The sequence below is a fragment of the Prorops nasuta genome, unplaced genomic scaffold, assembly GCF_024137725.1.
Source record: "Prorops nasuta isolate Cenicafe-Biocafe unplaced genomic scaffold, Cenicafe_Pnas_1.2 PNAS00006, whole genome shotgun sequence".
Classification (NCBI taxonomy): Eukaryota; Metazoa; Arthropoda; class Insecta; order Hymenoptera; family Bethylidae; genus Prorops; species Prorops nasuta.
Window position 1 is genome coordinate 7,266,114 of NW_027116803.1, and position 226,824 is coordinate 7,492,937.

At 39.1% G+C, this 226,824-nt stretch overlaps 11 protein-coding genes across 22 annotated transcripts in view; 4 read left to right on the plus strand and 7 right to left on the minus strand.

Annotated features, from left to right (window-relative positions):
• The window catches only part of fliI (FLII actin remodeling protein), an 8,365-nt gene extending 5,327 nt beyond the window's left edge, over positions 1–3,038 (plus strand). The window contains exons 14-21 of the mRNA XM_066728814.1: positions 941–1,063; positions 1,135–1,338; positions 1,418–1,539; positions 1,604–1,855; positions 1,927–2,053; positions 2,128–2,310; positions 2,385–2,498; positions 2,590–3,038. Of these exons, the coding sequence (XP_066584911.1) occupies positions 941–1,063; positions 1,135–1,338; positions 1,418–1,539; positions 1,604–1,855; positions 1,927–2,053; positions 2,128–2,310; positions 2,385–2,498; positions 2,590–2,724 (1,260 nt within the window). The 3' untranslated portion in view covers positions 2,725–3,038. The remainder of the gene's footprint in view (positions 1–940; positions 1,064–1,134; positions 1,339–1,417; positions 1,540–1,603; positions 1,856–1,926; positions 2,054–2,127; positions 2,311–2,384; positions 2,499–2,589) is intronic.
• A 15-nt stretch (positions 3,039–3,053) lies between these two features.
• Positions 3,054–4,004, minus strand: LOC136774495 (essential MCU regulator, mitochondrial-like). The gene is made up of 2 exons (XM_066728826.1): positions 3,690–4,004; positions 3,054–3,616 (listed from the first exon to the last, which is right to left on the minus strand). Exon 1 carries the CDS (start codon positions 4,002–4,004, stop codon positions 3,720–3,722), a length of 285 nt encoding a protein of 94 aa, XP_066584923.1. The 3' UTR covers positions 3,054–3,616; positions 3,690–3,719.
• A 438-nt stretch (positions 4,005–4,442) lies between these two features.
• Dcr-2 (Endoribonuclease Dcr-2) lies at positions 4,443–13,889 on the plus strand. 3 transcript variants are annotated; one of them, XM_066728806.1, is made up of 26 exons: positions 4,443–4,584; positions 4,887–5,042; positions 5,121–5,298; positions 5,867–6,106; positions 6,181–6,472; positions 6,547–6,623; positions 6,686–6,789; positions 7,632–7,767; positions 7,836–7,966; positions 8,026–8,266; positions 8,329–8,580; positions 8,649–8,903; positions 9,348–9,521; positions 9,582–9,786; positions 9,843–10,164; positions 10,290–10,642; positions 10,735–10,874; positions 10,954–11,064; positions 11,132–11,428; positions 11,533–11,748; positions 12,353–12,550; positions 12,621–12,702; positions 12,775–12,995; positions 13,056–13,227; positions 13,314–13,389; positions 13,472–13,889. In XM_066728806.1, the coding sequence occupies exons 2-26, from the start codon at positions 4,891–4,893 to the stop codon at positions 13,629–13,631; spliced, it is 4,785 nt and encodes a 1,594-aa protein (XP_066584903.1). In that variant the 5' UTR covers positions 4,443–4,584; positions 4,887–4,890; the 3' UTR covers positions 13,632–13,889. The 3 variants fall into 3 exon arrangements, with proteins under 3 accessions (XP_066584903.1, XP_066584904.1, XP_066584905.1); XM_066728807.1 differs by lacking the exons at positions 13,314–13,389; positions 13,472–13,889 and having other exon boundaries at positions 13,075–13,224; XM_066728808.1 differs by lacking the exons at positions 12,353–12,550; positions 12,621–12,702; positions 12,775–12,995; ... (1 more) ...; positions 13,314–13,389; positions 13,472–13,889 and adding an exon at positions 11,824–12,169.
• A 722-nt stretch (positions 13,890–14,611) lies between these two features.
• LOC136774488 (uncharacterized) lies at positions 14,612–18,149 on the minus strand. The gene has a single exon (XM_066728816.1). It carries the CDS (start codon positions 17,781–17,783, stop codon positions 15,858–15,860), a length of 1,926 nt encoding a protein of 641 aa, XP_066584913.1. The 5' UTR covers positions 17,784–18,149; the 3' UTR covers positions 14,612–15,857.
• LOC136774487 (uncharacterized) lies at positions 18,017–38,469 on the minus strand. Its single transcript, XM_066728815.1, has 14 exons — positions 38,058–38,469; positions 28,898–29,174; positions 26,171–26,268; positions 25,134–25,289; positions 22,434–22,559; positions 22,012–22,251; positions 21,788–21,916; positions 21,499–21,628; positions 20,818–20,940; positions 20,263–20,352; positions 20,057–20,180; positions 18,636–18,854; positions 18,441–18,532; positions 18,017–18,290 (listed from the first exon to the last, which is right to left on the minus strand). The coding sequence occupies exons 2-14, from the start codon at positions 29,165–29,167 to the stop codon at positions 18,150–18,152; spliced, it is 1,938 nt and encodes a 645-aa protein (XP_066584912.1). The 5' UTR covers positions 29,168–29,174; positions 38,058–38,469; the 3' UTR covers positions 18,017–18,149.
• Positions 38,470–40,297: 1,828 nt separating this feature from the next.
• LOC136774373 (outer dynein arm-docking complex subunit 4-like) lies at positions 40,298–181,430 on the minus strand. Of its 8 annotated transcripts, none has more exons than XM_066728625.1 (4): positions 44,854–44,925; positions 44,500–44,652; positions 43,687–43,884; positions 40,298–40,833 (listed from the first exon to the last, which is right to left on the minus strand). In XM_066728625.1, the coding sequence occupies exons 3-4, from the start codon at positions 43,825–43,827 to the stop codon at positions 40,531–40,533; spliced, it is 444 nt and encodes a 147-aa protein (XP_066584722.1). In that variant the 5' UTR covers positions 43,828–43,884; positions 44,500–44,652; positions 44,854–44,925; the 3' UTR covers positions 40,298–40,530. The 8 variants fall into 8 exon arrangements, 6 of the variants coding, with proteins under 6 accessions (XP_066584722.1, XP_066584725.1, XP_066584724.1 ...); XR_010822796.1 differs by lacking the exons at positions 40,298–40,833; positions 43,687–43,884; positions 44,500–44,652; positions 44,854–44,925 and adding exons at positions 149,330–149,505; positions 149,706–149,758; positions 149,822–150,068; positions 181,206–181,430; XM_066728628.1 differs by lacking the exons at positions 44,500–44,652; positions 44,854–44,925 and adding an exon at positions 181,206–181,430.
• knockout (Stork-head domain-containing protein knockout) lies at positions 88,456–195,400 on the plus strand. Of its 2 annotated transcripts, XM_066728621.1 has the most exons (9): positions 88,457–88,799; positions 89,934–90,014; positions 133,139–133,418; positions 149,861–150,056; positions 189,266–189,721; positions 191,565–191,771; positions 192,125–192,309; positions 192,426–192,896; positions 193,037–195,400. In XM_066728621.1, exons 3-9 carry the CDS (start codon positions 133,200–133,202, stop codon positions 194,210–194,212), a joined length of 2,910 nt encoding a protein of 969 aa, XP_066584718.1. In that variant the 5' UTR covers positions 88,457–88,799; positions 89,934–90,014; positions 133,139–133,199; the 3' UTR covers positions 194,213–195,400. The 2 variants fall into 2 exon arrangements, with proteins under 2 accessions (XP_066584719.1, XP_066584718.1); XM_066728622.1 differs by having other exon boundaries at positions 88,456–90,014; positions 192,146–192,309.
• Positions 195,401–196,039: 639 nt separating this feature from the next.
• On the minus strand, positions 196,040–200,198 carry LOC136774731 (tRNA endonuclease ANKZF1-like). 2 transcript variants are annotated; one of them, XM_066729174.1, is made up of 12 exons: positions 199,903–200,198; positions 199,585–199,791; positions 199,162–199,493; positions 198,666–198,780; positions 198,436–198,590; positions 198,133–198,358; positions 197,808–198,059; positions 197,662–197,732; positions 197,243–197,595; positions 197,038–197,179; positions 196,799–196,972; positions 196,040–196,728 (listed from the first exon to the last, which is right to left on the minus strand). In XM_066729174.1, exons 1-12 carry the CDS (start codon positions 200,000–200,002, stop codon positions 196,555–196,557), a joined length of 2,301 nt encoding a protein of 766 aa, XP_066585271.1. In that variant the 5' UTR covers positions 200,003–200,198; the 3' UTR covers positions 196,040–196,554. The 2 variants fall into 2 exon arrangements, with proteins under 2 accessions (XP_066585271.1, XP_066585270.1); XM_066729173.1 differs by having other exon boundaries at positions 197,243–197,732.
• A 136-nt stretch (positions 200,199–200,334) lies between these two features.
• On the minus strand, positions 200,335–202,575 carry LOC136774732 (uncharacterized). Its single transcript, XM_066729175.1, has 5 exons — positions 202,446–202,575; positions 201,811–202,331; positions 201,437–201,671; positions 201,296–201,348; positions 200,335–201,109 (listed from the first exon to the last, which is right to left on the minus strand). Exons 2-5 carry the CDS (start codon positions 202,001–202,003, stop codon positions 201,015–201,017), a joined length of 576 nt encoding a protein of 191 aa, XP_066585272.1. The 5' UTR covers positions 202,004–202,331; positions 202,446–202,575; the 3' UTR covers positions 200,335–201,014.
• A 599-nt stretch (positions 202,576–203,174) lies between these two features.
• On the plus strand, positions 203,175–213,383 carry Myo31DF (Unconventional myosin ID). The gene is made up of 14 exons (XM_066729171.1): positions 203,175–204,702; positions 205,988–206,094; positions 206,181–206,376; positions 206,472–206,691; positions 206,780–206,992; positions 207,190–207,393; positions 209,020–209,391; positions 209,469–209,729; positions 209,801–210,045; positions 210,114–210,276; positions 210,351–210,683; positions 210,774–210,964; positions 211,036–211,284; positions 211,370–213,383. Exons 1-14 carry the CDS (start codon positions 204,614–204,616, stop codon positions 211,581–211,583), a joined length of 3,057 nt encoding a protein of 1,018 aa, XP_066585268.1. The 5' UTR covers positions 203,175–204,613; the 3' UTR covers positions 211,584–213,383.
• Positions 213,130–217,263, minus strand: Usp5 (ubiquitin specific protease 5). The gene is made up of 13 exons (XM_066729172.1): positions 216,932–217,263; positions 216,594–216,719; positions 216,338–216,514; positions 216,174–216,280; positions 215,547–216,074; positions 215,398–215,469; positions 215,134–215,326; positions 214,825–214,977; positions 214,574–214,755; positions 214,116–214,501; positions 213,835–214,044; positions 213,638–213,747; positions 213,130–213,556 (listed from the first exon to the last, which is right to left on the minus strand). Exons 1-13 carry the CDS (start codon positions 217,025–217,027, stop codon positions 213,491–213,493), a joined length of 2,406 nt encoding a protein of 801 aa, XP_066585269.1. The 5' UTR covers positions 217,028–217,263; the 3' UTR covers positions 213,130–213,490.
• Positions 217,264–226,824: the final 9,561 nt, after the last annotated feature.

Sequence of the window (226,824 nt, forward strand, 5' to 3'; positions counted from 1 at the left end):
TCCCTTTCTAGTAAATGATGAGCATAACAATCAACTTTACCATTAAGATTTTCTCACCATTTGCGATATAAATGAAAACTACTTCAATTTTTCTACCAAATAAAATCTTCATTATTTATTACTACTGTGTTTGTACCAGAATTAATTTAAAATGATTTTAATCGAATTATATATATATATATATATAGATGTAAGGAAATGTGCGCTAAAATTATTGGAATGTTTCTAAACTGTTCAATATACGTTAATCCATTTGTATAAGCGGCATTTGCCTGAAAGCTAGTCGGTATATAATATTGTGATTGTATAAAAGCTTACGCTTAGTAATAGGTAACAATCATCATTGATAAAATAATTCACGTATGGATGATCGAGCTAATAAGAAATGCTTATGTTCAAATTGACCCTGATAAAGCTTTGAACTGCGTAGGATTTCTCCAAAAGTTAATTAAAAAGTTACTCGTAAATCAAATGTAAGTAACAAAAGTAAGAAGGGGACTACCGAAACCAACCACCCTTAAGGCGAGACAGCACTTACATTTTGAACTATTTTGCGTCATCTATCATGAATGGAAAAAAGGTTTAAGCAAAACAAATATATTTTAATGTGAAGATTCTAGTTTCGCTATAAAAAATAGACTCCGTTAAAAAATTTCAAGGAGACACAAAGGTCATCTTTAATTGACTTTTTAAATTCAGAGCAATAGCACCATTTAATAGGATTGTCAAAATATTAAAAATAATTTCGTCATGGACTTTTTCAAGAAACGCTTAAGACACGCGACCTTTCAAGTTCTTTTAAGCATATTGTAATCCTATATTACACAGACCACGCCTTTATTAATTTAATAGAGCTTGGTAGATCTCATCCTTAATATTAGAGATATTTGACTGATCCAGGTGTTCTGTTACACTTGATTTATAAAAACTATTTATTTAGATATTTAAATCCAAATTTACTGGCTGGGATGAAGTTATCGCAGTTGATTTTACAAGAACTGCCGAGTCAGTAGCCAAAACCGGTGCAGATTTAACTAAATGGGCCAAGCAACAAGAAACTAAAGTAAATGAAGAATATATAAATTTCAATGATATTATTTAATAACAATTAACACTACAAATATATGCTCACAGGCAGATCTAGCTGCGCTTTTTATGCCTCGTCAACCGATAATGTCGGTTACAGAAGCGCAACAACTTATGACAGAATGGAATGACGATTTAGAAGCAATGGATGCTTTAGTACTTGAAGGTAGAAAATTTGTACGTCTTCCTGAAGAAGAATTGGGGCACTTTTATAGTGCCGATTGTTATGTATTTATTTGTCGATATTGGATGGTATGTCAATACAAATGTTTATAAAAATTTATTAATTAGTAGATTGCTATTTATTTTATACTTATCGACTCTCTGGTAGCCTTTAGATATAATGGAAACGGAAGACGGAAATGAGCAATACGAAGATGATTACCAATGTATGGTTTATTTTTGGCAAGGAAGAGATGCTGGAAATATGGGTTGGCTCACGTTTACATTCAGGTATATTTGCAGTATATTATATGGTTTTTTATTTAGTTTTATATTTTACACAATATCATTTTAGCTTACAAAAGAAATTCAAATCACTTTTTGGAGATAAATTGGAAGTAGTCAGAACGCACCAACAGCAAGAGAACTTAAAATTTTTAGCACATTTTCGGAAAAAATTTATAATACATCAAGGTAAACGTAAACAACCTAAACCTTCTGGCTCCAGTAAAGTTGAATTCTTTCATCTGCGCAGCAATGGAAGCGCATTATGTACTAGATTAATACAAATACCAGCAGATGCTAGTTTATTAAATTCTTCTTTTTGGTAAAATAATTTGGTACATCAACTTGATGTATTTCCTAGTTTAGTTTTTTATTAATTAAATTTTATTGTAGCTATCTTTTAAATGTGCCATTTAATAATGATGATGAGACTGGAATTGTATATGTGTGGATTGGCTCTAAAGCAGACCCAGAAGAGGCTCGACTTATTGAAGAAATTGCTGAAGAAATGTTTAATAATGTATGTTGAACATTGTTCTGCCTGATATGTCTATATGTATATAATAAATATCTAATGCAAGCTATTTTATACAGCCTTGGATAAGTTTGCAAGTACTAAATGAAGGCGAAGAGCCGGATAATTTCTTTTGGGTTGGTCTTGGTGGCAAAAAACCCTACGATACCGATGCGGAATACATGAATTATACTAGATTGTTTAGATGCTCCAATGAGAAAGGATACTTTACCATCAGTGAAAAATGCACAGATTTTTGTCAGGTAATCTATAGTTTTGATGTGACATTCATCATTTTGAAATCAAAAGTATGTAATAAATTATTTTGCATTTTTAGGATGATTTAGCAGATGATGATATAATGATATTGGACAATGGTGAACAAGTATTTCTTTGGTTAGGTGCCCGATGTTCTGAAGTTGAAATTAAACTTGCTTATAAATCAGCACAAGTAAATATTAAATTATAGAAATAATTTACGACTAAATGATTCTAATGTATAAATTGATTTAATTACAAAATTGTGATGTATATTTCTCTAGGTGTATATACAACATTTACGCGTGAAACAACCTGAAAAAGCACGGAAACTTTTCTTGACAGCCAAGAATAAGGAGTCGCGAAGATTTTCAAAATGCTTTCATGGATGGGGGCAACACAAAAGACCTCCTGAATAATGATAATATACTTAAGTTAAAACTGCATGTAATATATATAGACACTGGCTAAGATGAAGTTTGTTAATTTTTTCTATCTATAAATAAATCATAGTGAATAATGTATTTAGTATTGATAAATGATAATTATTATTTAACATAGTCATAGCTGTTCCAGTTTTTTAACAGTTAAATAGACATATGTCTATAAATTTCTGCACAATTATATTAATATACTTATATATTTATTAAAACAATTGTTAGAAATCTGTTAATTTATATTTTAAATGTTGAATTTTTTAATTTATCACCAATTTGTATGTTGTACGATGAACTTAGAACAGAAATAATTATGTGTATAATAAAATTTTTATTAGAATACTTATAAATGAAAAAATAATTATTTAAAACAATTCTTTTACATTTGATTACTAACTTTATTTACAGAATCACTTTCTTATAACAAGAATTTTATTACTTAAAACCGTTTAACCCTTTCGGTCACTGCGTAGTCAGTTAATGATGCTAATTTTCACAGTGTGTCTGTCCTATGTAATTAAGAATTACTTATAAATCCTATCAGGTCCTCAGAAATTTGGAGTATGTAAATATTTTTCTTAAACAAAAAAGTATTCTAAAATTTTTCTTAAAGACAAGTATATAATAATTTTCAAGTTTTATACTATGATTTTCTAATTTAAGAAGATATGACTGATAGGGTTAAAATTATCTGTCTCTATAGTCATTATACCTTAATCTAAGCATAGCTTTTGTAAAATAAATACCACTAAATTTCATAATGTTTAGCTCAAGTTTTTTAAATATTTACATTAAATAAATTTTGACTGAGTAATAATCATAATATGAGTATTTCGCTAGCGAAGTTGGGTTTGTAATCACTTTCAATTCTTTCCTGAAAAATATACATATGTTTGTAGTGGAAATATAAAATAATAAATTAGCTACAATATTGTTAAAGAACTTACTAATTATAATTTTAATAAGCTATAAACAATTTAATCGTCGTCGTCATCGTCATCTGTTGGAACAAAAAGATCATTTTCTTCCAAAAAATTGGCCATGTATTTACTAAAAGTTGCTCCAGTTATTAAACCAACAATAACACTAGTAATGACTCCGTAGAAGCCAAATCTAGCCCTTTCCGGCTCCGGAAGTATAGCACCGGACTGTGTTGTTATTGAATTATGATGGAAATTTTTAACTGTATTTTTATTAAATGTATTGATTATATTATGTCTGTTACTTTGCCGCATGAGGCAAATAAAACGGGAGGTAATCATGTTTTTATGCAATAAATTAACACCAGTTAACACTTGATTTGAAATTAAATACTGTATTTGAAATGTTTCAAACTCTCTAAGGCTGCGTTCGGGAATCTACTAGTATCAAATATGTATTAGACTGTCCAGTGGCCCAGTGCTCCGATCTGGCTTGGCCTGACCTACACAAACACACAGTAATACACACACAATCAGATATCATACAATTTACATACACTATATGTATTTACACAGAATACGTGATTGTATTTTGGCTATAAAAAGAGGAATTTCTGGCACAGTGGCAATGTGGCTGCTTTGGTAGTGGTCGCGGTATGTCGTGCGCGCCGTGCGGTGTTGGACACCATTGGTGATTGGACACTGTTGATGACTGTTGGATCGGAGTCGGACGTCCGAGTGTCCGACGTGCCTCAGGCCTCCAGACCAGCAGCAGCGTGATTCAGATCAGATTTCGCTGATTTTAAACTTTTCACTGTGTGGTGTGTCACTTCACTTAATTTGACTCAGTTGCATTACTTCCACTTGCTTGTATTTGTGGATTTGCGTTTGCGCCGTAGCGTTTTTAAAACATTTCCCAATAGTAAGTATTAGTAACATTCCTGTACTTTATAGGTTGGAAATTGAGGGTAAGTAGGACCATAAAAAGAAAGAAACTATCAATTCATCTTTATTAACACCGTCAGCTTACTAAATTGCATCATTCAAATTATCATACTAAATAGATGTGTTCATTTAACTCATAGTTATCTCTTATAGCTTTTGTAAAGTATAAGATTTATATTTGTAAACAAAAGACTAATGTAAAAATGATATTTAGAGCTTGGTAGTTTAGATGATAATGTTTGTGTAGTGGATTATTAAATATCTTTTTAATACTTTTAGAATCATGGAGGAAAATCAGCTTGAGCCACGACCATATCAAATAGATCTTTATGAGAAAGCTCTTGAACAGAACACAATAGTTTATCTGCCAACTGGATCGGGAAAAACATTCATATCAATAATGTTAATAAAGGGTCTGAGCAAGGATATTATGAAGTAATACATATTAAATGTTTAGTATTTATTGTAACCATTATTAATCTTCAATATAAATAATTTTAAATTTCTATTCAGACCATACAGTGAAGGTGGAAAAAGAACAATATTTGCAGTCAATTCTGTTGCATTGGTTACTCAGCAAAGTAGTTATATTGAAAGATTTACTGGGTTTTCATGTGGTGCATACAGTGGTGATATGAAATGTGATTATTGGAATCAGGAAGACTGGCTTCAGGAACTGGAAAAACATCAGGTAGTTAAATAGGAAACAAATTGTTAGTTAAAGAAAGTAGAAAGGAGCATATTTAAAATGTGTACCTTCAGAAAGTATAGTTATTCGTTCTGCAATTTGTAGTTGCAAAGACTTTTTTTTTCCACTTTTGGAAATGACATTTATAAAGAAACCATTAGGAATTAATAATCATAGAATTTTACTGAGATTCTTTAAAAAAATTATGAAAATTATAATTTGTGATTAAGATAATGCTGTAGGTAATATGAAAACTATTTTCATTGGATAAAAATGAATCAGAAACTATTCAGGATATCTATATGTTTTATATAGATTAATTTTATTTAATTTTAAGTTTATGATTATTTAATTAAAAAAAAAACAATATTCTATGTTGTTCAAAAAACCTAATATTTGTTTCCTTTGTTTTTGGTAAACAGGGGGTAACATTGTAGCAGTAGAGCCTTTTTCAAAAGTTTAATTACTGATGTTATGAATAGTGGTTTTAGTACAATAAAAATTTCATTTTTATTAATATTATCTGATATCTCTGTTGATTTATGTAATTGGTTTCTCAATTATGTTATAGGTTCTAGTATTGACAGCTCAAATTTTATTAGATATGATAGTCCATGGTTATTTTCACCTGGAAAGAATTAATTTATTAATTTTTGATGAATGTCATAGAGCAGTAAATGATCATCCAATGCGCTCTATTATGCAGTTATTTGAAAAATGTACAAAAACAGAGAGACCAAGGGTACTGGCATTATCTGCAACTCTTCTGAATAAAAATGTGAAGCCTAGTAAAGTTGATGTGGAAATAAGGGTAAAATACATAATAATAATATAATCAAGATAATATTATGCAGAACATTGCTATTATGATTATATATCCTTTAGGAACTTGAAACAACTTTTCATGCCAAAATAGCTACTGTTGATTCTGAAGACATTGTTAAGACTTATGCTACCAACCCCAATGAAAATATTGTAACTTACAGTTCATATACCTTACCAGATAATGTTAGAGAATATAGTTTGTGGCTAGAAGATATTATTGCATTATTGAAATTAATAACAATAAAATCCTCAGTGAGTTATGATGAGTCAAGCAAAGAATTTCAACCCAAAACTGTTAATTCAAAGTTAACTAGTATTTTAGATAATGTTAAATATGCTACCGAGGAAATGGGTAAATATATACACACACACACAGATTGTATTTATTTTTAAAATCAAACTAAAAAATTATACCATGAATTTTAGGTCTTTTCGGAGGTTGCAAAGCATTATTACTTCATATAATTCAGCTTGAAAGCTTGAAACGTAATAATCCAGCTGAAGTAAGTACAGAATACATGTAGATTTTTTTGTTAAGTGAAATATTAAATAATGCTTCTTATAGGAAACAATATATGTTTTTGAATATATAATATCCCAGTTTGTTAAAATTAAAAAATTATTTCACAATGTGATGAACGTTTCTGATGAAGCTAAGATTATTTACAGGTACATGATTCTTCTAATAAAAGCTATAATATGCTGCGTGGATTTAATTATTTTAGGTGCACTTTCTACACTTCTTGCAGTTTTGACAATGTCGAACTACACAAAGATCAATCTACTGAAAGTACAGAAAGTGCAGCTAAAACGAACAAATCTAATATAGTATATGTTCATGTATTACCTTATGTACTTAAATCACTTTAGCTTGGACGTAAAAACCGCTTATCTCCGTAACTATGAGTATTATAAACTTTTTGCATAACACCTAGGTGCGAATAGAAAGTGATTTTAAAGTATCCTATTTAAAAAATGGATTATTCTAAACGCTAAAGAGATAATTTTTTTTACTGCGATGCTTTGGAATGGATTAAGAAGACTCCTCGTTTCGACATTACAAGACGAAAATGCATGCTTAAAACGTAACGCTATTAGAAGATCAATTTCAATTTCATTTCAGCATTGTCATGGTATAGAATTATTTTTTAGAAAAGTAAGTTAACTGTATAGAGTTATTTTTGGTTGGATCTCATTTTCTTTAGCTTGTTAGATTTATTAGGAATTCCTCCTTGTAATAAAATAATCCGTTTTTATCACTTATCAATCTTTATCATAATATACAAGTATTTATTTACACAAATTTATAATTTTTTTGAAAAACTGACCATTTTAACGATAAAGAGTAGTAAGTGGTATCACGAAAGGACTAAATGAAATTGAAATCGACCTTTTAAATAACGTAATTTCATTAACACATATTTTCGTTCTATAATCTCGGTATGAGAGATGCTCTTAAGTACTGTGTCCCGCATAAATTAAGAGATAATAATAAGAAAACTCTTTACCAGCTATTCATCAGATAAAATTAAAAAGTTGATTGCAACATTAAAACAATTTAATGATACTAAAACCAGTAAAAAATTTTGTTGTATTATATTTACAAAAAGAAGATTTACTACAATGACGTTATTCCAAATATTAAAGGTACAAATAAATCTTTATTTCATTGTTATATTCTTTCCATTAAAGTCTCATGGCTTTACAATTTTTAGCAATTAAGTTTAAATGACGAGGATTATGCATTTTTGGTACCAGACTTTATAATAGGATACAATAATGATCCTTATAAAAGTAGTAGGGAAGGTTTGTGTCATGCAAAATGGAACAGGAATGCCATGAAAAGGTACATTAATGAGTTTTTGCAAGATTTAATTAAATATTAATTTAAATATCTGATAATAGGTTTCGCAACGGAATTACAAATTGCTTAGTGGCAACAAATTGTGTAGAAGAAGGAGTGGACATACCAATGTGTACATTAATAATACAATATGATCCTCCAGAAGATATAAGATCTTATATTCAAAGTAAAGGTCGAGCAAGACATTCGAGCAGCAATTATATTATACTGTTAAATGAAAATGAAAAAGATTACTTGGAGAAATACCAAAATTTTAAGATTGTAGAAAACATTTTAAAATGGGTAAATTTGTTACTTTTTCTAAAAAAAATGCACGCATTTGTATAATATTCTGTTTAATTTAGTGCTTGTTCGGCAAAAGTGATGAGCGTATATTACCATCAGATGCCGAGATAAAAGAAGGTTTATATGAGGATTATGAAATAAAGCCTTATTCTGTCATAAGTAAGGATGGAGTAAGAAGTAGTATAACAGAAGTCTCCGCTATCAGCGTAATAAATAAATACTGTACGTCTCTGTTTATAAATAAATTCGTACGTTTGGTGCCAACATGGATTTTGTATAGAAACAATGACACATCAAACCCGCCGTTCCAGGTAAGTTACGGGGTTTACATCTAAGTGATGGAACAGAATCTAATAAAATAATACAAATTTTTCTACAGGTTTCTTTACGATTTCCTAATCTATCGCAAGTAAAACACACAATTTTTGGGGACCCGATGCCTTCAATCGATGCAGCAAAAAGATCAGTAGCTATGAAAGCGTGTATTGAGTTACATAAAGCTGGCGAGCTCACAGATCACTTATTACCGTACAAATCGAATTTCGTAGACAGCGATGATTTGTTACCGTTTTGGGAAGAAGATCCAGACGATATTGCTGGAACTTATAAAAAGAAACGTACTCACAAAATGATGGTATAAACAATGATTTTATTTAGTTCTCTTGTTATAAGCCTATAAAACGTTATTTCCATTTTGTGATTAAATTGTATAGAATTTACAAAAATTATAGGCCTATATCTATAAACGGAACTAAAGCCGGAATATCAGCTTAACAATTACTTAAAACGAAGACCGAATTAAGCTTTGTATCATAAGTTAAAACTAGGCTGTTGAAAGAGAAACAGAAAGAAAGATCTTAGTTAGGATTGCTAAACTTAGGTTTTGTTTGTAGATTATAGCCCTGGATACTTTGATTTGCAATTTTGATAAAAGAAATATTTTTCTTTACTCTATGCTTATAAAATCAAACCAGAACATAGTAGAATACGAAAGAAAGCTCGGTCTAACAAAGGAATTGATTTTTTATCTCTCTTTAATTTTGTATTAACTCCCTATTTTTTATTTATTTTTTTTTAGTTTCCGCAAGCATTATATGAAGCATATCCACAAGAAGGAAAACAGTTATTTTTGCATGTAATAGCTGCTGAACCAAAATATTCTGAACCCGAAGATAATCGGCACTTGAAATTCTTTAAGCTGCTACGTGAATCGTCCTGTTACGGAATTCTTTCCACCAAACCTTTACCAATGGTATTAATTTTCTATTTTCAGTATTACGAAGGAAATGATACAATTTTATTTACTTTTTAGCTTCCAAAATTTCCACTTTTTATGAATGTTGGAGAACTTCAAGTTAGAATACAAGATAATTTTGCTACTATCATGCTTAATGCAAATGAAATAAACAAATTACAAGTGTTTCATGCATTAATCTTTAATGAGATTTTAGGACTTCTCAAGTCGTTCATGGTTTTTGATCATGATAATCTTGAAAATTGCTATCTTATCGTACCACGTGAGTAAACTATTTATTAAAATTAGAAATAATTTTTAGTAGAAATATTTTTGCAGTGAAAGATGCTCGGGAGATTGATTGGGATGTTGTAAACAATCATCAAAAAATTGAAACTATTGAATCAGTAAAACCTGAGGACATTGATTATAATGATTATGAGTGGGCATTGGTAACACCCAATTATAGAGGTTCAACTAATGTTTACATTGTAACAGAAGTTTGTAACGATTTAACACCAAAATCTTGTTTTCCTACTGAAAATTTTTTAACTTACGCCGAGTACTACAAAGAAAGGCACCAGATTGTCATAAAAAATGGTGATCAGTTTATGTTGGAAGTTAAACCAGTATCAATGAAAATTAACTTTATTAAGCCAAGGTAAAAGATAAACAAATAGACGCCTTCTAATTCTAATGTATTTAAATAAATCAAAAATAGTTATTAATAGTTTCTTATTAAATGTTTAAAGATTATCTTTTTATGGTAAATTTAATGAATTTCAGGAGTTTAGGACGACACATGAGTAAAAGAAAACGGGCTGATCTTCTCGAAGATTTTGAAGAGCATTTAGTACCCGAATTGTGCAATCGTCTTAAATTTCCAGCTTTATACTGGTTAAAAGCAACAATGTTACCTTCAATTCTACATAGATTATCTCAGCTCTTAATTGCAGAAGATCTAAGAATTATAATTTGTAAAGAGGCCAGGTTAGGAAAGATATACCATGAAAGTTGGCCAGCATTGGTCATATCGTCAAAGGATGAAGAAGAAAAAGAATCCAGTGAAACGTCAATGAATGATGACAGTTTTCAAAGCATTGATACGGAACCAGAGACAAATGGACCAGAGATCGACGGTATACATATATTTTATATGCGTAAATCAATGTGAATTAAACAATATATTAAATAGCACTATCCAAATATGTGTGTGCTCTGTTTGTTATAGTACTAGAAACCGAAAATAATACATGCCCATGGCCAAGCCAGAAAGAACCAACCGATTTATATAGAAATGCTCATAAAGTTCAATTAATCGAAATTGAATATTTTAATCAATTTATTTCTTCGGGTGGAATTATAAGAAATGTAAGAAATTAATTTTGATTAATTTATAAAAAGACTGTAAATGTTTAGTTAATTATATTTACTCGGGTTTTTCTAAAAGGTCCGTCATAAATCTATAGATTATTTCGAAAGACAAAAGGCACCATCACCGAATATACGATTACTAAATGTTGAAAATAATTCTGGTCCAAGCCCAATAGAAATTATGCAGGTAAAATTTCTTCTGTAGCTCTTATCAGTCAGTATATTATAAGAAATAATATATTTTTGTATTTCAGGCTCTTACAATTAGTGGCCTAGATGTATTCGATTTGGAGCGCCTAGAAACCATGGGAGATGCATTTTTAAAATATATAATTTCCTTATATCTATTTCATATTTTTCCTACGTATAATGAAGGTCGCTTAACTGCCCTGAAAGGAAAAATCATCGGCAATAAAAATTTATATTATTGTGGTAAAAATAAAAAAATTCCAGGAAGAATGAAAGTTGACGATTTCGTTCCACAAAGCACGTTCATTCCTCCTGCATTTACTACTTTTCGAACATGGCAGAAAGAAATTTTAGATCAAGAGGTTTGTTTCTTAATTAGTACAGTTATTAACATTTTAAAAAATGTTAGTCTATTAGTGTTTTACCTAATCTTACGTAAAATAATTCATACAATTATTTCTTGTAGGTGTCAGCAAGCGTACTGCATGAGGTAAAAGTTCCAATAGAATTAAGGCTCCTAGGAATGGTCGATGAACATAACATAGATTTAATGAGACAAAAGATGATTGAATATGGACCAGCTGATACTCCAACGGGTATGGAGCATTACGTAGGAGAGCAAATAGTATCGGATAAGCTAGTAGCAGACTCTGTTGAAGCTTTAATCGGCGTTTATCTTACGGTAAGTCTATAAATGAATCTATTGATATAATATAAGAAGTCTATTTTTATTCCACCTCTCTTCGCTACTTTGTAGGTAGCGGTTGTAATAAAGCATGTTGCAATAAACTTTACTTCAAGGGGGATGAATAATAGTGCACAGTTACGATCCGTCATAACGATTTAAAGCCCTGGCGAAAGTCCTCTGAATAGCTTTAATGGAGCCTGTGTACCATTCTTCATTGCATATTGTTATATGTGTGTTATATTGAAATACTATTTAACTACTTACGAGATATTTGTAGTGTCAATAAAATATATGAGAGCAAAAACGCGTGACGGTCATGCATATTACCGTAGTGAGAGCCGATATGTCACACATAGGTGTGATTTTAAATGCTTCGATTAAATCGTAGGTTAACTAGTGTTTTGATATGCTCTTCAAGTAAGTTATAACGATATGCAATGGAGAATGTCAGATTTCTCTTTACGTTTTGTCCCTTTCCGTTTCAAGCAATTTTTATTTGCAATTATCTACGACCATTCCCTGCAAGGGTAAAAGGCTTGATAGATTAAAAGAGCACAATTTATATTGGAAACAGTTTTAACACAAACATTTATTGCAGACCTCTGGTATTATAGCAGCAACCACATTGTTATCGTGGTTTGGTATTTTACCTGTAAATGTAGATGCTCGAAAATTATTTAATGAGTCAGTTGAATGTGACATCGCAGCTTCTTCAATCGACGCCCATTTACCTTTTGCTGAATTAATTGAAAAAAGAATAGGCTATACGTTTAAAAATCGAGCATTTCTATTACAGGTAAGTATTATTATTTGTGATAATAACTGATTATAATGTCTATAGTGTAAAACTCTTTTCTATTTTTTAGGCTTTAGCCCACCCTTCATACTCTGGAAGAAACATAACCGAGTGTTATCAAAGATTGGAATTTCTTGGCGATGCTTTACTTGGTAAATCGCATTACATGATTGCATTGTGTTTTTTAAGATTAATAATTTTTACCATTATATTGAAAATTTTAGATTTTTTAATTACTGGTTATATATATGAAAATTGTGGGAATTTAACCCCTGGTGCCCTTACTGATTTGAGATCTGCGTTAGTTAATAACATAACATTTGCATGTCTGACTGTGAAATACGGATTGCATACGGGTCTTTTAGCTTATGCTCCAGCACTAAATGATGTGATCGATCGATTTGTAAAATTTCAAGTTCAAAGGAATCACATAGTCGATGATGAGGTAACTTAGGCAATGATTAAACCGATTTCATTTTGTTTTGTGTCATGATATTATTTTCAGTTGCTATTGATTTTATCAGAAGAGGATGATTGCAATTTAGCTGAATACGTTGATGTGCCAAAAATATTGAGCGATTTGTTCGAATCAATGGTAGGTGCTATTTACCTCGACAGTGATAAAAATATCCGTCAAGTATGGGATATAGTGTACAATCTTATGCAAAAAGAGATTCGTAAGTTTACCAAAAAATTTGATTGTTATATAATTGTTCTATGCGAATATATATATAAATATTTTATATCATATTACGTCTTACAGTTACATTTAGCATTGATGTACCAAAGCAACCAATCAGAGCTTTGTATGAGACAGTTGGAGCAAATCCGTCATTTGGGTAATTCTTTATATAATTAATTACTCTTTGTTTTAATTTATTTAACATTCTTACTATATTAAGATTAAATATTGAATTTCAGATCGGCTGTGAAAATCGAGAAAAATGATACTATAATGGTTCCTTTAGAAGTTACTATTTATGGAAAAAAGAGAGTATTTCATGGTTTTGGTAAAACTAAAAAAACGGCTAAATGCGCTGCATCGAAGATGGCCTTAAAAAGATTACGTTTCAAAGCTTAATTGCTATTAACTTTTACATTTAGCCCTTTCGCGACGTGCTATTTTGCTATTGAGTACGCCCATAAGACGGGCAGTTTTCGAGGTTTTCGAAATTATATGGTCTTCGGTGCGAAAAGGTTAAAATAATGTTTATAAACTTTTTATACATTTCAAGTTACATTAATGGATATCCTATACACAGATTGATATTTATATATATTTTATGTAAATAATATTTTACAATGTTCATGTTGATCACGTTAAATGAATTTTACGAATCATCAATGCTTTATTCGTTTTTATGCCCCACCAAAAACATTTCATTCTGTATCTTGATGATGTGTTTTTTACAATTTCTTACTATCCCTGGTGATGTCAACTCGTGGGTATTTCGGATCGCCAGTACGTTTCCTTGAGTACAGCAACACGTGATACTTACACACAGAGCTCCTGTCTGTGTGAACCAATTTACGAGTCACACTACTACATAGCATGTAAAAAGCTTCGGCTAATCGGGTGAGTTCGGTAAGCTTCGGTGCACGTTGGGGATAAGCGAGATCTGTAATAAGATGTGTCAAAAGCAGAGTGATTTCTAATAGAATCACGTTTATTATAATATACATTTTTTTAAATTTATATTAAGTACATATTTTAGTAGTAAATTAACTACAAAATACACCAATATAATTTTTTTAAGGGACGTGACCTTTTTGTCCAATTTTTTTAAACGTAATTTCATACAATCCACAATATAGGATAATTACTATTGAACAGAAATTGTTAACTCAAAAATTGAAATACATTAATAAAGTGTTTGTTTATCTTAATAAAAGCTATACTAGCGTATTTTGCAGCTAATTTGCTACAAGAATATGCATTTGACAGAAATCATAAAAATATTCTGCGTATTTTAAATTAACTTGTTTCTATCAGAAAAACCTGATATTAACGCAAATTGATAAACGTAGAGGTAAAAAGCATAAATAAAATGATATCTTATATTACTATTTAAAAAAGCTAGACCAGCCTATTTTTCAAATAATCTACTATAGAAATATGTGTTTAATAATAATTAAAAAACAATTTTAATTGGTTGACAAAATATTGATAAGAGAGCATGAGAAATGAAATAGGGTAAATGTATATTTTTAGAAAAAAGATATTTTCGAGGTACCTACTCCTTTAGATCCATTACTTTTTGTGATAACAGGAGTACCTCATGAAGGACACTGCAATGGGCTTGAACAGAGCAAAGACTGTATATTTTTTTTACTTTATAATCCTAATTTATTCTTGGAGCAAAAACAAATAATTATTTCGAAAAGTAACAAAGAAACAAGAAACGAACAAAACTTGTGCTACGTCATTCATTCTTGAGCACATCGCTGCTCTTACTACTGGCTGTTGAGGGTGAAAGGGAATTGGTATGGGAAAAGGGAATCTCTTTTGGAGAATGAAGTTAAGGAGCGTTTTTTTGGAAAGGAAAGAACCTGACAAAAAATATCTACCTTGATTAACGTCAAAAAATATTATTAGTAAAAATACTGAAATAATGATATATACAAATACTGAAGAAAAAACCTTAAAAAAAATAAATCTTTAACACAATTTTTGAATTTATAATATTTAATTCATTGAATAAGTCTAATATGAACAAAAAATTAATTTAAACTAAATACATTTAATTGTTCTGTCGTAAAGTAGAAATAAGAAAATAATGTCTGTTTACTAATCTTTCAAATTCATTTGAAGCGGGGCCTGGAGTCTTTTAGACCCCGTATATATGCAGGCATAAAGATTAATTATGTCAGAGGTCTTATTTTCTATATATATATATATATATAAACGTATTTTACCACATTAAAAATAATTTATTTCGGTTGCATTTTATATGTTTTAGGTTTTCTTTTTACAATAATCACTAAATACGATGCATATTTATACATATATTTATATTTATTTCTTACGCATACTGAAATAGTAATATTTTTTTTGTTCTCTTTGAGAGAAATATATTTCTGCGCAATGGAAGAAAAGAAAAAACGGAAATCACTAGTTTGCAAAGAATTTGTTAAATATTGTTTATCTTTCTCAATACACGATGAAGAAACGTCATTCTTATTATTACTTGTAAATACAGTTATAGAAAACATTCGTAATACTGCAAAAAACTGAGGCTAATCTTGGAAATTTGAAAAGAGTAAAAATTTGAAAGGTACGATAAAATTATTGGAGACCTTAAAATTTTTAGATGGACGTTGAATCATCGGAATCCACCATGTCCTCTTGGGTTGCATCATACATGGATTTTAGATCGTTCTTTGCCCAATTGGATTCGATAGAGACTTGGTATTTGTTTTGCTGGTTGCTATCGGAATCCACGATTCGTACGTAGGTTTCTTTAAGGTCGACGTTGGTGGCAGAGATCTTGGATAAAGGACTTCTCTCGCTGCTGCCCATGGATCTCGATCGAATTTTTTTCTCGGACATTTGTTTTTGCATCTCGAGGGACTCCAGTGAGATTTTCCTGCTATTTTTCCTCTTAACCTTGGAAAGCTCTTTCTCACCCTCGAAGAGATTTTGTCGAGCAAGTTTTCTACCATCATTCGCCAAGCACTTTTTCAGCCATTTTGAAGTTTCGCTGGTGTGCAGCACCTGAGTCTTCTTCGCGTGCTTCGGACTGGGCGCTAGAAAGATAGGCACATCCGTTTCAATGACAGTAGTGATGACCTGCTCGTTCTCGTCAAAGTTGCTCTCAAGGTACTTTTTGCGCGGCACGCTGCTCATTTTCCCCAGTATCGTCCCTTCATCCTTGGTATCATAGGTGTAAGAATAGTGTCGCTGAATGTGTTTCGGTTCTTCTATGAGGATATTCCGTGCCCTACGACGGTTCTCCTCCTCGTTGATCTCATTCTCCTCTTCCCTCCTGAGCCTTTCGAGGGCTTCGTCGACGGAGTACCTGGGCTTCCTCACGATCTCGTGGGCTCTGCCAGGGGAAAGAAGACTCTGCTTGAGATTACCGGTGATACTGTGCCTCTGTCTGGTCGGAGGATCCAGCAAACGACGCAGACTAGAGATCCTGATTTCCGGAACCGACATCCTCTCCCTGATGGGAAGCGGAGGGACAATGGCGGATGGTTTGTTGCCTACGACCAAACCGACCTTGCCGAGAACACCGGATAAACTGGAGGCGGCGGAGGATGTAGGCGCCGGAAAAGCGGCGGTACCAGCGGGTTTAGACTGGGGCGCTAATGTGGTGGTGGCTGTTTGTGCGAAGACCTGCGCAAACGGTGAAAGTATCTGGCGTTCGTCAGGTGGAAAGATCGGCGATGTGCTCGCCACGATAACGCTTCCCAAGCCAACTGCTGGGTTCCTGCCTTTCTTCGGGACGTTCACCGTTGTCGTAGTGGTCCCGTTGGTGGTAGCGGTAGTAATGGTACTGGTACCAGCTTCCTCTATCTTAGTCTGATGCTCGGAAATTGGAGAACTCGCGATCGGTAGTAGAACGGACTTGTTGCTCTCCCTCCTCAATTGGCTATCGAGACTGAATCTCTGCTTAGGCGTTCCCGCCATCAGTCTCAGATCATTCTGAGTCTCGAGTTCGGGAATGGAGAACCTGTCGCGATTGAACTTGCTGGTGGAACTATTGATGTCCTTGAGGTTCCTGTATCTGGAGGCTCCAAAGTCAAGTTGATAGAGCCGGTCGCGTTGGGTGATGGCTGTAGCCGGTGGAGGGCAGAATCTTTTATGCTTGAGTGGTGAGTGGAGGATGGTCGGCAGTTCCTTCGAAGCCGTGAGACAAGGTTGGGAGAGTCTCTGCTGGCCTCGCACAGGATAATAATCACCGGTTACCAGGGTTGGTTGCGAGAGACGTTCGCGTTTGGCTGGTATTTCATGCCTGAGGATTCTTCCTACATCCGGTTGGGAGAGTCTGGACGACGACCTCTCGGGGAAAGCTGGTGCTCCTCCTTCGCTTATCGCACTGGCTGCACTTCCAGCACTGCTGCACATCAAGGTGTGAACGTTCGGTGTCGAGAGTCTTTCTTCCTCGTTTATGCTGTTGTCACCGGAAGCTGCGGCCCTGAGGCTGCTGTAGGACAGCTTGGTACCACCGCGGTTCATCCCGAGGAAATTGATACCACTGAAGCTGGAGTTCAAGGTCGGTTGGGACATTCGAATCCTTCTATCGGAGGAGCCGCTAGTTTTCCTCTCGTAGGACACGAGGAGGGTTGGTAGGTTCGGTTGGGAGTAACGACTTCGTTGACTCGGCGAGTAACTAACAGGACAGGGAGTGGTGGACCTGGTACCGTCGTAGGTACCAACGGAGTCCTGCGACTCGACGCTCGATTGAGAGCGTGGCGCCACTTTCACCGGTGTTATGTGCAAATTTGGATGGGACAGTCGATTCTTTCGGAAGCCGGTTCCGGCCGCTGGAATTCTCTTCAGGTGATCTATCAGGTTCGGTTGAGACAGGCGGATGATGCACGGATTCGGCCGTCTGTTCAGGTACCAGAGATCCCTTCTGGAGTAAGGTTCGCATCAGAGAGTGCCCTCCTCTCTGAGTCGGCGCATAAATACTGGCCGAACGTCCTCGAAGAATGTCGGAACATCTAGTTCAGCTGCCCTTGCTATTCCTCCATCCTTGCACTCTAGCCAATATGTGTCCATCATTCCTTTGCCCTATATGATGCAAATCAGACGATTCACTGCTACTTGTACAATTTTTCTGCGTATATTATGACACTCGAATTATTTATTCTTATGTATACATGTACGATGAATTTTAAGGAGCACCAATATCAGATTTTTAAGAAAACAAACTCGTCCTACCTTGACGTCCACTAGGCCACGATGCTCCATTTTAAATCCACCCACTTCGTCCAAGGCTTTTTTCATCTCCAGACTAATATGGATTCTGAGGGCTGTACGATTCTTTCGTTAAAGCTTCTTTTACAGTGAGAGGTCTATATATGTGTATGTATATATAGACGTATAATTAGAGAGATAAGAGAGAAATGGAGATACCTTCGCCAGTGGATTCCATGCGACTGGCGGTATTTACCGTATCGCCGAAGAGACAATAACGTGGCATTTTGCTTCCTACTATTCCTGCCACGACCGGACCAGTGTGAGCCCCGCTTCGTATCTGAAGCCTTTCGCCCGGCCGCTTTGGGACTTGAAAAACCGACGAAGCTGCCAGCAGGTCGAGAGCCATCGTTGCTATTTCCGAAACGTGCTTATCACCTGGTTGAAGAGCATCAAACGCATTAAGAAAATATCGCTGAATGGAATTAAATTAATTGTGCTGACAGAGAACTATATATAGATATACTATATACATGTAGGGGAGACTGGAATCAATTGTAACATTCAAATTTGTGGCTCTATCTATTCAAGAAATTTAAAATGTGGTTCAGTACTTCTCTTCGATATTAATATAAGAAGCTGTAGTTTCAATAGTTTGTAGCTGCAAATCGTAAGACACTGTTTGTAGAAATGAGAAGATTGGTTTTCTGAACTCTTTTGTAAATATGTCACTTGCTCTTTAACTTTGAATTGCTCAGTTACTATTGTGCAAATGTTGACATTCGAAACATGAGTGGAATCATCATTTATTGGAGTAAATTTTTCAATGTCGAGCGATTTTTAAATATAAAATTACATTGACGAACTTTTATTACGTAATATTTTAGAATGAGAAGAGAGAGAGAGAGTTTCAATTGTAACAAATAAACTGGTGCCGTTTGTAAGGTGCTAATTGGATAAGGAAATGGTAGATGCTTTTATCGCGTCAACAATAATTCATTACATATTGCAATAAGTATCATTCTGATAAAGCAAACATTAAAATGTTACAAGAAATAAAATTGTTTTCTACAAAGAGAATATAATTTTTATAAAACGGTTAATCGTTGTTATTTTGTTAATTTACTGTAAATTTCGTTCCTTACTGTAATGTTAACCTTTAGATAACATACTCGGTTTACCGAAGCATCTTCAACTACTCTCGCGTCCATGCATACACTATGGGAATAACGTGTACGTAACAGTTGCTATCAATGTGTTAGAATTAAAATCCACTTAGTGTCGAATGTAACAAATTACACATGGTACTAAATCAATCGTTTGCACATACGGATTAATTAAAATATCAGCTCAATAAAAATAAATATGCAGTATAAGTATCATAATTTTTGTGAAATTTTTAACATCAGTAGGATCCTCGGAAAAAATGTGACTCTCGTTTTGTTAAAACTGACTCCGGTCTCTCCTAAGTGTATAAAATTCGCAATATGGATCGTGCAGTCGTACGAAATAAATAATCGCTGCGAAGCGGCTCTTTACGTTATTTTCAAATAGCAAACCCGAGAGATTTCGCTCCGCAGCATGGTCCAAGGATGCAGGGCACATTGGGGATCAAGACGGCGAGGGTCTGGTGCTTTTACCATTTCTAACTGGTAGGCCAGAAGCGACCATGTAGGAGTCGCCGATGGTTTCAACTTTGTAAACGTCGTAACACTCGATTCGGGCGTCGAACAACTTGTAAATCGAGTTGAGGAAGGTCACCACCTGTTGTTCAAAGAGAAACACGCATCCTTTAATCTGGACTCTCGAGGCGACTGTACTTTGTGAATTTCAAAATTATACTGACCTCGAGGGGAGAGTTCTCCGCTGCTATTTCGGTAAAACCTACGATATCGCTGAAGTAAACAGTAACAGCTTCGTAATACTCTGCGGGTACCTGATGGAGTTAGGACATTGTAGAAATTTTGCAATTGACTAAAATTCTCTCGTGTTATAGATCGAGTATCCCGATATAAATCACATTCGAGTAGAGTTTGGGTATGTGCTAGTGGTATAAAAACACGTTTATGTTTGTCTAGCTATGAAGCATACACGTGCATAGTTTTGGTTATTGGATATGGGATAGGACCAGACAGAGCACTATATGGTCTCGTGTGTGCAGTATACGAATATTCCTGCTAGCCGTGGAATACTCAATCTACACATGCATGTGGTAGAGGAGATTATAGTAGCAGCCGGATGCAAACCATGGAATTTCCGGAACTCCCCAATTCGCTTGAAATCTTAATCAAGCACCGCTACCATTATCCCTATACTATCGTGGCTTATGTATATATATATATATATATATATACAGTGATGTTTGATAAATTATACCGAGCGTTGAAAGGATCAAAAATACCTGCTGAGTTTGCTTTAATTGCTGTGCAACGCTGGGTGGTAACATCTGAAATAATAGAGAGTCGCTCTTCTTCTTTTCCTTCTTCAATTCTCGAGCTTTCTCCGCCAGATTGGACGCATAGATCTGAAAGCAACGAGAGTGCATTTGTATCAAGAGTAATCAGCATTTTTCCCAACGAGCATAGGTAGGAGGGTAATAATCCTAATATTCATTGTTCTATCAAAGTTGGTTACTTAATAAAGTCGAATGGAGTTGGATAAGCGAATTCGAGAACTGCAGATGTTATAATACGATATGATAGATGGAGGAGATCAAATAACATTTGACCCAGTCCCTGTGGCTGGTTTTATTAATAGGGCGAGGGGCAGAAGGAAACTATGGAACGGTGGAAGGAGAATTATGTCATCGAATTGTAATCCAATTGAAGGTAAATTGAGTCTGAAGCGCGCGGGATATTCTTTTTATTGGGAGTAATGGCGCTCGCATATCGATGTCTGCAAGATTCCGCGGAGAACAAAAGCCAGAAAAGCTCACGAAAATTTCTTCCACGCGAGGTAGTCGAGACAAAATAAGCTCGCAAATCGCCCACCTTAAGATAATTCCATTACCGTTCCTTCACTCCTCTTCTATTTAACCATCGAGACACGAATAAACTTTCTTTGATAAATAAAAGATACCAACCTGTATGGTTCCCACTGCGGTGCGAACAAGCATAATAATAACTGGAGATATAAGCAAAACAATGGCAAGTATAGCTATACCAGCAACTTCTTTGTTCGTGGCGTCCTTCAGATTCTTGTTCACGTATTCCCTGCAAAAATACGTGCAAGCACATAAATATCGATCTTTCGAAAGTTTGCCCGTGTGGACACATCAATCTGGATCACGAATTTCAGCAGAGTATTTCGCTCCGTGCAACGTTATTTATTTCCTGAGAAATTTATGATTCTGATTTTCGAAGAGTAATTACTTTATCATGTGACGCAGTTCTCGTTGAAGCTTTCGTAGCTCGTCTATGTAGGTGGCCATAGAGTCGAAGTAAGCAATGGCATCATCCACGCTTATCATTCGTTTTTGGTTTTTCAAGATCTCGTCTCGCCTGTGGGAATTATATATTAGAAATGTGAGAGGAACGGTTTAGTAAGGATCATATTGGATTATATCAACTAAGCTATACGGTCGAGATTTCAATACCTGGATTTAATTCTATCGTAATCAGGCATGCTACGCGTAAGCTCCGCGTATAATCGTTTCAGTGTTGGAACGTAGGTGAGAGAACCGTTTAGCAAATCATAGCCCAATGCCTCGTGTCGTACGTAACTGATGTAATTATCATTTGGAAGTGTTCCTCGACCAAAATAATTGATCCCGTAAACCGAGGCAATTCCCAAGCTTTCTATACTCCTTAGTAGATTCTTGAAAGCTATGAGGTATCTGAGAAAAAAATCCTGATTCTTAAGAATGATTTTGCAATTTTTATCAACGTGAATTATTATATGGCTCGTTGAAGGGACTCATTAAAGGATTGACACTTGATTAATACTTCTCGAATAAGAAGAAATAGATACTCTTTTTCGAGAGTGTGAAAATTGTTGACTCTCTTGTAACGAACTCACCTCCAAACGCCACTGTTATCGGTCTCTTTGATCTGATTCGTCAGATGATCCAACATTGCAGCGTTTACACTCGTGTACCAAGCCATTACTTCAGCAATGCTGCTCCCTTCCGAATAGATTTTCTTTCTACGAATTAAACAATTGATCGATTGGCTATATATACATAAAATAGACATATAATTGTATTTTGTACAGTTTTCGTATATCAGCATGACGTATTGAACTTGGAGTTTACACGTGTCCATCGATAATAACCCTAATGAGCAGACCTTCGGAGTTACAAGGGGAAACTGATCCAGGTGACACGAAAGTGTGAGATATCGAACGTGTTTTAACCAAAGAGAGGGTCTAAAAATATAGCTCACTGCTCCAAATGAGCGGTCACCCGCTCATGTGTGGTAACCTCATCATCCATCGTTCATATCATCGAAGGCAAACATGGAAAGCTTTTTCGATTCGGCGCTGGAATTTACACCCCTACGCAAAATTTTCGACGTAAGCTTTAACGTTAAATCTTTGCCTCTGTGAGCTTGAAAAATATTGAACGCCTAATACAAATGAAAGTTGATTGAAAGGACACTTTAAAATTCTAAAGATTTTAGGACAAACGCAGCTGCTTTTAATATTTTTGATAGATGAAAAGTTTGATGACAGTATTGTGTTTTAATTGTTTTTATAGATTTTTTTTTGTCTATTTTTAAAACTCAAGGCTATATACACAGGGAGGAAGAGGCAAACACGATGGCGTTTAGAATTTCATTATCGACACAAGGACCTGTTAGTCTGCAAATATACGTAACGCAGGAGCTTATTTCTCAAGGTTGGAATATTCCAGGATTGTTGGCTGTCCGCCATCGGTTCATTTCGATGTAGAAATCCACTTGTTATATAAGGATCTTTCATAAAGATTTATACCCATTAAAAATTGAACGAATCTTTAATCATTTATAGCTCCTGACAACACTAAAAATGCCACGTGTATGTTCTTCCAAAATTTCATCAGTGTCACATTAATGATCAACTAAGAAATTGATGTATAATAAATATGTTTATAATAAAAACTGCTAATTATGTACATCATGAGTCTTCTAATAATTTTGCACATCATCCTTTATGTCGATACTCTATTGTACTATCGATTTATTGGACGTACGCGCGAGTAATAAAAAATTCCTCGTCGTTTTTACTTTCGCGGAATGATAAACGTGCTTCCTATAAATACTCCTTGATATATATATATATATATGATGCATTTGATTCGTGTGTGTTTTATATTCACGTAAACTAATTTCTATAGTTGCCATGGGTTAAAGCAAATTTCAATCTCACGAGTAGATGATTTTTTCAATTATTTAAAATACAACACAGGATTTGGAATTCCGGAAGTTATATAGACATAAACTATTTATTTACCAGTGTTCTGTGAAATAAACTGAAATGGAGAAATAAATTAAAGGCAAAGAGTCGTTTCCATTCACTTCTCTGATACGTTGCACGATGACATTTTATGTAGTTCAACTTGTCCCCTACATTTCATTTCTCTAGATATTCATATTTTATCCAAACGTCAAATTAATTACGATCCGTCACGCAACGACATTAAATACTATCTAATCCGCGAGTAATTTTATCAGGCCAATAATTACACTTCGTGCTTTCATATACGAGCTATATACGATTAAAAAATATTCACCCCTTACAATTAGCCCAGGAAAAAAGAAACGTGAAGATTCCATTAGTCGAATGAATTGTTTATTGTTTTCGATAGGTCAGTCACAAATATTGCCAGCTATTTTTCTACAATTCTTTCTAGAATCATTAAACTATTTCCTCGTGAATAAAAAAACACTTCCAGAAAGGAACGGAGTAAAGCTAAGCGTAGAGAAAACAAGAAAAGGCTTAATAAGCTCCCATATCGATGTTTCAGCGAATAAATACTCGATCGTGTTATTGTAGATTAATTAGTTTATATACGAATACCGGTCAATTAGTTTTATTGCGTAATTTTTGTAGCAAGTTCTGCGAGATTGCCATACAACTTTGGCATTAGTTGATCAATTATATAGCTAACGCTAGTTTGGTACAAAAGCTCGTTCCAACTAATTGGGGTAGTTGTTAATTAATTCGTGAATATGTCCATTGAGATTGCGCGAAACTTATATTTGTAGCCGGACAAAGTCGAAGACCTCAAAATTATTGACGAGCGAACGAATCCATTATCGGGCTTGCGGAGAGAAATTCAACAAGCGCAAAAGCAGCTATGCAGACTTCGCATTCCCAATGGACCAAAAGAATATCCAAAAGGTAGATATGCAAATTGAATTAGATTTTTCCAGTTTTTCCATCATTTTCAAACAGAGTGATGACCGTGGCGACAAATAAATGATGGAGTTAGTGCGGTGGTAGTGAGAAAGAGGGAGGGGGGGGGGGGGGGCTCCCAATTTATTTGGGGCTAAAAATTCAACAAGGTTACACGATTCCCGATGGCCCGCATTGAGAATCTGCTTTTTTCATGAATCTATTTAAAAAGTAATTCGTCGAGGGACGCTTATAATTAGCCTGGCCATAAATTTTTGATTCGAGCTTGCCAACTCGTTTCTCTTAATGACGTCACAAACAATGCCCAGTGACGTCATAGCACACAAACGAGGAAGTCGCAGCATCGTGCTACATTTCGCCCTTCGAGCCCGCGCGCGTTACCTGAAATCCTCCAAGCGTGCTTGGAAAGCTTCCTTGCTGAGTATGTCATTCTTCTGGGCCTTTTCTTCGTCGTCCCTCGGAACGGAGACCAACGGCCACGTGGTCATGTTGTTGAGTGCCTGATCCGTTATGGCAAATCTCTGCGTCAGGTTCGATCTGGAAAGGCAAATAAAACCCATTGGAACACGTTGTACTGAATCCTCGAGGTAAAAAAGGATGTGATCATATCGCGTTTCTCGCTTCGGTGATTGAGGATTGATAAAATGAAATTAGACGTACTGGTAGGCTGAATAAAACTCAATCTCGCCGGACGATAAGGTGGGAGAGGTGAAAATGCGAGAAATTGCGGATAGGCGAGAAATCGCTGATCTCGAATCAATTGAAACGAAATCCTATCGTAAGGTGGAAGGAAGAAAAAGAGAGCCCCATTGAGGGGAAGAAGTTAAATTGATTAAGCGAGAGAGTTTTTCTGCTGCTCGAGTATTCCGTGTACATTGTTGCTTTGCAAAAGGAAGCTAGGCTTCGGGAGGATCGTATTGGTTCTTCATTAGGAGAACCGTCCGACCCATCTGTTTTCATTGGTCGATAAGTTAAAGGGTTCGTTCCAGTGGCTAAAATGCCTTGCTACCAGACCCTGGGTCACGTTTACACGGAAGATCAGCGAGTTTAACAGATCGCATCCAAATTATAAAGCTCGCTTTACCACGCTGCGAGCTGCGTACTTTGAAATAATTATTGCATAACGCACATGGAAATCACTCTTATTTCCGATCATCAATTTATACAACACTCTCAAGATACCTCATTTCTGATTTCTCAATTAGCATGAACAAATGGACAAAGAATAATTTTGCAATTGAAAATTATGATACTTTCATTCGAATTATTGGGATAGGAAGAATGTTCAGCTCGAACGAATAACGAATCACTGCGCAGTGATATTATAGAGTTAAATTTGGCGTAAATCACCAAATTGCAACGAGATGAATAAAATCTATGAAAGTTGGGTCAATCGAGTTTTGGAAAACATCAGTTACCGTAAAGTGCTGCCATTTGTGTAGATGAAAAAAGCCACCTCGGACCTCTCCAGCTGCATTCGTGTCACCACTTTGCCCAAATCTGTTGCTATTGTTACCTGAAATTAAATCGTAATTAAATTAGTTCCAATAATTAATATGACAATGCAATTTATTAACGTGAGATGAAAATGCTTGGAAATTTAAATGTTGATGGCTTTTTTTACTCGTCTCTTTTATTTTGCTTCACCAACGTTTTTCTATTTACAAAGGAAACTGAAGAGCGAAGAAAAAGTAGACAGGCTATAATGACTCTGTGTCATTCCAGTATCCGAAGCAACTTCCGGCAGGAGATAGGACTAATTGTGTGAAGCACCGAGATAAAGTGGACAGAATAGAGTGGCGTGTACTTGGAAGTTTAAACCAAGTACCTACTTGTATTTCCAAGTACCTTAATGGCCTTCGTTGGAATGTTTCAATCCTTCTTTTCAAAAGTCTTCAGAATTTTGCACAAAAGGAAATGAATACGAGGTTCCTGATATCATATACTATATCAGTATAAACACCCGTGAATTAAGAATAATTAAATGCAATTCTTTGTAAAAATATTTAAGATCCACTACTGTGTTTACGATTATTTATAATTATCAAATTTTATTTCACATAAAAGCACCTCATTTTCGAATGAAATCACAGAGATTTGACTTTTACGATTGTTTTAATTATTACGCTGTGTGCAAAGGGGAAACAAATAACGATGAAATTAATTAATGACTTTTCATTGTAGAAATATTAAATGTTTATGACAGACTCAAATGTAGTCTGATGGGAAAAGGACAATGAGATCATTTAAACGAGGTTTACACGTTTCTTATAAATTTTAATTATGACACACAGGATGAAGCTATATATATGAATTGCTTGGACAGGTAAAGCCTTGGAGAATGGCAAATAAAAGTGCCATCGAACACATATATTTCTACCCACTGTAAATATTAGCCAATGGTCAAAGCCTCTTTTCTTTTCCAATTTTCATTGGAGAATAATAGTTGAACCAACGGTACCTATATAGTATACCTAGGTCAAGGCCACTATTACTATATACACATGATCTACATCAACCTTATCCTCTTTCAATATTATTTTAAAGCTTTCCATGCACCATTTCTGAAAGCACTTTAAAGTTAGAGGCAAAGGGAAGAGAAATCCAGCATTTTCACATGAGAAATCATTATAGCACGGGGTGTTTATCGATCGTCTAATACTTCATGAATCGATATTCAATTTCCCATCACAGCCTTTGTACAGTGATCCAAATGTAATTACGACCATGTTACAACAAACCTCTAACAAAGGATATACCACTGTAACTATAGTTATGAGAATCGCCACGTCCTATAGGATTACTCGAATATCGAATGCACGTTTTCCGCTTGTAAATAAACAAAATCACGTTTTGCCTGCTCGAAAGAACAAAGCTTCCACCGAAGCTCTGGTGAAAGACACCAAAGTATAATATTTGTTCGCGCCTATAACAATCGCAGTAATTTTCTGTCAAGTACGTGATGTCAACAAGAGCCACACCAACGAAATTTTACATTATTTCCTGACTCTATATATAGAATTTCTTTTTTCAATTAAAACTCCAAACCATAGAGTGGAAAGAATTCTCGCGAAAAAAGTGATAAAATAATCAAACTGACGTGCGAACAATACCTACTATATCAGTTGATAATTAGTAATTGGATAGACGCTTGTGAGAATTTGATGAGTGTGTTGCGACAGTTTTACGAGGATTTTCTAGCTCACCGCGACAATTCGCAGATTTCGTGCCACTTTCATCAGAGCTCTCATGAGCTCGATCCCGTAATCGCATTTAATCCAAATCGTCTCTTTCGAAGCCGCGCGCGATATCCGAACTCTCTCCAATCTTTTATCAGGAAAGTGCATTTTCGCGTATCCCTGGCAAATAAAGCTTTAAACGAACATCCATCAGAAAAAGTACACGCGTTACGTTCTCCATTTCATAAACAAGTAATAAATCCAGTTTAAAAGTCTACCTATAACTTCGTGCTAATCTCCATTTTACATAACTCTCAAAAACAGAGTGTCTCAATTCTTCGGTTAGAATGAAATTTCGTGCAATTGGAATTTTTTGATAAAACGAGTCATCTCTTCAACATTTTTTAGCAATGAAACGAAATGATAATAGTGTCCAGTGGTGTACATATATATATATATATATATATATATATCGTTGAAGAGAGGATCGAGCGTGCACTTGAATAAAGGTGTGGTGCATTTACTCGTCTCCTCTCCCTTTGCACTATAATCAATCCTCCTTGAATTATACCAACATTATCTAATTGACTGTGTTTTTTCTTTGTTTGTCTGTTTCTTAAATTTATCTTACCCTGTCAGTCCCATCACTATTTCAATATTTCGACAAGTGAGTGTAATTCCATTGATCGATTCGTTGCAACAAGATAAACGATCTTACGTCAGCCATCAGTGATTAAATTTGACAAAGTCTATTCGTTGCTTCGTAGCTTGAATGCATTTTGGCGAAGAATCAATGGACTATTCTGGTCTTGTGCGGAGAGCAAACTAGAGCAAATATTTATAATAAAGAGGAGGGAGAAAGAAGAAAAATGTGGACAGAGCAAAAACAAGTGAAAAATAAATTTAAATAATTGCAGAAAAGAAACAAAAGTCCACGTGCTATATATATAAATTTAACGACTTTACCTGAGTCTCGATCTCAGAAACTTCCTGGCGGTATATAAGAATCTCGTGAAGCGTAGTGGCCGTTTGGATGATCAACGCTAGAATTGGAATGAAGGGCAGTGCGAGCAACTGCAGCAATTGGAGACGACGACCCGTTTTCCTCGCAGGATCGGTTGCTCGTGCCCAGCAGGATTTTTTTCTTCTGGACTTTGCAGCCGCCGTCATATCCTCCGACGAGAGGCTCCGAATCGAGCCTGCTTCCGTCACGCAGGACCCGTTGCGCGGTGCCATATCGCAACTACTTGCATCCAATCAAAGAGGTTTTAATGACATACTTGATATATTTTGTTCGTTCCTCCATTCTTTTTGGTGTTAATGTGCAAACGATACTATGGACTTTATTAACAATCTTTTTCTCTACATACAGGGTCCATCAGATAATTCGTATCAATAGGCGGAAGTACTTGCTTCCAGCTTCGTAGTAGGGACTGAGAGCGTGATTGGCCGAAGAGAGAGAGAGAGAGAGAGAGAGAGAGGGACAAGGAACTACTGAATGGGGAAAGAGAGCAATGCTGCTCGTGTTGCTTCTCTGTCTCTCTTAGTAGCTTCTCTTTTTGAAACACAAATTGATCAAATTCATTGACTGCTAGAAAGAGAAGCAAATAGAAGCGAGCGAGAGGCAGAGATCAGTCAATGAATTTTATCAATCTGCGTTTGAAAAATATAGTCTATTAAGAGTGACAGAGAAGCGATATGAGTAGCTTTGCTCTCTCTCTCTCTCTCTCTCTTTCTCCGAGGCTTATTGCACGCTTAGCCCCCTGTACAGGGCTTGGAGTGGGGGAAAGTCTCCGCCTCTTGATACGAATTTTCCGACAGACCCTGTAGTATTAGCCAAATGTGTATTTAAAATTGTTATAAACATTAATGGATAGAGAGGGGGTGCAGCGTGCCTGTAAGCTCAAAATAAACACGACTTATATCAAATATAGACTTTAGGCCCTATAAAAAACATTGTCATGTATAAAGTTATTCGAGACTGGGTTTCATTAGAACTTTTTGTGCAGTGGCACGTAAAATGTACGTGTGTACACTTATAATGTTAATAATGTGGTGTTTGATGGTAGCATCAAGCCCGGAACGATGCGTATTTTACTGTTTAATAATTCATTGGAACCTTGAAATGCATCAGCTGTACAATTATATAGAGAGGAGATGCAGCAGCGGGACGACTGCAGAAATTCTCATTGGCGGGGCTAATAATGATCTGTCACATCAGGGCGCACTTCATCACCTCCATCGACAACAAATTTCTGGCTCATGATATGCCCATGAATAATGCACTTTTATAATTAACACCAGACTATATATGGAATTGTTGCAAAACGTGCTGGAAAATTCAATATTTTCAGGACGAAATTTTATCGAGAGTCTCGCTGCGAATTTAACTCGAACGAGACTGAACAAAGCGGTCCATTTCTACTAGAACCGAGCCTGACCCTCGCGAGTCGCGCGATTTTGCCTCTCGTGAGTCTGAACGAGACGGTCGATTTCTACTTGCTCTTGCAGTGATTCTCGTACACGAACTACTATTATAATTATATGCAAAATATAAACACAATTCAATAAATTCTTAATAGACAAATCAAACATTTCTTAAAAAAAAGAATTAAAGAAAGCATAAGATAAAAAAGTAATATTTTCTGGAATACAAACTGCTGGCAAGAGTTTGGTATATGAGACTGAATAAAGCATTCCATTTCTACTGGCTTTTCGTATTGAAAAGAAAGAACAATAACTCCACTTCGGACCACGAGATTGTTCAGCACAACAATACACAGAGATTTATCAAGCCCCAATAACTCATTAAAAACAGGATGTAATCAAACTTTGTAATTTGCAAAATTGTTTAGCTGTGGTACTGCGATTAGCTGTCATTTTTATCAATGATACTAATAGTATTGCACGTTTGATTTATAGTAGAGCGAGTCTATTTGGAATAATGCTGCCCCTTTTGAATTGTTGAGGGTATGATTTCGATTTATCAATGGAATTGATGGTTCCTTGATGGAAGCCAGATGACGTATTGCGAGGGATGAATAAGTTATATGGGTGGAAGGATTCTTTGAGTCTTTGATGCGTTTCGATTTGAACCTAATTAAAAGTCAGAGGAAGATCGAACGACGTCACACTATTTCTTGAATAGTACTTGATTGTACGTTATACACGACCATGGAAAGATTAGTAGCCTGGGCTTCCAGTCCCTTCCCAGGGTAGTGGCTAGCTTCGAACTACCGTTTGCCCTGGAATCTCACCAATCAAACGCCTGCAGTACAGAAGTGGAATCTCACACCCCTCCCCCCTTATTCCATGAAAAACTGGAAAATTTCTATGACTCATGAACAATTTTTTACATTGGATAAACAGCTGCCATGACGAGTAAATCAAAACTTTTCTTGGAACTTGGCAATTAGGTTTTATGGGAGCGTAGTTAAAATTTGGTTGACAATTTAATCATTTTGAGGGAGAGAGAAATGAAGCTTTATCGCGAATAATAAAGTTTAAACCATATTATTGATGCCACGAACATAGAAACTGAGAAGAACAATGAATGCCTATCTCGCAAGAATTATCATACTAGATCAATAAAGGGAAACGCGTCTTATGTACCAGTGAAGATTTGAAGGCTTTCATTGTTAAAGCAAGAGTCGTGGAGAGTAACGCCTCTAGTTTTGACATATCTGTATATAGCTATAACAAAGCAACCCTCTTGATCATGGGTCGTGCCCTGTTCTTGTTTCTCGGATACACGAAACAATGAACTTTAACCCAATGCCCAACTCAATTTCGACAATGAAAATCTTCCTGGTGCACTTTAATAACGCGATGATTTTTTTCTTTACCCAAAAATGAGTATTGTCTCATCATGCTTCAAAGCGTTCTTATCATTTTACAGGTGTCAAGTTGGTACAATTTTATTCCACTCTTATGAATTTTATAGAATTTTTAATGAATAATTTTAACGAGGCGTCATATTATTTTATTATTATATTCTCTTTTGTTAAATTGGGGCATACTGCGCTGCTTAGTTTTCAGTGTTAAAAAAAAAGTGGGAGATTAAAAGAAGTAAATGGATGAAACTGTGTCTCTTTGTTACATTTTGAACTAGCGATGCCTGAAATTCTACTTTAAAGGAATATCTTCTTCCTTCCTATATACAATTTTCAACGTAGCATTTTTTATGCTTCTCTTGCTGAATTATAAGTATGAGATGAATTAGATTTTGAACGAAGCAGTAGTAGATGGAATATGAATCCCTTTTAGTTTAACTCGCCAACTCTTATTATTATTATCTGCAGCTATAAGGTCCACTTGTAGAAAGAAAGTGAAGCGCAATATATTTATATGGAATTATTTCCAATTGGGAAAAAAAAGAATTAACTCCATGGCAAAGATTTGATTTCTCCCGCGTGATTCACACGTTTCACGTTCGAATAATTCAACTACTATGTAATTCCTTGTTCCAATTTAAGTTTTAAACTGGTCGTCACGTGAAGTAAGAAATGGCAGGAGAAGAAATAAAATGTGTCCTCGAAAACATCGATCGGTGCTCTAATGCCAAAATTTTGCAAAACTTTTTACAACGAGGACTCGCCCAGCATTGATATAGTTTCTTTTTACTCCACGATTGGTACTTTGTACACATTTGTGAATTTATCGCCGTGACATCTGTCTCTATATCTTATTTTTCTTCGTACAAAAAGGCAAATAAAAAAAAAAAAAAAAAATAAAGAGGACTGTAACTAAACGGGATGAAACTCGAGTAAATTATAATATAAATTGGAGAGGAATAAATCGAAAATACGACAGGCTTTTTCAGGGATAAAACTGACAGATCGACGAGGATATCGATCAACCATATATAGATCATCGATCTATATCCGAGGTAATAGAAAAGTGATTTACTGAGAAGGACAAATTCTCATTGATAAAGTAGATAAGAGAAAAAGAGGAATATCGAGTGTGATCGATGGGAACAATAATTTCCATATTGTTAATGGATGATGGGGATGTTTCGTTTGTTTTGTTTAGGCGAGTATGGATCTTTATTGGGATCCAATTGCTTAATCGCGTAATGCAACAAACGCGAACAAGCGTGTCTACTGAAGGCAGCACGTATTGCAATTAAGTTCTCTACCGCTAGTGCTACCCACCCCATTTTCCATCCCTTTCTGCTTCGCCCTTCCTCCCTCTTTCTATACTTTGCCCACTGCAGACTGAAGCGCACATTACGTTACTCCCATGCATCCTATTTAAACTTCCTATGAAATTATAATAATACGATTTTCCAGCATCAAAACATTTTTATACTCCCCCCTTAAAAATAAACTCGATTCACCAATTATTTCTTACATAAGCTCTTAAGAACAGTAATTTTCTCCTTTAATTTAACGTTAACACGTGAGATTATTTTTACTCGCGCCTTGCACCTTGGAGTTAATTGTGTATACTGTCTACCAGTTTCTACTTAAATTAATTTTATCACAAAGTAAGTAAAAAGAATGGCTTGCATAGGCCGAACAGTAGATAATACTTTTATCCGATATTCCATGTAAGTTGTTTGGCTCGTCGATATTTATCGTTGAAACACTTTTCATTTTAATTAATTCTATCCATTCAATTAAGGACGTTTACTCTTTACAATGATAGAATATTCTCTATGTAGCTTCATTTATAAGTGAGACCTATTAACATTCGTATAGATATTTCGTCGCTTCATTCAAGTCAATTAAACTTTGAATTATATTAAATTTACGTATTAACCTCACCTCTCATTTACTAAATATATATAGTTTCCAGTTCAAAGGATGACTTCAATTTAAGTAAACTCTACTGATAGTATTGAAATGAAGCTGTATCGGTGGATGCGTTTCTTTCATTGTGTCGGTAGAAAAATATTTATTTCCAAGGAAAATAGTCACTAAAAATATTACGAGACGTTAAAAAGAATAATGAAGAGTATTTTGTGTACAAATTTCAAAATAGAAAAACATTATTTATTTAAAACAAATCTGATTTTTCAATGTCTATAACAGCAATTGAAATTAGAAAAGCAGAACAATGTGCACGAGTATGTAAAGGAAAAGAATAAATTCCAGTGAATTTGTAAAGCTCATAATTTTAATCCTTTTCATAGTCCTTATTTCTATTGCACACGTACCCGAATAACTCTATGAACATAAGCCTTTAATCCAGCATTATTCTCATCCTCCATTCAATTGCAATAATTCCTTGTGAAACCAGAAGATACTAAACTTCTTCAGTGCTAACTAATCTCTTAATTATTCATTCTTAATTCTTTTCCCAGTTTGTGTGTTCCCTATTCCAAAGTTAAAACCTCAGCAAATCGCCAACCGTGTTACCATGAAAAAATAATGTTTTAGCTTTGCCCGGTTTTTGAAGTCGAAGAAACTGTTGTTAAAGAAAAAAATTCTTGCGAGGTAAATTAAAACGAAGAAGAGGAAAGAATAGAATAATAGAAGAATAATCAGGTCAATGGGAACGAGATGGAACGTAGAATGATATTTTGTCAGGAAGCGAATTGCAGGGAGGCGGGATAGCAGGATGCGACAGAATAATAGCGCTGTGCGTAGGAGAAAACCATGAATTTTCACTAATTCGATTAGTCTGAAGGTGAAAAAATACTTACTCGTTTTGTACGGTGATCGAGTATCGTCTCAATTTTTCCTGCTCACTTCTCTCTCTTTTTATATATTTATTTTACTACCCCCTCCTACTCTATGTATATATTTCTTTCTCGCAAGATCTCTTTTTCCGATTCGACGTTTTCAGGCCTCAATACGAACAGTGTGAAGCCAGACGTATTAACTCATAGAAGAAGCTTCTCTCTCTCTCTCTCTCTCTCTCTCTCTCTCTCTCTCTCATGTCCATTCAGACTCGCGACAAAAGTACGAGCAAGGGGTAGGGGGGTTACCATAAATCCATCTCAATGGTAACCTCCACAAATAATATAGCAGCTGCAATCTTAATATTTACAGCGCCTCGTTTGCGTATCCGTTTAAATTGAAGACATCGTTTTAGTCTCTTCATTTTTCTCTCGACCCACCTCTCTCTGTCTCTCTCTCTCTCTCTCTTTCCCTATCTCTTCTTTTCTCCCTTCTGGATTTGTCCTAAATTCTATCGTCGCCCACTTTCGCCTTATGCCGATACGTCTCCCGTTCCTCGCTTTACTTTATTTGCCCTTTCTCATACCTTTTCGTCAATTTTACAACTTCGTAATGCTCCGATTAATCTTCCCTTCAATATGCTTCAACCAATCAAATAAAACAAATCTCTAGCAGAGATTGTTTTTTTTTCCCTTCAAAATAATCCAATTTTAGTACAGCCAGTTATTGCTGTTATTCTGCTAAATTTCATTTCACGATCCGTCCAAAACTTCGTCTGGTTCGTATTCCACTAATCGAGCAGGTAATTTCGATCTTGAAGAACGAGGTATTCGCATATCCTCTTTAATGTTTAATTATACTGCAATTTTAATTCTTAACTACATTGACATTTCTATCGGTTATATTAAAATCTGACTTTCCGTTTATTTTGACTTGCAGGATTTGTAGGGAAAAATACGGAGGAAGCAGTTTGAAAATTGTAACTGAAAAATTTGTTTATCTATGAATTGTCGTTTTATTTCACTGATAATTCAATTGTGTTCGAGGATCAAGTGTAAAAGTCCCTTAAGCCTGATGTTCTGATATAAAACTCAGTGGGGCTTGAAAGACAAGCCTTTATCGAGTGAAACAGTAACTATCGATCTTGAGCATTCTTCTGGAAACTGCTATTTATATCGCAAACATTAATTTCACGATAAATAATGCGAACTACGCGAGATTGGGCTGCCAAATGTATTTAAGTCCGTCGCATCATTTCTCGTTACATATATATACATATGTATGAAAGTTGGTATTTTCTATGGCACAACTGCACCGTTCAATTCTTATCAAATTATTCCCTTTAATCAATCCATGCTACCCCACTCTTCCGTCAATAATCGACTGTTTACTTAAAACTCGTGAAAAGCAATAGGGGAAAAAACACAATTAATTGTTTTATAAGGAAACTTTGCAAGAGTTTTTCTATCATGAACGATAAATACATTCATTTTTTTCTCGTAATTCCAGAAGCATCCTGCTCTCCAAGGATTCTTAACAAATTACTTGGAATAAAATTTCTTGGAAATCAAGAGAAGAATGGAGCTTAAATGAAGTGGGGAAAGTGCACATCGCAGTATTACCTGGCAAGTGCGTTAATCATTTTTTAAAAGAGAATTTTCTGATAAAAACTAATTTAATTACAGTGGAAAGTTAGCTCTTCATATTTTTTTCTAATAAAATTTAATTTAATTTCTATCGAATCTCGCTGCATTTTAGCCAAAGGAAACAAAATGAACGCGCCTTGCTCCATGCAACTGCGCATTTGCTCCACTTCACCTTAATTTTTGTTTAAAGAAACCTTGAAAGTTTTTCGATAACGAGCGATAAATATATTCGTTTTGTCTGGTAATTCAATAGGTGTTTCGATTCACAAGGGTATAAAATTTCTTCGCAAGGTTAACGTAAATTCTGGAAAACTTTTCACTCTGCTAGCTGATACGTTTGCTTGTTCACGGACCATTGCAGTTTCATCGCTAACAGGCCTTCTAGATCGAGCACGATCTAAGTAGGGGACCAATTGAAACTGTCACCAGTATACGTTACGTGTGCTTGGACTGAATACGTGTATTCTACTCTTTTCCGACTATTTAGTTAATGCGATTAATTCTGCAAAAGAAACTTGAAAAATTCTTTACCTACTTTCTTTCCAGTTTACCTAATTTCTTATAAAATCACTGAAAAATGCCAGAAACTCCTGGAATTGAGTAAAACCTAAATTGAATTATACTCGCATATTTTTCCACTTATAAATCACTGTTAAAGTTTATTTTTCTTGCGAGAGAGAGAGAGAGAGAGAGAGGGAGAGGAGGGGGAGGGGGTAGAGAATAGTTAACAAATTGTCAAGTCGTTGATATAAGAACATATCAAAGGTCCTATATTTAAATTTCTATCGACACCGACAGATTTATGGTACACGTAAAAATTTAGAATGATATATAAATATACAGGCACGATAAAACGATAAGATTGCGGAGTATGTGATAAAGTTGGAAGAAACTCCAAGCTGGCAAATAATACAGTCGTGCATCGTTCAAGGATGTCACGATGTACGAGCTTAAAAGTTCAAAACATCCTGTTAGTCGTAAAGTTTTGCGGGACCGGAAGTTGCCCACCTATATGATCATATAGAAGTGGTGAAAGGGGAAAGAGAAGTTAAAGAATTGAGGAACTATGTTTGAAAATGTTCGAATCAAAAGATAGTCGAAGCTGTCGAATAAACATAGTTTCCTTGATATTACAACTCCCCCATTTCTCCAAAATCCTTGACGAATACAAACTTTATTCCCCCTTAATTATCTCCACACTATACTAGATAATAATCAAAAATAAAATTTAAAAGCATTAATCGAATCTAATCAAAAAGTTTGAGAAAATTTCAACAAAGACAATTATTGATTGGTGAAAGAGGGCGAATGGAGGCAACTAGCACTTGACAAAATGTGCAACAGGCAATATTTACCGATTAAATTTGCACGAGTGCACCGAACTCTTTACATATACCATAAACCAAAAATCTAAATACAAAGCAACAGAAAAAAATGACCCAACATCACAAATGAAACAATTGAAAATATTTTTTCAGAGCACGTACAAAAAAAAGCAGGGGAAAAACTTTTGACGCTTGAATTGGATAAATTACCCATAGAATATTTTTGGAATAGATGATTGCAGGGGTGTGGTATAATCAGGCGCACAAATAAAGAATAATTTCTTTTCATCTAATTCGGGGGAGACCGAGGAGGAAGAGCTGAGCAAGTAAGATTATTCTCACAGCGTGATATTGAAAAGGGGGAAGAAATAATATCAGGGCTTTTTTTTCATCGAGCATGCACGAAAAGGCCAAGTAAAGAAATGGGTTGAGAAATATCGTTATTACACGTGGTAAAAAGGGGGGGGGGGTGGTGGTAGGGAAGAAATTTACAGTAACGGATAATAAGACGCTTATTGTTTCTTACACGTAACCGGTGAATACGAGGCACGTGGTTGAAATCCCAAACGATCTCTAAATCCCTCTCTCCTTATCCTCTTAAATATTTCTCTCCCGATTCTTTCACCAGTGGTCACAGTAGATATAAAATTCCGCGAGAAATGAATCGTTCGATGATTAATTGTCAAACGACTCTCGTCGTTTGCCTTTGATGAATGAACCTGTGTCGAGCTATAGTTGATGATTGTTATATATATAATACCTTCACGGGGGTGCACGTGGAATCGCGCGCGGGCCCATTCGATGCTCGGTGGAAAAAGTTGCTCGCTTTCGACGCGTTTTCCGCGCGTTATTTTCTACAGGGGCTGGTTGTTCGTTCGGTTGTGTGCTCGGGACAGTCGGGAGCAAACAGGTGTTCCCGCGTGGAAGGCGCGAGCACGTACTGGCGGCCAGCAAGCAGCACTGAACGGTGCAACCAACGGAGAAACAACGGCGGAGAGCAAAACGGAGAAGCGGAGTAATCGAAAGACAGAGGAGAGAGCGACGGACGACGGTGTTGGCAAGCGCAAACCAAACTTGCTCAGTCCTGTCCAATGCGCATCCACGACAACCGCGCACACCATTCCATCCCTCTTCTCGTGCCCCTCTATACACCCATACACCTGCCCCTATTTTCCCTTACCATCGCGCCTTACACCACCCCTCGAATTCTCCCATGGCTTATTTCCACTTGACTGAAGGCTAACGAGCGAGAGACGCCTCGCTCGCGAGTCCCATGAAAGTCTCGCTAATCTCTCCCGGTCTCCGATGCTCTCACCACCACCCCCCCCCCTCCTCCTCCCACAATTTTCTTGTCGAATCTTGCAAAGATATCTCCCGATTCTGTAACCTAAAAAAAGACCACCTGCGTCCATTTATCGATAACCCATACTCCGCGCGAAATAGTCCGGTCGATCGATCAACTTTTCACATTTTATTCACTGTGCCAAATTAAATTTGCTCGACGCTGCGTTGGTAACGGCTCTATTCGTGCGACACCGTAAAATTGCCGCTGCAATTTTCCAACCAGCGATAAAAATTGTCCGATCCGATCGGTGTGTGCCTTCCGAGTGGACTCTCGGCTATTGTCAGCCTGCATGGCTCTGCGAGTTCCCCGAGCCATTTCGCACTGTGTTTTACATGTGAAATTTTGTTAACTCTGCTTTGAATGCGTCACGAGGCTGGAATATTATGAGTTTTAAGACGATTATAAATTTTCTCCACTTAACGCTAAAATCGATATAACGCGATATGCACTTAGGAGTTCGGCTTGGTATTGTGTATATGTACGATGTTTATATTCGTATAATCATTTGATAACACTCATTTCGCTTAAATATATTGCAGGAGAGGTGTGTTAATAGTTGGAAATTAGTTTTAACTTAATGTAACATTTTATTCGGAGAGCTCGCAAATTATAACGTTTTGGTGCAGAATGGTTGAACAAATCAGCTATTGAATAAACAAAATGATATATATATATATATATATATATATATATATATATATATATATATATATACATATATTCAATGCTCAACGTTTCATTGGTAATTGCAGATTTTACTGTAAAGTGTAAAGGTAACGATCAACACACAGGGGGATTAATCGTGACAGTATTCAGGGTCACAATTGTTAGAATTTTATTCAAATAATTAATAAAGCAATTAAAGTAATAATTATTATTTGCACAAGTTTTCTACTCATATTTATAATAGTAAATGTAGTGTACTACTCATCTTCGCCTTTACGATAAGGTTTGCTACACACAATGTCAAAATCAGTTTCTTTTTCAAACAAATCAGAAAAACAGTCGTTTCAAGTATTTTTTTTTAAAGGAGCCGAGTCTTTTTTTAGCCAACGCCTAATAAATTGGACGCATCTGAATTTCACGAACGTCGCAATTGTAACAATTGAATCTAAGCCTTTGTCAAATTTGTCACACCACTATGAAATTACGTATTTTAATATAAAAGATTTTTATTATAGTGAAAAAAAAACCACTTACCTAATATGAAAGTTTGGCTTTGACGTTTACTTTAATACCAATGTCACGTTTATTTGTTGACGACTTTCAACCGTATCAAACGAAAATTGAACACACACATACACAGTATTTATACATTAGTTTGATAAGAAGAAATAAATATCAACCACCAAAATACTATATTCGTATTGTAACGAAACGAACTTTATTCAATAAATAGTACTACCTAAAATATAGAGTATCAGAAATAGTTTTTAATTACTAATTATAAAAGGTGCTGTATCATTATTGTATAGTAATTAGTCGTTTCTCTGAAACTATATTCATGTACTCTTCTTCTATATTTCGTTACATCTTTACAAATTACGCTTTATTACAACATTAAGAGAAATATTTTGTAAATCAAGCATAGTGCAAAAGATAACTGTATATTTGTTACATGGACAAATTTGATTATTGTAAGGCACGTGGTGGATTATTTGCTGCGCAATATGTTTTGTATAGCATCCTTGGCCTTTTGAATGCCAAGACGAAATTGACCGAACTCTGGACGTATTCTCATTCCACGGTAGTAGTAGACGAGGCTCATCTCATAGTCGCCAAGGTGATACAAGGCCTCAGCTTTGTAGTAGATTGCTCTGGCAGTGTTGGACTCTTTTAATTTACCTTCTAGCGCTGATTCGGCGTCCTCCAACGCTTTCTGTGCATCTCCCAATAAAAGGTAACACCTGCTCCTTGAGATCAGTGCATTCCTGTCGTTCGGGCTTAACTCCAGTGCCTTTGCAAATAAAAATTCATATAATTAATGTTTCTAGTTCTTCTTATAGTTAGTTAGAAAAACTTTTATGTTATATAGGGAACTCTAATTAAATTATCAAGCTCGAGGACCTCATCTTTATTGTTTTACTTTAGAATTTTATACTTTGTAGAACTTGTCGTAAGGCACTGCAGTTTTTACATTTTTAGAGTTTTTCGTTAATATTTCAAAAAGTTTTCAATTTTATAAATTGTAATGTTTTTGCTTCATTATGGATTTACAATGTTTGTTCATCTCCTTTTCCTTTATATAATTGATTCACAAAATTATGTTCCTTGAGAGGTAATTAGTTTTTAAATAGAAAAAAATTATTGGGTTTTAGTTGAATGAAAAGAAGATGGATAAACATCGTTCTACGATCACGGTGGTCTTACGATAATTATAATTAATAAAGATATTTGTCAAGTTTTTATCAAAAAATATACGAAGTCTTATGGGTGTTTCCAAAAACATACATTTTTGCTTACATCCGACAAAAAATGGAAGTAACTAATAGCAATGGTTTCATTTTGTATAAAAAATAATAATTCGCAATGAAAAAAGGCGTTGTGCCGATAAGAATATCTTCACTTTCGAAAACTTTAGAAGGATTTAAAAGCTCAAAAAGATTAAAATTTCTCAACTCCCTTTAGGATCAACGAAAAGCTCTAAAATAATGCGAACAAGCGTATTTCGATAAATCATAAAAACAAAGAAATTCTCAAGAAAATAAAAAACAATCGAATCTATTGTCTCGGTGATTTGACATGGAATCGCTACATATGAATTTTCCCCATGTTTCCACAGCTTTATATATATATATATATATATATATATATAGAAAGATAACACTTATGAAAATCCCTGAAAACTCTTAAAGAATTAAAAAAAAAAAAAAGAAAAAAAAAAAAAGAGAATTCTGGTGGAAAAAGATTATTTTTGATTCCACCTTATTTATGCAATTAATAGCAACGTCGACGTTGCCAAATTTCATCTCGCGAATTCCCAGCTCCAAAATAGCAGCAGGTTCAGCTTCCTCGGGAATTTGAAGGTTCTTGCTTCGATCCTGTTTCCGTTTCATCTTGAGGGACTGCTTGATGTCCTTACTGCCCATATTTACAGCTGCAGCACGATCCTTGTCCGTGTATACCTCTTCCTGTCGATTGACCGCGTTATTTCGTCGGCGTCAGCTCTTCCTCGATTTCTGCAGCTTTATCTCAGTGTCCAAATTGTCCCTCGATTTCGGTCTATCCTTCTTTTTCGACTCCGCAGCTGCAGCCTTCTCCCTCTCCTTCTTCTTGCCTCTCTTCTCCGATCGATCATTTTTCGAGCTCCCATCTCGATCATCCTTGGAACTGGACCCACTGGCTGGTGCTCGCTTCAACATTGACGCCTGCTCGATTGGATTCTCAACTTGCCTGGAATCTCCATTACTCTCCACCCCTATTCGCACGTAACTCTGCAGCAGATCGTGTTCGTGCATCGTCGGATTCAGAATGTCCATTACTTGATGATCCACAGCACTCGAGTTCCCTTTGTAATCATCCACGATGTCTTCCGACATTTCTCCCACTTCCTCTTCCACTTTTATACAAATTCAACCTACGTTGATCGATATACAACCCTCTCGATTCTTTATTTATTTCGAAAATTCCTCCGGTACACTGATCAGTCAATAACGCAGAGCATTTCTCAACTCAAGAATCAAATCTCGAAATTCACTTGGATTTTAAACGTAGAAATTACAGCTTAAATTTTGGCTCGATAATATGTAGTTTTGAAAGGAATAATCTCGTTGTTATTAAATTTTATATATAAATAGGTAGTAATCGTTGTAAGGCAGAATTTTTCAATATCTTGGATTTAGCGTACTGGTCTTCGCGAGTGGGAATGGTGGAATAGCTTTGGACGGTGGAAGGGTAAGGGTTGAAATGAAATGGTGCTGAAGAAGGCGAAGCAGAAGAAATGGTAGAGTTGGTGGTGGCAATGCGTGTTTATCGACACCTTCGCAGGTGAGCTGTTACCGTAGTAACAGTCAACAATGCGTCATGTTCAACACTTTCTGGGAGCTAGTGTGAATCCATAAATACCGTCGTCCAAGGAAACGAACCTGGGATACCCGAAATACTTCTCCACTTTTCAGTCTTCATCCTCGTTTCGTTCGAAAGCGCTTACCCTCTGTTACTCTCCTGAACAACTCGCTTAAATATCTTCTTCAACAACTGGTATGCCTCTTCTTTCTGTATTTTATTTCCTCACTTGATTTGTGCAGTATTAAAATATTCAATAGTTTTCAAATATAAAGACGGATAATCCAATAGGTTTTTCACCCAAAACATTCTTGCATTCGTTCTTTTTCCATATATATATATATATATATATATATATATATATATATACCATCGTAAAATCAGGCAATAAAATGTTAAAAATCAACTTTATTTTTAGCTTAATTGAAAATGAATTATTATTACGTAAAATGATTTTATTTAAACATTGCTTGGAAATGTTTATATCGCCGAGTATTATCGCCTTATTGTACGGATGAAGTCGGTAAACGCTCGGTTAATATGCTCAATTTTCAAAGGCTTTCCAGTTACGCGCAGAGATTAAATTAATTACGCGTTATTTAATAGCAGCATTGCCTTCTGCTTTATTGCTAAAATGCTCGCTTCTGATCGACTTTCGATTTACGCTGCCAGGATAGCTCGTTAAAAATAATAATTAGTACTAAATAAAGAACAATCTTTTCATTTATTTGTTCAAAGTTAAATATAATTTTACATAAAACGTGGGTTATCCACCTTCAGAGTTTATTTGTTTTATAAAACTTACTTGATTGTACAAAGAGATGGCTTTATTGCAGTTCCCATTCTTTAAATGAGACGTTGCTTCGTCTACTCGTAATTTAGTTTCCACTGCTATCGACGAATTTTTTTCTTCTATGGCTTTTCTCGCTTTACGTCGCGATGCCATTGTGTTTCAGATTCCATTCGGAATACTATGGCTGGAGTCTGTGATCATGCACCGACACTATTAATCAAATATTCGTATATAAATAATTGTAGTAATTAACACTGACAGAGATTCGATGAAATATTTCAATAATATTTATTTTCAATGTTACAGGATGCAATGAAGGCAATACAATACTCGTGCAATACACACATTTAAGGATTTTTAGAGTTCTATTTCGTATACCGTTATTGTTACACACATTAATTACCTATATTTATATATTTTTGCTTTTGATTAAACAGAAATTTTTGTCACTTAAAAACTAATTATATTTTATTTCAGTTTTATTAGTATTAATATTTTTAGTTAAAGTGTTCTTACTAAGTTTCGTTCATCAAAATTGTGTTTAGGTAAAGTTACTTTATTTACTTATAATCTTTGATAAATTGTGCAGGGACGAAAGACAGGAATAACATGAAAGATAATAGGATTTTCTTTCATCGAACTCCTTGTTTGTTTAAGAAGTCAAGGTTTTCGCTCTACCTGTTAACACGTTACATCCAAAGACAGAAGGAAATAATATAATACTCATGTAATTAATTATTGAATGGAAATGTGGAATAGTATTTTTGGTGATGCAATGATGAAAAATATGTGCTGCAATCATTTTAAGTGAGTTATCAAACAAACCTTTTGTCAGAAAGCTCCGTTGAATGTAGTATTAAAAATAATACATTTATTTACATTGTCTGCGCATGAAAGATATTAAAAACAGTCACGTGTAAATTATATTTTCTCTGGTTTCGTTGCTGGGGTATTGTTGGGGATTCTGCTGTGTGTATCCTGGGTAAAAAATAACAAGAGGACAGCGACACCTATTATCGATATAGAAGCCTCGCTCTAAATACGATTTTTATTTACTAATTAGGTGTATATGTCTTAAAATCACCAAATTTTCTTTTCTCAAACTTTAATGAGTCGTCTCTGATTGAATTTAAAATTTTTTAAAGTCATATCTAAGTGTTTAAATGAAAATCTATTTACCTTTTCAATTGGAAACACAAGAGGCTGTTTTAAAAATAAATTAACACTTTGGCTTGACGAGCATGATGAAACTACAAAGTTTGTAGTGGTTAAGATAAGAGAAGAAAGTTGTAAACATCTAACGGTATTTAGCTCTATCAGCTCTTATCAGCGTTATCAGCTAAGAGTAGTAGGAGGAAAGAAGTCTCCTTTACAGATTTCCCAGCTACCGACAGCTGGTAAACCAAGTTCTTCCCATAACTTTAAGTGGATCCTTAATTCGCTTGCAGGTTTAAAAACAAGATGGTGCTGATGAAAGCCACCCTACTTAGGGGAACATAAAAACTAATGAAATAAATGCCATGATATTCCACTTTAATCCATAAAAATCTAATAATTTTAATTACTTAATTATAGACGACAGAGGAGGGAGGATTTATCGTGAAATAGGATGTAGTTTGATTTGTGAAAGAAAGTGGTAGGAATGCTATAAAACGATAGCGATGTTTTACTCGATTTTCCGATCAATCATCTTGATTTATGTTTGTACGTAAGTGAGAAAAGAAAATTTAGTCGTGCCTGATGCTCCAACGAGTCCAGCTACATCTGTAATTCTCGAGCGGTTGTGATTCAGGCGGTAATGAAATAACTTGCGCGGTCCCTGGGACCAATTAAGGCGCATGCACAGCATTCCTCCTTAATACAAGTGTGTCGCTTACTTATATAAGGTTATGCCGCGAGTGGATGTACATTGCTTTTGCAAACAATTGAGAAGATTTCAAACTAGTAGCTTCGAAGAACGTGCATGGGGAGGGTCGATTATTGATGTTCCTGTGAAAACGGTTAAATATATAGTTATTTACGCTTGGAAACGAAACGATTTCTCGCGAAACTGGATACAGAATGATAAGCGATCTCTTAGCATCTTCTTCTTCTTCCTCGAAAAATTAATTAAAAATAAAGGAAAAATCTGTTCCCAAAACGACTTCAATTCCAGAAATAAAAATGCAGCATAAACTAAATTCTTTCTCTAATACATTAATATTAGAAAAAGATCTATAAAATAACTATACTCTTAATTATAAAATTTCATTTGATTATTTCAAAGACTCACAAGCGATAGTAATGATCACGAGTACTTTGTTAGTTTCCTATATGATTTTAGTCGCGTGTGTATACCGTGTCTTTTCATTGTTAGAGGCATTTATATATAGTATACGCATATAGTATACACATATATGTAGTGAGACCAAAGCAAAGTCTATCAGCCGAGTATAAAAGGACACGATTTCTATCGAAAGCAGCAGGCGAATGCGAATACACGCGCCACGAGTGAAACAAGCAAGCGAAGCAGCGCAGTTGGCATCTTCCTCTACCTCCGTCCGTTTCGCGGATGATCCTCGTCATGCTTGGCTCGCGTAAACTGGCGTTCTCACGCTCGTACATACGCGACTTCGCAACAAATACCGCCATCCAACGTCTTCTCGGTATTCTTTACCTACGAGAGCGTTAAAAAAAAAAAAAAAAAAAAAAAAAACTACAACAATAACAAAAGCTTCCAAATCGACGTGTCTCTTCAGGTTCTTTAATACAATACTCTGCGTCTTCCGGGGTCCATTGCGGAAGTCACCGGTAATTTCTGCCTCTCGATTCTAATTTTTTATCAACGCTCCTTTAATCCTCTCTTCGATGAACGCTTATTTTACCACCGAATTCCTCGCAGTAATTTCGTACATCTCCTGTGCGAGGTTCTTCTTCGAGAGAAAAGATATTTTGTGTGTTTCTTATACAGAAAGGAAGAAGGAGGGGGGAGAGAGTTGGCAACCTTGGCGTTTCGTGGAAATAGATGATAATGTAATTCACGCGAGGGGTATAGGCGGAAGATCCTTTTTGGTGATCTTTTTGCTGCTGGCAATAAACTAATTAGCAGCTACGTAGCGAATAGCATCTCGGCACTACTCGGCAGTGCTAAGCTGCGATATCCTGCGGTTCGAGTCTCTTCTCCGTTAATAGACAAGACCCCGAGCATTGCTTACACTTATATACGTACACGCAAATCCACAGAGAGCTATTCCTTCGACTACGAGCCAATTAATCTTCGGGCTTCTTCGATTACTCGAACCTTATCCACGACCGATCGGCTTTTCTTTGACATTTTGCAGCCTCTCTCCACAAATCACTCTTTTCCTTAATTATTACTCTATATACCAACACAGTCAAGACTCCTCTCGTATTTGATGCACGTGTATTATCTATACCGGAGGAAAAATGTATTTCTCCGAAAGAGGCAAGAAATCTGTTATGATTACAATCAAGGTAATTGTTGACATTCCAGTGATAGAGGAAGGTCACTGTGCACGGGGCTCCAGGGGGACGCACCCCACGGATGAAGATAATTTGCACGTTTCAACGCTTATATGTCGTGCAAATGAAAACGCATTCCACGGCTGCCCACGCGCTTTTATATCGAACGGAGAGAATCTGTGCAGGACCACGTGGTAGGGCGACGCGAGACGCGAGACTCGAGACTCGAGGAACGAGTTTCATTTATTTCTGTGGTTAACGCAGTGGGCTATTACGTTTGATGAACACCTGCGGTTGCATCACCCACGATGCGATCTTTTCTTCGTGTCCCATCAGCTCGCATTACGGAGGAGAGAACGGAGTCTTCGGAAATCCACCTTCCCTTGTGACACAGTTTAAACGTTTCTTCCGCCAAAATCCTTCTTCTCGGTCGTAACGTCATTCGCGAGGATGCAGACGAGAATTAAAGAGAGAATCTTGCAATCGTTGCTTGCAAAACTATACAGAAGCTTGTCATTAGAATACTAAAAACTATAATTCCTTTGGTATTATTCAATACCCAGGTAAAATCTTGCCCAAGTTATTTCATTATACCTCCCAAAAGAATCGTTTCATTACCCACAATCAACTTTGCTCGGTTACGCTCTTTCCAACCGATCTCTTCGTTGTTTTTATTTTCTTCACTCGAGTACTGTATAGTTTTATACGATAATTGTGTCATTATCGTCAAATATTTGGCGAACGCTGTTTTATTGGATCGCAAGTGCGTCCGTTTTGGTCGTTGGTGGATGTAATGGGAAGATGATGAAATCCCTTTTGGTAAAAGGATCCGAGGCTCTCAGCGCGAGCACCAAACGTGCAATGCTCGCTGCGGGTTCGACGGAATCCACGCTGGATTCCTGGCGCGCGTTCTCGCCTCATCTTGGCAAGGGCCACGAGACGTAACGTAATCGCGCATATGTTACCCAGTGCCGCGATTACCGGCTCGTCGTGCACGCACGCCCACGCACGCACACAATTAAGCAGCCACGCGTGAATTACGCCCCTACGCGCGGACGCCACGTGAAAGTGAAACGCGACGAACAATACCTTTCGTACCTGCGTCTTGCACATGTGTATAGCTATATAGCGTGTGCTTGTACACGTTTTTATGCGCTATATATACCGCACAGAGTTACCTTTCTTTCCATCCTCCGGAATAAGCAGCTCGCAGCTCGGCCAATTTAAACAACGATTGGTCCTTCCTGCGCGCCTCTGGCCCGTACAATCCGTATCAGAAATTCCCACAAACTCTCTCTTTGTATATATATACTTATCGTTCGCCCAAATCCCATAAAGCAGCGAAAAATCAAGCAGCACTCCATCTTCCGGCCATTTATTCGGACACCGAGCAGCTCGATCTATCACAAATCGACCAACTGGTACGTTCCTCACTGCACTTAATTCCAATTCAAAGGGAAAATAATAAATTGCTTTCTCGCGCTCATCGTTCGAGTGGCCTGCGGAAGATTTATAGAATTCGCCTTTTCGCACACTCACCGGCTCGATTAATGTGTGTAATTAAGCTCCTTAATTAAAATGAAGATACCACGCAATCTCGCGGTGCCTCGTCCGACGATATTTCGTGCGTCCAACGTAATTTTTTCACGGCCTCGAACCTTGTCCCGTTTGTCGGGTTTTCGCGTAAATAATTCGCACCGACGACGTCCACTTACGAGCCGAGGAAAAGGAAAATAAACGCTGCTGATTCCGAGCCTTATAAGGGTTTAGCCTAATTTCTTCGTCGCAGCGCAAAAGCGTCGCGCGAGCCACGCGGAATTCCACGGCGATTTTGCAACTTCCATGAGCTGCTGTTACGCTTGAAACCCCATTGGTCTTTAAATAGATTCCTATAAGCTTCGGGATTGCGTAAGAAACCAGACGCGTAAAGTCGCGTGCTTAATCGATTTACAATTGCCACCTGATTGACGCGAAATATCAAATGTGATACTCTTATAAAACTCGGCTTAGGTGGTATGACTGGTATGTGCAAATGTTATGATTTATACCCTTCCGATTGGAATAAATTTAGTCTTACTTTTAGTTTTCTTTCTTCCTCTTCTTTTCCATGCATTTTATCCGTTCGCAAGAGACTATATATAAATTTGGTTTTTAACCAACGGACCCCCTTTTATGTAACCAGTAATTCGTAACACGTGACAAGGTATGCGCACGCAGCTTGGAGAACCCTCTACACCTCGCTTCACCTGTAACGCCATATCTATACACAGTTCACTCGACATTCGTGATTACTAATATGTTACATGCATTTCTAACAGTAATTCATCAACGCCAGACCAGCTTTCCTTTGACACTCTAAATACCGGAATCAAAAGACTCTATATATATATATATATCAACTTGTCCAAATCTTTGACTCTACAAATTAAAGAGCTAATAATTTTATGCTACTGCTGTAGATGTATATGGACAGATAAAGAAACCAAAGGAACGTTACATTTTACCAACAAAGTATAACATTCTAGGACCATTTTACGATTAGGTAGTAATTTTATTCCAATGGCGAAGTCGTAATCCGGAGACTCGGGTTTCGTTTGTTTTCCAAGGGTTTGATGAGGAGAGATGCGGTATCTTAGTCGGTTTGTTTAAAAGTAGGAAGGGGGGGGGGGTTATTGGAACCCCCCCCCCCCCCCCTCCGCTTGTGTATAAAAGCAAAGTTCGTCTCATATTGATCCTGGCGAGGATATGGAAAGAGGAGGGAAAAAACAGATTGGGGTGAGTGGGGAAGAGGGGATGGGGGGGGGGGGGGCAGAAATAAGGGAAGAGTTTGCGTGTCGATAGAAGCTCCGGAGTTTTCTCCTCGTTGCGGAAGCGAGGAAAATGATGCATTGCGGCACTCGTAGTACCCTTCGGTCCCCCTGCATTCACGATCTAGACAGATCGATCCGCGGAAATATACAGTACCGGACAATAGATCGCCTGGGGATCACTCCCAATCGGCCATCTCTCTCGACAAACTCCTCGAGTAGCTCCCAATCGCTAAACCTCATCGCTCGCCATTTTTTCCCAAAACTCCTCTTCGCATTGTTTCCCGTTTTAATCGCACGCTCTAAACTCTCGCTAACGTAGCATTTAGCGCCATGTCAGATCCTCCGAGAGGAAAAATTCTGCCGAGCATCCATGGAGAAAAAGCCTAATAATGGCGATCTTAATAGCGAAAATAATGGTCTTTACATCCTTCTCGCGATGAAGGGGAAGCGAATGGAAATCCCTATCAATGATGCACTCGGCTCGCATTTTCTCGATTGCTCTTATACATGCTTCAGGAAACCCATTCTTTTCTATATATATATATATATATATATATAGTGCTACAGTGGCGAATCTTCAAAGTTTCGAGTACCGGAAATTCTGTATAATGAATTGGATACGGTTGATCGATCGAAAATTGTGAGATTGCAAGGTAAATTACACGATATAGTGTATACAATATATTTTTGTTGGTTCGGGCAAATGCAAGCACGTGGCATTTTAGCATCGTTCGAGCTTAAGCTATATATAATTGTTTTCTTTGGGGGATAATTTGGCCGAAGAAAAGCGAGCCGTGGCCAAACTTACAGTCTATGGATACCTGTATATACCTACTGTATAATCCTACGTATATGTCGATAAAAGGAAGTACATACCAGCCTTAGGTAAGCTTAAGAATGCACGCGAGTGCTTGCTTGTATATTTACGACGAGTCGTAAAAATCTGTTTACGATCCACACAGCTTTGCGCCTTTGTAGAGAGCGTCCCGCGAGAATTTTCCTACCACACATCGAAAAAAGCTCTCTATAAACATGCGGATACTCCGCATGAATTTTATTTACGAATCTTTAACCACTTTCCAAAGACCCTCCTCGTCCCCCGTCTGCTTTCTTCGTCTGTCGCGCGCTCGCATAAATTTCGACTTGCGAAAATAAATCCCGAGCTGTAGCTATATTTGTATATATAAGCGTAACTCCGAGAAATTGCCGATCTTCCGTCGACCTTGAATTATGACCAGGCCAATTTGCCCGTATCAATCCTTATTACTACTTCCAGCCGATTCAACTCGGCATTCCGTTCTCTCTCCGCTATATTTTTCACGCAATGAAAGATCGATCCATCATTATTATCCCCCAAACTCTTCGGTAAAACGTCAAAAATACTTGTTACGTAATAAGCTAGGTTACGATAGAATTATCCATTAGGGAAAATTCGTCAGACGCGATCAAAGATTAAACAATTAAAGTCTGCGCTGCTACATTGCGAAATAAAGGTAATAGATCCTGATGGCAAACCGCTGACTCATTCTGCCACAAAGTATATATATATATATATATATATACCGTAGGAGGATTATAGCAATCGGTGTGCCTATAGACGAAGGAAATAAATTTGCCAATCACGTAATTCCCTTATGACGACGCCCGTCCATTTCTTTTCTATATGTATATCGCGCCGGCGATATATTTCTGGATTCTACGCACAGTTTTTTGCATTGCGGAACCATCGGAGGATTTTCGCTTTTACAGAGTTGGCCTCGCAAAATATAAATGAGCAGGGAAGAAAAATGGCGGTTAATTTGCCGAGAGATGGCCACCCACGAATCTGGCGAACCGTAAAAGATCGCGCAAAGGTGGTGCGCGTAGCTTCGGTGCATGGGTAAACGTTTCCTTCCTTCTTCGAGTATGGCGGACCATGGCCATGAAGTTATAGGACGTGCGGACCATAGGGATGGAGAGACCGGACGAGTTTAAAGCATACTTTCTTCACTTACGAGCCACCAGCGTCGTTAGGGGGGAACGAAGCTTTTTACGAGATTTGGCGCCAGTGACCGATTCGAGGTACCATCCACCTATCTTCTACCCCCCCTCCTCCTCTTTGGGCTTTGGCCTCCGCGTCAAAGTGCAACGAACTTGCCGCTGCACCGACCAATATCGCTGCTGCTTCTGCTGCTCATCCGCGCGTCCGCTGCTGTATCAAAATTCTGCACCCATCGTACACCGAACAGGAGGATATCGATCGCTACGCTGTATTCGTCAGAAGCGACTCTGACGAATTCTCCACTGCAAATGGACTCGAGACTCCACGTCAAAATCTCCAGTTCCAACGCAGAAATAATTCTGCTGTATTTATTTGAAAATAATTTTTGCGCAAGAGAGCGAAAAGTCCTTTTGGAGAACGGACGGAGGATATTTATGCGCCAAGGAAATTAGCTTGCGAGTCGAATTGGTAAGAGAGTGAAATACAATAGGAGTGTCTCGGCACATATTTCGTGGTTGCTTCATCTTACGTCAAGGGAATGCGACCTTGCCCCCGTGGAAGTCACGTAAGAAGCGCCTCGCGAAAGAAGAAACGCGCCAGCAGTTTTACGAGTGTCCAGCGAGATCGGCCGGGCCACCAAACGTGGCCAGTGTGGCCAACGTGGCTCGTTCCTACAAAGGATTATTATTTCAGGAATTTCTTATATAAGTGCTGGGTAATTGTTGTGTTGTTGTGTAGCTTTCGTATAAAGGTGAACGAAATTAAGCGAATAATTCAATCGAGTTTCGAGCAAGGTTGACCCTACCAGTGTGGATCCAATAATTTTATACGGAAGAAGCTGTCCTTGCATGAGTCGATAAGAGAATTTATGTTCGAAATTATGTGTATAGACTGATAAAACGATATATCACTCGGTGATTACAATAAAAACACGATTCAAACATTTGTAAATATTAGTTGAACCTACGCGACGATCTTATCTCACATGTTACACTGTTAAATGAAATTGATCCTTAGTTTTTCTAATTATTGATTAGTAGTGATTGTATCCTTGTATCACTCTAATATATAGTGGAACCTACACAAGTTGTTGAAGAAAATAGTGAGCACTGGTTAAAATTAAGTCTAATTTACACGTAATCTCGTTATTTGATAGTAAAAAAAAACATGTTTATACTACAAACTGCACAATGTTAATATAATTTTTTTAATGCTAGATTCAGTTGCATAAAATTAATAATATTTACTTTTATTAATATTTTAAAATACTGAAATCTCTGTTGTGCCGTTATTGCAATCTTAGAGCAAAGTGGTACGCCCTACACATTACGTCTGCTGGATTGTTATAAGAAATGGCGAGCACGTTCTCATTGTGTTACAAGTTCGCGTTGATACAAAGTATATAATTTAGGGTACGATTCCTCTAATTTTCCTTGTTTCTTAACACGTGGTGGTTGCACAAGATACTAAGGTGAGATAGTTCTATCGGGTGTCGAGTAAAACTAACTTGGCACGTTGATACACACATTATGGTCTTTCCAAGGAACCCCTCGGGAAAGATCCAGACTTGCAACAGAACAGAGCAACGCAAACTCATCGCCCATCGAGTCTGGATAACATTCCATATATGTGGACACTCCATAAAATAATGACAATGAAGCGAGTTTGACAAGAATAAAACAATTGCTTCAAGCTGATTCGTTACGTATCTAGATCCACCCTCGTTAAACGCCAAAAATCATAACTAACTGATATCTGTCACTGGTATCGTTTAGCGACGAAGGAAATTGAGGCGAAATAATTCGATCGAGCGTGGAAGGTTGGTCGATGCAGAGATGACGTTCTCCAGAGGCTGGACTCGTGAAAAACCGGTACAGCCAAAGTGAATGGACAGGTCGTTGAACGAGACCACGAAGGACGCTTGTAATGATTTTTATCTCCCGTTTTATCATCCCGCATTCGAAGATGACATTCGCGCAGAATGATCTCGCTTTATCCGGCTTCTCAGGAGCATCGAACGCTTCGGTTTCGCTCTGCGCAGTGCTGCAACTTTACGTCTTTTACAAAAGCCAGTTGAATTCCAGTGCGGCCGATCGAGGCACGAGTCGAGACGTGATAGGAGCTGACAAATTTGGTTGGGCGAGTTAAGGGGCACTCTTGGTTATTTATAGTACTACTGTAGAGTGCTCTTGCGAGAGAGAGAGAGAGAGAGAGAGAGAGAGAGATAATAAGGAGAGACTCGCGTTGATGGCGACTGTAGCCAGGTGTCCCTAACTCGCCACGTCCATTTTCGTAACGCAAACGTTATCCCCGATGTCAACCCACGAACCATCGCGATACAGTTTTTCACGCGTAAAAATCCAGAGCCGCGTTACACGGGATAATCACTCCGATTGTTCATTTCGCTACCTACGTTACACGTATTCCGAAACACAAATTATTATTTATCAAGAACCTGCATTATATATATAGAATCATTTATTCCAAGTACGAATTTTAATCTACGAAGCTCGTAAATCAAGCCTGTTTTTTTTTCCATCCCACTGGCTACGTTACAGCTCTATTTACCTTTGTCCGTATATATACGCTTGGTGCATGTAAACATATAGACACGCTTGATGAAATTAATCGATTAATTAAGTCGATGCACGCATGTTTCTACCCTAGACGTAATTACGTAATGAAACGCCAAGGTTCGCAGTATCGGTCGTTGTGGCGTTCGTGGAAACGTTAAAAGTCTATAGATTGGTGTGGGAGAGACGGAGGGACGCGTGGGTGGAAGCAAAATAGGTGAAGGTAGTCCCGGTACAATAGCCCGCACCCCCCGATATATCCTGCGCGATGCAACAAGTGTGCCTCCGCGTATACCACCAAGCGCATCTCAATTTATTAATAAACGTGACACTATTCTCTATGCCCATGCATATATATATATATATATATATATACACACGCGACGAATCTCACTCTTCGGCAAGAAAATTGCTCCATCTACTTCATAACGGTACACCGTGGGAATAAGTGCAATTTTATTTCTTCTAATTACCCATGGCATATACATAAACGACGTCGAGTTAGCGAGAAAGGAAAGTTATCGAGTCTCTCGTATAATTTGTCCAACATTCAAACGAAGGTTCGTTGGAATTCAATGGACTCTTCGAGAGTATTGAGATCTCTGGGGTTGAACAAAGTACACTGAGACGAATCAAGTATATAATTGGATTTAGCGTATAGCGAAATAAGAAAATAGGGGACGACGGAGCAAAGAGCGTTAACTGGAATGGTCGAGACGCGCTTCCGACGTGTCTGACGCGGATGCGGATGTTGGTGGGGGTGGAATATTCCTACACCGAGTACCCATGCAGCACACCGACCAGCCGTCCGGTTGCTGCCTTGAGAGAGCAACTCTGATCGCGAGAGAGCGCGGGTGCTCGAAGCTCGTGTTCCTTTCCCCGAGGAGCCGCAAGATTTTCACAAGAAGGCGAGAGACTTTCACCGGTGCACGACGTCGTTGGTCGCGCGGCCAACGTTCTCCCTTTGTTATGTGGGATCTAGGATCTCGAATCTCGCGCACGCCGCGCGCCGTGGCCACGGGCTTCTTTTGCTCCTTGCCTGCAGCTAGTGCTCGCTGCTTTAATCCTGACTCCTAGACCCCCCCCCCCCCCCCCTCCTATACGGTGCAATTCAAGCGCGAAATTCTCACGCATCCGACTCCTGCACCACCACCACGCGCGGTCCCTCTTTCCTTCCGAGATCCTAGATCTCAACTATTGATATAAACATACACACACACACACACACACACACACACAGGTGATATACCATTTTTAAGTAGTTAGACTCGAAAAGCAGTCAACCTATCCCAACGAGTCGTCCAACGTTTCACGCTCTTCGCACCGTTTTATATAAGAATTCACTAACCGTGTAAACTGTCATATCAGATCAGCCTGTATGTATTTCGGGAACCTGTTCGTACCCCATTGCAATTATACAATAACCTCGATAGTGATCTGATTATTCTATAAATAAGAAGCGTGCTCTCCGTTGTACAACCAGTGGTTTAAAATGGTTTTCTTATTACGAATGATATTCGGTTTATTGGCTAAATTAACCTGCTAATTTTTCTTGCTTCCTTCGCAATAATAGCACTCGAAACGTTACGTGGTTTTGTTTATCTCGCTGGACGACCACGTTTCTCCTTAAGATTTCATCCTATGATTATTATTTCTGTCAATAATTTATCGCAACAAGCATCAATCTCCGAAAAGGTTACACCTGGGTGTGTGTGTGTGCATAATAAATAATCATGCTATAAATCAAATTAACTCGCTATTCATATTTTTTTTATTAATTATTCATTACTCGCAGTACGACTGTCCGTGGTATCAGAATTAAATCTGCTATATTTTTGAAGCCATGTTGCACGATGGAGTGAGAGAGAGAGAGAGAGAGAGAGAGAGACTCGTTGATTAAATTAATCGATATTTATCGACCGCTCGATTATAGAATAAAATTGTCCGAGGAAAGGATTCCGGGAATGGTATAGAAACGCGAGGGTCGAGCAGTAAATTTCGAATCACTTAGTGACTTAGGTTGATAAATTTTGGTAAAAAGCTGAATAATCCTTGTTGATTTGCCACATAAGTCCTTATCGCAGCTTTCGTTATCCACTTAGAGGCGAGGCGATTCCTGGAAATTCGTGAAAATCTACAAAGTTGTGGGAATAATTTGCTTATTATCGTTTGGTAGTTGAACGTTTCGTGGTTTATTTCGACTGGGTGTGATAATGGTGTCGTAAAATGTGAGCAATGCTGACAGTTTTAATGTCGAAAGAGCGTACGGGATGCGAGATGCTGAAATTGCAGCTGCCAATTATCATCGGTTAACCAATTAGGGTTATCGGTGAGTCTTATCAGCGCGGTGGTCGGCGGGAGACCAAATGCTGAGACTATTTAGATTTACTCGGATGAAACTGGTAGATCGAGGGAGTTTAGTTCCGTGTACAGTGGCGGTCGTGCTTGCATTAGGTGGAAATCTCCTTTGGCATCATCGACGCTCAACGGACTGACAGCTAACACGGGCGGATTTGATTTAACTGCTACGACACAACGTTCAGCTGCCTAAGCCGGACTCGCCATACGCGTTACACACAGTGAAAGTAATTATATAAACTTGCGCAGTTTCAAAGAAAAAATACATCTTAATCAACGTCAACACGATGCTACCTTCGGCAATTATGATCCGAGCCACATTGTCAACTGTCAACTCTTCTAACTTTTCTATTTTCTATACGGATAATATACGACTCTTGAAGATTTTCACAGGTTTTCGAATCGAACTTTCTGGTCCTCGAATCACCACAAATGGAGCTTTCTACGTTGGACCATTCAATTGCAATCTTTATTTTGCATCGGACTAAAGATACGAACATTTTTATCACTGGTTCTAACGCGACTAGATGGACGAGTGATTTTATTACTTTGAGAAAAAGATAGACGTCGTTATATTTTTGTAAGATTTCTTATGGTTTTTGGTATGATAATGAAGCGTTAATTATACACAGTGAGATTAGATTTTATGATAACGAGGGATAGAGGAGATTGTACATTTTTTTGTTCATGGTAGTAAATTTCGAGGAAATTCAAGTGTTTTACCGATGAGTGGGTTTTCTAAGAGGCGAGTGGTTCCCTTTCACTGGCTGCTTAATCGCTTTTCTCGCGCTGGCTCAAAAATCAAAATGGCTTTCTTCGGTGTTGTCGATCTTGTTATCTCGGCAACGTCGGCTTAATGTCCTAGTCTCATAATCCGTTGGCCGATGGCGTTCACCGATACCGATTACCATCCGTCTATAAGGCCTTTAATGCCTGGTGCTATCTCAAATTCGCGGAAGTCCCTCGAAAGCTGCCCAGAAGCGACTCGGACCGATTTTTATAGTGTGCATACATATATACATATATACATACGACAGAGCCACGACGCTCTGACCTTTGATAACTCGGAGAACGCTCTCAGCCTGCACTTTCCCTTTTCCGAAACCGCTGGATTCCTTACTTACTTCCTTCCTATATTTTTACAATATTGAGAAATAATTTCATTCTCTACAATAATCGCACCGTATGTATAACCATGCAGAAGACAACTTCCGTTCCCAGGAATTCCTCTCAATATTCTTATAAATATTAATTACATTTACAACTTGGTACGTTTCCATGATAATGATTTAATTGCAATTATAAAAATAAAGTTGCTTGATTAGTTTTTAAATTAGACTGATTTAATTGTCGTGCGATGTCGAGTGGTAAATTAATAATGGGACACCCTGTATATGTGAATACGCGTATATGGGGTTTAATAATGATGCTGCCATTAATTACTCAGTGGGTAGGATTATTAAGGTTTGTTTAACGAGAGGAGAGCGACTATTTAAGCGTGTTGTGAATTTACAAATGGTCGGTGGAAAGAAGACTGCTGGGCAGTTGCCAGGTACATACGCACAGCGTCTTTTCAATTTCCCAGTTGGCCTTGCGAGACGTGTCGGCCTGTCGTAAGCTCAATGGAGATAAATCCGAGGGGCGTGTTACCAATTAACTCTCTGACTTAGCTCGAGCTTTGTACCTTCTGCAATGCTATTACTCGTATGTACCAACAGACGCTATACAGATTTTTATTATTGTTACATTATTATTATCTCATCCTACTATTATTATTGAAAGAACCAGGATGGCAATAATTGGTAACTCGTTCGTCATTATATACGAAGTTGGCACCAGCATTTTTAATTGCAAAATATTCGTATTTTAAATTTTGGAAATAAAATTTTACTTAATTATAAAGTGCACGAGGTATTGTATTCTTTTGGGAACTGTGCAATCAGAATTGGATAGATATAACATTCTAATTGTGTATTATTGTTAAAAAACGTAACTTTCAAAAACTTATCGTTAATTTAATTTTTTCCCCATTTCCTATGACAGCGTTATTATCAAGAGCATCTGCAAGAGTTTTTTTACGCGTTAATTAAATAATTTTCATTTAGTTCTTTTCTAGATAACAAAACAATGTAGCTGGAATTATTCGTGGCTTTGAGAATTTTCCAGGAAGCCTATTTGTATTTTAGGGACGTTGGCAATGTTAGATCGAGTAACTTATTAATTATCGAATTTTTAATTGTGTCCAACTATCGATTATTGCGGTATCGCCGAAGGAGGAGCTGTAATTTCTTGCATTCCGAACGTGCAACCTGGTGCACCTTGACTCTTCTATTCAGCCAGGAAAAATTGCCTTATTACAGTTAACGGGCTTTCATATTTCGGTTACTGGTACGAGTCAACGGAACGGCACCTCGTAATCCGTCTTCCCTCCAGCGTTCCCCCTTTATTATATATATAAAGAACCCCACAAAGTGACTTAAACTTGTTCCTAATGGCGAACTTTGCTGGAAACTTATTCATAAATATCAGCCATTGACCGAGAACAATTGTCGACTTCGAGTACACATTAAACGTTTAAATTCAAATTTATTCCCGTTCAGTAGCATATCGAAAATGAGAAATTCGCTGGCTAGAATAATATAGCTCTATATACATTTTACAACATCCGTTGAACTTTGACTATTATTATTTTAATGGGAGATTCGATCGAGAAGAAAAAATACAGCAACTTATATTATAGTAGAAAGGAAAGTTTCATGGACGACATTTAGGTAATTTGCAATGGGTACGTTTCTGGGAAAAGTTAAATGTTTCGGGAGGAGAAAGATAGGGGGCTGATCGTGACGGCAGTATCCATTTCGGAAGGACGGTTGGCTCATCCGAGATTAATCGTCGGCATTAGCGAGATTTATCGAGCGTGCTTCTCGTTTTGCCGTTTCATAGCCATCATGGACCTCACGGATTCTCCATATCGTCTCGTTATTCCGTACGACAAATTCTCAACTTCCCTCTCCTTCCTATTGCACGCTCTTAAACCTCATTATTCAACCAAAATGAAGCATGATAAAACAGAGAAGATATCGACGCGTTATCGCAAAAAAAAACTTTATTTAATTTGGCCTCGATTCAAAGTACCTATCGTAAAATGCTAATTTTGCCATTGCCAGGAACCGAATGGACCAAAAGTAGACTTTGTATCGCTGGTAATACCGAATCTTTGGATTGTCCTTAAAATCATATTACTTTCATTCTTGGCGAGTTTTAATCCTTGAAGAAAGCTAATAGGATTGTTTACGAATAATCTAGAAATTCGGAAATAGTTGTTGAAAAGAAACGATGAAAATAGCGAAGAAAAATAAGTTTTTGGGGAGTGTCTAGATGGGTAGTTTGGTATATAGGAAAGTGAGAAAACAGAAAGAATGGAGGGGGGATGACAGCGGCCACCAAGAACGTTCCCAGAAGCCTCCGAAGAGGCAAGACGAGTGCGTTTTCAGCTGGTCATAAAAAGCGTCGAGATATCGTAAAGTCAAGCTCGTAAAGTGACTTTGTCGCAAGGTGTCCGAGTCGTCTGGGCGCCTTCCTCTTCCGCTCCTCTCCCCCCCCCCCCCCCCCCCCCCTCCCACTCATGCGAGGTCCAGGAATACCGGTACTCCAACCAAATAAATTTGTCAACGTTTCGATTGACCTTGATGCGTTCCAAATGCGCGGGGTAATACTTCTTCAAAATTAGGCATTTACTCAATAAACTATCGAGCAAAGCTATTTACATGTAACAGCGACGAAGAGGATGAATCTCTTCAACGAGACACGTAAACTTAATTTGAGATCGTGCCAGTGTTTTCGCGAGAATTCTTCGAGTTGATTCGTCGATGATTGTAGCAGGCATTAACGTGGAATTTAACATGGTGGGAAGGGGACGGATTCGCGTCGCAAGGGAGTAGTAAACAACACAGCGGAACACGAACACAAGAGACCACACGGTAGAACGCAACAGCGTGCAACTGTGATACTCGAGTCGCTGGAGAAACGATGCGACGCGACGCACACAACGGGCGATACACGCGCACTGGTCCCGTCCGTCCCGTCCCGTCGTCACTACTCTCGTGCGACACTTAAATGAATGGGAGCTGTTCGCACCAAGAAAGAAAGACAGAAAGAGAAAGAGATGGCTTGGATAAGGACACACTTCAATGCCAAGGTTATCGACAATTACCTTCACGCAACCAGAGTCGCTGCACTCTAATTTGACACCGCCTCGCGAAACCTTCAATTTAAACGTTTACCCAAGCACCACCTACCATATATATCTCCACGAGCATAATTTTCTAGAATGTCAAAAGTCCTCTTATAACAACTATTTGGTTATCGACTCAAAAATTAATCGATTCACGCGATATAGGTTTATTGTGGGGAATATATATATATATATATATATATATATATATATATAATTATGCCGAAGAGAAGAATTGTATAAAATTTGTTACCGCGATCGTTTCTACACCTATGAATCGCCAGGATTTTAATAGACGATAAAAAAGTCTAGGTGAAGATTTACGAGCGCGCTTTTCCAGAAGGCGGAAAGTGGTTAATGGGAGAAGAGGCAGCTGGAGGGATTCGAGTGAGACGGATGGCAGTCTAATGATGAAATTAGGCTCGCTTTCACCGGAATGAAACGATGTTTCGCGTGACCTTGGGTTTTGTGGATATTACCGGTGTAATTTGAAGGGTAATTAACCGAGTTTGCACGTGCTAAGTTTGTCCGTGGTTTTGGTGGTGGAGAACCTCTTTTCCTCCATTCGCCCCTTCCTCCGTGACAGTGGGAAAGCAAAACGGACCGGAAGTAGCTGGACGTACGCAACGTAGCGTGCACCGCTTCCTTTATTATAAAGTCCTACGTACAGCACCACACTCCCGATGCTCCCGTCGTTGTTTTGTACTACCAAACCAGCTGCTCGTGTGCTCACTCGCTTATACTTGCTTGCTCCTAGCTTCTTTCCTTCTTCAACTTCTTCACTCGTCTCTGTTGCTTGCTTCAGTCGCTTTCAGTTTCCACGATCGACCACAACACAGAGAAACCAAAGTATTTATAGATTACCGAATCTCTACTATAATGTTATTTGATTTAACATTTCTAGTTGGATAATTCTTTGTATTTTTATAAATAAAATGTTGATGTATATACTAGAAATAATTTATTATAGAAATGTATGTTTTGCGAGATTTGTTGTACATTTTTCATCGAGGAGATTGTAATCTGCAGTTGATGTAAATTTAAACATTTAATTCTTATGACTTATTTTATTTCGAATGCTTTCCCTGTCGTTTCTTACCGATGTCTATATTATACCTGATTAATCTAGGATTTCTTTCTTCGATTATTATGCAATGGAGTGGAATAAATACAGGAGGAATGGAGAATAAACGTGACATTCTTTGCTTGTCTTACTTAGATTCGTGCGTGAAACGCGCAAAGGTCGTTCACTGCAAACTTAACAAAGCGTGGAATGACCGAGTACTAGAAAAATTCCTTGCCGAATCACTTTTCTTTCAAGTTTCGCGACTATTGGTGTGTAATTATTTAAAAGTGAATTTTTTGATGAATGGAAAGTTTTTCGTGATGGTGGAATATAATTGAAATGAAAAATAATAATCTTAGAGTGTATAAAGCAAGTGGTAGTTTCAATGCTTAATGAGAAATTGTAAAGATATTTGACCTTTGGCCTATACACTGAAAAAATGCATGTAAAATTATACCATATCAATTTGTAACATTTACCCAATTAAAAATTAATTGTAGAAATTTGTGTAATCATTTTACACAAATTTGTAACCAAAAAACTTTAAACATATAATCTTACTAATATAAATGATGTAAATCAAGAAATTTAATAAAAATTTATAATTAAGTTTAAAAATGTATTATAAACTGCGCAGTAATTTTATGCTTTAATTTTAATGCTACTAAAAAAATACAATAATGCAGGACTAATCATGGATCGCTCGATATGAAAATGTACTAATTATCACCTGTATACAACGTATTCCTTTAGAAGAATCCGGGTCAGAGAGCGATGCTCTTCTTCCTCTTCCCTTCGTAGCTGCATGCCTGCTGCACCGCTCCGTCTCGGCCAGCTCGCTTTGACTTTTGGTTCTTGGCTCTTGGCGACGTGGCCCGTTTTTTTCCCATCCGCGCGATAAGAATGTTATTAATCGCAATTCGGTCGATGTCCGAGGGGAAATAAATTCATGCGAACACAACTTGCCCACTCTGGCCATTTAAATTGGCACAGAAAACTCATCGAGATCCCGTAACTCGATATAAACTTGCATCCTCCAAACGAACGACAATAAGTCTGTCGAGAATTTACGTCAGGATTAATCTTGTTTTCTTCGTAGCCCAAATAATCACAGTTTTATATATAACAGTCCTACTCTTCGTTAAACTAATTTTAGTTAATAGAGTATTCTCGTTCAAGTTTGACCCAATTGTTAATCGTATACATATTGAGTCTCCATCTGTAGTTAATGGTATATGTATATATACGGTGGGTTTTTGTTGCGTCAGCTGTTGTGTCAGAAAAAAAGGAAAAGGACTTGTAAATAATTCAAGATAATTTCAGATAAGATAAGAAAGATCAGCAGTGATAGGGCACGCTTTGACTTCCGTCGGCAAGGAGGTCATCTTCGTGGTCTATTGCACGAGAGAGAAAGCTAATTAGTAAAATCCAATTTTGCGGCACTTTCGCGAGTAAAATTTTCAGTTTAACGTACTATATTTAAAATACCTATACATGTGGGTAGAATAATTTCGGAACTATACTCACTGCGTTTTGGCCAATTTCATAGAGAGAGAGAGAGAGAGAGAGAGAGAGAGAGAGAGAGAGAGAGAGAAATTTGGTATAATAAGCTGCGGTTCACGTTCTTACCACTTCCGGACGCGCACCGTTGAGGTATGTTCACCATCCTACATCACAAGGTTTTGAAAACTTGTGTCTTGGAAAATGCAAATCTATATATACAATATACGAATATTTGAAAAAAGATAAGGAAATAATAACTTGTAAAAATATTTCTTCTTATTCGATATATACAAATAATTATTATAAAAAAGGTGAGTTTAATATAGTAATCTGATACCCAAATATTACGATTTAATTTAGTTTCCGGCTTAAACTTCCGGCAATTGTCTTATCATTGATAATTTTTCTTTTTTTAAGTGTTCTCTTTTTAAGTGTTCTCTTTTTTCATTTACACAAAAATATAAAAATAATAATCTCTTATGTAAAAACATAATATGATTATTAACCCATAAAATAAAATTGCGGACTCCATATAATAGTTGCAAATTGATGTCGCTAAGAATTGTATATCATATTAGTTAAGAGCAATTATTTAATAACGCGTTAACTATAATAATATTAATAATTTATAGATATAAAGGGAACAAATTGTTTCAAGTTAAATTTCATCTAAAATTTCAACTAAAACGGAACAGCGTCGGGTCTTATTACTATTAGCATATTTAACAATAAGCATGATTAAGTATCTCTATACTAACTCCATAACATAACGCGTGAGAAAAATTAATTACCCGTGTCATATACACTTGTTTGCTAAATTGTTTAAACCTTCATTGGCGTGCGTGTAATTATAATCAAGGTATATATATATATATATATATATACAAAGCTACCTTAAATGAAAGTCCCACAATTAAATACCACACATACAAATTAATTATAACACACGAAAATATAAAAAACAGAGATGATTAGATTAAGAAGAAACCCTTTAAAAATAAGAAGTGCATTTAAATTTCGCTTAGTGTCTGACTTAACGGGATCCCTCACGCGTGCTTTACCGACAGTACAAGTCAATAAACAGTTAGTTTAATAAAATTCAAATGCGAAGCAAATTGAACTATCGTGCGTTTATAGAACAATGTGCCAGTCCTAACGAGTCAAGCAAACTTAAAAACACTCAAATTAGTTGAAAAATAACGCTGTACTATTGTGCTGCGTTCTTGAAGAGAGGTTACTTTTGGTTATTTCCACTTCAAGAACGCGGGACAGTGGTACAGCGTTATTCTTTATCCGATTTGAGTTTTTTTAAGCTCGATAGACTCGTTAGAATTGGCGCCTTGTCATAAAGAAGCCTGTTTTTGCAATTTGCTTCGCATTTTACTTTTATTAAACGAATTGTTTATTGACTTGTACTGTCGGTAAAGCACGCGTGAGGGATCCCGTTAATCACACGAAAAATTAGCTACGCTTTTAAAAAAAGGCGGCAAGTACATATAATTGGTCTAGCATAATAAATATAATAAAATAAATTATTTCAATTAAAGAAACTAGTGAAATCCAAATGTTAGGCAAGTATATATTTTTACTTTGGAAAAAGTTAAAATTAAAAAGAAAAAAAAAATACTATCACAAAAGTTACTTGCCGGGGGCTCATTGTATGCAATCGTATCAAATAGTTATATATTTTGAAATTTATATAATACAAACACATCACACGCACTACGCACTAACGATAATCACGAATTTACGAATTATTATACACTATATTTTAAAAGATAATATAATTATAAAACGAGAAAAGTTTAGAATTCACAGCAGAAGCACAGAACGTGCACCAGGCACTGACATTTTTCACAAATTATTAACTTATTTCACTTTATTTTAAAAGATTTTTTAATTGTAAATTGTGAAAAGTACGAGTTCACATCACAAACACAGCATACGCGCTAAAAACTGACAATATTCACCACTTTTGAACTTATTAGAGAGTATTTTGATAAATTATTCAGTCAAGAATTGAGAGAATCACGAATTTCCAGCACAAGCACCATGCAGGCACTGACGTTTTTCACGACTTTTGAACTTATTAGAGTGTATTTTGAGATATTATTTGATTTATAATTGAGAAAAGCACGAATTCACAACACAAGCACAGCACAAGCACCAGGCACTGACGTTTTTCACGAATTCTTAACTCTTTTCACTGTATTTTTGGATACTTTTGGATTCTGAATGGAGAGAAGCACGAATTTCGGCGAAATAATCGATGAGAGGCGTGGAAAGTGCAGTAGGGCGCGCGAAAAGTGAGAAAAAGTGAAAAAAAGGGCCCGGTCGCCGTTGGAAAATTCGAAAGGCGGGTCGCGGCGCGGCCGATTCGGCAAACCAAAAGAAACATGGCGGAAAGCGGGAAGGCGGTGGTGGGGAGAGGGTAGAACCTGCTCGCACAAATCCGAAAACTGAACTGAGTTAAGAATTCGTGAAAAACGTCAGTGCCTGGTGCTTGTGCTGGGAATTCGTGCTTTTTTCAATTTTTGACTAAACAATTTATCAAAATACTCTTTAATAAGTTCAAAAGTGGTGAATATTGTCAGTTTTTAGCGCGTATGCTGTGTTTGTGATGTGAACTCGTACTTTCCACAATTTACAATTAAAAAATCTTTTAAAATAAAGTGAAATATGTTAATAATTCGCGAAAAATGTCAGTGCCTGGTGCACGTTCTGTGCTTCTGCTGTGAATTCGAACTTTTTTCGTTTTATAATTATATTATCTTCTAAAATATAGTGTAATAATTAGTCAATTTGTGATTATCGTTAGTGCGTGGTGCGTGTGATGTGTTTGTATTATATAAAGTTCAAAATATAGCTATTTGATACGATTACATACAACGGGCCCCCAGCAAGTAACTTTTGTGTTACTTTTTTTTTTATTTTTAACTTTTTCCAAAGCAAAAATATATACTTGCCTAACATTTGGATTTCACTAGTTTTTTTAATTGAAATATTTTATTTTATTATATTAATTATGCTAGACGAATTATGTACACTTGCCGCCTTTTTTTACTAGCGCAGCTGATTTTTCGTGGGTTATATATATGTATATTGTATCAACGCAATAATTTGTTGTAACTGTAATATATTATATTTTTAATAATAAAAAATAATTATTTTACTAAAGTCGGTTTTAACATAACACAAAATAACTTATATAAATATGGTGTTATAATAGTTTACTTAACATAATGATCGTTTGTGCTTCATTATTATAATTTAAGACAATACTAAATACATATATGAGGTCATTATCGATAAAAGTTAGCAAAACTGTTAAAGTAAAAAATGGGTTTAGCAGGGCAGCAGTAGAAAAGTGACGTCAAAGCGACTAAGCGTCAGGGCGAAGGCATCCGCTAAGGATTAAAGGAGAAGGAGAAAAATCGTAATATTTCGGTATATATATAGACAACAGAGTATGAGATCTGTGGATTGTGTGTGTGTGTGTGTGTGAGCCGTTTTAATTGTCGAGGTTTAATTCGAAACCCCTTTGAAAACCTTCTTAATCTCAGCTGTGGTTAAATCATGACAATGCTTAATTTACAGAGATATGTTGATTTAAAATTTGGGACGGCTAAATTTGCAGTATAAGTTACACGGTAGCGCCCGACTATACATATACGTATACAAATATATGTACTTGCCGCGTCGATAAACTAACGTGTCTCTTAGATTGAAAAGAAATAAAATAATTTACTCAAATAAAATGCATACATTATATAAATGTTGCGAAGTACTGTTGTAACGACACCAAGGGTTATAAAGAGGAAGATAAATATATGGAGGGGGAAGGAGGGGGGGGGGGGGGGTTACGTCTGGTTTGAAATTTTTCAAAAGATTTAATTGTTATTGTGAAAAATGGGAGAGTGATCGTTGTGTCGTTTGCAGGAGGATAAAAGCGTCAGAAAGAAGGGTAGTGGGGGTTTAGAGGCAGTACAAGAGTCAGGTCACGCCTGGCAGGGCCCACGGATAATGTCAAACGGCTGTAAATTACGGTTAGAGGAATGGTTTGCGCGCATAACGTGGGAGTCGCGCGACGGCATAATCATGCGCAGGGGATAACTCGCTCGGACTTTCCCCTCGTTTATTATTTTCTCGATTAAACGAGCCGGGCCCGTAGGGTCCCCGGGCCTTCTTCCCCCACCCCATCAGCTATCGAAGCACGCGCAAGCGGATAACCTTTTCCGCGCGGCTCTTTCTCCCCCACGCCACACCGGGCCTCTTTATTCCTCATCGCATCTTCCATTGCAGCTTCCTCTGGAATTTTTCGGATTTCCTCCTCCGATGATCCTCCACGTCGGCTAGCCGTCATCCTCGGTATCTCACGAACACGGCCCCCGGGGGCCCCGGGGCAGGATTCCAGATCCCACCGTTTCAGAGACACTCGACTCTTCGCTATGGGAACTTCCCGTTGGGCGTTGATCGTTTTACCCATCGTGGAAAACGATATTACTGCCACGGGACGAGCTATGAGTAAATTGATACGCTCTGACTACATATATATGTGTATGTATATAAACACGAAGAGTATCGATCGTCCCACGTGACATTGATCCATACATCGATCCTCGGCAACAAGCAGCAGATAACACACGTGTACCGCCAATTAGCGCGCAGCTTTTAGGATCTCGCGCCATGCACGATACCGATCGTCAATTTATATACAGTACCTCGTCGGATCGCGAAGCCTTTGGCTGCAATATGGGAACCTTTCGATTTAATCGACGATTTTTCATCATCGCGAAAAACGATATTATTGATGCTGCTGGAAAATTTATTACTCCAATGAAATACAGCTCTTCCCTCGGCTTCGCTAGATTTGCGTAAACAGTCGTAACTCCTCGAACCGTTAAATATCAAGCGAGAGATCGACTGTAAAATAGGAAGAGAAACAAGTAGGAGAGACAAATTGTTGAGTGCGATGGAAACATCATATTCGTGATAATAAAGCACCGGTGGTCGAGGTGAAATGAATATTTCAGTAATAATAAAAGGTAATGAAACGAGAAATGGCGCGTGAGTGATAAATCTAGCTTACAACTAACTAATAGCGATAGTGCAATGCTGCCGGCATGAAAGAATCAAATACACTCGTACTCGAGTGTCAAGAGAGCGAACGCTTGGATAGATTTTAGCGAGTGCTTGAAAAATGGCACCTAATTGCCGTAGACATATTTATCTAGGAAGGAATATAGTTTCCTTTCGCGCGCGTATACTTTATGCAATTATCATCCTAATAAATAAATGGCTTAGAGCCGATCAGTGTGGCCAACCTCTTTACGATTGCTTTATGCGAACGATCGTAATTCCTTAAAGGATTACACGCTCTCCGCACTCTGCCGGTTTACCGGAAGTTGCTGCAGAGTACTGTATATATATATATATATATATAGATGCTGGACGATTTTCCAGATAAGCGTAGCATCGAAAGTGTTTAATCTTCCATATGCTTCTTCGCTCTTATCTAAAGAAGCAGGAGAGTTTTAGAATAATTTTTCAGGGGAAGATGGGAAATGAAATTGGAGAACGCGAATTCCTGAAAAAATTACACGTTCTTCGTGCTGTATCTGTTTACCGGAAATTGCAGTACTATCATATATAGCATAGGATCGAAAATATCAAATCTTCCATGCTTTTTCGTTAGGATTTAAAGAGGGGGTGGGGGAAGGATTAAAGGAATATTTCCGGAAGACACGAGAAAGGAAGTTGGAGTAGGACAGAGTGTCATCGTAGGTCCGAAATGATGGTGTAACGCAGAGAGCGGACAAGTCGTGTGGAGCTTTCACCTCGTTTATTTATTATTTTCTTGGTTAAAGGAGTGAAGCCTGCGGCGTATAACGTGGTTGGCTGGCCGAGGTCGTCCCTGGGCTTGGGTTTCGGAGTCCCCGGAGTTCACGTGTCAGCAACAGGAAGTTATGGGACTCTGCTGGGGCGCGATCATAAGAAAGATCCATTTTGCGCCGGTGTTGGTGCCGATGTCGATGGAAAGTATGCGGGAACGCGATTGCGCCCCTGGCGTTTTCGGCAAAGAGCTGCAACGCGATCGTTCGCGCAACGGTACCCGTACCTTTTTTTTAATTACGTTCTACATAAATAATAATCGTGTGCCGCCCGCTTGCGAATACCTGCACGTTGCCGGAGTCATCATCATCTCTCTGGAGCGACGACCGTGGGACAGTCTTCGACAATTCTGTTTCTCTCCTCGACAAATTTCCACCAGTTTTCTCTCTCTCTCTCTCTCTCTCTCTCTCTCTCTCTCCTTTCTCCTACATCCTCCAATAATCCACTATACATAGTATATATAGTTGGACCATGAAGACATTTTCCAGGAACGATATAATCGTAGGACTGTTAGCAGTGCGAAATGGAGGCAAAAGTCATTGAAGACGACGTTGAGGGATTTTTCAGCGAGCGACCATCTCTTCGCAGTAGACGATTCGTATAATAAGGTAGAACGATGAGGAAGATAGCTGCGGACGAAGGGGGGTCACCGTGACGGGAACCTCGTCTCGCACGAGAGTCCGATGACTCTACCGCGGAGAGGATGGAATGCGCAACTACCAACACTTTGGTCGCTATTATTTTTCTGTCCTATACGCAAACTCGCTGAATAATAATTTTTCACCTTTGACCTGCAGCAAAATTATCCCGCCTCCCCTCTCGCCTTTAAATTGCATCGTACGATAAATAAACAATTGGTAAAATAATTGAAAGTCAAATGCCCAGCGATCAATCATCGTCAATCGGCTTTATGAGATTAATCTATCAATGATGAACCGTTTCTTCATGATTGACACTCGTGCCTTTTTGCGAAAAGCGTGATAGGATCGAGCATGACAAACGTATAATGGAACCGACGAGGTGTTAATTGTGAAAGATTGTTCGATGGAACAACAGGTGTTCCATATATATACTATTTTCATATCACAGCCTTTTTCTCACATCGCACAAAAGAAATTGATAACTTTTTCCGGAATAATAATGCAATCGAGTAAATTGAACAAAGATATCTATTTGATCATAACCTTTCTTAGATTTATTCTCTTCTGCTGTATTTTCAAGAATTTCATTTTAATTTTACGTTTGAAATAAGAAAATCTATAAAGAGAGGATATTCCAGCAAAGCTTAATTGTTGTACGTTTATAAATTAACGTGGAAACGTGAAAGGAGTTGCAGAAGACGTTCATTATTCATCCGGAAGATCTGGTGGTTCAAGGTCACTTCCTCTAATGGATAAGCCATAGAACTCGAGAGTCTCCAGGGTTCTTTTGCCAGTAAATTTATTACGCATTCTCTCTCGGGTGTGCCATCCCCCCCCCCCCTTCTCTACCACCTGTTGGTGGATGAGCCAGTATCTTAATTAACATGCCTCGGCGGCTCTTGCGAGCGAATTTAACGAACTTTTACATCAGCTGTCCTCATACTCCCGACAGAGATAGCTTCATTAACGCCGGGTAATCCTTGTATCTGCATTTAGAAAGTACCCCCGGCAAAGGTGTAATATATGTAGCGAAACTATCCGCGTATATATGTGTGAGTGTGTCTGTATCCACACACTCGTAGCTGGATCCGGAATCCTTACTCTAACGCAGTTTATTACATCGAATAGCAGAAACGATTAATCAGGTTTGAATTTTTGTCGATATAAATTTTCATTCTCCATTGGATCCACGTTGATTTTTTCGTTCCAAGCGTTCAGTTGCATTTGGTCTCACCAGTTCACCACTCTTATTCAATTCCAGATTTATTCAAGTGAGAGTTTTATTAGAGACTGTACTGTCAATTCTTTTAGAGTGCGTTTCGTAATGCGAGGTTACAGCTGGTACGTGGTTTCCAGAATGGTCGACCAAAAATTATTGCCATTGGCCAAGTGTAAATCTCTCACTTACACAGGCGCTTTTTTCTTTTACGTTATACACGAGGCTGATGGTGTTTCAAACTCGATTCCCCGACAGGTCGAATATAGATGTCCGTCGATTTGAAGGTGTAAATTTCACCGTAGCTAGTTCGTTATAGTTCACTCGATAAGGTAAATAATTTACAGTTGTTGTTATTTAAGTGGGAGTATTATATGCTTAGCAACCGATTAATATTGTCAAGTAAAGCGACGTGTGAATTTAAATAAACATTATGGCAACTACGCGTCGACAGCTAATCGTCCGATTTTGTTTTTTTCAACTTTTATAAAAAACAGTTAATTGTATTGGTAAGAATAATAAATTCTTTTGGATCAAGTAAATTGTACTATGCTATAGCAATCAATTGAGGCCATTACGTACAATATTTGGCACACAGTTCATAAAAATGATCACCTAAACTTTACATGTATTTGTTTTATTTTAACAACACGTTTCTTTTCACAATTATGCAAAGATATTATTTAATTACTTTAAGGTAAAATTATTATAGTAAACTTAGAAACCGATAAATAATGCGAATGTGGTCCAACGTGTGAAATTAAATAACCACGGCAGCTAAAACACGTCTAGAAATAATGGTCTGAATTTGCTTATATTTATTCTTCAATTATAAAAGATAATTAGGTTTCCTAGTAGCAATAATAATTAAGTTCTATATCAGATGCGGTAAACTTGGCCACGTTGCAACAATTAACCTATAGCTATATATGCAATTTTTGGCACTGTCGAAGTACAAGCAAAAATTACCACCAAAATCATATTTACTGAATTTAATAGCAGACTTCTTTTCACATTATAAAAAGTTTTCCTTGTAATTTTCTGCTCCTAGCAATAGCGCAGATTTTAAACATAATGCCTCGCATTAAAATCGTAAATCAATTAGATTCTCGCGAAATATAAAGTGAATTTTCATATCTCCTTAATTTCTCTATTAGAGCACGTTGGGAAAAGGCGATTTGTCAGATCGCGTTAAACGTCCGTTCTAGTTTTCCGGGCGAAGCGTTCTAAAGCACGTGACGGACATGGCTCGCATGGCTGTTCCGCGGTCTGGTATCGGTCGACGCGTCAGTGCTTTTTAGCTCCGAAAGCTTAATTTGTTCGAGGGAAACGAACGCACGACTCTTACAAATAAATTGTTCGAGAATTCCGAGAAGGTGTAATTTAATAGTAGAGATTTTCATCGTGTTTATATATATATATATATATATATATATATACGTTGCTTGAATGTATCTAATTAAAATGTCATGATTATCGCTGCAATTAAGGCACTTTAAGGTACTTTATAGCAAGTATGGAATAATCGTGCATCTAAAAGGGAAAATAGAATAGCTTTCTAATAATTAATGTTCCTTCCAGTGACTTTCATTTGCTGCGAGGGACTCGCACAGTCATTCCGCGTGCGCGAAGATGCGCAGAATTTGCTCAAGGTTGCCGGACTTGATAATGATCGATTTCGCCAATGCCGCGTCTTTCTTGTCACTTTCACCCATACCACCCTCCCCCCCCCCCCTCCTTCCCTCCTCAGGACCTCTCGAACATCCAACGAATAACTCGCGCGCGCCGCTTCTTATTACGCGATCAGAAAATTGGCCGATTTTCTGCGAAAATTTTGCCTCGATCCACACACGTATGTGATCGGTGACTTTAAAACCGGCTGCGACGTTTATGCTAATCATCCCTCGAATTATATCCAAGAGTGTGGAGCGCCGTTACGAACCGGTCGCGCGACACGCCGGAGGATGATAATTTTTGTTCCTTTCGCAGTTCCGTAACCAAAACAACTAATCGCGGGAATTTCGTTGACTGGTCTGGAAAACCGGCGCGCCGCTTATGCTAATTGGACGAGGCAAGGCATTTTTCCCCCTCGGACGCTGCACTAATTAAAAAAACACAACCGTTATACGAAACTTGGTCTATTAACGACGGAGGATCGTTACGTCGATGCACCCCGAGCGAAAAATCGGTTCGAGGTAAAAATGTGGAGAGATAAACGAAACTAGAATTATTTTTACGCGATTTGGTTATCTACGCTCGTGGAGATAACTGACGTTGTTTATGTTGACATAGCTGAATAAACCATGCGTTATTTATAATACGCGAGGCTTTCTTAAAATATGACTGCGATCGCGCAATGAATAAGTGAAAATTGTAGTTAGCAAGTAGGCGATGGAGCATCGCGGCGATCATAATGATTGACGACGAACAGAAGGTTCGTATAATTAATGACGATGATGAGTAAAAGGCCTTGGTCTGTCAATGGCAAGAACGACTTGTATACCGCAGGAACGCGTTGGATAGCGCGAGGTTACATTTCGAAAATTATAACACTCTATATATTGCATTAGAAATATAATTCATACAATTTTATGGTTGAACCTTGCCGATGTAAAATTCGCGGAGATAAATCAACTTCAAAATTCCAACGATTACACTTTTGTGTTGCTGTATATATTTACCTTCGAGACACTATACCGTTTCTCTTGATAATTATAAGTATCGCTATAACGAGCAAAATGACGATTTTTTTTAATATTTCACGAGGCTCCAGTCGCGTACCGACGACGTTACGAATGAAAGTTTCGATTAACGTTAAGAAAATTTTTTAACTCGACGAAACGATTTATATTAATATTATTATTCGTTGAAAAACGTTGTATTATATTTAATTCGCACGATCGGAGAATCAAAGAATTTAAAGGTCATAGCTAAAGGCAGTCGGAAGCTGCGATCGATTAAACGTCCAAACGTCCGATTGAATTTTGCAATTTGGTCACGGCAGCCTTGCTAAGGCTGCTGGAAAAATCATTTAAATATTGCATGTAAATCGAACTCTACATATTCATACGGCATAAATCTAGCGACACGCATCGTTTAATTCGCGTGTGTAGGAAGCAATAGGCGCGATAGATTTCTCGCTTCTCGCACGCTCTTCGTCTCCTTCGATTCGTTTCGCTTGTCCCTCTTTCGCTTCGCCACACGCGCGCTCGCGCGCGCTATAAACCAGAGTTTCACCAATTTCTATATAACAAGTTCTTTTTGCCCCTCTTTAAAAGACCAAATCATAAATGTGTAATGTAATAAATAGCCGTAATTAAAACGGACGTTTACAAGGCAATTACAAATCGATTAAACGGACGAAATTCCAATATCTCACGGGCCCAACGGACGCTGCTCGCGCGTCTACGTATATACACACATATATATATATATATAGCAGTGGTAATAATTTGTAGTCGCACGGTGAGAAAGGAGACGGCGCGTTTTAATTAGCTCGCGCGATTTAAATGCCATTGGACGAATATACCATGTAATAAAATATATCGATCAGGAAGCAAGTCATTTTCCATCCCGATAAACTCTGCTCGACCGACGACGCTACGTCATCTGGAAAACTATTTGCTCGTAGTTTTATATAATTTATACAGGATTTTCCCATTATTTTCTTGCAGGAATTCTCCGATCGGGAGGAAACGTACTTTAATCGTCTCCCATAGAGCACCAAATGACTTAAAGACATCCTTTAGGCGTCTTTTAGTCAATTGGATGACTAAAAGATGTCCATAAGACAACTTTTAGTCAAGTGTGATGTATGGGACTGCGTTACGCGTTATTTAGTTGCACCTGACGAAAATCATTGGAGCGTAGGGACGACTGTGCGAGTCGATTATGCTTTGTGTGTTGTCGATGGAGGGGGAAGGTATTATATTTTGGAGTGGGGAGAACCAAGGGACGAGGAAGGCACTAAAGTTTAGGAAGTAATCGATGCCAATCAATGCTTATTATCATTATCATATGTAACAAGTCGTATTCTCGCAACCACTCAAATTCATTTATATATGAAAGAGAAAAATCTTGACGTCTCTATTGATTTCTCTTATGCAAATGCAACGGTGTGTAAAGTTTAGGATATTTTTTCTCGATAATAATTAAGAGCTAGTCATTTTGCTAGCGGAATAACGTATCGCTTTATATAATTGAGAATTGTTACGTTGTCGAGAGACCAGTCGTACGCTACATTGTTCTTGAAAGTTTGCCACATGTGCGATCTCTTCGGGCTAAATATTGTTTATATGAATGAAAGGCATTTGAATATACTGCTTCAAAACTTTTCGTTTTCAATGGTTATTAGAAATTAATACAGAAAGATTAGAATTATCAGAATTTATGTAAGCCATTGTTGCACGTTCTTCAATATTTTATCACATTTACTGTCCATCAACACTTGTTTCCTCGTTGTATCTAATTATTATTTTTCTATTTCATTGTTTCGTATTACAAAAATTCATTTACAATTTTGATGCAAGTATTTTTTAAAATAATTGAATTTCATATTTTGTATATAGTTATCATGTTAAAAATTAATTTATAAGAGAATTTTCTTAATTACAGTGTTTTTCAGTTATTCATACTAGCATTGGAAAGACTATACAGCGTTGCTTGAAGTAATTACAGTAAAGAGTCGAAATGACTAAATTTTGGTTTCTTTGCAAATAGGGAATCAAGCGACACGTTGAGCAAACATCACGTGAGAGAATTTATCTGGTATGCAGAGGTTTAATAATGGGTAAAGTTGGACGTTTGGAGCGAGGTTCATGGGAGTTTTGTTGGGATTAATTATGGCGTTGGCGACCAAGGTAATCCATGATGGTTATACTGGCTCGTCTACCGCAAGACTGAACGGTCCGCAGCAAATATGCATTAAGAGGGACATGCGTTCAAGTGGATTATGCAGAGCTTTAAATACAGAAATCAAGAGAGACTCTCGAGTTGAAGCGTGGAGACACGAGCCAGAGTCGATGTACTCTTGGATCAAACGTAGCGAGAGCTTAGAGGAAATTCGTGTAAACTGTACAAACAGCAGAGAGTTTTCTTATTTCGATTACACTGGGAGAAACGTAAACCCACTGGATTTTTCTTCCTCGATGCTGCGGGAAAAGAGGGAAAGAAGGTGAAAAATCATTTGTTCCGGATACTGGAAATTAGTTTCACTATTGCTTTCCAATGTGGTTAGATTTGTCGTATGCTAATGATTGGCGATACGTCGTAGCCTCTCCTGCATCCAGTTGGCGAGGAGGTTTCGACGATTTCTCAATGCGAGACCGGTATAATGCACGTCATTCCTTGGATTATCAGTTTATCCTGATCTGGATTGCCTTCCCAAGGTGACTGGCCTATAAAGTTGGCGCGAGTTGCTTATATATATATATATATATATATATATACGTATATAGGTATATATACACTGTATGCCAGGGACTATATAAGCATGGGGAACGACGACACGCCTTGCAAACTACATTTGGTGTAACGAGCACATATATCAAAAGGTGCATTAGGCCCATTTATCAAAACGTATAAGCAGCAGATTTTTTCGATCCGACGTTATATGCGCAGATAACCCCTACACGCTCCTTAAATTAATAACGCGAATCTCGCTCGATAAAAATCTCCATGAAATAGCGTCAAGTTAATATCCAATGACACTATCTACGCGAAAACTTATCGCGTTAGATTAATGAAAATCACGCTGACCATTTCCTGCAATATTATAAATCATCGCTTTTATATATATATATATATATATAAGTAATCCGATGAATTTTTTACGGTATATCAATTGCGAATCCTTCGGTCAATTATTTTTCTTCCAAATATGGCTTTCCTTTAATTTCAACGTGACTCATTTGTGTCATTTAACCTTGGCTGAATAAATCAACGTACTATTAAAATCTATCGTTTGCCAGGGTATGTATTCGTATTTATTTATATATATATATATATATATGTCATCTGCGTGTGTTTATAAGGCTGTACAGTACAAGTATTAGAGAATAGAGCGTAGTATCATGATTATTCGAACGGCAAATGACGTAGAAAGCCAAGTGAGCGCACGTTGCATTAACGTCAACGTGCTTGAAAATTTAGTATTTCTCCAGGAACGTCATCAGCGCAGGGTTAAATTAATCTCTTAACCCGGTAGCTGCGTTGAAACTTGAAGACTTTCATATGCGCCATCTTCTTTGTAAAAAGTAAAAAGAGAAATAGATTTCTCGAGGTGAGAAAGTTCATTTGCTTTCGGACTAATTAGAATTTTGAGAGGAAAGTCTGCTCGATCGAGGACAGTTTATACTCTCTTCAGTTTCCTTTTTAATTATTAACGCGTTATAGAGAAATAGTTGCCTAATTTCTCATAAAAATAACCAAGTTTCGTCAATTGACACTAATAATAAGTCAAGTGATATGTAATTGAGAAGACAATTTTTAAAAACTATATCAGCAATACATCACAAACTGTAAATCACTATAGACGAGTGGCACAGTATGAAAATAAATTTATCGAGATGATTTTTCGTGATTGGATGATATGCAACAATATATGTATATATAGTATAATAGTGAGAAGGGATCAGACGGAGGTTTGATAGATAGCGCGATAAGCATGGAAATGTGAGGTTTCACGTGGATCCCACGGTGAGGCATTGTATACAACGTGTTTTCGAGAATATTAAACTAGAACGGTTTATCGTTTGGTAAGAGGAGCGAGTAAAATGAAGATTAAGGAGGGGGGGGGGGGGGGGAGTCTAATTTCGACCTGGCGTAGTTTGGTCGTCCCGTCGCGTCGTTGCGTCCAAGGCGTCCTATGGTCGTTGTTTTCTTCTCCACGGTGCTTATGCAAATTTTTCCAGCGAGTCTCACCGTTTCGAGAGAATCGTCAGGTAAATAAGGCGAACGTGCAACCTCGTTACGAACTTGTCGTGTCCCTATAAAGCGTGGCTTCCAGCTTGGTCAAGCAGCAAAGTGCGCTGCCCCTTTCGGTATCTCCTCTGAAATGTCTGAAAATATATCTCTTACCCTGGTGAAAATCTATGGACAAAATTTCTCTCTCGAAACATTGTTGCACCGAGCGAGTCGTGTGAATAAATTTAGCGTTAAATGTGAAACTTTATAGTGAATTTCGAAAAATATTTGAAACGATTAAATTTCCCTGTGGAACACGGATAATTATTTGGAGTCTTGATGGAATTTTGTTGAAACTAAGTGAGCGAAATGGGTTAATTGTAAAAGTGTTGCTTATCTCTCGTATCCGGTTAGGGATTTGCTAATGGAATATGCGCCATGCGGAAATGACGTTATCCAAATGTGAGAACGAGAAACAAAGGAGTGCAAGGCGAACGTGGTATATATATATAGTATATATGCACATGTAGCGCATACATTTACAGGCGATAGAAGCGAAAGAATAGACGCTTGGATCTTCCGATACGCTTGAGACGGCTAAATTGCGCGTGGAATCATCAAGAATCATTGCGGTGCTAGGAAAATCCAAGTTCCCTCTTGGTAGCTCTTCTCTCCCCTTTCACGGAATTTGTGCAACTCAAACGGCCTTAGGTGCCAAAAAAGGAGAGAACGCGTTTACAACTATATCTATCGAAACGTTAATCAACTCTCTTCTCAAAATGACCAATTTAGCTACATGGATGAGATAGTATGTATCGATACAAATGACGAATCCGCGTGTGAAGTAAATAATTCGATAATTGATCGATTAAATCATTAAACAGTTTAATCAACGCCAAAATATAAAAATGTAACAATTAATTAAAATACATTTTTGGTTCGTGTGAGAATGGTGTCCCTGGTGTAGTTCCGGAAATCTGTTGAGAAAATGGAAAATCTGCTCACAAATAAAAATGCAGTTATGTCACTTGACAGAAAGGTTCAAGCTTTATCGAATAAATAAAAATTTACAATTTAAAATTTGCACTTAAAGTGCTGCATACAAGAAGTAGAATCAATTCAGGGGATCCCAGAGGATTCCCAGTCGTCAAAACCTTAGGGAATTTTGCGCCGTAGAATCCCTGTTCGCTAAGCTAGGGACTTTTTGCCGAGGAGCTTTGTGGCGTACGTGTAAACCTGCCAAAAGCCCCCAAACGAAAGTCCCTAGAGGCTCGAGAGGCTAGGCGTCGAGCAAAGGGAGAAGTTCCCTTGCACCCAACCAACCTTTGACCACGGATTGATTGGCCCTTCGTTTTGAACAGTATAGCAAAACGGGAGACATTGACAATGAAATATATTATTTGCAAGAACGTTGATGGCTTTTATAAAACTAAATCTCAGTCAATTTAGCACGAATAAACGAAACCATATATCAGTGTCCGAATTGTTGCTTCAAGATCCGAAATATAGTCACAACGAATTAATTTTCATTATGAGATGCAATATCGATTATTATCCAGATAGAGACCTGTCTGACGACCCTCCCTTCATCTCACAATTTAATTACAATTTCACAAAACACATTCTGACTCTTTACTGTTACACATGCTATATTACATGTCGTGAAACAACCGCGCAATTTAAATAAACGAACAGCTAGTGGTTCTTAAAGACGACAAAGAGAATGGACGAAAAATCAAATGACGCTGTAGATTTACAGTAAACGTAACTGGGAGTGGAAATGAATAGAGAGTGAGAAAAAGTATTTTATTGTGTTGTGCAAACATAGCTACGATATTCCTCTATTGTAATCGATGAAATCTCGAGTAGTTTAACGGGGGAAGTTGACAGTGTTATATTGAAAGTTGGTTATGGGATCCGAGCGATATATAAGTCGTGGTAGCGAATCAAGATACATCAGGGGGTTGCAATTGTGGTGGTATTAAATATGTCAGGTATTGTGGTGTAAAGTGGCCTACGTGGAAAAGGTCGCAAAAGGAGAGAGAGAGAGAGAGAGAGAGAGAGAGAGGGAGAGAGGAAGTAACCTTTAACACTTGTAACTGGCTTGTAAGATGCTTACTCTGGCTAAGAAAACAGCCAGGGCTACTACTGCTCGAAGAAGACTCTATTGTTATTATCCTTGCAATATACTGCAGGTATATACATGCATATATATATATATATATATATATATATATACCCAAGTACAAGATTGGATTGTGATGCGCGTTTCTCGAGCTTCGCCATAGACTTTTGTAAATATCGCACAACCTACCGGCAAAAGGTCATTAACCCCCTTTCCAGCCACGTGAATCAAGATTTAATAATATATTGGCCATCGAGAACGTTTGGCTTTTATACATTCTTTATAATATAACGACTCGTAACGTGACAATTGTGTTGCAATTGATAGGATGGTGCAAGCAGCAAAACTAGCCAATTATCCTGCCAATGGCTCCTATACCAATACATTCTCAAAATATAGGTGCTCTCACGATATTCCAATTGCCACTAAACCTCTGCCTTATTTACTCCAAGCCCCATTTCCTACGGGCTTCTCACCAGTTTCCAATAATTTTACCAATTATGTATCCGCACATATCTTCGCTTTTCAAATGCTAACCGTTGGTTAGTGGAACGCGCAATAATTTGCACTTGTGCGAATTTACAGTTAACCACACGTGTCAAATGTTCAACGTGTTAATCAATGGAACGGAATTGGACTGGAATACTTTTGACGCACATCAGCGATGATTAGCGCGAATCTCTCTATTTGCACGGAGCATTTCATTCGTCAACTGACGAAACTTTATTTACTCTGGCTTTTAAATTTGAATTTAATTAAGGATGTTCGATGTCTTTCGGTGGTTCAATGGGTGCGATTTCGCGGCGAATTAAAAGGCGTGTTGGGGGATTTAACGGTGGCTCGGAGGATAAAAGAAGAAGAGGAAGAAAAAGAAGAAGAAGAGTCACCTTTAACACGTTTATCGCATTACCGTTCCGCCTGATTGTGCCGTTCTCGAAGTTACGCTCGTCACGGACAAATTTCCAAGTGTGTGCACGCGTGTGCACACCGTCCACACACACACACACACACATACATACACATATATATTGGCAAAGAGGAAAGATCGAGCGGGCAAGTGCATGTACACGCATCTGCGTGGACGTTTAGGGCGAAGCAGAAACAGGTTCCGCCGCGGTACCGTAGATCCTCGCGACCGAGGCGTCTCATTGAGGCGAATGGTAATCAGCCTCGGTCGCTGCTCAGCATTTCACTGTAAACGTCCAGCGACGGCACGTAAAACGTCTGGACCATTTGAAAGAAACTCGATCGCATGGTAGATCGATACCCTTGCTATTCGCCGCGCGACTACCACCTACACTCGCTCTTTTCTACTCTCTTAACCCATTCGCCAACGTATATATATATATATATATATATATATAGAATACTACCTTGCTGACTCGCACACCAAAGCCCACTCGTGCCTCTACCACCATCCATCTCCAATCTTTCCTCGCGTTTCATCGCGTTTCATCGAGTTTTCTCGTTCGGAAAATCAGACCCTGATATACACTCGCTCTTCAACCTACCAACGATTAATTTCCCTACACACACCTTTTCCATCCACCTAATTACTTTGATTAATCGTTTGAATATATATATAGCACATATACATATAATATTAACTACTGCAATTGAATAACGTTATAAAGGCCACTTTTCGATAACGAGAAATCATTTTTCTCTATATAGGTTTTAAAGTATAGGTAAATATATATATATACGAGAAGATTGATGGATCGAAAATATCCAGTCATTTCCTTATATCTTTTCCTTTTGTTTAAATAATATGATTTGAATGCAATCTTAATCGAATTTGTGGCAGGATTTTTTATCATTAGTAAAGCAACGACCGACGTATAGGACGGTTCTCACGGTACGAATATTTCGCTGATTCACTCTTTTGAGATATTAATAAATGTGCAAATTATTCATTTTTTACGTTGTTGAGATTTGTTTGATGGATAATTAATGTTATGCAGTTATTGTTTGTATAAGTATATTTTTACAAACTTTACATAATGTGATGCGTGTTTAAATTAGGCTTGTGACTTTATTTAACGTTAGATTTTGTTTATTCATGTATGTACTAAAGAATGGAATAATCGTCATCAAATGGAAAATATTTTAGATAAACTTTTTATGCAAGGGAAGAGTCCCATTCCTTAGATATAGGTAAACAGATCTGACTTCGAATTTTTATTAACCCTTACATGGCACACGGGGAACAAAATGACACCAAAATTACCTTGATTGTTACCAATATCATTCACAATATTTTCTTCTTCGGATTTGTTGCAAGTATTTAAAATTTAATTTCGACTTAAAAAATTATTCAAATCCAAATTTCGGGATTCGAAGAACATTTAACAATTTTTTCATGTAGTTGAAGTTAGTTTTTTTTCATTGACAGATCATTTAATTTTTGTTTATAGTTTCCTTTGCTCCTGTAAATTGTTCAATTGTTAATCTTTTAATAAAATTACTTTCACGTTATAATTTTTAAATAAACGTGTTCATTATAATTGACAATATCTTTCCTTCCTTCTCTCCTCGAATCGTATCCTTTTTGCATTCAAACTTTTTTTCTCTCAGCCTTATAACGCAAACCACTTACACTTACCGTTAACGGAACTTAACGAAACGAGCCTTCAGTTTCAATGTTCACTTCGGTTTTCACCAAAACAATGCCATATATCGCGTGGTTCTATATAATAACGAGTATTCAAGATGAATATAAAATAAAATAAATACATTTAAATTCTCCACTCTCCTCAACCAGAGATTCAGTCACTGAGCATTGTTTTACCCTGAATTACTCAAATTGTATTATAATTATAAATACGTGTCTTCAAGGCACTCTCCATGAAATGAAAACGATAAATCGTCATCGTAAAGGAGAGGTATGCGAGAAAATGGTTAACTTTCTATCCCACGCGTGGAAAATGATTGTTTGATGTCATCGGAACTTCCTTTCGGCTCTTTTCTACTGATTTAATTCACGATCGGCACAAATGGCGGAACGCTAACGTTACATTCCTGACTTCAGATAGGTTAGTATTTTAACACGCAAGCGTTTATGAGTTTGTGTGTGTGTGTGTTTGCTTTTCGCATCGCGGTGGTATTGGTTTTCAATAATACAGGCTCCTGGATCCTCAAAGACTTCGTAATGAAAAATATAAAGAAAGGAACATAAAACATAAGAATATCGTTAGTTGAAAATTATTGCTTCTTCAAATTCAATCAATAATATTCTTATATATTTAAGACTTTATTCATCCTGACATTTTTCACTCTGCGGAGTCTTTTTACGCGCATTTCTTTCTTATCTTTACTGTAATCATGGAATGCCGTAACTTACAAAATTGTTCAACTTCAATGCGCATTAATTTCTCTTAATTAATTCTCCGGCGATCAAACCAGTGGTAAATATTGTATTATTAATGCTACATAGTAATACATACAAAACATAATTTAGGGGTGATGTATATATGTGGATAATATTCATTCGTTTATTCCTTTGGATATCGCAATGTGAAATGGGCACACGGGGCGAGGGCTAGTTTGCTAAAAATAGCGAAATTAATTATCAGAATTGCGTCCAACGTTCGCCACATTTCACACTGCACGTATTCCATGCACCAATACCATTACATACCTATCATACCTTTTCCAGAAAGCTGCTTTTCTACTCCATACATTCAACAAACTTGGATCTCCGACCAATTGACCAATGATTCTCGAATAATATGAATAATTGAAAACGTCCATTGATATCGATGAATTTTTCTTGTTTATCCTAGATTTAGTATCACATCTTCCATTATATTCGAAAGCTATATGTTTGATTTTTATGTGTAGCCAGAGTGATTCTACCCTAAGTAATTCGGAACAGAATTTATTTGAATTCATTATGGGGAGGAATTGATAATGGACGATGATCAAAAGCTTTATGGATGAGTGACGTTAAAAGCCCAGCTGCAGAATTGGTCCATTATGGAGCCGTGGGACTTATTATTTTAGTCGGGATGAAAACTCATTTTAGAATGTAAACATAAATGGACTATGTTATATGATATGACAACGAGAAGTGATTGATTGGTTAAAAATCTTTTATTTGCAGGTTTCATTGTTATGCTTGTTATTTTTTTAAGCAAATATGATATATATTTTAAAGACAAATAAACGAAGGAAAAAAATATAAAGTAACATTTTGTATATTTCAATAATCCATGCGTTTTTCTTAGTTTATGCATATACACGTGTAAGATAGTATATATTAAGGGTTCTAAAAGCCTACTCAATCAATTAACTCTAAAATGAAGCGTTTTCAATAAAAATGTTTCATAAAAAAGTTACAGTGCTTAAAAAATTTATTTATTGGCTTTAAAGTACACTAGGAAGGACGCGTTAATATTGCCTTGACATTGTTCAATAAAATAATACATTTGTGTTTCGATATGCTTGTGCAGGTTATCACAAGAGTTTTCCAAAAATATTTCGAATTTATCATTCCATCCAGTCGTTTACGAGATATTTTAACTTCAAACTATAAGTACAATAGAGTGAATACGTGAGTGTATTCATGAGGATCACGCATACTACCTCAGCAAAACCCAAATTTACATGCAACTTCAAATCAAAATAACTCGTAAATAACTGTATGAAATAAAAAATTTAAAGGTGTTTTACAAAACTTTAAAGATAATTTACACAAGAGTATATATCGTTTTACATTAAAAATTCTATATAGATATCTTTGATGTGACTTTTGTACTGTATTAGAAGTTCAAATTTGATAAAGGCAATAAATAGATTCTTCCAAGTACTATTTTTTGAATAAGATATTTAATTCGACATATTTTTTATTTAATCATTTGAGGGAGTCGAGACTTTTGCATCATTCCATGCTATAATAGGTGACGTGATAGCAAAGAAAGATGGAGCGATTGATCCTTTATTTGCCAGCTGATAATGATGTTGGAGGAAGTTTGCTGTTGTAGTCGTATTAAGCAGACAGCTTCCCAGAGCTGAGTCGAAGGCTTGGAGCTCCGACTAAAATTTCGGTTCACTTTGATTCAGCAGCGATCAGGCAACCCTCGACGAAAAGGGTCCTCGTCCCCTTTTGCGATCACTCCCTTTATATCCGCAGAAATCCCACCCACCCATACAGGCGCAAAAGCCTCGCGTCGATGGCAGTTTGCTATAGTAACGCTCGCGTTTCGTTCTTTTTCGACGATGAAACAGCTGTCGAGCCATGTTTCTTTTCTCCCTAGTTTCTTCCACTCGTCGTATATTTCTTCGCTGAAAAATCTTTCTTTCTTCTCAACGATCCGAATCACCATAAAAACGGCGAGGCGTGATTTAGCGAGAATAAACACACTTACGGTGTCCAAACGCGCAGAAAATTTCTCGCGAGTGGTGAAACGAACCGGGGATTAAAAATAAAGCGCTAGAAAAAATATGGCAGTGTTGAACTCTGTATAATTTAGGGTTTTGGCTGGAAATGGAAATATAATTGCGAGATCTTTGTTGCGATTATCCATAGGAAAACAGTGTTTTTAAATGATATGTTGCTGAAGAATAATTATACAAAATACAAAGCTGAAAGTTTTCGCAGCACTTGGTATTAATCTGTGGAAGATGTAGTCAAGGTTATATAGTCACCAGTTTTCAGGCCCACATTTCGCACACAGCACAAGGTGGCCCAGGAATAAATAATCAAACATATCATATTTGATCATTTTAGGCTGATATGAATTTTAGAAAGAGATGAATATATAAGTTGACTAAAAGTAGGTAAAATGATAATACTTTTGCGTACAACCCTTTGTTTATTTTAGTTATATTTTAAATTTTGTACATTATGCAGTCTTGTATCGTATTAAATTCTTTGATGGAATTAACTATACGTCAAGGATGGACGAGCAGTTTCATGATATTTATTGACAATTATTTAAGTAAAAATAAATATCAGCAAAGACACGCCTTGAAGTGAAAGACTTGGTTTTATATTCTTTAATCACATTTTACTCCCTGATAAACTTATTACCAATGTATTCAAAATTTAATTTGCTACAAGAGAGTATAATTTAAACAAATTAAAAAATTTCTTACCATCTGATAGATTTGACAGAATAGTATAAAAAGCGTAGTTTTGCTAGTGTATTTCTGTTTATTTATACACTCGATGAAATCAATATCACTGTATGCATTCAGATTTTAATTTAATAGGAGACTGCAGTATGATTGGAAAAATCTAAAATTCATAGAATTCTTATACGAATCTTTTCAGACTTTTATTTTCTTTTTCCTTGATTACTCAGTTAATTTTCTTCTAGTATACCATATGTAGTCAAAGAGATATTATTTGACATATAAAAATATTTATATAGATCAGTTTATATTCATCATTTACCAAAACATAAAGTACTTCGTTCTTTAAATTATTCTGTACGCTACGCATTGCAATCACGTAGCTGAAAAATTGTAGTTAACTCGAGCTATATATCCACATAGAAGATACATCATTTTATTTACCACGTGGCTTCCAGCCTGATAAATCAATTTCATCAAAAGAGAAAAGGAACAAGATCAATCGTGATTGGGCGAATTTGTGGATACTCGAAGAATGATGGATCGCGTGCGGAGTGATTAGAAGTGGCTTGGGCCATATAACAGCTGACAATAAATACTTGGAAAAGAAAAAGGGGGTAAAGTGCACGAGTGGAGGGGAATTTGGCGAAAAGCATTTGTCAGAAAGTATATTTTTAGCACGGCTGTTGCATTCTTGCGAGAAGCACTCTTCTTTTTCGCCGAGAACATATAGAGAGATATTCGCGTAGAGCGAGAGACCCGGTCCGGTTTTGCGTTTGGAATGCCAGCAGGCCGTCTGGCATCCATCGAATATGGAGACTGCGCTGGATTACAGAGGCTTTGGGGGAAGACGGCGCCAAATTCTCTCTCTCTCTCTCTCTCTCTCTCTCTCTCTCTCTATGAACTGTTATTCTCGGTGCATTGGTTCACTCGACGGATCGTTCCGCGTCGTACAAACGATTCAGTCGATTTCCATTTCTTACCGAGCAAGAAGCTCGCCTCTCGCTGCAGTGATTTACGAAAGAAGACCGCTTCGGGAATATGCATAAGCCAGCAAAGATTTTTAGCACAAAGAACAGGAACTATTAGATTTTTCTGCGAATCGGCTGCTCTTGCCGGTCGTTCCTGCAGCCCCAGTCCGGTTCTGCCAGCATCAGCCTACCGGAACCAGATGAGGAACCCAACCTTCCCGCAACTATATATATTAGCTTATATAAATTATAGCACACACAGTCGATATGAAATTAGATCGCTCGAAAATCATCAAGCCCACGTACGTCGAGTCATCGGACATAATTGCGCATTACCGTCACGTTATCGGCGCTCATTACCATATTATCGATCCCGAGCGAACTCGCGCCGGAGAACAATCTCTCCGCGGTGTGGCGAATACCAGATTCTTCACGTCCAATTCTCATCGTTATTCCCACAGCGCTACGCGCGCGATTCTCTTCGATCGCTTAATTCTCGAGCAGCGGTTGAAATTTCGAGGGTCGCGTCGGTCGACGCTGCGATGCAGACATTATCCGTCGTTGCGACAAAAAGGTGGGAGCCGAGTAAAATCGTAGCGAAAGAGATTTCACGGGACCGATGGATTTTTGTGGTCCTGCGAGATTTTCAGGAGGAACGAGGACGATTAAATGTTTTTCTGCGGATCATCGGTTGGTCGTCTTGCGTGGTGCTACATAAAGAGGGGGGGGGGGGGGGGGGGACCGGAACTCGGGCAGAAACGTCCATCGGGATGAAACGTTGGAAATTGCAAAGTGCGGAGTGTGCCCGAGTTGGAACAAGTCTCTCTCGCTCTCCCAAGAGCGCCGATTGTGGGATAGTTGGTGCGGATATGGAAGCAGAGTGGAGGTGGATATCGGAGGTCGGAGTGGGATTCGATCCCCACCTCGAGGAAGCGGGAGCACCGGCGGCGGCAGTCGCTTATTTTCCTGCCAGGCCGTCTCCAGCAGCGCGGCAGCGTTTCGCTGGGAGCGCGGCCCGGTGCGCCGTTCCCCTCTCTCGAGAGAAGGAAATTTTTAGTGGCTCCGCCGCCACTGGCCCCAGCCAGCCGCAGTTTCTCGTCGTAGCATCGTCCCGTCGCCGGCGTCCTGGCGCCCCTCAGTACGAAACCGGCAACCGGGCTAGCCGCATCCGATGCACCTGTCACTGTTTTTCACTCGGAACATGCCGCATCGCTCGCTCCACGCTCTCACGCCACCCTTCCTCCCCCCTCCCGCCCCTCTCGCTTAATACCATCGCCAACCACCGGAAAGCGCGTCTCTCTTCGCGTCGACGGTTCGTACGATTCCCGAAATTCGTTGGATTTTTGAACATTGCACGAAAAGTTCGTCTCTCTCTTTCCCTCTTCTTCTCTCTCCAAGCCTCGCTCTCGCTCAGTGGAGGGTGGAGCGGAGCGGGATCCTCGAGGACTAAGAAAGGATATTTTTTTCTTTCACTCTCTCTCTCTCTCTCTCTCTCTCTCTCTCTCTCTCTTCGAAAGGATCCTTCGACTGGGCGGAGAAGCGCTGCGAGGAGTATACGTGTATTCCTCGCCGGAACCTGTTACCTGGACCTGTTACGGTGAAATATTACTTGGCAAGAATAAAGAAAAGATTCAGAGCCGGCCAGTAACCCACTCGTAACGAGGATATTCGAGAGAGAGCATACGTTTCGCAAAAGAGAAGGATTATTGCGCTGTGCAAGGACACTCGACTCGATCCGAGCGAATAATTAGCCGGATAGAATCGAGCTCGTGGAAAAACTGGCAATTGTCGAGGATCGCGCTGTGATTTTCAATCGGGAGTGAGGTTTTTCGGAGGATTCGCGTGAAAGAGCCCTCCGCGAGACGTTTGGGGGAAAAAGTGAGGAGCTTCGAGAGAGAGAGAGAGAGAGAGAGAGAGAGAGAGACTGTCCCTGATTGTTCTCTCCGAGTGTTTCGGAATCGAAGGGTAGAGGGAGGAACCGGTCTAAAGAGCAGACTTTTTTCCACTCGACTCTCGGACGAGTCCGAGTTGGTTGATTCGGTGAGTCGGCCGAGTCCCGCTCGCCAGTCGCCACCACACGGCACACTCGCACCATTCGGCAAGTTCCGCAGGTTCCGCTCGCGCGTCCCGCTTTGCTTCCCAATCCGGCGTGTGTCCAGCGATAAAACTCGCGTGCTCTCGAAATTCTGCTTTAGACTCTCGTGTCGTGACGCGACGCGACGTGGAGTGGCGTGGCGTTGGATCCGTACAGTGCTTTTTCTCACAATATCTCTCTCTCTCTCTCTCTCTCTCTCTTTGAACCCAGAAGAGACTGTGCGCAAGGCCCTCCGTAAAAGTGAAAACTCGTTCCTCCTCTTCTTCTCCCTTTCTCACCAGCATCCTCCACCTTCCTCTCCGTCCACAGTGGTTCTCTGAAAAATTCGGCACTTTTGCCGCATCTGTGCAGTGGTTCTCCCAGAAGACGCCGCATTTAACCCAAATCTACTCCACTGCGATTGACCTTGGATGCGATTTCATACTCCGTTCGGTAAGTTTGCTATAATTCTTGTACACGCACATCAGAGTCCGCGTATCGTTCAAACGTGTTTGTAATTGGAGCAAAAAATGCTTTCGTGTTTACCGCGAGTCGAAGACTAATTCCGGTGAGAATTGGAAGGGTGCTCGATCCAGAGGCGCGTTTGTTTATGTATATCGTTGATGCGTCCATCGCGGTGATTAAAAAAGGGACTGGTAGGGGCATTTGGAGGCGTGTTCGCGATGTTGAAGGATCTCGGCGAGCCGCGGGAGTGTTGCGTGCCAGCGTCGAGTCCTTCAACGATAAATTCCAGCTTCCCCCCGCGTTAAGGTCAAGAGCGGTCAGACCTCGGGACTACGCTGGCTGACCCGATGCGACGACGCGACGAGACGCGACGCAGACTACTCTTCTCCGTTCGCATTATTCTACCATGCGCGTACTATATTTCTCCTATCCTCTCTCTATATATATATATATGTATATTGTTCAATTTGCACTACGGCGTCGTCACGCGTTCTGTGCCATCACAGGTCCCCCCCCCCCCCCTCCTCCAAGTCGTCCGTTGGCCCAACACCAACGTCACCACCCCTCCCGCCTCATCCATGCACAAACGATCAATCTTGGCGAGCAAGTTGAGAGGCCAAATTACCGCGATCCCTCATACTCTTATTATCCCGCCAAGTATATAAACATACGCGCTACATGCTAATCCCTGGAATCGCGTGGTCTCGAAACTTTGTCCTTGAAAACCTCGGCAGCTCCTGTGGAAATGAGCGAAGAAACTCGGTAGACGCAGTCATTTTCCAACCCTTCATTTATCGAGTTATTCTCCTTTGAAAACTTTCAATATTCTTCAGCCTCCCTGAACTTCGCAAAGCAATTGATATATATATATATATATATATATATATAGATATTGTGAGATAAGAAGAACGCGAAGAATATTTCTACAGGAAATTTGAGGCATCGATACAAAATTGCGCGATGGAAATTATGTCGAGTGTTTTTGTTTTGCTGGAACGTAAAGCGAGTTGTTCCGCGGTGACAAGAGACGCGATAAAGGAGTACGGGTTGATAATATAATATTTGCATGCGGATAAAGTTGTCGGAGCGTCGTGTAAGAAAAATAAAGGGGGACGAGCGTGCATTAAGCTGCGGGGAGTCTGCAAATTTCTTTGAACTCTTTCGCTGTTATCGTACGTTGCACGAGCTTTGGCGCACGAGCGAATCTCAAACGTGAGTAACGCGGGTGATTTTATGTAAACGGAACACGGGAACGTTAAAGTCTCCTCCGTCGCGGAGTCATATTGTGTATATATATATAGATATAGAGTAGAGTGGGGAAGGATTCTCGTGTGCAAAAAGAGAAGAAAAGAAAAGAAATCCATGGCGGTGGTTGCCGTGGCAGCCAATTGTACGCGTACGTGACCTCGAAATCAGGTGTTCTGTTCACCGCTGGCAAAAACATAGATTTCCTTCGATGTGAGTCAAGAGAGTGACGAAGCGCCAGACTTTCTCGACTTTTAGCGCGGGACTCGCGTGTTTCTCAAGGTCGACTCGAGCCTTCCATCGAATCCCGAAGAATCGACTTTTCTGCATAGACTCGCGCATGTATAACACGCACACAAACGTAAATATAGGAAAACGAAAGCTGATTTTGCAGTCTCCAGCGCGAACGTTGAAATAAATCTTGAGAGAATTGAGAAGAGTCGATCCGTTTGTATAGGAAAAAATTATATAAGGCGATCGCGCGTTGATGAAGAGTAGGGAAATCATTTTCTAGGGAATTGAACAAAGGTGAAATTATGTAGAGATCGATAGCTGCGGTTTTTCTCGCTCTTATCCGAGTGGCTTGTGCGTCGGGAGTCCTTCCGACTCTGTCGGTAAAACAGGTAGCTTCGGAAGGATCGACAGCGAGTTTCCACCGAGCGGAATCGAAGAAACGTACGCACGGATGAATCTTTGCAGAGTTACGTGTCGGATTCATCCTATATGAAATCACTCGAACCAAGGTCGATCTTTTCAATTAGCGTATCGCTCGGCGATCGCAAACTCGAATAAGCTTAATTGCATGGACGTTCAAACGCGATCGTATATACTTATATATATATATATATATCTAAACTTCCGGTGCTCGACTAATCTGATTTCTTGTGCGCTGCATCATTGACAGCGGTTGCTCGATGTACCTTCGATTAGCCCCTCCTGTAAGCTATTATATATATATGTATATATAGCATCGTATACATTTATGGTATATAGCCCGAAAAAGTCGAAGGAAAATCTCGAGAAGACAAGATGTGTATATATATGTATATAGGTAGATAATAAAGGAAGCTGTGCACTCGCGACGCTCGATTAACTAAAATTCCATCATCGCTCGTGCTATAATTATTTAGCTCGTTATTGCGAAATTTTCTTATCGATCGTGCGGCGAATAATGTCACGAAACGGCGTTTATTCTCGCGTTTATAACTATTATTGAAGATTTAGGCCGCGAGACTCTCGAGTGTGAAGAGAGTTGGCATAAATTATAGTGGAACCGTATACATACTCGAGACTCGGCGATGCAACATGTGAGTTTAAGCTATAAAATCAATGTTTTCCTTGAATAATTCATGCTCGCTGGAGAATGCGCATAAATTTGCCGATTACTTGCTTAGTAGCGGAACGGGAGTTATTGTCGGTTACGGGGTTCCGTCCGAAACGAAACGAAACGAAGGGAAACGGAGTAGGAAAACTCGTTGCTCGGTTAATCAGCAATTTGACCGTGTCTAAGTGTTCACGGACGAGCATGGCTATTGTTCTTGGGAGGAGTGTGTATATATATATCGCATGCCTATGGGTCCATATAGAGTAGCGAGGAAGGGAATCACACAACTGCCAGAACCGCGAAAGTCTTCCGGGGGGTCGAAGGTCGTCGCTATATCTTTTTGCCTACATTTTCTTGCCGAGAATTACCCGCGTTTCCAACCGAGACATTCCCCTGTAAACAATGCACGCAATTCTTTCATTGTTCCACAAATTACAAACGGACATTTTTTCTTTCGCAACGCCCCTCGCGATTCGATAAAGCGAAGAATTTCTCTCTCTCTCTCTCTCTCTCTCAAAATCTTCTCAGGGTCTCGATTTCATCGTGGGCAGTAGTTTGGTGTTTTTTTCTTCAGGTTTTATCGATCGTTTCTCCATCGACGTAATACGATGGTTATAAATCTCTATTTATATCATTCTGATTAAAATCCCCAACGTTTATTAGTTTCAGTCGGTTGACAACGATACGGGAAAGATGTAATTGCGAAATGCGAAAGTTTTCCAGCAGGTAATTGCGATTTACGTAAGCACCCCGCATGGATCTCGAGCATCCCTCGTGATTGTCTGCCAGTGTTTACGTCGAGAGATTGGTCAGTCACGCCGAATTATTTTTAGCTTCGGGGTAACGTGATTAATTATATAGGGTTGCTTTTGTGAAATGCTTCGTTTGGTTTCTGATTGAGAGCCTCGGATTATAGCTTGTATTGCGTGTGTATATGTTGCTATAGATTAGACTCGAAAGTTACATCCTGTTTATTATATATATATATATATATATATGGACGGAAGAAATTATTAAACTATATTATTAAGAAAATCATTTTCTCCGTATATTAAATGGAGAATTTATTCTTTATCTTCCTCGAACGATAATATAAGCTTATTAATTTAATCTTAAATGTCCTTGTAATTTAGGTGAATTCATTCGTTTAATCAACGTTTGCTAAACGGAGAGAAATATTAATTAATATCAATCGAGGAGTGTACGAACTAATTAAATCATGGAATCACTTGACACTAAGTAAATTTTATACGATTGTAATTAGTAAACGTTTATTAAATTAATTACAAGTCACTTAAATCAAGAACGTTTAAAATTAAATCAAGAAGCTATTTATCTATTCAGGAAGATGAAGAATAAATTCTGTATTCCACACACACACACACACACAGTATTGAGATAATTATATTTTCTTAATAAAAACATGATAATTCTGTTCGTGCATATTTGCCAAATAAATATTAATCGTTGACACGATACAACCTTGCTGGATATAATTAGAATTAATTTCCCCAAAAAAGCGTGACATTAAAAAATACTATCTCCCATTACAATTACACGGAGAAACAAATGTTTACATTCGATCAATGTACACACCTTCGGATCGAACAATGATCCATTTCTCGAAGAGTCTTGCGCAATAGTCGCGAGCCACTTGTTCCTACCACGAGGTAACGCAAAACACGAGTGTTTTTCACGTCGAAAAACGGACGAAGATCGAAGGTGTTGATTTTTCTTGGCTCAAGTTCAAAAAGTCGTTGGATAGAGTCATTGGCGGGAAATGGCAGGGAATAATTCGGACAGGCGAGTGAATCGATCGAAAGTGAATCGAGGGGAAGTCGAGCGTGAACGCGAGATCGGTTCCAGCGGTAAACAATGCTATCGCTCTGTCGGTGAACGTCTCGTGGAAACCACAATCAACCTTGTTTAATTGTTCGAAAACTCGATAGGAATTCCATGCCGGTCCATTCCTATACAAATACACTTTAAAACTATCAAGGAAACCGTATATAATCGAATTCTCCATTTTTTCTCCGTCCTCGTGGCAGTAATTTCGAGCGAGCCTCGCGCAAAAGTTGGGTCCTGCGGGATGAAGAAACCCAGAGAAGAAATCCATTGCATCGACATATAGTATCCGGTGCATGTTTATTCCAGAAAGGCTGAAAACGTTTTTCCCCTGAATTCTTAAGACTTTTGCAGAGTCATCGAGGGCAGTATTTGCTAATCCATGCGATCCTCGATTAAGCCGTTTATACGCGATCTCCGTTAATAGACTAATTAGCAGAAATAATTGCGGAAGCAAGAGAGAAGAAGCAGAGGTATTGGCTGATTAAGCGCAAAACATCTCGTTAAGTAGTTCGATTTTGAGTGTCTCTGGGATCGATAGAGCGCGAGAGAGTTTTCCGTCGCGGTATAACGAGGCTAATGAGAGAAGGATCGTCGGCTTTTCAAATAAGACCGGCGTAATTTCTCCTACGCTTGGATTCTACGAGGGAAAGAGAAGAAGAGGACTGGCGAGGCGGCGGAGACAAGCGTCGACCGGTAAGAGACGCGTTATTGGCCAAGTAAGGGGGAAGGGGGACTGGTCGATGCTCCATCCGAGAAACCAGAACGCCAAAGAGGAAGAGGCTGTCGTCGTTGATGCTCTTTGCTATTGCTCGTTCAGTTCCGCGAGATGAACAAGGAGCTCTGTATATATATATATATATATATAGCGAACATGCGTGCGTGCGCTTGCAGCAGGAGAGAGACCGTTGTGTTGGATTGGCAGCACGCAAAGTCGAGATCCTTTCATCGATCCTCGACTAATTGCCACGAACCTCCTCCTCCGTCGAGTCTCATCCGCTCGCACCTACGCGATCCAAAGACACCAAGACTACCATATGCTCGTCCGGCGTTGAAAAGAAAATGACAAGGCTCGTTTGAATAATATAACGCACCATCGAGAGTCGGTCTCTTGATTCTTCGCTTTGGCCAATATCGCGAGTGGATAATCCTTTCGCTGTGATCCAACGTTAATTGCGATTGCTAATCTGCAGCTTATTATAGATGCACCTCAGTTTTTGTCCAAATCACACTATTGGCATGGTAACGACTCTCCACGCGACATTTGTAATTGGAAGGTGAAAGAAAATGAGCGTTGGATGAGAATTAATGGTGTTTTGTAAATTGAGTCCTTATATGCTATATATATGTATATATTGGTCGAAGGCTTTTCTTTGGAATCGCTCGAATGACGAATGGGATGGTCGAAACGTAAACGGGAGATGGTTCGGAGGAACGAGAATCCTATATATATATATATATAGTAGAGGAAAAGCGGAATTAGCAGAGGCAATTAACGCGACGGAAGAGCGATGAAAAAGCGTGGCAGGGAGACTGTGCGCGCGAGGGATTGGTTCTCCATTCAACGCGATTCGCCTTATTAATGCTACTCGTCCGATTGGCAGAAGGGAAACTCCTTCGTATTGTCCCAATTAACGAGACCGGTCTCCTCAGTCCTCTCGCTACGTATACAACTGCTCCCCATTCCTGTCGATAATTACTCGCGTGTCACCGACAGAGTTTTCGGCCTCGAAATCCAGGTCAGCCACCACCGGACGGTTTCCACGATTTATTTATGACCGCTAGTTTTTCGCAATGGCTCTATCAACCTGGAAGAACGCGCACCGCAACGTTGACCAACTCCTCCGAGCTTCCTTCCATATACTCGGTTAATTGGGCCAACTTGATAATCAGTCATTGTTGAGAGAGTGAAAAAAAAACACACACATTGAAAGGGAGAAAAGTCTGCACCTCGAAAGAAAGAGAGTGAAAATCGTCAAAGGTTATTGCGTCTCTCTTATTGTCACAACCTTGGTCTATTTTTACAGCACCATGGCGCAGGCAGTTTGCGAACTTTCCGCGATTCTCGAATTATCGCGAAGGTCCAACGACGACGACAAGTGCGCGCGAGTGAAATTTTATCGTGACTCTGGTGAAATAGTAACGCCATATATATAACCATAGCCATGGCGTATTATATTACGTCGCGTCAGATACATTACGACGTTACATTATACCCTGACTCTATACGTACACATATCTCCGCTCTTCACGGGCGATGTAGAACGAGACGAAGGCCATATTTAGTTCCTACTCGTAATATATATATATATATATATATATATCAAGCGATCCCTTCTGGATCGTCCAGGCACGTGATATTTTCAAGTTTATGCTTATTTTTTGCTCAATTTTTCAGTATAATTACCCGTTGCATTCCGCCCGTACGTGTGTTGACGCGGCTCGAAAATCGGACATCGCGTCGATTTGAAAGTTTCGATTGGATTAAACGGATCGGGGGAGAACCGAGAAGCATGCAGCACGCGCCGCGCGCGCTCGCAAGTTTCTCCGTCAGCGAGATGGATCACGTATTTCATTATAATTTACGTATGCACGCCGCTCGTTACGCACGCCGTCTTTCGATACGCGGAATCCAAGTTGCGGAATCGCTAAACTTTAAGTGGAACGAGGTTTCTAAGCCTCGCTCGACGTATTTACCTGTCGATCCACCTACAACTCGAATCTCTCCACTGATAACAAGGACCTTCTTATGCTGTTTATATACTATATATATATATATATATATATATAGCTTACGCGTTTCATCAATGTTTCTCGTAAAACGGGAAATCCCCCCCCCCCTCTCCCCCTGTTATCCCCTTAAAAGCAATAATTACAAACATATTATTCAGTAGGAAGAAACGCTTTCGCAATATATACATATACGTGTTTGAATATACGAATGAACGTCGCGTGTGTCCGGCTGAAAAAATTCTTATTACAGTGTAAACTCTCTGTGATTATTTGTAATATTTGCCAAGCACTTGATTCGACCGTCAAATGGAAACGTTATTGGTGAGCGTACGTTAAATATGCCTTGGGGAGTGGGGGAGAAATCGAGACTAATATCCGAATTGCGACCATTATGTGCGTTGGAACGGAGAAACGCATAAGTTTGTCTGCCTCTGGATTAGCATAAATTTCACGTCTTTTGCCATACATCAAAGATTCTCTCTCACGGCGCTCACCGTAATCTCCCGCGTAATCACGAAGAAGCGAGCTTTTCTTCTCGCATTTTTTCACGAAAAATACGACCCTCGGGCCTATATATATCTTTTGTATCGTCCAGTTCTTCATGGCTAACTTGTACCATGCCCCTTTACCCATATGCGCATTTGTAAGTCTATTTGTACGCATCGTCACGCTTTACAACTCGTTGTTGCTCCTCGCAAGATTTTCAAGTTTCGAGAAAAAATTATTCCTTCTATTCTTGACTAAAGTAGTCGAGTTGTTTTTATTGTAAAAGCTACTGTTTGGATTTATGAAAACACAAGGTACAAATAATAGTACAAAAAACGAGTTTCGCTTGTGAAAAAGGCGGCAAGTACATAAATCGTCTAGCATAATTAATATAGTAAAATAAAATATTTCACAATTGAAAAAATTAGTGAAATCCAAGTGTTAGGCAAGTATATAGTTTTACCTTGGCAAAAGTTAAAAGTTTGAAAAAAAATAGTAATGCAAAATTTATTTGTCGGTGGCCCGTCGTACGCGATCGTATTAAATAGCCATAAATTTTGAAGTTTCTATACAATACAGACACGCATCAGACACTGGCGTTTTTCACGATTATTTGTTCAATTTCACATTGTATTTTGGGAGATTGAACAAATAATCGTGAAAAACGTCAATGCGCGTGGTTTGCTTGTGCCGTGTATCAATGCTTTTCTCAATCTTGAACTAAAAAGTCTTTTCAAATACAGTGTGATAACTTGAAAAATCGTGAATATCCTCAGTGCGTAGCGCGCGTGTGTTGTGTATTAGTAGATCCTAATGTAATTTATGGCGAGATATAATTGTCGTTGGTTGGCACACAGGCTCCACGGAGTAAGTTACTTTGAATTAGCTAGTATTGCCGTTAAGAGGCTATATTTGCCAGGAGATTGACGCTATTTACACCTGGTCGTTCCATTTCCATCGGCGCTGGCGCGAGATTACAGACAGATCGGGCAAACTCGTTTGCATCCTTTTGCAAGGTAAATACAGAGTGGCGCGCGAATGCTTTTAGAAATTCTATTTGGAACGAACGAAGCTAACCGCATGCACGATCGCTGCTATATTGATTGAGATATATATATATGTATACCTTTTAAGCCAATCACGCCACGACCCATTTGCGCGATAACTCGCGAATTTCACGCGAGAGCTTCTTTTTTCTGTTCGAGTAGAAAACTTACAAGTGCTAAGTGAGAAGAGTATAGATATAATAATGGAAAAGGTAAAACCAGCAGGGTTCCTTGTGCCAAAGAAATTTACAGGCTATTTCGCGAAATTTATACCCTTCCCCTTTATTACTTCCTGCAAAGCGGACCTGTCAAGAGCGATCTTTCCTCGATGCTCGCATGGAACATGTTTGGTTCGTTGCAGTCTTTGACGAACATTTTCAGAAAACTATTCTCTCTCTCTCTCTCTCTCTCTCTCTCTCTCTCTCTCTCCCTCCCTCTGGAGCAGCGCTCGGTTTCGCTGTTTAGAAAGCTTTAGCACTCTTTCTCTTCCTCCGTTTTCTCCCCATTTCGTCTCTCACCTTGCTTAGACGTATATACGTGTCGTGTCTTACGATGTGCCTGCGCGCTGCACCAAAGGCACATCTTGTCATTAACGTGAGATCTTCTACTACGTTGCTGAGAACCGTGTGCGCGCTTCAGAATCTATCAAACGGCCTTCCGACTTGGCGAAACCCCGTGGCGCGAGCTCAATCTGATAAAATGCTTGAGAAGGGTCTGCGAGAAACCGCTAATTAGCCGCAATTACGCCGATCTCCAACGAAATTAAAGTCATTTTTGGACAATGAACTTTTTCATCTTATACCCTCCCCCCCTCCCCTCTACTCCAAGAAAAATAAATTTAGTCCGATGAACGAAAGTTAAACACTTGTATATATATATATATACCTCTGGGATAATCTTTCATCCATTAACCAATGAACCAGGGATTTCTCTCTCTCTTTCTCTCATTGAATTTCACATTAGAGAGAGAGAGAGAGAGGAGGGGACGGAGTGAACTACTTCGGTTATACACGTTTACCAGCTGGAGCATCAGGGTTAATCAGCCTGCGGACGAAAACACTGGATTAATGACTATCTAATGGACGTTTGATCGTTAGTCCAAGTCGAGTAGGGATTTTTTAGCTCCTATTTGAATTGGCTTTAATGCGCCGTTAGGGATATTATTACCGGGAGAAAAATGATGGAGGGGTGTTCGAGGGCAAGAAGGGGCGTGAGGATGCTGAAACCTTGGGAGAAGAAGAGCTTATTTGCAGAGACGCAACACAGTCGTGGTGAGATATGCAACTGTGTCGAGGGGAATCAGGAGGGGGTGCTTTCATGAGGAAAAGCAAAGGACAATGGGAAAGGATCCGATTGTTGGCTGCACTCGATTCGAGTCATCCATCATACTCGCTTCTCTCGCAATATCGCAAGAAGAAGAATGTTGCAAGTTACACTCCCAACTCCTACCGTTCCTTTGCTCGATGATGAAAGCTCTCCTGCTGGATATCTTTGTGGTTTATTCCTATGGTTTTCTACGATGACTCAGACTCGCTATATATATATATATATATATACGGTTTTGTTGCTGTTCCCGGCGAGACGCACCGTCCATGGCTCGCTAGCTCTGCTTCACCATGGTCCGTTACGGCTCCTCTTCCTCCTAGACACATCCACCTGAACGCACTCGAACACGGAACGCTGTCATTAACACGGGATCCCGTGCAGCTTGTAATTATATTACCCCCGAGCAGCTCGCTCGTTCTTTCATTCTCCTCTCGCTAGAATCCAGACCCACTTTTCCAATCCGGTTTACGCCATGAAAAGTAAGAGTAATTCCTCTCTTTGGCTTGCCTATACAACCACGATGATGAAGCTTCGTCCTTTTACCTCGATATTTCGCACGTTCTCGTTTGTACACCGACGAGTGGGATGGAATTTTAATTTCACCGATGCGGCAGATGGAATTTTGTCGAACGAGTGTTTCGTGTAGGACTCTGCAGATACGAAGGGTACTCGAGATCGAGGGAGAGAGTCGCGCGATAAGATCCTGAAGAGAAAGGGGATGATCGGAGGTAGACTTGCCAAGATCGTCATTGGTGCATCCGATGGTTCTCGCACGGGTTGCTGCACCGAATGGGGCAGCGGTAAACTCGCCAAGTTTCGAGGGCTTTCGAATTTCATGCTTTCTCCGCGCAAAACGGATCTCGAAAGCCCCGGGACTCTGCGGAGTACCTCGCGCGCGGCTCCGATTTCTGGCATCGGCTCACTCTTGCTTTTGCTTTTAGCCGCGCGGCCACGAAAGTTACATGTACCCAAGGCGTCCTTATAATTGCGTAGATTTGTTCCCCCCTCCTCTTCGAGATCCTTCTCGGCCGACTTGGCGCACGTCTGGCCCGAGATGACACTCCGGATAAAAGGAGAACGTGCCTCCAGGCGTCCTTCTTTGACGCTTGAAAAATCGCTCGGCCGGGCGCTCGCCTTTATTTGTCTCGCCGTGTACGTCCCTCGCCTCCCCCCCCGTCCAACGTCCGAGTAACCAAATTTCACGAAAACAAGACGTTGAGCAAACTTTGCGCTTTTCACTTCTGTCAATTGGCCAAAAACTGCGTTCGAATGCCTCGTTCTCTTCCTTCTCCTTTGTGGCCCATTCACAATGGGAGTAAGCTCGTTGGACCGCGCCGGAGAAACTCCCGAAAATCACCAATTATCCACGCCTCGTTTCCCTCATTCGATGTATATATACAGCTATATATATGCAAAGCAGAATCGAGAGACACACACGCGCACGGTTTGAAGTAGAAAAAAATAAACATGTTTGCTGAAGAAAGAGAGCTTTTTTTTCTTCTTCCGAAACTTACTTTCCTCGGTACTTATATCCGTGTGTGTATAAACGATGTTTAAGATGGTCTGAAAGAAAGGGGAAAATAGCTGGAGTGGACAGCGTGGCATCTCGAAATTGACTGACTGAGAACCTACTTTAAGAGCGATGGTTTGCTTAGTTGGTGTGTATATATATATATATATATATATGTACACACGTGGGTATTATAGCGCAGTGCAGCATCAATTGCGTTCCTTTCGAAAACTCTTGTCTCTCACCGAGATTCACCGTAAATTTCCCCCCACCTCTTCCAGGCCGATGCAACTTTCGGTTCGTTTGGTCCGAAACTGTGAAAACGCCAAATGTTCCTTCCCTCCGCCCTTTATTCCTCTTCTTCGTGGCTTCCCTATCAGTAATATCTTCTGGATGCATAAATCGACGTTCTCCGCAGCAGCGACCAAACGATCCCAGCTTAAATCTATGCAAATGGATGGGATTAGTTACTACTAGGCCTGTCTACTCTAAAAACCAGTCGTTTTATTTGCAGAAAGCGTATTTTCACAGCCATTGACTATACTCGTTCGACCAATAAATTTCCTCCTAGAGATTCAACGCTCTGCCTGGCCTGATTCTCTGCTAGGTGGGAACGAGTAATGAGAAAAGAAACGATCATTGTTATGCACGAAAAGTATCAGGTGCTATATATATAGACGAGACTCTAATGACGTCATCTGCAGGTCCCACAAAGTGTACACTATATTAGATTATATATATATATATATAATTTCAAGAAGTTTCACAAGAAGAAGGGAACGTTTCGAGCAAGATTGTCTCGTTTTGTCGCAACTAATTCTCTTTCCCTCAGCAAATGGTCCGATAACCCTGTAACCTCTTCGCTTTCCGGTTTCCACCACGATTAATGGAGTGTCCCATTTCGTTATTGTGGGAGCTCTCTCGTCCAGCTGCGGATACGCACAATAATATACATACGAAAAATCTAGAAATATCCACAGGGATCTCGCTGCATGTACAAAGTACACAGCCAAACATAATAGGGGCTGGGGAGACACAGGGAGGAACCAGATACCGACTACCGCGTGGGTCATCGACCTCTCTATTGTTTCCCAATCTCTCAGCTGAACAAACGATAAGCGATATTCGTTTACCTCGATCCTCCAAAACACGGGACCCTAATATTCCTACCGATTTCAGGCTACTCCACGCGTGACCAAATCCTGCCTGATGCGTCTCTCGTAAACTGCATCGATAAGTCACGTGACATATATTATACTTCATCGTTCCACGTTACGGATGAAGTTTGGTATATTTATCGAGAGAGAACGTTCACAGGAATGTCGCGTTTAACGAGGGTTTTGACCGAGCGATTGGAGTCATCGTTTCTACCGCAACGGTAGACCCTGCAGTCTCTTAACCGAGTCCACGAAGCGGACTCCTCCTTCCTCGTCCTGGTAATTCACGCAGCTCGCTTTGCACGTGACACAGGATATCCTTGAAGCCCGCTAACGGTCGTAGCAGGATCGCCCTCTGTACGTCTTCTAGCCGGTGCCTCTCGCTCGTTCCCACCAGTTCTTCTATATCGCAGCAGACACACACACTTGCGCACACCTACTCTCCCCACAATACACGAATCAGCTGAGCTCCGTGCCGTTACTCCGAACCTCGACTACGATACACGTGCCGTTGTCATCGCCATCTCGAATTTCGTCGGCTCTCGAGCCAAAATGCCAGCAGCCAAAAAAAGCATCCCCGATATGTGCAACACAAGGGTTTCATGCTTAAGGGGTCAAGTGGGAAACGGTACTCGATTTCCAACGCAATCGATACAATCCTGCCATAAAGGCCCTTTGTTCTCCAACGGACCAATTTTGGACGGATTAAAAAATGAAGGAGCGGAATCTGTGTACTTCTGTATATCGTTGGTACATACGAGAGGCTGTTATAGAAACAAATATGGCGAGTAAAGGATTATAAGGTGTAGGGGGAATTGTTTCGTTATAATAATGGACACTGCAGATGGGACATTGGCGGTGTTAATGAGCTAGGGTCGATTTAATTAAACGACATGTTTCCGTGACGTCATCAAGTATTATTTTCCACTTACGCTGTTTGGCTGCTGCCTTCTGCAACGTCACTCTTCCCCCCCCCGCGTGCAGAGTTTTTCGCATTAGCCTGGGTCGCGACTCGTGTTGCGGTGTTAATAGAATGCAAATTTCTCGTTTGTCCCGTGTATTATTACGTCTTTGCTAGATAAACATTGGTCGTGCGCAATTGCGATTCCTCGACGGGACCCCCGTGTCCACCTAAACACCCGAGACCTTTCGCCTCGTTTCCATACAAAAGCACCAAGAACCTTGCAAAACACACGCGCTCGATGCATGGGTATATCCTCTGGGGAATTAGTGGAACGGTGATAATTTCCTCGAAGAGGTTTATCAGTGAGACCTCGTGCTTATTTGATACACCACGAGTTTATATTTATTCAAAGAGAAACGACGTATACGTCGAAGGAAAAAAGCTTTTCAGGAAAATGACAATAGCCGGAGAGACTCGAGGGAGTTGCTCGTTCCTATTGTGTTAAACGAATTCTCAGAAAGTGCATATGCATATATCATATTGGAGTGTAGAGTCTCGAGGATGGAGGATTCAATATTTGCCAAAGGAATCGCAATTGCGATAAACAGACAGAGCGCGACTCGTTGATTAAATGCTGAACATATACAGCGTTTAATGTTAAGGGGGGAGAGATCGAAGTGGGAATTTATTTTCAAACATCCGCTTGGATAAATTGGCAGGAATATATGTATAGGTAGGAGGTAGACGCGACGTAGGTGTGTGTGTAAGTTGTGCCGTTACTTTGATGCTCGAATCTCTTTGGCCGCGGCTCTTCAGGATTCTTTCCCAGACTCCTTTGGCTTCTTGGACCGACTGTTATCGCAGTGCAAGCTTAAATTTCGTTCGCTCGTCACATATTCTTCCTCTTGGAAGAAGACGTGAGAATGAGAGAAGAGTCTAGGGTGCAGGAATAAGAAATTCTCGAAGGAATTGTGGAGCAAAAGTGAAGGGTCAATTAGTCGGTGGAGCGCGAGTCATTATGTGACTTTGCGAACTTTCCTATAGCACAACTACGTCGTATCACATATGGGACAAATCAACAAAGATGTTTCGTTACTTTTCGTCCATAGATTATCAGCTGCCCCTTGAAATTATTCGTCGAAATCTTTGATTGGAACGAATCTCCCGTCTCGTCTCATATCTTTATCGAGCAATAATTAGGATCGTGACGTAGCCTATACTACAAATTGCATATATTTAATTGCTATATGGTCAGTCGATCCGAAGGAACCAAGATCCGCTTCTCCCAACGTTATACCGATATACAGTGTTATATATATATATACATCTGCGCATCATTTTCGAATAAATTTCTGCCAAGAATTGCGAAAGATTCGAAGCAGTTGAGTGATTTACGGTTGCATAGTTGGGTGAGCTAGATTTTGTCGCGTCCTCGGATGCACCATTGCTGAAGAAGATAAGGACAGATAGTGTCTCGCAATTTAGATGAAATAAGTATAGATTAGACGGGAGAGTTGGCGCATTGCGAAAAGGTCCGCGAAAGAATCTCGGTTATATACCGCAGCAGTACAACACTCGACTAATTGCTGTACTCTGCTAATGCTTTTGATACAAGCAACGACCTTATTTTCGCAACATGTCGTACGTCGTTCCACAGAGTTTCCTGCATGCAGTAGCTCTTCCACTCAGACGCCTCTAGCGTACTCTACGCGTTTTCCCGTTGACAACTACAGCAATAATACAGCACTGTCCTGCCGAGTTACGTGAAATTTAACCTTCCGTAGCTGGACAAGTAAAAAGTTATTATCCATAAAACGCAAAGTACATATTTTCCTGGACAAGCCGCCGCGGTTGCGCAAACGGCTGGTGCGTAGCGTGAGTGTATTGCGCAACTAGCTTATTATAAATGCTGGGACAAAAAAGTTTCTGTGATTGCTATGGACGGTCGAAGGCTGCGAATCCTCCTTACGATATTGTACGAGGTATATCATGTGACACGTGTGAACATTTTTAGGGGTCGTCATTTATGCCATTTTTAGCCATTTTCTTATAGAGCTATAGATCAGTGGACTAACATTTTTTTGAACATTTTTCGTCCTCGACCTGGTGGAATACTATGTCAAGTTATCTATCATTTAGTAGTAGGTTGAGTGTAATAGTCGTTAACTTGGAAAGCGCAGGTGTCTTCACGTGTATGGTGTGTAGATTAAGGCTCGGCCACACTGAAATAAATAGAATTTTCAAATTTGTTTAAAGAATATTTGGTAGCTCAGTGGGTCATTGTTGATTCAAAAATTGATCAAAATTAACTCCTCTATAACTCGATCATCCTTAAAAGTTTATATTTGCTATTGATACATTCTGTATATTAAATTGTATACTTGAAAAGTAATTAAAGGTACTTTTCCACTTGCAGCGTTTGTTCACACAGAATACTGAGATGTAGCTGTTTCGTAAACTTGTATAATATTGAGACACAATTAACGGTCCAAACATTTTTAGGTGATATTTTTTGTATGCAGCTTAGCTAAAAAGATAATCTTAATCAGTTCTTATGTGTTTGCGAATATACTATTCTAATTTGCATCGATTTTGCTTGGGAAATTGAAAATAGAGTGACCCTATGTAGGGATTGTGCTTACTAACACAGTGACAGTGAGGCTACTGTGAAGTATTGCATATGCATACTTTTAACATTGTCTATCGGTCAATTTTATCATTTTTCACGATAAAAATCGTTGCAGGCTAGGATAAACTAAGAATTCAAAATTTGTACACATTATCAGATGCGTTATTCCCATTATAAATTTGTGTGTGTAATTATATAAATTATATAGAAACTGTGTTTCAATTAATTCAAACAATAACATCTTATAATAAAGAAAATTGCTAATGGAAGAAACACATTTTATAACACGCTCAAAGTGACCAGAAGTATTTTTGTTTAAAAAAAGAAATATGAAATTTGTGCAGTGCACTCGACAGTTTTCTAAGCGATCGAACGTTGCGAGTGGAAACGTAGCTTAAGAGTTCCTCTCTCGATCCCATTCTGGAACGATTCAACGCCGATAAATTAACTATAATAGCAATAAAACCAGGTGAGAGAAAGAAGAATCCGCGAAAGAATTACGGGACGCCGCGCCGTCTTTCTTCCATTGCAAACACTATATCCAGCCAGCGAGATGCATTCCCGCCGCGGGATGTAATTATGAGAAAGCAACTTCCAGGCCACCGGGAGAACTTCTCCAAGTTCATCGGCTCTCCGCTTCGTGACTTTTCCTCGACGTGTGTGGGTGCTCCGTGTCATTCCCGTTTCCGCGTCCGTACAAAGTCCCGCGAGCTCTCGACATTATCGCGACAATAATCCTTAGATATATAGTTGAAATTTTATCTTAGGCCCTTGCACCATTTCATCGTATGAAAAAACCGAAATTTATCTAGTGTTTCTTGTACTAGAAAGACTCTTATATAAATAGATTTTTTTTTTTTTCGTGACACGACCAATGTACTACTTAATCCTGACGAAAACTTATCAGTAAAAATACAGATTCCAATTATCACTAGACAAATATATATAATACAGAATACCAAAAATACGATGGACTTTTATTTAAATTTATATAAAAGATATCTCAGTAAAAATTGGGGATAGCAAAATTTAATAAATAAATCTATATATACACTTTAATAGGAATGCTTTAGCAACACGTTCCACACAAAATTAGTTCGATGAATAATAATTTTCTATATATAGACAGTAATCTTTAACAGAATAAATGGATCGTAAATTTTTCACCGTGTTTCTTGGGTGGATCGGTGAGTCCCGAACGAAGGTGGGAATGCAAGGTTCGAGACGGAGCGATGGGATAAGAATAAATGAAGCAAGTTTAGAAGTCAAGGTAAGGTAAGGCAAAAGCAAGGTAGAATGGTAGGAGTGGGAGGGAGGGGGGGGGGGTAGAAGCAAGCCATTAGCAGACATCATTACCGCGTAGATTCGACGATGTGCTTTCCGCGATAGGGCAACGTATCGAGCAACTTCCGAGTGATTTCACTGGAAACGCGAAAGCGAACGGACAATCGAACTCGATCGATCTCTGCTAGGTCAGAATTCCGGTTGGATTTTGTTTTTCACCTACACACTCTGTTAACTAGTCACGCTCGAACGCATCGAACGTGTCGTGTCGCCCCGTGTATGCAGCATCCGAAATCCAATCGAGTCGCATTCCACTCTGGCATACCACACCCACGATGATCCGTAACGATCGAGAAGCAGCGAGCAAATTCAAGGTGAAAAATGACTTAACAAGCGCAATCGTTATTTCTAATTACAATTCGTTTATCTCCCTGTGGACCACGCTTGGATGTACACTCCCGACTAATATTAAAGGTGCTCGAGGTAGCCAAAGCGATATCCGATGGAGGAAATAATTGCGCTACAAGTTTACTCCGAGTTTCCCCATATGTTTTACATATTGCGATCTAACGATCCTTTCGATCAAATCGCTTATCCATTCCGCGTATCCAGCGGCGATCGACAAAACGCCACTCATCCGCCGTGAATAAGTCCTAATGAAGCCGTGAAAATTCAATATTCCACGTTAAATCGCATATATATATATATGTACCGGTTAAAAAATCGTCATTGCAGCTTTCATCGAGAAAACGAAAGTTTCAAAGGAATCGTCGTAAAAAGTCGAGGAGCTGTCTCTGATCGGTAGGATGAAGTTTGCAAAGGTGACAAAGGACAACGACTGGCTAGATTTTTGAAATATCGCTCCGACGATTTATTCGAACGTTCGGTAAGCGGAATTAATTATTTCAACCGGTCGTGCGTGCTTCGGTTCTATGGGAATATTAGAATAGCGGTATAACTGGTGGTGGTTGGGGGAGTTTATATATATATATATATATATATATATATAAGAGAAGGATAAAGGAGACGAAGAAGAGAAGCTCGTTTCATCTTCCTCGTGGTCTCCGCGATAAATCGGCGATTAAAGACGAGGTCGCGACCTCGCATTACTTAAAGCTGCCTCGGGCAGCCGCCGATCGTCTCGGAAAGTCAGAAAGGAGCCACTCACGGTGGGCTACCGAGATTCCTAGCTCTTACAACTTCCGGGAAAATCTCTCGCACTTTCCTCCCTCGCAAAAACCACACTTCGCCGCTTCTTTGCCGAGTCCAACACCATGGAGAACTTTGGTCCCTTCACCTATCCCCCTTTCCTCCTTCGGCGCATTCTCGTAACGCTTAATTGAACCAACCATATTCCTCTCCCTGCAAATTAAATTTCTCAACCACTTACCACGTGGCTTTCACGTCAACTTCTCAGCCGAGAGTCCTCTATAAAAGTAACGTTTCACCCTTTTCAAGGGCAACCTGTAATTTTCGGTACGGAGAAAACCAGAGTACCACAATAACGTGTACATCGTATTTTATATATTATACAGTTCGCGCAAAAGTTTTGCGGAACAGGGAATAACGACGCAATAAAATTTCGAGTACCGCAATCGGCAGGCTTGATTAAGCGATCGAGGCGGTTGATATTGTGTTCAAATTATAATGATTAATCGGCTTAATTAATACGCGTAGCCCAGGCGCTCGGGATTAACGCATCGCTTCTGAGGATTAGGAGTTAATGGATATGAATATTTCCCGTGATAATTAGCCAATGCTCCGCGTGCAGGGGCAAGCGATCATCGATCAACGTAACGCGATTATTGCGTCGCTAAACCGGAAACTCTGGATTCGAGGCTGAAGAGAAAAATACCCGACGTTCTCCACCGGGTTTGTTTACAGCGAAGAACCTGGTAATAAGATCGACTCGTTCCATAAAATTGGTTTTTTGTACCATTTTTCCGCAGACTTTTCAAACGCTGAAGAGAAATGCGAGAATAAGATGGGAACACAGGGAGGGATGGTAAAAAGAACGAACGAAGAAAGCGAGGAAGAAGTCGATCGAGGGAATCTATAAGGAAAAGAGGTGGGACAGGTCGAAGAGAAAGAATGCAGTTTTAAAAAAGTCTGCTGCTTCGACGAGAGAGTGGGATATACTCTCTGGTCTGGTCTGGGTGTGCCAGAAATGTGCGGTTGCCAGGAATTCGGCAGCTGCTGCAGGTTTCATGGGATCTCGGCCGATCTCTGGCGATCGGCCCGCTTCTTGGACGCATCGGGTTCACCAACGGTCGAATCTCGGTCGTATGCAAATTGCATTTCATAACTCGTTACCTTGGGGCTGCTGGACGATCGACTTATCTGTGATCGTTTAGGCGTTTCTTTTGTAAGTGGGGAGGAGGGTATAGGTGCGTGTGTGCGCGTGTGTACGTGCGAGATGGACGGTAATAACATCGATCGGTGCCTTTGGCCGTTCGATCGATCGTCTCTTTCGGTGAACGATAACGAGGAGACTGGGGCCGGTGTAATTATTATTGCCGCGCGAGTGCACCTAATTGGGTCGATCGACTTGTGCATTTAATATGTTGCATCTCCAAGATTCACCAGATGAAATCAATCAGCAACGATCGACGTTTCCCAATGAATATATATAGCAGTCGCTTTTGATATTGGCATCGAAACCTCATCGAGCTACCTCCCCCACTTCGGAAAAGAACTTCCGCAGCAGCGTATCACCCGCACACAGGAGAGATATCAAGATTACCCTATTCCATGCCAACGGCGGGGCCAACCTGCATATAACTGCAGCCTAAGCATCATACGTGAGATATTCAGCTCTCGACTCGCTTATTAAAACGCCCATGTGGATTCTGGCCGATGATACTCGCTGCCGATTCTTCTTCTTCGATGTTCTCCAACATCTGGACAAGCTACGTTTCCATGCAGCCTCTGTACGAGGAATCCCACAATCTTCTTCCTCTCGCATCTATATATATATATATACCTACTACCGCACTTTCATACATTGAAAATTATCCGGATTCATTTAACGCCAGACAAATTGTAAGTGGAACTCGGTGTTTTCCATATACAGAGATTCGATTAGGCTGTTGAAAAAATGTAGACACTCGAGAGTGCGAGAAATTCTCTGAGAATCGGTCGATCCAACGATCGGATGATTATCTCCGGTGGTGACCCTTAGCCCAACATCCTGCTACGTCACGGTACTACGGGGACGTTCAGTAACATCACGAAATCGATGTGTACAATAGACCAAACATCAGAGACTCTCGGAATATTCGTTCTCGATAAGAACTCGACCTAATTTCGCTTTTATCAGCCTGCCATCTAGCCTATTTACAAACGGACTTTGAAAACTATCAGGAATATCGTATATATATATATATACACGTATACGAGCACTTTCGAACGATATCGGATATATCCTCTGGTGCAAATGACCGGCGGCAAATAAAAGAGTCCTCTCTTCAGCATCGAACGTTCAGCGTCCGTCTAAGGAATTATGCCTGCGCGTTTTCTAAATCTTCTCAGAGACCCGTTCACTTTACGAATTAGTAGTTTCCATCGCACAGCGGGAGATGGGCTATTGATTACCGCGAGATGAGAGCGGTAATTATAATTCTACAAAGTATATGCATGTATAATAAACGGTTGAGTTGCCCGTGCAGAGCTCATCGCTTTAATTACGCATAAAACGAGCCTGCGAGATTTGTAAAGTTCAGTTCTTTAAATAGAATTCCGCTGAATCGAGCGTCCATTCCGAGCTGCTGGAGGTTGGGTCGTTTGTGTTTTGTAAGATGTTGCCGAGAGACGTGTGGTCGAGGTGTGCGCGCAGGTAGAGAGTAGCTGCATGAGGAGCGCGTGAGAGGTTCGCAAACTCTCGATTGCTTAGGGATTTTGCGTGGCTTCTGCGGAAACAGGTCCATCGATGCGGTTTTCGAACGGTGAGAACGTTCGCTTTGGCTGCGCGGAGGGACCTCGGATTATGTTGGGTTAGGTTGGTATATACGGTATCTATATATACGGGGGACGGGGGAGACCGCACGTTCTCCAGTGTGTGTGTGTGTGTGTGTGTGTGTGCCACCCAAGCCTCCACCTTGCCCTACTCGATCGTCTCCGCAGAGCCTGCTTCAACTCGAATACACAAGGGGTTCTCAACCACAGTTCCTCTCTCATTAATTATTATCCATTAACTCCCAATAGTCCAAACTTTACTCTCTCCATTATCGTTTATTCTCATGGAGAATATTCGATGAAGGAATTAACCAGTGGAGAATAACGACGAAATAAAATTAACTGAGAAATTAAACTATATTTAGAGGTAGACGAATTTGTGCAAGGATATCATATATATATATATATATATATTTACATTCCTCGCATGTTTCACGCAATCTTTTTTCTTCTCTCGTATTCATCAAGTCATGCAAAAACGTATATACGGACTGTTAAATTAATTACTTGCTGTGGAGAGATTCTATGTGACCCACGAGAAACCTAATTCCAATTAGCTATATACGACCAACATCGAACACTATTCTAAATTCCATACAAATTTCTGCGATTGTGAAATAAACTTCTTACTTATTACCTACGATAAGAATTTTATTTTTACAAAATCAAGAGGAGGATCGTTTTGGCAAAAATAATTTGCAAATAGAATTTATACGACCACTCTCGACTTATATATATATATATATATATATATATATATATATTAATATGCATCTATAAATATGGGACGAGGGGAACAAATCGCGAGGCAGTTTGATGACTCGGTCGAATGTTGAAAATTTTAACGACTCGACGGTACTAATGAATATTAATAGAGCCAGGGATAAATCATGCTGTGAACTCGGATGAAATATGAATGCGTTAAGTGGTAGTTGCAAACAATCAAGTTGAAATAATATTGAACGGTAACACTTTTAATCCTTAATTACGCTGGAGCTGTGATTATTCATTTTGCAGGCAGATGACCACGATAAAGCAAGTAATATGCACGGTTAATGTATATAATTATGTTGTTCATAGACGAGAGAGAGAGAGAGAGAGAGTCTGTAAAATGCATCGGGAAACCTGTTATTAATTTTCCGTAACGAGTCGAGTTTTCAGGATGAGTCGCTCGAATTTTTCACTATTCTATATATATATATATATATATATATATGTAGATTCGATGATTGAAAAGAGTGGCCGCACGTGCACCTTTTATAGGCATGTGCTGGCTTGCATAACGACCGATGCATTACGGCATGGAGAACCGTTTTCGGCAAGGTATATCGAACCCGATTAATTATCGCCAACCTTCCCTCTCTCTCTCTCTCTCTCTCTCTCTCTCTCTCCCTCCCTCCCGCTCGTGAACATTTTCTTCTCGAAAGAACCGTGGCAAATGTCGGCAAGACCCACAAGACTATCCTTGATTTTATCACAATAAAATACTTTGTCCCAGTCACGAAACTCGCTTTCTCGATGAAAAAGTTTATGTCCCGACAAAAGAAGCTTTCGATTCGATATACCAACGCGACGATAAAGCATGCCGAAAACCTAATTAGCTCTTTGCATATAATCGACTTTGGGTAAAATCGACAGGTTTTTGGTGAAATTTCTTATTAAAGTGTGGATAATTGGTATACACCGCGCGAGGAGACGATATTTTCTCGGGCAATGTATATATTTAATATTCTTTATCCGCGAAGACTAATGATCGATGAAGGAAAACGGGGCGTTCTGCTTTCCATCGGGACACAATTTAAGCCCCGAGAGTATATATAGCTATATATAAGATCTTGATATATAAGGCTCGCGTCTTTAATTGCGCGTACTTTAATCGACGGAATATCTGCAGCCTTTAATATTTATCATCCGATTCGTACGTTTAATTGCATTTGCGATGCTCGATCGGGGTCATCGTCTCGGACGACTCTATACGGTATGCACACATCTATATATATATATATATATATATATATATATAATATGTACCATAGAGATGAGGCTACCGTGGGCAAACAAGATTTAATCGACGACTAATTGTTTCTAGCACCGATCGTGTAATTATGAAATTACAAATTTAGTCATACTCGGTGGTAAATCGACGATCGAACGTGAGATACACGCCTTGCTGGCGCAAGATCCCAGACGCATTCTCGGAGCCAAGCTAATTTGCCATGTATCTCTCCGTGCGTCTGCCTCGAAAACAAACAGTATCTTATGTCGGAGAACGTTTCAACTCGGCGCGTACAGAATTTAAACGCGATGCTCGATAAAAATCTTCCATCGTACACAAGATATATAGATAAATATGAACAAGATGAAAATTCCCTGGAAAAATGGTTTCGATTTCCTGGGAGGAAGAGAAGAATCGACGGAGATTCGTGAAAAGCTGGAGAGAGTTTCGCTTTGGAGGAGGAGCAAGACGGAAAGGCGCATATATATATATATATATATACGTCTTGTGCTGTATCACAGTTGGCATGCAGGGACCGGGAGGACGGATGGACCAAGGATGTAGCCGGTCGCGTGTCGTCTGTATACGGGAGGAGAATGGACGTAGAAAGTACCAGAAAGTATGAAGAAAAGGCAGAGAATGCCGAGTCGAGTTAACTGGCTCACGCAGACAATCTCTGACCCTGCCATATGCCGCGACATTGTCATTCCGAATACGAAGAACAATGGCGACCTTACGTGCTGTATATAGTCGCAGGACAATGTCGTCTCTGACGTGCCTCGTCGTGTTTGACGACCGAGAATTCGTCTCTTTCCACCCCTCGCTCCTCCTACCTCTCCCTTTTCTCTTCTTTTCTATATATATATATGTATATCTTTTCCCTTTCACCCACCCCCACCCGTTCACCCATCAGCATCGCCAGCAAGAACCTCTTAAGAGCCGACCGACACTCGTCCGGATCCATCGAGCCACCCGAGAAGACTTCGTTCTCCTCGATGCATCTCGCCTATGCCACCGGAACGAAATTTACGCGAAATTTACGATGGAAAACTCGAACGATATGCTCTCTTATTCGTTATACGACCGATTTACGAGACAATTTCTTTTTTCCACCCATCCAACAACCGCTCCATCATTCCACCTGACCCCCTTATCCTTACCAACATTGTAAAGCTTTAACGAGCCTGGATGCACTCCGTCGATACTCAGCCCACTTCACGCCTAATTAATTTAGTAATTAACGACTAATAAACAGTGATAATATTCGCGTTTTCCAAGTACAACCCTCGATCCTTTTCTTCCGCAACGCATCGACACAGTAGCGACCTTGTAATTTATGTCAAACTGTAATATTTATGATCGATAGTTTTCTGCGTTATTGGATTATAGTCTAATAAATAAAAAGAGGTAAAGGGGCTGGGGGGAGGGCTGGTCGAGTGCCGGAAAAAGAGAGAAACCATTTTTTCCAGTGTTTTTCCATCGAGGCTGAATGGGAAAGCCGGAAGGGAGGACTTTCACGATGATTTCCGGTGAAGATGGAGTTGTACGAGAAGTTTTGGCCCGGTATAGTGAAGGTTCTTGGCATAAATCGGCTATTGTCCGTACAGCACCGATTTAATTGTACCTAATTTAATTATAGAAATCGGTAACCGCACCAGTCTCCATACAACACACTCTACGTATAAGAAACACTTAAAATGTACGGATTCGTGTCGAATCGAATCGTTATCGTCGTTCGAGATCGGTTGAGATCGGCAGATACATCGATGTGGCATATCGCGTACCCGAACAACGCACGATTCCACGCTTTCTTACGCGTTGCAATCTTTTCCTCCTTTACGTAATATCCTTTGCAATTAAACCTTCTCGCTCTCTCGGAAAGACACGCGCAAACTGCTTCGACTGCATGACACAACGTCCTTTTCCAAAGGTAAAAAAACAAAGAAATATTCACGCTCCGATAAAGCCAACTATCTCTACGAAAATCGCGAGATAGCGATTCGCCGATGGACGAGCGATACACGGTATACCTATATATATCTTAGCGAGTTATCATCCATTTGGAGGAGATTTAATTACGTTAACGCGCGCTTGCGGGAAAAATAGCGTGGATTAAAACGGTGTGAGAAAAATACGAGAGAAAAGATGGTGCATTGCTAATAAAGAAGGGGGTAATTCGCGGTAAAGCTGAAAGACTGAGTTATGGACGCGAGGGTCGAGGTTTTGCACGTGTGCGAGCGAGCGGCAAGTATATTCAGGTGGATAATCCGACGTAGCGTTGCTTGGTTATCGCGTTTCGTCTCGGTGCGCCGGCCGGCCTGTAATCAAGGGCCGTCGTGCTGATTTAAATCAAGATCCAAATGGAATTATCGCCGCGGCATGGAGTTAATGTTGAACGGTTGTTGTGGAGGGGCTGGAGGATACGAGGGGGAGGGGGGGGGGCATGTTGGAGGAGGTTATCCCGAGCATTCGGAGTCGCGTAATCGTCGAGCCGCGATCGATCCGATCGAGCGGAAAATCCTGCCGCGTGCCCCGCAACGAGAGGAACCGTCCGTCCGTCGCGCACAGAGTCGTAACGAAGGCGAACGCACGGACCAGCGTGTTTACACGCTTCCTCGTCGCTCGAAGCAACGGCCAAGCACTCCGTTTAAAGACTCGAGTGCTCGTTCGGTCCTGCGGTACGTGGTGGGCTCCCAGCCTCTCTCCCGACCCCCATTTACTACCACATAAACAGTCAGGGTCCCTGCGTTCAACCGACTTTACAACGCCAGATACGTCAAAACCACCGACGTTTCATTGTCAAGTTCGTTTCGTTGCTACTTTCTTCCCTAATTTTCTTCTAATTAATGGCATCTATAATATATATATATATATATGTATATATCTATAAGACGATGGACGATCGTTCTTGTATATTTCGATAAGTTTGTCATTACAAGGACTCGAAAGAAAGAAGAAATTAAACCAAAGTCAATTACAGCGAATTTCGATAAGAAAAACAAACGGATCCATTTGCAATCGAGAAGCAGATTTCCAAATTCACGCGCTTAATTAGCACTAACGATCGTTGTTGAATCTGCCAGTACAGAATCCCTCTGGCAAGAGAAATTCTAAGGCTGTTATTACGGGAGAGGAGGAGATGGAAGGAAAAAGCTAAAGTCAATCGCAATAAAGTTGAATAGCAAGCTCTTGTCGGGAGTATCACTCGAACGGTAATTCGAGATCGTTGAGTGGCATGCTTCCGGGCGGCTAGTAAAATAGCATAAACGGCAAAAAGCGCCGACCGTCTGGTAGTTCCTCCTCGCCGCGATGATCCGATCTTTGGCTCTGAATAGACCATCGGCTAGTCCATTCAATTATATATAGCATCGCCATAACCGACACTCGCCGAAGAAACCGTAGCGCGCCAACTTCTCCTTTTGCCATCCGTTGCAAACTGCTCGAAGCTGCGAGGCGCGCGAGGAGCGACGAGAGAGCCTCCTGCCACCCCCCCCCCCCCCCACCGCGTCACCACAACTCTTTTTCCACCATTCGCCTTGGCAATAACCATCCGCCTTTCTTGCGGGGGTGTTTCTTCGTTCCTTCCCTTGCCCTCTTTACTCGGATCGATCCAGCGATTAACCGCTTTTTCCACTTCAAGTTTCTTTCGCCACTCTAATTTGTGCGTATAAACGCATCCCCTGTGAACACGCGACAAATATATACCTAGCTCGTCGATTTTTGCCGCGGAAGAAAACCAGTTTGACCGTTCGTTTTTTCCTCAGCGAGCTTTGACTCGTGATTGATATTGTTAGGAGGGCGTGAGAATTATAATTAATGCCGGCTGATGACCGTTGCGCGAAAGGCGGAGAAACTCGTTTGAGTTTAGGCCTTGGGGATTGGATCGAGGAGGAGTCGGCGGCCGGGGTGAAAGGGTGGAGACGACGCTCGAGGGTGACAGAGAGGAAGACGAGGTGGTCGCGAGTTGTATATAGTAACTTTGTAGAGGGGGGGGGGGGTGGGGGTTAAAGATAGCGTTGGTGGATATAGCGCGAGCAAATCTCCTCGTGGTTGGTCCACCACGTTGCTATGTATATACATGTGCACGCACTGCTCTATAGATATACACGGTATATATATACTATATGCTGCAGGAATGGCAGACAACGGAGGCTTCTCGCCAACGGGCATCGATCTCCCTAAGAGTCGAGGAGCCCACCTCTCCTCCTCCTCTTTTACCTCCTGCAACGTCCCTTACCAACCACCATTATCTCGCAATCGGCCACACCCTAACCCCCTAGCTACCCATGCAGACCTCCACCAACCCACCGTGACTCTCCTACGTTTCCTCCAACAACCTCCCTCCCCCCCCCCCCCCCTCTATCAATTTGCCCAAGGTCAACCCGTGAATCATCCAATTAACGAATCTATCGTGGGAACCCGTTCTCAATCTCTGGAAAAAATCATCATGTTTTCTCTCACACTGCATGCATATTTCGTAGCAAGATTCTTTGAATAATTTTGTAAGGTTGTTCGAGAGTTTAGCAAAGATAGCTACGAAGGTCACAGTCAGCGAGGATCTCCGCGTAATGAAATCATTAGCATTCCTCCGGGCTGATGGATGGATTTGTTCGGAGAATCATATCTGATTGTCGATTTTCTCCAAATTTATGGCCACTTTCCCAGTTTGCCAGGTATAATGCGTATATGTACGGTTGAGCGACGCTCGCGCGCAGGACTCGCGTGGTTTCTGTACATAATAAAGTGACGGAGAGGCGTATGGAAATTCAACGTTAAATGGATAATCGCTGGTAGCGAGATCCGATCGATAAGGATCCATGCTCGGTGGTGGCAACGGCTTTGTCCTCCGCGTTCGTGCGGCGTAGAGACACGAGTCGCTTTGCTATAGAAATGCCTTATCTCGCCGCGGCGCTACTTTCCCATTGGCAAGTTTTGCGCCACATTCGCAGCAGACGCGAATCTCGCATCTCTTCCGCGTCTCCACTAGGAAATCCAAGAGGAGAAAAACAGCTGTAAAAACAGGAAAAATCCCTTCGGGGGAAGATAGCGCGCGCGCCGGACGAAAGCGATGTCCTTATCGGTCTCTTCATCCGACGCGTTCAACGTTAAATGACGTGAATTTACGGAAAAAGCGGAGGTACTTAAAATCAATCAAGGAGCGAGAGGATGGTGGAGGGGACGATCAAAGAGCAAATTGTTCGACGATCGAACCTGCTGATTGGCCATTTTTTCTTTTCGAGACGCGATATATAATATACTCGCGAGGAGTCGAGAGGAGTTGACTCGCTCGCGCGGTTCTCGAGTTATCAGGAACGGCTGGCCAACTAGAAGTTCGGATAAGGAATCTCTCGATCGTTCCTTTCTTTGGTTCCAGCTGCTCTCTCACGGGCTAGGGGCATCGCTCGACCACGGGGACTCGCCTCTTGCCACACCCGAACCGTCCGGCGGCGCTTTCCCATCTCCGCCTGCTCTTCTGCACTATATATATATATATATACTACACCCCCTACCGTCGACAAACACTCGCATTCCCCCCCCCCCCCCCCCCTCCTCCTCCCATACTCTTCTTCCCTGGGGTCGTATTTAAGGCCAAAGACGAGTACTCCTCTAATTAAACTCTTCCGCACCCTCTCGATACCCTTTTCTCTTTTAATACAGACGACCATCGATCATTTTAGAGACGGAACTCAGTTTCACGGGTCAAAAGTCGTACTTTTTTTGATCAATAATGCAACTGTATAAATATTCTTCTTCATTTTACGTTGAAATTCAGAGTTTTTAAGAAATTTGTGGAGGGAAAGTATTTGCTGCGTTAATTACGTATACCCGACGGATTAAATCTCTTGAAAACTTCATATCTATATAGATTATATCAAGCTGCGTCTAAACGATCGTATTTAATTACTGAATACATTAATGAAAATAATTTTTATTTCATAGCCAACATGAATTATTTCTTTCGAATAAATTTATTTTTTAACTACTGAATTTTGCTTCATTTACGATATCAATATAGAAAAGTAACAGTTTTTCTCTCTTTTAAACAGATATATCGCAAGTTGAGTTACAGTTCTGAAAATATGAAACTACTTCAGTACTTAGTACAGCAGACTGAGTTTATTCTTGAAGTAATTTTTGATCTAGCAATTAATAAAATATGTTTATTCCAATAAAAATTAATGAAAATAATAGAATAAAAATTTGGATAATATACTTGATTTTTGAATTAGAAAATATTGCAAAAAGGCACTGATTCCCCTATATAGTGTTATAAACTAGGTCCTCTAACAAAACAGCATTCAATCATAGTTTATCGAGCAGATAAGAGAGTGCAAAAAATGTAGTATCTCGAAAAATCATAATCCTCCGCACGATTCATCAGCATCAAAACGCAGCATCTGCGGGGATGAAACGAAACGTTCGGGAGATTGGCTAATTCGATTGGTTTATTAAACGTGGGTCGATCGACCAATGAATACATCAAGATCGAGCAAAGATAATTGCTCTCGCGTTTTACACGCTTTTCCAGCGGCCAACATGAAAACTTTCCCATTGGAACAAACGTTTAAACTCGTCGAGCATTTCGTACACTTTTGATCACCCGGGGCACTGAACTCTCGTCGCGTAACTCTCTTCTCCAGGAACACACACACACACACACACACACACATATACGTCGAACCAGTGTTATCTCAGTATCGATGCATTTGCGAGCAATCGTATAACTATACGAGGGGCACCGATTCGATTACTGATAGTTTCAACGAGCTAAAGTTCTCGCCACTTCAAAGCAACTTCATTTCGAAACTTCGCCAATGTCAACGAAGCTAATGTAACAGCAGATAACCGAGGCTCTACCACTTTTCAATATCTCAAAATTAAAAGCGTTCTTAAAAAGTTAATTTCCGTTTAAAACCGTGCAAGTGGTTCCATTTTCCGGAGAATTATATAAAGATACATCATTCTGCCCAGTTGAGGCTACGAAGAGTTTGGAAAGGGAGAATCTTTCGTCGAAAACGAGGAAGAAACCTATTTTAGGATGAGTTCTTCAGGGTTTATTAGGAGAGATACGTGGAATGTAAAAATCTCATCAAATGTTACGCAGGACTGCCGTTAATCGTGCTCGACTGACGCTCGTGCAGCGGTTTCAGCAATGAAATCCCGCTTCGGCTGCTCGGGGCTTCTTCTTCTTCCTCCTCTTCTGCTGCTCCTCTGCCAGTGTTTTCCTGCCTACGTCCCTCGGTGATTATCGTCCGGGACAAACGCGATAGCCATAATCTCTGCGACCAAACGAGATACACGAATGTTACTCGGAACGCACACGCGATAATCTTATTGGTTCCACCCCCACTCCTCTTATCCAACGATCATTAACATCGACCAAACATCTTCCTCGTATGTTCCATTGGGTTCTCCTCACCCAAATCATATTTTCCAGAAAATTTAGCAAACAATCATAAGTTTAACGTTTATAAATAAAGTTCCATCCCACTACTCTTATATTCACAGACCTTAACATTGAACAAAAACCTTGTTCATTATTGATTCCATTAAAAATTATCACGATCCACCCTATATTCCGGAGAAAACGTGCAGAAAGTCGGAAATCGAAGGTGCAAATGCACTGTGCACGGTTATAAGCGTGTTCTTGACTGAAGAGGGACCAAGGGTTGCTAAGGGAAGAGAGGTTGAGGGATCGAGCGTGACGGAGAGACGATGCACGGCAGCATATTTGCATAAACATTAGAAGCGAAGGAACGGTAAGCAGGAATGGAAGGAACGAAGAATAAGAATTCAGCAAGAATATAGTTGCGCGTTCCAAAGGTGAGCTATAAAGCGCGTATAGTCACGTCTTTACGGTACGCACGGTATGCCGGATAGTACATAATAATCACCGTGAACTCGACAAGCCAATAAAGCTGCATCCACTTTAGGCCAATACCAGTTTTACCGCCGAGCCTCCAACGAGCGCCTTACCGTATAGAAACGTGTACCAAAGAGGAATTACAAAGCTGCGCGATCCAACTTAAACGTACAAATTGGCAGATTGATGGAACCACCCTAGAACCACTCACCTGTCGCTCTCTATATATTTCACCTTGAATTATTCAACTTTCCATCTGGTATTCCGATATACAACTCGTGGAAAATTAAAAGAATTTCAAGACGTTCCTTGTAACTTCCAATCAACGTATATATATATATATATATATATATATATATATGCCATATGGTATATGAGATTGCTGATTGAAATTAGAACATCCAAGAGACTCGATTTTCCAACGAATCAGCGAGTTTCATCGCTGTATACATCCGCGAACGAGCGCAAGTACAATTGACCGAGCGAGATATAGGAAATTGTTTTTCTTGCGTCGTAGGGGTAATGGAAGTTCTAATTGCTTTCGCCTTATCTTTAACGAGCAGGGAGTTAATGACATGCAAAACGCTTGGGCGGAATAAAGAATGACGCTGCTCCAATAAATTCAGCCGCACAAGAGCGGTTAGCGATAAATCATTTCGAGCTGCGCGCAGCAACAAGACACCGTGTGTTTCAGGCCTAACGGTAATTGGACTAGTCGCCGAGTATAAGCACTAGTTTTCCTTCATCCTACGACTAAAATTAATCACGTGCACTGTGCTGTGCCAATACTTCATTTTCCGGCTCCCCGCGTCGATACTCCAATTCACTTCTGATCCTTTTCCACCACCCACCGTCGCGTCCATATTTCGATGTCTTTGGATGCTGAGGGAGAAACTTTCAGAGATCTCTAGAATTACCCAATATTCTGATGTAGTCATATATATATATACGTATACTCTTCCAATGAGACTACAAGGACAATATCGAGTTCGCATTCCGATGGATTCAAAATTCATTCTCGATCTCGCGAAGCAATCGTGACTGGCGTTTCTCGCATCGTCCACTAGCTTAAAATCGGGGAAAGCTTGTTAAGAGACGTTGGCTCTTCAGGATCTCCCCCTGATCGGATTTTAAGAGATTGCATGGAGATATTCGGGTTTTTTGCGGGGAATTAACGACAGGCTGTATAACGCTGCTCCCATGGCGAGGAGAGACATAAGTTTTCGAGTCGGTGCAGGGAGAATCGACAATTTCATCGACTTAATACGTCTTCAGCGATGCTATTAATCGTTGCTGCAGCTTAACGAGGCATTCTGCAGACGATATTAATGATCGGCTGCCGCTGGCCGCTCTCGTTACAAACGCACGCGAGATTGTTTTCCACCCACGACACGCTAACTTTCTTCCTGATCCTTCCCGAGAACGAGGAAGAGAAAAAAGTTGACTTTCCACTGTCGACCGGCTCGCATGTCTCCAATCACGTGGCAGAGATTAGGAGGAAAGTGAAAATCGCCTGAAAACCTGGTGGCTTGGTATATTTGTCATAATATAATAAGACCCTTTGCAGCAGCAGCCTCGCTTCTGGTGAGGATCGATAATCATCGAGAGGTGCACGATCGCGTGTATCGATGAAAATCACGCAGTCTATATGTATCGTCTAGTATATATATATATATATATATATATAAGCAACAACCTTTGCATTCTTTGCATCTCTCCATCCGCTGTTTCCTTTCTCGATTCCCTCAAAATCCAATAGATGCACCTTGAAGAAAAATACCATTTCCTCGAGAGTCCAACCATATATGCAGAAAATCCATCAACCTCGACGCTCTGTCATTAACATTGCTTCGACGATAGAAACTTTTTCGTTGCACTCGGAAGGAATCGGAATAAACGTCTCTCCGGTGATGATTGAGTCGATGAATGAACGAGAAGGGTCGATGGATCGAAAGTGAAAATATGTTTGTAATTTTATAGTCTCTTGTTTGCGTCGGAGGTTCTAGGGAATGACGCCGCGATGGTAATTAGTCGGTGGTCCACGTCGTTCATTACTCGACATCATCACCGTTATTGGCCGAGCAGGAAACGATACAGAGGGAAGCGATCGCGTGTGACGAACACACCGTTGCGCACGCGTGCAATTATGCCGAGGAAGCGACCCTTGCTGAATTTCACGATCTCCGCTGTGCCGAAGACGAGAGGATCCCAGCCGATGACCCTTTGCGACGGAACCAACCACTTTCTTCCGAGAGTCACGTGTTTCGTGCAGCTAAAGAATCGCGACCTTGCGACCACTCGTATATATATATATATATATAGCTAACATGTGCATTATAAATTTCAGTGCAATGCATTATGAATTCTTTTGTACGATCCTCGACACAAAACATTATTCCCAAACCAAGTAGAAAGTCTCTTTCATACCTGAACTTGGACTGCAAAAATTAGCCTAAGTTGAATAATTCGATTAGAAATTTATTATGGTGAAATTCTTCCAACCTCTTTTTCCAAGCTGCCTAATTCTTGCCTATTGTTTTTTTAGCTTGGTCTTTCACGTTCGCATACACCCATTTCGTCATAAATCGACGAACAACAACGGTAATGAAACCGTGCATTTCACGCATTAATCAATAATCGATGAATCCCCGTGCACCCACGTACACTTCCACTCCTCGCGTTTAATAAGCCGTTTTCCTGCGATACACCCCTCGAGCATTTTACTTTCTCTTATACGGTTATACGAAATTTATAGCCTTCTGGATATAACAATTACCGCGTATCTAACGTTGATTAATAGCACGCAGTCGCATTACGCATAAAGCTCGCCTCTGACGAGATTGCTAAAAACTTATCGAGACGGCTTAATTGAATTATTATAAATACGAGCGACAATGTACCGGTTGGCGAGGGGGGAAATTGGCGAAACGTTCAAATTTATTTATAGCTGCCTGGTCTCCGGAGCACGAATCGAATTTTCGTGTGGCTAAAACTCTGCAAACTTTTGAGACTTAACTGTATATTTACTCGTCAACTTTGTATGTTTTCTCTCCTTTTTCACAGCAGAACATAATTAATTCACTAATACACTAATCAAGTACTTTCGTGGCGAGGTGAAATACTTTGAAACGTATACACGTGCAAAGTGAGTTTGGGAATGAAACGGAAGAGATAATCGAGAAAGACTGCAGGAGAGTAATATGGGAATAAATAATCGAGGAAGAAAGTTTTAATAACGAAAAAGTACCGAATTGGATCAAGGAAAATGGCTAATACCGAAAGGCCTTGAAAAATCAGCGGCGTGCATTGTTCGTGGCAAGACCCGATTTCCACGAGGACGATCACCAGCGGAGACCTACTTGTGAGCGATGCCAGAGGAGCTCCGGTGTCTTCAGCATCGAACGTTTCTCAAATAAATCAAATTGATCAATGCTGAGGAAAACGTATCGCGTGACGCTGTTAAAAATTATTCTGTTGCAATGGAGGATCGTGAAAAACATTGGTATATATATATAGATGTTTCCCTTGACCGATGCTTTTTCATATATATATATATATAGACGATTTCTATGGGTGGTCAGTCAACGTTCACTCGCAATTGACATCCTTAAACGGAGAGGAGTTCTCTTGGTCCCGTGCTTTACCGTTGCTTGTCATTACGAATGACCTCCTCCACCTACTCGCTAATCCACGTGCGCAGCATGCACGCACACACAAGCTGCACCCTATGAAACATGTGCCTACGTGTGTAACCACGTCCGTAATCGTTATTCCCTCCGGCCACTCCGCAACTTTTCTCACAATTCCTCACATGCCACGTCTTCCATGTAGCATATATACAATATACATATATATATGCCAGCACTCATAACTATTCCAACTTATTTGCGCACGCAGTTAATGGCTGATACGATGGGACCTCAATGGGAACCGCGCAGTTTTTTCCAAAGACACTCGCGATTACCGCTGGAAATCCAATAAGCAACTCGAAGCAAGAGACACAGTCCCATCAAGAGGGGCCAATTGAATCATTACCTCGGGTAAACCCCTTTCCTCCGTGCTATCGTTAAGATTGAATGAAAGCACGCCAGCATATATATATATTAAGAACCTAATACCGTTTTCAGTGTATAGGTCTGAAAAATAAAACATAATATTCCATAATAGGAGAAATGCATTGTACGTGCGGTTCGCGTGTTGCTTTTCACATTTCTAATAAATCAAAGTATCGTATAATGTGCTACTAATATCGATACTAATGATAATCATAATAATGGCGCCAGGAGGAGAGAATTCGCCTCGCCTTTTTCTCCCTCGCACGATCGGCCCGCAGCCTGCCGCACATGAGAATCAGGCCTCGCCAGGAAGCAAAGTAGCTGCTCAAGGTGGAATGCCACACACATATATATATACATAATGGTATATAGGAAAAATATAATTCGCAAGAGTCGAGATGGACGGTTCTAGCCCGGTTGGAACGCGCAATTGTACCTCGTGTTCCTTCATTTTTTTCTCTCACTCCTTCTTTACAGACTATATATATATATATATATATCGTAGAGTTTCGAGGTGAAAATCAGGCCGGGATAATGTTTGATATCGGCACCGCGAGTATATATATATATATACATAGGGACAAACGTCGTCTCTCCTCTCGTTGGATTCCCAACCGCGATTCTCCGGATATCGATAATTCCGACTTTCGCGCCTGCGTGTAGAAACAGCAAACTGTGTACCGTGAAAGCCGCCGCTCTTGTAGATCTTTTTTTTCTTTTTTACTCACCAGCCAAGACAATAGGCATTAGAGTGTCGAGGGAGCGTTAGAAGCGAGAATATTCCTCGCGCGGAATACGAATACTCCGGAGGCTGTTGCTACCAACGATATAATTGCTTGTTTCGCCACGAGTTACCATTTTCACCAGTGTATATAGTATCATTCATTCCGAGCGTCGTAAGGACGACTTTGAGTCTGATGATTTTCGATAAGGCGAGAAAACAGTGCGGAATATTAAATTAATGAGCTATCGGGATCTCGTAAGTACATCCATTAATTATACTTTCGAGCAATCTTCTGGTTTGATCTTAAAGAATGAATTAGCGAGTTCAAAGGGAGATGGGGGGGGGGGGGGGGGAAGGCGATAAATTCAAGATCATGTTGGTCAAATGATCGGTTGGGGTATCTTGCAGATTCGGATCTTTCTCGTGTGTGTATATATATATATATATATATATAGTTCCGCGCAGCTATAGATCTAATAAGAACGCGCGCGATGCTGTTCCGTTCCATTCCTCTATGATCCAGCATCGTTTCAACACGCGCAGATCGAAGATACGGTAACTGGCAGCTTCGGGAAACACCTGCGCGCGCAACGCGCGTCTCATTGCTGTATTTTGCATCGATCCACCGCTTATTCTCCTTTCGAGCATAAAACAATTCGAGGAAACTTTGCGCGATGCGTCGCGAAGAATCGCGCGCGACAACGAAGCTCGGTCGATGAACGGATTTTATCATGGATGCGTAGAAAGAATAAGTTATACATTTGCGAGGTTTGCACAAAGGGGAAAAAGGACCTTTCGTCCGGAGGAAGATTGATTTACACTTATAGTATAGAGAGACTTTGAAAAGTAGAGGGGGGGGGGGGGGTAAGAAAAATGGTGGTTGGAAGTATACATGCCATTCGTGGAATATTTACGACGAGGCACTGGTGTGTTGGTGAGTGTGGTATATATCGATGAATCGTCGATGGGATCGAAATAAGGGAGAGGGGGGGGGGGGGGGGGGAATAGAGTGCAGGAGGGTGATGGACGTCCTTGGTGGGTAAGCGGAGAGGACGCCGAGACACGAGACGCGGACAGAGACTCTGTGTGCGGTGGCAGGAATGAATAGAAGCAGCGCATTTTGTGCGCATGGGTGTCGATAAGGAAATAAGGAGAGGAAAAGATTAAAGGAGAGAGATGCTTGGGGGGGGGGGGGGAGATATTGGCTGGTTGTAAGCTCGCAAGCGATACCCGTAATGGACGAATGGCCAACTGCCGCGGCGGCCAAGCAAGAGAGGCGCGCGTCGTTGTCCTGGGTGGTCCGTGCAACCGCGCGGTGAACACAGCGCTCCTCTGCAGTGCAGCCGCTACACACCGAAGGGTTATGTACCCTCGCGGCGCTGCGTATTCATAAAGCTTATCCACGCTGCGCGCAAAATAATACGCTGCCTCGCTCATTATACGTATGCTCACACACCGTCTCCTTCCCTCTTTATCGCTCTATATTATACGCTCTATCCACCAATCTCTTGTTCTTGGAATTTTTTGGAGAGATACGGGAAACTTCACTCGTCATCTTTTTTTTGGAACAGAATGAGTTTTGAAAGTTGGAAAAATTGAGTGGAAGGTGTTTTACGTGTATCGGACTGTGGTCCCACACATTTTTGCAGTGTTCTGATCTTTGCGTGTACGGTATATAGGAGTAAGTTGATTCTTTGCATGATTACCGTTTATACCGATGCATAATACTGGTTGGTCCCTTTGATGTTGCACCGGCTGTGGCGAGAGAAGGCTAGAAAGCACTTTGGCTGGCTGCGTTCCCTTAAACCGAATAACGGGCCCGATCAAACACGTCGCGCCAGGACCTAATGGAACGCCAAATACAGCGGACAAGTAGCGAAACGAGAAGCCATAAATGTGGAGAAGAGCAGCCGAGAAATCCGAGAGAGAAATTGGGTAATTAAAGTCATCGCGTTTTCCGCTTACCTTGACTTTTTCCTGGCGAAACTACAATAACACTGACCTACGTTTCCAAAACAGTTTCATCCTCGTTAACTGTATATACCCTCGATTTGATATATAGGAACTGCTATAGAAAATTTTTGTTATATTTTGTACACTTTGCATGTTTTGAGAATAAATAATAACAAGTTAAAAGAGTTATTCACTGCTACCGTTTCTTCCAATCATTTGGTATATTCCATAGATAAAAATCTTCATCGCGTGTACAATTGACACTGGTAATCGTTTATTAGGGAAAATTGACAGCGTGGCATGGATGAGAAAGAATATTAATAATTACGTCATTCGAATCTCGAGCAACCACTCCGTCGAGGCATCAGCCACGCGAGTCTCAACCTCGAGAGTAGCGGACATCGATTGCAGCTGCTAGAATGGAGAAAGGATCGATCGCGCCAATAAAATCTTCCAGCTCGTTGCGAAGATCGAAGCAGACGTTTCGCGTCACGAACGTGTAAATTTGTGTCACATCCTGATTCATAAGACGCCCATTGATATAACGAAAATCTTTGCTTTCTAATAAAATCACTCTATATATGCCTGTATCCATATAATAAATATCGTGCGAATATGAAGAAGATTTGTAATTATCGCACTTAATTGGAGAATTCGAAATTAGTTGCAGGATTCTGCGTTAATTGTCGAGAGAGCAATCGTGACTTATCGGTTGGACGCACGGATTTCTTTATGCTCGATCGTAAAACAATGAGGGCTTATGCACATTAGCGGCTCATCCCTTGTAAGGTTTACGAAATGGAGGTCCGTTGTACCGAATAAGGAGATATGGAGGTAGAATAAGTTAAGAATGGTCTGGCAGACGGACGAAATGGAAAGGATGAAATGTAAGTGAAGAAACGAGTACGCGTGAAGTAAGCGAAATCAAGAAGCCACCCACGGTTCTCTACACATGCAGCGCACCTCTCATGCATCCTTTTGCATCTCGCTGATGTAGGTATATACATAAACACACGAGGCATATAATATATCGTTCCGAGCCGAGCAAACGAAGATCCTCGATAATTACTTCAGGAATGACCAAAGAAAGGAGATCTTATTGACACCTTCCAAGTGGATCAAAGAAAAATCCTCAACCGTGCACCGTGTACTCCGGTACTCTCTTCGAAATTCTTGAACCGCCACACTGATTCTAAAGCAGAAACTGGAACACTTATTGTATGCTCCAATCCAACGTGTCTCGATAAGAGATTCTATCGGGAATCGCGTGCGTGTATACGAACGGAATGAAGAATGGGGGAACAGTAGCGAAATAAGTTAAGTAATAAAATAAGCATCGGTTAAAAGCGCGGTAAGATGCAGATTGATGGGACAGGGGGAGAATGGATTTGCATATTGGTAGGATTGAATAGCGCACGTGCGACTCGCTATCGAAGCTGCACGCTTGTTTGTATAGGGCGACTATGTTAGTGGTGAAAAGAAGCGGAGCCGATAGGGATCGATGGATCGATCGATCTCGCCCGTGGATCTCTCGCGATCTCGCGCCTTTCCCAAGACACGTTGCTCTTTATGACCGAAGGTGAACCGTGCGGCCTACTTTTTCCATCGCCAGGCTGGAGAACTCCGAGACGGACACCCACTCGCGCGCGCGTCATGGTACTGGTCCCTTATCTTATGGGGTCCCATGGACACGTTGTTACCATTTACGTACGCGAGTCGTTTGAATTCTCGCCGCTCTCCGCTCGCTTCTCCCGCAATGCAGTCTTCCCAGCCCCGGGGTCCCATTACAAGCCGGATTCATTTTGCATTTATTTTCAATTCTAGACCCTGCGACAGAGAGTGCTACGACTTTTGGTAAATCTGCCTCGAGTGCTGGAGAGGTGGACTGTGCGCACGGGACTCTTCGTTTGTCCATTTATTGACAAATCATGTCTATTGTGGTTCGAGCGAGATGGAAAGGGTACCTGAAGAGAGAGAGAGAGGGAAGGCAACGTCGTGACCCCTGCTTTATCGAGATCAAACCCGTATTCATGTTTCATAAGAGTGGTACCTATTCACGTAGCGGTGAACCGAGCACAATCATTACAACCGGTAATAAGCTACACGCCACCGCTGACAATTGCCCAAGACAGTTTTCTGCGGACGATTTTGATCAACTTTTTAATCTCGATCTAATTTCCCCCTCCCCCACCCTCCCTCGACCTCCTTCCCCCTCTCATTTGTCAACTTCCAATTCGTCCGAACGGAACCCAACAATGAGCCGGATCGAAAGTTTTGGCGAAAGTCACGTGACCAAATTTCGAGTATTCCGGCCAATCATCAGAAGAATATATAACAGTATATATATATATAGGTATAAAAGAGGAAAAGGCCCGGAAGAATCGTTCTCCAATTTCACGAGGTTATGTAAATTGGTCTGATTAAGAAATTGCTGGATTTCAGGTTGTAAATTCGCGAGGAGCAATTTGTTAATGCGATTGGTAGTTTAGGTACTTACAGAGAGGAGTGAGTTAAGGTCGTTTGGGAGAGTTTAGGGGTCGATAGGAGCATTACCTCCGCTCGGTAATGGTATCCTTTGGCTCTAGCGCTCGCGCGCGGTTGAGAGAGACGGCGATGAGTCACGCGACAGGAAGTCCTTTTTCCGTGAAACACGGTCGGGCACCTTCCGCTCTCTTAACTGGTACAAGGTGAAATCACGTTGATCGAGCGATCCGCAAAAAGCGCCGTACGTCCTACCGCGAGGTCTACCCGGCCGGCTTATTTCTCGACACCCACCTCTCGAGCTATCCCATTCGAGAAATAATTATCTCCACGCTCGATACTCGCGGGGAAGCCTGCAACCGCGTGTCGTTTCTCAAGATCCCTCCTGATAAATTACAGCGAACGCCCTGTTAATTGCCCCACCCGAGATATCGGTGCATTGTTCTTCCTCGATCCGATCTATCATCTCTCGTCCTGTGGATCCTCCACTCTTGAAAAACATAACGCTTCGCCATCGCCACTGGAGATATCACTGTATAGACGTCGTTGCAGAGTAACATCCTTTCCATCGCTTTCCCAGACTTTGGACTATCCGTTCATCGGCATTAGTCCCCTTTAATATCGATCCAGATGAGAACGTTCGTTTTCTTATCTACACGCGTATATATATATGGTTTTTATAAACGTACATCTCTTGAGATATTCAGATCCAGATGCGGTGGTATCGTGTTCGAACGGATCGGTTTTATTCAACCATCTTCCTATTTTTTCCATCTTCAGCTTCTTTAGATTCGCGCACTTTCAAATCTCGCGTCTGGAGTAGACTCTCTCACCACTGAGATATTGCATTGGTTTCACGCGTAAGAATAATAAGTTGGAAGCTGAGACTAATGCAACGATGCGTCGAGTCGGTCGATGAAGATTTCACGTCGTCAATCCTGACTGAACGTAATTAATTTTCGCAGCTGCCGAAATAGGCAGGTATATGCTCTATAGTTGCTGTATGATAAATTATCGTGAACAATCCTCTCTAATTGCGAGGCATAAAAATGATGGCATTGTTCCACCGGAAGTCCATCGGTACTCCTTCATTTTGCCGGGCAATCATTTCTCGTAGAAAAGAACTTTCGAATGGCAAATTAAAAGTAATACCTCCTAGTCTCTCCACTGTCCACTTTCTTACATTATAATCCCGTAACGGCATTCCGTTGATCAAATAATTGCTCCCTCCGACGAATCAAAAACGCAATTATAATTGGACGGATGGATAATTAACGCTAATTTCAACCGAACATTTGGTTTGTTTTCCGGGTTGGAAGTGGGTCGTTCGAGTCTTCATTTTTCTCGGGAGAATTCGTTAACTTGGATACATATTGCAATTGTATAAATAGAGAGAGAGAGAGAGAGAGAGAGAGAGAGAGACAAAGATTTCACGTGGTGTGAATTATCGTAGGAATAAGAGGGGAGAATGTTAGACTTTGACGCTGATCAATAATTCTCAAGGTCTTTTTCTCTCATCATCTCCGGACCCTCTCTGGGGGCTCTCATCAGACCGAGGGTTGTGTAAATCAATTAGACGTCCAGCGTAGTGTCCGTTGATACAATAAAGGAAAACGTGACAACTCTATAGCTGGGGATCCAACCTCCAATCGAGAAAACCACCAGTGACATTTAACCTCGTATACCGAATATCAACCAAGAAGTATATGGCCAAATTTCGGTTAATTATTTGCTAAAATCATTTAACAAACTATGCATTTCATTAAAAAGGAGATTCCTACAATTATCTCGCAATAATAAAACAATTTATTGCTCGAATAAGAAAAAAATGATAAACAATATCAAAGGATTTGCATGGTGATATTTTCATGAAAAAAAAAGTATTAAAAATTTATTGTTTTTCAGTTTAATATAAATTTACAATTATAAATCCATGAATCAAGTTTTCAAGGAAGATCGTAGATATTTGACAAAAAACTGCGCACACTCTGGATAAATCAGGGTTAGAGTTGTTCGTGACAGGGAAGCGGCTTTCTAATAAAAGGGAGAAAATAGAGAGAGAGAGAGAGCGCGCGCTCGAATGTGGCTGAAGGGAAGAGGAAAGTAAGAAGGGCCGAATCCTTCCGGAGGCAGGATAGTTTTCTGTTTTCTCACATCCTTCTGCGCGATCGCGTGTGCGAGCCGCGCGTCCTGCCAGGCTACACGATCTACCTGCTCCGAACGCGCGAGTCCCTCGCAAACTCCACTATAACGGTACAGCGAACTCGCCTCTCGTTATCTGCCCCGGTCGCACGTAATTCGAGATAAGAACAAACGCGGCGAACCAGTTGCGGTCGGAACTGCCACTGTCATTTGATCCCAGCTTTACTACACCGCCACTAATAAGCCTCGTTGTAGCCCATAGAACTTTTTGCTATAGGGACAAAAAAGCTCCACTCCAAGAAAAAGTCCCATTCAAGAGTTTCGAGGATAAAATCAGACGCTGTACACATATACATATATATATATATATATACTTCACGAATCGAAGGAACGATCGTCGGGATGCAGATATCAGACGAGATAAATAAAAACTTTGCTTTTGATTTTTGTGCAGATGGTGCGATGCTAGGAAGGGTGATCGGGCGAGATCGTTAGCATCGGGGGCCCTTCTCGAAATGGCCTCGATGTTGGGAGAGGGAGCTGGATCGGGAGGAGCCGGGCCTTCCCGATGTCTTCTGCTGCTACAGCGATCCTTGGCGATTCAACTGACCCGGGGACCACCACCCCAGGTCCTAAACGCCGCTGCAGCCGTCGCCGCGGTTCACCGTGACAGCCCGGAGGAACACCCAGCCGATGAAATGTGGATATACGAGAAAGGTTACAATTTGTTTCAGGTAAGTCAAGGAGCATCGTATTTCACGTGCACCCTCCCCCCTCCTCTCCCCCTCCTTCTCCTCTCTTCTTCAACCGCGCGCACGCATCCACCACTACCCCCCTTCACCCACTCTTCTTTTCTCTCCTTTTAACCCTCTATATATATATATATATATATACACATACCGCGCACACTGTTTAGAGCCTCAAACAAAAGGTCAAGAAGCGAGATGATACGCGCACGAACCGGCAAAACACGCCTCGAAAACTTTAACGCTCCGAGACTAAATTCTCTCGCCGGTTTTATTTATGATTTACCGCCGAACACCACTTTGACGCGGTTGACATCGGTAATTCAATGATAAATCCCCGGTCCATAACTGATTTACTCCTCATTGTTTTTCTTCTTCCCCCCCCCCCCCCCCTTTTTACGAGGACTGCGTGGAAAGCTGTTCCGGGAGTCGCGCGCACGCGTGTCAATTATCGTCCCGGCGCGGTAGAACACCCACTTGAGTAGCTGATTCTTATACGGTTTCTTATTATGTATATATATAGGACACTTGTGGATAGTCGCGATCGCGTTTTATCATCGAGTCTCAGCGACGTGAATTAGCCTCTAATGCGAAATAATCGCGCGTCGCGCCAGGACGCGAGAAAATTTCTAGATTTATATGACCGGTTCGTGGAAAAGGATCCGTTCCCGATTTCTATCTAGCTAACGATCGTACATTGTTCGGTTGTCCATTGCGAGTAGCGAGCGAGCGACTCGATGCCGGCGCTGATTGGTCAAGGTGTGATGAATTATGAGCAATTTCACAAATCCAAATGGGCGAAGGAGCGACCAGAGAAAAATGCCCTTGGTTACCTCGCATAGGATGCAGACTCGCGTATACTATTGTTGTTCGTATATATATTTTCGACACGAGAGATAATTTCGTGTAATATTAATAATTGTTACACTGCATTCTTCCAGATGAATTTACGAAAATAATTAACACGATCGAGCAGGGTAATCAGAAGATACTTGTTTTATCTATTCCTGCGAGTAGTTTTGTATATATATGTCTCTATATATATAAATATATATATATATTCTTGTTACTATTGCTCGTAGATTTTCGACCCGTGAGATAATTTCATGTAATATTAATAAATATTACACTGCGTTCTTCCAGGTGAATTTACGAAAAAAATTAACTGGACCGATCAGAGAAATCAGAAGCTATATACTTGTTTTATCTATTCCTGCGAGTAGTTTTGTATATATATATATATATATATATATATATGTTTCTATATATTCCGTTACTATTGCTCGTAGATCTTCGACACGAGAGATAATTTCGTATACAATATCAATAAAATTAGACCACGTTCTCGGCGATGAATTAACGAGCGAATTAACACGACCAACCGGGGAAATGCGAAGCTACACTGCAATGTCCATTCCAGCAGCGAGTCGTTCTTCTTTCCAGCTCCGCGACAACTTTTACTTCGTTATCGTTTGGCAATCTTTACGGTTTTCAATAATGTTCGCTCGGTACACTTCTAACAACATTATCCGAGGCTCTTGATATCTTAATAACCTGAATAATTAATATTCAAGGCGCGACTCTCCCGAAGAGGAAAGAAAAAGGCAGGTGTCAGCAGACCGAAGAGAAAAACTTGTGCCTGACACTGATCGAGGTAAAATCATTGATCGATCGACCGGTGAAAATAGCCTTCGTTCGGATGTGCCAGGGATTCGCGTGGTAAAATAATTGAATGTACAATTACACGGAAAGATCTGGCGTAGGATCAATTTTGTCACGACCTGACTGTTTTATAGGCTAATAATTGTTTACAGCTTTCGAAGATAGCTAGTTGGAAAGACGAGGCGAGATATCGGAGGCTGGAAATTCGGTGGTTCTAGGGAAACTGAGCTATGCAATTGATGCAGGGAAACAATGCCAGTGGAGGTCCGTAATTACGCGATAGCACAGTTATTGGCCCCTTTCTTCGAGTTCCTCGTCGACCGAAAGAAGAGAAAATGCGATGGTATAGCGTGCTATATATACACACACGTATACGATAGGATCGAGTAGAACGCTGGTCAAAAAAAATCCAATCGGAAGGCGAGGCTTTCGAGCGAAGGAGGGTGCTCCGAGGTTTTTTTTTTTTTAGCAAAGCCTCCCCTTCCAGATCGAAAGAGTGCCTGCCAGCTCTTAAACAGAAATTCACAACTGGAACCCTTCGACGACGCGCATACTTTGCAACGAAAACCCAAGCTACGAGTATATACTCGTGGAATCGTTGAATATTCAACAATAGCCAAGCGAGTTTTCGTCCACTCGTGCATGCTTCTTACCATAGTGGCGCGTTCTATTGGTTTCTTTTGTATTACAGCAGAGGCTACTCGCGCTATGTAACCAATTCTTCTTTCAATAATTTCATCAAGGACCCATTTCGCGTGCCTCGAATAGGCATTGTCCACGCTTGAATGGTTATTGCAATATTGGAAATTATGCGAGTCTTTGGGATTTTATTTTATCTCGTACCTTGTATTTGTGAGGAATTATTAGAGCTTCAAGGTCGCAGAGAAGAGAGAAAGAGGGGGGGGGGGGAGGGGGAGCAAAATCGTGAGATTAATTAAATTTACTGGATATAGTAGTTCTATTAGATTATTTATTCTGGATTATTATGTTGGCCCAGAAACGAGCACGAGATAGGATCGACTTTCGACGGTAAAAACATTGCCTCGGCTAGCTGCACACCAACCAATTCCTTCGTTTCCATCGTAAAATAATATTTACTGTGTTAATAAACAGCCGGAGATCGTTATCCCGACTTACACGTACTGTTAATTATGGTATAAATTAATTAAGATATATGAGGTGTGAAGGAATGCAAATCTATCGATCCAAGTTATATCCTTGGTAGGATTATGATAAAATATAGTTCCCTCTCTCCCTCTCATTCTAAACGATATTTAAGAGTCCTCTGAAAAAACTTTAAGCAGTACGTTTCATTCGTTTCTTCCAGCACAAAAATTCTTGAAAAATTGCTATATATACATACATATATATATATATATATATATATATATATATATATTAATTAAAAAGCTCGGATAGACGAAAGGTTATAAGACACGTTATATCGACGAAAAAATAAGAAGGCTGAGCTTTGGAGGGTCTAGTCTGTACAGGGGGTGAACGATTCGCCGAGCTATATCCGCAATCAACACAGCTTTCGAGAATCGATATGGCCTTAACGCGAGTTCTTATCTCGAAAGTTATCTTTTCCCTTTCGAAAGTTTCCCGAGGTGAGAATGGGGAAGGATTTGGAGGAAAGTTATTCGACGAAGGAGCGAGTGGGGTCGAGGAATAAATTGTCGTTGACCTTGAAGAGACGTTAAAGTACTCGTCCTTTGAAACGTCAGTTTTTCCTCAGGTATATATAGTGTCGTCGCAAAACGGCAGGACAGGAAATGGTTTGCGGCGGACCGAGTAAAAATGCCCGATCGATCTTAAAATAGTATTCCAGAAGACCAGTAAAGAGGCCATTGCCTCGTTGCTCCGTCGTGCCTAGCGCTTAAACTCCCGCGCAATCCCCTGCAAATGCTAAATAGACACGGCCCAGCGCATTCCTCGCCACCAGTCACTATATTAAACCCCCCCCCCCCCCCCGCGCGAGTTACATCTTTAGGCAAATATTTTCAATTATCTCTCTATCGTTTCCCTCTGCCCCCTCCCACGCAATCGCCAAAGTCAAGGTTCCCCATAAAACGCCTCCAAGCCACAATCGTAATTTTACGTAAATGGAGAAATTCCTTAATAGAGACATTTAGTGCAATTGCACCGAGCGTGCCACACTATTATTATATATACATTGCAACGGGTCATTCGTTGAGAACATTGACCCTTTGTTGATTGAGAAACGAAGAGTGGGCTTGGGGACCATCTTACGATATTTCTAACAAAATCACAGCAATTTTACATACTTTGATCTCGCGCTAGGAGAAAATGGAACAGAGGGAAATATAATATTGCGAACATTTTGGGATAATTTATACTTTCGGTATTATATTATGCAAGGTGGAACTTTATTCCTCTGCATATCCCCGTGACTAATGTAGGCTTTAGATTTGACAGTGGGGGCGTGGCAATTGTGGTTTGGAGAAATATGGGTAGTATCTGTTGAAAGTAAGAAGATCATTTGTGAAATCGTGCCGAAAGTATATTACGAGGTAACGGAAGATGGAAGCAGCTGTAGGCTGTGAAACTGAGTAGTTATTGTCAGTGATAGCGATATAGATAAACAAGGTATTAATGTGCAGTGCACAGTCTGTCCTACATAAGACAGAAATCAGAGGGTGCGGTTTGCACGAGAAGGTTAAAGAAACGATTGAACTCTGTATATATATATATATAGGAACGATATTAAGGGCAATGCCAGTAGTGCAATGCCAATAATATATGCTATTAGCAGAGGCACAAACGTTCGGTCTCTCTTATATATAGTATATATATATATATATATACAAATCGTGCCAAATTTACGCAAAACTTTGCAATTACTCGCGCACTTTGCCAAGCAATTCAATTGTTTTTCCACTCCAATTTTAAGAGTCGAGCCAATTTTCAGTACATATCGAATGGTTATCGCGAATTATTTCTGAGATATCGAAAATCTATAGCATAAAAAAGTAGCTATACTTGGCTGAAAATCGTTCATGCGGATAAATTTAAAAATCCTCGTGTTTAAAGCGAAATTGGCACGAATGTTGGACTGTGGAGTGGCATTAATGGCGAATGGCTGCGTCTCCTGACACGGAGTGCGTATTAATCGTCCCATTCCTTCGAGAATAACCGTCGAGCTTCTGTATTCTCTCAAAAGTCTCGACGTCTTTCATCCCAAAGTGGCTCGTATCATCAAGAGTCGAACGATGCTGCGAGGAGAGCGAAAAAATCACTGCAAAAATTCCGATTGGCCAATTCGACGCGACCATCGTCGATGCCCACTGGGCTTTCAGAAGATTCGAGAGAAAGAGAAGAGTGGAGCTTGTAATTCGGAGATTCGATAAATTCGACACGTCTGACATTGTCCCGCACGACTGCTGACGGGGGTCTCTCTGCGCGCAGAGCGAAGCGAAAGACGAGAGAGGAAAGTGTGTAGAATGAGAAAATGAGCGAGGAGGAGGAGGAGGAGGAGGAGGAGGAGGAGGAGGAAGTTGGAACGAAGGTGAGGATGAAGCAAGGCGTTCGAGCATGAAGAGTCCAAGATGATGACTCAGTGACCTCCATAACCGGAAATTGTACAACGGTAGCCAGTGCCGCTTATTAATAGGAAAAAACCTAAGTACAAGTACCTATTTAAATTTACACGAGCGTTCCTGCAACTACCGACGCTAGCTTCTAATAAGCAATCGCGCCTCTCGCTTCTTGCCTTCATTAGTACGCCATTACGTAATCTCAAGCACCCTCCAGTGGCACATTGGCAACCGATCGATAGAATCACACACCGATTCCTCGATCGAGCATCAGCCACTCTGGTACAAAGACAACGATTGTACCTTATTCTCTCCTGAAGAATAGCTCGATATGGGTGGACCCAAGAGCTTACGTCACGATCCAATATAGCCTCGTAAAACCGAGTTGAGCGAAAGAACCCGATAATTTCGTCATTGGGAATTTCTCCCGTTGCGAAAGACCTCCGTTCTAAGTAAACAATAAATACGTGACGTATAAGGACAAAGCAGCATTGGAAGAAATGAGATAAATTTCCATTTTTGCCACTCGTATATAAGTTAAGACGTGGCTCGAAGAGACGGGAGCCTGGCGAGTATCGAGTTGCCGAGGCTGCGAATATGCGAATCTTCTCGCACATCGCTTTCCATCTCGAGCAAATTTGCGTATAATTGGCATTGTGCCAGGGATCCCCCTTCGGGACGAGGAACTCGCTTAAATCGGTCGCGGTGCGTTACGAAATTTACAAATTCTCCACCTCCCGTTGAATATAAGCAGCGGTGCATTATCACCTCCCATAACTGCCCTCCTGACATTCCGAAATAAACCAACCCGACCGATCCGAGTCTCGTTGATTTTAAGCCTCGGTAAATCTTACTATTCAATTATACGATAATGGATCTGTTTAAAGCCAATATTTCACCGTTGTTAACAATAAAGATATAGCTTCATAAATACCGGATTCAATTTATTTTATCATCCTCCTCGACTAGTTTTATTATACCGATTTAATTTAACCCCGTGCACGTACAGAGGGTGTTGCAAAAATCACCAGCGTTGTATTGCAAGAGGATACAAAACGAGTTGCGAAGCATCAGAAATTTCGCAATTAAATTGGAGTTTGACGAAAGTTTTTTGTTGCTTTGAGAAAGGGCTTATTCCTATTTGGTCATAGCAATAATGGTGGTAGTAGTGTGCGTAGACAGATGTCAGATGGGGTTTGCAAGGGTATATTTCGCGTCTGTTTGATCGGCGAGCGGGCGTTCGCTCGCTCCGCGCAAATCAGCGTGAAATATGCATAAAGATAAGGGTCTCCTCGAAGGCGAAGAACTCACTTGGTAGGTTACGGTGAATTACCGAGTTGAGCACTGCCCCTGGCGCACGATATCGTAGTCTTCCAAATGACCCTTGCCCTGTGAAACATCCGACTCTCGAAGCTTCGAGCTAGATTTTCATCCCCATCCCCACCCCCATCATCATCCCCCACAGTCTTATCCGTCAAACACGGCCCCTAATCCTATACTAAATCGACTCGTTCTCTGCAGTCTTATCCCCCGAAGGCCCGTTTTAGCTCTTCGTCCATTCAAACCTCTCATCGCTTGTAAATATTTCAACTTCGTATCATCCTTTTGCCAACCACGATTTATTGCGCGTAAATATGCGTGTGCGATTACCAACTACCCTATCTCGACTCTCCAAGAGTCTCACCGTTTTTCCGCGATATTCCTCGAGAGTGCAACTTTGTACCAAATGTTTCTAGCAAAACAAAACTCGAGCACTATATAATTTTAAAGGACATACTTGACAAAGAAACTTGGAATTTGTATCGTGGGATATTTTCGTAAATAGTTTATGCTTGTTTATTATCGAGGAAAGATTGTCAAACGGGATATTAGCAAAGTGGGTGGTGTACGGTGCGCGTGGTTCAAAGTAGTCGAGTGTACGGAAAGGTTTTTGCCCATTGAAAACCTGTCCGATTCGCGCGGCAGAACGGGTTATTAAGGAACACGGAGAAAGTCGTGATAATAAACGAACCAATCGGTAATCCGATACGGTCTCTCATTTATTTTCAACGAAAACCTCCACTTAACGCCTTATAGATCGACTTTGAAAGTTTACTCCAGCGAGTATAAGTTTGCCCATTAAGCCACCCCTCGCAAATTGCTTTACCTCGTGAAACTTTACAACGTATTCTTCAAGAACTCTTGTAACAATCGCGGGACCAAAATACATTCGCTTTTTTTTTTCACAAAATAGGACCGTTGGTCCGAAGGTCGTCGAGGACCCTTATCGAATATATATATATATATATATATTGGTCCAGAGGAAATTCGCCATGAATGAAAAACACCATGCATGGCGTGTTTATATATATATATATATATATATATAGGATACAGTGACAAAGTCTTGGACAAAATACCAGTTTGCAGCACTTTCACTCGTGCATTAAGCTGCAGCAGTGGCATCGAGCACAGCCCCCGTTATTCGATAGGAAAAATCGTGCGGGATGTTGATACTCCGGCTGCGGTCGACCAAGGACAGATTCGTTTTGACGGTCACTCCCCCGGACTGTGCAACGTGTATGTACACTCGATACCGATCCGCCGTTTCACTTTCTTCATCGGATCTCCGTGCTTTCCATTCGACCCGTTCGAAAGCGTACACCTTCCTCTTCTTCTTCTTCTTCTTCTTCTTCTTCTTCCTCCTCCTCCCTCCACCCTCCATTAAACAAGCCACAATGTTCACGTGTAGTTGACGAGAGTAAAGAACGCGGAGGAGCCTAACGAGACTGTGCGAAACTATGCGCGAAGAGGCGAAGCTTTCGAAGGACAAAGGGGACTGGAGAGAGAGTGCATGGAGGCTGGAGTAGTTGAAAAATGCCGAGGGTACCTGTGTGATAATGGTAGGCTTAAATCAAGAGCTCTTTGTCATAAAAATAGCAGATTTATAGGCTTGTAAAGACATAAAGGGTAAATCTTGGGGGCAAGAAAGAGGAAGATTTATTTCCACGCGGCGTCTAATACGATTCCACGTGCGTCGTTATTGACTCGCCGATAATTTCAGTTTACGCACGGACGGTACCTTCGTTAAAACAGGGCGTAAGTCAATCGCTCGCTTTGTTACTCGACCGCGCGCGCGGTCCGCTCGTTAATGGCACGGGAGCTACGTCGCCCTACGTCGGCTACGTCCTCCCCAGCCCTGCGACTTGTTGGTCGCGCGCTCCGAAACTTTCAACCCGATACAACGCGCGAGCCTTTCGCTTATAAAACGCCTCTGCAAATATCGCGACACGCTCCAACAATGGCACTCTGATAAACTTATCGCGCAACTGTTATTTCTCCACTTTGTCACGTACCAGTTCCGCTTTCCGAACCTTCGCCCACGTCTTCTCGTTCTCCGCTGAAAACTCCACGCTTTGCTGGAAAATTCGCTGCGAGGGTTTCCCGCTCTATCGAAACAGCATCGTTATTTTCCTGAACGATCGATAATTTTCACGCGGTTAAGAGAAACACGTACGGTAGTCTCTATATATATACAGATGTGCCAAGTGATTTCATGAAAAAGTTAACATGCTACTATATCTTTCGCACGAACATTGCTAAGATAATATTTCCTTTTGGCTTGTTTTCAAAAATCAGGCATTTATTTATTTAATTTTCACGACTGTCGATGGTCGTTTCTAATCTGCTAAGCTCAAACTCCATTTTTCGAATAATTTATAGAATGCTGTTTATCCGTACCGTCTCGAGTTAATTTCTAGGAATAAATAAATCAAGAGTTTATGGCATTTTATCAATTGATATGTATCAATCGATTAATTCTCGTACTAATTACCAACTGGGTGCGTCGTAACAAAGGAATGTAAGATATTGAAAAAATTCTAAATACCTGTCGACAAACGAGAGTCGAAAATGAATAATCGTGCTATAAATGCTAGCCGAAATTAAAAGAAAGAAGGAAAAGTAATTTAAGATATTTTTTGTAGATATTTTTGTGCTAATTTGACTGGACCAATATCGTTTCCTCTTAATCAATCGGATCGGGCCTGCTTTAAATAGCAGCCTGAAGGCTTGAAATGGGCCTCTCTGTTGAAATGACACCAATGTATATATGTATATATACGTACAGCTATCAATTATAGTAGAGTATACTCGCGTTGTACGATGGAAGATAAATTGAACGTTCGCTTTTTTGCCGCTAGATTTTCTCTCTGGCGTAGAAATTAAAGGCGCAGCGTGGCCTTCTTCAACTTTGTAAATCAGAGCTTGCTGCTTCAGCGTAAATCACGCAAAAGCAAAGGGACTCTTATTTCTCGCGTCAGAACTCGTTTGTCGGCTTGGAGCGCGAGTTGGGCATTTTTTCCAGCGTTTATTTGTCGATTTAATTGCAAAAAGTGGGAGGAAGTTGGAGCACAGAGTCCCATCGTCCTCTCCTACACGACTTTTTGCATTTGTTTTCCCGCTTCTATACTCGTGCTCTCTGCATCCCCGTCCGCCATCGCCCTCAAGTTTCAGGTTTACGAGCGAGCTAGAACCGCCTTGCAACGCCAGGCCTCGTTACCGCCGCACTTTTTCCGCTCCGCAATCGGTTTCTGCGTCTCCCCGCTGTAAATTCATTCCTTTTTTTCCCAGTCTGAATATCTCGCGATGCGCTACGTAGTACACTTCGATACAGCTCGCCTCGAAAGTTTTATTGCTCCATGCGCTCGCGCCAACCATCTACTGGCCTACTAATTAAAATCATCGCTTTACTGCCCCGCGTAAATCATGCTTCTTCGCAAAAATGAGAAATTAGATTTCTTCCATGCTGTCGCGTCTCTCACTCTCGGTTTCCCATTTTAATATAGCCATTCGGTAATACTCGATTGATCTCTTTCTACATTGAATTGGGCCAGCTAGTTGCGTGGATTTATAGTTTTGAAAACGAAGAAAAGTCCTCGCGAGCGAGGCGTCTCCACGATCGACATCAGCCACGTCTTAAATTATGGTGGAAAATTAGTTTGCGTCTTTCCTTCTGTTTTATACGATCGTTTTTATCATGCAATAATTGCTGATCCATGGCTATCGCTGATTCGGGGAATTTAGTTGCGTAGGTGCAGCATTAAGAAGAAAATAAAGTTCTCGCGAGCGAGGCGTCTCCGCACTCTCAACTCCATCCGGAAAAGAATGGAAAATTAGTTTGCGTCTCTCCTTCTGTTTTATACAATCTTTTATCGTGCAGCAATTGCTGATCGATGACTATCGCTGATTCGAGGAATTTAGTTGCGCAGATGCAGCATTAAAAACAGAATAAAGTGCTCGCGAGCGAGGCGTCTCCGCACTCTCAACTCCATCTGGAAAAGAATAGAAAATTAGTTTACACATATTCACGACACAGTCTCGTACGTATATTTCCTTCTATTTTAATCTTTCATCGGTAATTGCTGATCGATGGCTATCGTTGATTCGAGCAGTCCAGTTGCGCAGGTGCTGCGTTAAGAACAAAGTAAAGTGCTCGCGAGCGAGGCGTCTCAATCCCCTCGGGCTGACAGGCGTGGAATCGGTCTATTTATCGGGGTGCTGTCGCTCGACAAGTTCCAGAGCGCACGTCGCTCTCGTCTCGAATTTTAAATAGCAGCCCCCCAGCGCGTGCGTGGGTACGCGGACAGCAAGCATAAATTACGATAACATAATTTATATGCTAATGTCTCGGGTGCCGTGCACACGTAAAAGATTCTCGCGCCTCCGAGATGCACCTGAAAATTTGCAACTTGCACCTGTGTCCACTTTTAACTCGAAATCCACTCTGTGCAAAACTCGTTTTTCCACTCTCCCTCCCCTCGCCTTGGAAATTATCGCACTGAGAAAAACTTGAAAATGGCCAGTGAAACAGATTAAAACAAACCATAGAGAATTACAGATTGTAATCGGAGTACAAGCTTAATACCATGGAATAAGTGAATCCGAGTATACGAATAGATTCGTTCAATAGAAATCCACCTTAACTTTACACAATAACTCCATCCACGAGATATTCAACTCGACAAATATTAATCTTATAGAAAGTTTTGATAAAAATTAAAAAAAAATCCATTTCCAATCACGTATAATTCGACAAATTCACCAACTCCATTTACGTAAGGTTTGCTTGCAATAAACACTGAAAACATTCGATATTTTCTCGCAATAAGCTGGGTACAATATCGCGTGGAAATATAAGTGAGAAAAATGGTTAGTGATAGCGACAGAGAATTTTGCACTTAAGCATAGACGGGACGGGAGAAGAAACATAAGTAAGGATAGATTATTATATCACGGCTATTATACCGTTGGTTATAACACAGGCAGTAACGATCTTAATAATAGGAATAATGCTCTCGGAACGGAGTGGAACATTAAGGCATCATTATTTCGCGCTGAGAGAAAAAGTCATTTCACCTCGGCAAATCATTTATTTATAATCTTGCAAGCTTCGTTCCTATATATATATATAGTATATCCTCCTCGATATAGCAGCCGAGACTCGTGGAAGCGGCCATGACGTTGTAACAATTATCGCACTTTTCCCTCGCGTTCGCGGCCAAGTTTCACGAATTAAATTTATTGTGCGAGCCCTTTCGACACGGGCCTCGTCCATCGGTACATAAATAAATGTCACGTTGTTATTCAAGGGATATTCACCGATTCACTTGGCCGATGCGTCCCATTGTGCGCGATCGTTCGATCATTCCACGTACCGTTCTTTCCTTGCAAACCACCAACCACGAGGCTCCTCCGTCTTTATGGCGAACCAAAGCAAAAACTGCACCGTGTGCATTTGGTACCGAATAAATCAACGTTCTAAAAATTGCTCGAAAACTTGAACAGCTCCCGTGCATTTGCTACGAACCCTCTAATTTCTTTCGAAACGTTTCAGGAAATCCAATTAATTACGCATACCTCGTTAATTAGTAACAATTATACGTCTCTCTCTCTCTCTCTCTCTCTCTCTTTAGTTTTTGTCGAAATTGAGAAATGCATAATTAGTTATTGGTAATTAAAGTGGAGAGGATCCAGTATATACAGCGAACATGGGACAATCTTACGTCAGTCGAATGCATATTTGCACGAAGGTGCATGGTTTCTTGCGATCACCGCGCGAGTGTTCAGTGAATCGCCGACGATACATATATATATATATATGTGCAGGCTATGGCTTTAAAAGGATAAGCGTGCTAGCGAACGCGCGTCGAGAATATTGCATAATAATTAGCAGCCAGCCAACGACCGTGTACCCTTAAGACTCTCTGTAGCAAGTTCATTGCCGCCGTCGCTGCAGCCGAGGAAATGCTTGTATGTGTGCATGCAGCGATATTACGAATTACGCCGAGCCAACCACCTCGCTGCATTAGCAGCGCCACTCTCATTGATAAGTCCAAGAATTTTATCGGCGAAAAAATCCTACGATGGTGGGGGAAGGGGGGATCGTAAATTATCGAACGTTTCGCGATAGAATTCTTGCAGCCGAATCCTTTCTTCGATCGGTGTTTCTATCCTAAACACACGGCTGCTTGGAAAAGGATGAGTCGTGCGTTTTCCCGCCCCCACTTTGCTCGATCAGCCGGAAATTTTTCATCGCGCATCGCGTGTTACCGGTGAATATCTCTCGAGTGGCTCTCGTGTGCAAATTGCGACAATTGCTTCGAGTTGGACAGTCAGTTTTAATGGTCGATGTTCGTAATAAATAGGGCTCCTATAGTGTGTGTGTGTGTGTATATATATATACTGAGGCGAACGTCAATGAGCAATCTCGTTGATTCAACCTTCCTCTCTAAATATGCTATATGTATATGTTTGTGTATGTGTGTGTGTGGTGGCTGCAGACCCGCCAGTCAAACACTTTTCGCTAGCGAGAGTTTCGAGGTCACGACTAAAAGTCTTTTTCAGTCATTAAGGATGTACCACGACCAAAACGCTTAATCTCTGTGTATGTATATGTATAGCTATTACAGTTTTGATGAAATTTACTGGAAAGCAAAAGCGTGTAAATAAAATTATGACCCGTGCATACGTACACGAGAGAAAGTACCAAATATTGTATTATCCGGTGATCCTCGCCCAGTTATTATCTCTTCAAGGTATATATACAAGGGACTATATATACCGAACTGATTTTCGACTCTGTGAAATTCGAACCGAAACCCTGTTGGTTGTGTATAATATTCATACGCGTGTGTGTGTGTGGGACGTGCTCGCTCTAGAAAATCTGGAGAAAAAAGAAACTCTTTACGAATTTCACTCGGTCCAAATTTTTGTGGTGGGGGCGAAAACTGGAGCGCGATTCCCCAAAGAAGATAAAAGTATAAAGACGCTCGCTTTCCTTTCTTCTAATCGACGTCCACCGATTTATGCCGTATACATATACACATGTATACAAGTGTGAGTTTACGTTTTATACGCGCAGTACTCTTTGAGTATAAATAGCGAAGCGGTCTAACCGTTAATTGAAATCGATGTGTTTTCTTTTTAACACATATATATATATATATATAGGATCAGGTCGATTTTAGAAATGGTGAAAGTTACGAAGCACTTTTCGCACCGCGTTAGCTCACTCGAAATACATTTTCGCGCAGGGATGAGTATCAATTACGATTTATCGCAGTCGGTTGCCGCAATTTGCTGACTGGCACATCGAGGAGGCGCTAATTCAACGACTCCTTATTAGGTCAAACGTCTGCTCGGATTCCAAGTAGCTATTTCATTTAGCTAATTAAAGCGAGAAGCCAATTAACCAATTTAACCATTACCGATTACCTCGAGTTTAAGAGATCGATCAATAACCCCCACCCCCCCCCCCTCCACCCTATATTCGATCGTATAGCTTCCAGAATAAGAAACAAATTATCACACACACAATTACATCTTTTTAAAACGTACTTTGTTATATAAGAATAAATATCTTGTCCGATGAATATTCACCCAGAAAATAATGGATTTGTCAAAAGTTTGTGAAATTTCTTGAAAAAATATTGTTTTCAAGCACGCTTGGGCGGTAAGTGTTAAAGACGCCCGTTTCTCGATCTTTGTGCACCGTGATGATGATTCACGGTTAACGCGATGAAGGGGGTATAAGAGGAGGGGGGATGAAAAGAGTCCTTTGAGAAAGGCACGTCGAGCTGCGTCCGTGTAATCAGTGCAATAACGTTTGACGTAATTGAAGTTTCGTTGGTGGAGGTTAGAGGGGGGAGGTGGCGAGGGGGAATGGCGCCGGACAAGTTTCGCCTGTTAGTCGGGAAGGAGCGGACGAGGCAAAACGGCGAAACACGTCTGTCATCGATCCCAAGCGAGATTCTCGTGAGCGACAAGCAGCTCTTTGTGCCGCAGCAGCCGAGCGACTCCAGCCGGGCTCCAGACACACGCTGCATATTGCATCGCGAGAATCCTTGCTGGTCATTGAAATAAAGCCACGTCAGATGGTCCGATATCAATGGCCGGGCCTCGATACATTATTTGCCACCAACGCACGCACCTTCGATCCAAATAACAATGCTATATAGTCCTTTTCACGTTGGGCCCTGGAGAAGATAGATTTAACCTCGAAGAGACTCCTCGGGAAACTCTTCTCCTCTTCTTCGGAATCCAGTTTAACCATCCTCCGCTATTTTACCTGTCTCGCTTTTCCCGACAAATCCTTTAAGACGATTTTTCCGACGACGAGTTTCCGTGGAATAATCTCGAGTAAGCTGTATTTTCTTCGGATTTTCACCGCGGTGAAAGGGAGATCGGTCGTTGGGCTTTTATACGAGTGGGACACAATGGTACGGCACGGGAAGAGGTATGACCGTACGGCGGAGGACAGAATCGTTGGATTTATGGGTTGAAATACTGCGGGACGCTCGTTGCGGGGCCGCTAAGTGTTTGCCGGCGTGGGGCTGTTCAACGTTCACCCTCGCCATAACTCTGACGGAAAGTGTGCCACCCTCGTGGGGCTCCCCCCTCCACCGACGACTCCGACAGAGGTCCCAACCGTTCAGCGTGCTCCGTTGGAGAGAGTCCTGATGCTCTCTTCGACGAACGGACAATGCGCCTAAACGAGTATAGTTGCCGCTCCATCCCCCCTCCCCCCCCCCCCCTCTTCGTCATCCGTTAAATTACGAATTAGCCGGAATGGACGAAAAATCGATCGACGCTCCGAAAACTCCTCGTGCACAATGGTGGTCCACCGTACAAGCAGATGTAACCATGCGTGATTCGATCGAATCCCCCAGGAACGACCATAATTCATCCCTATCTTTCGTTACGTCGAGGTAGTTAATTTGCCTTTCGTAAATTCAACTCCACTCGGATCAGTATAAATATTTAACTGCACGGATATTTCTCACCGCCCTTTTGTGGTTTTTCGTGGAATGACAGAGTACTTGGGGCACTTTTTATAAATAATGATACCATGCTGTGCTTTGGTTCCTTTTTTTGTAACTGATTTTTGTCTGCAGAGAAATTGCATTTGTGAATTGTACATGTGTCTATGTACAGAGTGGAGGAATCAAAGTTTTGAGAGAATACGTGGCTTTTTATGGGTAAGAGACGATTGGGGGGGGGGGGGGTCGTTCATTATTCATGTACATAAAATGTAAATAAGCGAGATTATCAACTTGTCGTCTATGATCTTGAAGAGTCACACGGTTAAACACTGCAGATATGCAGGATCTTGAAAGGACCGTTATGGAAGCTGTGCTCGGTTCTTCGAAGCATCGATCGCTCCTCGAAGGACCTTTTGCGCCTGACAGCAGATTTTTTAAGCCCTTCACGTCTTTCACCCTCGCGCGTATCGTTGGAATCACGTGATCTTCGCGTACAGGAATTCCTTTTGCCACGTGTCGACTTAAAGTGGCTATAGCCATAGGAATATACTCACACTGAAAATATATTTCGTAAGGACCACGGTTAATGTAATTATATATATAATTACGAAGAATTATTTTCTATTGCTAAGAAAAATATTGCTCTTTTCACAAGATTAAAAAATAGTAGTAAAATATGCAAATATATTTCAAGTTTTTAGCTCTCACAAAAAATAATAGTTTTATAAGAATAAACAAACACATTATCTACATACCTATACACACAAAGATGTTTTTATCACACTTATCCCTCTCCTGATACTCATACCTAAAACAATCACTCGTTTGCAAATATCGAAAGAAAAACGTCTATTAATTTAAGTGACATTACAGTGTATATTTTTAAACAAAATTCTCGTTGTTGTTACAGAGCTTCTTGGAGGCAAACTCCAAGTGCTGGTGGAACTCTGCCCTGGTGGACGCTACGCGTCAATTGCGGTACAAGGGTCACGTATCGCCAGGTGTGTTAATGGTCGGTGGTCCACCCTGCGCCCTCGAAGTTTTGAGAGCCGCTTGGGCAAGAAACGTCCTCCGACCACCAGCGGATCACGCCATCACTTGCCTCGGTGAGTAGACCACTGCAAACATAAACATACGTTACAGTAGTGTAATGGCAGCCATAAATTTCAACGTAATGACTTTCTTTAACGAACTTTTGCGGTTGATCGCTCCCATAAGAGTCCATGCAGAATGGGCCGTTGACGATAAGAATATAAGGGCATGTATATAGTCTGGAAATCACTTTTCGACGAATAAAATTCATCGTCGAGTGTCTATATACCCTCTTACGCATCGTACCGTCTCTCTCTCTCTCTCTCTCTCTCTCTCTCTTTCTCGAGAGAGAAAATAAAAGGACTCGCACGACATCTCGGGGATCGAGTCCTCCGATGTTGGTAAACGAAGTAATTTGCAAGGCAGACTATCGGGACGCGGTGACTATTCCTCGGGTCACCAAATGTTATATTCATCGTAACCCGAAGGAACTTTGACTCCCCGGGGAAGATGGTATCTGGTACTTTTCTCCCGGCAGACTTTACCGTGTATACACAATGGATTTTTATCCATGGCGGATGAACTTTAGAAGAGGCAGCTCTAGCGCACGCGCTATACTATACACTTCCGCGTTACGATCCACTCGAGCTGCTCGATGGCTCGATGCTCTCTGCTCTAACAGTACACACACACGGCCGCGCGGCAGAGCGACTGGTCGGCTGCTATATCTATCGCCAGCTTACTTTGCTAAATGTTGCCAGCCTCCTGATCTATCGCTTGTCAAATAAATGTTAAATAATTCGCCAGTCATCCAACCGACACGAACAAATAAATTAATAGAGAAATAATCTCCGCGGAGAGACTCTTAATAGAATTTCCGATGCAGAGGTATACCTGTCCGATAAATCTTACCATTGAGTTAAGTATCTCGCGTGCGAATAAAGTATGTTCCTCTGTGTATGTATGTGTGTAGGGCGGGGGGACTCGGTTCACAGGAACAACACACACACACACACACACAGGATATACGTACACGTGTAAACAAGCTTAATTCTTAATCGAGCTTGGCAGAGAGATGGATCAAAGGGGCGGATTAAAATGCGAGCCAATTGTCGAGGAGCGTGTGTACGTGTGCGTGTGTGTGAATATGGTAGGATCGCGGGGACCGATCGGAGGAGTGCTGCAACACCGTGCAACCACTTATCAGGTGCTTATCTTTACGCGCCTCTATACGGTCTTCCTGCTTTATCGGGCTTCTTCCAACTTTCGACACACACACACGTTGAACGTTCCTTGTGTTTCTGTGTGTCTTGCGAGGGAAGCTGGAAGCTCCAGGTATATATATATATATAAGAGCTTGCGACGCTCTCCTTCCAGGATTTACCGAGGCGAACCGTAATGGCGCCGACTCGCCAACCTATAACGTCACATTCCAAAGAGGGACGCGCGCGCGCGACTTACCTCGTGCGCGATTATTTATTCCTAGGAATGCTACATCGAGATAAACCCATTCTCCATTCTAAACGGCACACAGCCTATTTTTCAACTGGGACGCGATGCTGATGCTCTCTCACCCCCCCCCCCCCCCCCTCTTAGTCTTTGTACAGTTTATACTCGAGCCCCGTGTGTTTTGCTTCCTATTCTCCCAACTAATGCGAGACAAACTAGAATCGTCCAAAGTGGAAAAATTATTGTCAAAGATATTTCTGGAAGAAGCTTTTAATTTATTTTTTATTGAATAAAAAATATATATTGCATGGTTTTAAAAGTTTGTGTATAGATGTCAATACTTGGGTTGTGTGTGTGTGAAGAAGTTTTGTATACGTTAGTTAATTGTTTTCCGCAAGATTTTTAATGTCATCGCGTCATTTCGAATGTACCGTGGCATATTCTACGTGGAAACTTTGTAATGTCAATTTTACTGGAAAGATTGAAAATGTCAGTTAACACTTTCTTCTACTGATGTTTTCAATTATAATCCTGTTTAGTTTAGAGGTTAGTCATTATTCGTTTCTAGATAAATGCTACTCGAAGATAAATCTATTTTCCATTTTACATGATATTTTTCAACTTTGATGCGATGATCTTTCAATATTTGTGTTCTAATCTCAACCGAAATTCCATTCTGTTGCTTATTCTCCCTGCAACTATGAGAATATACTATAATACACAATAAAACACAATTGTCGATCTCACAAAAATAAATAATCATTCATTCACACAAATAAATATTATACAAAGTTAAGTATTCTTCATTTCAAACGATACAAGCACAGTTTATTTTTCAACGAAGAACCAACACTCTCTCAATATTTCCATCCAACTTTAAATCTCACTTTACTTCCTATTCCCCTCCACCCAAAACACACAAATAATCGTTATAATCGGATCAAATTTATTAGCGATCGATAATTATTATTCTCTCGTACAGATAAATGTTGCAGGCAGATAAAATTGATGCTATAAAGCTCTAAGCGAGCAGAATAATTTTTCGCAGCGCTGCGAGACTCGAAGCGATGCTTTCACCATTTCCCTTCCTCTTAATTTAAATCCCATGTTGCTTCCTGCTACATTCTACCCAGTAACACGCGACAAACTGTTTCGCTTTAAAGGGACCAATTATAGAATTGTCGAGCGCGTAATTGCCGGATAATAATTATTATCGCGCGTCGAGTTCAGCGATTAATCGAAAGTACCGTATCTCCGGCATGACTTAATAAACTTGTCCCTGCGCGCCGCGGTTTCATGCTGGCGCTATTACACGCGGTACGATAGCCGCGCGCTTACGATAAATACCGATCCGCTGGCCGATTGGCAGCCAAATTAGAAGATGGATACTTATCTGAGATATATATTTCTTGGACGGGAACATTTGCTTTTCTTCGTCGATCGTTACTTTAGCATATATATATATATATAAGAGTACACGCGAAAGACATTAATATACATCCACGCCATTGCATTCTTAAAATAGAATTTAATTTAATAATGAAGAAAATGTTGGATAGCCTCCTCGATAAATACATACATATATATATATATATATATATATAGAGAGAGAGAGAGAGAGAGAGAGAATCGCTGCAATTAAAGTTACTTCGACTCGCGCTTAAAGTTTAGAATAAATATAGAATATAAATAGGAAGACATTGGAGGGAGAAATATATACATGCGAAGAGGCTGCATGCAGGAATGGCTTATCGCGCTTGGTCGAATCCAGTAAAGGTATCGGCAACGATTCCTATTTGCACGCGTGTCCTGGCTTCCCTTGTGCTCCCGTTTCCTCCTCTCTACCCCCCTCCCCCCTAGCACCGCTCGCCGTCTCACCTTTCCCCATCCATTTCTACACTTTTTCTCCTCTTCGCTTCTCCCAGCCCCTTACTCCTATCTACACACGCCTACGCGCCACTATCTCGCATACCGGACTTCTTATGCTAATGCACGCGCGAGCTCGCGCGCAATGGCGCAGCTATCTTATTATTTCCATTCCGTTTCTAAATATCCCTTTTCCTTTCGTCACTTCGTTCCTTATCCTTATTCTTTATCCTCCACCCCCCCCCCCCCCTCTTTAAAAAGCAACCCAGTTTGTGAAATTTAATTAAACAGCCTAAGCTAAATCACTTTGCTGATAATAAATATTTACGAGTGCTCCTCGAGACAGAAACAAACTGCTTTCTCGATAATACTCTCCTCGCGTATATTTCGTTCACCTCCCCATTGGAAACTGTCTAATGCAGGTGTCAGTTAGTATCTAATTTGATATAGTTATTAAGACTTAATGAGATGGTGTATTGTGCTCGTGCAAGCATCGTCATAGAAGAAGACGAAATTGACTGAAATCTAAATTGCGATTTAATTGAGTTTTCGCACGAAGCTCTCGTAGAATCGCCTCTTAAATTCTCGCTTATTATTCTTTTAATTAGAACAGCAAATTTTTTAATGGTTTAATTGGAATCTTCGATAGAAAGCTGCTGTAATTTTGTTGTTTCGTGCATGTGATGGATTCGATCGGTGTACTTTTAATCGTTCTTCATTTTTAATGGGTCGTTAATTGCTTTTTCTAATCTATATATATATATATATATATATATATATATAGCTTGTGTCGTTTGGAAATGCTGAAACAATAAAGTGGGAAGATATTTCTTTCGGGGATGAGAAAAGTGTTTTGGAAAATGTTGATTTCCGCGCCTATGGGCAAACACGGGAGAGCATTGCGCTTGATAGAGCGGGTTTCGTGCACGCATGTATATATATTCTAAATATACATATATATATATATATGTAATAGCTCCGTCGTCTGGTTCGCGGACAGTCAACTTGTATGAACTCTTTATTTTCCTCGAGCAGCGGGATGCAACGCAGTCCCAGTCCAGTATTCTTACCGTCGCGTACGTCGTTTCAGGGAATTCCCCGTACCAAACTGACGTAGTAATATATATGCTATATATTCTCTTTACAATAAATTGCTATATAAATATATCTCTGAATTATTTTTTTAAACAATGTTCTGTTTCTTCGATCATAGTAGTCTTTGACAGATTCTCGTATTTTTTTAAAGTTTTACACTAGATCTGATTTCTAGAAATAACTCACTTTACTGCATGAAAAGAATTTTTCAGAAAAAATTACTGCTAAATTTTCTATAAGCTTAAAGACATTTGAACATTCAATACTACATGCTTTTTTTGTAAATACTAGTTAAAATAGAAAAGTGTTATTCTTTCCGTGCATACTTACATATAGTAACATCAAGGTGAGAATGTATAATCCCATAAAAATCAAGCTTTACCTGTTAAAAAAAGCAGCAAGTAAATCTTTGCAAAAACCACGTATGAGTGCCCAAGGAACGAATATACTACTAATGATTTCTATTTCTCGAAATTTATAGTTTAAATTGTTTAGTGGAAAAAGTAAGGAGAGAAATGAATAATTTTATTTTTAAATTATTCTACAAATTATCAGTCAATGGTTCAACTTCATGAAGAATCGTACAATTTTTACCATGAAGCATAGTGATGAAAGAAAGTAATAAAGTATAATAATGACTCCTATAATACTTTATACGTCATCGTGTTTTTAATGTTTTTGAGTATCATTTATTTCAAGAAGTAAATTGAACGAGACAAGCAGCTGACAGCAAAGCAGAAACATTAAAAATAAATGTTATTTTATTGCCATTTTCACTTAATGTTTATAATTTTTCCTTCGATGCATTTTCATTATTTATGTTTTATGAAGTGTGTCCGCGCATGCGATTGCACGTGGGTGTGCGTGCATGAACATCCGTGCCTGTGTGCACACACTCGTACACTTCCACGTATACGCATCGGCGGAGGAATTGTATAAAAACAAACAAATGGTAAATTTTACCACAAACTTGACAATACTTAATCATTAACCAGTAAATATTGTACGTATAACTATATATCCACAGTGGTTACTATACAACCTAAAATAAATCTCACCATGAGTTTAACATGAAAAGTTACTGAAAAATAATTTTTTATAAAACTATGTCATATATATATATATATCATTAAAAAAGTTGATAACAATCGAAAAAGCTTTTTACAGGATAACTAATCTGGACAAGGCTAATCGCTAAACGTATTACATAGTAATAAACTCGAGGTAAACAAGCTTCGCGTTTGGCTATATATAGCTAATCGATAACAAGCAATGCTAAAACTCGATTTACAGCGGCTATTAAATCAATGGCGCGTCTATGATCGTCGCAGTTAATTCGCTTCCTGCGCGCAACATTTTTTACCCAACTTTGCAAGGTAAAACTGAAAAAGCTCGTATCTCCAATGCACGAAAGACGAGATGTGTTTGGAAATCGAAAGTGCTCGCCTAAATAATTCAATCTCTCCTTTGTATGAACCAGTACTGATTTTTTTTTGCTCATCATCCAAAAAACCTCATTTTTGCGGACGAGAATAAAATACAGTGCGACGAAAGAAATTAATTATTCATCGATGGTATCAGTATATATATATATATATATATATATAGTAAAAGGAAAACGTGTCATTAACCGCAAGTACCGTTGCTATTATAATTTTCATCTTTCGTTGTAGAAACGGGCGTGACTCTTCCACGCTTTATTCAATAATAATGACCGTGTATATAAATAGTATATCGAATGTATAGGCCAATTAAAAATGTGGAATGCAAATGGTAAACAGTCATACATCGGTCATGCTTGAAATGCAAGCCATGAAATGAAAATTGAAACCCAAACGTGCTTATGCCTTGGAGCAAAAATGCTTCGAGTTTTTTTATTATAGCGTACATGCTACTGGGTGAGCTATTAATTCGTGTCAAATGGAATTCTAAAGAAGAAAGAAGTTTTGTACCTCGCATTTAAAGTGTCATTTCAGATCGAGGTCCCTACGAATCATAAAATGGAATTAATCAATAGATTTTATTTAAAAATTTTAGTAGTGTTAAATTATATTGTACTGTAATTTGGAAAATTGTGCAAAATACCTCGAATTAAAATATTTTTAATTGATATATAATCTATTTTTTCTAATTAGTTTTCTCTCTAAAACTTCCTACTGTTTTCTCTATTTTAGCATGGATTAACCTTCCATCCAGTATATACATATATCTATATTTATGTATCCGAACCATTTATAATTTATTATTAAAACGAGTCACACCGTCCCAACTCGTGCAAAACGTGTATAATATATTAGCCACTGCTCCTTTTACATTAGACGGGCGTTCCTGTAAAATCAATATTTCACTCGATACACACGCCATGTTTGCCAGCCGTCCAACTTTATTTGCTTAAGCAGCCCCTGCCATATGGACCACTTTTTATTCCTACCATGCCAAATTTCACTCATATAAATTATACATATATATATATATATATATAGCAACTGTGTTCAATTTCTAAATCGCACAATAAGTTCGACGGTTAAATTTTCGTCAACGATATTCACAGTCTAGTTTTTCCTCTCTAATAAAAAAATGACGCATTAAATTAATTTTATCGACCATTCTCACCGAGTTAAAAAACGTTGTTTATATGGCGTAAAGTATGAAACGGTGGTACGCATCGAGTGTGCAATTATCTTTATTGAGTATAGTTAACTAGAATCGGAGAATTGGTAGTTGCCGGTGTGATTAGGCGTTTTAGCAGAGCCTCGTAGGCGTGTCCGAGGGAGGCTTAGGATTAATTTATTGTTGCTGCAATTACTCGTTACTTAATAACGCTGCGCGAGCTTGGACGGTAAGGAGCTATAGGCAGCGCCAGCGAGCGGATTTAAAGCGGACAGCGCTCGAGCGATTCATCCCTTGGCGAGATTCCCGCGCTACCGTTCTTAAACGATCGTTTTTCGCGCCGATTAAAATTAACTGCCACTTTGCTACTCGCTCGCTCGCTGCGAAAATCTCTCGTGCAAATAATCGGCTGGAAAGAGGTGCAGTGGCCGCAATTAGCTTCAGTATGGAAGGCGTGCAAAGAGCTATTTAATAGCCGTGGCCATTTCTGTAAACTAGATCGATAAAGCTGAACGAGTCAATGCACGTGTTACGCAGCGCTCGAAAGAATTTATTCCAATCTTATTCCCACCGTGCGCAGGCGCGCACAAAAGGGGATTTAATAGTCGAGTACCCACGTACACATCCGATTAATTAATATTACTGCCATTATTGCTCGATTCTTCGACTCGCCACTTATTCCGCTGCTATATACCTACGATCGGTCAATTATACACCGTGGAGGGTTCTTCGTGATCGGTAAATTACGAAAGATTTAGGGAAGATTGCATGTGATTAACGTGGAAAATAAATATTTCATTATATGCATATATAGCGATAAATTATTTCCTTCTGAAATTACCTTTAAAAGTGTAAACGATAATTTTCTTGAAAAATTCAAACATTTAATATATATATATATATATATACGTATGCGGATTATTTAATTATACAACTGATTACTATATTCCAGAGAGGTATGTGCTGATTGAGATGAAAAATTGCGAGGAAGCTAGTGGCGGATTGGTCGTTGAAGGGCGGCAAGAGGAAATTTATTTGTAAACGATCGCGAAGAGACCAAGTGGCCGTTTAATAGAAAAACCGAATCAAGATCGGCAGGTCACGATTTACGGGCAACTGGCAACGGGCGAACGAGCATCTGGCGATAAGTGTTAAACGGTTCGTGTCTTGACCCACTCACGATCTTCCAGTGAACGAGCGATCGCCGATCGAGCAGTTGAAACTTTTAAATCGTCAACTTCCGTAATTCGATACTTTGCTCATTGATCTACCGTCCGCTATTTCTCTCCCTACAGCTATCATATTCCTATTTATGTATCTTTTGGTCCACACAGCGATTTCCCCACGAGTCCTACATTTCCTCGTCGCGTTAAGATAACTTGCACCGATGAGGCATCTGGAAGGAAAACACACACACATATATATATATCCATCTCGACCTGCGTTACATTTAAAAACAGAGAAAAACCGTTTTTCAACGCAATATCATCCTTCGACACCTACACTCTTTTCTATTCGGATTTAAGAGAGATAGGTGTGCCAGAGCCCGGCCCTTGACTGCACTCTACGAGACCTACTTCCACACTATTCACACACAGATTCATTGTGTACAAAAATATTATTCGAAACGTTGTGTGTAATACAGCCCACCCGCAATGGCGATGGATTTAATTAAGGACAATCGCTATTAACGATTGCCAAAGAGGGGAGAAGGAAGGAATCGTGGTGCATCGGTGAATTCATTAGGTGCATGTGCATATCATGGAGATACGGACACTTGCTTTTCTTTCGTGGGTGTATTTCGCGCGAGAGGTACGTAATATTGTTGTAGGTTCATCCGCGATGTGTGGTCAAGATCGAGGTCATTCGTGTTACGCGGAGCTTCGAATCCATCGTGGATATGGTACATTCGTGCAGGTAGGGGACTTGTTGGATCGAAACGGGAAGTTGCCACTCGAAGACTGACAAAAGGGTCCAAAGTTCCATGAATGTTGCTTTGCCAAATAAACCACGAAGCTTCGAACCCTGCGCGTGTCGTATACTATATACATATATACAGGAGGATCGCGTGTGCCATGGCTGATTCAATGATGCTCCTTGGCCACTTTGCAGCTGCAGGGGTGGGGACAGGAAAAAGGGAAGAAGAGGGAGCGGGGGCGTGGGACCACTTCGAAATGCGTACACACGACTCTATGTACACCTACGAGCTGTTTACTGGTGTTAAATTGCGTCTCGCTGTCTCTCACGAGGACCTCTCACGCTCGCACAATCAGTACGAACACGGACGGGTCAGTGTGGCCGTGAGAATAAGATCGCGCTCTTGGTCCCTCTCTCTCTCTCTCTCTCTCTCTCTCTCTCTCTCTCTCTCTCTACCAAACACAAGATCGCTCCCTTGCAATAATCCAGTTAATATGATAATAAGCACTTTAAACCAATCAGACTCTCATCCTCGTCATGATCATCCCTATATGCGGAACAAAAACCTCGAACCTGATAGGATAACAATTTTATCGTATAAACTAATTATGCTTGGAAAATGAGGAATATTATTTTATAGTAGCAACGATGCTTGTTCTCTTTCATCCACCTAATATATTGGAGGATGCAGCTATGGTACACATATATACATATATATATATATATATATATATATATATATACAAGCTAGGAGAATTGTCTGTACTACGCACATATCGTAATAGTTATAGCTGCTCCGAGACAAGTCCCCTCTGGCTGGAGGACACCCTTTGACGACCCCGCGCGGCCATAAATCGACTTTACGCTGCAGCAAAGTCGCAAAACGTTAGTGAGAACACGAGGCCGTACATCACTCCTAGACAATCGACCTATATTAGCGAAATCCTACTCTCACGCTTCCATATTCCGTCATTGCTTCGTTGGCGCCTCGCTCGTTGGTCCTCTTGGGACGGACGCGTAATCCTATTCTCTCTCGTCGTGTATACACACACACACACACACACGCATATATATATAATCATACTTAAACCTATTTACACGTCCAAACTGACTTTCCTCTCGTCATCTATTATTATCAAGAAGTACACATTATTCCATTAGGAAATTATTCCCACCTCTCTCTCTCTCTCTCTCTCTCTCTCTCTCTTATATATACCACAGATATTAATTGAATTTTCAAACCACTCGCTTATCACTAGGAAAATCTTCGTTCATTCGTAAAAGAGTATCCCTCCTGCCAGACACAGTTTGCAAAGCATTCATAATTCAAAACTCAAAGACTCTCTATAACTCTTGTCCACAGAGACGTGTATGTTTCACCGTTGGATTTTATGCAACAATTTTGACAGGTGAGAAAGTTTGGTCGAGCTTATCGTTCGCATGGAAATGTCACCGTGATTTCAGAGTCCCTTGTAAATGTACGAAGAGAGAGAGCGTTCGTGTGCATGTCGTCTGCAGAACTCGAAGGTCTGTATAGATAGAGTCTGGGAGAATAGCTCGAGAGAGAAGCGGAAGGAGAGTGTGAATCTATATATATATATATATATATGAGCCAGAGGGTCTTATCTTTCAGGAGCCGTGCTCGAATCGCAGCCATGTTCAGTTATCGCCAAACTGTTCGCGTTTCGAAAAGATAATCACAGCCGGCAAGCACGCGCGAACTCTGTTATACCCTGCCAGCTAATTTCGATCGGTCAATTGCAAAATCGTGAGATGCGAGAGCCCTGTGTAGCGTGAGAGACTGACCTTATGATTATCCGCGGATTGAACGATAGCCCAAGGGCCACGGACCGAGCTGCCGCGCGCGATTCTCCTTCTCCTTCTTCTTCTTCTTCTTCCTTTCCAAGCAGTCTGCGCCCTCCGCGCGTCCTCGCCTTCTGCTTTCATCTCTTCTACCCCCACCCCCTTTCTCTCATTCTCCTCAACTGAAATTCACACCCCCCGGCGACACCTCGATTAATTCGCCATAATATCCGGCTAAACTAACGCGAAACTCCACCAGGAAACATCGATCGAATCGGGTCGATTGTGTTGCACGGACACTTGTATATATATATATATATATATAGGGGGGAGGGGTAAATCCCCCCGTGAAACAATCCCTGCAATTCAGTGTTTATACACACTCGAGCCCCAAACCGGCTTGCCCGTAATAACCATACGCATTCACCACTCTGTTTCTCTATAGACCATTTAACTTTACCTATAAACTTCAAAGATTATACGAATTTTCAGCTATCCTCAACAACGTTACGTTATACACGCTCCATTACAAGCTGCGGCAAGCGTGACGCATAATACGCGCTACTTTCCCAAAAAACCGTGATTTCTAGAGAATTTTATAATCCCAACGCGACGAGGATGTCGATAGGACAATCGCTTCCTGTTAATGGGCGAAGATTGCTCTTCGAGGTGCACAAGTATTATACAGAGTCGGAGGCAAGACCGATGTTTACCGATTTGCGTTACTTTCGAAAGAGCTGAATTATCGAGTGGAAGAATCTGCAGTGCGTCAATAGGCGTAATAGGGTAGGCCAATCGTGTCGCATTGTATAATATATATATACGCTATCGCGATTATTTACGCGCGTTCATCACGCTTTCTGAACTAATCTCTATCCTATCCCGTTTTTCTAGCTCGCTTTCTTTTGCCCTTATCGAGCCTCGACAGCTTCGAATTATCGCCAATATACATATATATATATATATATATAAAGCTTCTTTGAGGCTGCTTTTGGAAAGAACATGTTAATTCCAGCCAACGCTGCATGTGAGATTAACGCCGGCGTATCGGATCAGTGGAAAATATAGTCGTGCTAATCGTTTTAAGTGGACTATTGACGTACAAGGTATCGCGATTAGGTCATAATACGGGTTAATGTGTACAGCGATCGTATGTGTGGGTAGTATGTGTGTACCATTGCTTCTCCACCCGTATACACACACATATATATGTATATTTGTAAATGGAGTTTTTCTTACATAAATTACGCGACTGGCGAGCGCGGTTCAACGGCGCGCTTGTCTCTGTCTGTGTGCGTTTATACGAGGATCGAATGGTGCTCGAGGAGCGTGTAGCGCGGTACAGAGTCATATTTACGACGCTATTGTTATCCGATGAACAGTAGCTGTGTTATTGGGGATTACCGGGCGTAATAAGGAACGTTATCGTTATCAAACATGCCCGTAAGAGATATTCCAAAACTTTTTATATAAGAATCGCTGCTAAACAAGAATTTCCTTGGAGAATTTTGGATCAGGAAAATGTTTTTCTCGGAAAAAGCGATTTAATATTGGCGAGTGAAAACAACGATAGCGAAATTAATGAGAAAATTGTGTGAGAATTGGGTTAATTTGCAAGGAAGAGTGTTGGAATTAGGAAGTATACAGCTGGGAGGTGCATTGCAGGTTGAACAGCGAGCGAAGGTGTGGAGGATAATGGATCGGAGCTCGAAATATGCATTGGAAATGCGTCGGTTGTCGCGACTCGCAGCGACCAACTTAATCAATCGATACGGAATGCTGCTACTGCTAACGTTATGTTCGTTCTTGGCTGATTTATCGACTCCAGCCGAGCAGTCCAGCGTCTCTCGTTGGATTTACCTGCGGCAGAGGCCTCGCTGGCATTCCTCTTGGAACCTTTCGCAACTCGCATGTTCGGTCAAGATAGATCCCTCCAGTTATATATGTATATGTATAAATACATCTTGCCATTTTTTCTGCTACCTCCCCCCTAAACCTTTTATAAAATTTTTCCAAAATTTTCCACTAAATTCCAAAATATTGCTTGAATAATACACGAGGGCCTTGTCATGCACTACTCGTAAATCTGATTAAAAATTACAGTGAATTTGTGTTTGGAGTCTAAGAGAATAAGGGAGGACGTTAAGACTATTTTAAAAGGGGCCAGGTTTAATGGAATATCGCGAGTGGAACCAATCGAGGAACGTTTGTAAATTGAACCGGCGGCATCGGTTTGTCGATCGGGCCCGAAGCGATAAACCTCGTGATGGAACGCAGGCCTCGCTCGTTATATTATACCAACCGAGCTTTTCTCGCAAAATTATCAAGGGTTCCTTATAATCGCCTTGCGCGCACTCGGCAAAATATGAACTCTAGCATGCATTATACGCGCCGGGACGTAAATCACACACACATACACATAGAGAAAATCGAGAGTGCTACCAGAGGGAGAAAGAGCTAGTCGTGAAACTTGATCCGCGACACTGTATATATATAGGTTTTTTAAAAAATCCTTTGCGATTTGATCGTGAGCAACTCGAGAAACCATAAACGACTGGCTCGAACCGTTCGTCACGAAGCTTTTATTCTTACGTCACGCCGTGGCGAATTATTGTCAAAAAGTGTACAGAGCGCAAATTGAGCAAACATTGCTCCTTCTTCTTCTTCTTCTTCTCGCACCGATCCCGATAAGAATTCAGCGAGGAATAGCCTCTTCAAGGTGTGCACACACATTTACGTGCGAGACTGCGTTTCCCAGATGACTGTGGGTGGACTGATAAGAGATAAGAGGATGAAATTAATAATATCCTTAATGGGAAAATGTTACAGCCTCGCGTACGGTTGCCAAGTTATTAATAATTATTAATGATGCGGCAGGGAGAGAATGTAAATTAGAGGAGCGATGGAGAATTAATTATATTGACGATCTGTGGTATAGGTTAATCGTTGCGCCAAATACGTCTGAAAATGACGGACGATCCGTACGTCGGTGATTTAAGGTCCTTGCGGCGACCCTGAGACTCCTCGCTCGTTCTCGTTCAAAGTTCGATGCTCGCTCTCGAAACCTGGATTTACCGCGAGGGAGGACAAGGACCAGAGACGAAATTATCGACAAACTATGTACGTTATATATATGTATAGCAAAGCTTGACAGAGCGATGGAGAGATGGAAAAATTGAATGGAACGAGTTAAGATATATATATAGGAATAAGGGAGCCGAGAGTCATCGAGAAAGAAACCACAGGATCGAGACCGCGAGAAACCTAGAAAGCAAGAGACCAACGAACCGATCGGGTAAACACGCTACGTATACGCGCGGATGAATCGCTTTGCACGATGTTTATTCGAGAAAACGAGAGGAAAATTGTAGTGTTAAAGACCTTAGGATGCTTTGGCCGAAACGAGAAAAAGCTACGTAGGATATACGCGAGAGAAGCATGGCGTATTGTCGCGAAAGCGAAAGTTCCCATTATAACCATTATTATATATATTTTCGTGCCGAGCACGCTACAAATCTTGCCATCTTAATTACTCTATCCCAATCCGTGCCTTTGTCGTTTATTATTATTAATTTACCGCCACGTATCGTATATCAAGCATGCACCATAAGCAAACTCGATAAAACTATAGCGATACGCGAAGCACAGTATTGATAGATTCCTATCTGCGTGCCTAATTAACGCTCGGACTCATTATTCAGGTAAAGAGAGAGAGAGAGAGAGAGAGGGAGAATTAATTGATCATGTATCGCAAATATTTTCATTAAAATTGAAAATCGGGATGGATAATGATGGTGTGCAAATGGAGTTTTTCTCTCGTGGAAGGTTAATTAACGGTTATTGAAGGATTGGGCGTTACAAAGAGTCGTTTACGGTACTTTGTAATTATAGCGGGGATATCGAGTGATAAGGTATTCCGGCCTACCCGGAAAAAGATGCAAGTTACACTTAAAGACTGGCGAAAGGTCTCGTTTGTTATAGTGGAACCCGATGCAAAATGCTGCTTGTTTATATCCATAGCGCGTGTAACGACGTCAGTTCACTTTCGAGACCAACGTATTTCAGTTATCGTTACATCTTAACAAGAATCAGCAATTTTCACAGTATCGTGAGCATATAAGCCCCGCATTTTTCCATTTTCACCACGTGCTGCAACTCGGCTTATGTTTCAACAACGCTCGACGACCTGGCTGCGAGTCTAATGGATTCCTTATCTTTGCATTTTCTCCTCTTTTTCTTGAAACAATTTTTTCTACAGGATCGAGAGTGTCGCTTCTGAAAAGTGCCATTACTCTTCGGTTGTTCGTGGAAATATTTAGATTGGTACAGATTTGCACTCTGGGAATGGAACACGCTGAAAAGTTGGAAAGTTTGTTTGTTCTTGGCACAGAACACGTATAAAGGTTTAATTGATTTTAATGGCTGGCAGCTGAAATGTCTGGGGGAAAAAAGAAACCAGCCTTGAAACAGAAAGATTCAAGTGGACAGGAATGGGAATTGCTTTGGCCAACAGCTTTGATTTTTCATGTTTCTCCTATTTCGTTGGGTGAGGTTTGGAGCGTGCCACATGTTAATCGCGTACCACGACACGTTACAGGCGCAAGAATTCGTGTCAAGTGTTCGCTCGCGGTGGTACAGGTCAGTTTGGTCTATTCTAGAAGCCACCACCACACACTTTCAGCATATTTCCACCACCAGCGTGCACCTTATGAATAACAAATATCTTCTGCAACGTCAAGTCGTGCTGAACCATATGTACACTCTGAATATATCCATGGGAACTGGACCGTTCCACCTCTCTCTCTCTCCCCTTTCATTCTTCAGTATACTATATATATATATATATATATATATATATTCCACATCATCTTCGCGAAACCTTTTCCCATATGCGTCAGCGTTGCATCGCAAAAATAATTATTGGGCAAATAATTTTTCTTTGAATATCTATATGGTACACTATTTATTCTGTATCTTCTCGAAAGGACGATTAGATTGATTCAATCTTAAATATTTTGAATTTGCAAGGGTTAACAATTTTTATTTGATCAATATTTAAGGGTTTTATTCTTTAAATTAAAATTAATTGATTTGTACTGCAATTCTCTCATTAATATAATAACTAAAATTTCTCCCAGTGATCACATATAGTTTATTGTTTTGACACTAGATCAACCCTATAGTGTAAGAGAAAAATTCGTATGACTCAATAATTTCTTTTCTTCTCCAAAAATCATCGATACTTTAAATTTTCATTGTCTCCTGTCTCTCGTGATTACTTTGCGTAATTTTTATTTTGTCTTTCCCACTTGCAATCGAGCAAAGATCGATAATAATATATACAAGAAATCGGAATTTAATCTCGTTGCAAGGAGAGAGAAAAGGCGTTCTGTCTGGGAGACATTGAGGTTTGCCCGAGGCTACGGAATCTCGGCTATAAGAAGAAAGAAGGCCTATCATAATTCATGCTAAAGTGACGCGGAGATTAATTTGCTTGTATATTAATGAGAAGCGGGAAAGCAAGAAAGCGTCGAGACGTTGCACGGTTGAATCCACTGCAGCTGCCGTGTTTGTATAGCTGTGTCCATGAACTTATGGAGATTGTTGAGAAGCGCTTTGCAGCTTGATGTAAGAAAGAAAAGGAGGGGGGGGGGGGGGTTGGATGAAGCAGAAGTGGATTTCGATGTCTTCCCTTGGCCAAAGCGATGTCCTCTACAAATCCAGTGGCACTTTACGTATATAATCCTCGCCTTCGCCAAAGATTTTCCCGTCCTTTCCTGCCAGTCTAGTAAAATCAATTTAATATTTGCATTATCCATATCTCTCGCTTTAATTATTTAATTGAGCAAAACCATAAACTGACATAAGGAAAATGTTAATTTTTTCTACATAAATAATATAAATTCCGTTTCATCCAGCCACGTAACTGAACTGTGTGTGTGTGTGTGTGTGCTTTTACGAGGTCTTTGAACGCACGGATATCTTGGCTATAATGAATGATTCAGTCGGAATCTTAAATCGTATTCAGAGAAACGGACAAAATGGAAGAAATACAAAGAGATGGGGGGAGTAGGGGGGAGGCGAATTTCCGGCCTGCCAGCTTTAGCGATCCGCGTGGGATAAGAGTAGCAGTGAATTAGTTTTTTTCTCTCGTTGACAAGTAAACATTGCAATCCCGAGATCACATCTCGAATTTACTACACTTATTATAATTCCACCCACACGCGCGAGACTCAATGTGTCGTATTCCCAATCATTTTTTCTCTCTTCCTTTCTCTCTCTCTCTCTCTCGTCTTCTTTTAACTGGTTTTGGGCGTGCGTCGCGGTTATAACGGAACGCTATGGCCACTTTTTCCAAATTGCTGCAGACATACACCGGCCTGCATCAATTCTGCTCACAAAAAATTACAAATCAAAGTGTTTTTAACCAATAAAATCTCCACGTTTCTAATCTCAAGAATAAAATTCGTACAAGCTTGTCATATATATATATATGTAGACGGTCCCACTCGACTCGTTACGATTTTGCGACGAATCCTTCGGAAATTATTGGCGATTCGTTAAAGATTACGATAAAAATTTAGAAAAATTAGAATACAATCGAGTTTGGTTGCTATTTCATGCAAGGGAATAAAGAAGAAGCATCGAAAGAATGCAGAGCTAAGGTGCTGAGTCGGCAAATTGTACAGTTGTAAGAGGACGCTCGATCCGGCTGGCCCGGAAAGCTAGCGTGAGATCCTCGGGTCGAGGAGTGGTTTGGTGTATATAGTGGCGAAATGAAGGAGGAAAATGGAGATGGGTGAGAAGAAGGCGTATAGGACGATAAAGCACGCTAAGTAAGTTGAGATAGCTATGTATATATATAATACTCTTAGAGAGACCCGAAGCCAAGGTCGAAATAACTTGTATAATTTCCACGACCTCGGTCGATTCAGCTGAAAACAACTATCCATAACCCAGTCCGTAAATAATCTCAATCTCTCTTTACATATATATATATATATATATATATGTACGTAGGAGCAGCGGCCTATCTTCCACAGGACAAGGATTATCGCAATTATTTATCGCGCCAATCCTGAAAAGCGTCATCGGAAATTTCGCAGAGCGAGATATATGACGTTCGGACAATGGACGACTCGTGGCGAATGAGCATATCGCTAGGAATTTCGCTGAGAAATGATTGGCGAGGCGTGAGAATCGTCCAGGTGAATTAAGGACGAGTCTGTTTAGAAGTTGGAACGTCGACACCGATTTTCCCAAAGTCCCTGACAATCCTTCCACGGGGAAAGGTGTGTTGAAAAAAGGTAACAGAATTCGTCATATTCTCCAGTGGTTTTTGCACGAAAGGGTTAAATTATGACGTCGCGAAATCCGATCCGTTAATTATACCACCTATCTATATATACGGCTGGTATACATATTATATATATATATATATATATATATATATATATATATATACGATCGTAGATTATAGGCGTGGCAAAGAGATTCGTGAAACGGTACGTTCGCCTTTACCCGCGATCGTAAAGTCTAGTAATGTGGCCCATATGTAGGCTAATGTAGGAAAGCATGACAAGCCGCGAATGTGCAGAGTTTTTTGATCGATGCCACGTGTCGTCTTTTATTGAATCCAGTGTTGACCCTACACCATGTAATTTGTTTACACCGCAGCGTAGCAAAGCTGCGGTACGTCAGTGGTGCGATTAACATTCGTAATGTGGTCGAACGTTTCGTGGTGAACCGTCGATTAACGACGGCTTCTTAAAACGCCAAACGTTTGTCGGTTTAACGAGTGCTGAGGTGTGGGGGGGTAATGAATTAAGAAATTAAAAATATGGGTAAAACCGTTACGTTCAATGATCGAGCCTCGGTATATAGATATATATATATATACAATTATTGAAGATCAATCCTGGGCTCGGGAGCTTTCGCCGCGTGAATTTTCCGATCTATGAACTGATCGTCCTGTCCGGACAGTTTTATCGATACGTCAGTCGCGTTTCTGCGGCGTTCCCGCGCCAAAGTGCATGGTCCTCGACGGATTCCAAGCATTGAAGAGTAATAGAATTTCAATAACGAACTTTGAACGGACTAATTTCTGCTTGGTTAATTTCATAGCTGGCGGTGCGCGCCGTGACATTTCACCTGTGGTGCTGCTCCGCTGGCCTCGTTCCTTCGCTGGAACGGAGACCAATCGAAGCAGAGAATCATGCAGACTCGCGTGTGCCGCTTGTTCGTGCTTCACTTCCGTGTCACCGAATGACCTACCTCAACTGGAGGAGGAGAGGCTACTCGAAGCATGGATCACGTAGGTCGTATCCCTTGTCATATCTTTTTACTATTGATACTCCTCCACTTCTCCATTACTCGAACCAACCTATACTCTATAGTGTAGTATATACATATAAAGGTAGGCGACACGACGCAACAAAGCACTATTCCTCTCTCCTTTCGTTTATCGTCCTTCTGCACGACAAAAGATACTCGACTATCTCTTTATCGTCCAGTACCAAGTTTTTACACTCGTGTCGAGTCCACGTAGAAAGCAGAATTGGGATTCGCCGAGATCCGGATCGAAATGACGAAATCATTAGGAACGAACCAGGTGGTAAGCCATGTCCATAGATCATTCTTATTTTCTATTTCGTGATTCGCCCGCGGACAAGCTTTCGATATCCCTTGGCGATCGAGACTCCGTTGCGCCATATATTTTACTGTATATATATATATATATATATATATATATATATATATATATATGTGCATTGGAGAGACTGAGAGAAACGAAGGATAGTCCCAGTGTTATTGTTGGGGAGAGAGAGAGAGAGAGAGAGAGAGAGATTCTCGACGAAGGAAAAAATGCTCGAATCACGACGATTAATTGTATAAGCAGTCATAAAATCGACTATTATTATCGTCCACATAATGGCGATCGTAGCGCGGTAAAATTATTGCTGCTTCGTGAACGGTGTTAATTCAGCCAGTTGCGAAGCATGTTTCTACCGGTTTGGTGGTGGTTGGTATAGGGGGGGGGGGGGGGGGTAAATCAGATATTCCACGTGTCTCTCGATGCACCGTAGCACCGCGAATACCGCAATAGGCTGGCGAACGCATTTCTCATCGGTTAGACTGTCCCGCGCTCCCCTTATGCAACAGAGACATACTCTTTCGCACCCGATAATTTATAGAGTCCCGTGCCAAAAAATACATCACTCCATAACTCACGTCTAATAGTTTTACGCCATATATTAGCGCGAAACTTACACGACGTTCGATCTCGAGATTTTACTATTATCGCTCGATTAAGTTCGTTTCGAGTCTGTGGGAACTAAAAGGCCAAATCTGTAAATTGATACCCCTCCTCCTTCTCTTCATATAGTAGCTAAGAACCTACCAAATATTTCTGCGTATTTAACTTAGGTACACTAGGGAAAAATGTTTTTTGTTTCTATTAAACGTTGCTCCGAATACGTTCATTGGGTTACATAATTATCAACTAATTGTTATATTTTTAGTATTATTATACGCATATTTGAAAAGCTTCCTTTGATTGGATTCAATCTGTTATTTATTAAAACCAAGTAAGTGTGTCAATAAACGTATCCAGAGCAATATTTATTTAAACAAACTAATTTATTTTCTCTGTCAAATAGCTATAAGAAGCATAATTTGGCACGAGTTTTTTGTAGATTCGATGGAAGGTTTGGATTTGTGTCTTTTTCTTCCAAGAGAGTGCAGTGTTAAAAAGATCCTCGGTGCTTTTTAGCAAGTCCACAAATTAGTTTTAGGAAAAAACTATTTACTGTCCATGTGCTGTATAGATAATTGGCCGAGTGCTCGTGAAATGCACGTCGATTGACAGGTTCTCCAGACACCTCGATAGATCCACAATGTGGAGAACTGTTGACGACCGTGAATCACAGGGAAGCAACAGTGCTACTTATATATACTGCAAGAAATTAATTCGAACGTGGTTCGCCCGAATCCTCGCTCAATCTGTATATATATACTCTCTCAACAAAATTTATTTACCATAATGACGTAGCAGCCACACCGCACACGAAACAATTTGCCGCAGTGCAAGTGGCATAAACAGACTATAAATACGACGTACTCTGCAAGAGATGAGATAATTACTCGTTGACTCGTCGAGTGGATCTTGTTAAACTCGCTCCCCGTGACATTTCGAGTAGACGTGCTCGTGCCAGGCAGATGAGGAACGTCCAGATTTAGCATAAATATTATCTCTGGAATAGGCAACTCTGGCCTGGCCGCTTATGCTATTTCGAACAACCTCCGTTACTGAGTGATTTAAATAAAAGCCGCGTAACAATGTAAGATTTCTTCGCTCCGAGAAGAAACGTGTACGAGCTGATGGGAGACTCGCGAGTACAAAGTGCACGAAACCTGATTAATAATGATCGTTATGTCCTGGTAGTTGGAGAGAACCAAGCAAAAACCTATTAGAGTCCGAAAGCGGTAGACGCCATCGTGCATAACTCTTCCTTGGAGGAAAATAAGTGTTATGTGAGAAAGCCAGTGATAGGTGACGCTTGGAACCATGCTGCATGGATCGAAGAAGAGAGTTGGAAAATTATGGAAGAAGCAGCGAGCCAAGGGGACCAACTTTGTCCTATGGAGACGTTCTGGAGATATGGATCAACTCGCTTGTTCATGTCGATCGAAAACATTTGAGAAATAATTCTTAGGAATACTCAACTTTGAAAAATTAAATGTTTCAATTTTTCTTGTACATCCAAATGTAACAAAATACAATTTTTTAAGCTATCTTTCGAGCATTGTTTTTAATATTGTTTTGGAATGGTATTTAAATGTCGATAATTCTACTTTGTGAAATTTTTAAAATGTTGGAATGCTTCGAATATTCGAGAAAGGACGAGATTTTTTTGAAATAAACTGAATTATAAAAATGTTTTATCCTCGTTGGGATTCGAAATTCGAAATTTTCGTGTTTGACATTTTTTTTATGTGTAGTAATTAGATTTACGAGTATTTGAAAATAGATTCACAAATGTTTATATTTTTTTGACAATTGCAATTGGTTCCTTGGTCCGAACTTTGATTTATTTTAAGAGCATTGTAGCATTATTCGTACAACCAAACTTAATTTAACTTTATATTCTACCCCAGTTTGATTTTGTTGCATTATATAAAATTTATCGTTATAAAAAACATAAAAAAATTTTATCTCAAAAAATCAAAGAGTCCATAAAATTATTTAACGTGCTTCTAAAATGTAGTTCGCGTAGGCAGATTTTCTCATCATCGACGGGAACCGATCGTGATCGCTGCAAACTTGGAGTGAAGCAATGGAGATATTTGATAATGCAATAGATTATGCTACATAGTATATTCGCACGTGGACACTGATAAATTACCGATCAAGCATAGTTTTACCGTCGATCTGGGGGCGGGGCTGACACTTTACAGCGCGGCGTCTCTTTTCCGCATTTCCAAAGACTTTTGCTAGCTGGCATTTCCATCGGCGTTTGCGTGACGTGCGAATCCTCCAGCGAACCGACAAAAATCCTATAATTTATTGATAATCGATATCTTACAGCGTGTATAGCATACAGATTGAACAAATATGGAGAAGTAACGGCCGTTCGTGTATAGATTAAATCGCTTTTATATAGACTAATCATGACTATATTTATAACCATTTGCAACCGCAGTTATACAAGCCGCGGCTATATAATCCCTTTTATTCTATTCCGAGTGCACCGTAAAGTGGTTTTACCTGCACTTTTGCACCATTGCATCGCAAAGCTCGATATCGAACGGTCCATGAGTTTTCTTGGCAAATTCGAAAGCTTCATCTGGAGCGGTGGTTGAAAATTGCTCGTAGTAATAAATAGAAGGGGGGGGGGGTCCGATCATATCGAAACGAGTCTTGGAAGGAATTACGCGGGGAGGACGATTTGTAGCAAGGAAACAAAGGGAAATAAAGCGAAATAAATGAGACAGGAAGGGGTCGAGCCCTACGTCTCTAGTATACATATGTATCTATATATTATATATATAGACTTCTGGAGAGACTGTTTAGCAGAGTCTCGCCGCGCATTGCAGTCACGGCCGGCGGAATCCAGGCTAAGAGCCAATTCTCATGGCCCCGTCCGGACCTTTTTCCCCCTTTGGTGAAAAATAGCGCGAACCACGACCGATTTTAATTGGACGCCGCGCGCTGTGCGCCGCCACCGCGTAACCTTGTCGTCCCGCCCGTAGTACGACGAGAGCATCGATAGCGATCGTTCAAAATGCACCGCGATGTTTTTGCGTAAGCTGGCGCGCGATAATTAAACCTACGCCGTCCGTGGCCCGTCCACCACCACCACCCTATACCGACTCTTCGACAAATCACGACGCTATACTCATTGCCAATCGTTAACCGCTCCGAGACGTCCTCCCCATTAATCAAAATCACCGCGCGAGTCCTCACTGGAACGGATGCGCTCCCTTGAAAATTACCAGCAATCTTCCCGGCTATTTGGCCTAATGCTTCAGCAGCTCTAATACTGAAATATCGTGCATTAAGATAACGGGATCCTATTGCTACCGTCCGGAGTTTCCTCCGGCGGCGCGGCATGACGGTCCGAGTCCTCGAGAGACAATTGAACACAGTCTCCTTTCGTAAATTATATAGAAAATTCCGGAGATTAATCGTTAAAAGTCGCTCTTGTTATTTTTGAAAAACCGATCGCTGCCTCGTTAATGAAACAACCGGCTCAGCGTCAATTTCATAATTACGCATCGCGTGATTCGACGCCACTTGGACGGGCGAGGCCTGTCATTATTTTTTTACGTAAAGCCCATTTTTTGCTCGAACACAGGAACGCGTGGAACTCGTTGGCCAACGGAGCCACCAGTGACGAGACACTCCAGTGAATTTGCCTGATTACGCGACAGTCCGGAGAGATTCCAAGTTTTTTTTATTCTTTACTCAAATTCTACAGGGTGAGGCACTTAAGCCGCCCCAGAATACGAATGCCGAAAGAGGTGTATCTCTTTAACTATAACAGATATTCAATTTTTCCATAGGACATTTTCGAAGCCTCTTGTTATTTGCTTTCAGAAAGGTTTTATGCAAAAATTGAATATCTTTTATAGGTGAAGAGATACGCGCCTTTTTGCATCCATATTCTGGGGCGGCTTAAGTGTCTCACCCTGTATATATGTATACATACGTATAGGGTAATTCGCGAAAAGATCTCTGTACGTGCAATCACTCGCTTTGTTTTTTTTTATATTCTAAATTTAACAATTATTTAAGAATTTCTAATTTTTTTGAAAATAAAATATTAGAATTTTCGAGTCGAAGGAGAAAAATTCTGTGGGAAAATTTCCGAGTCACCCTATATAAAAGGTAAACCTTGGAAGAATCGCCTGCGGTTCGTGTAACGGTCTACCACAGAGTTCCAAGCGCGAGCACCCGAGGCGTGCGACTCTTTATTAAGATAAATCAATTATTGGCCCGAGACACTTTGTCTTACGCTTGTCGAAAGGTCTGGCTTTTTTCGAATTTCACGGATGACCAAGCATTCGAAGAAAGTGCAAGTTTCCTATCGATACTCGATCGAATCAGATATAGTGTGTGCAAACTAAGGAAATATTGGCGGCAGATCTTACGCGAGTCTCGAAAGCTGAGAAAAGGAAATGAAACCTTTACAGCCATTGGATATTTTTCCAGATATAACCGATTTACGCTTGTATATATATATACCGTTTAACAGTTTAATGCAGCTGTTAGTCGCACTTTACTTAGGGCTAATCTCAAATGAGATAACGAGGAATTCCTCGGTTGAAGAATCGCGTTAAGCAACGATCCCAGCTGCGATTGTTGCACCTTGCTCCATGCTAGATCGACCGAGTAAACTGTCGGACGTATGAATGAAACAGACTTCAAAGTCTTCCGCGTCGTATATATATATGTAACACAGCTGGAACACAATAACGTACATAACGCGGAGTAAAATCTCTTGGAGCAATTTGTGTTTTCCGGTCAAACTAATATCGATTAGCAGTGAAAACTTTCCATTTTCCTGCTGCAACCAAAAGTTTAACGAACCATGAAGTACAGGGTTGCGCAAGTGGTTCCTCCCAAACGAGAGAGAGAGAAAGAGACCAGTAATTTCTCTTTTACTTTCCTCGAAAGAATGATGGGATCGTGGGAGAGCAGCTGTTAGATTCAATTATCCAGAGGCTCGCAGGGTCAAGTACACGATCGTGTTTTCGATGGCCACACCGTACCGTAAGATCCTTGTCGGTGCAGCTCGTTGTACGATAATAAAGAACGCCAAGGATTTTTACGAGGCTAGCACACGTATCGGCAATTAGAATGGGTAATCGTTATTAGCGATAATGACAGTAATGGGGATCATCTGGAGTTTACGAGTTTTCGACGTTTCTCCAGTTAGCATCTAGAGGGGGGGGGGGGTGCCAAGTTCAAGAGATGAAGTGGTTATCAAGGAGCAGAAAGATCCTCTCGAGAGTAGCGTATCAGAGGCATCATCGAGCAGGAGCAGTCAGTCATGGCGAATCCTGAAGAGGATCTTTACGAGGCTTTAAGCGACGAGATTCATTAAGCCGACGAGGATGATGATCGTCGTGGCGAAGTGGAGGCAAGCCCGGTGCAGCAGCGCAGACTCGACCCGGATCCAATCGCGGAATTCTCCAGGAGGATCACGACTCTCATCACTCGCGTCGTGATCGCAGTCCCTCAAAGGTTACCCATTGGCCATAGCTATATATAGCACGGGGACAGTACTCCGGCCAATTCTAGATTTACATTCGGCCACGTCAGATCTCAATGCAAATATAAACAAGCCGCTCGTTCCGAAAAGGGCAAGTGTCCTTTGGAAAGCAACTCGTGCATATTGTTAGCACCGATTTCACGTCAAATCGAACATCCATCTCGACTCTTTGCCTCGCTCCTCTACATCTCTGCATTCCCTTCGGGCTTCCTCCCATCGCTCTCCTTATTAAACCTCGGAACAATGCTCGATCAACCGCCTCTTCCGGTTTATGGAAATCGATCCAGCCCCTTGACCATTATTGCCTCGTTAAAAGCAGTTTTATTATCATCCCGATGGATCAACCAGCGGCGCGTTTCACATCCGACTTTCATCGATGGTTCCAAGTATTCTCGAGAAGTAATTCTTAAGCGGTAGCGACAAATAATTATATGTTGAAATGAATAATATGGTCTCGCATTTGTGTGTAGCGTGTCAAGGAGAAACAAGTTTATTCCGCGGTTATTTCGATTGTGACGCGATGCCAAGTTTGTCCGATTTGTCCGACGCGGAAAGGGCAAGAGATATAGCACATACTTGTATATACGTGCTTTGGTTGGAGCGTCGAAACAAGCTGCGGAAGATCGTGACTGCTTTTGTCCTTCGTGACAATCGACCATTCCCGCTGATCCTTGCCATAACCTATAGCTGCTTTGGTGGAAATTTAATGCATCCCCACCCATTTACCCCAACGTCCACATAATCCATCATTACGCGTACATGGGACGAGGCTGTTCCGGACACGAAGAATTCCTACTAAAGAATTTCTAGTTGATCAGCCATTTGCGATAGAGAAGCCAGCGTATATAGCATACGTAGCGCTGTCTTTACTTGGCAATTTGCATGGAATCTGCATTCACCCAACATTTTCGTTGGGAAAGGGGGGTCCTGCATAGCTATATATCTACGTGCAAGAGTAAACTTTCAAATGGTTTCCACGCGTTTCCTGACTTTACGTGGTGCGTTCTCGGCGAATCGAAAATTTGCCATTTTCAACTAAAAAATTTTCCTACAGATATAACTCCCCATATAGCACACTTGACTAAAAGTTACCCTATAGAAATCTTTTGATTATCCAATAGACTAAAAAATACCTAAAATATGTGTTTAAGTCATTTGATGCTCTATGGGTCCCGTAAATTCTTGCAACTTATAAACAAATTAGGACCTTCGACAGTGTCCAGTATACAAATCTTGTGAAAGAGACTCATTTGTGTGGTAGAAATTGTTCGATATGGCGAGAATCGATCGCTGCATCTTCTGGAAATGGACAATAAATACCTTCAGTTTTGTCCAGGACTCTATTTGATTACCAATTACCGATTACTTTAGCCGAGTCTGTCAAGAAACATAAGTTCTCAACGATGAGTAATTTTAAGAAATTTATACAAAGCAAATTTAACCAAACTATATATATATATATATATATATATATATATATATATAGAGTTTAATCCCATTTTAGATGGATTCATAAATATAGCGAGTGTTTATCTAGAGCCTTAGGAGGGAATTCTCGAGTTTATCCGTTTTGCAGCGTTATTTGGTTTATCGCTGATAAGTGGGTTGATTTGCCAAATAAAGATGAACGATCGTGGAAGCTTATATGCAGCGAGTATGGAGCGCGCGAGACAAGGCTTGTGCCCGGGGCTCCGGAATCGAGCGAGTCTCGAATTTGCATATAACAGCGACCTCGAGAGGAGTAGAGGAGCAGAGTGGTCTGAAAGCGCGCACAGATTCAAAGGTCACCTTGTTACCAGGTGATTCCTTGCAAGTGGTCTTTGCCATTTCCCATGAGCCGATAAAGTTGACCCATAAAATCAGCCGCGGAGATCCTTCAACACGATGAATAGCGCCGATAGCGACAGATGAAACGTGCCCCCCCCCCCCTCTATCTCCTTTCGAACGTACGTGTTTCATCGTAAACCGGAAGTGTCATCCGACCACTGAAAGAGAGACTCTCCTTCATATCGCTTCTGCGACTCTCCTGTTCGCGTTATCTCACTCCCATCGTTATATACTCCCACGAAACTATACATAGAGCGATAAAAACACACCACACACTTATATATACACGTATCCACACGATTGGTGCAATTTCGCCAATTGAGATAATTCCAAAGGGAAAGGGTAATATTTTTGTCGGAATGATTTGTCGTGAAAGTGACCGAAATACAAATTACCGGGATTATGATCATGATTGGTGCGCTCGATAGGCGGACAAGCCGGCCGGCCGGACTGGAGCGACGTGAAAGATTCGAGATGAATTTTCTGGCTTTTTCAGTAGGACGAGTCAGTTACAGGTTTTCAGGTTATAGAGTGATAGCTACGTGGGCGAATCGAGCGAATGCCAGTCGCTGCTGGCGCAACAGCTACGTGTGGATCGGGCGCAGCTTACGTAGGTAGCGAGCGACACGCATTATAATAAAAGCCTCTCGTGGAATGATAGAAAGGTGCAAGCGGCTAATAATAGACGTTCTTGCCTTGCCGAGAGAGACCAAGCCTGGGCTACCTGGCAGGTGTGCGTATACATCAAGTATACATATATATGCACAACCATACAAATCTCGCGCGAGAAATGAAAAGTGACGGAAACATCGTGTATCCTGAGGAATCCTTAACTCGATATACGATGAACGCGGCAAAAAGAGAAGCCGTCGCGTCAAAAACCTTCCTGTCCTTCCCCAAGGACACTCGTCTACATAGAAAAACCTTCGTTCCACAAACCAGTCGCTGTAATCTCCGGATATGTATATAATTACTCGAACCTCTCGTTGAACCTCGCCTATTCCAAATACGAAGAGAAAAAAACAATCATTAGACTTTATAATACTCTATTGTCTTATCAAAATTCTCCAAAATAGCTGTTCGATAAATAATACACGATGGAAATAAATTTCTAGATCAGCAACGATTAAAGGTATAAAAATGAGGTTGCTGATTTGTCTCAGAAGAAACTGCGTGCAGCGGTTTTTTTATCGAACGAGCCGCGCGGCTCGGATAAGATCTGTTTTGCTGTTTTCAACGAGATCGAGAAACTGGCCTCTCCCACGTGAGCATTATCGGCTCTCGAGTTGACCCGTTTAGCAGTGGTGGCCGTCGCGGGTAGCAGCTATGCACCTGAGAAAAGCTCTCCACGAGGAGAGTACATATATATATATATATATATATATATCCTCCTCCTCCCCGTCGAGGACCGAGAATGAATTTCGCGACCGGTGCACACACACACACACACATATATATATATATATATAGTTTTGCTCGCTTTGCACCGATCGCTTTATTGAATATCTCGAAAGTCGAGTGGCCCTCCGCTGACAATCGCCTCTAATAAATGTTACTCGTGTATCCACCTACGTACAGCTGGCAAGCAGCGACGTCCTTTTAGATGAGCCCGCTGATACGAAACTGCAAGGACAATACTTGCATTATTGTCAAACGTCCAATTACCAAGCAAACAACGAATGTGCCTATTAAAAAGACGCAAAAACCACGGCACCGCCTTAAATTCATTTCTGCACGATTATTTCAACAGCTTTCTAGATTTCAATAGGTTCTTTCCCCTCGAGAAATTCTCGTTAAAATACTTCTCCGTGCCACGCGATATATTCTCTCCCTTTCAAACATATATATACCGACTTTGATACGGAATTAAAATCGACTGACAGCGGCTCTTACGAATTTACATTTAAACATCTTTCAGCATTGTGTCGTTGGCCTTCGTTTTTCGCAGTTTCACGCTGCGATAAATTCTATTCAGGATGCTCGGGTGCTCTTGCTCCGAGCAACAAGGTGACACTGCTAACTAAGGATAATCCAGTGATCGTCCGTATAGCTCATAACTCAGAGACGCGAGAAACACGTACGCGCGGCAGCCAAGGAAATGCTATGGGAGGGGAGGGGGGTGGTGGTGGTACAGTTTTCTATTCATTGCTGCACTATTAGCAGAGCGCGGCTCGTATTTCATGCCGCATCCCAGTGACAAGCGTTGCACTTTCGAGAGAGAGAGAGAGAGAGAGAGAGAGGGAGGGAGACTCTCTTCCAGGTTGGCACACAGAGAAACCCCGTAGAAAACACGAGGGAGAAGCTATTCTAGGAACATATATCCGTAAATCGCGTAATAACCCCGGTTAACCTATCGACGACGAAGCCCTTCCGGAAGCCGGCTCGTCATTTTCCCACTTTCCACTCGCGTAATATCTCTATATATATCATCACACTCGTGTGCCAACGCGCGGTCTTCTAAAAATCGTCGAAATCTTTTCTTACGGGGATTTAACGGTACTCGATCCCTTTTCTACATTGAATGGGACGATTAGACGCGCGATTAAGCGCAAAATAATGCTGTAATCATTAATCAAAGGGATTGATCAGTGTTGAGAATATTGCAATTGAGATTCCTGACTAAGTATCGTGGCTAATTCATCGATCGCGCGCGCGCATTGAAAAGTCGGAACGCCCGTTTAATAGATTTGTCTCTGGCGATTACGGTGTTGGAGAACGTGTAGGCGGCAAACGATCCTCGCATAATTGAGCCTATGCATGCGATTGTTAGCGGTGCTTTCGAGAATTCCAGATGCCTCGAGCCTAAACCGCTCGGTTACATCGATTATTAGCAATGTCGGCGGGCGTCCGAGTATCCCAATGTCAATGGCTCGAAATTATCATTTTACCTAACCTAACCCCACTGCTATCTCTATTTACCTCAACTTGGCTCGATCTCTCGATAAACCTCACTCATGTACCTCGATCGAGTTGATATAGGAACATTCGTGGTGGATGACCTTGCTCGCAACTCCATCAATCAAAACGGTGCAGAGTTTAATTTGACAAAATACAATTTGTTTTTTGCTAAATTGTGCAAAAAGTCAACGCGAGCGTTCGACCGAGTAAAGCTTTTAGCGTTATTGCGAAGAACCGTCATGAAGCTTCTTGGCACCCTGTCAAAGCGGCTGACAAGAATTGGTTAACGGATCACCTTGTTAAAAGCATTCCAGACGGTGACTTTGAAATATACGTGGAATTTGATAGACGCGTGGAATAATCACAAAAACCATAGACCGACCAGGACGCTTTTGTTCTATTTCGGGAAATCTTGACACGACACCTTGGCAAATGGCCAAATATTTCTGCTCGTGGAATTGCTGTATTTCGATATGGATGATTAAACTGGAATTTGTGAATCGACTCCTCTAATCTATTTGTACGTCATAGAAAACTTATAATTGTCGATACCTGATTAATTTTTTGTGATATCTCTCGACAATCATTCCTATGTTATGCACAACAATTTTCCTGACTGATACCTGTTCGAATAGTTTTAATAAAATATTTTCTTTATCTTATAAAAAAACAAAAACTACAAGTACTAAAAAATAACAAGTTAAATTGATTTGGATCAGAGAAAGGTATTATTTGATATCTTAAACAAACTTTTTATGAAATCTATAAAGGGCACTGAAATAATCAGGTGTGTTGATGCTGAATCTGCATAATTCTGTGATACGCAATATGTATTGAGCTAAAGGATCGTCATACCTGAAGGATCACACGAGATTAATGCGCCCAAGACGAAAAAAATGAATAACAAGATTCATGGCACCTTTAAGCGAACGACAGGCGAGTACAACTCGCTCCACACACCATCAGCCACGAACAACTCACCTAGTTACGCTGTTCCTTCGCAGTTGTCGTTATGCGTCGGAATCATCGACAGATCAAAATCTCTCTGCCAACTCTTCCCCCAATCCAACAATAATCCCGCGAGAAACGCCTTTAACGAGCAAACCGAGCGAAACCCCGAGCCATTCCAATAAGATTCGTCAATGGGAGTCTTGTGCACCTTCTGAAAAATCACCCAACGAATAAACATTTCCATTGAATGGTAGATCGGCGCTGGCGATTCTGGACTGCGGGGATAAACCGACGCGCGCGACGAGGTAAATAAACGCTCGAGGGAGAAGAGGGGGAACGCCACGTACATTCCACTGTGCTCGCTGTTTATTCGAATCCTGCCAATGTTTATATTTGCTTAACCAGCTACAGTTATACAGTCACACACAGGGAGAGACTCGTGACTCTGTCAATGGACGTTCTTATGATCAACGGAGACTCGCCTCGCGCATCTGCCTCTTTTTGCTCGACGCGTTCGCAGCTAAAATACAAGCCGAGACGTATAGTACGTGAGAAGGATGAAATTCTCGAGTGGCGTTTAGCGTTATGACTCGCTACTCGGCAATCACATGTATTATACGCTTGTAAAGGCATTTGTGCCGTGGAATGTTCGGTCCTCCCGTTCCCGTTCCTCTTTCTCCTCTCCAACCCCGCCGCTCCCGGTCAACGTCGTAAAGTCTTAAATCGTGTGGGCAGTGGCCATTCTTAGATGAAATCGAATGCGATACATGCGCGCGGCGGTAATATCGCGTTTCGCTACCGATCGCAAAATCGCAGAACCTCGCGAACCTTTATGGTTTTCCTCATGAACAGCTGGACAAGTGTCGCTTGGTAACTTTCCCCATCCTCGCCCACTCGATTTTCTCACTGGAAAATAAATATTTGTCAGCTTCTCGATGTAATAAAGGACTAGGCTTGCATATGGGATAACAACGATTAAGGATTCTTTCGACTGTTTATATACGTACATGATATGAAAATTAACGAAATAATAAAGTGTTTTAACGCACACAGTCGATGAATAATTCTTTGGATGACGGAAGCGTGTTGCAAATTCTTAACCCTTTCGGTCATACGTCCTAAATAGAGGACGGATCATAAAGGCGCTAAATTATGAATGGCGTTCAACAATATGACTTTTCAGTCATATATTTTATCGAGCCAACTTGTATCCTGTACATTTATGGAGTATTAAAGGGAGCTAAAACGTTTCGAGTGTTCTTAAATTAAGCATTTCATGCAAATTCTTTTCCGATACTTGGCTTATATAATTGTTTCTTTTATTCGTCATAAAACCACTATATAACGTTTTTAAAATGATACAACTGCGCTTTGGACCCTAAAACGACTCAACTCTGAAGAATTTCTTTTATCAATTATACCGTGTACCTATAGTACATTATTGGCCTATAGAAATTGTCTTTGTAACACAACCTATAGAAAATTCTATCTAACGGCATTTCCTCGCTAGATTTCTATAATTGTTTCGCAAATTAATACTGCTGTTCCGAGATTGAAATATTTGAAGAAGAGATAGATTTATATTTGTTTTCCTCGAAGAACACAGCTTATATAGCGAGAGCTAGCAGAAGGGGACACTATACGCAAGGTTTATATCGGCATGCGATGGAATATATTTTTCGCGCGACGCTCGCCTTTTACGTCGTAGAAAACTGCGACGTTGCGCATATGGCAAACGCGCACGATTTTATGACTTTTTTGATATACGTTTGTACGGTTCGATCAAAGAGTCACTAATGATCCCCCTTTCCGCACACGTTTCCACCGTTCCTCTAAAAACAAACCGTCTCCTTCTTTTTTTTCGCAAACCTACTCTTTCTCCGCGTTGCTTTCTAAAAATCCAAATTCCCGATTTTATTACCGATCCTCATCTCCAATGGTCATCCCCACTCCTCTCTCTCTCTCTCTCTCTTTCGCAGATCGGAAGCGAGTTAAGGCAAGATTTACACGCGAAGCAGCTCCCTGAAATAATTTATCGCATTCAAATGTCTTATTAGGGGAAGATAATTTGCCGCGGAAAGAAATGGCCAGTTTCTTGAGAATTATGTCTATACCGGCGATAATTATTTGTAATTGAACGGTATAGCACGCGAAGCATCAAAGTATCTTTTACGAGATCTTAAATACCGAGGAAGGAGTAAATCGAGGTACTTAATGTTTACACCAGGCGATTAAAAGTGACGAAAGTTTTAAGGGTATGAGCAAATTGTCCACACATAATTTATTATACCAATATAGATTGATTGTGCAATGTGTATTTAAACGAAAGACTTTCTAGCTTCGACGGTATATCATGAATAAATAACGGTTCTAGTCAAATATTTGACTCTTTTGCAACTAATTCAAAAAATCTAATATGCAATTTATCTTTTCAATCGATCCACAACGAATTTGCATCAATAAAATAATGCAACTATAGCTGTAAAAAATAATTTCTACTTAAACCTGTGTAGAATAAACAAAAAAAGATCGCGTCACTTATTTCGATTGGTCGAATAAAGGTCGAAGAATGTTCCGGCAATAGTCGAGTTATACAAGTGTACAGTGTCATAATTCGATCGATATGAATGGTTCGGTATAATGGTGCACGTGTAATAATACCGGGGCCTGTATAACAACCGCACACGTCGACGAAGGAGGGCGAGGGTTGCCGAAAGATTAAAATGCATTGGCCTAAACGAAGTTACGGGATAGGGGTTGCAGGGACGCGTTAGGGTGGAGAAATTAAAGACGAACCCCTGGAAAAATATGCGCAGGAAGAAATAAGCGACGACTGCGTTAAAGAGCTGCAGAGTACGCTCGAGATAGGATCGACAACTCGATGGCCACTATATATATATATATATATATATATATATATGTATAGCCCGGGCCACGCGGGCGGGCGGGCGTTATTAAGAAAGTCCACGTGCCATCTGTCACACTTTGACGATGAGATAAACGTTGCTCCGTCCTCATTGCAATAAAGCCATAAAATGTATTTCTTGCTCCTTTTTAACTCTGATTGCTTATACGCGACGCCGCTGAGTTTAATAAACAAGCCTCCTTGATGGCTTAACCGTAAATGGTGATTGCACATTCGTTCTATCGTTTTATATGCGAAACCTAATATCGTTTTTGCCTCTTCCGGAATCCTCTGCTCCGCAAAAGACGATCCTCGCCGTTGTCTACGTCCCCGCGTCCACCTGGAGAAATCGCTAAACGACCGCAATAAACCGAATAACAATCAACTATACGCTATACCGTTAAGCTCTTCGTACGTGTTTTTCCTGCTTTCTTCCTATATTGCCTTTTCAACCTTGAAGCGTTATATATATATATATATATATACAAAGACACCAATAGCGATAAATAGAAAAAACTTGAAAGAATATTCTACAAATCTTTAAATGCTCGCTTCCAAGCGCAGCCACTATACTCTCGATGAGATATTCGAAGAAAAAAAGTGGAGAACTCTCAAGGAGGGAGATGCGTGTAATTTTATAGCACGAGGAGTACCTAAATGTTTTATTCTATTGTGGGGGAGGGGGGGGGGGGGGGATGAATCCCACGTGGTTCCTCGCAAAGACCATAAGACACGACGCCTCCATTCCATCTCGCCATAAACCTTGCTTCTTTCCATAGATTTTTTTGTTCTTCTCTCACTCTCTCGCCCAGAATTTCATTGATTATTCGAATCACGATTGGTAGAAATACCGCGGGAATTTCGAGGCCTTTCCCGAGCTTAGAATAATCCATATTCCGTTTTACGTGGGCGTGGACCGGCTGTCGTGGAGCGCACGAAACTCGCCGAGTCGTGGACCACCGGAAACGTGACTGGAGGAACAAAAACTTCAATTTCCTCCCAAAGTATGCCAACCGCGGCGATTCCTTTCTCAAGCATGACAAATTATACAGCCGAATCCACCGATTCTCCCTCTCTCCCCCCGCGAACCCCCGATCCATTCGCAATTTATTCCATCTCGCTCGAGTCTTTTCTCCCAAAATACACACAATAGCAATAAATAAATCATTAATACCGGTTGTGGTTTCGGGAAAAATCCTGCAGACTGCGCAAGGTTTGATCGAATCGAGTTAGGAGCGAGGAGAGGAGTGGGCGATTTGCATTTAATCCAGTTGCGGTGGACGCGGACGCCGCGGTGGAGCGGCCGAGGCTCGTCGGAGGTGGGAACCACTGAGGCGAGGAAGGAAGGAGGCTGAAATCTGAAAACACGACTACATGCAACGCAATTACCACAAGTACCTGTGGTTACAGTTCTTATTGCCTAGCTGCAGTCCCTTTCTTGTAGACTATATAGAAACTCCAATCGGTTTTACCTCCTCCATTATATTCCCTCTCCCCTCTGATGCATGTAAACTCCGAAACGCGATGTCTCAATTAATTATTATTGATCACGATTTATGCAACGCCAATTCTTTATATACGCGCACGCCATATACCCATACCGATTCGATCAGCAGCGGCATCCCCTATACGTTTACGATTCTCCTCCTCAACATCGCGTGAGATAATTCCACGACTCGACCTGTCCTTCCTCCACGATCTTCCTTACGATTTCGTATGTATCCTCGCGCTTCGCTAATTATGTCCTGCAATTGTTTGCCACTGCTAAAATGTTCTTTCACTTTGTCAATTTGTTAAAGAAACGACGATAGTCACTATATATAGTGTTAAATTATTCGACTTTCTGGGAATCGTTTTATCAACGTTGGACGTGGATAAAGTATTTTTACGAATGTTTAACGGCTGTTAAAGTGGACTCGAAGCGGGTGCAGGAAGAGGTTCGCGCAAAAATGGAATCTTATCGCATGGGAGTATCGGCTGTTTTGAATGGGTTTCGCGAGAGAAAGGGAGAGGAGGAACAAGGGGGTTAAAATTGTCTGTGTGTTGTTTAATGTTTTTTACAATTAGTTATTACATTTATAGTCGCGCCTCTCTAATATTGTCATGCAACTATTGTGGTATATATTTTTAGGGTTTAAAATTGCAAAAATTTCTTGAAATATAAGATTGGATTTACAAGAATTGAACCGCACGAGTAAACTGTTCTTTTCTAACGTTCGCCATACACCTGTATATGTTGTACTTTATAATTTAATTTAGAGTCTCACAGTTTCAAGTTCGACAGTATTTATTGCATTTAATTCATTACTTTTACTATATATAATAGCCAAATGCTCCAATTATTAACAACGATTACAGATTTATTTTATTTTACATTCCACACTATATGCTATACTTTTCCAAATTTTCTCCAACCTCGCCAATTAATTACAAATAATTATGGTAAATATTATTGAAAAGCCGCTGAGCTAGGAAAACCTTTTATTATCCGTGGGCATGGACAAACTATATTTACGTATAACGGGTGTTAAAATGGATTCGAAGCGGGTGCAGGAAGAGAGGCTGGCGCGAAAATGTACGTAATCTTATCACATCGGAATATCAGCTGTTTTGAATGGACTCCGTGGGAGAAAGAGAGACGGAAGAGGGGAAGGAGGGGAGAGGGGGGGGGGGGGGGTAAAGATCGTTGTCGAACGGCTAGTAGTGCTTCGTGGGCCGTAAAGACGGAATCGGTGATACTGGAATTCCAGGGGCCGTGGGCAAATTTATCACAGCGCAAAATCGAGCAGATAAATCTCGCGAAAAGCGCGAAGAGGCTCGACGGCAAAACGGCAAAAGCCGTGATATCGATCGGCTGCATCGATATTCCCTTGCTTCACCGTGGAAACAGTTTCCCCCTCTGTCCCTTTTAAAGCAGAAGCCACACTAACATCACCGTCAATCAACCAATCCGCTTCTCTTTCACTGAAATTTCCACTTTTATATACATATATATAACGAACAGATTTATAAAAATATGCTGTAAAGTCATATGAAAATTAGTCTAGGCCCTAATCAAATTTCTACGCATTGAGACTGTATAGCTTTAAAGGGAAATGAAACGATAACACATTAAAAATTTATTTCGCGAATGACAAGAAGGTGAAAGTGATACGAAAACTTTATCAGACGATTTCATATTAGTAACAATTTTGAGAATTTGATTTTCAAGAGTTTTTTTATTCCTCTCATATAGATCGACTGCCAGTAACAGTTGAAATAAATATAACATAAGAATTAATCATAAATTGGAAACTAAGAAAGAAATAATTTCATAGATTAGTTCATTGTAGCAGTGTACGTGAAGCGTCAAGAAGATTGAAAAATGGTTGCTTATATATAGAGAGAGGAAAAAATTAGAGACAAGAGAGATAATATAAACGCTGGAAAATGAATTTAAATTGATTAATTTGGCATAATTAAAAAAATCATCTTTTCAACATACTGTCTAGAAACCTTAAAAGAAATTAATTTCATTGCAATATTTTGTCAGTGTCTTTCATTTCCAATAAGTGAATTCTAAAAGCGTCATCAGCTGGCACCGATAACTTATCTTCCATACGACGCGTTATTGATAGCAAGTGTATACAAAGACCGTAAAGCGCACAGTGCAGAGGAAAGAAAACAAAGCTCGATTGGATTGGACGGGTGTCCCAAGTGTCCTTTATTATTAGATGATACGCCTCCGCTCGACTCGTTTTCCCTCATCAGCATCAATTTACGGCTTGTCGAGATATAATTCCTACTTTCATCGTGCGTAATGCGCTATAATTTAACAATAGAGGCGTGTGACAACTGTTAAACATCCCAGTTAATCCACGTACTCGCGTACGCATCGAGAATTTCGCCGTGTTTAATGGGCCACGAAAGCCGTCGAGTGGACGTCGAAAGCCCTGAAGTCTAACGACAGAGAGAGAGAGAGAGAGAGAGAGAGAGAGAGAGAGAGAGAGAGAGAGAGAGAGAGAGACTAATAATGTCGCTACTTAAAAGCGATAATTTAATAGCAGAACGGCTAAAAGTTTCACCATGATACGGCAGGAAAGTACGCGATGAACTACACCCACAACACACGCGCGCGCGCTATCCTTATACATTCTTCTCTCTCTCCGCTCGGCTGAATCCTCTCATTTCCTTCTTCTCTGTACAGCTATGAAATTCAATCTTCCTTTGATATTCCGCCAGATTTCGATTATTCGATATTTCCAATGGGTTTCTAAGAAAGAGAGACGGAAGCGTGAAACTCGATACTCGGTTAAGTGTATTGGATAACGCTTTGGATAAGGTGTTGGTTAATGAATTATTTTGCAGATCGGACCCCTAGCGACTGGTGTGTCTTGAATATGTGTGTGTGTGTGTGTACATAGACACGGACACGCGTGAAAACCCGAAGCATCTGAATCGGGTTAGAAAGGATCGTGGGGTGTCAGCTGTTGCATGTTGTACGTACGTGCGATCCCAGAGCATATATACACGCATAACGAGCTTCCACTTATAGCGATACACATAATGTAAATACAGCTGGAGAACGCACAAAGATCCTTCAGTGTTCAAACCCTTCGAACGAGAAGCATTCGCTCGTACGACTCCCCAAGCAGCGATAATAATAAAGCAACGATCGTCCAAGAAAATAGTATAATAATAATTATACCTGTAACTTATTTACAATTATTCCTAATAGGAACCTTATCGATTTGACTCGCGGCTAAACTCGATACTCGTGCGAGACTCGCTACTCTCTTCCTCGATGATCCGAGTGAGTATATATATATATATATATATATACACAACATGGAAGCTTCCACACATACACCAAACCTTTCTTTACGAAGGAGTCTCGCGAATAACATCCGATCTCTCCAACATATATATACAGTGTATCGCGTGGGTGGTTTCGTCAGCAATCGAAAACAATTCAATTAGCCCAGCTTGACTTATCATTGTTTGAATTTTAAGGGAGACGTACATGTATATATATATATATATATATATAGTCACTGACGTTGAAGAGACTCGCGCGAATAAACGTGTAGCGTATAATATATATAAGCATTACAGATGTACGAGAAATTGAGAGATCTTCGAGGTACAAGAAGAGGTTGTTACTACGACTCAGCGATCGACGCTTTATGTTTACGTTCGGTTACAGGTGACATCGAGGACTGCCTGGTGGCTCCAATCGCTCAAGGTCAATTCACCCCCCTGCCGGAAGCCCTCTGCTGGGCGATCCTGGAGCTGACCTCGCAACGACAAGCGGCGACCTTGGACACTCTAAGGTCAGCCCTGAGGAACGCTTTCCCCGCGATGCAGCGTCCGAGCCGCGAGCTCGTCTACGACGCTCTCGCGAAGCTCATGCAGGAGCGGAAGATTTATCACACCTCGCAGGGGTACTTCGTGGTCACTCCGGAAACCAAGAGGCTCCGCCGGGACTCGATCGGCTCGAGACGGTGCTCCAGAGAGGTCAACGGGAACAGGGGACAGGGTGGGATGCTCATGAGCAACGACGAGGCCGTGGCTCTCGTTCATGGCGAGATGCTCACCCTGAGGGACGGTGACGTCACTCATCAAGCCGTTCAAACCAATTTGGCCGATGTCATCTGCGGAGGTAAGTCAATTCTTCTGTTTTTCTTTCGACATTTTAAGAATCGTACTCGCCAATCTCTCGGATCTCCCTCCCTTCGTATACACATATATCTATATAGACTCTCCTTCGGTTTTTCCAGATGTTTAAACTTTCGCGAGCAGACAGCCAAGTACAGTTTTTCTCGCGGGAGATAAGATAATCCGTATATAACACGTGTACCGATATACACACGGACAGGTGGAATTTCGAGATTTCACATGGGGACAGGAATAATCCACGTGTATCTCTATATATATATAGAAACGAAGGAAGAAAGTGGAGCCGCCGAGAGTATACGGTCAATGGTCCGCTAAACTCGCGAGCAGAGCCTCTTTTATTTTCAACAATTTCCTCGACCAGTCTTTCGTTCGGCATCCACGCAACTTGGCCAATTAATCGATCGAGAAAATTAGAGAAACATTCTCCGAAGTTTGCCGATGAAAGTCGTCCGGTGGTTCGAAGAATGGACCTATCGTTATTCGCGTCGTTGACCATTGTTACTTGCCCACACTCGACAAGCTAGATGGATTTCAATGATAAATCGGTCATATTGATTCGTGTCATTGCAACACTGCCATAACAGTTTGATGGATGGAATAGAAAGGGATCCGCAGCTTGCATCGACTCGCTGTCAGACACATCAAAACCAAAAGAAAATTATGCACTCGAGTGAAGCTTAACGAAAGAGATCTCCGTGTGCAACCTTTCTAACTGCTGGATAAAGCAAAGAGACTCGTGAGTCTGCGAAACTTATAGCTATATATATATACTCCGTTACGAATCATTATCACTATATATATATATATATATACGCTTTATAATAAAACTGGCGTGTTATTTATTCGAGCATTTCGAAAGTAATTGAGTTTAAAAAAAGGCGGGAAAGTCCGGGGGAAAGAAGAAACTGAAACACGTGGTACAAGAGTGTTGTGCCGAGGAGGAAGCCTCGATGGTCTTTCTTGCCGCGCTCGAGGAGCGATAGCGTAGGACGGAGAGAGGTGAGAGACCGGTGAGAGAGGATGGACACGCAAACCTTGTACGTACGAGGAAGATACGGAGGAAAGTGCGCGTGAGTCTGGCTGGCGCGCCGTTGCCCGGAAAGCGTTTAGTACAACCGCGATATATTAACTATCGGTCACGACCCAGCCTACCGTTATACACGCCAAAACGATCCAGTACAATGAGCAAACACACTCAGCTATGAGTTATTCTCTCTGTCTTTCGAGATATATTTCATTCGGACGTTGTGTGTGTGTGCGAACTCTTCTTTCTCCATTTCTCTCTCACGCTGATAAAACGTGTATACTGTTACCAGAATTTAAATAACACAGAGATATATTAAACTATATATCTATGTACCCATCCAACCTGTTCAAATTGAAGAAAATTAATTTTTTGGATATTTTAAAAAATAGCATTATTATAGGTTCTTGGAGTATACCTTTTTATTCGGTGGTACCATAAACTTCCGGTTCAGACCAGAAGACTATTCTTTTAAGTGAAAAATGCACAATTTTAATTAGTGTGCTCAGTTATTTAAGTTGCTTCTCATCTGACAATTTTCTACAGAAAAATCCACGTTTCTATAATAACTTTACGATGATGCTTTATAAGATTGTTCAGAGTTCTTACCTCGGTCTGTATATATAGCGTCAAAAACGTTTCTAAAATTATTTCTTGATGCTATACACTATATAGTGCTTCAATTATATACCATCGACAAAATTGATAAAATAATGAGTTTAAATATCGAAGAATTGGCAATAAAATAATGATTGCTCGAATATAAAGTCTATAATAATAATAATGTTGTATTTTTCGTCAGGCAATCCAAATGACAAAGTACTGTTCGCCCGATGCCGGTCGATGCCCGGTCGTTTGGAGAGGCGACATTCTCTCCGATTATGGGGATCAGCGAGACGCCTGCACAGAAGCGGAAGTTCGCGCTCCTTGCCACGAAGACCCGAGAGGAGCGACACTTCCTCCAGCGCAGAATATGCCAGCACCGATAGCGCACCTCACAGTCCAACTAGTGAGTCCAATCGGGGGAGGGTTGCTTTGGTGATGGGTGATTACTACCTCATTAGCATCAAATTTTCATACATCTTTCAAAAGCTTCCTTTCATCGATAAACTCAATCCTGTTTTTTATACAGTGCACTCAATTCGTATATACCAATTATTAATTTATCAGCACACAGCTTTTTTCACGTCGAAAATCAATGTAATTACGTGTGTATATAGTTTGTCCGGTAATTGCAATGTACATGGAGAAATTGGAAAAGCTTCTTCGTGTAGTCGCCCGTAGCTGACAGACCCTTCCTCGATTTTCCCAGTAAGGTCGGAGAGGAACCTTAGGACTGTTGTCGACGTTTCGTGCTTGAAGGTTTTTCTGGGATTTTTTCAGAAAAAATTGGCTTGCTGTCCAGGCTATTTAGACGCAGTACAAGAAGGAAAGGAGTACCGTTGATGGGTACGTTCAGCGCCCAATATCCACCCACGGAATGGTTCAATCCGCGCGTTGTTCATCTGCACAGCGTGGCGACACAGACCAGACCTGCCAGTCCCTCCGTTAGTATACACCTTTCGTTGCTATAAACATTAAGACTATATGTAATCTAAGCTGCTCGAAAGGACGAAGGAGGCTCGACCAGAGCAATACTGAAGGAGAGTACGATGATTTTCAGATGATGGAAGGCTTGGACCAATCGCAGGCCAGTTTTCAAGTTTGGGACGATTCCAGCTCGGTGAGATCAGCTACCTTGCCGAGACGACATCGACGCCAAGCCAGCGGTGATTCTTCTAGTCTATTGGCTAACTCGACCCCAAGGAGCTCCCGAAGACACAGATCACCTTGCTCCACCCTACCAAGGTCAAAGTGTTCTAGCCTAAGTAGGTGCACCTCCAGAGCATCGGTACTCCCGACGAATCAGGAGCCCTACCAGAGCCGTGGCCAGCAACAAAATGGCAAGAATTCCAGCAATTCTTCGCCGAGTCGTAGCGGTGGAAGCTCGGGCTCTGTTAGAACCAGTAATGCCAGTCCTGCCAAAAACACCATCGTGGGTCGGTCCAGCACGAGGCAGTCAAACTCTAGAAGACCCAGCCACGACTCCACTGCCAGCGGAACCAAATCTATCAATGGATCGCCACAGCACAAGGTCCGTGTGTCTTCTGTCGAATCTATATTTATATATATATTTTTATGGAATCGTCACACACACACACACACACACACCAACTCGCACCAACCATATATACGTATACATTACATACACTAATAACAACGTAACTATTTCAGGTTCTGCAAAAGACGTCTTCCGCTCATTCCACCTTGTCTAGTGGAAAGTCGATTTCCAGCAGTAAACTGTCGTCGTCCCCCCTGAAGACGGCATCACTGCCGGCCAAATCGTCGCCCTTGAAAATGATTCAGCAAGGTTCGCTGACACCACTGCAGGAGGCACAGAACTCTATCACCCTTCAAGTATCGACGAATCTTAGTCCAGTAAGCCCCAGTCACGAACAGCGAACCGTTCAGAATAGCGTAACACTGGCCTCCAATTCCACCAGTACGACCACCATATCCGGTTCGCCAGGGACCAAGATCTACGTGCATCAGAACAATTCGCCAATGAGATCGGTCATCACTTTCGAGAATGGCACCGTTAAAACCAAAGCTGATAAGGAGACTGTTGGCTGCCAGGAGAAACAGGAACGAGAACTGGTCAGTGAGAAAGCTTTCAAGACAATGCTGGCGGAAGAGGAGAAGCTCTTCAAGAGCAAACTGGAGGACGAGAAGCTTAATAAACCGTGCAAGCTCGAGAGGCCGTCCTCGTTGTACGCGAGCAAAGATCAGAAACCGATGGTTCAGTGCGAGTCTGACAAGGAGAACAAGCCCAAGATGGAGGAGGACGCACCGAACAAACTGAAATTGACCAATCGGCTCAACAACAGTCAGGCTCATTTGATGGAGGCCACGGTGAATAACGTGGAGAAGAACGCATTGGCCCAGGAACATCCGGTTACTTCGCTGACCAGCTCGAAGAACACGAATGACGCTATGAACAACTCGCGCAAGCTCAGTTTGTCCTTGTCGAAGGACGCGCTCAGCTACAGAAACCTGCTGCGCCCTGGTTCGAAGAACAACATCGCTTCGAATCCCCCCTCGCCGACAAAATCCTTCGATAACTTCGGCGGATCCTTCAACAACGTCTACATCGAAAATCTGGAGACCACCAAGCAAAGAGCGCCTCAAGGATCCGAACCGAATCTCGAGAAGACTGTCAGTCGTGGGGATCTATACTCTTACCCAAGCCTGAGCGATATGCAGCTTCAGTTTACGAGTTTGGCAGCTCAAAAAATTTTGAAGGGATGCCCCATCAATAGCGTGGATACTCTGGTTGAAGTCAACATGGCCGCTGCGGAAAAACCGAACAACTGTGACGTAACCGTCCACACAGATTTCGGCCTTGTTTGAACGTGCGACAGACCCCCGATGATTCTGTCCAATTAGATGACGCTTTTACCAAGTGCCCTGTACTTTGCGCGCGATCGGTTAGCTACACGCATGCTTAAATTCTAACCATTCGTTTGTATAGAGAATATAGTATATACATGTACATTTGATTATTCAAAAATGCTGCTACATGCGTTTTTAATTAACATGCTTGTAGCTGAATATTGCAAGTTTTTATGAAAACGTATTCTTTTCGTTGAGGAAAGTATATCGTTTGAACCATCTTTTTAGAGAACTATAACGTAACTATAGTGGGATAAATGCGTTTCACACTAGCCAAACCATACTCCCCTTAATCACTGTAGTGCCTGCCTGCACTACATCCGAGAGGAAACGTGAGATAATTAACACATTTTTCTTTCTCGTGTCTTCGCGTCGAAACGCTATATACGTACCTACGCATCAATTTTGGCACTTTAATCTTTGGTCCTGTGACCATACGCTATATTATAAATCACACATTATACACCGTGCCTTAACCAATGTGGCCAACGCTTTATCGAGCGAATTCGCGTTTTCTTTCAGATTTTATAACTCACCTGCGTCAAAGCAAACAATTTATCGTTGAAAGTTAACAATTTTGCTTTCAATATTTAATTTCGTACAGCGTTTACCTTCAACGAATCATTCGACTTTTTCCTCCTTTATTCAAAATCACTCGTCAATTTGATTAATGTTGTGCATACCAACGCAATTTTGCGCTGCAATAGTATGATATGTGTTTTCTCTCGGCTTCAATACTATATATATTATAGTGCAATCATAAATCTAAGTGCCAAACCATTTTAGCTATAAAATCAAGCAAACTTAAATCATTTGTGAACAGTAATCGATCCATAATGATGATAATAATAACATTAACAATTACAATAATATAATAATAATAATAATAAGAGTAAAAATTATAATAAGAGGATTTTAATAATAGAATATAAGTTTAAAATAATAACGTTATAGTTAAATTACTCCTGTCAGCAATGAGAATGATCTGAAATTGAAATACAAATCATTTGTACATTACATACCCCCCTATATAATAAATAAATGCTATACTGCAATGGTTGTACCGCTAGGCCTTTTCTGCTCTGTATCTAGTATATTTTCTTTACGAAAGGAAATAAAATTATATAAAATAAAATTCATACTAAATTAGAGACAGATTCTAACCAGCAATATGTTTTTTATAAACATTATAAAACTATTCTTTACTTAAACTATTTTTTAGAATAATACCACATAATAAAATATAGTATAAACATTCGTGGTCTGTGTGCCAGTTAAAACGATTCAGAGTATAGATGAAAGAAGATACGTATCTATATAACTATCAGAGTTATCCAAATTATGAATATAACTATTTCTGTACAGAACGTATTAGGATAGTAAGGGGTTGTTTTATGAATTACTCGGAATCTTTGGACGAAGAATACATCACGAGTTCCCCGGATATTCTTTCCAGCTAGTGAATTTATTTCTGAAACCATGAAGACTGGACAAGGTGAGGAGGTTCAACTTCATACAGAAGTTACTAGATAATTAGTGCCTGAAACCGAGGCCCGTACCATTAGACGGAGCTAAGCTCGAATTTCAGCTTACCACTTACCTAAGGCGAAGATCGAGCTAAGCATTGTATTAAAGATTAAAGTAAAACAATTGATCTGAGATAAGTCCTTACATACATATATGTATATATATATATATATATATATATATATGTACCTGCCGTCGAGACACTATCGTGTCTCTTGATGATGGTGTATTGTAAAATCAAATGAAACACATTTTTATTCATTTTTACGTACATAAACTTTATTTTTATTTATTTATTTTTTGGACGATAGGACAAATTGAGCTTTCTAATATCACTGTATAACAATTGGCAGCATGGCTCCAAAAAGGAAAGCTGTTGTGAACAATTTTGAACACACATTGGTCAGTTATTCTTAACAGCTAATTCTCTGTTAAATCTTGTAATGAAACAAATCTTAAGTTGCATAAAATGATATTGAATATTAGAGCTCATATTTCATAAAATTAAACAACAAATACTTTTATCATTTAAAAAGCCGGACATATGTCACATATAGAATATCGCGGTAACTATGTATTCTAAATTGGTTATTCAATATAAATGCACAAGTACATATTTCATAATAAATACTTATATATATATATACACACACACATATAAAAACATTTTACCAATTCTTTCAAAGTTTTGATTTCATTCATCTATCTGAATATTATTTAATACCAAAGTTTGGTTATAAATTATTATTTATCTAAATATACAAACTATAGTATCAAGCAATGAATTTATTCCGAAGACGATGTTCTTTCAGACAAGGCATTGAACAAAATCGATTAGCATTATATTCAAAAGGCACTTGGCCAGTCATATCAACAGCACACTGAAAACAGCGTGACATTAAATTACCACCTTGTTTCAAAATACGTTGCTCAGCGGCCATTGCTCTCTAAAATGAAATAATCGTAAATCATTTCCTGCTTCACATACTTATTGCATTTTCACATTAAATCATTTACCTTCTCTCTATCACTAAGATTAAGAAATCGTTGCTTTGCCTCCTCCTCTTGTTTTTTTGTCTCAAACTCTTTCTTCCTAATTTTATCCTTTTCTCGCTTATGCTTTTTCAATTGTTTTTTCTTCTCTAAATATTTCTGTTCTAATTCTTCAGTTATTGGACCTGGTATCTGAGACTACAGAAATACAATTTTAATGTCAAATTTATCAGTGTTACCCTATGAGAAACAATATTGCTTACCTTAGAATAATTAAATTTATCAGGATTGATGCCCATAAATTTTCGAAAAATGTTCCTAGTTTCCTTATCAGTTGCCGCTACATACGGTGTTTGAGATTTTTTATTTTTATTGCATGGATTTGATCCAGCCTCCAATAAAAGCCTACTTATCAGATATATCAATTAAAATATAAATTAAATTGACTATCTTATTAAGAATACTCACCAAACCAATTTTAAATGTCCTCCTTCAGCAGCTAAATGTAACATGGTATTGCCTTCCTCATTACTATCATTTACTAATTTTATTATACTATTCATAGAAACCAAATTACTAGTTACAACATCCCCATCTCCTTTATTCACCTCTTCTTCTGCTTCTTCACATTTCTTCACTTCATCTTTCAATTCATTAATCACCGACGACAATAGATCATTATCACCCAACTTACATGCATCCCACAATTTAACTTTTGCATTCAATATGATTTCAATCTCTGGGTCTCCTATGGATTGTCTTTTGACTTTCCTTTTCTGTCGTCGGGTTTTCTTATTTTTCATGTATCTTGGGGCTGTGTCCTGAAAAGCAAGCAAATGCTCATTGAAATCTATCTCTAAATTTTGTTCAGAAAGAGGGAACTCCACTTCAATATTTAATGAATTCCTTGAATCAAACTCCGACTCTGAAGATGACTGAGCCAATCTTGCAACAATTTCTAAAAAGAGTAAATATTAAAATATATTAATATTAGTTACACTTATTATACAATCATTATATCATAATTACACACCAGGTAAAGGGCGACTTGGACTCTTTCTAGGTTTGGCCCGATCAATGTGCATTTTAATACTCTTATGTTGCCGTTCAGGAGAGCTCTGAACATTTGGCCTAAATTTTTCATTATCTTCACAAGTTTCTCTACCATCAATATCTATTACACTTTCTGTGCCAGAATTTTCTATCACATCGAGCTTCGAAGTTTTTTTTCTTAAAGGTTGACGCGGAGAAATAGGAAAGCTATCAGTAAAATCAGAGGCTGAGCCTAAAATATTTGGAAACATTAACTACCCAATAAAGAGTTTTAATAAATTATATGATAATATCTTTAACTATACCATAAATCTCCATGGTGGTCAATATGTCATATACGCGCTTAACCTCGCTAAATGTCGCTCTACGAGTAGGAAACGGCAGTGGTCGTAGCCTGGAATCACTTTTATCTAAGGGTGAATTTTTACCTCCAAATAATACAGAACGATTATGTGGCCCAACTGCTCTGTACAAAATTAGAGATGAGTTATTGATAAGCACTGACCACGACTCCAAGATTTCCTGCACATGCTAAAAAAATGATGAATAATATTAGTAGCTATGATTACACATACTTTTCATTACTTTAAGCTGTCTTTTGCACACACCTGTGTAAATGCCATTTCATTAAACCGTCTCAAACTGGCACCAGCACTCTTAGGGTAACTACCAGATGTTCGATTATCACGAGTACTCTGAGCTCCACCCTGCTTTGCACGCACAGTATATGAATGAAAAGTTTTATGTACCACTGGCTCACCGTCTATAATTACAGATAAAAGCAAGAGTAAAAATATTTCTTTCTTACAATTTATATTTAACTGGTACAAATTAGTACCTTGGAATACAGCTGCTGCAAAATGGCCACCCCCAACCATAATAACTGTCCATGTTGTCTTCTTACCACTATCCAAGGCCTGTGCTATCATCTCATTGTCAACTTCAGGAATTTCCTAAAATTTAAGTGCATCTCTCCTGATCTTGAAAGTATGAAAATGCCAAGTGACTCTAATAAAGTAGATCAAATTACAGGATCATAATCTCCTATATTATCACTACTGCTCATAATAGGTATTATATAGGGTCTGTATATTAAAAGACCCTACAGCATTGAAGCAAGTAGCCATAAACCTCTGTAACTTTTATAATCATGAAAATTTTTGTATAAATCTCTTCTAAATGCTAATAGTAAGGCTTGTTCAAAAAGATTTAGGCAAAATTTTAATATCTCTTATAGTTACAAAGATACATGTCCTATTGCATCTATGCTCTAGGTAGTTTCAACTGTCATACCCTGTACAGGTTTAGGAAAAATATTCTACTAGGTAACAGACCTTTTTGCTGTGAAGTAAGCACCTGTATATACTGAATATATTGCCATCATCATTTTCAAAAAATACTTTAGAATGTCGACTAGCAACAGCTAATAAAGCCTGTATCTTTTTGCTTTTTATTATTTCTTCATTGCATTCTGTATCAGAGCTATCGGAATCTAGGCTTTTTCCTCTTTTTTCTTGTTTCTTAATTTTATTAGGTGCATAATTGTTTTTACTTTTTCCTTCATTACTTTTCGAATGACAACTGGGAGAGCCCCCTGTCTCAGAAGTTCCAGTTTCATCCTCGTTTTCAGATTCTATATCACTTCCCGATAAACTTGAAACATCACCTTTGAGAGAAGAAAAAGAGAAGAATAGAAAAAAGTAACAACTCTACTGATAAGAACTGCGTAATTTTAAGCGGAGTTACTAAATGAATACCTGTATCAGCTAAAAGACTAAACCCATCCTCACTTATAGATTTTAGACCGTTTAAGCGTTGCTTTAAATTATAACGGTGCCAATCTAATTTATAATGGAGCCTTTGTTGAGCTTTATCCTCAAAGCTGGTGTTACAAAATGAACAACTAAGAGAATCAGAAACTACCAAATCTTCTAGCTGCGTTAGTATTTTCTCCGTATCTAAAACTACAAAAATGAACTATGTAACTCTATTATATTTAATTATTGACTATGATAATTTATTAAATAATAGTCAATCTTCATAATTGGAGGAATAAACATGTGTGCAACGCTTACCAGACGGCTGTTGCGATTGCATACATTGTGCAACTTTAATGCCTTTGGTTATCCTATTAAAGTCTTCTTGATTATAAATTTTAACAATTTTATTATTCATTGTTTAATATAACTTGTGGTATTAACCAACGTGGAAACAGAAATTAATCTTAAAAACTGTAAATTGGTTAGGCGAAATTTCCTGTACTTTTCCGCGTCGTGTTCTACGTCAAAAGCAAAATCCCTATATGAGAGAAGCTATTGTGTGGTGCAAACATTGAGCCTAGTTAGCTTTTTAAATCCGACTTAAATTACACATCATAATGATACTTCTATCTTTTGTCTATCCAATTATACATTCTATGCAATTAATACAGTAATTGCTGTATACCATATTTATAAGTATAGATTAATACAAATATTTTTTTTTATAGATATGTATATCTTTATTAAAAACAGCTTTTTAATACAGGAACATAAAGCAACTTGTTGACTGTGATACAAGATATAGCTTATACAAACAGAATATAAATATTTTGTACTAAACAAAAACTGTTAATTATTTTTTGTATATTCATTCATTATTATTAAATATATATATATATATATATATAGGGCCTGTCAGTTATGTGACTCAGTGCATAGATGCATAAAGACATGTATCTCCGTAACTATAAGTGATACCAAAATTTTTCATAACATCTTTTCAAAGTCTTAATACTTGAATTCGTAAATATCTAATGGAAAATTTTTTTAATTATAATAGTTGAGAAGATATATATCTAGTTGAATTTATACTCTGGAGTATCTTAAGGGCAAAGTCTACATATCATAAATATTTTGTAATACTAAAGAAATGTTTATTGTACTTAACATTATGCACGTGTATAATATATAAATATATAAATATATATATATATATATATATATATATATAGAAGTATGTACAGGGTAAGGCATTTAACAAGCCCCATAGCATAGAAGCGTAGACATAAGAAAATATTTCTCTTGTTAAATATTAAATATATCACCTTTTTGCATAGGACTTTCTTGGAGCTACTCTCTAATTGCATTAAAAGATGGGCTTTATGCAAAGAACAGATGCCTTTTAGATTTCACAGATAACTGAAACTTTACATTCTAAATCTGGAGCATATTAAATATCTCATCCAATATAAAATATTAGTCTTTGCCAGGTAGTTCAATAAACTTCTTAACCAACGAATAACTTTCAATTGACAAGCATTAAAATGCAATATCCATAGCAGCGACAAAAAAATGTATCATTATTTGTAAAGTCATAATTTCATAATACGATTTTTTTGTAAACAAATAAATAAATATTACAAAGATAAATAAAATAACATAGAATTTTACATAACTGAAAGGTACGTATAAATGGAAGTTAATATACCTATTAATATTACAGCAATATAATTTGACTGAATTCTGGAAGTTTCAGGCTTCCTAAAAAGAAAAAATAAAAATCTTATTATTTTAATCATTATCAAATTTATATTTAGAAGCTACTTAAATATACAATAACCAAACATACATCCTCTTAGATGGGCTGAATGGAAAAGGTGGATTCACACCAGGAATACTACTGTCCTTGTAAATAATATAACAGGAGAAGACCATCATTGCAAACCCAGTCATTAACACTTTCATTATCCAGGTATATTTTTGCAGCATAGGAAGTTGTACCATGGGTATTATTTCTTCATATAATTTTTTAAACTCAGAAAATAACTGAAGTATATTATTTGGTGACCAAGTAAAAATATTACCTAGAAAAATATGGAAAGATTTATAATCTATTATGACTGTACAATAATAAGAAAAAATCATTCATCAGTAATATGATAATACTAAAGAACTATTAAACATATTTTATGAAATAGTTGAAATATAATGAAGACAACTCACCATAATAAGCAAATAGCTTTACTACAATAATAGATGTAGCAATAGTAAACAACGAAAGCGTAAATGTCCACTCATTTATCTCCAGCTTCTTCCAAAATATAGCCGGCAATGATGTCTTAGAATTTTTAACTGGTTTATTCACACTGTTTACAATAAAATAAGTTTTGTTGGCCGTCATATTTATATTGATCATTTAAAGAAATCTTATTTACGGTCGACCCAAGTTCCGACCTTCCTATACTCAAAATGGACAAAATTGAACTTTGAAATTGCGATATATTTGGGGGTTTCCTCTTTCTGCAGCTTTCCTCTACACACCTACTACCCTACTACTGCCTACTACTAGTCTGCTATTTAGTATACACCAGTATACACTAATCACTACTACTCTACAGCACTCTACAGTAAACCATTAAAAAAAACTCACATTATGCAAGTGTACTATTAGCATGTGATAATTTTAGTGGATTTGTATAAGTGTAGGTCCAGTCAGTGTAAAGTAGAAAAGGTATAGGACGTGCCTAAAAATAAAAGTGAATAACTAATACGTCATCGGTAGTTTTGCGCATGCCCAACCCCCAAGTCTCACAGGAGAGGTGAGAGTGGTGAAAGAGAACTGAAAAAAGATATCCTACTGAGTGAGTGCGAGCGAGACTGAGCACTGAGCTGATCTGATGATGATAGTGATGATACTACCAGGTGTCCGACCGAGCCGACCGAGGAGGTCTCACTCAGCCCACTCAGGTCACAGGACTCACAGAGTCATAGCCCACACACACACAGGTGCAATGTATACATGCATGCAGCCACAGTCGTGACTTCGTGAGTCGTGCCGTGTTCCAGAATTCATTGTTAATACCGCCAGTTGCGTCAGTTATATGTATATATAGAGACCGTGCACACTAGCACAATGACAGTGAGATAAGAATGTATATTGGTGTATATAGTATATGCATACTATCAGCGCAAACTATCGGTCAATTTTCGCAGTTTTTGAGTGTATTTTTGAGTGTAATTTATTTATACGTATACAGTTATACATTGACACTTCGTTATCATTGTGTTGGTGTGCACGGTCTCTATATGGTCTCTATATACTGCAAAATCTTTGGTTGGTTGCATTTAGTACATTAGTACATACATACATACTACATACAGTTTCGGCCGGAGTTGATACAACAGAAGTACTCAATATGATTTTTCAATTTGAAAAAGCCGTACCTATTTGACTAATCACATCACATTGTTTCAGTAGCAGCTTCAAAACTATTTTTCTACTTAAATGCAACCTTTTTCGATAATGAAACATAAAAATGAAGATAGAATGATATTCGCAGTACCGGCAGTAGTGGGCAGTGGCAGTGAATTTTGGAACACACACGGCCGCACTAACTGTTAACGCAAAATGGCGACTAGGAATCAGCACTTAGCAGTTCATGCTGTGCATGTTCCAAATATTTCGATGCGAATGGCTAGTGCTGCTAACGAGTTTATGATCTATCTCGAATTATGCATAAGCGCATATAAAACATTTATGTTCTATAATAATCGTAATATAAACTGCACATTCTATTTACTTTATACGTAATTCGGATTGCAGCTCTAATTGAAGATTGTGCAGCATAGATTAGCACTTAGTGAATGGTAGCTTAGCAAACATCACTAAAACATACCTAACCCAGTAAAATGAAGTGAAGGTACATATAACCGTATACGTATACGAGAAGAGTCATTCAAAAGATAAAAAATTTACCAATAGATAATGCTGATAATACACATACATCTTACTTTACAACACATTCTCATTCCCATGGCGTCGTGTTGGTATGCAGCAAAATTATAAATATCACAGAACAATTACTGAATATTGTATTTCAGTATTACTTAAAGTTATAAGTATCAGATCAGTATGTAGTAACATGTATATGTGCACATCACAAACCATCATAATGTGATTATAAACATTATAAGTGATTTACAAATCGCAATCACATGATTATAATCTTTAATACAACTTGTTACATCTAGGAATTTGTTAAGTTTCCAATTTTTCAAAAGTAAAGGTTGAGACTAAGATTCGTAAAGAAAAGGCACAAATTGCTTTAAATAGTAGTAATTGTTTAATGCATTCGTAACAATTTATTTGAGTATATATTGCTAATTGAATAACAAAAGATTAGATATCTTTAAAAAAAAAACCTGTTATCCCGGAGAATTTAATTCAAACGAAAAAATTCATAGAGCGATTAAACTTGGAGTACAAATAAGATATTAATATATTTTGATTTTCGCCCTAAACACCGGTTAAAGATGCGCTAGGAAAGAAATGTGTGATTCCTTCTGAAGAATAATTGCTTCGACCGAAATTTAACTTCAGTATCGATGAGAAAGTTTTGATCAAGTCATATGTACAATCAATCGCCGTTATATATAGGTAATAATTTCGACTGACTCTGATACGTTTAAGTTACTATACATTCTTGTACGTTTCTTGGGAGTTCTTAAGGTTGAATGTTGAGTCATATGTAAAAAGTTAAGAAGGGGGTGACGTGATCCAAGAACTCCTCGTTGACTCGTTTTAGTTTTAGCGGCAGCCAGTTACCAGCAGTTACCAGTATCGGTTAAGCAGTAAGCAGGTTAAGAGTGATCGCCTGTATACTGCGGTAAGGTAAGCCACGGTCATAGTTGGTCATAACAGTCGTCCAGTGACCTCCACAGTGTTGCGCCACGCGAAAAATGCTCCGAATCAAATGAGTCAATATTTTATATTTTTATATATATAAAACAATCCATCGACAATAAAATGGCAACACAAGAAGAGGTTGGAGTTGGCGATTTCATTCTCTTGGATGAAATCACCGTGGAAAGGGTGGTCGATAATCTACGTGTCAGGTAAGCTTGCTTTTCTTTGATCGAATCATTGTCAGACAATCCATTTCTGTTGATAATACTTAATTTAGCTAAGTTGAGTTTCTGACAGGTGTTTTATGATGATTACGCGCGCGTCCCGAATTTTTATACTTTATAAATTTACTACCCAGAGGGCGGGGGCTTATCCGGTATCACAGTATCCAGTGTATCCACCGGCTTAATCTTCTCTTCCCTATTTTAAATTATTCCGCCAAATCAACACTTGAAAATTGTCCCCTGTTTTAATTGTCCAAATTCCATTTTTTATTAAAAATTGAATTGAAAACTCTTAAATCGTGATATCGGCTCATATCTTATCGTTTCTTTACTACTTATCGATAACAGTTTTCCCTGAATCAGCTACACAAACTGTATACTTGCATTGTTTATTGTTCGCATCTAATATTATTTAATATATGTATAGATGCTAATTTTATTTACAGATACTTGCTATAAGACTTTCATGGATCATTCAGCAGAATAGTAATTTTCTCATCGTGGTTACTTGATTTAATAAATGCTCAGTGCAAGATTTACACTATTTTTGTGGATGACCGCAGTCTCTGTACCTAATATGACTCACGCATAAATTTTATCGTAAAATTTGTCATAGAATAGTAAATAATTTAAATAAAATTCCAAGAAAGAAAGAACCATTTTTTTATTGAAACCGTCAGTTTAAAAAACATTAGTATTAGGCCAATATCCGTAGTTTTGGAGAATAAATTATGGTGTTGATATTTTTGATAGATTTTCACCTAATAAAGGATGTGGTAGGAATAGAAATAGTTGAAAAAGGATAAAATATGTGTTCGCGTATATTCTTAGAAGCGGGATAAATTATTATCATGGCAAAAATACCGCAAACGTGAAGTTTTAAATAAAGATATTATCTGATCACTCCAAAATGTTTTTAAATTTCTGAAGAATACTGTTTGGATTAACAAAATTGTAAGAAAATTAATGGGAATACTGATTGACAAGAGCTTTATATTTTAACTCTTATTACTTAACAAAAAATAAGTAAAAATAGTATAGCAAAACACATAAAATACTATGGAAAAATATAGAGGGATACAAAGAAAGATTAAAGAAAATACGTAATGAAATAAAAAAACAGACATATAACAGTCTAAAGTATGTTTTTCAACTAAAAATTAATTATGGCAAATTATTTATTAAAAATAATCATTTTTATTCATCAATAGAAGTGTAAATCAGTTAATCAACTGTATTAAATGTTTATTTCTTGTATTATATGTTGTAGATTTAATGGTGGAAAAATTTATACCTACATAGGGGAAGTTTGTGTTAGCGTAAATCCTTTTCGGACTACTAATATTTATGATGCAGAACACATTAATAAATATAAAGGTATGTATGGTTCAGGAACTGCAATAAACTAAGTTTACTTTTAATGACATAAAAGTTAATGTTATATGTATTTTCTTCATTTATAGATAGAGAATTATTTGAAAATTCCCCACATATTTTTGCCATTGCTGATGCAGTTCATAGAGAAATGAAACAACAACGTCGTGATACTTGTATTGTTATCAGTGGAGAATCAGGATCTGGCAAAACTGAGGCTAGCAAAATTATTATGAAATATATAGCTGCTGTTACAAATCTCAGTGGTCAACATGAAATTGAAAGGTTTTCATTATATTTTTCTTAATTTAATAACAAAAAGACTCATTCATTGATATTCTGTGAAGAATAATAAATTAATAATGGTCAAACAATTTTAGAGTGAAGAATGTTCTTATACAATCAAATTCTATACTTGAAGCATTTGGTAATGCAAAAACAAAAAGAAACGATAATTCATCTAGATTTGGAAAGTATATGGATATTAATTTTGACTATAAAGGAGATCCAATAGGGGGACATATTACAAACTATTTGCTTGAAAAGTCAAGAGTAGTGTACCAGCAAAAAGGAGAAAGGAACTTTCATTGTTTTTATCAGGTAAATAATTCAAAATATATTTCATTATTAGCATCATCAATGTTAATGCAATTATTAAGCATTTAAACTTTCTAATGAAAATTTTTAGCTAATTAATGGTAGCAGTGAGACTGAACTAAACAAATTAAAACTTGTGAGAGATGCGACTGCATATTATTATTCTGGACATGGAAACGATAATAAACCTAGTACAACAGATAGAAGTGATTATAAGATGGTGAATACAGCTATGAGTAATCTTGGATTTTCACAAAATGAGATATCAACAACTTGGAGCATTGTAGCTGGTATACTGCATCTGGTAATTCAAGCTTATAAACCTCGTGCAACATAGTTTGACTAATGGCTATATTTATAATCATCACTCAACCCTTAAGAGAACCTTCAACACTATAATATATGTTACTTAAACTGAAGATTATAAACTTCCTTTACTTCAAAGTATATTTATAAATACAGACCTAAACATTTTGTGTATACACATATATTTTATTACAGGGTAACATCACATTTTTCCTGGATGGAGATAAACTATCAATTAAAAATAATACAGCATTGAAGGACACAGCTAGTTTATTATCCATTGGTGAAAATGAGTTAAGTACAGCTTTATCTCGAAGAGTTATTGCTGCTGGAGGAGAAGTGATGCAGAAAGATCATAATTTATTGGAGGCTGAATATGGGAGGGATGCTTTAGCTAAGGTAAATAATACAAAACAAAATGTTATGAATTTATTAGCAAATCTTGTATTAAGTAGAGTCAAGGCACTTGTGTTTGATCAATTAAGAACGATCTTTACATTGCACTCAATATTAAACTAAAATATAAAAAGAATATGCAAAATGTTGGGTTTCTAGTGAAAGATACACATTGAAGCTTTACATAAGAGCTAAAATAATTACAAAATGACATTAATTAAGTTTAAAATAAAATAAAATCATATTAATTACAAAAGACTAATTTTTTATCACATTTTTCATCCATGAAATAAATTTATGATCAGGTCATGAACTATGTTCTAATCACAGATCTTTTGTCAATATTTTGGTTGAAGTGATAGAAAACTTATTCAAATGCAACTTTTTCATTAATAATCATATATTTTTGCATAATTAACTTCTCCAGGTTACGTATCCTATTTATTGAACTTCTTTTACTTAACCCTTTAAGGACGGAAAAGCCATTTTTTTTTACCCAAAGTTCAACACTGTAATTTTTAAATTACTTGGTCTAGAAAAACATCAGCTAATGTTTCAGATATAAAAAGTCTACTCATTCTAATGGTGCTATCGAAATTGGCTTACGCTTCGAAATTAAAAAGTTATTATAAGTTTTTTTTTAAACAAATGGAAATGTTACACGTTTTTTTTTTAATTCACAATTTGAAAAGGGAAAACGGTTAACTAGTGCATCGCGAATAGAAGCTTGAAACTGACATAAATATCTGTATTAATAAATTATATAATTATTATTTTGTATTGAATATAGAAGCTTGAAAATTAATACTTAAACATCCGAAAACCATTGATTAATTTCTGTGGATGACGCTTTTTTTTAAGCTTCAAATACGAAAGATTCAAGACTAGAAAAAGAATATTTAATATACCCTTCAGTCTGACCTTGAATTTAATAATAAAGGTTATTTCGAAATCAAGTTAATATTTTTTATTAAGTTCAAGGTCAAACTGAAGGGTATTATTGAATATCCTTTTTCTAGTCTTGAATCTTTTGTTTTTGAATTTGAAAAAAAAATCGTCATCCACACAAATTAATCAAGGGTTTTCAGATGTATAAGTATTAATTTTAAAGCTTCCATATTCAATACAAAATAACAACTAGATAATTCATTAGTAAAGATATCTATGACACTTTGCCATTCGCGATGGCCTGGGCAACCATTTTCCCTTTTCAAATCAGTGAATTTAAAACATAAAACGTGTACAATTTCTGTTTTTTTTTTTTTGTTATAAAACATCTTATTATAACTTTTTAACTTCGAAACATAAGCCAATTTCGAAAGCATTACTGGAAAGAGCAAAATTTTTTCTACCAGAAACATTATCTCATATATTTTTCTGCGCCGAATAATTTGAAAATTACGGTGTTGAACTTTATAGGTAAAACAATGACTTTCCTGTCCTTAAAGGGTTAACATTCGCTCAATTGGAGTCTTCAAATTATGCATTTAGTTTTTCTTTGCGTTTTAATTTATATATATATATATATATATATATACATATTTAATTAAATTACAGTAGGGTATAATTATAAAAAATGACTGTTATTCGTCAGATTGATATTCTTTAGTTATTCAAATTTTGTTACAGGCTGTATATGAAAGATTGTTTTCTTGGATTGTAGCACGGATTAACAATTTTGTGAATGTAACTGATGATTCTGCAGCTTACAAAAGATACAGAACTTTAATTGGTGTGCTTGATATTTATGGATTTGAAATATTTGATTTGAATAGCTTTGAGCAATTTTGTATAAATTATTGCAATGAGAAATTACAACAGCTTTTTATAGAACTAGTATTGAAACAAGAGCAAGAAGAATACAAGAAGGAAGGAATTGCTTGGGAAAATATCAAATATTTTAATAACCAAATAATTTGTAATCTTGTGGAAGAGCCCCATAAGGGTATATTATCAATAATGGACGAAGCCTGTCTTAATGTTGGCAAAGTGACAGATGAGGTAAAAAGAACTTTAAGTTTTACTTTCTAAATATTTAAGTTTTACACGTGCATATTATTGAACTTTTGCTTTGCTAGATGCTTCTTGATGCAATGGATAAAAAATTGGTTGATCATAAGCATTATACCTCAAGACAATTAAAACCTATGGATAAAAATTTACAGCATAAAATACAATTTAAAATTAAACACTATGCTGGCGATGTAATCTACAATATTAATGGTTTCTTAGACAAAAATAAAGATACTTTATTTCAAGATTTTAAACGTTTGCTTTATACAAGTAATAATTCTACTATCAGCGATATGTGGCCTGAAGGTGCACAAGATATAACAAAGGTTTGTGGTGATATAATGATTTAAATGATTAAAACATGAAAGATTTTATCGCTATGTTGATATGTTTTTAGACTACTAAACGTCCATTGACTGCTGGAACTCTCTTCCGTAATTCCATGATTGCGCTTGTTAAAAATTTAGCGAGCAAAGAGCCATTTTATGTTCGTTGCATAAAGCCTAATGAAATAAAGTCACCAGTTGTATTTGACGAAGAAAGAGTAAATCATCAAGTTAGGTATCTCGGACTAGTAGAAAATATTTTAGTCAGGCGAGCAGGTTTCGTCTATAGACAACGATACGATAAATTTTTAAAAAGGTACAAATTAATATTTTCATATATTAAAAGAAATGTTTAATGAATTTTACTTTACTTATTTCCTTCAGATATAAAATGATATCACGGTATACGTGGCCAAACTTAAAACGAGGTAGTGACAAAGATGGTGTAGGCAAATTGCTGGATGAAAAAGGCTTCTCCAATGATGTTAAATATGGCCATACCAAAGTTTTTATTCGTTCTCCAAGAACTCTCTTTGCATTAGAAAAGGTATGTAAGCATTAAATCATTGAAAATTAAATTTTTGAAAGTTAAGATTTGCAAACTAAATTATTAAATTATAGGCACGTAGTAAACTTATTCCAAACATTGTGGTTCTCTTACAAAAACAATGGCGTGGATATGTATGCCGCCAGCAATATAAGAAAATGAAAGCAGTGTTAGTTATAATGGAACATTACCGACGATACAAACGATATTCCTATATTAAAGATTTGCAGCTTATTTTTCATAATGCCAATAAATTGCGCGACTATGGAAAAAGTAAGACTTGGCCTCGTGAAAATTTTGCTGTACGACATGTAGTACCTGCTTTGAAAGCCATATACGCAAGATGGAGAGCTTGGATGGTGTTGAAAGTTATACCAAGAGAAGATTGGCCGCAGTTGAGAATAAAGGTATGCAGACATAAAACGAGGTTTTATAAGCAAGATAAGAAATTTGTATTTTGTTTAATCCAATTTGTTTTCATAAAATCTTTACCGAAGATGGCAGCAGGCGCGGTATTACGTTCAAAACGTTTTTACTGGGGCCAAGATAGACGTTGGGAAGGAAACTATTTATCAAAGCCAGATGAAAATCCTCATAGCGATATTTTTAATTCTTCAATTAATAATATACGAAATACTGATCATTTTAAAACAGTGCTATTTAGTGCATTTATTAGAAAAACTAATAGGTAAATATTATTTATATCATACTCCATTAAAGAAGCTTTAAGAAAATAATCAGTGTTAATTTTATTTCTAGATTTTACAAGCAAGCTGATCGGGTATTGGTCATTACAGAGCATGCAATGTATAAATTGGAAAACTCCAAGTTTAAAAGTATGAAGAAGGGGATGCCAATTGCTGAAATTACAGGCCTCAGTGTATCTCCTGGAAGGGATCAGCTGATAACTATTCATTCCAATCGTGGAAATGATCTTGTTATCTCTATTTTGGCTAAAGAGGACAGAGTTGGGGAGCTTGTTGGTATTTTAAGTAATAGATATTATCAGTAAGTTGATATGCAAATTATTTCAAGTAACTTTAAAAATTAACTAAAGGTTATAATATTTTCTTTATTATTTATGCACTTTCAGATTACGAGGAACGGACCTTCAAGTCACAGTTAATGTTCAATTTAAATGTATGTTAGGTAATAAGAGTAAAGTACTGCAGATTGAAGTAATGCCGGGCATTACTGAACCCTTGTTTAAAAAAGATGGAGATAATGTTATTTATGCGATTCCACCATCTGTTGGTATAATAGAAGAAGCTGCAGGGCCAAGATTGGAAATGAGAACTGCTAGTTAATTCTTATAAGAAAAAAATGAAATATTACGTAAGCAACGTAAGATCATATTGGTCACAAATTTTTACAATATTATAATATTCTCAGAGTATATGTCTATTTTTCCTCAATTGAACTGTATATTGTATCATAAATATTTAAATTTTTTAAATATTTATATAATGCGTTTTTAGTATGTAAGATATCTACTACAATCGTGCCTAAATGACTGCATATACATGATATTCACGACTCAAATTTCCAGCTGATTATTCTTAAAATCAAACGAATTTGGAAAAAAATGTTTCAACTAAAAGTTTTATGACTTAAAGGGGGATATCAGATAGTATTATTGGTTCGATTTTGAGATGATATTTGAACATCATCTTGATTGATTTAAATGGAACACCCTATATGTTTTTACATATTTTTATAGCTTATCTCAAGAGCTTTCCAATGCATTATATGAGCATATCATTTTCCTAAATTATTTACTAGATATTTCTGTTTGAAATTACAAGTAGATGAGCGATTATGCATATGTATATAGGGCGGCGTTACGCACACGCTGCCTTTAGTCAAAAATACACCTAGTTACAATTATAAACTTAAATATCTAGTAAACGGTTTGGGAAAATGATATATTTATATAGTGTTTTAGAGAGCTCTTGAGATAAGCTATAGGCATATGTAAAATGTACATAGGATACTCCATTTAAAACAATCAAGATGACCTTTGTACGACCTTCAAATATCATCTCAAAATCAAACCAATGATACTACCTGATGTCCCCCTGTAAGTCATAAAACTTTTGTTTAAAACAATTTTTTCAAAATCTATTTGGTTTTAAAATAATCAGCTGGAAAATTGTGTTACGAACACCTTGTACATTGAAAAATAATTGCCTTGTGCATAGTACATATTTTTGAAGTACTAAAAAAGGTATAAATTTCTGTGCCTTAATTATCGATTTGCTCTAAACATTAATATTCAAAACTGTTGATTAAACTATTTCCAATTTTTTTTGTACTATAAATGCTCGAATTGATTGTGCATATATATTTAAACTCTAACACTTTTGGTGTATACTTACCTGATTAATTTCGTACTTAATGCTTTTACTTACATTTCTAAAAGGTAAAGTAACATGGAAAGTATAAGATTAATGTAAATTTATATTAATTTAAAGATTCGTCTATTTATAATTTTTTGCTTATGATTGCCTAGCTACATTGGCACAAACCTTCCTAAAATGTTATATTTTCTGCAAATGTACTTAATAAGATATTATTCTAATCTTAAAAACTGGTGGCATTTAAAAAATTTACCACTTCAAATGATGTGAAATAATAGTAGCTTTCTTTTCAATAGAAATTGCAATTCAATCTTAGATGTGCGACTTAGTTATGTACAGTTGAAGTCACATAAACTATATTATACCGAGTTACTCAACTGAGATTTAACTAAGTTTTTGAATGAAATGAAAGCTGTTAATATTTATATAATTTTTTGCTTAATGCATTTTTTAAAATATAAGAAGTATTATCTCTAAGATAAGAGAATTGATAAAGATTTTATATTCTGCATTTATTGTATAATATAAGAAGGTAATAAATACCACACATACAAATCAAACGAAATTAAATTAATAATGGGCAATTAAGAAACAGATAACTCTGAGCAATTGCATGAATCTATTATTAATACCTGCAAAATTGTGCCATTTTCTTCAATAAAGTGGTATTTTCAATGATTCTAGAGATTACTTATTTTTGACTAATTAGTATCTATAAACTTCAAATAAAGATTGAACTAAAAAATATCAGCCCTCGTACGCTTATAAAATATTTCTTTGAGGTATTCATTTTATTATTAAAGAGCAATACAATATTTATTATATACTTTTTTTACAAAACAAGTTTTAATTCTTTATTCCACACGTTGATATAAATATATGTATCCTAATTCTTTTGGTGGATTTTCCGATAAAGCAACCTGAGAAATTAATGAAAAATTAAAAAAATAGATTTCATTAACATTAAATTATACACTTGGGTCAAACATTAAAATACATACTTTATCATCATTGTAAATAACCCATCGTTCATCCTTCAATAGATGGCAAACATAATGCCCTACCATTGTTGATGTACCCATATGTGATATAAATCCAATCAGTTTATAATCTAGAATAATGCATACTTTTCAATTAAAGAACTGCACAAGGACAATCATTTCTTTAATTTTTATCTCACTATTTATAATACACTTACAACTGCCACCATCCCTGAAAGAATCATTTTGCTGAGGGACTTCTTCTTCCATTCCATCATCAAGTTCTTGTAAATGGCTAAATATCCAATCAACTGCTCTTTCCAGATTATTATCCGTTGCTTTAAGAGCTTTTGTAGCTTGATCCTTTCGAAATCCTAGACTCATCACAGTAACCAAGGCATCCTCATTTGGCATAAACTTATTCTTATCTAAAATGTATATCATAAATAAAAAAAATACGTAATTTTAACAAGGAATGCATTAGTACTGAAAATTGTACCTGTTTTAATATCAACACCCGGCGGTACAAAAGGCTCGTTTAAATTTGAGTCTGAGATGTGTTCCATCAACCAATTTGTTGCAGTTTCCAATCCGTGATTCTCAGTGAAGTAAAGAGCCCTTTTACAAGCATCTGGTGAAAATCCCATATCCATTAACTGATTAAAAACAGCTTCATCGTACAAAAATGGAGAAGGCATAGATCCATCTGTTTCAGGTAACAGCTCTTCATCAGTTCGCAATCCTGAACCACGTAGCAAGCTTAAATCCAATGTATCAGGCATTTCTACTGCTACATCTAACTTAATTGGAGTCCAATCTTCTTTCACAGTGAATTTCCTTAAATGTATTAGGAGATAGTCTGGGAAACTTGCCAGTCTTGTTGTCCTTTAATATATTTACAATTAATTTTTTTATTTTTGCAGTTAATAGAGAAATAAGTAATAACAGACAACTAACTTTTGCGCTGTAGTTTTTTCATTTAGAGCAGAACTATAAAACTGCTCGACATTTTCAGATCTTATAAATGTTTCCAAACAAGATGCCAACTTTATTCGACTCCTTACAGTGGAATTGGCGTCCAACTTTTGGCCCTTTTCTTCAGTTTCCTTTTTTATGTTTTCGTATGCAGCGACTTCTTCCTAAAAATATTATATATTAAACACTATATCTTTCAGAATAGAGTATTAAATAAAACGATGAAAATAAACCTTATTAATTGCTGCTTCCATTGGAATAGGAAGTGGTAATAAATACTCGGGCCGATGCGTATATTTAACTTTGCGAGACTGACTGCACTGATACCGTTCCTCCACTTTGAATTTAAAGCATTCGGCGGGATTTACTTGATGATGACTGTGACGCTGTTCGATGAATTTCCGGATATTAGCAATCTCATGTTAAGTTTACGTTTAAGCTCAAAATTTAATTCTAATGTAATCTAATGTTGGATAAGAAAGTTAATAAGTACTATGGTTGAATGAAAATACTAGCGCGAACTTGTGAAACATAGGAATTACTTCTAATATATTAATGAGGTGAAGAAAAAATTCTTGAGCGTCTTGTTGTCGATTAGATGCAAATTCCGGAAACTCGCGGCCAATTAATGTCTTGAACATCCTTGGTGGAATTCCTTGCCTTGAGTCCTCATCAGAATTTGTTTGAGGCGGAATTGAATATTTACCAGAAAGTAATCCAAATCCTAATTTAGCCCTGAAAATTTCTTTTTGTAACACAGGTTTTTATAGAGTTTAAAGTTAAAGAGAAATATTTAAATTATTTACATTTGTACATTCAAATCATTTGCTGGATCAGTATAGTTCTGTTTAAATATTTCAGGAGCTCGATCTACAAATCTAAGAGTAAACTTTTAATAACTGCATTATTTTCCAGTTAATAAGATACTTTAACTGATTTTTAAAAGGAAACATACCTTTTCACGAAATCTGGTATAACAAAAAGCATCTGTACTACACTGTTTAAGTAGCATGAATTTCCAAGATTTGCTAATCCTGTATAACCTGGTCCATGCAATGGTGTCAGTTTACTGGCAGCCTCTTGAAGTGCCACCCACTCTCCAAACTTTTGATTAAGATCCAATTCTAGTTCCAACATAGATTTTTCTGTCTTTTCCATATCAGCAATATTAATACCCCAATGTGCTAAATGTACATCTAAGTATGGATCCTCAACCATATCGTCTTCCTCGTAGGAAAACACATCAGCTTTTCTTTCCTTTGTAATAGTTCCTAGTTTAACTGCAAGAGGATATCCAGTAGCTTTATAATGTTCAACAGCATGTTCATTTCCACCTGTCCCATCAAAGTACTTTCGCCCACAAAAAATACTGCCATCTGATAAATTAAGCCACAAATTTTGAGTGAGTTCACATTTTCCACATTTCCATCCAAAAGGTGGGATTTTTTTCCCATTGTCTAATTGAGCCAAATTTTGAGCATGTCTATAAATAAAATATATTAATAGTTTATATATCCTATTGATAGCATTAAAATGATTGATATGTAAAGTTCATTTAAAATTTAATTTTTGTATAACATACTTTGAGACTGTTCTAACTTCACCATCCCAGGTACCTGATAAAGCTTCCATTTCAGCTACTTTTGAAGCAGAATCAGCTTCCAAAACAGCTTTTACTGCATCTTCCAGCTTGAAAATATAGAAATATATTATTACTGTTTTATTAAATTATAAGATAATACTTACTACATTAGGTAATCCATCCGTAGGATAAGGAATAGTAACAAATTTAGGTAAAATAATTATTTGATAGGTTTCTTCATAAATATATTTTTGTTGATCAGGAGTAAATCCTCCTGCAGTACCAATAGCTAGCCGTGTAATTTTTTTCTCTGGACCATCTCTTTGATGATCTGATAATACCTTTTAAAATAATTAAATATTATTAAAATATTAATCATGTTAAACAATAGCATTATATTATAATTATTTTGTTACTTACTTCTTTTTTAGTACGTTTTATATGCAAAAATATTGGGTTATTGGTTAGCTCATAATATTGAAGAATATAGTCTTGCCCAAATCCCAGAAATGAAGTAAGATTGCAATATAAGCCAGTAGCCGAATCCTGTTACAAAGTAGTTTGTAAATCATTATAATTAGTGTAGAGTAATTGAACATGTATAAAAAAGAACAATGTATTCAAATTACTGTCATAAAATTTGATTTAAAAAGAATGAAACTTTAAATATACCAAAAATATTACATTTTATTATTACTTCTATCATTTAGCTATCCAAATTTAGTAATAAAATTTATATCAAGTAATTGATAACTTACTGGTGTATCAAAAGAATAAACACATTCATCTTTATAGATTTTATCCCCTCTTTGAGGAACTCTTATTTTATGCAATACTTGTTCTATCGCTTCCATTATTTATTGGAGTTAACAATATTTGATTTATCAATGTTGCAACCACGAAAGATTCGCGTATTTAGTATAATCGTGTATTGCTGTCGATGGAACTTCTATGAATCTTTTATTTATGAATTAATTTACGGCAATGTGGTGTAGTTGTAAAGTAAATGAAAAATGTAAAATCAACACGAATATACAACACAATTATTCATAGTGCTTATTGCTGCTCTGAGCTCTCTGCTGTACCTGTTCTGGGTCAGGGGCTGGACACTCAAGCCTCGAAGGCTCGAATTATTTGTACCGAAGGCAATTCTTAGCCAACTAAAAAAAGTTAAAATTGAGGAAAATACAGTATTTAAGTTGGTACAGTTGAGCCCAATAATCTGGCGTCAGGCGAGGGGAAGCCGGAGATAAAGGGGCAAGGGGTATCTAGGGAATTTACGGGTTATATACAATTCTAGTTCCCTAACTTTACATTTGTCCACTTTTGAAATGTCAATTAAATGTAAACAAAATTTACAGTTTTTAAATCTAAGTTACGGAAAAGTTTAAGAAAAGATTATAATGAAGAACAGGAAAAGAGAGGATATCAGATGAGTTTGATTAATTATTATAAATATGTGAAAATATATTTGTAGATTGTTAAGAAGATATGCTTTGTGGTTATTTGATTTTAATTACAGGTTAAATTATGCGTTTTATCTCAACTTGGATGAGGAAGGATTAATTTATCAAAACTTCTAATGGGATTTTGACATCTAAATACATTTTATTATGATAAAGAAGGTTAGATTGGTTATTACATCCATTCATGTTAATTGGAAACATAATTTGAAGATTAATTGATAAAAATGAAAGGTAAGTTAACTTTAATGTTGTTAAAAATGAAATTAACTCTGTGGTTGTATTAATGTATAAGTTTTATTTTTTGGTTTCTCACCATGACATATAATACATAATTATTATATATGTATTTAACTTTAAAATTACAGTAAAAATTTATAATTACATTTAATATTGCAGGGCATAACCATTTGCGGCAATCACCTCTTCCAAACGGCGTGGAAAAGATTGGACAAGATTTTGGCAAATCTGTGGTTCGTTTCTTAACTCTTCCCATACTCTTCTTACGTGACACCTTAGCTCATGTTTGGTCCTCTCTTGTTCTGGTCTCCAGCGTTTCACCATTATACCCCAGACATTTTCTATTAAATTGAGATCTGGGGATCTCGATGGCCAAATCATCCTTTCAATTTCAGGATGCTCTGCAAACCATTCACGTGTCATTTTGGATGTGTGCACACTGGAGTTATCCTGGACAAATTGGATCATTGGTAAGTCTTGGACCGGATACATCCTTCTGACACTAGGCAGCATATGATTTTCTAGGATGCTTGTATACACTGCTGAATTCATCTTAGTGTCAATTTCAATTAAATCACCCACACCGTCTCCTGAAATCCAACCCCAATAAGCAATAGTTATCCTATTATTTCTGTTCATAGGTAGGACATATTTATCATTAAATCTGGTTCCATCCGGTCGCCAAACATGTATCCTCCCATCTTCAGAAGATTGAAACACCTTCTCATCAGTCCAGATAACTTTACGCCAGAATTCATCTCCTTTGCTCAAGTGCTCCAAGGCAAATCCAACTCTGTCCTCTCTGTGCTGAGCTGATAATTTTATTTTGTGCACAGCATGGTGGCAATGGATTCCAGCTTCGTGCAACCTTCTGCGTACAGTCATCTTTGATATGTTCAGGTCTAATTTTCTTAATATGCTTGACGTAGGCTGGAAAGGATCTTCGTTCATTGTATCTACAATTTTTCTATTCTCCTCTTGCGATGTTAATCTGGGTCTTTTGTTATTTTTCCTTCTATCTTCCAATCCTGAATATCCCTCTTCTCTATATCTTTTAATCCATTTATTAATCGTAGACTTATGCAGCTGCAGCTGATCAGATATATCCACTGAGCTCATTCCTGCTTTCCAAAAACCAATGACTTCTCCTTTCTTTATTGAAGTTTCACTATTAATTGACATCTTTTGAAGTTTTAATTTTTAGAGAAACGATTATTGAACTGTGTAACACCTTTTGAGAGAAAACAAAACACAACAATAAAAGAAACGAAAATCGACTTGATTGTTATTTGTTTTATCGTTTCGTTTCTTTTATTGTTGTGTTTTGTTTTCTCTCAAAAGGTGTTACACAGTTCAATAATCGTTTCTCTAAAAATTAAAACTTCAAAAGATGTCAATTAATAGTGAAACTTCAATAAAGAAAGGAGAAGTCATTGGTTTTTGGAAAGCAGGAATGAGCTCAGTGGATATATCTGATCAGCTGCAGCTGCATAAGTCTACGATTAATAAATGGATTAAAAGATATAGAGAAGAGGGATATTCAGGATTGGAAGATAGAAGGAAAAATAACAAAAGACCCAGATTAACATCGCAAGAGGAGAATAGAAAAATTGTAGATACAATGAACGAAGATCCTTTCCAGCCTACGTCAAGCATATTAAGAAAATTAGACCTGAACATATCAAAGATGACTGTACGCAGAAGGTTGCACGAAGCTGGAATCCATTGCCACCATGCTGTGCACAAAATAAAATTATCAGCTCAGCACAGAGAGGACAGAGTTGGATTTGCCTTGGAGCACTTGAGCAAAGGAGATGAATTCTGGCGTAAAGTTATCTGGACTGATGAGAAGGTGTTTCAATCTTCTGAAGATGGGAGGATACATGTTTGGCGACCGGATGGAACCAGATTTAATGATAAATATGTCCTACCTATGAACAGAAATAATAGGATAACTATTGCTTATTGGGGTTGGATTTCAGGAGACGGTGTGGGTGATTTAATTGAAATTGACACTAAGATGAATTCAGCAGTGTATACAAGCATCCTAGAAAATCATATGCTGCCTAGTGTCAGAAGGATGTATCCGGTCCAAGACTTACCAATGATCCAATTTGTCCAGGATAACTCCAGTGTGCACACATCCAAAATGACACGTGAATGGTTTGCAGAGCATCCTGAAATTGAAAGGATGATTTGGCCATCGAGATCCCCAGATCTCAATTTAATAGAAAATGTCTGGGGTATAATGGTGAAACGCTGGAGACCAGAACAAGAGAGGACCAAACATGAGCTAAGGTGTCACGTAAGAAGAGTATGGGAAGAGTTAAGAAACGAACCACAGATTTGCCAAAATCTTGTCCAATCTTTTCCACGCCGTTTGGAAGAGGTGATTGCCGCAAATGGTTATGCCCTGCAATATTAAATGTAATTATAAATTTTTACTGTAATTTTAAAGTTAAATACATATATAATAATTATGTATTATATGTCATGGTGAGAAACCAAAAAATAAAACTTATACATTAATACAACCACAGAGTTAATTTCATTTTTAACAACATTAAAGTTAACTTACCTTTCATTTTTATCAATTAATCTTCAAATTATGTTTCCAATTAACATGAATGGATGTAATAACCAATCTAACCTTCTTTATCATAATAAAATGTATTTAGATGTCAAAATCCCATTAGAAGTTTTGATAAATTAATCCTTCCTCATCCAAGTTGAGATAAAACGCATAATTTAACCTGTAATTAAAATCAAATAACCACAAAGCATATCTTCTTAACAATCTACAAATATATTTTCACATATTTATAATAATTAATCAAACTCATCTGATATCCTCTCTTTTCCTGTTCTTCATTATAATCTTTTCTTAAACTTTTCCGTAACTTAGATTTAAAAACTGTAAATTTTGTTTACATTTAATTGACATTTCAAAAGTGGACAAATGTAAAGTTAGGGAACTAGAATTGTATATAACCCGTAAATTCCCTAGATACCCCTTGCCCCTTTATCTCCGGCTTCCCCTCGCCTGACGCCAGATTATTGGGCTCAACTGTAGCAGTGCTTGATGCGTTGGGTGAAAAATGGTCACGTTAGGTTAGTAAGGACGATATCTTGTTACTTGACTATAGCATAATTCACTATAGGAATATTACCAAATTTCGTTTAATTTAGTTGTATTAAACGTAATGAATAAAATTATTTGAGACAAAATGGTATCTATAATGAAAAGTAAAAAATATAATTAAAGTAACAAAATAATTAAAAATCCAATGCTTTTAGTTTGATGCGATAATATGGTGAAAGCAGCCAGCTTTAATGAAAACTGAATACCAAAATATTATAAGAACCGAAAATCGTTTAAATGAATTGCAACTAACTATTCTACATATCATAAATTTATTTAAATGATTACAATAAAAGAATATATAAAATATTTTAAAGGTTGTCCTTTAATGTTATTACTCCGATTAAACGTTCTAATTGAAACATGGGGCATTCCTCATCAAATCACGGAGCTCAGAAACAAACTACTTTTTATTTTCTTGAAAATTGTTTACTGTGTAGAACTTTTTGATATAAACTTCAGTGTAAATTTGTAGAATTTTTCATTAATTCTAAAAAAACTTGTGAATTGTTGAAAATTCAACGCTTTAACGATTCCGAGATTTTAAATGTTTATATTTAAAAGAAGAAGTAAGATATTTCAATGTTCGGCATGCCAATTTCCTCATCTTGAATTGAATTTTATTTGTAAAAAAATATGAAATAATAATTTCCCTATTATCTATTTATTTTACATCGAATCAAAGTAAAATTTTTAGTTTTTCAAAGTGAACATCATTTTTCATTTTTTTTTTAAATTCTCAAATAAAAAACAATTTTTAAGGCCAATATAATCATGGAACAATCTTCGGTTCTTTTGTTTACGTCAAAATAAGAAGAAAATATTTTTTTTGTAGGGTGATGATTTGTAATTAAAAGATATATGATACTTTCTTCTTCATTTTAAGCATAACAAAAGAACCGAAAATTGTTCCATAGTCGCATTGGCATTAAGAATCGTGTTTTTATCATAGCAATTTTGATTGATATATCTAAGTATGTAAAACAGACATCGCTATGAACACAATATTTTTTTAAACGTCTAATCAAGTACTATTTGGAAAAATATAGAGTTGCGCAGCATAATTAATGCTGGTAACATTGTAGATTAATCAACATACCCAAACACATTTTTTTTACATCTGAAAATTTTAATATCTTGAAAAGTGCAGATGATGTAATAATTTTAGAACCAAATTTGGATTCAGCGAGAAAATTTACATAAAATTATACTTCGAAGTCTCAAACAACTTTTAAAATCCCTAATTTTGTTGTCCTGTGTAATTATATGTATTTTATTACCCATCTATAATTTAAAAAAATAGAAACTCTTCAATAGCAAAGAAGGCTATGCTTGAGGGGCAACTCCGCTTGACGGAACTGCTTAGTTTTTAAATAAATAAAATGTATACAAATTACGAAAAAAAAGTCCGAAAGCACAAAAAACTCTTTTCATTGTTTTATACACCTTTTACACTAATCACGATTACAAATGATATACGATCGTGCAATGAATTAAGCCGTATGCCGGTTACAATGTTTGTTACGCACTTTCGCATTCAATTGGCGAATCATTCCACATTTCGTATATATTATCGTTTAGCACGAGTTACGTCATTTTTCCAAACAGCCGAGCTGTCGAACCATTTGTATTCGTTTAGAATCGGGCCTTATGTCTTTTGCGAGCAGCCAGGTTGCGGAATCACTCGTATTCGTTTAAGACCGGGCCTTATAACTTTACAAAAAACCGCGCTGCGGTATGATCAAAAGTTTAAAGCTTCAAGGGGAACCGAGCTCGCTTATTACTTCGATATTTCAATTATCGGTAGGTAATTCGTCTTTTCAATCGGGTTAAGGTGCTCGGGGACGTCTTGATTGAAGGGCTATTACCAAGAAGATATCTGCTTTCGGCATATGTTTCAGGGAATTGACTCTTGTAGTGTAACGAAAACCAATTCTTGCCAATGATTTATAATCGATTACTACGCCACTAATATCGATTACCTGAAAAAAAGCCGGGATTCGATCTGTTACCATGTAAAGATCGAACAGAAACTTTATCGCACTTTGAAAAAATTCACTGAGCAATTTTACTCTAGAAAGAAGTAGATATTCTTAAAATTTTAGAAGATTCCTTGGAATAATTGTAATAGCGCGACTAAGTCAAATTTCAAATATGTCTCCGTTTTACTATTAAAGTTTTGTCAAAATAATCTTTTATATACAATTCTAAGAACGTTTGTTTCTTTCTAACAAAAACTCAATCAGTGAATTCTGCCAAAGTGCAATATAGGCTCCCTTTTTTGTAATTACTGATAGGAATAAAAAATAATTATTTATATTCAACTTTTTTTTTAAATCGGAAAAATATGCCTTTACGTACTTTAAGTAGATTAAAAGCAGAGGTAATTTGGTTCTTATGAAAATTTATATTCCTCCATTTATAGGAAATTTGTTGGAATTACATTTTTGCCACTCGATGCATCCTTTCAATCATTAGTATATTATACAGGGTGTATCAGCAATGATGCATTTAATTTTAACAACGTATTCTTGGGACTAAACTAAGACAAACAGTCCTATACTATAAGGTCTGGAAAAGCATCATTGCTGAGATGAATCAATTTTAAACCGATAAATCAGGGATTTGATTCAACGGAAAAATTACTTTCATTTCACTTTCGTTGACAGTTCCCCTTTAAAAAACAAAAGAAGTTTGTACTTCTCTGCCGATCCGTATACACACACGCACGCAACTACGCCGATTATTAATATTACCTCCTAATGTCCTACATTTCTGATCCTGTTGTTGATGAAATTCATTTTCTGCCTATTTTTAAAAGGATCCTCGACAGCATCCATTTCATAATTGAAAAGTCTAAAGAATAATACGGCGTTATTTGTAGATTAATTTCAAGGCGTTTTATCTTTGCGGTGACACGACATATGAACTGTTCTAAGGTAGTCAAGAATTAAGTATTATATTAATAAAGCTATAATAAGAAATTTTTTTTTCTGTTTTTAAAAATCTTACTGTTTTATCAGATAGAGCAGTTTGCTGTGTGCATCATTGGAAGATCAAAATGACTCGGTAATAGATTTTCAAGTAAGGCCATAGTCTTCTCTGGAAATTTCAATCTAAATTGAGAGGTTGAGGGATCCCTTTAAGAATAAATAAGCCTTTTTTCATTTTCTGAAGAGACAAGCCAAAAAATTAAAAATAATTTTTTGTTAATGCTGTAGATTATTATTCAGTCTTTGCACGCTCTTAGGTATAAAAAGATTTCAAAGATAAATTAGTATATGCATATGTTTTTCTCTTCACTTTATTACGATTTGCTTGGTGAATTGTAAAATATTTCTCTTTGGTGACCATATCAACTTATAGTCACTATAAACTAGAATCTGATCTAGCAATTGGCTAATTTTATTGGCTAGTCCATTTAGGCAGACACTATGCAAAAAGGCAAAAACTGTGGACAATCTACGACATAAAGAAAAAATTATTTTTAATTTTGTGGCTTGTCCCTTCATAAAATGAAAAAATGGCTAATTCGTTTTTAAAGGGATCTCTCAAGTTCTCCACTCTCTTAGATTGAAATTTCTTGTGGACTATGGCCTTACTTGAGAATCCATTTTCGAGTCATTTTGATCTTACAATGATGCAGCAAACTGTTCTATCTGATAAAACATTGAGACCTCCAAAAACAGAAAAACATACAATTTCTTATAATAGCTTTTATAATAAAATACTTATATTTTGACTACCTTAGAGCAGTTCATATACCGCGCCACCGAAAAGATAAAGCGACTTAAAAATTAATCTACGAATAACGCCGTATTATTCTCCAGATTTTTCAACCAAATGGGTGCTATCGAGGATCGTTTTAAAAATAGGCAGAAAATGAATTTCATCAGCATCAGGATCAGGAATGTAAAACATTAGGAGATAATATTAATAATCGGCGTAGTTGCGTGCGTGTGTGTATATGCGTGTACGACAATACTGATCGGCGGAGAAGTACAAATTTCTTTTTTTTTGAAGGGGAACTGTCAACGAAAGTGAAATGAAAGTAATTTTTCCGTTGAATCAAATCCCTGATTTATCGGTTTAAAATTGATTTATCTCAGCAATGATGCTTTTCCGGACCTTATAGTACAGGACTTTTCGACTTAGTTTATGCTCAAGAATATATGGTTAAAATTAAAAGCATCATTGCTGATACACCCTGTATATTGACTCGAAGATGGTAAGTACTTCCTGACGCTATATTGTACCTGGAATATTTATTTTATACTTCGAATTGGTATTATGCTTTTCCGTTAGCTTTCGAAATATTTAGGGGAGAGTTGGGCAAAATGATCACTCGGGGTAAAATGATCCCTGAGGGTTTTATAGAAACTATTGATACTATTCGTTTAAACATTAATCAATATTAAAATATAAACTTCTAAGTACACAATAATATAATATTGTAATGTCTATTTTTAATACGTAAAAAATTGTTAGCGGCATTTATGTTTTTCATCATTTTTCTGTAAGATAAGCGATTTTTGAATCATATAGGAAATAAATGTGGGGATACTTTTCAAATCGCAAAATTGGGTAAATCGTAATAGGTATTAACTTTTATTTCCTCTTAAAATTAATTTAAAATCGGCTTTGGTAAAATTTTAAGATTCTATGATAGATGGGCAGCTCATTTTGGGCAAAACGATCCCAGTGGATTCATTTGTAAGAAGCAGCCGGTGCTCAAAAAGTAGTAACGATGATGACAAAGAATGTATTTTTCATACAACAAACAGTTTAAAAACGAGACTTATTGAGAAGATTGGATCCAGTGTACTTTTTTCACGCTTTTTGCGCTTTAAGCGATTATTATACTTGAATAACACGTTTTCTTTTCATAAAATTCAGAATGTTAGCACTAAAATATGCTTTCTACTTTTTTATAGAAAGTATTATAGCTTTTGTCTATCGTATCTATAAATATAAATTCATTATTTTAAATTATTCGGCATGGGATCATTTTGCCCCACTCTCACCTACAAGTTAATTTTTGTCTATTTTTCACCCTTCGATGGCGATATTTTCAATAATTTTGCGTGTTGAACGTCAAACATATAACAAAAATTATATATAGGTGGTAGCTAATAAATGATAAATATAAGAAATAAAATATTTTTTCTCATAAATTGTTATAAATTTAAAAAATGTATTCTATTTGATTTTTTTATATTCAATATAATTGTTTAAATTTTCTGTAACATTAATTTTTAATGTATATATTGTGACGCGGTTTTTGGAGTCTCCCCGTCCCAATGTGTTAGTTCGAAACGGAATTCGGTAACGAGAGGGGAACATAATAAATCCACCGACTCTCCCTCCTTTCACCCCCCACGATTTATTGTAATTATCTAAGATTGTGTCGAGCCAGCACTTCGAGTGCCAGAAATGGATGTTGTTCCGTATACTAAGAAGAAAGGGGAAAGACATGTATGTAGAATGAATGAGCAGGATAGTAGACGGCGGCTCGCGGTTCTAGGTGCGGGGGTGGATAAGTAGTAGTATGGGACATAGAATAGGCATCAGCAACGGATGACCACAATGACGAGAAGAGGAATTTAGGAGAAAAAAAACCTTGAGCGAAAGGCCCCCCAGTACCCACTCCCATCCGAAAAGATACGACGGAAAGATCTACGAGAAGATTCTACCAGCCAAGAACCCATCCTGAAAACATGGGCTTTTCAATTGGTAGGCGGCCCCACACCTGTCGCCGCTAGAAGAGTGGTATGATAATCAGCCAATAATTGGGCCGCGGAAAAAG

Coding starts and splice junctions, on each gene's coding strand:
- Usp5 (XM_066729172.1), bottom strand. CDS start 217,027: ATGGAAGCGATAGAACAAGTATTGCATAAAATAAGAGTTCCTCAAAGA. Junction 216,720..216,931: donor TTTATTCTTTTGATACACCA/GTAAGTTATCAA, acceptor ACTTTGTAACAG/GATTCGGCTACTGGCTTATA. Junction 216,075..216,173: donor GAAGTTAGAACAGTCTCAAA/GTATGTTATACA, acceptor TTTTATTTATAG/ACATGCTCAAAATTTGGCTC.
- LOC136774731 (XM_066729173.1), bottom strand. CDS start 200,002: ATGAATAATAAAATTGTTAAAATTTATAATCAAGAAGACTTTAATAGG. Junction 199,792..199,902: donor GCAATCGCAACAGCCGTCTG/GTAAGCGTTGCA, acceptor TCATTTTTGTAG/TTTTAGATACGGAGAAAATA. Junction 198,591..198,665: donor TGCAGCAGCTGTATTCCAAG/GTACTAATTTGT, acceptor CTGTAATTATAG/ACGGTGAGCCAGTGGTACAT.
- Dcr-2 (XM_066728806.1), top strand. CDS start 4,891: ATGGAGGAAAATCAGCTTGAGCCACGACCATATCAAATAGATCTTTAT. Junction 10,875..10,953: donor CGGGTGGAATTATAAGAAAT/GTAAGAAATTAA, acceptor TTTTTCTAAAAG/GTCCGTCATAAATCTATAGA. Junction 12,703..12,774: donor TCTTGGCGATGCTTTACTTG/GTAAATCGCATT, acceptor TGAAAATTTTAG/ATTTTTTAATTACTGGTTAT.
- LOC136774487 (XM_066728815.1), bottom strand. CDS start 29,167: ATGGCACCGCGCAACGGGTCCTGCGTGACGGAAGCAGGCTCGATTCGG. Junction 22,560..25,133: donor GCACGCTTGGAGGATTTCAG/GTAACGCGCGCG, acceptor TTTAATTCGTAG/AAAGAAAATCTATTCGGAAG. Junction 22,252..22,433: donor GATAACAGTGGCGTTTGGAG/GTGAGTTCGTTA, acceptor TTTTTTTCTCAG/ATACCTCATAGCTTTCAAGA.
- LOC136774495 (XM_066728826.1), bottom strand. CDS start 4,004: ATGATTACCTCCCGTTTTATTTGCCTCATGCGGCAAAGTAACAGACAT.
- knockout (XM_066728621.1), top strand. CDS start 133,200: ATGGCCTCGATGTTGGGAGAGGGAGCTGGATCGGGAGGAGCCGGGCCT. Junction 133,419..149,860: donor AAGGTTACAATTTGTTTCAG/GTAAGTCAAGGA, acceptor TTGTTGTTACAG/AGCTTCTTGGAGGCAAACTC. Junction 189,722..191,564: donor GGCCGATGTCATCTGCGGAG/GTAAGTCAATTC, acceptor ATTTTTCGTCAG/GCAATCCAAATGACAAAGTA.
- LOC136774488 (XM_066728816.1), bottom strand. CDS start 17,783: ATGTCCCAACCGACCTTGAACTCCAGCTTCAGTGGTATCAATTTCCTC.
- LOC136774373 (XM_066728623.1), bottom strand. CDS start 41,965: ATGGGCAGTAAGGACATCAAGCAGTCCCTCAAGATGAAACGGAAACAG. Junction 40,834..41,800: donor CTATTAATTGCATAAATAAG/GTGGAATCAAAA, acceptor TTATTTGCAAAG/GCACTGGAGTTAAGCCCGAA.
- LOC136774732 (XM_066729175.1), bottom strand. CDS start 202,003: ATGATCAATATAAATATGACGGCCAACAAAACTTATTTTATTGTAAAC. Junction 201,349..201,436: donor TTCAGCCCATCTAAGAGGAT/GTATGTTTGGTT, acceptor TTTTCTTTTTAG/GAAGCCTGAAACTTCCAGAA. Junction 201,110..201,295: donor TATTGCTGTAATATTAATAG/GTATATTAACTT, acceptor GTCAATTGAAAG/TTATTCGTTGGTTAAGAAGT.
- Myo31DF (XM_066729171.1), top strand. CDS start 204,614: ATGGCAACACAAGAAGAGGTTGGAGTTGGCGATTTCATTCTCTTGGAT. Junction 206,993..207,189: donor TAGCTGGTATACTGCATCTG/GTAATTCAAGCT, acceptor ATTTTATTACAG/GGTAACATCACATTTTTCCT. Junction 210,277..210,350: donor CTCTCTTTGCATTAGAAAAG/GTATGTAAGCAT, acceptor ATTAAATTATAG/GCACGTAGTAAACTTATTCC.